This window comes from Xyrauchen texanus, chromosome 18 (assembly GCF_025860055.1).
Source record: "Xyrauchen texanus isolate HMW12.3.18 chromosome 18, RBS_HiC_50CHRs, whole genome shotgun sequence".
NCBI lineage: Eukaryota > Metazoa > Chordata > Actinopteri > Cypriniformes > Catostomidae > Xyrauchen > Xyrauchen texanus.
In genome coordinates, this window is record NC_068293.1 from 37767941 (window position 1) to 38027940 (window position 260000).

A 260000-nucleotide genomic window follows, 5' to 3' on the forward strand; every position below is an offset into this window, starting at 1 on the left:
TATATATATAGTATATCTAGCCTTGTTAACAACATTGCACAACATTTCCTTCCACTGAATTACACAAGATACTTCGTAAATCATTCTCAAATCATGCTGGATAACATGGATCATGCCCATGCCATCTTGAATGCATGTTGTCATTAAAACAAAAGGGGGACATACCAAATAATAGTAAATAATTCTGTATTTCAGTTAAACTTTCACTCAAATGTTTTTGTATTCAAAAAGAAAGCAAAATAGAAGTATTGCCATCGGTGGTTTCAGAATTTGGTCCCCACTGTAGGTCTGCATTGATTTATAGAGAAATGAAAGATAAGGGGAGAAAACAGCATCAAAACTGCTCCATAAATATAACGGATAAATTCTGTTGCTATGGTAATAATATTTGCTCAAAGTAGCCTAATTATTGAGGCTTAAATAGGATGTGAAAAGGTGCCACTAGATGTCTCTGTTTGCCATTGGGTGCTATTCGGTTGGTCACTTACTGAATTTCTGTTAGGATATGTCTGGTCTTAAAAACTCTGCTTAGTGCATCCAAACTGGATTTGTATTACTTTATAGTGGAACTGACGCTGCAAGGACAATTTGTCCAGCCACTTTTAGTGTTCATGTTTTCCTATATATAAAGTTACTTGCACAACTTTGGCTTGTACTGCAGCAGTTTTTCTTGCTTGTATATAGTTATGTATGTAAGTTTAAATATATATATATATATATATATATATATATATATATATATATATATAGGTGTATCTAGGAGAATTGGGGATGTTTTAAAGGCAAAGGTGGTCACAGCAAATATTGATGAGCTTTTTTATGTTTATTGGACTTTGTATGATAAATGAAAACTATTTCTGGCATAATTTTTGAAAACATCCTCACTATGCAACATTTTTCACAAGTGCCTAAAAGTTTGCACAGTATTGTGTAACTATATATATAAATATAAAACTACATACAAGCAAGAAAAAACTGCGTCAGTACAAGCCAAAGTTGTGCAAGTAATAAAAAAATAAAAAGGGCACATATGTTTCTCAGCCATCACAGTCAAACTTGGAAAACATTAACTTTTTTCGTTGCCAGTTATTACTGCTGCATGCTTTGTTTTTGTGCATTTGACAAATAAACTATGACTTGACTTGAAAACAAAACCACTTGGCTAGATGGTCAAATAAAGTTGTTGGCCTGAACGGGCTGGCAGAGAAATTTATATCCAGTAAGTCACCACAGTAAAAATGCTGCTGGATTACACAATGAGCTTACTGTGGTAATGAACAGATGCAAAGATAAGGCCAGCTCAGCGTATTGTTCTCACAGCAGTCCGCAGTAATTGGGCTGATATGTAATTACTGCCTGTCACCCCTGGGGAGGATTTGACAAGAGAAATAGTGGCAGGGAGTCTGTGTTCCCCATGCAGAACTAGAGTGGCATTTTACAATTTGTCCAGAACTGTTAGTGCTGTGTTCATGTTTTCCTCAGGCATCAGCAAAATAGGTGACATGTTAATGGAATGATCCTCTCTTAGGTGGATGATGTGCCCAAACAGAGATCAAATAGAAATGTAGGGGTATTACTCTGGTACATGTTTCTCAGGATGGGTTTTTTTTTTTTTTTTTTTGTATACCCTAAAGTTTGGTTATAAAAAGCTGTTGAGCATTTCCACAATTATTCCAATGGAAAAACAATAGACTACAGATCATTAAATACACTGACTTTTTGTCCTAATAACCCTCATAATGGCTCATGTTGTCGCACTATATGGGGTAAGTTGTCAGAATGGGAATCTGACATTAAATCTGTTTAATCTATTTAACAGAATTTCAGCTAAATTTAAACATTAAAACAATTATTAAACATTGAAACATTGTGGTTTTGTGTTCAGGTTTTTACCTTGCAGCTTTTACAAAAATATGATTAAACTGGACTTTTAGTTTTTTGGTTCAAATTTAAGGTGCTTGAACTACATGCTTTGGAACAACATATAGAAAACACACATTTTTGTAATTTGACGTGGATGCTGGTCTTTCAAAGAGGGGAAGCTCATTTTCGGCCTACATTATAAACTTATTTACCCTATTTTTTGCACTAAATCAATCTTAGGTGCTGATCTGCCCTGCTGTTTAATTCTAATTTTTTCCTCGTAAGGAAGACTTTCAAATGGCTTCGCCAAAATCAGGTCGACAATATTAGCACCGTCTGCCATCGTGCGCAGTTTCACCCGTACTGACGCTAGCCTAGCCTACTGTATGAATGAATGAACGAACGAGCGAACGCTCTAAAACAAAATATATTAAACTTGGTAAAACTGAAACAAGGAATGTGGTGTATAATTGTGTGAAATGTATTATGCAAATTGACTAGCAATTTCACCAAACAAATATAAAGAAATAGGTTGCAGCAGTTTGTCTTTCGACTACACTTGAGAAATCCGCGATGGGACTGAGCGCGAAATAGCTTCAGTGACTTCTTATAGTACAGATTCGCTGTCAATCAAAAGGAGACGCAGTCTTTCGACAGATCCTCCAATCATCACGCGGAAGCCCGGAGTCCGGGCCAGCCCACTCCTCATTCACCCCCAGAGACGCTGAGCGTCCGTGGGCGGGACATAATCGCAGCATTTATCCAATGACCGTCTATTTTCGGAGCACTGAAAAAAACTGTTCAGAGCAGCCCCAATGAAGTCAATGGACGCTCGGCTTCAACAGGGAAATGCACTGACGCTACGGGAATGTATGAGAAGTAAATCGAGTCAGCCGACCTGCTGCTATATGTAATGTAGCTGATTCTGAACGAACTCGTCTTCGAGATGAACGTGTACTAACGCATTTTTAGTCAATACATTGTTTACACAATAGTACATATTTGACCATTATTTTTTTGACATTATAGGCTTGCAGTCTTAAAGAAATTCCCACTGATAAACATTTTTTAATCTCAGCAATGTTGGAAGGAGCTTTGAAACGGTCACCGACATTACAGCTGAATAAATGCAGTCAACAGAGGGCGCTGTTTAGCCTTTCACTGAGAAGATCCTGGCAACTTCAAATGGTTATAATTAACAACAGTTATGAGTTTCAGTCATCACCATATTAGAACCAGATGTGTATTTATAGTGAATGGTGAATAAAAATGCTATTAGACAATCAAGAAAGCAAATTCATTACAATTAATTCATTTGGGATGTAAGAATGCAATATCCTTCAGTATACATTGATGCATGTGGAATTTGTTCTGTGCAGAATGCAGATGTTAGATTACATATGCTGCTGACAAGTTTTTGTTTTCAACACTTTCATCGATCAATATGCAACATGTAAAAATTTCATGAATACAGACAGATGAGACTCTAATTAGAATCTAAACTATGAGATGATCTGTCCTAAAGGTGAAATGTGTCAAATTTGGTAAAATTCTTTTCATTTGCAGAGATGTAGTCAAGTCATTTGTGTGTTGATTCCCCAAAAAGTATAGACACAATGGCCCAATTCAATAGCACAACATTTTACACTGTTTGGATTGTTAGAGAATCCTGACCAATCAATGGCGTGAGTTATGGGTGGACCTATTTGTTCATCCAATCAACAAAGGAAAAAAGAGGAGGGTGTCATTAATTCAGTTTGGTGCTGCTTTTTACGCAGATATTACACACTTTTCCTGCTAAAAGACCAGCTTAACCAGCACGTTGTACCCATGGTCTGATTTAAGCAGGTTAGGTTTGGTTCTGGTCTAGCTGGTTTAAAGGGATAGTTCAAGAGATAGTTTCAAAAATTAAAATGATCTCATCATTTACTCACCCTCATGCCATCCCAGATGTGTATGACTTTCTTTCTTCAGCAGAACCCAAACTAAGATTTTTAGAAAAAATATATATCAGATCTTTCAGTCCATACAATGCAAGTGAATGGTGACCAGAACTTTGTAGCTCCAAAAATCACATAAAGGAAACAATAATGTCATTTTTAGTCAATTAAACAATAATGCTCCATTGTTTAAATCCATATCTTCAGAAGCCATATAATAGGTGTGGGTGAAAAACAGAACAATATTTTTTAATATAAATCTCCACTTTCACTTTCACTTTCAGATATGAAAGTATTAGAACTCAGTCTAGAAATAGCTTTAATGGAAGCTGGAAATGGTTAACACTGGAATAGCTGACTAACAGTCAAATTAGTGACATAGTCTAATTTAGAGACTGGAAATCTGATTTACTTGGGGACTATTTACAAAATTAGCAGGGCCGTTTTTAACTATAAGCCGTATAAGCGGCCGCTAAGGGCTCTCAAGCCTCCAGGGAGCCCTGCAAAGCAGGTTCTTATATATATATATATATTGCTCAGAAATGGCCCTGATCAACCCGATCCCATGAAAAGTCGTATATAATTTATGATTTTGTTATTTCGTATGGTCTCGCACAATGTTGTTCGCATAAACTTGTGTGACTTTATCACGTGCAAATTCCCGGATGTCTAATGTGGAAGTAAGTGAGAGTTCCGCGCACAAGGCTTTAAGGACATACTTATTAATAATATGCCCTTACCCAAACCCCTTATCTAAACTTAACCAATCAGTAGACATGTAAACATGATAGGAAGCCGTTGTGTGTGACAGAAGCAAATAATCGTTGTGTATAAGATGGAAACGATGTCCAGCGGCATCAATGGCTGTAGTGAAAGTTAATGGAATTCCAATGAGTGCAATATCATATGAATTAGCCAAATTTAAAAAAGTCGTATGAATCCTGATGATTTCGCCATGAGAGTGTGTTGGTCCTGATAGTAAGCATTCATCACAGTTAAGCATAGATCTGCTCTGCAAAGGACTAAACTAGTTTATTAGTAAATTCCCTTTTGAGAATGTTACATTTTCAGACTGAAGTTGGTGACAGTGAGCTTGAAATACACCAGCTGCCTTGCACTCACGATACTTTGATTAGTTAACAATTTGTTTAGGCTGTGTGCTTACACAAGGCTGTGTGCTTACACATGGCACAAACACAAACTTAAAGAGTCAGAGAAATTTGGGTATTTTTAGGTGTTTTATAAAGAAGAATCACATGAGATTTTTTATATCTCAGCTGTGCCTCCAATGCAATGAGATTAAATAAAGAGCAAATGGAGACTTTTGCTGATGTCTCCTGCTTCTCAGATTTTTGTCCGGTAATATCACAAGCCTCCTCTAGAGTTTCAGACGAGATCTTAATAATGTCTCAAACTGTGTGAATTCAAACATTTTTGATCAAATTCTTCCAAAACCCAAAATTTTGACTTGCCCCTCCTTTTCTTAAAAAAAAAAGCAAAAATCTGGGTTACAGTAAGATACTTACAATGGAAGTGAATGGGAGCCAATTTTTGAACGTTAAAATACTCACTTTATCAAATGTTTAGCCACCAGACATAAACAATATGTGTGTAGAAATGATTTTAGGGTGATAAAATCACTTATAAATCTTTTCTGTTTAAAGTTATAGCCATTTTGCAACTTTGTTGCCATGACGATGTAATGTAATTACATTCTCTTCCATTGTAAGTGTCTCAATGTAACTTTTTTTTATTTTTAATTTTTTTTTAATCTTTTTCAGTTTCAAAGTGCCTCACTTTTTGCTTTTATTTAAAAGAAAAGGACAGACGAGTCTAAATTAATTTTTGTGATTAAATTGAGTTATAATGTTAAAATACTCACTGTAAACAACATGCACATTAACATGATTTTAGTGTGTTATTTCCAATTTTACAACTTCATTGCCATGACGACGTTCCGCTATAAGCCCTTAAGACCAAAGGCGACCGTAAAAACAATTATTTCAACAACTTTACAGTTCAATTGATACAAGCTTTTAAACAGAATACTTAATGTAAATGCTTCTATAAAATAATAAGCTTCACATTTCTGCCCTTAAAATTGGCCCGGTTCACTCCCTTCATAAGTCCCACACTGTTAAATCGATATGTTCTTCTTATATGAGATATGAGTCGAAATTAATCTTTTTATGGTAATAAACATTATGCCACAAATGCTGTCGATTGAGCTTATTTGAACCCAGAATATTCCTTTAAGTATAAAGTACTTCAAAGCAACATAAATAAGAACATCAATTATGTCTCCAGAGCTATGAAAGATCACCATCTCAACAATAGTCTAAACCTCTCACCTCTCTAGCCAAATCAGAGAGACACAAATGAGGTGGCATGACTCAGAGTAAATATTGGAGATTAACTGCTGCCCTTTCATTTATGCTGAGTGACAAAACTGCACTTGTTTACAAATCTCCAAGGCAAAATATTGTCTCTATTTTCCCCTCAAGCTGATTTATACTCAACAGCAATAAAGTCCAGTTCAAACACAAGGGACCAAAGCATGACATGAGCTGGACATTACGCTGGCAGATCAAATACCCTCACTGTCTTTCAGAAGGATTTACAGCCAACTTGCATTAGTGGCCATGTATTGTATTTCATTAGTTTACTGCCAAAAGCTCTTTATGTATTTTCGGACAAGGTTGGAATGAACAGGACACTGTGGCAGGTGATATCCTCTGACAATAATTCCAGTTCTTTTTTTAACGCTTATCTCAAAGCCATTGGAAACTCCTAAATTGGATTGCATATGTAATTACGTAAGCGTCTATCGTAAGCATCACACACTTGCATAATCCTCTTTACCACAATGGCTATAATGTTACAGCTCAACTAAACTCTATAAGAGCTTTGCTGATTACACAATTTGCCCTACCAATATAGCCACTACATGAGTTTTGTTACAAGTAATGGGCTGTGACATGGCGGAGGGCAGGGCCGGGTTGTGATTTTACACACCCGGTCCCTTATCAGGCTAATTAAGCCTCCGAGAGGGATAAAGGCCGACTGCGGATGGTGGTGCGAGAGCGAGAGAACGTTTACGGGCAGCTGACCGTCGTGTGTTGATGTTTGTGTCTATTGTTTAAGTTTACCATTAAAATATAATGTATATTGTCAAGCCGGTTCTCGCCACCTCCTTTCCATTGTTCCCTTTACACTGGTGCCGAAGACCCGGGAAGGAGGAGGGATATGCCGTAGTGAAGTTCTCGCTGCTACCATCCACCCCAACGGAGCAGCCGCGGCCGTCTTCCTGGTTATGGAGGAGCTCGGACGCTTGGAAGCGGAGGAATTGGTCGCCGACCGCGAGGGGAGAGGAGGCTCCTACCCGACCGCCTGGAGCGGTCAGGGCCGCTGCCAGGGGCGGAGGAGACCCCTACCAGCTGCTGAAACTCGGCAGGTTCTGAGACCGCCGACCGCGAGCGGGGAGGGGCTCACTGCCGACCGCCTGGAGCAGGAGAACCGCTGCCAGGGGTGGGGGAGACCCCTTCTCTTCCCAAAGAACGGTGTTCGTACAGGTGTACGTCATGCCGGGGGCTCCCCGGCCTGAGAGGACGAGGGAGGAATGTGACAGGGTGGAGGGCGGGGCCGGGTCGTGATTTTACCCAAGTTTTTCATTAAAAAACTTTCCATTTTTCCCTTTACAGGGGGACTTGTATATATGTTAATATACATATACAACTACTCATAATTTCTTTAAATGCAATTGTTAATTTTTATGCATTTGGCAGATTCCTTGTCCAAGGCGACATGCAGTTTATTCAATATTCAGTTCATACATTGAATGGATCATTCATACATCACCTACGTTGGCATTGCAAGCTGCTGAGCTAGAGTAACACCATATTGTGTGTCTCATCAATATTAAATATGAAGAAAAAATATTTTCTGATAGTCATACACTTTGGGACCAAAAAAACAGTACATTTCCTTTAATGGCAGCCTTTAGCCCCATTGTACTCTACTATTCTGTTTGCTTGAAAAATCTATACCTGTCAAAAAAGTAAAAAACCTATTGTAGAATTGATGAAACTGGGGGCCTACCAATCACCCGCTCCACTTTTAACCCATTCTTCTCAAAAATGGCATTCTGTATGTCTGTTGGAATACATTTTTGTATTATGTTCTTGTGATCGGTAAATCTGAGTGTTTGAGTGGAATATGTCAGAAAGGATCGAGTCTCTCTAAGCTGCTCTCACTGAGAGCTGGACATCTGTCAGCCAGTATTACAATCACACCCATTATGAAAAACAGGGGTGAAGGGCAGTCCCATTATATCAGCATTCACTGGCTACACCTCCTGATCTGTCTCCTATTGCACTTGTCATTGCATACATAATCATGGGAAAATTATCATGACTGATTTACTGTCAAAATGCAACAGCAATTGGGAGGTGGTGAATCAAAATGCCAAAGCAAACAAATGACACGTGCCGAAATGCACACACACACACACACACACATATGGAAACACACGATTTCAGTATATATACATATATAAATCTATTTTAATAAGATTAATTATTTAACAATCAAGAATATAGTTAGCCAATGTGGCGGTAATTTGTTTTTACTATTTTATTAAAATAAAAAAATACAAATTATGTAGTCAGCCAATTTGCCTATTATTTTTATATATATTAATAAATACAAGAAAATAGTGGACATTTCGTAGATAAATACATATAGATTAATACAGTACGCTTGCATGCTTTACTACTGTAAACACCTCAGATGCATTTTTTATTAAATCAGATTATTATCTTTTCATTGGGGTGGGGGGTAATTTAATTAAGGATGAAAACAAAAATAAATATACAACATAATTTTGGAAGAAATCAATTAAATATATTATTTTATTGAAAATGTAGCATCTTTATGTACAGACTCTCAAACATACAAACATATATATATATATACTATGGACTAAGAAATTCCACAGCCAAATAAAGAACTTTCAGTGAATGGAAATGTCTCTCTCTCTAAAAATAATATACCAAATAACATACCCATCTCTTCGTACCCCTTCCAGCTCATAAAATACAACTAGTATTGCAACCTGGAAGGTAAACATTAAATACACTATGAAGAATATCAATATTGAAAGATCTATACATTATTGCATTATCAGAGAGCTGCACATTAGTACAGTCTTGTGACAAATAAGGATATCACAGACAGATGAAAGGCCCACAGTTTTCCTATTGCAGAAAAGAGTGTTTCATGATAAAAACAGACTAAATCTACTCGTATGACAAAGAGAGGAACCAAAACACACGATGAAAAGAAAAATGCTGATTCCTGGCAGATAAAAGGAGGAAAACAGCACTCAAGTACTGATGGATGAGCTTATTGACTACACAATACAAGACAGCACATCGGCCAAAACTGCATCATAGACTCCCTGACAACATCAAGCCATTGATTGTACACATATTGTCCTATGGTAAGATTTGGGATTGTTTTTGACAAGGCCTTATGGCAGGGGTTCTCAAACTTTTTTGGGTCGCAACCCAATTTTAATTTTCCAAAACTCTTTTTATTATTTAATTATTTAGTCAATCGTATTGTTATTGATCTTGCAACAATAACTACATCAAATGATTCGGGCAACCCTTCATGGCACTCACCCTGTCTAATGAGATGGCTGGGCTTGTGCGTCATGCTGAAGCTTCCACTCTCTGCTGTTATATCCAACTTGGATGAAAAAAAATTAAAAATCCTACTTGGATCGGTACTTTTGGTCTTGATGCAAAAAAAGAAAGAAAAAATAAGGTAAGTTACGAATAGTATAAGCAGCTTTAGGGAGCCCTGTGATACTTCTTTGTATTTGCTTTTGTGGAAAACTTGCACAAACACAGGAGTAAATATGTTGGATTCACCTTTGCATCAAGGTGTAGCTCACATTTCACATAATAATAATAATAAGTACAAGAGAAGCTGCATATTTTATTTATAGGTCTAGCCTAGGCTATCAAAACAATACTAATAATACTAATATTAAATAATAATAATCTTTATTAAAAATATTATTATTTTTATTTAATGAGTAAAAATATAATAAAAAATCGAATTAATTAAAATATTAGTATTTTGTATTAATATAATAAATTATAATGTTTTATAATAAACTATAATAAAAACATTCTAAATTAATTATTAATGTATTCATATTTACTCAATAGTGTTGTAAGCGATTTTAGCTGTTCTGGAACTTCCACAAGACTAAGCCATTAAATTAGACACACCCCCCTTTCCAAAACCCCACCACCAAAGACAAGCTATCAGCTTCCTGCTGCCCATATATGGGCTGTCCTGTGAACATGCAGAAATTGTTGACAGGCAGAAGATGCTTCAAAGTTATATGATTGGCTAAATAAAGAATCTGGCCGTGGACATTTTTCCCAGCTGTTTACAGAGACAGGTGTGGTATTTCAGGGCACCTATTTCAGTGAAATCTGACAGGTAATAAGGATGTTTTGTTGTGTGTCATTTCATGAAAAAAATCACTAACAGTTCCTTTAATATGTTAATAAATGTCTTAATATAGCAAAAATAGGATCATAGAAAACTTGCATGATCCCATGCAGGGTTGCGACTCCTAGGTTGAGAACCTATGCCTAATGGCATGTGCTTGTCCAGATTTGTTGGTTCAGTTGAAAAGGAAGACTATGATAATTCAAGTCTTTCAGGAAGCAGTTCAACACTTTTTTTCTTATTTTTTTTTGTCTTATTTTCTTTTAATTTTCAAATGTAAAAAGCCCTCACTAAGACGACATCCTTCCTGGGTTTCTGATCGTGAGGACAGTTGAGGATAAAGTTTCAATAAATACACAATTGTTTTAAGATCTGCAGTTCGGCGAACAGCGTGTAGCATGGCGTAGCTTGAGAAACATCTGTTCCAACATGGTCGGTCACGTCCATGTGGCGTGAGGGCTCAGTAAGGCGCAAATAGGATGGAGCCTGCGGTGTGCCGAATCGGTCCCGGAGCAGCACGCAGAAAGGAGGGTGGAAGTGTGGCCGTCTGAAAGATGGAGGTGCTGGGACGAGGGTGGAGGGAGATGGAGGGGACTGTGGTGGGTGAGAAGGGTGTGGGAAGGAATGCCGGTGAAATGGGCTTCACCAGGTCGTTCTGCAGGGCGAGTTTTGCCTAGACGAGAGAGACAGAGAAAACAGAGAGTCACCTTAGATTAGAAACACCTAATTTACATGATGTCAAACACCATAATATGCATGATAGGTGGTTGGGTACATTTTTAAACGATTGGACGATTGTTCTGCATACTTTTACAGTGGCCCCAAATAGTATGATATAATGATGTACACTACTTCAAAAGTTAAGGGTCACTTACACATTCTTTATTTATTTTATTCACATTATAGAATAAAAGTGAAGTCATCACAACTATGTAATAATAGAAATGAAACTATGGGAATTATGTTGTGACTAAAAAAAACCCCAAATAAATCAAAACTGTGTTATATTTTATCTTCATATTGGCCACCCTTTGCCTAGATTTTGCAGAATAAACTCTTGACATTTTCTCAACCAACTTCTTGAGGTATCACCCTGGGATGCTTTTTAAACAGTATTGAAGGAGTTCCCATCTATTTTGGGCACTTATTGGCTGCTTTTCTTATTTATTGTTCCAATTTCAAAAACTTTTTTAATAACATTTTTGTTTTGTAATTAAATTAATATGTTGGCACAAATATATTTTTGTCTACAAAACTAATTTCAAACATTTAAGTTTACGCCATCATATCAAAACATTTTTAAGATCATGAGAAACGTTTCAGGTTAGTGTATAATTATGTTATGTAGAATACATTTTTTTCTCTCTCTCTCAAAACTAATTTTACTGAGCCATATTTGCAATAACTTTTAGGGAACTGGTCCCAAGCTGATATTTAGTGAAGTCAGTTCCCCTCAAGTTCTCACAGGTGCCATGTAGCAGAGTAACCACAGGTGTAATTATCTATAGACATGTTCCACTAAGTTTGATAACCAGAAAGTGTCCAAATATTTGTTTTTAATTATTATTATTTGGAACAGTATATCTATTGTTTTATCATTTAAAATTTTTATTAAATGCCATTTGGTTTGATACTTTATAAACTAATGTAATGTACTTCACACAGTTTAAAGTTTGTCTTAAATTTCAAAATACTTTTTGATTGCCTCTGTAACTTAAGGAATCACATGCATTAAGTCATTTTGAGGCATTAGGATACAAAAGAGGCATTACTCAAACTCCACTACAAAGTGAGGAATGAACATCTCATAACAATAATTAAATGCAAGTAACACTCGATTACAAAGAGCATAATAATGCATTACTGCCAGAGAGTTGGAGCTCCGTTGCTGCTTGTTGTACGGGCTGTATTTGGGTTTTGTGGGTTTGCCAGCCACTCTGTCCTTATGCCGCCTGCTGGAGATATGCTGTGAAATAAAACACAAATAAAAACTGTTATACAAGTCACTATATTTATGACCAAATGTAATAAAACAAACATTTAGAGAGCCAATTTATCAAAACATATCCCAAATAATTTATTATATAATATTTCATATAATTAATATAAATGAGATAAAATCAAATCACAGAATCAAATTACAATCTATAATGCTATAACTATTCATCACTGTATGCATTACGTCTTGTTGTAAGATAATGTAAATAATGATCTTGCAAAATGCAACTAAAAATGCAGCCTTTTATAATGTAAACAAGTGGTTCTCAACTAGTTTTGTGTTAAGAATGTAGGAGGAGGCAGACGGGGAGTGAAGATCTACATGCAGGCTTTATTAAACAAGAATGAAAACACGACAAACAGGAACAAATGAAACATCCACGGTGGGAAAAACTGAAACTAAACCATGAAAACATCGGGGGTACACGAACTGGATAAACACGGCAAGACAGGCACGGCAAGGCAAGGCAGGGCAGGGCAGGGCAGGGCAGGGCAGGGCAGGGCAGGGCAGGGCAGGCAGGACAGGCAAGGCAGGCAAGGCAACTACATCCAGGCATCTACAAACATCAACGAACGACAAGGGATAGAGGAACAAACAGGGTTTAAATACACAGACACAATAATGACTAAACGACATACAGGTGAGAACAATGAAGTGCATGGGCAGTGATGAGGGCAGGGAACTATGGGAAATGTAGTGCATGACAATTGAAATCACGGGGCAGACAACAGGGGATCATGACATTTTGCTTCAGGACCCAGATTTTAACTTGGACATCCAGCGCTGACTCAACACAGTACTAAACTAGTTTACTGCAAACACTGAATTTTATTAATATTGCTTGAAATTAGGCACAACAATATGAAAAGTTATTAACATGACATACTAGGCTCAAAAAGGAAAAATAACCAATTTATACAGTATATGCATAAATAACTGCAGAAGTGTAATTTGCTCATGAACCTTTATTTAATATAATTTGGGTGATATTTTCTTTTCTCATACATAGTTTCGTTCATGGCTTTCAAAGATGAGGGCACGTCATACAATCTGTGCATGTTGGCATCTGTCTACTTCGGATAGATTCTACCAAGTTACAAATGAATTTGCTGCAAAATATTGTGGAATATGATTGGACATTCAGCCATTGACATCAAATACAAATATATTGACTGAAAGTATTGTCAGTTGCAAGGTCAAATATTTAAGCGTTTTTTACACTCAAAAACTTAGTTTTTTTTAATGGATGATTATCCCAAAAAAAATCAGCTTTCTATTTTGGGAACAAATCGTATTTTTCACTTAATGAGAGAAGACAAATAGTTGAAGCAACATTTTTGCTTTTTCTTGACTATGGTGACCTGTTGGACATGAAAAAATGAAAAACAAAAGGAAAGTGTTTGGTAAGTGCCACTTTATGATTTACATTTATCACAGTTTTTTCTTCTGTCTGTGACAATATCAGAACACCATTGAGCCATTTTTAATCACTGCCCAACCGTTGAGGACTACAGCTGTAAAACATTAAAAGAATACATTCATATTACACTTAAAATGAATTAATAGCAGGGCTGCATACCTGTTTAAGTTGGATTTCTGAGTTGACATGGACGTCACAGATTTCACAATGAAACGTCTTGTTTTGTAAGCCTGAACCTTTGTTAATTTGTGTGGCCTGCACTTTGAGTTTGGACCCTGGTCTGGGGTAGGCCTTAATGGGGCCAGCTCCATTTCGTGCTTCCAGCATAGTTTTGTGCTTTGAACCTGGTGAAAAAAAAACCTAAATGTTTTCTTTGGCTTAACAGAAAAACAAATAAAATATGTTTCTTCAATGTAATTGTAAGGCTGTGTTTGGATTGGCTTGGTTGGATACAGCGTCCTAGTGGGCTTGAAATAACAGAATTTTATTCAAGCACAAGCTAATTTGTAACACTCGAAATTTGAATTAAATCAGCAGAGAGCCTAAATTTACTAGGTGACTGTTCTTTTCGTTTCTTTTCTTATTTTTCCAAAGGTTTAGGAATATACAAGTAGGCTACACAGTGAAAATTAGCACAGAACAGTGTGTCTATGTTTTCACAGAATTTGAATTATTGTTAGATGCCGCCACAAAGCGCAATGCTGAAGAATAACCTTTAATATATACTGTATGTGTAAGAGGGATTATCTACTGTACAATTTCTAGATCTTCTTATAAATCACCCTTTCATTATAAAATTATCTTCACTATGTAAACTTTGTTTTACATATAAATTGGTATAAATTAATTCTAGGAAGTTAACATGTCCTGTGGTCTGACATGCTATACTCCATTTAAAACTAAATCCTTATAAGTTAATTATGCATGCGGTTTTGAATACTTCACATTAATTTAGAAACAATTGTCAAACCACAGGTCCATTAACAGTAAAATGAATTACTGAATACAAAAGGTGATTACAATTGTAGAAGAAAATGGTGAGCAGTTTCAGCATTTAAAAACTTAAACTTTCCCCTAAACTGTCAATCCATTTCAATTTTGACTTAAAATCTTAATGTTCATAAACAGTTTATACACGTTATGTGTAAACTAACCAAGTACTTAAGAATGGTTGAAACCTCATTCCCATTTGTACAATCATTGCACTACAAAGTATTTTCAAATATATATATATATATATATCCATCAATATATATATATTTATATATATATATATATATATATATATATATATATATCTATATATCCATCAATTTATGAGTACATTTATATTTATATCTATCTATCTATCTATCTATCTATCTATCTATATATATATATATATATATATATATATATATTGTGCTGTATTATATTCAATTGTTATTTAATATTCTGTGCTTTATGTTTAATGCTGCAATGTCTCATTTTCCCCTAGGGTATGTCCTATCCTACCCTAACCAACCATAAACTACCCTACCCTACCCTACCCTACCCTACCCTTAACTAATCCTATCCGATCCTATACTATCCTATCTTATCCTATCCTTATCCAATCCTACTCTAACCTACCCTATCTTTATCCAATCCTATCCTAACTGATCCTTATCCAATCCAATCCTATCCTACCCTACCCAATCCTTATCCAATGCCATCCAATCCTATCCCATCCCATCTTATCCTATCCTTCCCTTATCCAAACCAAGCCAACCCTATCCTATCTTATCTTAATCCTATACTATTCTATATGGTTCTCACTGTACTGGAAATATAAAACTGGAACAATCAGGTAATTTTAATATAAGGATTTCCAGGCCTGGAAAAGACATGGGAATGAGTTAAATCTTAAAAAAAGAATGGAAATTTCTATAGTGAATATATTTTTCTAGTCATACTTTGTTCTAAAATATTTCATTAGCTAGAAGTTGCTCTTCACGAGTGCAATCACAACAAAATCATATTTTAAATATTCTTTTCCACTAATCCAAATGACTGGAAAATTCATAGAGTTCATGGAAAAATCATTGAAAATATTTTTTCAAAAAGTGTGGGTACACTGATCCTATCACTAGGAGGTCACTTCATGAGACAGTTATGAAGAATGTAAAACAGTGTGAAAACTAATGTGATGCAGAGGCAGATGTTGGGCACACCTGTGTTGTGCGCCTCTAGCTGTGAGAGAGAGTTGACAGCCACTTTGCACAGCGAGCAGTACAAGAGCTTCTTTGCTTTCTCTTCCTCAGACTCCACGTTGGGCTCTGACAGGGTCGTTGGCACTGATGCTGGTTTGGAGGTGTTTTTCAGGGCTGGTGCGTGCCCTGCCGGCTCAGTGGGTAGGCTGGCATGCGTGGGTGCTGTCTTGCAAGGGCTAGGCACTAATACCACAACGGGCGCAGTGGGAGCTGGCACAAAGGCTTGTGGGGATGCAGGGACTTTGTGTGCTGCCAATGGCTCTCCATTTTTCTCTGGGAACATGAAGGAAAGAGCAAATCTGACAGTTAGCAGTGAGGGGCAAAACATGCTGTATTGTGTGCAGACAAATTTTTCAACTCCTGTCTGTTTTATATTATTTTGTGTGTTAGGTTTGATGTAAGGCCCTCTCCGGCAGGCATGTGCTCCAGTTTTTATGTCAGATGAGCTGCAACTGCACTGGGTAGGTTCACCCCTGCCTGGTTCGCTGAATGCTCTGATGTGATATGAAGCGACTCCTAAATTGTCCACCAGCCTTGCGCCGTTCAGCCTCGCATCTGGATATGCATACTTCCTTACTGTATACTAAATCAATTGAGTAGTGTGTCTGAATCCTCAGTATACATAAAACAGTAGGGAGAAATACCCAGGATGACCTAATACATCAGGTAATATTCTGAAGTGTGCATTAATTGCACACTTTACTATTTCATAATTCTACGAGATGATGCGATGCCATATTCAAAATACTGGTTTTAAAAAGTGGTAGTCAGGTAGCTCTTTTGAACTCCTAGTGCTATAAGTACCAAGAACATAGTTCCTTGTGGTTAAATTGAACTTGTTTAACAAATCCAAGTAAAGTAAATTATTTTCGTGGTTGTTATTACTTCATAATATATTTGGGTTAAGGGATAATGCCCATGTCCCTATCAGAGGTATGTCCAAGAATGTATTCATACTACTCACCTGCAATAAAGAACATCCTTTTTTCCCCCCAACTGAGAAGTAATTTCTTCATCATATTCAGGACATACAATTATTGTTAATGAAATATAAAACAAATTTATTAATTTTTTGTTAATTATGTTAGAAAAACTAACTTAACTGAAAAACTGAAATACATTTTCATGAACTAACTAAAGAAAAATATTATTATTTTTTTTAAATAAAAATACAAATGTTCACAAATTCATTTTAGTTTAAGATACACATTGTGTTACCTTTGTTTTTTTATATAAATTAATATTAACCAAGAAAAATAAACCCTGTTAAAATGCATTGTTCATTAATAGTGATACCTAGTGCATTTATTAACGTTAACACATAGAACCAAAATAAAAGGAAAGGAAAAACAAGAACTAAATTAGAAAATAAAAAAAATACATTATTAAAATAACCCTGTATAGAATCAGTATGTCTTCACTGCCTATTAACTACCTATTCACTACCTGGGTCCTGCCAGCTACCCTGGATCACCCACCACTTGTACCCCCTCATCATAGTGTTATGGGGCTTTTCCACTGCATGGTACAACTCAACTCAACTCGCTTTTTTGGGGTTTTGCACTGTGGATATTACCTTGTACCTGAAACTTTTTTTAGTACCACCTCGGCTGAGGTTCCAAGCGAGCCGATACTAAATGTGACGTCAATAAATTAGGTGGAGATGGTCCACTCGTTAGCGAGTCTCTCAGGAAGTGTCTCAGCTGTTGGCCACACACGGCTACCACCGGACCTACCAACAGTGTAGGGAAAAGTGACTACAGAAACATCAAGGAAAAGTGGAAGTGGTTCGACCAAATGGACACTATCTAAACTGGCGAGCAACGGGAGGGAGAGTGCCCTGGACTCAGCCACGATGGAGGATGGTACATTTTGTTATGTTAACTCTATACTCTGCTTGAAAACTTCACTTGTCAATTTAACTGTTACACTTGTGTAAAATCACTATGCAACAGCGAGAAGCTGACAGCTAGCGGTTGTGTTATTGTTTTGGTCAGTTTGTGTCGTGTTTAAGATGATGTCATGGCAGTAGAGGCGGCGCAACTATGACGATCATCCTATAATCACACCCACGTTGAGGGGCACTAAACTGCAGTGGAAATGCAAACTCAGAAAAGTAAAGCGAGTATAGTTGAGGCGAGTCGAACCGTAACGTGCAGTGGAAAAGTGCCTGTTCATGCCGTAGGTGGCCCTACAAGCACTTGATTCTGATGCCTGTACTCTCCACCCACTCTCTAACAGGCCTCTAGGGGATACTCTGCTGGTTTATAAGAATGTCACTCTCTGCACATGAGTTTTCCCCTCAGGACTCTAAGCAGCCAGAACAGACTAATATTCCCCCATACAGTGACATTAAACTCGCTGACACTAACCTGAACCTCTAGGCTGGAACTGCTGCTCGTTTGCATGATTTTTATCAAAGTTTCAGTTTATTTATTTTTTCCAAAATGCTATAGGTAGGTAGACAAAATGCTGTAAAATAAGTGCGGTAGGTAGACATGAAGACACACAATTTTTATTTCAGTATTATCTTTGTTCCTGTTCACACTATTTTTGCTATGAGTCATAGGGCACCTTGTGTAGCCAAATAATACGAAAACAGAAATCTGAGATCATCTGTAAAGTAAAACTATTTGGCAAAGCTTTTCAAAACTAACAGAAATCATAGGATCTGTTCCAAAATCTAGTGAGCTGCATGGCTGTCTACTGCCTAAATAGGCAGCTGCATTCTAAGGCAGTATCCTAACTGAAATAGAACATCTTAAGTGATTGATTTGGCAGCAACATGGTCTGTTCCAAAACCTAGTAAGCTTTCTTAGTATTGAGCATAGTGAGCATTTGTAGGCGCACTACTGACACAAAGGCTGTTCCAAAAGTTAGGTGTTCTGATTGTACTGCCTCATAAGATCTAGTTTTGACCAGATTCCATGTGTATCCTTTCCCAGGTAGGCGATCCCATAATGCGATGTGATGAGCTCGGTTGGATGAAGCAAGAGAAATTTAATTTATAAATATACTTAGAATTCATTCAATACTGAAAAGTAACAATACAAATTGTTTAATATTATTGAAAACTGACTATTTTACCCAAAATTTGTGTGCTATGTATATTTATGCTCAATAGAGAATGACATAATTCCTCACATCACCTGTACTGAAATTTTTGAGTCGAGTGTCCCATAGACCATATTAACGCTAGTGCCATTTTTAATTTTTTTTAAAAGACAATAAGGCTGTGAGGGATGTACTTACAGTCTCTACAATAGGCTGTACTTCAAAGTGCTTTTGGATAATTTTGTGGACAAAATATTTAAAAAATATCTTTCCAAGGAACTCCAGACAACATGAGCTTTGGAAAATCAGATGTGATCTAGGAGCTTTATACAGCTTTATAGCGTTTGTGTCATTGAAGAGATGGTAAGTCTATCTGTCACAGCCTCCACGTAATTCCCATTAAAAATAAAAGATGGCGCTAACGTGAATAAGGTCTATGTGCTGCGTGTTAGGAGAGCTATTTGACTGAGGAGAGGAGATGCCGCATATTCAGAGCATTCCTAATCGCTCACTTATGAGGCTCTATTTTCGTTAGGATGCTGCCATAATCTACAGCTGTGTATGAAGGCAGCTCACTCAGTTTTGGAATAGACCTTATATATATCATACACATAGAGTTCTCTTAGGAAATTTGGGGAAACAGCATTTTAATAACAAGTTCTTACTGAATGTAAAGTAATTAGAACCTGAGGCTACAATAACTGAGGTAACAGACATTACAGCTGAGTTTCTGTAATGCTGCTTTAGAACAATGTGTATTAAGAAAAGTACAAATAAAAAACTATACAAATAATTTTTTATTTATTTGACTTATATGTCACAATGTTTTTTCTACTTTGGCAACAAAACCTCTCAATTCATGATGGCAATTCATCAATCCTCTTTGCACAATCAAAAAAAACAAGTGACAGCCAGTGCTGAAGCATTTTACCCATCAGAATTTAGCACAATTTTGTGAAGAAAACAAATGGCCAGCATCATTCAATCACTGCCAATCATGTTAAAATAAAATATAGCATTATAAATTATTATTATAAATAAATATTCTTAATATATATATTTACAAATTATAAAATGTCCTGAGGCAGTTTAGTTGTTCATGAGGAAAATGGCCTGAGGGTAAAAACTGTTCTTGTGCCTGGATGTCATGGCCAGAGGAGTTCAAAGAGGGAGTGGGCAGGGTATGTGGGGTCTAGAGTGATTCTACCTGCACGTTTCCTCACTCTGGAGATGTGCAGGTCTTGGAGGGTGGGCAGGGGGGCACCAATAATCCTCTAATCCTCTCAGCATTCCTGACTGTCCATTGTAGTGTCCTTCTGTCTGTTTTGGTGGCTGAACTAAACTAGACAGTTACAGATGTACACAAGACAGACTCAATGACGGCCGGGGGGATTTCTCCTGAAGTCCACTATCATCTTCACTGTTTTGAGTGTGTTCAGCTCAAGGTTGTTGACACCAGACAGCCAGGTGTTGTCTTTTAGTTGGTGATGCTTTTCAGGCCTTTCCACACAGATGCATGATTACTGGCTGAAATGTTTTTTTTTTCAGCTTTTCAGAGTAGCTTCTTTTAGCCACTCTGATTTCCCTAGTCAGTGTGTTTCTGGACTGGTTCCTGGCCTGGTTGTTAAAAATGTTATACCCACTTCTGTAAGCATCCTCTTTGGTGTGACAAAGCTGTCTGAGATTTCCTGTAAACCATGGTTTATCATTATTGAATGATAAAAATGTCCTGAAGGGATGCACATATCCTCACCTAAAAAATTATATTTGATGTCACAGATTCAGTGAGCTCGTCCAGGTCTGTGGCTGCAGCTTCAAAAACACTCCAATCAGTGCAGTCAAAGCAGGCTTGCTGTTCCATCTCTGCTTCATTGGTCCATTCGTCTTATGTTACTCACTTTACTCGGCAAATGAAACATTTTAAGCAGTGTCTAATACCCTGTCTGACTAAAACATATATTTGCCTCATGGCCATTCCTCCTCCAACATAACCACAGACATCTCTAATCTGGATGTGTGTACAAAGTAAAGACAGGTGGGTGTTGTCCCTTGTTGTCCTAAATGGAGTTTACAGATGTGTAATGGAAACAAAATAATATGGACTTTAAGCAACAGCTGCAGATGTGACGCTACGCAATGATGCTGGTGGAACAGAGCATTTAAATTTTAAGAGAATTTTTTTTAAATAACAGAAGAAGAGTCACTATGGCAAAGAAGAAATGCTGTAGAAATGATGTTTACGATTTCAGGAAGTGAGTGAAGTCCCCCTGCTTAAAGTCCCTATTATGAATTATTATCTATTATTAGTCCCTATTATCTTTTTTGCTGTATGTGATGCCATTAAAGAACATAAAATGTGCAGCTCGCACTGCATAGTCTGTAGAGCATATGTGCTCTACAGAATATGTAGTGCGAGCCTGCATACCCTTAATAATGCCTGTTGTCATTACGTTGAATACATTTGGTTCCCGTGACGAGTAGCCTATGTATCACGAATGAACATATACACACACCACTGCTCTGCGCATGAGAGCATGGTATTTTAGAATATGATCGAGGAAGTAGTCAGGTTCAAACATTTACATGGCTAGTGTAACAAAGGTTTCTTGGTTGTGATGAAAGGAGGAAGCAAGAGCCGGATCAACAGTCCACGACAGTTTATTTTATTACAAACAAAAACTCTTGCTTTCCAGCAATGTCAGCTCCAGCACATCAAACATGCTTCACTCTCCAAATGTCTCCCATGTCTGTGGACTGAGTTGCCTTTTATCTCCCCCCCATCTCACTGCAAACAAAAAATAGTCATCAGAGATCATTCGCCCCAGGTGGGAATCCTTACACTGGGCTCCAGAGTGTAAATGCGCAAATGCGACCAAAATTTTTTTTATTGCCACTATAATTTAAAATCTAGTTGCAATTGGCGACAGTTGAGTTGTGTGTGTTCATATGCGGTTTCAGCAGATATCATCTTGTGAGTTATTGAATACATCTATAGAGTGTGCACCAGTGTGTCTCGCACCACTTTTCTCCCATTCTGTTTCTGACAAACTCGCTGCACTACACGCAACAACAAACACAGCGCAAGAGAGTCGTGACCAAATTATTATTTTGAACAGGATCTTTTTCATGAATCACCCCAACTCAGGAGCTTAAGTTAGCATTTTGATTCAGATTCACTTTCTCAACGAATCAGCCATCAGTGAGCTCACAACTGGGAGTGCAGACATTTCAAAATAAGAGTCCCATACGTATTTCGGGCTTCTTTATAATTAAAAGTCCCATATTGTGTACCAATTTTTTTTCTCCTGGTAATTATTGATAGGGATTGGAGTAGCACAATACCCTTCCTGACGCAACCCCCATTGGCTGGGGGACTTTCACTCACACACATACGGGCAATTTAGAGTCTCCAATTCACTTAACCTGCATGTTTTTGGACTTGTGGGGAAAACCAGAGCACCCGGAGGAAACCCACACAAACACAGAAAGGCCCTAGTTGAGCCAGGACTCGAACTCAGGCCCTTCTTGCTGTGAGACAACAGTGCTAACCACTGAGCCACCGTGCCTGTGTGATTCTCCTATTAACCCCATATCAAACATAGATTTCAATTCTTCCCAAACTACCTGTTTTTTTGTGCTCAGACAACCGATAGGGATGAGTGCGTACCACTACTCCAGGGGTGGTCTCTATGTGATGTTCTATGAGATTTGTGCCCCGCCTCTATCCGTTCACCTCACCTCATAGTTGACATCCCCAACTCGCCGTGTGTCCTCAAAGGGTCCTTGCCCTTGCTAGTAATTTAGAGCTTGATGTAGACAACAATACAAAGACCTTATCTCCTGGTGTAAATTCCCGTAGCTAAGTTCCCCTGTTATACAGCTGGAACTGACGTTCTTCAGCCTGTAACAAATCCTCCTGTGATAGTCACCCCAATGTGTGGAGTTTTGCTCTCAGGTCAAGAATGTATTGAAGGTCTCTGCTCACAATTTTCTCTCTTGACATCTAAGAAACCACAAGGCTTACGACCGTATCGTTTGACAAAGCCATTCGTTTGTGGGTGGTACACGCTTGTCCGAATCGATTTAATTCCCAATAATTCATACAGCTCGCGTAGTGTGCATGACATTAAAGTAGTGCCTTGATCAGTAAGGATTCCTTTCGGAATCCCTCTCCGGAGATGATTTTGAAGAGTGCCTCTGCCACACTATGTGCTGAGACTGTGCGCAGAGGCACTGCTTCCAGGTATTGTGTTGCATAGTCCACTAGCACCGACACAAAGCGATGCCGTTGTGCTGTCCGTTCTAATGCCCTGATGAGGTCCAATTCTTTCGAAGAGATCATTCTCCCCAGGTGGGAATCCTTACCGGGTCCTCTTTCCCTCAGATGATTGCTTGACCACACCTCCACCTCCACAGCTAATATTTTTATTTCAAACTGATTATTTTAGATAATTCTATACCACCCATTTCAATCGGATGGAAATTTTATTTGGATCTAGATGAATCTGATAATTTTTTTGTTTACATGAAGGCTATCATGAATTGAGCTATTAGTCAGATAATACACAGATGATTTGGTTTCATGTAAATGTGGCTAATTTGATAATGCACAGTGAATATAGGATTTTTAAGGGAAAAATCTCCCTATAATCCTTGATTGCAGTCACTGTGTTTAACAGCGGGTCGTTACACAATAAATCAATGACATTTTCAAAATGGCATATTGGATGAAACTAGAGACTCGTTTTATGGATCAAACAGGTTTCAATGTAAAAACTTAATGAGGTTTCTTAACAGATGTAGTTGTGTTGGCGTTTCTCTCAAAGACAAACTCCGCTGAAATCGGCGGCATGTTGTTTTGTCACATAGCTCCTTGCGTCGAAAGTTTAACACTTAAATAACAGCCCAGATTGTCTTTAACTGAGACCAGTCATTTTAGATTAAATTACATTTTGCATAGTGTTTAGCGAAGACAAAACATAATGTACGCACATGAGGACACCGGGCCATACAAGGTTAATCTTACCTTATAATTTATATTAAGCAAGTTTGGTTGAAAAAATCTTAGAAGGCAGCATCATGCCTTTAGGAACAATCATCATACCAGGAGAATGCCTGTGATGCCTTAAAATGCTGCCCACATAGGCAGTACTCTAGATTTTGGCATAGAGCCATGGTAATAACAACTGGCACTTGTTGTTTAAATTCAGACCAAGCAATGACTGCAATGTTGAAACAACCTTGCAACATCCATTCAGAGTCTCTGTAACGAAACAAGCCTTGCATCTTACAAAATCTGAGAGCAATTACTGTGCACACACATCCCAAAACAATCCAAAACACTCCATTCTAAAACATTACATAAAACAGACTCTTACATAAAGCACTGGAGCTGGCAATTTTAATGATTTAGTCCTTGACGTTTTCCCAAACGAAATCTGACTTCATTCTCTGATGCCAGGGTTCGGGGGAGACAGCAGCAGCCCCCCTGAGTCGGAGTCTGTGCTCAAATCTGCGCTAATGCAACGGCATGACAGCGAGGACCCATAAGCCATCTGTGAATCAGGCTGACATTCATTTGGCCTGATTTGTGCAAAGACACCGCATACCAATGAGGAACTTCACTGCCTAATAAATGAGGCACACCCGAATCTGTCTCTGAGTCTGTAACTAGAGAAAGAGAAAATTTGGAAAGCATGCATTGGCTCAGATTTGCCCCCCGTAGGGTATGCGTCTCAGTACATCCCAGAGCCTGATTCTTAATCAGATACAAGGGTCTGAAATTGAGTGGGTCACAGCATGGAACAAAGATCAGATGATTATGTTCTTTTGAAATGTAACATACATCTAATTCAGTCAAATCAAAGGCTGCGACAAAAAATATGTCCATCCCAGCATGTATTCCCTCTAAGACCGACTGTGATTTCTTATTCCTTTTGCAATTTCCTTAATTAATAATTTAAACACACAAAAAAAGACAAAAATGATATGCACAGGCAACTCAATATGCAGGTAGTGATGGAACAAGCTAAATGAGCTGGGCAAAAAAGGATCTGTAGCTGGCATGATTAAGTACATGGCTGATCACCATCGCTGCATGCTCTCTCTCAGACATAACAAATAGTTTCCAAACATCACAAACACATTTTTTAGCATGACGGATGCCCTTGGTCACTGTAAACTTTGGCCAAATGCACACTCTAAAGCTTAAAATATACAATGGAGGAAGCCAAACCTTTTTTCCTGAAAGAACTAAAGCACCCAAGGATAACAAAGCCTGCATTTATACTAGGTGTGGCATAATTTTTAAATTGGTTAATTGAGGAAAATAAATAAAGTACACCACATCCAAACCACACCTACAATTCATTTTAAGCAGGGCTGTAACCACAATATATTTTGAGGGGGACAAGTTCCCCCAATAATCAGATTTGGCTAGATTGTCCCCCCCTCAATAATTGATACTCCAGTAGGACTCAAGTTTAAGATGCTAAGCGGGAACCTCGTGGATTATTACAGTGCTGCGCATTAGTAAGCAGTGAGCAGAGTGTTTGTGTCATGTGAGATGTAAGTATCTAACTAAACATGCAATATTTGACCACTGTTTTATGATTGAAATGTTGTACCGACCGACATTAATTTCCAAGGGTGCAAACTATTTCCCATTTGGTGAAATTCGCCATTTTTAATTTAAATTATATCATGAACAGTACGTGATTTGTGTGTCATTCATAACTGTGAATGTGAAAACATTAATGGAGCAGTTTTCAGCAAATCAGGCTTAAGACAAACAGGGAATGTGTATATACTGTAAAGGAATTCAATAAATGTGGTAATCTGTTTTAGGCTTTTTGAAGTAACCTTTTAAAAAATTCTCTTGACATTGTCTAAGAAAATTATCTATAAAACAAAAAACACAAAGTAGAGCGTTATCACCATCAGATTAAAACTAGAACATGGTAAGACCTGTGACTTCTATTGTGCTTTTAGGTTTTGGCAAGGACAGTGTCATACAAGGCTCGTCAATAAGGACTGCCGATGGCCAGTGTGAGAAACATTCGGGCCAATTGCTAAAACTGTCAGTTGCCCGATCAGGCCAGTGCTGCATTTATAATATTAGTGCAAGCAAACAACAAGCGAGAGAGCACAAAAATGACATGGAGCTAACAGAGGAGTGAGCGCGAGTATATTTATCTCGCAAAGATGTGCAAATGCATAATATACTGAACTCGCCAAGGCACAGTCGCGTGCATGCACAAGATCGTGCAGACACCGAGCACACTCTCCTTACACTCTCCTTGCACTGTCCTTGCTCTTTTCCAAGTCTCTTAGCATCAGCTATTACCAATGTGTATCAGATTTACCCACATTGGAGCAATACACACATGGGTTTCTCTCATTATTATATATGAGATGGGTGCTTTCTCAGCCAGTCAGAAGTGTTGGTCACGAATATAAAATTGCACAGTTGGATGTTTTATGCCACGTGGACATGTTCTTCACCAGTAACTGGCACATTTGAAATGTTTGTGCTTAACTGTCACGAACCCCGCTCCCTCGCTCCGCCCCCTCGAGCTCCCACGCTCGTTCCGCCCCCTTGAGCTCGCACGCTCTTTTTGCTCGCTCAAGCCCTCACGCCCACTTTGCTCCTACTCGCTCACATGCTCGTAGGCAATCTCCCTTCCTCGAGTTTCTCACGCGTTTCCAATCCCCCAGAACATTATGACCACCAGCACTCATGTCATCTGCACTCCTGCACATTAGTTTCACCTGCACTCGTCTCATCACCTGTCATGGTTTACACCTGCACTCGCCCCTATATATATCACTACCCTTTCGTCTCACGGTTGTTGGTTATTGTATTTAGTTTCCCGTGTCTTTGCCCCCCGCTAGTCTCGTCTAGTTTTGACCGCCTCTCGTTCACCTCTTAGCTTGCCAGCTCCCCTTGTTCCCCTGTCTTTTGCTCCCACTAGTCTCGTCATTTTCCTCTTGATTCCCCGGCTTTCAAGCTCCCCTTGTTCCCCTGTCTTTTGCTCCCTCTAGTCCCGTCTCGCTGATTCTGATTACCCCGGCTTTGACCCCCTACGCTCTCGTTGACCATTCTTCACTGGATTTGCCCCTTGATTGTACTTTTGCCTGCCTGCAATAAAACGCAGTTTGACTTACATTGTGACTGTCTCTTCTTGTGCGGGTTACAGAATAACCAACCGTTACCGAAGACAGTCACAATGCCCCGCGCTGAGGATTCGCGCAGCTCACTAGAGCGGAGGTGCACGTCACATTCGGCGCGAGGAGCTACAGTTTGGAGGCAGGACCAAGCGCTCGCGGCCCAGGGGCAGCAGGTATGTTCTTTGTCTGATTTATGTCACCCTGTTTTACCTGTGTCTGCCCCTGAGCCCGTTGATGCTTTCCACGCATCCGCGAGCGCCGTATGCTCTCCATCCCCGGAGAGGTTTTATGGCTCATCGGATGCGAACCAAGGGTTTTCCGTGCAAGGCAGTGGTTATGTAACTCATAACCCCGTCCCTGACATTATGGAGCCAGCGGCCCGACTCTTGGGTTTGCGCCAGGGGAGCCAACCCTTGGAGGCTTATATTATGGATTTTTGTGCCCTGGTGTACCAGGTGAATTTTGATGAGGTGGCTCTGAAAGACATTTTTCAATTTGGACTGAATGAGCCAGCCTCATCATTCATGCCTGGTGGTCGCTGCTCTCTCAACCTGGCTCAGTTTATTGACCTCGCCCTACTGTACGCTGGTTCCTCGTTTACTGTGGGGGAGGCAGAAACTGAACCAGCGTTCCATACCACGGCCCCCGTCTTGAAGCCTATCACGGCCCCCGTCTTGAAGCCTACCAAGGCCCCCGTCCCGAAGCCTGACACGGCCCTAGCCCCGAAGCCTGACACGGCCCCAGTCCCTAGGCCTGTCATGGCCCCAGTCCCAAAGCCTGTCACGGCCCCAGTCTCGAAGCCTGGCACGGCCAGCGAGTCAACGCCCATGCCTGCCACGGCCAGAGAGTCAGCGCCCATGCCCGCCACGGCCAACGAGCCAGCGCCCATGCCCGCCACGGCCAACGAGCCAGCGCCCATTCCCGCCACGGCCAGCGAGCCAGCGCCTGTAGCCTCGACCGTCCCCATGGCCACGTCCCCTGTTGGCCGAGGACGCAAGAGAAGGAAGAGGGCCCCTTCTCCCCAGTCTCGTCTTGTGCTCAAGACCGCAGAGGTTCCCTCAGAGTCTTCCACAGCTCTACCGACCTCTGCTCCGCCCTCAGAGTCTTCCACGGCTCTGCCCCGCCCCCAGAGTCTTCCACGGCTCTGCCGGGTTCTGCCCCACCCCCAGAGTCTTCCACGGCTCTGCCGGGTTCTGCTCCGCCCCCAGAGTCTTCCACGGCTCTGCCGGGTTCTGCTCCGCCCCCAGAGTCTTCCACGGCTCTGCCGGGTTCTGCTCCGCCCCCAGAGTCTTCCACGGCTCTGCCGGGTTCTGCTCCGCCCCAGAGTCATCCACGACTCTGCCGGGTTCTGCTCCGCCCCCAGAGTCTTCCACGGCTCTGCCAGCCTCTGCTCCACTCTCAGAGTCTTCCACGGCTCTGCCAGCCTCTGCGCGCCCCTCAGAGCCCTCGCGGCCTCCGCCTCTCGAGTCTCCCAAGGCTCCTCCTCCCAAGCCTCCCAGGACTCTTCCTCTCGAGCCTCCTAAGGCTCCTCCTCTCGAGCCTCCCAGAGCTCTACCTCCCAAGCCCCCCAGGATTCTGCCTTTCAAGTCTCTCGAGCCTCCCAGAGCGCCGCCTCTCAGGGCTTCTCCTCCCGAGTCTTTCAAGGCTCCTCCTCCCAAGCCTCCTCTTCTCGAGCCTTCCAAGGCTCCTCCTCCCAAGCCTCCGAGGGCTCCTCCTCTCGAGCCTCTCAGGGCTTCTCCTCTCGAGTCTTTCAGGGCTCCCCCTCCCAAGCCTCTCAGGGCTTCTCCTCTCGAGTCTTTCAGGGCTCCTCCTCCTCCCGAGCCTCTCGGGGCTCCGTCTCTTGAGTCTTTCATGGCTCCACCCCTCAAGCCTCAAGCGTCGGCTTCGCCTCTCGAGTCTCTCAGGGCTCCTCCCCCCCTCGAGCCTCTCAGGGCTCCGTCCCTTGAGTCTTTCATGGCTCCACCCCTCAAGCCTCTCACGGCTTCGCATCTCGACTCTCTCAGGGCTCCTCCTCCCCTCGAGCCTCTCAGGGCTCCGTCCCTCAAGTCTTTCATGGCTCCACCCCTCAAGCCTCTCACGACTTCGCCTCTCGAGTCTCTCAGGGCTCCTCCCCCTCTCAAGCCTCTCAGGGCTTCCCCTCTCGAGTCTCTCAGGGCTCCTCCTCCCCTCAAGCCTCTCAGGGCTTCTCCTCTTGAGTCTTTCAGGGCTCCACCCCCTTCCAAGCCTCTCAGGGCTTCGTCTCTCGAGTCTTCCAGGGCTCCTCCTCCTCCCGAGCCTCTCGGGGCTCCGTCTCTTGAGTCTTTCATGGCTCCCCCCCTCGAGCCTCTCGAGCCTTCCAGGGCCCCACCTCTAGAGCCTCTCGAGTCTTCCATGACCTTTTTCCCCGAGCCTCTCACGGCTCTACTCCCAGAGACTCCAGAGCTTCCTAGGGCTCCGCCTCCCGAGCCTCCTACGGCTCCGCCTCCCGAGCCTCCTATGGCTCCGCCTCCCGAGCCTCCCACGGCTCCACCTCCCGAGCTCCTCACGGCTCTGCTCCCAAAGACTCCAGAGCTTTCTATGGCTCCGCCTCTCGGGCCTCCTACGGCTCTACCCCCCGAGACTACAGAGCCTGCCAGGTCGTCGCCTCGGGGACCTCCCACGGCGCCACCGTCATTGGCTCCACCTCCAGAGCCTTTCAGGCATTTGCCCCTTAAAGCCTCCTTCGGCTCCACCTCCAGAGCCTTCCAGAACCCCACCTCCAGAGCCGCCTACAGTGCCGCCTCTGACGGCACCGCCTTTCACGGCTCTTCCCTGGCCCCCTGACCCTGTCCGATGGCCCCCTGACACTCTCCCTGTCCTGTGGCCTCTTCCCTGGCCTCCTGACCCTGTTCCTGTCCGGTGGTCACCTTCCAGACCCCCGGACCCAGTTCCTGTCCTCCAGTCGCCTTCCAGACCCCCTGACCCAGTCTCTTCCCTGCGGCTGCCCCCTAGATCTCCCGACCACCCGCCTGTCCGCTATGTTCCCCCAGACCTTGCCTTGATACTGCCCATTGACCCCCATGGACTGTCTCATTTCCCTCTGTGCCCCTTGGACTGCCCTTAATTTTGTTTGTGTTTTGTGGGTTGTCTGTTCAGGGTTTTTTGTTTGTTGGGTTCGTCCAGCACCACTTCCTCGCAACCGAGCGCGGCCGTCAGGAGCCGTCCGTTTTAGAGGGGGGAGTACTGTCACGAACCCCGCTCCCTTGCTCCGCCCCCTCGAGCTCCCACGCTCGTTCCGCCCCCTCGAGCTCCCACGCTTGTTCTGCCCCCTCGAGCTCGCACGCTCTTTTTGCTCGCTCAAGCCCTCACGCCCACTTTGCTCCTACTCGCTCACATGCTCGTAGGCAATCTCCCTTCCTCGAGTTTCTCACGCGTTTCCAATCCCCCAGAACATTATGACCACCTGTACTCGCGTCATCTGCACTCCTGCACATTAGTTTCACCTGCACTCGTCTCATCACCTGTCATGGTTTACACCTGCACTCGCCCCTATATATATATCACTACCCTTTCGTCTCACGGTTGTTGGTTATTGTATTTAGTTTCCCGTGTCTTTGCCCCCCGCTAGTCTCGTCTAGTTTTGAACTCCTCTCGTTCACCTCTTAGCTTGCCAGCTCCCCTTGTTCCCCTGTCTTTTGCTCCCACTAGTCTCGTCATTTTCCTCTTGATTCCCTGGCTTTCGAGCTCCCCTTGTTCCCCTGTCTTTTGCTCCCTCTAGTCCCGTCTCGCTGATTCTGATTACCCCGGCTTTGACCCCCTACGCTCTCGTTGACCATTCTTCACTGGATTTGCCCCTTGATTGTACTTTTGCCTGCCTGCAATAAAACGCAGTTTGACTTACATTGTGACTGTCTCTTCTTGTGCGGGTTACATTAACAAGCGGTTCTAACTGAAGTTTATTGATTTATTGGTATTTATTTAATATGCAAAAGCATATTCACATATATCTTTAATGGTACAGCTTGCCATTTTTTTGTGCATTTACCAGTAACATATAAAATGACCTGTGTATATTTTGGGATTGTATTAAGATCTTACAAAACAGTGTATCATACAGTATATTTGGGCATTTTGTTGCATTTAGTTGTGAATTACAGCATGCATTAGAGGGTATTTACTATGCTGTCAAACTGGATGTGAAAGACAGCGGATGTGTTCTGTCCTCTCTTTCCCCCACTCCATTGCTTACCACGCCAACATAACTTGCATTTTTTAAAACTATATTATGGAGAGAACTGAACCGTGCTGAAACAGAGGGTTTCATGACACTTTAAAACACGGAAGGGTGACGAGCTTCAGTCTTGTAGTGTGCTTGGCTTTTTACAAGGCATTCTGCACAAAGAGGTGACAATATGACAATGCACAAAAAAAATAATTGTCTTGTTTTCCAGTCAAAATATCTAAACATTCTTAAAGCAAGATAAATTTACTGGAGAATTAAAATTGCATAAGATATTAAGATGTTTTCAGAGAATATATCTGGAATTAATTTTTTTTCTTACTCCATTGGCAGCTTTTTTCTCCTAAGCATTACATTCACTAAATTTGGTTAGATTCAAGATGAACACTTTTAATACAAATCTCAATGTCTTATGCAATTTTAATATTAAAATGAATTTATCTTGTTTGGATATTTTAAATACAAGACAAGGCAGAACTACACATTAACAATTTTTTTTGCACATCACATCAATGGAGTATAAACGGTGACTGGTAAGTGCATCAGGATAAGAAGCAATCACAGTATGGAGAAGAGAAAAGTAAGAGCAGAAGATAGAAGATGTGAAGCAAGAACAAAAGAAGCTATTAACCTGGTTGCTCAGGGCTGCTGGCAGTGACTGCAGTGCAGGAGATGGTAGAAGTTGTGGTGGTGTTGGTGATTGTCTTTGTGCAGCTGTCCTGGGCGGCAGCACTTTTCTGCTTTTTTTTCGTGGAGTCCTGTGCTTTGAGCTTCTTGGCATGTTTACTGCCTTTGTAGTGCGCCTCGGCTTGGCTCTACAAAGGAGAACAAATGAACCATCCAATCAGGCTCATTTCAAGACTTACCAGAAGGCAATCACACAAAACCAAAACAAACTTTCAATAGCAGGCACTGTTTCAAACAAGGTAACAATGTAATTGGGGTGGCTGAAGCAATGTCAATTAATGACACTGGGATCGATGGGGCGGAATTTCCAGATCCAAAGAAATAGATCTGGGCACCCTGTGTTTAGAATGAATAAATTCTCAAAAGAAAGAGCTAAATTAATGTCAATAGATGGCACTCAGAGAGGCCAGTCAATGGACAGTTTGGAAGTTGTTCAACTTACAAGCAAAGATTTAAAGGTAAAATTACAGCTTCGTACTCAGCAAGATAAATACAGATGGCAGAAGCGTGAGAGAGCGATGGAGCGATTGATGGAGCGATTATAAATAATTGTGATATTTTTGAGTACTGACAGGTATTAATTAGGAGCTCATTTTCATGACATCAAAGTGACAAAGTTCTGAATGACCTGCAAGTGGATTTTCTTTCCAAATGCTGATACTCTGTACATTCACTAACTGCAGGTTTAAGGGATTTCTGGCTGTGCTGGGAGAACCCAGACTACACAGCTCAAATATATTTTCCTTGCTGATTATTTAAAGAGAAAGTTAACTGTAGCATACAGTTTTGAGTTGTCTAATTGTTTGAACAGTGTTTACAGGAGTTTAATGATAATATAAGCAATAACATAACTTTTTTAATGTGTAGATTTGAATGGTTCTTCAAAAATGGCCCATATGTTACAAAAAATGTATTTGGATAATTTCAGAACAATGTGCCTCTATTGAAAGAAACATTAACTTTATTAGTTAATACAAATATACATTTAATCAAAACAAACATACAAACAAACGAACACACAAAAGAATATATATAGCAGAGCATGCTGCTAACACCATGTTGTAAAGGTGCAGACTAAAGAGGGGTCAAACAAAACGCATTTTGTTTCTTTTTCAGTGGCATCCTGTCATAAAGAGAAAATGGCTGCTGTTCACAAATTCTTGTGAACGTGAATTGAACCATTTTAGACAGGGCTGGAAAAATATGAAATATGATAAGAGAGAAAGAGAGAGGAAAACAGACAGAGTGAAAACAAGGTGCATAACGTCCGTAGTCCAATGGCACAGATTGCTTGTTCAAGTAACAGGCAAGAGAGTCAGACTGTCACCCTGAATGCTGCTGTAGACACTGACAAGAGAGGGTGATGTGATGACCCCGGGTGCTTTTTCTTCTCTGTGCTGTGCAAATGTTAGCAGCTCCTGTGACCTGGATTAAGTGCACTTGACATTTATAAATTGACTTTCTCCCTGGTTAAGGTTGTGAGTGCTTTTCAATATTTACAAGATAAACACACCCATCCAGACTGTAATTTTAGGTTTTATAATATCAAGCATTTTTTCAAATTCTACCGATCATTCGGCCTCATTCATAAAACAAGAGGAGAACAAATGTGAAAATAATTTGTAAAATCAGTCCTATGTAAATTGACTCACTGCAAGAAAACCAAGATTCGTTTTACGAACAATTTAACAATTACGAACAAATTGTGCAATGCAGAAATTTACGTAAGAATGGTTTTACAGACTATTTACACACAAATTTGTTCTGTTTGTGTTTCATTAATTGCCACAATACAATGGTTTTAAAAGAATGGTTTTATGAAATATTTACACAGAAATTCGTTCCGCTCTTGTGTCAAGAATTGGCAAAATGCAACAATGTATGCAAGAAGGGTTTTATGAACTATTTATACAGAACCTCTCACAAAATTGTGCAATGCAACACATTTACGTCAGTGTAGTTATTCGAAAGATTTACATAAAGTAATTAAAATTTCACGTTCATTCGTTGTGCTCATGTTTCATGAATTGTTGTAATAAAACATTTAAAAAAGGATGGTTTTTGGAACGATTTATGCAGCAATTTCCCTGAGTATGGTTTTACGAATGAAAAATGTATCTGCTTGTGTTTTCTGAATGAGGCCCAATGAGTGTATATGACATTCTTTGATAAAACAGTTGCTTACAACATGTACAAGCTTTATTAATAGCTATTTTGCAAACTGTCTTCGCAGCAAGATTAGGACACATACTAGCAAACAGGAAAAAGGCTTACATAGGCAATAAGCACCAGTCATTTATTTACAATTTTAAAATACAAGAAATCCTAGTTTAATATGCAGAGACAACATTAAGCAATTTGATTGTTGACTTTCTGAAGAGTGTAAACGCCGGCTCTGTGGCACTTCCAAAACATTGAAAGACTTTTAAAATGTATTTAGCTAGAATAAATACATGGCTTCTTTTGAATGACTGTCAAATGAGAAAGACATTTTTTTGTCGTTGCTGTTGCCGAAATTACACACTGCACTTTTAAATGTGTGTGCGTTGGTAATTGTGCATGCAAGAGGTACTGTATGTCACTAACAATCTCAGATGATTCAGCCAATTATGCAACATAAGTATTCTATGTATTGGTGCCAACAGCTGTTATTTTTCCGAGGGCACAGGTCCCTGCCACGCAATTCTGCAAACAAAACCACTCACTGAATGAAGTCATAGAGCAATTATAACATGTTTTTCCCCTCACCCCACATTTCACCCTTTAAAATATTTTTAAGCACAATAACAACCTAAAGGTTATGTTAAAAACATGCCTTTAAAAGCGTAAGCCTATTAGCCATTTTCCATTCTCCAGTTCCTTATCTGAAAGTACAAACAAAATAGCTTTAAGATGTTCACCATAGAGTTTCCTCAAAGCACAAGACATCAGAAGTGTGTAATGTGCAGACTGATGTTTTATCAGAGTATGCCTTGATCTGAACTCCCACAGGGCCTCCATCTTTTTAAAGGTGTGCATTTTTTTTATGTTAAAACATTTTCTTCTATCCCAATTTTATATGAAGAGACAACTATGAGTAAGCCATTTGTAAAATGATTCCCCAAAGGTTTTAATGTCATGGCTCTGTGGCACTAAAAATACAATTCCCAGTTTGTTCCACTGTCTTTCTTTTTTTTATTCTGTTCAGGAACAATATTAAAGCAGAAATTACACATATCAACCTACAAATGGCTTACAGTTGACTGCATATTAAGCTGGGGAATAATTTTTACATTTTAAAAAACAACACACGTTAGCTTAAAAGTTCACTGAAAGTTTCCACGCCAAGATCTCAATGCAGAGAAACATCCCAATTTCCAACTTTTTCTCCCCATGTCCTTCTTAGTCATGCTGTAGTCTGAGAGCAGGCTCTCCATATGCTGCTGGGTAATGTTAGTCAAGCATCGACACAACCGTTCAATAGAGACATGTGTTGCAGGGGTGTGTTCTGAACACAGAGGGCTGTTACCCCTGTGTCTTCATGACACAGCATGTGTATAAGAGTCCATAAAGCTTTAATGAGATGTGCTGGTTATCTGCCATCTTGGCTTGTTCTAACATAAGGGCTGTACATCTCTTGTTGCCTCGGGAGAGAAGGCACCACTTCACCTAATGTCACATTCACAGCATGACACACACCTTCAGATCAGGTATCTTCAAATGAAATGGCTGGGCTTCTCTTTTACGCTGCACGCAAATGGAGATAAAACAGCTCATTTACAGGAGATAAGGGAAACCAAAGAGCGTATACCAGCCATTATTCTCATTTCTTTAATGTAGGCTTCAAAGAACACAACCATGGCCGTTTTTACACACACACACATACATATACATATATATATATATATATATATATATATATATATATATATATATATATATATATATATATATATGTAATTGTTCAAAGAGAACAGAACTGACAAAAGACAAAGCCAATGGGGAACATAGTATAAGACTCTATCCATGAATAGGGTACAAAATAGGGCCTGCAATACTTAAAGGAATGATTCAGGTTCAAACTTATTCTCTCAATTTATAAATCACTCATTCAACAGCATTTGAGGCATAATGTTGATAACCACAAAAAAATATTTAGACACATCCCTTTCAACATCTGTAAATGTGAAAGTGGAGGTTTATAGAAAAAAAAAGACTTAAATAGTGATCGTTTTCTCACTAACGCTTATCATTTAGCTTCTGAAGATATTAATTTAACCGATGGAGTCTTATTGTTTATTTTTATGGAGCTTCAAAGGTCTGGCAACCATTCACTTGCATTTTAAAGAACAGAGCTGATTCTAAAAATCTTTGTTTGTGTTCTGCAGAAGAAAGAAAGTCATACACATCTGGGATAGCATGAGGGGGAGTAAATGATAATGTTAAAAACCTTAATGTTGTTCCAAGCCCATATGACTCTCTTTCTTCCATGGAACACAAAGGCAGAATGTCTCAGTTCCAATTTACTTTCATTGTATGCATAATGACCAGGGCTAACATTCTGCTTAACATCTCCAATTCGTGGAAAGTGCCATGTTTGAAATGGCCAATGGTGTTGCCCACCAAAGAGTGAAGAATTCCTAACTAAAACTCAGCTGCAATTTTCCCCAATATCATGGAGTTTATTCAGGCCACATCTTTATTTTAACAGATTAACAGTGGGCCAAGACTTTGAGACAAAATATGAAATAAAAACTTTATCAAACAAAAAACGGTTTATAGAACTGTCAGCAGCTTGCAGGCTTTGCCTAAAGTGTAATTACCGCATTAAAAAGTTGCATTCTGTAGAAAATGGGAGCATGTTTAGTTTATGGAAAGCACATAAAACATAATGCTGAACACATTAATCGCAAGGTCAGTTATATTTAACTCTAGTATGGCTATAACTACAGAGTCATACAGGGTCGGTAAACTGTGTGGTGGATTTGAATTGTTAAAAAAAATCTCCTGTGATTGCCTGACTGGCAAAGTTGGATTTGCACTGCTTTAAAACTTAATGGAAATGAATGCCATTTACGGCTTGGCTGTTTCACACATTGATCGGGGCCATTAATTAGTGCAAATCTATATTGATGCAGGGAATAAGTACTGTCTGAGTTGAGTATGGGTTTGGTGTCCATTTGTTTATATTAGTCCAACATCAGTGGTGACACACACCAAAAAGTCCCACTCTTGAAATTTCATGATGTGAAGTCTATGGATGGATATTAAAAGTGCAATGTAAGATGCCTGTGTTACAAGTGGCATTGCAATCTATTTTTTAGCAATATTGGCTTAACCATTGGTGTGAGTTTGGGGTAGGACAACACATTTGTATTGTTTATAATTCATTGTAATTGTAATTAGGTTTGTATTTCCCCTGGTGGATGATAAAACAGGAACAAAATCACCATATCTAGCGACCAGAATATCATAGATACGTGGGGTGCTGGCTCTTTTGAACTGGGTCAGTGAATAACCCCCTAGCAACCACCAAGCACTAGGGTTGCTATTGTGTAAGTTTTGATGGTTAGATTACCGTCAGAGAAAAGAATTGCGGTTAACAGGTTTTTTAAAATTTTTTATGCAACATTACTGTGGCAAAAATCAAGTCACATCACAATTGAATGTGTTAGTTGGCATATTTCCACAGAGCATTGTCAGCACACTTAAACATTCCAAAAAGACGCATCTCCTAGTTCATCCCTTTAAAAGCACCACAGCTACAAAAAAAAAAAAATCCAAGTAAATATAATGACATACTAGTGCGCTTTTTTTTTGTAAACCACTGATCTGGGCAAATCTGAACATCTGACTGGGAAATCTGGAACATATGAAAATATTTTCAAAATTATTTTACAGCACAGGTGGAGGGGAATAAATCACTTTCCTATTTATCTCATCTGCTTATGGGGTAGTTTCACCAAAATGCTTATAAGACGCTTCATAACTGTTATCTTGGTGTCATTATGTAAACAAACATTGAGTGGAAATACTGCTTCCCTCAAAACTCCATTATCGGCTAAGGATGTGTGAAGACCTATAGTTTCACATTTGTTTTTTTTCCCTTCAGGCAACAGGACTGGATGACACAGTGAGTCCATAGCATGCTCTAAAGAATGGGATTAAATTACGTTGCAGTACTGTTATTCACAGAGGCACAGCTTCTGAGGGTGTAGGCTAATACATGTGACCATAATAAATTAGAAAATTTGAGCCATTTTAATGGTTTTAATTAATAAGTTAAATAAACATGGGATAATTCACAAATGTTTTTTAATTATGTCATCATTAATTCACCCTAATGTCGTTCCAAACCTTTATGACTTTCTTTGTTTCATGAAACACAAACTGAGAAATCTTGAAGAATGTACTGGTTGCTCTTTTTAATGCTATTACAATGAATGGGGACTGGAACTTTCAAGCTTAAAAAAGGATTCAAAAGCAAGAGTAAATTAGTCCATATGACTTGTGTGCTTGTAAAGTCTTCTGAAGTCATAAGTATGTGAGGAACAGACCAAAATTTAAGCCAATTTCACAGATAAGCTTCTTCTCCTCCAATGTGCTGTTAACTCGAGAACAACTGTGGCCAGAGCATTGAGTCAACGAGTTCAATGTTAATGAATCATTCAGACCAGCTTTGTGAAGCGAATAAACTGATTCATTGAAAATCAAAAGAAGTTTTTTTCACAAATTTGACCTCGTACCTTTTAGATTTTCAATGAAATATGACAAAAATTTGCTGTCACAAAAATGCTACTGTATGGAATTTAGTGCACAAATTGTATGGAACACTTTTACAATACTTTTATGGTCCTTTTTGGCTTTTTTGTAGATTGAAAGCTCCAATCCCCATTCATTGTAAATGCATGGGAAAATTTCTCCTTTAGCATTCCATGCTGAAAAAAAAAAAGAAATTACAGAATTAAAATTTTCTATGAACCTTTCCTGTGATTGGTCTATGGCTCTTGCATGTAAACAACAAGAGTTCATACCTCTGTACTCCAAAAGTGAGTACATAAATGGTGACAGCACAGTGCTTGACAAACACAGCATTATCAGGCTTGTGGAGAATGAAGGTAAACTCAGATTAAGCGTGCAAGCATCAGCAAGGCAAGCTGATTCGTACTGACATGCCAACCAGAGCATCACTTCCACTTAAGCAGGATGTGCTTTGGACTCAGCCTGCAGATGAGCATCTTCAGGGAGCATTGAGAGCAGGAGAGACAGCTCTATCGTTGGAGATCAGAACGTGGTAACACATGCACCCAGAAATAGCATCAAAGACTGCGGCAGTCTGCGGAAACATCCGTTGACACTTTTGCTCGCCCCTTGCTAACCTCAGATATGCCACTTAATTTTAAAAGCATTTATCATACGGGCGATTGCGAGAGGAAACTGTTTTCAATTATCACAAGAAGAGTAGTCATTTCTCCTCCTTCTTGTATTGTGCTTGTTTGGAGTGAGAGAAAGGGGAGAAGATAACAGGCGAGGCGAGACAACTTAATCTCTAACAGTTACTTCAATTCAGAAGCACACGCTCTGCGTTGGAAAATGGGGGTTTCAAAGTCGATAGCAATCAACCAATTTTGCGCCGCAGGAGGGAACAATATGCATGCTGGGACACCCAACCAGAGAGTGTGAGCGGTGCGGGAGTATACATATAGCATTTTTGTCTTGTATTACAGTTAATATTTCTAAAAACCCTTAGCCACCTGAGACCCCCACATGACTGCTGTGTACTTTTTCCATTTCCCTTTTTGATTTGTAACTAGTAGCATCTAATAAAAAAGTTTTTTTTTTAAAGATTCTTGAGTAAACAGTTTTCCTATAAATTGATGTCCACATATGTTGACCGATGGACTAAGTTGTGAAATTTTAAGTAATACAATTATAGTCCAATTTTTTTTCATCAATTAGTTTATAGAGGACTTGATGTATGTGGGAAAGGAGGGCACAGGAACTTGGTTCTTCAACTCAAAGGTATGACTTTTAATAACATCTCAGAAAGGGCTTATACACACATGACAGTGTAGAGTCTTGCGAACAGTTGGCTTCAATTCATTTAAATTATGCGCTGTGTATAGCGAAGCCAAAATACAACATCCACACATGTGGATGTGGGGTCACTCAAGGTTAAAACAAGATACCTTTACAAGCAAAAAAGGCAGTCTTTTTTCCAGGTAAATAAAAAAAAAAAATAGAGCTTAAAATAAGAAAAACAAATGTTGCCAAAAAAAAAAAAAAAGATTCATTCAATTGTAAAAACGTTTTTGTTTAAATTATGTTAAACTTAATTTTAAGATTTATTAAGTGTCATTTTCTTATCCGATTGGCATTAACAACAACAAGGAACTATTTACCAATGCAGTAAGAATAATAACTTTGTTTTCCCTTTGAATTTTATTTTTCTAACCCCATTGGCAAAAAGTGTTTTTCTTGTATTAATTTTATAAACCTCACTAAACCTTTTTAGATTTATTAGATTTTCTAATTATCAATTTTCTTCACGAGTAAATGTATCTTGTTTTAAGGATGTTTAGGTATTTACGCTGGAAAACAAGATAAATACTGTTTGAGAAAATTAATATTGCCGTTTTTATGTGGAGTTAGGTGATTTTGTCTGTTTTTGGGCCAGAGCATCTGTGGTCTTTCTCTTCCTAAGACTGCTCTGTTACCGCCTATCACGGCCATAACCTGCATGTTAATGGTCATAAATGCTTAAATTGTTAACATATCAGCAAGAATACACCATGTATTAAACAGTGTTTACTAGACTATTAGCAGTCAGAATGCAAGAAAAATGGAATTGTGAAACATTATCAAATCAAAAAACCCAAATGTTTAGTGAAAATTAATAATGAAAAGTGTGAACGTGAGTGTAGGGATGACAGAGGTCTACCTCTGTCTTTGTTCAGAAATCCAGAGGCGATCCCAAGGTTCCTGTCTTGCATTCCTGCCTGTTTGTCATGATAAAGATTAAATAGACTTGGAGGAGACAAAACAGATGCACACTGGTGCTCCAAAGTCTGTTTTCCATTAGGAGAGAAACATTTTCTCAATTACCGCTCACTGTGGGAGCCCTCCGTCAGCCAGGGCTTATTGCCACCATGTGCCATTCATCCTAAATTAACTGGCTTAATCAATGCCAAGAAAGAGTGGAACAACAGGGCAGTACAGTAAATAATGACCCTTCTCCCATAGAGAACAACACAACACAACCCTCTACCTAGATGAGAGAAAACTCAACAGCTCTGTTTTGAACCCCACAACTGTGCAACCGCGGGTATTGTAATGCTTCCACATTTCATTTAATGAGTAAACACTCCAACAGTTTATTTAGGACACAGCATAACAAAAACTCTAAATTTCCAAAAGTAAAATAAAACTAGCAACTGAGTCAAACACGAACACGAACACAATTCTATGCAACTGGCATTGACAGTAGTGTAACAAAAAAACGAATACAAAGAAAACCTATTTTGCATTAGTATATAGGGAGGAAGGGAATTGTAAGGAACTTAACGATTCTGGTTCTGATTTCACCTAAGGATTTTGGTTTGAGTCCATTAAAAGGATAGTTCACCCAAAAATGAACATTCTCTCATCATTTACTCACCCTCATGCCATCCCAAATATGTATGACTTACTTTCTTCTGCAGAACACAGATGAAGCGTTTTAGAAGAATATCTCAGCTCTGAAGGTTCATTCAATGCAAGTGAATGGTGACCAGAAATCAGAAGGTTTAAAATGGACACAAAAGCAGAATAAAAGTAATCCATTTGACTCCAGTGGTTTAATTCATATCTTCTACTATAAATCTCCACCTTTCACCAGACCCAACCAGTAGGTGGCTGAATGTGAAAGTGAAAGCCACTTCCACACCAGAATGTGCAAGTGAAAGTGTATATTTACAGTTAAAAATACATAAATATTGATCTGTTTCTCACTCATACCTCTCATATCATAGTGAATTTAACCACTGGATTTAAATTGATGACTTTTATTGTACCTTTGTATCCTTTTCTGGACCTTCTGGTCACCATTCACTTGCATTGTATGGACCAACAGAGCAGAGATATTCTTCTTAAAATCTTCATTTGTGTTCTATAGAAGAAAGAAAGTTATACACATTTGGAATGGCATGAGGGTGAGTAAATGATGAGAGAAGTTTCATTTTGGGGAGAACTATTCCTTTAACAATCCTTTATTTCTTTTAAATAATAATTATTATAGCTATAGAATAACATTATAAATTAATCCTAACTGTACAATATGTCTCCTATTTTTAATTAAAGTAATTTTTCACATATAAACCGCTAACTCTTGAGTTTGAAAATCATGACTAACTCATTAAAAACAACCTGAACATAAGAGTAATTTGTTGTTGAGTAAGATTAAACTGGCTGTGCTGCATGTTTGCTTAATAGCATGCAGTCAGCAGACAGACTTTCAAAATAAACGCAAAAATATTTTTTTATTTCTTTGTCAACTTACTGCCTTTGTCTAATATTTTCTTCTTTCTCTTTTCATAGTCACTCTCTTCAAATTCAATTCAGACCGAAAGCTTAATACTCTAAATCTGAATCCTAAATTATTTAGCAAATTCAGTAGCAGTGTAGCAAATATTGCCACATTCTTACATCAGCATGGGCAGAAGAGCGTTGAAGAAACGGAACCAAATCTCATGAAATTCGTTTGGTTCCAGTTTCTTAAAAATGGCAGAGGTTCTGAATAGAAACTGATTCTTGAGTCCCAATCCTATTCGTAAACCCGTAGGCTTGAGAACACAAACAACAACATCATAAAAATCTATTTCAAATTAGCACTTTGATGTCTGGGCTTAATCTTCATGTTTATTGTGGGCAGAATGACTTAAACGCAAAGACTTAGGGAGCAATCAGCACAGGTAAAGGAAATGAATGAAAAAAGTACTGAGAAACAGCAAACAAAACAATTGATGTAATGGAACGATTCAAATGATCCAGCATACTCCTCTTCGGCTTTGAGTGAGAAGTGTTCATTAAAAGCTGGCTGAGAGCAGAACTGCCAGCATCGTGTTTGCTAAAATTACCATACATTAGCGCACTTACCTCGTTGTGTATGATTAATGAAGTGCGTTGCAACTCACACCCTAAACTACTGTGCTGGGGCTAGTTCATACTCATTGAACTCATAGAACTATAACATTCACTTTCAGATAGGCAGGACTAGAATGGTCCATCATATTTAAAGGGTTCACACAAAAATGTAAATTCTGTCATCACTTACTCACCTTCATGATGTTTCAAACCCATATGTCTTGCTTTTTATCACAGAGAACAATAATAAGAAATTGGGCAGAATGTTAGGTACTGACAGCCTCTGTCACTATTCACATTCATTGCATTGTAAAACAACATCTTCATGTGTCTCAAAGGAAAAAGAAAGTCACATAGGGTTGGAACAACAAGAGGGTGAGTAAATGATGACAGCATTTTCATTTTTGGGTGAACTATACCTTTAAGCGAAAAGGATACACCGAAGACAAAGTGCACGCACAACTGAAGACAATCATTCACACGCCAGCATGTAAACACATTTAACCAAGGAAAGTTTGTTTTTTGCACTCACATCTGAATTAAAGCGGAGCTGACAGATGTTGCAGGAAATAACTTGCTTCTTCTTGGGTGGAATGGAGACTCCAAATGTGTGGTTGATTACGGCTTTCTGGACAGGGTCCATCTGGAAGACAAACAGTGGAGAAACACTTTTAGCAGGGCTAAAATAACAGGCCAGTAGTTCACATTTGTACTGGCCCTGTCAACATTTTCATTGGCTCCACCACAAAAAAATGACACATTTTATTTTAGCAGGGTATTTTTTATACTATATTAGGTTATACTCATAAATATATTATATAAAATGTGAGTCCAGTCTGAGGCTAATAAAGTGCAGTGCTGATATATTTATCGTGATTGATCAAGAGTTCAAAAGTCTGATTACTTGGGGTATTTCTTAGTTGTTTCTAGGTCTTCACTGAATGATTATTATATAATGCATTATGCAGTTTATTTAGGTCTTTGTGTTATGTTCACATTCAGATTGATTTTTAAGGTGATAGACTACTTTTTAGCATCCACTCTCCATACAGATATCAAAATTAAGTAAATCAAAACAATTCAGGCTGCATAAGGTGGATTAGTTCAATTCGGCCCTCAATTTAAAATGAGTTTTACACCCCTGCTCAACATAAACAGTCATTATATATTGCATATTTTTGTTTCTCATTTTGTCCCATGTTTCTGCCTTTCCAGTCCATACTTCAATGATGCTTCCTAGTGTGATCTATTCATTGGCGTTAGATTGACAGTTCTATTGGTGGAATATTTTCATTACTTTTGAAAAAGGATATAATTATTGATGCTAGATTATATTCATAAAGGGAGACTGGGGCTAACTGTCTCAATGGGAAGTTGTTACAATAGCAATATTGAAGCAATTATAAGGTTTTGAGTTAAAAGTCTAATTACACAAATGTGTTTTAATTAGCAGTGGTTTTGTATTCTGGTTTCAAACACATAAACTCTCTAAAATTACAATACAATTTTGTGAATTCTATCAGGGATGATCACATTAATGTTCACATGAAACCTATGCCACTGGTTTATTAGCAGGTTCCATTGTGACAACTAACACATTGTGGACAAAAGGTCAACATGTGTTCAGTGGATTTCCTTTTTGTTCTTGGGCAATAATAGTGAAAATAGTGAATTGACTTTATGTAGCCAAGACCTCAATGTATGTGGCTATACAGAAAAAAAAAATAAACCTACCACATACTCAGAGATATTCACTTGTGTAAAAAGTGTGACAAATAGCACACATCAAGCTAAGGAACATTCGGAATCTGTTGATGTGTTTAACAGACAATTGCCATGTACTGTCACAGTATGTACTGTATTTGATGAGGGACGCACGTATCTGCCACGATTATTTAGGTATGCATGCAAGTAGTATGAATAGATTTCAGCCATAGTTCATCCAGGGGACATGGGCATTGACCCGCTACCCACATATATGATGCAAGAACAACAACTGTGAAAATGATTTGATCTGGTTTTGTTAACCATCTGGGGTCGACGGACGCGTTAGCGCGTCCTGCTGGATTTTTTGTCATTACAGTGGAAACAACATAAAATACTCCGTCATTTTGGGGCATACAGATAAGTGTAAGACATAATTAGAGACTATAAAGGGTCTACTTTTATTTGTGTAAACTCACAACAACAACAACAAAACGTTGTGCTTTTGTAAAAATAAAGAAAATAAAAAGGGTGCGCTTTCAGCTGTCTCAGTGTGCGCAAGCATATTTCTGAAACACGTCACAAAAATGAACTGAAACTCTGTGAATACTTATCACACAAACAGCAAACATATGTCTAAAGAAAGCTTAAAATGTCTACTTTTAAATAAAACACTTCAAATTTAAAAGAAATATTCTCCTGCAATTGAATCTGTATGAAACAAAGCGATGTACAGTTTCTCCTGGCTCAGCTAATTATCCCTAATGTGATCACACCCACGGGCAGAGGGCGCTATTCATACAGTAATGTGCTGAGGCGATCAATGCAAATGGTGAACGCCCCGACTGTGCCTTAAAAACACCGTTCATTCACTTTTCTGTGCATTTGAAAGATCGCATGATACACAAGCGAGGAAACTCCTGGATAGTGACGAAAGGTTAACATTTTCCTCAGAAGAAGAGCGGGACTCTGATGAACGATTGCATTTTGAAAAGTGACTTGATCCAGCCGAGGATACAATTTCGGATGAGTAAGTCATTTAGTTTTACTTACATATTAGTTGATATGCTATTTTATATAAACATGTACATATTCAGGATTCAGATAATTGACATTTTAAATATGTCCTAATAAGCAAGTTTTAGTTACATTTAAATGTTGTTTTGGCTAAAGCAGGCATTTAAATTGTGTGCTGTATGATATAAATATGATATGTAATATGATATAAAACTAATATGAATGTTTAGATTATATTTTAACTAGCGTTTATGCTGCCTCATTATCATCAACAAAGCTTGTGCTTGCAAATATGTGTTCAGGTGTAAATGTGTCAAATGTGATGTAAATATGCCCATGTTAGAAAATCAGCATATTATAATGATTTCTGAAGGATCATGTGACACTGAAGACTGCAGTAATGATGCTGAAAATTCAGCTTTGATCACAAATTGCATTTTACAATATATTCAAATAGAAAACTGTTCTTTTAAATTGAAAAAGAGTTCAAAATATCACTGTTTTTACTGTATTTTGAATGAAATAAATGCAGTCTTGGTGAGCAGAAGAGACTTCTTCTAAAACTTTTAAATGGTAGTGTAGGTCTAACATTTAATTAAAGTCTTTATATAAAGAAAATGTATATTCAGACTTCTATTAACTTAAAACTTGATTTTGATCATTAAGTCTCTTTACATTCATTCTCTTTCTGTCACATTCCTCATTGATAGGCCCAGGGGAGGGGTCTTTGTCTCCTCCGGTGTGAATTACAATCAATATTCATGATCATTCACGCCTCCATGACCTTTCTAACACCAAAAGTGTCCGCCCCTTACTCTAAGACATTTTACTAATTTTCAATGTTGGTGTAGTTATTGCATTTTGGCTTTGTAGTTCAGTATTATTTAGACTTGTTTTAAAGAAACATAGAAAGAAAAGTCAGTGAGATGAGAATCAGATACACAGAATGTGTTCTTTGCATTAGTCTGTTTCTGCAATCCTAAAAGCTGGGTGTAAATGAGAACGATAAGCATTCTGTGCTGCGGGCGAGACAGCTGTTTAATGCTGAGAATCAATGGCACTGGTCTCCTGGGGTCTCCCTGATAGAAATAGATACTCTGATTAACAAACCAAGGAGGACTAAGACAAGAAACTACGTTGAGGTTGACTCGATCAACAGCAGCTTCTGAAGTTATGCCAGATGGTTACCTTTAATCAAACAAACACATTAAAATCAAAGCCAACAAAAGCCTTTCATAAAGAATGACAAATATGCCAACATTGCTCCAATTAATAGTCTACACAACTTGTGCGCTATATTCCAAGTCTTCTTAGGACATAGCTTTTGTGTGTTGAATAGAAGTCGTTATACACTGATAATCTTCCCTCCGCAGTGGCTTTGAAATACCATATTTTGCTTTCACATAAACAACAACAAAAAGAAGTGTCAACATGTTTGACGGTTTGACATCATTGGCGCCCAAATGCCATTCGTTCTCACGTGTGTTGAAACTGAATGTGACGTGCCAGATAAAATATGCAGAAAGAAGAATGATATTTGAGAGCTGTAGCGGAGCAGAAGATTTTCAGTGAATAAAGATTGTAAGTCAAAACTGTAACTGTGAAAAGTGTCCCTTGTAACTTAATTTATATCATAAAAGAAGACAAATAATTTCATTTTAGGAAAGACAGTCCGACATAGAATCAAATAATACTTCAATTACATTGTCACCTTTAATATTGCTAGAATTATTGGTATAATTAAAAAATTTCTAGCCAACCATATATCCAACTCTACACTCATGGATCAGAGAATTTAATGAGACAAGAAAACAAAATTTAACAAGCACTGAAATCACTCATGACACCTTAGCACAAGAGCACTGACTTATGCCTCCAAGGCACTGAAGCATTTCACATTAGTTCACTACAGCCATTTCTCTAAGAAGGAAAGCGTTAGACAGACAAATCAAGCAAAATACAGAATCATGAGATGGAATGTATAAGAAAACTGGAGCATATTCAACTTGTGACACAATCCTGACATATTTTACCTGAAGCGAATGGAGAGAGTCCATAGTGTATTTCAATGTGAATTTACAAGTGGAGAGAGCAGTCCAAGGGAGAGAGAGAGAGACACGGTGAGGCGTGTGCACTTAAACAGTGTAGCAGAGGAGGTCTGGTGTCACGGCAACACCACTCTCTCTCTCTCTCTCTCTCTACACACACACACACACACACACACACACACACACACACACACACACACACACACACACACACACACACACACACACACACACACACACACACACACACACACACACACACACACGTTGGTGCAGCTATCATTATGAGGACTCTCCATAGATATCATTACTTTTATACTGTACAAACTATAGATTCTATCCCCTAAACATCACAAAAAACTTTCTGCATTTTTTAATTTTCACTAAAACATAGTTTAGTATGTTTTTAAGATTTACATTTATATAGTTATACCCTTGTAATTATCAGTTTGTAAACTAAAGAAAAGTAAACCACTTAAACCTGCCCACACACCCAGTTATATCTGTAAAGCAATTAGGGATGTGTGAGACTAGTCGACAAAACGGTACTGATGCTTCTAGTCGACGCTGAAATTACTAGTCGGTAGGGCTGCATGATAATAGCAAAAATCATAATTGTCAATTATTGCTCTTGATATTGTAAACGCGATTATTAATGACGATTAAATACCGTTACATCACAAAGTATGCAAACATGTGGTTCTTCAGAGTAGCAGATTTCAATGGTGGATATGAGCTGCGCTCCAGTTTCTTTTAAGCATCTTTTAAGCATTATATTGTATTGTATTTTATATTGTAATAATGTTTGTTGACCTAAGGCAAATTAAAATGATTGTAAATTGATATCTATGGTATAGAATAAATGTAATTATTGCTAAATTACTGGTTAAATTATTAGTCCACGTACAGTAAATATCAATATTGTTAAATCTACCAATACCAGCTGCATGGCAAATGGGTCTTATTAGAGCAGACACGATCACAATGATGGTGATTCCTGAAATATGCTATTCATGCCATATTCTATATGTAGGCTACACTTCCAAAACCCACTTAGAACAGTTAAGCTGAATTATTTTATTGCTGTCTTGTACAAATAAAATTCACATTGGCCTACATATTAAGCTGCGTACACACTGCCAGCGACATCACATGCGACAGCGACTCCATCCCATTCATTTTCAATGAGAGCACAGCGACTTCCGGCGACACGAGCTGTCGCGACCGTTGGCAACTAGATGAGGGCGTGTCCAGCGACGCGACAAAGTTGAGACAAGTTCAACTTTATTCAAATGAAGAGCGACTAACGGAAACGACATCCAATAGGAGAGAAGACGGGAGAGCTCACGTGATCCTTTCTCTCTCTCTCTCTCAGCTGCTGCAGTAACGGAAAGATGGATGAAAGGCTAATTCTTGCTGTTAGCAATTTTCCAGTGCTCTATGATATGGATATGGTATATCCAGCCGCAGCTCTTGCACCAGCCGGTGGTACTTGCCGTGCTGACACCAAGATTTAATGGTTTTGTGGACCCAGACACACTGGCGTTTGCATTTTTGCCGCAGATAAACAGCCGCTATGGCAAAGAGCACGCCTTGTTTCTCATTCATCTTTTATATAAAGGATTTTATGTACTGATTCCATTTATATTTAGACTTTTCCCTCCAAAATGTTTGCTTTTAGCACCAAGAAAAGTGGTTTGCTGTCAAGAGCAATGGAATGACATCCGTGAATGTCATTTATAAACGTTACTAGGCAACCAGTAGTGGGAACGCCCACTAGTGACTTCACCGCCAGCCACTGGTGACCTGCAGCGACAAAGTCACTGGCAGTGTGTACGCAGCTTAAACATGACAAAACAAAACTGTTATTAAATTTTTTATAAATTGTACACAGAAATCGAGCAATGCTACAAACTCTCCCATTACAATGCCTTTTAATTCTGATTACAAAATCTGTACACATTTCCACCAATAATGCTGTGTAATTATTTGGATGAGCTACTTTTCACGGAAGTCTATTATTGTAGTATCAATGATTTCAGATCAACCCACCCCTAAGTTGCACAGAAAAACAAAACAAACTGTAATAGGTCACTGACCAAGTTGGTCATATGAACTTTTAAAAATGGTTTCACACACTGAACGAATCAAGCATCCTAAATTTCTAAACCATTGTTTTCTATGAATGTAAGCACACATAGAAAACGGTGTTTGCAGTCCGACTGAGTAAAAGAGAGACTTTGGAGGCTGCTCAAAATTCTAGATTTCCATAGAATAGAATAGATTTCCATTAAATTCTATACATTTCTACCAAAATCTTTCAGTTTGTGCAATTGCAGTGTTTTTTACATATCTGCAAACTCATCGACATCATTCTATTCATTCTTGAATAAGTGCAAAATGTTTCGTAAGTATGTTTCTGTATGGTAATAAGATAACATTTTCTATATGCGATACATGTGCTTTGTCCTATCTAATGCGATGCAGCATGGCATTTCTTGTCCGGTGAGTGACTGGCTTAAGTGGGTTTCTTGACCAAAATGGGCATAGAAAATGCAATGTGGTGACTTCCAATGGGTAACGGTGACCAATTGGTGACTGCAAAGTGCAATTACCCGTGCCCATGACTTTTAACTCTTTAACTAAAACTGACGTTTTTAATTCTATGGTAACCATGCAGATGTTTACTAGAGGCATATTTTATCCCTGGAAAAAGAGTACAGTGCTCTCTGCTTGATTAGAGGATGGCGGAATGGACTAGCAACCATCCATTCACAACCTCTGCGTGTCACTAAAGCAGTTCCTTGCCGTTACGCCATCCTCAAAACACAGCACAGGAAATGCCCCTAATTTTTTAAAGGAATCCAAAGCCACACAGCAGCAATCTGTTACCGTACTGACATGCCACCTGTGTGCATAGTGCTGAACAGCAGTAATCTGTGATTGAAATCTTACTCTCCCACCACAACAATTTTCAGGGAAGGAACGTTACAGGCTAAAGGAATGATGACTGCGGGAAATAGAGGGGTCAGGAGAGAAGATACAGCAGGAAATTCAATGTTTATTAGAGCTATCATGGACTTGTTGTTGTGTTCTACCTCTGCATGCACCTGGTGAGGCCCAATATGCATTCACAGAGGAAAGTGACTTTACCTGTCAATCAGAAATTGTTAATCACATTACCGTGAGAGGAAGTGAGGAGACTTCAGTTACTGTCCAATGAATTTAAATGATAGTATCCAGGCATTCACCTCCATTCAGCCATAACTGAAAATCAAATAAACAAACTCCCTTCACCAACAATAAGCATGATTGGGAATATCAGTCTGAAACAATGTACCAGGCATGTGGTCTCCAAGGATACTTTGGAGAAAGTGCCTTGAAACTATTTGAGTGAGAAAATAATAAACATTAACTAAAAAGTCACATAAGAAATGTGATTGAGAATAGGGATGCACCGATCTGATACCTGGATTGTAACGGTGGCAGCCAATCAACATTCAGAAATCAAATAAAATGTCCTCTTTTTAATTTATTTTATTTATTCGTTCGGGTTCCAGACAGACCTTTAATCCTGTCAATAAATGAACTCCAGATAGCTTATTAAAAACCACCAGTATGTTTTTATGAAGGGCTTGAAAGGAGGGAGAATCAAATTAAACTTACAGGAAAACTCCAATTCATTTACCCAAAAATTCTCTTTGATTTTAGTATCAAATTCAGTTACATCACACCTCTATGGTGATCAAGACAAAGAGGGGAAAAAAGAAAAACAAAATCAACGGAAAAAAAATAAACTTCACAAAGTACAGTTCCACGACTTGCTGCAATTGCGTTTCCTCAGGCGATTTCGCTTACTTTCATATACTTTGTCTCAGTCCCAAATGTTCACAACCCCCAAAAAAAGAAGATATTAGAAAATATTAACTTTATTATGGTTGTATGACATGCGAGGCTTGTGCATGTCATGTGGGTGCGTTGAGCTCATACCCGGTACCGCTGGTCTTCAGTTGGAGTCTCAGGAGCTAAGTAACAGGAGCTTTGTTTGCAGCACGGACCAGGGGAACAGTGAGGCATAATCCAAGGCACACACCTCTGCCAGCAGCCGAAATAGAGAGTTTGCGTCTTTGCTTCACAGCTGCACTCTCGATCACACCGACATGGCGTCCAAACCCAGGAAAGCATAACAATCTGGTAAATCTGATCTCCACAAAACTGTTGGCGAGCGAAAATCGGGCTTAAAATCGTGTAGTGTAAACTCGGCATTGGACGCGGAGGCAACTGAGATTTGAACTCCACCACCCGGACTGAGGCGATTCACTACATCACCACGAGGACTTACAGTGCATTGGGAAATGGCCATCCCAAATTGGGGAGAAAAGGAAAATAAAAGAAGGAAAGTGCTCGGTGAGTGTATATGAGTGCTGGAAAGCACCTGCCAAAAAGACAGTGCAGGGGTACTGAATTAAGTATGTATTTGGTGTTATCGATACTTTAGAAAGACTGGTCTTATTATTTTTATTTTAAACTATATTGTTAAAATATTCAAATATACGTTTTAGTATCAGCTTAATAGTGAAGCACTGGTACTTCTGACATCACTACAAGATGGTAAAAATATTTGGGGCTTTACTGAAAACATTCGTGGCTTAAGCCCACATAGCCCAGGCCTTGTGCTGCACAGGGACAGCACTAAAGAGTATCACAACACAGTCATAGTGCACAAGCATAGAACACGTCTATGGAACAGCACACAGAAAAACATACGTATGCTCACTCACTAGGACTTCACTTTCAGTCAGAAACTTAAAATGACTTGAAATGATGATGATCTTTCAGTCAGACTTCTTTCTCTCTTTCTCCCAAACTATTTACGAGCTCCCTCAATGATATATTGTCCCTGTAATAGTAAGAATGTCTTTGAGTGAGCTGATAGCTGTGCCCTTGCCAAGGCCAGAGACGTTCATCTCTGAAGAACAGAAAGAGAGCAGATGGATTATGCGCTGTTTCTCTTCATGGCTGAGAACACCTGGCTGAGCACAAACCAGCCTCAGTCTGTTGTGACTTTTGCAGCATTGTTTTCAGTAATAGAGAGAGAGAGAGAGAGAGAGAGAGAGAGAGAGAGAGAGAGAGAGAGAGAGCCGTGACTATAGCTCGCTGTGTAATCACATTGGGATCATCCCTCATCCGAGCAGCTCTCTCAAGCACAAAATCACAATCACACTGATGACTAACTCCTCTTTATCCAATGTGCTGCCTCAACCACAGAGATTTATTCAATATACTTCCCAAACGACAAGGCAAATTGCTTTGTTTTCTCTTACTGTTGTTATTATTTGTGTCCATTAGGGTTGGAACTGGTTCTTTTTTATAAAAAAATAAATAAATACCGGAACCAAATTATTTTCTTGCTGTTCGGTTCCAATAATGTCTCTTGAACATCTGCATTGTTCTGCCGACAATGTTTCCTAAAATGCTGAAAAAACAGTGCCTAAACAAAACAAATTTTTATATTATATTATTTTAGAATATAGTACAAATTTGGTACCACTTTATATTTGGTGCCTTCAACGCAATTGTTATGTATACCCTGTCTTGTTTTTCCGTTGCCCTTTGTTTGTCATTTTTGTCACTTTTGTAGTTCCTTAGTTTTCACTTTTGGCACCCTTGTAACTCCATAGTCTTGTTTTCCCTCGTGTTCACTGTTCATTGTTTTCACCTGCCCTTGTTAATTTGTCATTTGCTTCTGTTAATCACCTTGTCATCTAGTTTGTGTTCTGGTTATTCATTGGCCCCTTTGTCCCACATTCTTGTATTTAAACCCTGTCTGTTTGTTCAGTCTCTGTCAGTCGTCGTTTGGTATGGTTGTATGTTGTTATGTTGTCAGCCTGGTATGTCTCCCCTGCCCGTGTTTTTCTAGTTTTGTGTTTGTTTCCCCATTGAGGGTTTTTCCTTTCTGTTGGTATTTTTAAATAAAGTTTAACTGCATTTGGATCCGCACCTCCTCGTCTGCCTGATTCATTACAGCAATATGGTCTCATAGTGAAAATGTGACTCTATATACATTTTTGCAAAACTCGTTACACGTGTCTCCAGATACTATTCCCTGCAAATTCCAGGAGAAATGAACACTAGAGGTGCAATAACAACTGTTTTATTCACTTTCACTCAAATCATGACTTGATTTGAAATGGCAGATAATGACTGTATAAATACTTATTTTTCTCTCTATTACTCAGAACCTGCTATTTTATGATGTCAACACACATTTACTCAAACACATCTTATGAAAAACAACATATTTTAATGTTTTTATTACAGACTCACCTACATATACGGCCTTATTCCCATTGTGCGGTAGCTTAAAATGATAGGGCATTGGATGTAGAGGACCGCGGTTCAAGTCCGGCCATGAACTAATACATTGTATTTATTGTGCAGCTACATGTGGTTCTGCACAATTCTCACATGTGCTGCTACTGAGGTTGATGTACGTGTAGGTTTAGGAATAGGGGTAGGGTTAGGGTTTAGGGTAAGGGTAGGGTTAGGTTTAAGGGTAAGATTAACAGTGTATTTACAGATGTACTGAAATGCAGTAGTACAATATAAGTACAATGCAACAACCTATCTGTACATAATAAGTACATTGTGGGTCCATATATTATATTACATTACATTAGGTTACAAAATTATATTTTGAAATTGCAGTCTGAATTGATTGTGATGGCACTAAAGGGAAAACAATAGCTTAAACCAGCCTAAAGGTGGTTTGCTTGTCTCCCAGCATGGTTAAGCTGGTTATGTTTTTGCTGGCTTTAGAAGAGTTTGGGGCTCTTTTCAGCTATTCAGACTGGGAGACCAGCTGAAACCAGGAAAGACCAGCAAACCACCTTAGTATACTTTAAGCTGTTTTCTTTTTTCTCAGCTGGGGAACGAGATAGACTGGTGCCGCAAACAAATACAATAAAACATCTTTCTATCATGTTGTCCATGGTGGTTGCACGTAACAACAAAGTGTGTGATCAGTGTAGTCTGATTCACAAACCAATGACTCTTCTGAACCAGTTCTTTTCAATGAATCAGTCAAAATGACTCACAAATCAGTCACAGACAAACTCACAACAAAATACTGTATGGTAAAGGTTATAATATAGTAAGGATGAATTGTTTGGTGCTTTGTCAAAGTATGAAGAATCATTAATGAAATCGTAAAGGAAACAGTTATGGGGCATAAGAATTGACACAAAATCGTTACATTTCTAATGATCCCATCCTTGGTGTCAATCATATTATTATCAGGTGAAAAAGCCGTTTTTTTTTTTTTTTCAGATTTCATGATCAGAAGATGGTGGATCATGTAAATAGCAGCTTGGGAGGACCTGCAGGCTTCCTGCTCTGCATTGGGAGAGGAGAAAGCACTAATTATACATAAGGACACCTGCGCATGATGTTCCACAAACAGTCAGCTCAGATGGATTGCCAGAAGAAGCATATGTACACACATAAGCAGTACTGTTTGTTTTTACTGCACAGTAAACAATAGCAGTTATCTTTCCTCAAAATATCTCTAATACCTGTTATACACATTCAGTTAGGGCTGTTTGCTTAGTTCCTGTTTTGCACATTCAGTTAGTACTGTAGCTTTTGAACTCCAATTTTGTGCATGATTGTGTTTGTAATTTCACAAAGTGTTTCTGTAAAAGGGTACACCAGACTTTCAGAAAAATGCTCGGGTCAAGCTCAGGCACTTTATTAAATACAGCTTAATAATTTATGCAGTCGCAAGACAAATACCGTGACGCTTAACAGGACAGAAAAATAAGAGCTCAAATAACCATAGCTCATTGAGGGATTGAGAGCTAGCTTTACGTGAGAGTTAATTACATGAATTATTTTGATATTTAAAGTTAAGTTTGACATGTTTAGGTTAATATACCAAATTCTTTCATTTTAGAGTGAAACAAGCCAAATTATCCCACAAAATATCACAGTATTCATAAAATTCATTGCTAAAACTTACTGATGTTTGTACTGTTAAAATTATGTAATTTCCCAGAGGATGATGTCAAAAAGGAACTAGCTTATTACAAAAGACTAACAGAATGTAAAGTGATATTAAGGACTGGAATAACCTACACTGGCGGCCAAAAGTTTGGAATAATGTACATGTTTGCTGTTTTGGAAGGAAATTGGTACTTTAATTTACCAAAGTGGCATTTAACTGATCATAAAGTATAGTCGGGACATTACTGATGTAAATAACAGCACCATCACTATTTGGAAAAAGTAATTTCTGATAAAACCTACACAGGCCCCATTTCCAGCAGCCATCACTCCAACACCTTATCCTTGAGTAATCATGCTAAATTGATAATTGGTACTAGAAAATCACTTGCCATTATATCAAACACAGTTGAAAGCTGTTTGGTTTGTTAAATGAAGCTTAACATTGTCTTTGTGTAGTTTTGAGTTGTCACAGTATGCAATAGACTATCATGTCTTAAGATCAATATTAGGTCAAAAATGGCAAAAAAGAAACAGCTTTCTCTAGAAACTCATCAGTCAATCATTGTTTTGAGGAATGAAGGCTATACAATGCTTGAAATTGCCAGAAAACTCAAGATTCCATACAAAGATGTACATTCCAGTCTTCAAAGGACAACGGACTCTAACAAGGACAGGAAGAGATGTGGAAGGCCAGATGTACAGCTAAACAAGATGATAAGTACATCAGAGTCTCTAGTTTGATAAATAGACGCCTCACATGTCCTCAACTGACAGCTTCATTGAATTCTACCCGCTCAACACCAGTTTCATGTACAACAGTAAAAAGAAGACTCCTGAATGCAGGCCTTATGGGAAGAATTGCTAAGAAATAGGCACTTTTGAAACAGAAAAACAAAAAGTAAAGGTTAGAGTGGGCAAAGAAACAGACATTGGACAACAGATAATTGGAAAAGAGTGTTATGGATCTTAACCTCATTGAGATTTTGTGGGATCAGCTAGACTGTAAGGTTCGTGAGAAGTGCCCGACAAGATAGCCACATCTATGGCAAGTGCTACAGGAAGAGATGGGTGAAATGTCACCTGAGTATCTGGACAAACTGACAGCTAGAATGGCAAGGATCTGCAAAGCTGTCATTGCTGCATGTGGATGATTTTTTTATGAGAACTCTTTGAAGTAGATTAAGAAGTTCTGAAAAAGAAATAAAATAAATAAAATTTTAATAGTAATTGTTCACATTATTAATGTCCTGACTATACATTGTGAACAGTTGAATGCCACTTTGGTGAATAAAAGTACCCATTTCTTTCCATAAGAGCAAAATCTGTACATTATTCCAAATTTTTGGCCACCAATGTATAAACTGCTTACCAGTTTTAAAACTATATTTTAACATATTTTGCTGAAACATTTTGATTAGAGAAAGGAAAATATAAAGAAACACCTGGAAGATTTCTTGATAAATTGTCAGATTTTCAATCATTTGAGAAACATGTGGCAGATATGGCAAAAAAGCAGCATTTGCTCAAATCAAAATAGTGAATTATTTAAAATTCACCCTTATGTTCACTTAATTGTGATATTTTGATGTAAAAAGAAACTAATATGATTTCAATCTTTAAGATTGTGAATTAAATTTTTATCCAGAATACTGTAAGCATATATGATGAAAACGTGACAATCTACTCCATAGCAGGAATGACGCAGTTGAGAAACGCAAATGTTGATTAAAGGAGAGTCAAAGCAACAGGAGAGGTGAGATCATTATAGGAGACACACAAACAACAGCGCTTATCAAGTAATACCTCAAAAATGACTGTGAATCATGTGCATTGCTAACTATAATTATGCCATTACTTGTAAGCTCAATAGAGACTACTGTGATTAGCATCATTAGGAGAAATTAATTCATTTGAAGGTCTTGTAGGAAGATGGTATAATTAGGCTAATTTTGCGATGGCCTGATTGCAGCCTAGAGAACTCTTGATTTTCACGAACAGTCAAGCAGTAATTATGACAGCTTTTCCTGTGTTTATTTGTTTATTTATGGCGCAAATCGTCCTGTGGTTGCTGGGTTGTTAAAAAAACACGGTCAACAGCAGATGTACTGGTGAGTGCATGCTAACAGCTGACTCTGACCCATGCTTTCACTAACCTATAACTGCTTTTAAGAGTGTTGTCACTTTGAGGCACTGTAGGAAACAAAATTGAATTGAGAATGCTTTTAAAATCCAATGAAATTCATGGCCAAATTTAAGTCGAATTTGAATTTAAAGAGATCATATACTCACCCTCATGTTGTTCCACAACTGAATAACTTTGTTTCGTCTGTGAAACAAAGAAGAGATGTTAGGCAGAATAATACAAACAAATCACCATTGACTTTTATTGCATTCTTTTTCCATACAATGAAAGTGAATGATGACTGAGACTATAATTCTGCTTAATATCTCCTTTTGAGTTCCACAGAATAAGTCATACAGATGGAAACAACACGAGGCCAGAATTTGTACTTTTGGGTAATCTGCCTCTATAAGGACATAAAAAAAATTTAATTAAATTCAAAGAAATTTATATAACTGGTGTGGGTGGCATTTTTATAACAAATAATAAAAATTGTCAGAATATATTAACCATGAACCTGTTATCATTCACACACACAAAATTAGTTATTTAAGAAAAATTATATTAATTCCACCAATGGAATTTTCTATTTAATATAATTAAACTGTTTTGACAGCTTTCTTAATTGTTTTGACTGTATTGAACTTAGATAAGAGAAATATGTCTAATTAGTAGAGAGAATGCATTCTACAAAGGGAATAAATAGGAAAATATTACAGGTAATTAAAATGAATTATGTATTTATTCATGTTTTGTTGAAAAACATCAGTTCGACTATTACAATTCCTCTGTTGTGTGTTATTTTATATTACATTTCTTCGATTCTGATACCATTTTTGATACAATTATTGAATTCTAAAAAATAAAAAAAATAATAAAACAATGGAGAAAGTGAAAAGAGAACGATTTGGAGTGGGAAAATAAAAGCAGCAGCTGTTAAACAAGCCCCAAATTCAGACAGACTTTCTTTCCATTCCAGATCTCATCAGCCATTCTCTGTCTCCCTTCATTGCCATCACTGCAGCAGTGTGGGTTAGGGGAGATAAAAGCAAAAAATCAATTTTGCTCCATCTCATTTTAGGGGTTGGGTTTAGGGGCTTGAATCAATGTGTGAAGGATCGGCAGCCACAGATCTCCCCCAAACACAAACCGGCTAAGGTCAGTTTGAAATATAGCCTACTGTATGGCATACTTGGGCTGCATAATATAATCTGAATGATGCTAATGATGCTAACTTTATAAATTAAGGGTGTCCACACTTCTGACCAACAAATGCAACTCTGAGTCACTCTGCAAACAATACAATTTAATGTTGTTGTACATAAACACATGTTTATACATTGATTAAAAACATTAATCTGAGCATAGCTGAGGTCACAGGTGAGATCATAGTCTTCAGGATATGGGTATTTTCCCAAATATGTAGTTACTGTGTATATTTTCTTTAAAAATAACACAGGCCTTTTTCAGTTGACCCAAAAGTGAATGAGTGAAAAATTCCCCATTTCTCTATTCACATTGCCATTCACATTGTACCTGGATCTAGAGGTCAGTACGGGAATTTTTTTTTCATCCCACTCCTGCAAGTTTCTATCCCACACCCAAATGCTCCCACTGAATTTGACTCCATGTTCACCCACTCTCTGCCCACATTGGGGGTTTGCATTCATTAATTCATAAAATATGAATTCTTCTCTGACCGCCCGCTCACATCCACATCTCATGGAAGTACTGTCCGCTCCCGCTCCCGCCTTAAGCTCAGAAATTTAATCCAGCGGCGCAAGAAATCTAATCAGGTCCTGCGGTTTCTGCGGGAGTTCCGCATGAATGCAGACCTTAACCTGCATTCTTTTTTGGTCCACTTTTGTTGCGATAAAATAATTCTTACACAAATTGTTGCACAATTTACATAACAATGGTTTTATCGTCACAGATGTGCATTTATTGGCATTTTACAATGGCTTCAAAAACTGCTTATCCAATCAGAATTTAGAGTTGCAACTATCCGTTTTATAATACAAACAGGGCTCCAGACTAACATATAAGAGCAATGGCACCAAGTTCTACAGATGGTGGCACCTGATTTGGTAGCACCACAGGGTTTTAGGGCCTTTAACAATATAATATTGCATATGCACATCTGACCGTAAAGCACTGATTTTGAGTTGAGATTGCAGATGTAAATTTGACTGATATTAACAAAAGCCAACAAAAAGAAAAACTAATCAACATGTAATTTATACAGGGCTATGTTCAAATATTCTGACAGTAGGAATCCTTAACCGATATTCTTTTCCTTTCATCAGGATCTTAATCATTGAATTAACTTTTCACTTCAACCAAAGCTTATTAGAACTGAACATATTTACAGAGGAGAACAACTCATAGCTTCGTCCATATTTCATGGGGGTATAGGCTTTAAAGCTCTTTTTTCAATTCTCCTTTGTATTTGCCCTTATAAAAATATACTGCATATTATAAATGTATTAAAATTTTCAGTGTCCGATTTCTTAGGAGGGCTCTTGATGGCGTGAAATATGTTTATATTTTTTCGTTATCTGTTGCAAGGAATGCAACTCTATATAGAGCATAAAGTGATCCGTCACATTGCATTTATGGCTCAAAAAAATATGAGTCACCAGAGCTGAGTGCCAATGAAGCAAAGAGGGCAGCATCCAGTTTGCGTACTATTGAGGCTGCATGCACCAGCAGAGCAATTACACTGAGATTAATGGGAATCCTAACGGATAACTCTCTTTAGGTATTCCAGACCTCCTTGGGTCATCTGTGAATTCCATGCAAACAGAAAATTCCACATTTGCATACATACTGCATACTACTGTCCTTAAAAAATAGTAGATAGAATGCCATTCTGAAAACACCCACTTGCACACCATTTTTGGACCATCTTCCAGACAACTACACTTCTTGACAATATCATGGCTACTGTAGTTTTTGAAGGACTCTCAATCATGAACTTTATATGTGTAAAAAATTAGAACATCACCTGTCTTCACTCAATCTTTTTATTCATTACAGAGAAGCTTTTAATTCCATCAGTGTCATTCCACACAGGAACGAGGCCAGCATTAATGGGGCGGATGGCCAAGAGAGGCAAGAGGAAAGCAGGCCTGCTTACCGTATTGAAATTGGGGAAAAGGCCAACTGGAGAGGAGTTCTCCATAGGGAAGGTCATGAAAGGCTTCATGTCCAGAGTGGACTGCATCATTAGAGACGAAGTCCGGACTAACGCAGGGAGTGTGTTGCTATGACAGGAACTTCCTGCAGAAAAGAGAGAGAGAGAGAGAGAGAGTCAAGAGGAATCATAATAAGAAAAGATAAAAACTCTAAACTCAAGGGACAAAGGATCTGCACTGGTGCATAGATGGGGAATTTAAATAGTGAGCAGCGAATAAGAGGAGAGTGAGAGAAGGTGCACTGGAGAGATGAATGGAAACACACTTATCATTATCAACCAAATGAAGCAGAACATCTGAGATGCAGTGTGGAATAAGACTGGCATGAGAGGGAGATGTCCAATAGTCTGAGAGCAAAATTAGCATGACGAAAATCAGGGAATTTTTCACTATTTAACACACTCCCATAATGATGTCCCTATAGAGACTTTTTACCTGCAACATCAAAATGTCTTTTTTGGTCCTTTGCCTACATCACCCTTTGCCTGTATTTTTAAATGTCTGATGCCATATTCAACTAATTTCAGAGGATTTAAATACTTTACACAAAGCTACTTTTTAAAAATGAAAGGAACTTAAAATATCTCTCATCATTGTTTTGTTTGCCATGGGACACAAATAGAGTTTTCATAATGTCCCAGTTGCAGCTAAAAAAAAATAGAAAATCACCATAAAAATTATCATAAAAATAATATGCTATTTGTGCACTGCATTCTGGATCCTCTGATGCCATGTGGTGGCTTTGTGTGAGAAACAGATCCAAAGTGAAATCTTTATACAGTGATCAATGTCCCCATTTGGCATAATGGTCAGACCCCATCCAGCTTTGACATCAGTGATGTCATGTGCCATTGGCTGTCGCATGTCTAGTGACTGATTGCAACATGCAAATGTTTGGATGTATATTTTTGAATGAGATGAGACTGCCGTTACGGAGACAAAGAAGTTCCTCAAACAGAGTTATCAGATAGGGATGTCCCGATACCCTATTTTTGAGAATGAGTATGAGTACCGATACTTCCTTTTTGGTACTCACTGATACTGATATCTGTTGTTTTGTTTTATTTGATTCTGAATTACATATCAACAGTTTATATAAATGTTATCATTAAAATCATGTCTAAATAAGTGAATTCATTTAAACATAATTATTCTTATCAAATGAAGTGCTTTTATACAGAACCTCACAGCATAATCCAAAATACAACATTGGAGTAAATTCTGTAAAAACAAAAAAGGAAAAAGTGCTGCATCACAGATGTGAAATATTCCTTAAATACAATACATACTATTAATATATTATGATAATAACTATTATTAGTTGTAACAGTATTACAGTGAATATTACAAAACTACCATATACAGTAGTGATAGATTTCTGTCGTACTTTTTCACATTTAAATTGAGCTTTTATTTTGGCAAAGCTCTTATTTTGAGAGTTTCTGTGCTGTTTTGACAGTAGCTTCTCACTTCCAGAAAAGCAGGTTTCTTCGTGACCCAATGTGTTTAACAAACTGCATTTTAAATATGTGTCTCATGCTACAAAGTGAATTAGCACTCTGCTTGCTGTCATCTGCTACAAACAGAGCATGCGATGCTCATGATGGGGTTTTTCGTATATGAGCCAAGGAGCTCTAAAAGGGATGAGCAGCCGGTGTTGGAATGACAACACCTGCTCCATGCATTCACAAGTGCTCACATTTAAAGTGTGCATTACATGCAAACTATATATTCATCTTTTTAAATCACAGCCTTAATGGTTTAATAATCATACTAGGGCATAACATTATTTTAATTTGTGCACTGAGCATCAGAGCATTTTTACGATGAGTACAAGTACATTAGTGCAGTATTGGACTGATTCGGATACCAGTATCAGGCAGAGGGTTCCAGGATATCATGTTTGGGGGGCATTTGGCTTGTTTGGGGGGGCAACATAAACAATTGAAAAAATCTGCACAAAATTAAGCTATACTACACACAATCTGTTTTAGTGCATATCTTTTTCTAAGCCAGGAACCCAGAGATCTGTTTCTAAGCACAGGGCCCCTATTAGACTATAGGGCTTAAACTGGACTTTTGTTGTGTCAGACCTCACTCATCTGCTAGCGATGGAAAAATATGCACAAAAAAAAATCCACTTTTAAATTGTAATTTATCATCAGATGCAGAGACGTTTCCAGCATTGAAGGACATCCGGGGCTTAGCCCAGACAATTTTATTTTCACACTAGCAACCACTTCTCTGTAGTCCAAAGCTGGTGAGAGGGTATTCTTTGAGTTTTGCTCTGGCTGGGCCTGTTTCTACAGTTCCTAAATCTTCCACTCTAGTACTATCCTCAACATCCTCTCTCCTCCCTGAATCATCTGTGATGCAAAAGAACAGATACAGCACATAACTTATTGCAAATCAGCTTCAAACAACTAATTCATCAAGTGCTACATATGTCAAATTGTAGACCAATACCATTGAAGAAAATGTATTGGGAAGAGCAGATCAGTGGGATTGCCCTAAGATCTATCATGATTCTTGAATTTTCATGTACATTACCATAAAGTCATCACAAAAGAGTTATATTATTGTGAGTAAAGTGAGGTAAAAAAAATATTGAATATAAATAATTTATATTTTTTGACATAAATAGTCAAAATGATGTATAAGATCCTAAGTTAAAGCAATACATGAATGAAGTTCATTGACACACTATGGCATCGAACTGTACATAATTCTCATCATCTCTATGAGAATAATTCATCTGTCAAAATCCTTTCATTAGGATCATTGAGATAAACAATGTTTCACTTCTAACTTTCTCTAAAGTAAAGTGACTTATTAATTGTTACCAGTTTCCATGCCTGATTCTGGCACAGCTGCTGCTGCTGCTCCTCAGTCTGTTGCTCATCTTTGCTACACTCTACAAAACCATTTAATCAAATCAAAGTGTATATTTCCTACAAAATAATATCACAAAACAAGTGACACATACATTTTATGTTAATGCTTATTGGTTATCCTTAGCGAAAACAACACCTGATAAACAAGAAAACTACACTCCGAACAGGGCTCGAACCGCGGTCTCTGGCGTGAGAGGTGACTGCGTTAACTCGGACCTACCAAGCCACTAGAATATTCCTATGTCTATTTTTACAGGGTTTATGCAGTATGTGCAAAGCCAAAGCACAATGAAATAAAGCAACTTATGATTTCGGGGGTTTACATAGGCTTTTGTCCGGTTTCATATTTGTCAGTCAACTATTCAAAATACATTCGGGGCTACACTCAAAACAACAGATGGACAGATTATTTCTCAAATTCTCAGGGGAGGCAGGGCTTATCCTAGGGGAGGCACTGCCTCCCCCAGCCTCCCCCTAGACACGCCCCTGGTATCAGGACATCCCTAGTTTCACAAGACTTTAAATGCAGCATGAGTCCTTTGGAATACCTTTAAACATTTTTGTTATTTTTTTAATAAATTACTGTGACTGTACTTGTATCTGCTTGTTACAATATTTTATATTGTTGCTTGGTTATGTAAGGAATAATTGATGACAGACCGTTGAATAGTTTAAAAATAATGTACACCCAAGGTAATAATACGGTCATGTCGCGCAGCGGAGTATATATGTATGAAATGTATGCCTTAACTGAAAAAAATAAAATAAAAAAAATGTAGGTGTAGGGGTGGAGTTAGGCGTTCAAAAATACATTTATTATAATATAGATATAATATATAAAATATAGCATATGATAGCATAATGCAACTAAACTAATATATTTATTTATTAAGAGTAATAAAACATTATTTTGATTCCGAAGACTGCCGAGCCTATGACAGAATCATCCGAACTGGGGTGAGAATGGCATGACAAATATATTCTCATGATGCAGGAAAACAAATTGCTATATGGTGATGTTTTCGTCATGACTGTCCTGCACTATTAACATGATAAAAATTTAAATTTAAATTGGATTGCTTTGGATTAAAGCATATGTTAAATGACTACTTTTAGTAGCTACTTTCTGTACTGTAGTTGAATGAAAGATCAGTTCAAGTGTGAACATACAAGTGAGCTCATTAAAACTTACAAGTGAGATTGTTACATTGTTGCAATGACAAAAACTTTTTTTTTATTCTGTACAATCAGTAAATTAGTCTCTTTTCATTTACACAAATAGTAATTCACCCTGACTGGACAATTGGATCATGTACTTAGAAGCCAGCTGTTAATGCTACATTGCTGAATAAATTGGCCCCTAATACACTTTGATCAGCGTAAGTAACACCATGTTCATTTATAAGACACAATGACAGGTCCAATTGGACATGCAATAAAAAAGGATCTCATTTAATGTGCCATGGAGATTTTTAATCATGTATGTGACGAGAAGAAAAGGGTCAGTTCCAGTTCAATGCCCTGCTAAAAGAAATCCATAGCTTTGTTATACGAATCAGAGGGCAAGTAGTGAGACATAATCAGCCTGAGTGTGGTCCAAAAAATTATAGCCAGTGTGACGAGGGGGAGTGCATGGCTGAGACGTGATGATACACACCCGGCGCTGAGAGAGAGAGAGAGAGAGAGAGAGAGACATGCAGCAGCTGTGTGTGTGTGTTTGTGTTTGTTTAAGTTCATTTGTGTAATTAAAGTTATGTTGACTGTTCTGCTGGTTCTTGCCTCCTCTGGTGCCGAAACCCAGGAAGGAGGAGGGATGCGCTGTCAGAGAGACCTCGCTGCTCTTGGAGATATGGTACGGTGGTACAGGAGCGGTTCACCAGGATGCGGAGGAGCCGCTGCTGGCGGGCTGGAGTGGAGGAGCCGCTGCCAGGGGCGGTGGAGCTCGCTGCAGGCCACCAGGAGGCAATGTCCAGTGCCATCGCCCAGCGTCGCATTGGACCACTACCCAGCTGGCCAAGGACCAGGCAACAGTGTGTCTGGGGACCGGCGAGCCACATTTTCTCTCTCTCTATCTCTCTCTCTCTATTTTTATAAATATGGTAACTGTAAATTAAAGTGCTTTTAGCATGGTAGTGGATATGCTAAATTCTTTATATGCTTTTGTGAAACACAGGGCATCCCAGGAGGTATAATGCATGATAAAGCTGCTTTAATCATGAACAAGGCAGGTACATGTACGCTACTTGAAAAAAAAAAAAAAGCTAAAAGTGGGCTTTTTTCCATTTCATTTCATCTGTTTGGCAAAAAACTTGAAAAATAACTGGGAATCAATGGCTGTCAGTTTCAGTTAAACTCTAAAAGGATTAATGCAGCGTACAAGAAATGGTTTTTGGCTTATCTTCTCTGATGTTGTCCAACAAGTCTAGGCTATTGGACGCCCTCAAAGGGCCTCTTGTAGTCTTGTGGCTGCCTCACCAAAAACATAAAACCGCTTTCACAGCTATAAAACAAAATCAAATTATGGACATAGTTATTTCGCTTGATTCATTTTGTAGGTACAGTGTGTTCAAAAAACTATTTTTTGCTTCAGGACCAAGATTTAACAATGTGATTTCCACATTGGTGACCTAAAACCAGTTTATCAAAAAGGAAATATATTATCATTATGTATTTAATACATTAATATAGCCAATGATTCACTGTGCAAAACACATTGAGGTCAGCACAAACCACGTTTGTCCTCTTTGAACATGCACATAAATGAAGTCTGGGTCGTATTTTCTTTTACCATACATAGATTTGTTCACGGTTTTTAAGGAAAAGTGCATATCGCACAACTTGTCCACATAAGCATCTGCTTAATTTGTGACAAAATACCTTATTTCATGCACAAACTTTGACCTGCACCAAAAAAAAAAAAAAAAGACTATTTTAAACATTGATAAACGTTTATATAGATTTATTTGCACAAAAATATAGGTATTTTCCTTCTATTATTTGCCATGTTTTTCCTTGCTGCCCACAACCCATTGGAACAGACCTGCAATGCATTTTTGGGACATGACCCACCAGTTAAGAACACCAAAAGATTTTAAAAATGTGTCTGATTAGTTTGTCAACAAGTTGTTAAGAGTTAACAAATTTTCCCTTCTTTTCCACATATTCAAACCAGGCCACATAAACAAGGAAATTGCTTATAATTACTGTGTAAAAATTATTCTTTCTGAGACATCACTGATTGCATCGAACAGGTCAGAACAAGTCCAGTACACTGTATTACAAATGCAAACACTCCATTGCTACACAGATGTCTCCCTCTCCACCTGTACATCGAAACAGACTTATTTTATTCCCATTTGCTGAGCTTGATAAAAACCACATGCAATAACTGAACTTGGTCCTTCGACTGGCATCAAAATTCATATCTATGATTTAGAGTGCTGAGGCCTGACCAGAACATTCAGTTTCAATAAAACAACTGCTATCTCAGGCTTCATTTGAGGCAAAACCCTGCATATTTCAGAGCTTAATGAAACCATCAAAGATGAAGATATTTAGTCTGTAATGATCGTCTCCATCATTTAGATTTCAACTCCTAAACACATGGTATTAGTTGAACAATTTGATGCATGAAGCATTAAATCACAAAGGGGTCGAAAAAGAAAATGTAATGTTTCTTTGTACTTCAAAACTAGAATTGAGTCATTCCTGAATCTCTCTCTCTCTCTCTCTCTCTCTCTTTGCAAGGCTGTGTTTATATTAGGCATTCTGGTTATGGTTTATTCCAAATCCCCAACCCTACCTATTAAACTTCTGCAATTAATTCAGCCTGCACTGATTCGACGTACAGACTCCATTCCAGTTTTTTAAATAGAGAATTTCAGTCTTCTGTGTGCTACAGTATCTATTTTTGTTTTTTTAAAACACATTAAACAAGAAATTTTAAATTAATTGACTTCTATTGAATTCAAAATGTAACCAACAGTGATGGCGCCATTGTAATATTTGCATACTGAATAGTGATTGTCATTGGAAAAATGGCATTTAAAAAGTGATTTGTGTCGTATTTCAATGTTTAGATACTTTCTCCTTTCCCAGTTTGACATGAAAAGACTTAGTAAATATAAGCAAGCCAATTATAGATTGATTTCCCCAACAAGTTTAAAGGGGTCATATAATGCCATTTTTGTACAAGTTAATATGAATCTTTAGGGTCTAAATGAAAACTTTGTAATATACTTTTATTAAAAATTCTCATTAGTATTTTAAGAAAACACTAATTTTACCTGCTCAAAAACAGCTCTGATTTCAGCACGCCGTTTCAGTGCATAGGACTTTAAATGATAATGAGCTTTGGTCACCCGCCCCTCCGTAAACATTAGCCACATTCATTGTGAAGCGTGCAAGCGATTTGCAAAGATTAATATAAAGGTTAATAAAATGTTACACTTACTTCTTCTGGAGGTGCAGAGGGAATATAAATAGTTGGTACCGAATCTTTTTTCAGCAGCAGCTTCTTAGCAAAACCAGCTTTATACTGACCCTCGTTTATAAAGCAGTCTGGTGAAAAATTATTCGCGCAAACATGAACGCATTGACGTTGCTCGTGGGGAATATTCCCATCGTAAACAAAACTCAGCCACTGCGTCTTCAGCGGTTCAGATTTAGGAACATCACCCATCGTAACTACGTCGCACGAAAATGATCCAAGATGGCAGCGCGGTAGCACGCAGCGGCCACTCCGGATCCACAATGGTGCTATTTTTTGTTAAAAAGCCCGACTTTTGCAACACATGGACATCGGAGCAACCGGTGTTCGTGTCTACCATCGCCAGACACTACTGAAATATAAGACTCATGCAAAAACCAAGCTGCATGATTACCTGCAGGAGGCGCTACGCATACTCGGCTTGCTGCGGAGACCAGGCCTCCAGCCCTCGGATGCCGGTGGCCGGGGGAGAGGACGTCGTAAGCGGTGTGCGAGAAAGCGGCAGCGCGGGAAGAGGGCGGGGGTCCATGCTAGGCTAAAAACAAACCCTAGCCGGCCGGCTCTCCCGTCTATCCTGCTCTCAAATGTTTGCTCCCTGGACAATAAACTGGACTATATCCGACTCCAGCAGGCTACGCAGCGTGAGTTTAGAGACTGCTGCGTCTTTGTTTTCACGGAGACGTGGCTCAGCGACAGAGTTCCGGATGCCGCCATTCAGCTAGACGGGCTCGCCTCGTTTCGTGCCGACAGAAATACAGCTCTCTGCGGTAAGACTCGCGGTGGTGGCTTGTGTGTTTACATCAACACGGAATGGTGCAAGAACTCTATGCTAGTCTCTAGTTACTGTTCATCGCTGTTGGAGCTTGTGACTGTTAGATGCAGACCTTTTTATCTACCACGGGAATTCACCACTGTTTGCATAACCGAGTTTACATTCCCCCAGCGCTAACGCTAAGGAAGCGCTCTGTGAACTGTATGGGGCTATGAGCTGAACTGCAGAACGCTCACCCCGACGGACTGTTTATTGTCGCCGGAGATTTCAACCATGCAAATCTCAAGACAGTGCTCCCTAAATTCCATCAGTATGTGGACTTTGCAACGAGAGGGGCTAACGGCTTGATCTTGTTTACACAAACATCCCAGGCGCGTAGCGGCGGAGCCCCGCCCCCACCTCGGCTACTCAGACCACATCTCTGTTATGTTAATTCCAGCATACAGACCGCTCGTCAGATGCACAAAACCGCTTCAGAAGCAGGTGAAAACCTGGCCAGCAGGAGCCATCTCTGCTCTTCAGGACTGTTTTGAGTGTACTGACTGGCACATGTTCAGGAGGCTGCAACATATGGCGATTCTACCAACTTGGAGGAATACACAGCATCAGTGACCAGCTACATCAGCAAGTGCATTGATGATGTCACTTTCTCAAGACCATCACCACACGCTCCAACCAGAAGCCGTGGATGACTGTGGAGGTGCGCACGCTGCTGAGGTCCGAGACTCCGCCTTCAGAGCAGGCGATAAGGCAGCCCTAAGAACAGCTAGGGCCAAACTGTCACGGGCAATCAGAGAGGCAAAGCGCACATGCCCAGAGAATCCACAGTCACTTCCAGGACAGCGGTGACACGCGGCGCATGTGGCAGGGCATCCAGGCCATCACCAACTACAGGACAACATCAGTTGCCTGTGACAAAGATGCCTCCCTTCCAGATGCGCTGAACGACTTCTACGCTCGGTTTGAAGTGCAGAACGACGTGATGGCGAGGAAGTCCACCCCTCCTCCCAACGACCAGGTGCTCTGTCTTACCACGGCAGATGTGAGGAAAACTCTACGTAGAGTCAACCCACGGAAGGCTGCTGGACCAGACAACATTCCTGGCAGAGTGCTCAGAGGATGTGCAGACCAGCTAGCAGATGTTCTTACCGACATCTTCAACATCTCTCTGAGCAGCGCCGTTGTTCCAACGTGCTTCAAGGCCACCACCATCATCCCCATGCCAAAGAAGTCTTCAGTGTCCTGCCTCAACGACTACCGTCCCGTCGCACTTACACCCATCATCATGAAGTGCTTCGAGAGGCTCGTCATGAGGCAGATTAAGACCCAGCTGCCCCCCTCACTAGACCCACTGCAGTTTGCGTATCGTTCAAACCGTTCAACGGACGATGCCATCACCACAACCCTCCATTTGGCCCTCACCCACCTAGACAATAAGGACTCATACGTTCGAATGCTGTTCATAGATTTCAGCTCAGCATTCAACACAATCATTCCCCAGCACCTGATTGGAAAGCTGAACCTGCTGGGCCTGGACACCTCCCTCTGCAACTGGATCCTGGACTTCCTGACTGGGAGACCTCAGTCAGTCCGGATCGGGAACAGCATCTCCACCACCACCACACTGAGCACTGGGGCCCCCAGGGCTGTGTGCTCAGTCCACTGCTGTTCACTCTGCTGACTCACGACTGTGCAGCAATGCACAGCTCCAATCACATCATCAAGTTCGCCGATGACACGACCGTGGTGGGTCTCATCAGCAAGAACAACGAGTCAGCATAGAGAGAGGAGGTGCAGCGGCTGACGAACTGGTGTAGAGCCAACAACCTGTCCCTGAATGTCGACAAAACAAAAGAGATGGTTGTTGACTTTAGGAGAGCACAAGGTGAACACACTCCGCTGAACATCGACGGCTCCTCTGTGGAGATCGTCAAGAGCACCAAATTCCTTGGTGTTCACCTGGCGGAGAACCTCACCTGGTCCCTCAACACCAGCTCTATCACCAAGAAAGCCCAGCAGCGTCTCTACTTTCTTCGAAGGCTGAGGAAAGCACATCTCCCAACCCCCATCCTCACTACATTCTATAGAGGGACTATTGAGAGCATCCTGAGCAGCTGCATCACTGCCTGGATTGGGACCTGGACCGTTTCGGACCGCAAAGCCCTGCAGAGGATAGTGAGGACAGCTGAGAAGATCATTGGGGTCTCTCTTCCCTCCATCAAAGACATTTACAAAAAACACTGTATCCATAGAAGCAACCAGCATTGTGGACGACCCCACACACCCCTCACACAAACTCTTTACCCTCCTCCCGCCTGGCAAGAGGTACCGAAGCATTCGGGCCCTCACGGCCAGACTGTGTAACAGCTTCTTCCCCAAGCCATCAGACTTCTCAATACTCAGAGACTGGTTTGACACACACGTGTCCTGAGTTGCACTTTAATTACTGTCACTTTATAACTGTCTGCTACCTCAATAACTGCTATGTGCATAGAACATTATCTCATAGTATGTTATGTTTACATTTTTAGAAACTGTCATCTTTTTGCACTACTGAGTACTGGTCGGCGCTGCACTGTGTCTATTGTCCTGTTCATTGTCAGTAATTTGTTGTACTGTCCTGTACTTTTTGCACATGTTTGCACGTGCACTTTATATAGGTATATATAGGTAGTTTATATAGGTATTTTATTTCGTTGTGTAGTCTCATGTGGTCCTATGTTGGTCCTTTGTTGTTTTTATGTAGCACCATGGTCCTGGAGGAACGTTGTCTCGTTTTGCTGTGTACTGTACTAACTGTATATGGTTGAAACGACAATAAAAACCACTTGACTTGACTTGACATCAAAATGACTGCTGTGTTCGTTATTACACCGAAGAACAGGACACCACAATCGCTTATGCGCCATTCTACTCCAGTGTATCAACAATGATGACGGACTATGATTGACAGCTCGCTCACGAGCGAGGGCGGGTCTGTGTTGAAACACTGCTGTCAATCAACAATCCTGGGAGGGGTGTCCGACCGTGTGACGTCACACGGTCGAACGGCTTGATTTGAGGCAGGGGAAAATATATAAGGAGATTAAAACAAAAACACTGGATGGATTTTTATCATAATAGGATGGTTGTGTACAGGCACAGCCAACACACATTTCAGTACAATCAACTTGAAAAAGTGCATGTACCATTATATGACCCCTTTAAACACTTTGGCTATGTGGATCTATCAAAAAATTGCTCTATTTGTTTGAGTGTCACGACCAGACCGACACAGCAACATTGGCTTGATGACATGAATTTGGGGGTGGGACTATCTGTTAGTCTAACAAATGTCAGATGGAGGGAATGTTCAAGAAACCTGTTTGAAAACAGTAATTATTGCAATCCGTTTTTCTAATGCTTTTGGTGAAGACATTACACAATTTACCTTAAAAGATATCTCCAGTGTAGTGGATGTCATGTTTCAAAGGGTTATATACAGTAATATATACTTGCCTTTTCTTTGAATTCCCAAATTAATCATATGAGTAAATGTAGTTCCCTCAGAGTTTCACTATTTTTCTTTTGTATTTTGATTTAATAATTTCACCGCTTTTATTCTCCACCTCAAGTGCATGGCTAAATTGCAGGGAACAATACTTAGACATGCCAGGGGTTTGAAGACTTTGGCCAGGGCCGATCATTAAAACTTATGACAGGAAAAATGTGTGTGGGTGTGAGGAGCTGAAGTAATTAATGTTCTTCACTGTGCACTCTGCAGCCAAAGAGCTGTGTTTGGCCAGAACAAGTATAAGGGCAAAGCAGAATAGCACACACAGTACAATTTATGTGTGAAAACTAAAACATTGTATGCTGAGAGTCCAGGTTGCTTTATGAGGAAGTGTGCTGCTAAAAGCAACAATCAAACAACTTGTGGATTAGGGCTGAGTGACATATTGAATATTCACAAAATATTCACAATTTTGGTGGCACAATCAAATGAAACAACATTGTGAATATTTTTGCAATGGTTTTTATTGTATGCACCACCTTTATTTTATGGCTATAAAGTTTCCAAAAGACCTTGTCATTAGACTCGTTTCGCTATTGTTCCTTCCAAGGCTTATATTTATCAGAAATACCGTAACAGTTTGTAATTTGATTAATTTCTGTAAAGCTGTTCAAACTGTTTCTGTTAGTCAATTGAAATCTCTGTTTCTACGACCTCTCTGCACTGCATTTTTTATATAATAAAATATAATATATAACCTCCTGAGACCTGAGCACGACTGCTGTGTTCATTTTCCATTTCCCTTTTTGATTTGTAACTAGCCCTTAATAAACATGGAACATTTTTATTAAGAGCAAATAGTTCTCCTAAAAATGTATGGGAACAGCGGGACTAAATTCATTTGAAATAAAATCAAGCTATACTGTAGAAAGCCAGATTTTTTTTATTTGTATTGCTTATAATGTTTCTAGGAGTGTTGGTTTTTAAGGCATTACAGTTTATTTTCTGTGAAGCTGCTTTGGAAAAATGTGTATTGGGAAAAGCACAAATAAAAAACTGTACAAATAAAAAATAATTTGACTTGATTTGACTTTTATGTTACAATGTTTTTTTTTCTCTCTTTGCACAGTCAAACAAACAACTGATAGCATTAGCATAGCATTAGCATAGCGTAGCATTTTACCACTCATAAATTAGCACAATTAATTCTGATTCTCAATAATAGCCAGCATCGTCCAATCACGACCAATCATGTCAAAATTTAGCATTATAAATTCTGAATTTTTGTATTGATTACAATTGTCCCTTGTCTGCCAACCATGTTGAGTGGTCCAAACATAATCTGTAGCCTGAAACTTAACTTTTGACCTGAAGTTTGGAGTGTATGCACTTGGCTCCCTATTTAGTGAATGACTTAACCTCCAGTGTGCTGTCTGTCTGCACTGGTCTCAGAGCAATTTGAAATGCTCCTTATTTTCATGCTTACTCTGCTTACAGTCATAGCATTTTTTGAATACACCCATTGATTCTCAATGTGATAATGCACACTGAATAAAGGATTTCTAGGGGAGAAATAGACCTATAGTCCTCACATGTGGACACTGTTCAGCGTGCCATTTTGCGATATATCTACAAATAAAAAAATGGCATATTGGATGAAACGAGACTCAAACGGGTTTCAATGTAAAAACGTAAATATGTTTCATACCAGATGTAGTTTTCGTTTCTCACAAAGACAAACTCTGCTGTGATTGGCGCAATGTTGTTTTGCCACATTTACCACAAAGCTGAACCCTTTAATAACAGCCCAGATTGTCCTGAACTGAGGTCAGTTGGTTTAAATTTAATGAAATTAAATAAAAGTATGCAAAGCGTATTGCGAAGACAAAATATTTTGTACATGCATGAGGACGTGGGGTCATACGAGGATAATAAAGATGCCACACTAACATATAGAAAAACAAAAGTGCTATGGTGGTTACATGGCAAAGAAATGCCATTAGATTGTAATGCCTTAATACATTTTCTTATAACATGGTAGTGAATAGTTTTGCCAAAAGTACCGCTACTTCGGCACCAAGTCGATATTAAAATAAAAAATATGTAACATTACCAGTGTTTCTGCAGTACCGGTAGTACCAAACACCAACTACATCCAGTACCAGCGCTCAGTAATGACACACGACTGAGCACGTATTCTGTTAATCCTTACACTGAAATGACCAATTAATCAAATTAAATTTAACCGCTAAAGGTTGCAATCTTAGTGTGGAAGAGATGCATACTTTGAATGAAGTAACACTAGAAACTTCACAGACATTGAGAATCATTCACGACACCTTGTATCAAATGACAGAGCAGAGCACTAATCTACTGTGAAGCACGCAGCACATGTAAACTATATATTTACATAATTAAATCACAGCATTTGCGCTTTAATCTCTAAAATTTATTTATATAGCATTTAAAACAACAGAGTTGACCAAAGCGCTTCACAGTAATAACATTTAAAACATAACATTAAACATATGCACAAACACCAGTAATCTAAAACACAAAATACAAACTCTCCAAAACTGTGTACTACATTTCATTTGTCAGACACAAAGCCCAGTGTACTGAGATGAGATTTTAGAAGTGACTAAAAAGTCTCTGTGTCGCAAAATGTTTATCCAGAAAGTGAAGATTCATGCAAAAAATACATGTCATAATACGTTTCATATAATACGTTATGCACGTTTCAAAATATAAGCTAGAGACTTGAAATTTAAGAAATTGTGATAGAAATATTTTACAACTCTATAGTAAAATGTCATATTCACTGTAATGATAATAATAATAATAATAATAATAATAAAAATAATAATTAAGCATAGGCCCCAACTGCCATGTAAAATCCTGGGACAATTTGTCTTCCCAATCCAGCCATGCCGACTACTGAAATTTTGGTACCGTGACAACACTAGTGTGAATGATTACCATATTCATATACTATGGTATCAAGTAAAAAATCTAATAAAAAAAAATATGGTAATACCATTATATTTTTGTTACTTTTTTATTAGTAATATACACATAATAAGGGTTAATAAAAAAATAATATTTTCATTCTGTTCAAGAACATTATAGGCTCCAAATATCGATGGTGTTCACCTTCAATATAAGGTTCTGGTGTGATTTTCAATGTGTGTCTCTTAGAGTAAAAATGATAAGGTGTATTAGAGCCCTGAGTGTATGTGTCACTCAAATAGATTCAAAAGCACCATCTCTTAAATCCTCATCAGCATTCAGAAAATGAACCCAAAAGTAATGTTACCTGGGAAACGGTGGTGACAGTGAGAGTGCATGTTGTGAAGAGAGGCAGAGTTGCATGTGCATTTATGTAGTTTCTGTGTATGTGATTTGAACAAGGCGTACAAGAATTTGCATTTACCCTGATTTTGGAAAGGGTAGAAATAACCACTCTTCATTTTCTATTTTTAATACATTTTCTTTTTTCTTACTCAGGCCACAAAACAAAACAAAAACAAAACAGGTAAAATGTGGTGAAAGCTAGCAAAAAGTCCATTTATTATGCATGTGGTTCTGTTGTCACATTAATTAACCTCTTTAACAGGAACAATATCACCAAACAAAACACTTTCCAATCAGCCACCAACAGGCTATGCACAATTGCACAATACACTCCAAGAAAAGGCGCATTTCGTTGTTGCTCCAAGTAATGATCAGACTGGGCAGCTGTTTCCAAGGCTAGCTCCTACTAACAATGTAGAGAAACAAAATCAGCTGTATCTGGACAAATTGTGAACTGTATGTCATTAGAAAAGGTAAATGAAAGGTTAGAATACATTTTTGTATATAATCCACAGTTGAGCTAAATTACCTCAACCAGGTAAACAACAGGTTTATGTAAGCAACACAAAGACTAGCTAGTGGTTTTAGTTTCCTGCCTGATGCTTGTTAGCGAAGCTGTAAATTATTCCACAGTTAGTCTTCAGTGGCCTTAGATTACATTTGCCTTTTTTTTCTTCCTAAAAACAAAGAATGGCTGTAGAGAGTCAAAATTGTTTGGATGTAGTATATTGTTATATACTTATTAGGATGACAAGATTTACCAGATGCTTTTATCCAAACACATATTACAAGAACCCAATCTACAAAGCTACTTTATAGCTTCAGAAGACTTAAAATATAGTCCACAGGTCATATGGACTACTTTTATAGCTCTTTTATCATCTTTTTTTTTCTTTTTTTAATCTCCACTGCCATTTTCAATAAAAAGAGCAACATGAAGATTCTTCACATAATTTCAAATATTTTTTTCCAAACAGGTTTGGAACAACATATGGGGGCAATAAATAATGACAGAATCAATGTACACCATATTTAAACTGCATCAAAATATAAAGTAAGCCACAAGCAATTTCTAGCATTATAGACTTTGGGTTTCAAAAGGCTCGTCACCATAGCAGTTAGTTCAAAGAAAGCACCGTCAACCATCATAGGTCAAATCAGATTGTGCAAAAGCAGCAAGCACGAACACTCCTTGGCATTCTATGTTTAAGTCTACCATAATCCATTCACACCAAGGTGTACCAGCATGAAACTAAGATACTGAGTTCAAAAGTCAGTTAGTCAGACTAGGTGGATGACTGCCATTCAGCTGAAATGGACTGAAGAGTCTTTATGTAATTCAAAGCCCCAAGAACCTGTCAAAGACCCTCTGCTGCTGTGGTGGACATGAAAGCTTTTCAAACACAAATCACAGAGAGTTGAATCTGGCACTGAGAAGTAAAAATGATACTGAAATCAGCCTTGACCAAAGTTTTTCTTTCAACTCGGTTTCATGATCTAGCCACGTGCCTCCAAGTCCGATCTGAAAAAATTAAACATCTGACCAGCAGCTGGAAGTGATATCAGTCTCGAGGATGTACTGTCAGTGTGGAAAGTTTGACATTCCCAGTCTTCTGAAGCCATACGCAGAGCTGGCGCTGGCCAAATTGATGCAGAGTTCCGTGATCGTCTATGTTCCACGACTGTTATTGTGTCCTTGAATGACATATAACATGCAAGGAAGGGTAGCCGGTGGAGTTTCTGGTGAAAGGTGCCCTCCTAGGTAGTTGGTACCCTACACAGACTGTTATATGAGTATAGGGAGTGGCGGTACTGGTCATACAGTGGCTCTTTGTGGGGAACAGACCGTTTAAGTTTGAATATTAAGTTTTCTGTTCTGTTTCAAAGTATGCAGTTGTGGAGGGAATTTTGAATGGATGAAAACGGCATTCGAGTGTGGAGGAGAGGCCAAAACATTGCCAAATCAATGCATTTTAAAACTAAAATGGATTAGTGAGGTTAAAGACAAATCTAAGAAATAAAAATTTTTGGGAGAACTATTTCTTTAATTACAATGTAGTACAAGTGGCTCCACATCACTGGACGGGACACTGTGACATTTGCAGCAATGATTAAGTGAGAGGTTTGACACGCCTACAGAGCTGGAACGAACGGCTGGTGAGAGGCCTTTTCCCACGTTCACCCTTTCACAAATCTGACTGTCTCCTTCTGATTGTATTTACAATACCAAATCAAATAGAGTGATGTGTGTGAAATCTATTTTCCCAAAGGTTAGCCAACAAACACCTAATCTCACAGAAGTGCTGCTGAAGATAAAGATGAGTGGATAAAAAAACAACATCATTGGTAACTTTTAATTCTGAATGATGTCCTCTTTAGCTACTTAAAGATGTGTGTGCATTTTTTTCGATCTGTTAAAATAATTCCTCTTATCCCAGTTTTATATACACTAATAGATACAAATTCCCACAGAGGGAATCAACCTTCAATACATAACAGTGGTCTCTACATATTAAATTAGGATAGGAGAAAGTATTAAAATCCAAAAAATTACATACGTCAAGTTCAATTCCAGAAGAAATACACAAAAAGATTAACAAGGCTTTTCCACACAGAAATCGCAAATATTTCACCTCACTGACTGGTGATCCAAATCCAAAGCATCTTCCAAAGCACACAATATAAGAAATACGATACAAATACCTTCTGGTGAATCAAATAAATGTGACAGAGGAAAGAAATAGAGAGGTTATGTGCCCTTGAAAAGATTCCCAACATTAAATAATTACATACAAAACAACAACTGCCAACAAGCCTCCATTATCTCCAAATCTCCATTAATAATGATGTCTGAATTGTAAACGTTCGGAGCAAAACATCATGGAGTTGGTGACGTCAAATATCTAACTAACTTCTGTATGCCTCGTTGAGAGTGTACTGGACGGCTTTGTGAATATCTTATAGATCAATACGCAGGCCACAACCACCTAAGATTGTGCAACAAATAATATGTCACTTTGAAGGACTGGGTTTTAAATTTTTCGTCATGCTCCATTTTTATCTGCCGTTGTATTTTATTTTCCCAAAGATTATATTAAGGTCAAGTTACCACATCATTTACTGCAACACAAAGTGATATTGATATGGCAAGAACTTCTGTGGTTGTTATAAATATCATCACAAGGCCACAGGTCTATAAACAAGGCATTTATATAGAGAAACTCACATTTTAAACTAAATATGACCAGCTATTTTGTCTGTTTTTCTTCCACAAGTTGTAATGGTGTTAACGCCATGACGATACAATTTGCAAAGCCCACCCCAGCACCCCCTAAATCTGGCCCTGTTTTGACATAATTTTTCTTATGGCAGTTAGACATATTTTACCCCCCCAGTTCTCATTCCTGCAATGAGAAAAAGATTCTCATTATCATATTCTCATTACCGGAGTGTGACACGTTTTTAATATTATTTCAATTGTTAAGTATAATACATGTCATTATAGTACTGCCTTGGTTCTGTCTTTCATATTCGCTGATTGCAATATAAAAAATATAATTATACGACAGCATCTTTTTAATGCAATACAGCAGAAATTGACTGTTACGGAAATGAGAATCATCATTGAAAACAATGGAAATCAAGGTCGTAAATGGTCCTATAACATAGGCTTTATTTTCTCATGGGAAATATAATTTCATATTTTTTTAAGTATTGGTTTAAGGATAAATACAATTAGTACATTTTCTTGACAGGTTTCGAGAGAATGGGCTGGGAGCGCATCTGTGGCAGATGGAATTTAATCAGTATACTCCTTGTACTGGAAGCAAAAAGCCAAGCTGAGAGACAGAGATAGAGCAAGAGAGAGAGGTCTTGTTGAGATGTGGTCACTCGGTTGCACCCTGCAGGTCTCTAGCCACCTGGTGCAATGAATAAATGCTAGAGAGAAATCATACTGGAGCTGCAACTGGCTCAAATGTCATTCTTAACTCTAATCTATGCCAAGCTGAAGAAAAAACCATTGCTCTGTTGCAAAACATTGTGAACAAAGTGTCATAAGTCCCAACACGAAGGCTGTTACAAATTACACAATTAATTTGATTGAATGGTTCCTTTAAATATAAATAGCCTTATATCATTGAATACTGAAAATTATTAATCGACACTAGTTATGTAATAATAATACATATACATATCTATATATATATATATTCATCTTTGTTTATTTTTTGTTAAATAATGTTAACAAATACAACTTTTCATTTAAAAAATGTATTAGTAGATGTTAAAATTAACGTTAATTTAAGATTCATAAATGCTTAATAATACTTATTCTTTGCAGCAATTTTCCATTTTGATGCAAAGCGATGATGGCTGCACGTCTTTCTTTAGAGGTAACCATTGCTAACAAGAACACAATGATTGGAAGCACTTCTTCCCTCCTTTTATTGCAAACAGTCTTGCTCTTATAATCCAATCAGAATGATAGAGTGATTTAACCTGACTAGTACTCGTTCACACTTTCCCAGGTGCTGCTGATATGATTAGTGAAATGATGTTGGCTGGTCATTTGGTGCCAGGACCAAAACAGTGAAATTTGGGTTTTTGTGATAAAGTTCATTTTTTTGGCCAATGAAACTTTTTGCAATTATTTAAAATGCATCTGATCACTCTGCACAATCATTTAGAAACAATACGAATCAACACCACATCAACTGAAGCAGAGAAATTTGCGAAACACAAAATTTATGTGATTGCCAATACTTTTGGCCATGGCTGTAGCTGGAGACATGAGCAAGACTGCTTGGACTGCTCTGTGTAAATGAAGCCCTCCTAAAATTTGATGCCACTCCAAACCAAACCAAGAGTGACTTTTCTTTTTAAATTGCCTTCAGAGAATGATTTCATAGCTAATTCCTGAAAAGGTCTTGCTTTCCACAGAGTGCAAGTTATTAGTCCAGTATAATGTTTCTTAAGCTTTTGTACAGAGGAAAACAGACACTGTGGTTATGACTTCATTTATTTTTTTCTGGCTGTTACTACTAGCAGGGAAACCCACTGAATGAGAGACTGAAAAAAAAGCCATGCTGTAAGATGCAGCTTTCAGAATTAAACAACAGGAGAATGCGCTGGATTCCAGAAACATTCATTACTTAAGGTTTGGGGACAATTTTCAATGCCAAGAGAGGAAAATGTTTTGATTAAATGAGCACACATCATCCCCAGCTTATTCATCCTTGCCACAAATGATGAACATTCATTTCAACAGCTATTCTCTGAGTCTAAACCTACATATTTGAATTTGCTGTTTCTTTTCTAAAGATCTCAGAGGAAAGAAAATCTTCAGTCTAACAGCAGACTGTCTCTATGGTCCACAATGTTAAGAATTTCCAAAAGCAGAAGCACGTTAAACTCAAACTTACTTTACTTTTTCCAGTTAAAGGAATAGTTCAGCCAAAAATGAAAATTATGTTAAGATTTACTCACCCTCATGTTGATCCAAATCCATATGACTTTCCTAACAAGTTATTTAGCAGATGTTATTGCTCCTTTTCAATCAAAGAAAGTGAAAAAAGAAAAAAGAAAAAAAAAAAGCCCACAAAAAGTAGTTTAAATAAAAGTATCTTCCAAGTCTTCTGAAGACATACAAAAGCTTTGTGTGAGGAACAAACTTATTCACTGAAAATCTTCCCCTCCACCACAGCGCTCAAATTTAATTTGTGCTTGAATTTTATTGCAAGTGCAAATGATATTTAAAAGTTCATGCGAAGGGAAAGATTTTCAGCAAAAAAAAAACATATCTTTCAAACTGTTCCTCACACAAAGCTGTTTTATGACTTCAAAAGACTTATGGACTACTTTAATGCTGCTTTTGGTCCATTTTCCAGCTTGACAGTCCCAGTAACCATTCACTCCATTATATGGCAAAGAGCAGCCTCTGTACTCTCCTATACATTCCATTTTGTTTTCCTCGGAAAGAAATAAGTCCAAAATTTTTGGGTATAATACCCCATTATTATTTTGTGATGGTCATTACTGCCGCCCCTCTTCACATGCACTGGAAACATGACATAGTTGTAGATAAATTTAGACTGACACATTCTATAAAGCATGCAAATCCAGTACCAACATCCATGGGTCAAGGATCTGGCCTTCTAACATCAAAGCTGCAATTCTAAGTTGGGCGACTAAGGACATGAAAAGTTACTGAGCACACAATCCTATTCAATCATCATTCAGCCTTTAGAGGAAAGCACTTAACCTCTGGTTGCTCCAGTGGGATTGTCCATGTAATTAGATTGCTGCAAGTCACTTTGGATGGAAAGTGTCTCTGGATGGCAAGTAACCTTGCTTCCATCACAAAGATCTTAATTTGTACGACAACAGCAGGTCAATGATATTAGATTAAGCTGACCCATGAAGATCTAAGAGAAAGGGAGAGTCTCACATCACAGCTAGAAACCACTGGTTATGTACTCAAGTGAACCTGATAAAGTGAAGATTCAGAGTATATAGACATAGTGCTATTTCAAGAGCAGCTATTAATCCAACACCTACACACCAAGATTAATGTTTGTTTAAAACCTTTTTTGTTTCATTTATGTAGAATCAAAACATAGAGCTTTCCTAAAACTTTAACATTAGTCCTTTTCTGCCTTGCGGTATTTCCTACAGGCTTGCAAATCTTGTTTACTTATTGCAAAACTGTTTACCGATGCAAAAAGACTCTAATATTTATAATTGGTGAAGGTAAATATCAGGTTCAAACCATTGCCTTTTTTTTTTTTGTTGTTTTTTTGGGATATTACAAAGATGATAAGAAATTATCTTGAGGTCAGATGGGGGTTACGGGTTAAGGAATTTTACAAATCAGGCATTTTCAAATGTATTTTTGGATTTAATATTGACTGGCCCTCATATTAACTGTCTAGAATGAATCCAGAAAATACTGGAATGGACTCACTATTATCTAGCTTACATGGGTTTATGAAGTCAGACATGGATCATGAGTGGCGTTGAAACGTAAATAGAGGGCATAATTCTAGCACATTCCCTGTCAAAGAAGATGCCACAAGGTGAGATTTCGGCTGTCCATCCCAGCTAGATGCAGTTCTAATGAGACAGTCTCTTAGACATCATAGTGACCGGGAATGGGATGAAGCTATTTAATGTGACAGATGCTCCAACGCACTTTTTTGGTCGTGCATTTATGTAGACATCGCACGCATAGCCATCACTATTTCAGGCAAATCTAATAATGTCCTGAATTCAATTTAAATGCAGATTTACACGCCAACGCTTCAGGTCTGTATCAGTGCAAGACAGAGAGAGAGAAAGACAAAACAGACTCAGTCTGCCTTTAAACACAATTTGCGAAAACGAAGTTGGTGTGCCTGCTAATAAAATGTCCTGACAACGGTAAATTAAATCATACCTCAGTATGAGCGGATGTCTTTGTGCTACAGTGAATGATTAGATTGCCAGAATTTGGCAGGTGATGCAATGAGCTGCTTGCAATTATAAGAGCGTCCACAGGTCACAATGGAGCTTTCTCAAAGTTTCTCCCGCATTCCTTCCGTGGAAATACAGAGAAGAAAGTTTTGGAAATAGTCATAGGGGCCGTTCCAACCAAAATCCATCTTGCTCTAAAAAAAAGCTAGGCACAGCCCAACGAATAGAATAGAATAGAATAGAATAGAATAGAATAGAATGCAGGTGTATCCAGACGTGTTTTTAAAAGGTGTCTAAAAAAACATGCGAGCTTCTGAAAAACAGCGAAATGCAGCATAATGGTTGAAGACGTCTTTCTAGTGCAAGCTTACATAGAAAACAATGGAAAAAAGAGAGGAGGCTGCTGCCACGCACCTTAAACACCCCCCGCATTTGCATATTTGGTATGTTTCTTGCTTTACAGTAGTTAAATGAACACAAAGATATTTATAACACACATGATACCTTTTTCTAGCCACAGCTTGGCTGCTCACTACCATGTGTCTATTTAATGCACTCAAAGAGTACTTCAAAATAAAATGGGTTCACTTATCTCAAATACTGGGTTTTCAGTAATACATATAGCAGAACCCTAGCACCAGCTAGCGTTTTGATGGTCTTGAAAGTGACGATTGTAAATTTCGCCCTCCCTCACCTGCAATAGTGCATTTTGTGAGATAGGAAGTGTAGTGTTTGCTCTCTTGAGTGAGGGTGGAAATACCTACAGTAGAAGTACATTTTCTATCAGTGCAAATGGAAGTAAGGTCCCCATGTGAAGGTGCAAATGAGTAGATGTATTTCAATTATACCCTGAGAGGACACTCTCTCTCTATCTCGATATCTCTCTACTACACCTCTGCGTGGCAGAGTGGGCGGTGAATCTTTTGTTCTGATTTTACTCTATATAGGTACCCTGCTGTGACTCACGAAGGTTGACTCAATCCACCTGCATGAAACGATGGATGGAAAGAGATATAAATGCAGGAAGAAAGGGAAGAGGAAGAGGGTGGAATCAAAGGGAAAGAACTATAGCTATGTTCTTGTGTTTGGATGTATGGAAAATGCAATGCGTCCTAGGGGTTTGCCCAACTAGTTAATTAGCTCTGCCACTATTCATGGATCACACAACTTTAGTTTAGCTTGTTCCTATACATGGCAACAAAACAAGTTTTACTGAAATGGTCATCATTTACATATGGGTTTACATTGACACACAAACTAAACAAGCACTTTTCTGGATGACTAGTACAAATCTGTAGTAGTGCAAGTCCTAGTGAATTACGTAGCCAGATTCACTGCCCGTCAAACCCTGACCGGCGGAATGAAGTGCTGGAGATCTGCATGTCCCTGGATGGATCATTACATGACATATACTCTTATGTTGACAGAAGGATTAGAAGTTCTCAGGAGGCTAATAACTGGGAGACTATGTGCTGGGAAACTTTCAAGAGATACATCACCTGTTCTCTGGGCACCTGTGAACTAACCACACTGAGATCTGCCAGCAAAGGGCGGCTGCTATATCTGTGTCAACTCTATGGGGAGTATGTGAAAGGAAACGTAGTTACTGAAATACAGGTTGTTGAGAGATGCATGAGATGCTACGTAGTTTTGGAACAAAAACAGCATGGAAGAAATAGCTGTCACCAATATCATCTGTCCCAAGGTCTGCACAACTTTGAATAACAAGACACGCCATTCCTCATAACCACCACAAAGATTGAAAGAAAGAAAGAAAAGAAAGATAGGAAGGAAGGAAGCAAGGAAGTTTTGCACTAGCTATTTACCACAAATATGCAGATATATAAGTATAAGTTTTATAGTTTTCCAGCAAGTCACAAACACTTCTAGAAGGTATCTCTTTGACATTTTGACAGCACGTCAATGATACGTAAACTAGTTTTCCTAGGCTTTCTTTGTGTCTGGAACAAAACATTTTAATTCTGCCCAAAATGACTGTAAACTGTTGAGCATTTTAACAAAGAAAAGGGAGAGCAATGTTAAACTAACTAGATTTTCGTATCATGTATAGAAAACATGCGTGATGCTTGAACAGGAAAAACTTGCTATTATAATGCTAAGGTGTTGTGTTCATTAATGTGTAGATGCTAGGGTGTTCAGAGTGGATTTACGCATGTTGCTACATGTTTGCTAGTGTGTTGTATCATGTATAATCAAGTATGCTTACACACACAAGGAATTTGTCATAGTGACAGAAGCTTCCAGTGCAAATGCAAACATATATAATACATAAAATCATATATATTTAAACATATATACATATAGTGACATAAAAATACAAAAATAAGATATAACACATGAAAAAAGTGTAATATACAATAGAGCAAAAATGATGCTCATATATTTTATATACAGTTATGTGCAAGTGATATGATGTATTCAATAAGAGGTAGGATATATTAAAGAATATAAATGAAATATGGAGTAGGAAAGGATGGATTGAATATTGCACATGGTTATATTGACAAAAGAAAAGTATTTGGGGGCAGTTTTAACTCTTCATGAGGTTGATGGCCTGAGGGAAAAAAAAATGTTCCTGTGCCTGGCTGTGCTGGTGCTCAGTGCTCTGTAGCGCCAGCCAGAGGGCATAAGTTCAAAAAGGAAGTATGCTGGGTGAATGGGGTCAAGAGTGATTTACAAACCCTTTTCGTCACTCTGGATGTGTACAGTTCTAGCATGGTAGGTAGGGAAGTGCCATTAATAATCGAACTATCCTTTGAAGTCTTCTGATGTCTGACTTGGTAGCTGAACCAAACATGACAGTTCTTGAAGCGCAAAGGACATACTCAATGACTGCTGAGAAAACTGCTATATTGGTATAAAGAACCAATATGGCAGCTGCCTCAACAGTTAAAGAAAGTAAATGCATATTTATGATTGAAATGACATTTTATTATGCTATTGATAACAGCAGGGCTTAAACTTCTTTGTAAACATTTGGCAAAGTGGTGAATTAATGAATGAATATAGTGATAAATATTTGCTGCTAACAACATCAAAGATGTTATAAATGGTGCCATTGAAATGAATAATTTCCAAGGTCCTAGGATGTGAACAGCTCCCTGTAGAATCTTTCAGCTGACATCTTGTAATTACAGTAATTCCAACTAATTGTAATATTTTTTTAATGTAGATGTTTGCTCTATGATATTCTGGGCCCTTGATGAGGATTGGGTCTCTTTCAGTGTCTTGGTTTATGGGATCGTCATAAAGGCAAAAACATTAAGTCCAATCACTTTGAAAAGTAAAAGCACACCTCGCTGTATGATTTGAGGTATTGTGTATTGTTAACAAATTACACCCTCATTTTTAATATTTAGGGCTAGGTGTTTCAGAAAATTGCTAACCCCAAGTATAAGCAACATTAATAGTGATGTTTGCCTTAACAAGCACCACTGATAATTAAAAATGTACAAAAATGCAAATAGATGCATTGCAAATCAAAAACAGGGATTTAAGGGAAAATAATGTTAGAAAAAGAGGGTGACAACAAAAAGCAAACAATCGTAGTCACCAACATCTGCTCTACAAAGAACAATAACAAGACCATTAAAGCAGGCTTTCATGGAACGTTTGGCACACGATGGAGAGAGCTTGTTTCATTATTCACACTAAAAAACAAACCTTGTCAAAATAAATGTACACAGTGATACAAGACGCCTACGGTAAACCAATCTGCGTTAAGAAACCACCTGTAAAGTGTGTGCACATTCACCAGATTGCATTTTGAAGAATAAATGCCTCAGCTGTCTGGAAATAATGCACCTATTGTAATGACACACACTTGTGCTTTTCATGTGGTTTGTCATGAGATAATATGGTTTCCAAATGGGCTGTTTCTGTATTTAACACACTAGATTAGTCAAAGAAGGGAATGCGTTTCACCCTCTTAAGAACACGCTCATGTTTGCAGCCATCAACAGGCTTGTACCTGAACGCAACACTCTAGCTGTGCAAATTACTTTCATAAAGTGATTTTACCAGCGGCGGCACTCGTTGTTTCAGCTCTGAGGTTTCCATGGAGACTAAGGAACAGCAGGAACCAGGGAACTTCTTGTCATGCTCCAGCCCTTAGCAGACCAAAACTCCATCCCTAATGCTTGTTTTCCAAGCCTGGCTCTCTGGTAACAACATCCCCTGAGCAGACAGACAAACCGCCCCTCTGGCCACCCCATGTCACTGTGCTTTGAGCTTGTTTTTCAAAGAAAGTCAAATGTCTGCTAAAAGCCAGCTCCGAGCGTTGGCAGTGGCACACTGCCCCAAAACCCCAGGGCTGGTTCAAAATAGGTCTTATATAGTGTTTTAGAGGGAGTATATTGAGATATTCAATCTGTTCCAAAAACTTGATGAGCTGACTGCAGAACCACATTATTTTTAGGAATCTTAGGAATGCTTCCAACACGAAGGCTGTTCCAAAAGGTAGGCATCTTAATTATGCCGCCTCCTAAGATAGCTTTATTTTGCCAAATTCTAAGCCAGCATTGCAATGCTATAATCAGAGCTTACATACCTTTTGACCCATTAATTTCTGACTTTTCATTTGCTTGTGACATTTGTGATTAATGGATAAGGATTTAAAAAAATATTTTATAAAGGTTGTCCTTGCACAAAACAGTTAGCTAGTTAATGAAATACTTCAGAGCTGGGCATAACTAGAGAAAATTATATTCACTATAAAAATGTCCAATGTCCTTACTCATGACTTTTTAAGATTTTATGAATGTCCTTTTCATGCCTGGAAATCACAATTCATAAAATAGCTCAACTCAACTTTATTTCTAAAGCAATTTCAAAACCACAAGAGTTCACCAAAGTGCTATTTACAACATTACAAGGAAAAAAGACATGGATTTAAACAAGTAGCACAATAATTACCATTAACAATATTAAAATACTTATTCAAAAGCTAATGTGGATAAATAAGTCATAACAAATCAATATATTATCTAGGGGCTGCATAAATAAATACATATTTTAACCGATACTGACAAATATATATAAACAGTTCAGCGTTTAAAATCAATGCTATGTATTTTCATGCTTTTTAAAATAAGCTTTCCATCATGCGGATAGCAGTCTTTATTGAAATCAATTGCAATTAGCATCTCCTGGATGGAGCGCTATTTGTGGGGCATGCAGATTTCCTGTCTACATAGAGTGCTCCAAATCAGTCACTTTAAGTTAATTCTCTACTTTAACTTTTTCAAACAATAATGGACATTAATATTCAGTGCGATGAGAAGCATATGAGAGCATGTAAATGAAATCCTGTCAAGAGGATTATCACATCGCTTAAAGCCGCTGCTGACATACATGTCACTATACATCAGGGTGCGATCACGCCATGCCGTTCCTCTTGGGCAGCAGTTATGCATTTGTGTCAATTAAAACCAAAACGGCTGCCAGATTTTCCTGAGGTCAATGAGAGAGGCCTGTAGACCTATCACTGTTACTGCTGGCAGAATTGTTTGCTGTAACAAATGCTTGCAATTACAATTATGCGGAAAAGTGGTTTGACTGTAATTACAGATAAGAGAGGAGCAATCAGGTCCACGAATGGTGACCAGGGTAATTGTCATGCATATCAGTGCAGTCTACCATGGCAACACAAGACATTTTGTTAGTGAAAACTTGTATAAAATGATAATTTGTTAATGTAAAAAGTGACTGTATAGACAATATAACCACATAAGCAAACAGAACAACTGCCCCCTAAAAGCTATACTGGCCCAGGCCAGGATTGGAGAGCCTAAATCATAATTAAGACAGTCTATTTTGTCTCATTAAGTCAATCCAAGTATAGCAAGGAAAAGAGCATTCAAATTTCATACAACACTTATCTTTGAGAGTCTTCTGACAGAGAGAGAGAGAGAGAGAGAGAGAGAGAGAGAAGAGAGAAAGAGAGAAAGAGAGAGAGAGAGAGAGAGAGGTTATCTTCTCCCTGTATCAACAAAACCTCCTCTCTCTTCACAGGGGAAGGTGCTCATATGCAGTGCTTTAATATTTAATTATATATACACCCATTTAAGAAACCTGATTAGGCAATGCCTTCTCAATGAGAGGCATTACTTCCAGCGATTAAATGGTGCACAAACTGCTTTGAAGCATTATTTTGGACATGCGGCATGCCATTAATTTTTAAAGCTTAAGTATGTAATTTGTGCAGTTTTTAAAAATGTCTCCTGTCGGAAATGTAATGCAGAACGTTAAAAATTTAGAGTCTCAGTCACCATTTAATTTCATTGCATGGAAAAAATACAGTGAAAGTCAAATTAATCTCCTTTTGTGTTCCACAGAAGAAAATAAGTCATATGGATTTGGAACAATTTGAGAGTGAGAAAATTACAAAATTTTCATTTTTAGTCTGTCCATTTGTGAAACAGGCTGCAGTGGAGCTGTGGGCTTAATGAAATTGCCAAGTTCTGGCAAAGGGCTCGGCCCCCCAGGTCTTCTCCACAGGGGGCTTCAGGAGACTGGCAGACAGCCTCACAGCAACCATCAAGCAATTTCAACCCCCTAATCCCCATAGACATGCCTGATTATTTCAGGTCCGACTTTTCTGGAATATGACAGTGTATTAGTTCTTTATCAAACAAGTCATTCCTAAGAGAAGCTTCCCAGTGCAGAATCATATCAATGTGGTTTTGAAGAGGTCTGATTGCTCACAAACACCCACACGTCAGCAGCTGGGTATGTATAAGCTGCAATGTCACACTACTAGGGCGAACAGCACCCGACATCGCTACAGGGTGGGACACATAGAGGGTGGGAGTGATTTTTAAGATATTTATGAGATCACATTAAGCCAATATGACATAAATTGTTTTTCGCCATGAAAGCAAAGAAAGAACCAACAACTCACTGCTGAAATCTCTTATATTTGTGTATTTCAAAGGAAATGTATATATAAGATGTATATAAAAAAAACTGCGTAACAAATAAGACAAATAATTACTTTGTATAATAGATATTTTTCCAGCATGAAAATAAGGCACCACTTACACACTTAGATAATCTCATATACATATTTTATATTCAAGTTAATTGCGGAGGAAAACCAATCTGCTAAGCAATTGAGACTAATTTAAACCTTTTTTATACTATTTGTATGTTGTATAATTTGGAAGAAAAGGGGAAGAAATATTTCTAATAATATTTCTATAAACTAATGGAATAAACACCTTTTCACCTAAATATCTCTGGTTCGGAGGCAAGTCTGTCTTAACTTCCCAACAATCAAACACACAAAGCTTTCAGATGTTCACCAACCTGCCCACCATGTAGCACGTGAAGAGAAGCATGCAGTCAAAAGTAAAACCTTAAATCAATGCTGCTATCCAGAGAATGAGCCGTACTCACCTAACAGCATGGTCGTTGTGTGAGCACGGCTTTAGGTGCTGGTATTGTGGATATCTGCCAGTCAAACTGAGTGATCAACCTGTGTGCTGGAGCAGTCCGTACGATAAAGCACTGACAGAGAGAGAGAGAATGTGCTCTGAACGCGTGCTACTCTCAGCTGAGCTGAAGCTGAGAGAGAGAGGGGGGTTGAGCAGATGCGCTCCCACTGTCCCACCGAGCAGCGGAGAAAAAGGGGAAAATCTGGGTCACTGGGTGTGGATGTGGCATTAGAAGCTGTGTAAAATCAAGCATGTGATCATACAAATTTTTTGACCGATCTGCTTTGGAAACTGTGCACCTGGCTGTGGTTCAGCTCATAAGAATCAGGATCTCGTAAATCAGGGGCAACCAGCGACCGCTCAATCAAACAATGTAGCAAGACCTGGAGTTGGAGGGTAACAAGATGGGAGGGAGAAGGTCATATAGTGTCCTACAGAAAAATAAATTTGAATCATCAATTCAGCAAATTGTACTTTTTGACAGTGAAGGTGAAGAAGTGAAGATGTCCACTAATATATCTACAAATGAGGAAGGCAGACTGTTGTAAAATATGTGAAATAGAGTCCATATCCATAAGAGTCCAATATCCATAAATGTGTTAAAGTGCTTATACTAAAAGTGCTGGATGCAGCACGATGAACGCAGGTACCTTGAGACACGTTTTTAACAGTTCAAGTTCTTTTTAACTTGTCATGGCATCTAAAAAATGTGTCATTCCTGTGTAAAATGCTTAAAAAAATAATGAAACATAACACAATGGACAAAAACGAACATTTATAACGAATATTTTTACATAGAAAAACAATTGAAAAACAGAGTGGAGGGATGCGAAAACACGTTTGTCATGTCATTCCAGATGTGTATGAATTTCTTTCTTCACCAGAACAAATGTGAAGAAAAATAGAAAAATATTTCAGCTAAATAAGCTCCAAAAAGTACAGACAGTTGGCGTAAATGTCATCCATACAAATCCAGTGGTTAAATTAATGTCTTCTAAAATGACACAATCAATTTTGGTGCAAAAAAGATCCAAATATAAGTACTTTTTAACTATAAAGCATAGTTTCCGGTCAGTGGCAGTATGCGCATGTGACGTAATTGCGTTGGCATGTTCACACGATAACTGACGCACGTGTGACATCCACAAGAGCAGTGCAGTTTACAACCGAATGAGGCCCACCTGCTGGTTTCCACAGCCAGTAACGTTTGATGTGTTCTCAATCAATGATGAACTAAATCAGGCCAGAAATGTTCACTGGTATATATATATACACAATTTTGCAGAAATAACCTCATCTTTTACATCTATGGGGGTTGAGAGGCACACACACACTACAGTGTGAGCCGTGTCTCTGGGCGTAACCAGTGTAAATAGTGTTTTTCCTTGATGCCTTAACACAGCCAGTCATGGCACTTTTAGATTTGGGCACATCTAGCATGCTACATGCTTATCACAGACGTTGAAGAGATTAGCCCCTTAGACATCCAAATGTGGTACCGAACGACAAGACATTTTCCGATAATCGATTGTTTAGAGGCAATTCGGTCGGTGCTTAAAACGGGCTGGGTTTTAGGCACCGACCGAATTGCCTCTAAACAATCGAGTATCATGTATCAGAACCCTTAATCCAGTTCCAAAACAAAACCTTAAAAATGAGGGGACGTGGGGCGATTTCGACACAGCAATGATCTATTTGTAGTAAATTTACATAGTTATTTTTACTGTATGAAAAAGTTACATTTTACAAAGCTTTATCACACTAGCATATTACCACCGGGATAAATTATCACATATGAAGGCATATTGAATTATTGTTATATGATACAAAATATTTGTATATGCGATTAAACGCGATTAATTAATCGGGACATCATGTAATTAATTTGATAAAAATCATTAAAAAGAACTTAAATGCTGATTCTTTTTCTGCACCAAAAGTGTTAAAGTGTCTAAGATCTAAAAGTGATCGTATCACTTTAGAAGACATGAATTTAACCACTGGAGTCATATGGATGACGTTTATGCTGTCAGTGATTTTTGGAGCTTTAAAAGGTCTGATCACCATCCACTTGCATTTTAAAGACCTACAGAGCTTAAATATTCTTCTATTTCTCTTCAAATGTGTTCTGCTGAAGAAAGTCAAACACACATGGGGTGAGTAAATGAGAGAATTTTCTTTTTGGGGTGAACTATCCCTTTAATATCCACCACTCGTTTAAAAAATCTGGCAAATCCTATTACGAATTTGGTTGCAAGAACAGAGAAGTGCTAGACTGACAGATATCGACCAACCCAATTAATTGCCAGATTTTTTGCCATTTAGAGATTGTGAAATATTAATATAAGTTCTGCTGGGATCCTTTCAACTCAGGGGTGAAACGTCTGTGCATAGTCTTTTTTCAGATCTCAAAGCCCTTCATCTGGTATTGAGTTTCCCTTGGAACATTTCGAGAGAAATTAAACTGAACGTTTCGGAGATCATGTTACCCTTCTAGCTTGTGATGAGTTTAAAACCTCACATCCAAGAATACAACGGTTCACGGCATGTACTGTAAATCCTAGGGCTTTACAAAGAGGAGAAAGAGAGAGGTGGACAACATGTCACAGGTGCAGCTGAGTAGTGGTAAAGAATGCAATGACAAAATGAGATTACATTCAACAACTCCCACTTTAACACAAACTTCTGTTTGAAGTTTCCATTTAACACCTTGATCTTGTTTCTGATAACTGCATGTTCAACATGAATGAAAACTCCTAATCACTTCTCACTCAGACATACTGTGCAGTATTATTTTAATGTCTTAGATTAGGTTGCAGAGTCCAAAGATTTTATGAGCTGACAAACCTGTTATAGGAGAAGCAATGTTTGTCTTGTTTTCTGTGAAAATCTGGTTTGGAGAACAACTTCTCCAAGCGTCGCTGTTGTGACCATCATGACAAATATTCCCATAGCTGGTCGGTGACCATGGAGCCCAGGAGGCTAAAAGGGTTGTGGCACCTGATTATGCAACATTTCAGAAGTCTCGTTCTCTGGTTACAGTGTTGGATAGAGGGGTCTTACAAGTGCTGATCACTTAGCCTCCATTACATGCCAAATAGTACTCTAACCTTTCTCTGTTTACAACAACATGCAAAGCTAAGGGGGAACTATAAATATATAATGCATATCAAGGATTCTTTCCATTGAAAGTACAATGCAGACTTGAACTCTGAGGGTTGTGCAGTGTTATGTGTGAAAAAGTAAACTAAGGCAGTGGTTCTGATGGTCGCAAATCTCTTCTAATAGCATGGCGGGAAAACGAGAAGAAAACAATGCTAAATGCAAATAATAAATTGGAACCAAGCATATGATTGTCAATAGTTAGGAAAACAAAATAATTAGGGTTATTAACTTTTGAAAAGGAAGAGACAATGCTTCCCATACATTATTATTGTTAACATCAAAGGCTTTATATTTTTGTTCTTTTGCATGCAGTATTTCAAAACCCTACGTTTTTACTTACTGGTCGCAATCCATTACAATCAGTCGTTATCTGAGCTTATACAGTGCTGCAGTATGCATAATTATATTGCATCACTGTCATTAAAACTGGGCATATATCAGGATGATTTAAATATATATATAATTCAATGCAAACAGTGCATGCAAATAAACAATGCTGTAAGCACTCACACATTTATTTTTCATTCTTACTGAATTTTTCTGTGAGTGTTGCACAGTGTTAACTGAGAGTAAACTAGAGCACACTGTTCGTAAAGTGGTCCATCAAGAGTCAATAGTCCATTCAAAGGTTAAAGTGCCTCCATTTCAACTTGGTGCTGTCAACGACATTCATTTTAGAACTGCTGCACTAAGAGCTTGTTTAGCTTGTTGTCATTGTCTAGGATAATATAGAATGTGTGAACGGTCAGGAATCACAGTTCATCATGTTTTCCTCTATAAGGAAAACATGTCAGGCTCCCAGAGTTGTAAATAGCCTTAATTTTCTCGACAGTGGGAAGTGCAAGGGAGCTGCAAGCTAAAGGAATTTGCAAGAAGTAGTCCACAGTTTCAGAAGTCCATAATCTGCTCTATTATATAAATTTCAGGATTTCCGCTGTTGTTTCCTAGAAGATGTCAAAATACAAATAAAAGGAGCTTACATCATAGAAAAATTATATGCAGGTGAAAACAGATTCTCTTAAAAGAATGCGAGTAGTGCTTGTCCGAGAAGACTCGCCACCACAATGCTAGGCTGTTGTTGGTGGTTGCTATGGTGTTGCTAGGTGGTTGTAAGGGTATTTCAGGGTGGTTGGCTCAGATGAAAATAGGCCAACCCGAGTTTCGATTATATTCTGGTCCCTAAATACTATTTGAGGTATAATTTATGTCTGTAGCACAAATAGTGGGGGACAATTACGTGGCTAAATGTAATACGTAGGGTTGGATTTTGTTAAATTCCCTAACACTATGTATGCACCAAAGTAATAGTGATGCAATATAAGTGTGATATTTGTAATTTGTTCGACCAACCTTACATTACAACATTGGCTCAAACAATGGCTTAAGTTTGGGGGGCCTACCTATTAACTATCAACGGATGGGCATCAATTTGTGAAACCTGTCTGCAAACAGTCATTATTGTTGCAAATCTGTTTGACGGGTGCAACAATTACACATTTTACCTTTAATATTTAGTTTCCAAACATTTTACCATTAAAAGCTAATCAGGAACAGTGTTATTTCAGGTACAAATCATTTGTAACAAAGAAAATTACTGCTCAACTAACCTAAGCAGCATGTATGGTGTAATGCAATTTTAGCTACAGTGCTCAAATGCATTCAGAATCAAAGGTAATATGCTGCTGTGAGTGCAATACAGTACATCTGTGTTTCATTAAGGTATCATTAAGCAGAATGGAGGGTGCCAGACCATTATATGCCTGTATGTTTATAGTGTGGGAGGTATAAAGCACAAACAAAAAGAACCTTATGGCAACAACTCGCTAATAATTTGGACAAGGCTGGGTTGGAGAGATCTACAGTGGCTTAGATATACGTGGTATGGGGCAGTCACAAGAACATTAGGGTAAAATCAGATGCAGGGTGCAATGAGCCTTTTCAGCCTCAGAGGAGGGCACACTGTGCAAGTTAATAGACTAATCAGTGGGTTGCATGCTTCAACCACCTGACAAGCAAACAAACACGGATATTGAATGTGACAATGAATGCATGTTGTTTTTGACGATTTTATGAGTTTAATGCAAACATAACTACAGTATAATTAATAGGTCTTAGCTTAAAGCTGTAATGTATATTTTCTGTGAAACTAGCGTAACAAAATGGAATTCGATCACTACAAACATACTGAATGCCAACATTTGTCTTGTTTGTGTATATTTATTTTTCAACATTCACGAAAAAGAGCAACCTCTAAGCAATAAAACATTCCTCTGGGATTGCAATAATCCTTCTTCTTCAATGAAAACACATTGCTTAACTTTCACTAAACATTTCTGCATTAGCAGGATACATCTGCAGGCAACACATGCGGCACACGCTTAGCAAAACATGATGTTATATTAATTTTATGTGCAAACAATGCATTTATTTATGGAGCACAAGGCTAAACTTTCAGAAAGTTGGCAAATAAGCTAATTGTAGATGTGCCAGTTTAATAAACAATTAACTCATACTTCTTGGATATGTTCCGCTGCCAGTGTTAATGTTTGCAGTCTTGAATTATGAATACTTCAATATGCTCTCAGACCTTCTGGCTTTTTTTTTTAATTATAATTTTTTTGTTTGCTGTAGTTCAAAAGCTCTTATTTAGTTCTTTTCAGCAAATATTATGTAGTTTTGTGGGTGTTCACATTGGACATGTTTTTGCATAAAAAAAAAACACCTAGACAGCACAACATGGAAAGTGGAACCGGACACAGTTGTCTAAAGGCGAGATGTTTTAAGTTAGAAGTTTTAAACTGGACACAGGAGTTGCACCAACCAGTCAATTAGTCCTACCACTTTTCAGAGCAATAAGTCTGTGTCGACTATACATAGAAGCTGTCAAAGTGGGATGTTTTTGCTGAAGCACTGTTTATGACAATGTAAGCAGCTTTTCCAACTACTTATCTGTACAGCCCTTGGTATGCCTTGGTATGCCCTTTTAATCATGTTTTCATGATTATGTTTAGGCAATATTTAAGTAAAGATCGACCTGTGATCAATTTTACATATGATTTTACACTATATTTAGCATTTTCTGCTTAATGGATTATTGTTTTTTTTTTTCTACATCAAAACTACTGATAAATGGTGCCATCAGGCAGGTGTGTAAAGAATAGCGCCTAAACTGCCATTATACTACTGTGAGCACAAAAGGAAACAGAGGCGTTCACAGGTAAAGGAACTTCGTGTTGCTTAACTATGCAGTTTTTGTGTTACAGTGGGAACAAATTTTAGAACTCAAGGAGGTGATAGAGTTACCTTCAAACGTCTGTGCCATTAAACTGAATGTGTTATTACTTGGGTACTTTTCTATAAATATATTACCTGTAACTTCCTTGCTCAGAAATATTCTATTCAAACGGTTGCTCAGTCATGACAGTAGTTGCAACCCGATCTAACGACAATTCGTCACAATAGTGCTAGGTGGTGAATTCGTACCAATTTGTAGCAGTTCATTTGTATGAAATAGTGCGAGTTATAGACGCAATGAGAGACGCTTCCCTCGTGTCCTTGTAGTTCCCGATGTGGCGTTTGTTCCGCGTTTATCCAAAACATTGTTTTGTAACTTTAACCCTTAATCCAATTCCAAAACAAAACCTTAATAATAGCAAATGAGACTCTCACAAGACTTTGGCTGCCAGAGGGTTACCTTCTAGACATAGCCATGATGCATGATACCATGATGTGAGAGGGTTTTAAAGTAAAGAAATTATGAATGAAATTGTATTATTGTATACTATAACTATATTATTATTATTTTTAAATAATAACAATAAAAAAACATTACAATAAGATTTAAATTGACTGTGTGCACGTACTTGCGTTGTACCATGATGTTAATCTGGTCACCATATGCAGCCAGATCTTCAAAAAAAATCCACTCTTGCCAAACTCCAGATATTATACTGACATATACTGTATAATGTTCTTTGCTTTCACCTTTAATCATCATTAATGTAATCAGTTATCCAGTCTAATGCAGTTCTTATTAAAAGAATAGATAAGGAGAAACAAGGTAAAATTCACACTGCCCTGTGAGTCAGCAGATCTTGCATGATCTGGCATCTGGCATGTCTCATATATGCTGCCCACAGAGAAAACCCTACAGGCCGTCCGATTTCACACCATTCAGAATTAAACAATATTTCATTGTTTTCTCTCTGGGCATTAGATCAGGATGACACAACTACAAATATTCTACATGTGGAACTTTTTCCCAATTTGCTGATTTATACCCAGCTGTCATTTTTCAGAAGAAAATCAGTCTCTGTGCACTTGGACACATCACACACTGGGAATCTTTGTACCCGAGACACAAATATATCACTCATCAAGGCTGGCTGCCTCTAGCAGATAGTAAATCAAATGAGCTCACAAGACATTATGAAACTCGCTGGCTCCTACTTAAGGGAGTCCTAATGAAAGATGTTACACACATTGTGCTAACGACCTCCAGTGTGGATTGCTTACCTCAACAGAAGAGCCCGATACAAGGATCTCTCTGTGTTGACACCACTCTGGAAGGGTTTGTTTGCACATTAGACATCAAAACATTCGGAATGTGGACCACCTATTCTGTTTCAAACCTCATACTCTTCATTTCTTTCAGCCCCTCCCCAGGCCGGTCTCTCCCTCGCTGTCTCTCTCCCTCTGTCCTTCTCTCTCTCTTGTGCCCTTTGAACCTTCACCAACAGGGTGTTGGTGCTGCCGGTGCCCAATGTAGAACTGTTTCACCCCAAAAAGCTGGTTCTATACTAGAAGAATTGGTACCACACCGGCCCCTAAAAACTGCTGGTCTTGAACCAGATACCAGTAACTTGAGAGTCCAGGTGGCAAGATATTGTCATCATCAAGTAAAGTTTTTAAAACAACAACACCACAGTGTGGCAAAACTGAAATAAAATGAGTGTTCCTATACATGCCACATCAAGCCTCAAGAAACTTTATTTTTGCCATCTTTCTAAAAATTATTTTATTTAGTTATCTAATGTGTGTGAACTGATTGATATGAATTTTATGAATATGCAAGAAGACATTAAATCAAATTACTTTGATGATAAAATATGTTCTCAAATCTATCTACACTCTTAAAGATGGCAATATGCTTTGTTTGTTTGTTTGTGAGTAAGTTATGCAGTAACATAAGACGCTTTGCCACCATCAAGCCGTATTGTTCTGAGCACGGTGCGTAACGGTTTCAGTAGCATTTCCACTTGAGCACAATACGGTCTGATTACAATCCATTCCTGGCCCAATTTTCTCAGCACTGTTTGCTAACCATACTCAATCATGCAGCCTGATCTCATGAAATTTACATTAGCATTGCAACATTTTTGAAAAACTGAAATTACATGCTTCATTACACATTTGGCTGCAGTTTCCCAGTGAAATGTCCAACGGGGGGCACAAACAGAGTGAAATGAGGTCTAATCAGATGATGTTTTAAGGTGAAATTTAAATGGAGGTTTCAAAATGTTCCTCCCTAACCTAACACTTTACCCTAAACGATTGTCCTAAAAGATAAAGAAGAGTTAATCAAAACAGACATCTTTACCCTTAACCAACACCTTACCTGAACTGATAGTGTTTTAAAATGCCAATTCAAAATGAAAAGCACATTTTCTGAACCAGCCATGTCATTTCGTTTGGCTTCTATGGCTCTTTGGCTGGACTCGAACTGTGGTCAATGAGTCCAAAGTCCAACAGTAGGTGAGCAACCAAGCAAGCTATTTGTATTGGATTACATATGTATATGTAGGTGGGTCTGTAATACAGGTGTTAAATCATGCATTAAGTAAAAGTGTTTTGATATTATAACATAGCTGGGGGTTAGTAACAGAGTGAAAAATAAGTCTTTGCAAAGTCATAATCAGGAAATGTACTCGTAATTTGTGTGACAATGAATAAAAACTGTGGTAGTGCCTCTAGTGTTCATTTCACCAGGAAACTGTAGTGAAACGTAGCAGCATGTAAAAGTCCGTTTGCAAAAATGTATATAGAGTAACGTTCATTCTATGACACCAGGATACAAACGCCTTTATTACCTGGCGACACTTTTAGCAGCACACTTGTCCAGTCAGAAAAAGACAAGCCCGGATCGTCTTTATTTAGGACTTCCGAAGCAACTCGACCTTATAAAAGAAGGGGCCAATCTTTCTGTGAGGGCTGCTTATCATGCCAGTAGAGAACTGATTGAATTACCGCTTGGGTACTGGTTGTTTGTCATCGCCATCTGAGCTGTAGCCCCATGGTGAATGGAATGATCACTTGTGTCAGGTGATGCTTAATCCTGCTGTGATTTCTTTAGGTAGGAGCCGGGATGAAATACAATCCTTATCCTGCACGCAGGCTTTGGAGACAGCGGCATGAGAACAGAAAAAGGCTAAAAGTACAAATTGGTGGTGGTATATAGACTGTGTGATATTGTTAAATCTCTTAACTACTGATCTTATCCATTTGTAGTCTTAAAACCAGGATGACAACTGGCAATTTGGGTTTTTAGAAAAGCTTTAAAGGGTTAGTTCAACCAAAAATGAACATTATGGCATCATTTACTCACCCTCATGTTGTTTCAAACCTGTATGACTCTCTTTATACTGTGGAACACAAAAGAGATGTTAGGAAGAAATGTTAGCTTCAGTCACCATTCACCTTTATTATACAGACAGAAAATGAAGAGGAAGTGAATAGTGAATGAGACTAATATTCTGCCTAACATCTCCTTTCTTGTTACATGGAAGAAAAAAGTAATTGAAGTCTGGAACAACAAGAGGTTAAGTAAATGAAGAAATAAAATAAAATAAAGAGAATTAGCTATAGCTACTACTACAGTTAACATGAAGAAGGTTAAATGACTTGCACTGTATGTTCCAAGCCTAAATTTAAAGATTCTTGAGGAATGACATGGGATTAGCGGCAGCTGTTATAGACCTTATGTAGCAAAGGTTTCAAAATTCCCATTTAAGGTTTGTAACCGTGTGAAATTTATGTTGCATATTGTATAATCTTGCAATGTATATCTTCCAAGTACATTACTTTGAATGAATTGAAATTATATTCTGTGGTAAACAGGGCTGAACTTGTATTAAACCCAAGAACATTCCTTCAATAGTGGCAGAACTAGATCAAGGAGCTTTACTTGTGTACACATTTGAAGCTTTTGAAGTAGAATATCAAATACATTTAAATGTGTTGCTACATCAGAAACACCAGAGGGCTGTTAGGAAATGCTCGTATTGCTCCAACTACAGGCTCTTATTGTTAATGCCTCTGCACTGAAATGACTGCAATTTACTAATCTCACTGTAATTATTTATGCTTACAGAGTTAACTTATTCATTAATTGGCTCTCCAAAATGTCACACAGATTACATCTCTAACCAGCGGCTTCTCGAGGAGAATTCTGTCTAGTGTTGGACTGTGATGCCATCACACCATAAGTGGAAGCTCATAAAAAATAGATTAGAGGGTCTCCTTATCAAGTCTTTTCCAAATAAAGACTACAGTACGCCTTGATGAGACTGGCATGGTGTTTCCTCAGAGGAGAACCAAGTCTTTTTCCACATTGCCAGTTTAAAATATTTGACTACAACTTTTAGGAGAAATTGCACACACTTATCTAGACTCATGAGTGTGGGGAATGGGTAATAGGAACGTCAAAGAGGAGTCTAGAGGAGCATATGAGGCCAATGAAAGTCAAGAGTTTACCTTCTGCGTAGGAAGAACTGGGCATACTTCAATGCCAACACACCAAGTAATCGTTTTCCATCTGGAGTCCATTCCAGCTTAAGATTCCAGCCAGTTTAGCCTTCATGTTAAGGCCTGTTTCACACCACAGACGCAAGTGGTGAGTTTTTAATTCAGCGCCCAGGTACACTGTCAAAAAAACATTTTCTTAATATATTTAGTCTTTTTATTCTCAAAAAATATCTAACATACATAAAACAAGATATATACAAGATATTGTATATACTTGTGTTATAAGTCTTTGTGGCAGGGCAGAGGTCGGGGCCGGGTCGTGATGCTGCACACCCGGCCCCTAATCAGGCTAATCAAGCCTCAGAGAGGGATAAAGGTTGAATGGAAGCTGCAGTGCGAGAGAGAGAGAGATTTACAGGCAGTTGTCCGACACCTTTGTGCGTTTGTCTTTTTGATTAAGTTCCATTATTTATATTGTCAAGCCGGTTCTCGCTTCCTCCTTTCCATTAATCCCTTTACACTGGTGCCGAAACCCGGGAAGGAGGAGGGATGCGCCGTAGTGGAGTTCTCGCCGCTACCATCCGCCACAAAGGAGCAGCCGCGGCCATAAGTCAGAGGACGGTTGCCGCTGCTAGGGGCGGGGGAGACCCCTACCGTCTCAACGGGGCATTCCATTCACCAGGGGCTGGAGGACTGCCTCCGATCCATCCGGGGAGGCATGGCTGTCGTCCGCTAGAGGGTGGAGGAGTGGCCGAGGACCACGCTATCAGAGAACCAGCAAGTATTTATTTTTTTCTTCACTCTCTTTCTCCTCTCTCTCTCCCGCTGCCACTACGCGTTGGCCTTTCCCTCTCTTTTAAATGTACTTTGGTTTTTACTCCCTGTAACAGTGCAGTACCCCCTGTGTTTTAATTATTGTTGTTTCCCTTCCCAGATTCAGGAAGGTGGGGATGACCTGCCGGCAGACGGATCGGAAGGCACAAAAATGTTTTCTTCTCAAGTAAATATATCTTGTAACACTATTTAGATATTTTTACTGGAAAACATGAATACTACAGTAAAAATACTACAGTAAGAAATATCTATATATTATTTTTTGCAATGCAGTAGAAGAACCATAGATGCAAAAGAGTAAGCTATGCCTTATTTTGCTGATTTCAGCAGAAAATACAGGCAAAATGCTCTGTAAACCTATTGGACACAATATTTTGGAATATAGGATTTTATGAAGCAACATAAAATAATGGCGCAAACTAGTCACGCACTATTAGAAGGAAATGTGCCTGTGAAGCTCCAAACTAAGTGATTTAAACAGTGTGACAAAATCCATACAATTGAATCACTACACTTCGGTGTTTGGGTCCTGTACATTTGGCCCTCCTTCTCATGTAAATTAGATTTCACAAAGATCAAGAATGTAAAAATTCTCAATTGCCAACTTGTAATAACTACTATATGTATTTATTTTTGGCCATTAATAAAGGAAATACTTATTGTAGTAATGCAGAAATCACTTTATTTTCTGTACAGAAGCCCAGCAGAAATTCTGTCAGTGTGAAAGCACAATGCAAAATGTTGCAATTATGCTGCAGTCACTTACATATGCTTTCCTAATTCTGTCCTTTTCCAAAGCCCCCATGAACCACCCACTCCATTATACCCCCAAACCCTGCTGTGAGTCTGTAATGGTCACCATCATCAGATTCATAAAAGTTCATAAGCAAAGGGATACAGGACAGTTTTATAGAGGAAGAAGCCTTCATGTCCCTCGGTTTCCTGATTTGTGACCTGTTTGTTCCTAAAATTCAATGGTTAAATCACATCCTGAAAGGGACACTTAGTGAAATACTGTCAGCGTTAGATGTGCTGAGCATCAGAAGAATTATATTCGTAATGGAGATGAGACAGCCCTTAGAAGTTATAAGTAGAATGAACGGGCAGACCAACAAAGAACTTCCACTGACCTCTTATAAAACTACATGTGATTCCTAGTTTAAAGGAGCGCAGTGGAATAAACACTAAATTGCAACCTGTAATGAAAAGGTAGGCCATGAAAAAAGCTAATAAAAGGAGCTTTTTGCAATAATGACAGCAACATTATTTCATGAAGTCATTTCCAATGCAATAACAGCTTCTTCGATTCAACGATCAAACTGAGTCTAGTCTTCATTTCAAAATGTATAGTATATCTAATACTATAACTTTAATGTATGCATTTAGCAGATTCACTTGAATTCAAAGCAACTTATAGTATGGTGCATTCAAGCCATATATTTGATCAGAATGTGTATTTCCTTGGACTCTAACCCATAACCTTAGCATTGCTACACTGTGTGATGGAACGACAAGCCCCTCACGTTGATCATTGGTGCTCTGCCTCTTTAGAGGGCTGTTCTTCAGCCAGACCCACAACTGAAGTGGGCAGAGAAGAGAGGAGCGGCGCAGTGACTTTACCCTGTTTGGTGGCACGTGATGGGGTTCACCTGAACTTAATGAAGAGCTTCATCATTACCTGCTTGCAGCTTCAAAGGTCCAGTAACAAAGCAAATAATGGGAGGGTCTGGCGTGAATTAGATGCATCACCGGACCCGCACTCTGGACCCCCGTTGCGAATTAGATGCGACAACAGGAATTGAAGCACATGTTGCAGCCAACAGGCATGATGCTGTTCCGTTATTCCCCACAAGCTTCGAGGCCCAGGGAGGCCGGCCACTCAAGAAGAGCTGATGCCCATGCGGCTCGGAACCTACGGGCCGGACCACGCCTACTAGCACCTGGACCTTACCCTCTCTGCACTACCCTTCCTGCACAAAGCCCCATGCACCACAAGGATGCCAGATTCCCTTTTGTTTTGGACACTTTCCCCTTTGGACAGTTATCTGTTGTTATTATTTTAAATAATGATGCCACACCCACTGTGTCTGTCTCTTGCTTACCCTATACATTTCATAAGGTAACATCTAAATTAACACATTTTATTTAAAGGTGCTCTCAGTAATTTTTCCCCAATTAAAAAAAAATATCTTAAACTAATTATTTGTAATTTGTAAACATATATATAAAATCATGACCTAGTAATATAAGTAACCTCATAAAAGCTGCTTTATTGTACATTGGGCAGGGACACCTCATGAGGGCTGCCATTTTAGAATCACATGATAAGCTGAATTCTACTTGATTAATCTCAGTAACCGTCTTGTTATTGGAAACTTTTAGTCTTGAACTAAATTAATCATGGCAGATTGTGAATAGTGAATTTCTACAATGGCATCTGTTGCTGAATACTATTACTTTTGAATGATCCTGCATCCACACCACTAGGTGTCACTGTAAGTCCAAGATGGCACGTGCAAAAGTTACGGAGCGCACCTTTAAGTCAGATATGTCATTTAACATTATTAGGCTACACCAACAAAAGCAATTTTTAAGGACTGGATCAAGTAGAAATAGATTTTTAGAGGTAACAATTACCACTTTTCAAGTGTACCACCAAGCTCTACCAGTTGAGCTACAGGAACAATAAAAAAGGAGGACATCTCCTCATCAGAGATTCAAACCGTAGTCTTCCGTGTCAGAGGCAGAGAAACTGTCCACTGCACAAATCAAGAAAAATACAAATTTTAGCAGGATTTGTGTATAGACACAATCCTAATCATGACACAGTGCACAAAACTTTAGAAAAAAGCTGTTCAGATGCAATTACCTTTGATGATTTGGTGCGGAGAACGAAAATATGTGCAGAGACAAAATCTGACATGCTGCGTGGCCCTGAGAAGACTTGCATATGGAGCATATCTGTTAGCAAAAGAAATAACCGTCTTGGAGATATATGATGCTGTGCTAAAAGAGGAAATATGCACCCTTCACAGCAATTTTAGCAGCAAAAATGTAACACTCATTAAAGAAATAGTTCAGCCAAAAATGAAAATTCTGCCAACAATTATTTTCTTCTGAACCCGTATGACTTTGTTTCTTCCATGGAACATAAAAGGAGATGTTCTTTTCCATACAATAAAATTGAATGTATACTAGGGCTGTCAAGCTCCAAAAAGGACAACAATAAAAAACATGATAAAAGCACCATAAAAGTAGTCCAAACAACTGCTGTTCTATCTCATTTTATGTTCCAACGATGAAAATCATACGGGTAGACTTTTCGCAGGATTTTCATTTTTGGGTGAACTACACCTTTAAGATCTGTCTCTAATTCTAAAACTTGACTGCAAATGACAGGAAAGATATTAATGTGACTGTTACATCACAAAAGCATAATCATATATGAAGTGAAACCATGTTTATGTTGCAGAGATACAAAGCCAGATTCATTCAAAGTGGAGAAGCACACTCTCCTGAGTGTCAGGCATTTCATTACTCTAATAATAAAGTAATTACCTCTCACTTGAATCCAGCGAGTCACAGAGGAAAGGTTGGAGACAAAACAGCATCGGATGGAAAACAGGTGCTGATTTGGTGGGCTTTGTCTTATTTTTCTATCAACATATCCCAATTCTTAAGCTAACCTAACACGTACTGGAAGGATGAAAATTAGTTTGGACATGAGGCTTGGAAATGTGATCAAGAGCCAAAAGGTACAATTCTCTGAACTTCACACAGTCCAGCTGCAGATTTTCACCATGACATCATCTCCGAATAACAACATATTAGGAAAATTGATTCCAGATAACCCTTAGAGTGAGTTTCCAAGGAAAACCACACTATTGACTTTTGAGGACTTTGATTGGAACTTACATCCAAGAATTTCTTCTACACCTTTCTTGCGTTCCAGCAAGTCAACCATTAAGCATCCAAAGTTTTTAAAACAGGCTTTGGGATGATGTGGTTGTACAGGACATCCAAATGTAATCATTCATTTTTGCAGGTATTGATTCGTACTTTAAAATCAGCATGAAATCAAAACTGACCCTATTTATTTTATTAATTCATGTTACTAGTCTTATTATGAACCATACACGCATATCAATGTATTGACAATCTATATCATTACTTTTTAACACATAATTATAACTATAAACAACTTAAGAGCCATACAAAAGTTTACAAAGTCTTTGAGGAAAAAAGCATATTGAATTCATATGCTAACTACTGTATTTATAATAAATGATACTAATGAATGTTTAACGCATTCAATTGATTGAATTGTTCCTTTCCGTTTCATTCTGTTCTGTGTGATTAATCCTGTAAAGACTGGATGCAAACATTATGATTGTGTATGCAGTGCCACAGGGATCAATTTTAGGGCTTCTGCTTTTCTCCTTGTATATGCTTCCCCTGGGAGACATTAACAGGAATCGTGGAATAAGTTTCCACTGTTATGCCGACGATACCCAACTTTATATTTCTTCAAAACCTGATGACATTTCTAAATACTCCAAATTAGCAGAGTGTATCAATGAAGATCGGACGGCCATACATTTCCTTCTACTCAATTCCGACAAAACAAAGGTACTAATTATTGGACCAAAAACCTCTAAATACAAGCCGCTAAAATAATTTGACTCTTGATGGATGTCACATCGTCTTCAAAAGCGAAGAACTTACCGTACGTTCACACCAGAAGCGGCGAGAGCGTCAAAATTCGCTCTGGCTGCCCTGCCTTCAACGCTTGAGGATGCTCTGACGTAGTTGAAATAGGCGGCAACGTTTGTTCAGAATGCTTTGTTTTGTGAACTATATTTAAAGGGGCCGCAATTTAAACATCCAGACATGTGGACCATTTACTTTTACATTTACATTTTCATGAGGATATACTTTTACTTTTACAAGTAGCGTATATCCTCATGAACTCTTTAAAATGTGAAAATAAGAAATCGATCGATGGCAGAAAGTAATTAAAATTAGAGTTGTTTGTTATCAAAATAAAGTACATTTGTAATAAGAACTGTGGTCTTGGTCATATATTACAGGGAAACCCGTCACGGCAATAATTAGTTTCTCCTCAATTTTATCTTCGGAACGAATGTTTGGTGGGAACCAAAGTTTACACGGTTATGTTCTCTAGACTTCGCTAGAGCGGAGCACTTCTATATTCCAATAGGTTGCCGCCGAACCGCGTCACAGCTCATTACCATAATGTTGACTGCACTTGAACTTCCATCTGACGCCCAAGCCGCCCAAGACTCGCCACGCCGCTTCTCGCCGCCGAGAGACGCTGGCTGTCATTGAAAATGAATGACTTCCGGTCGATTTGACGCTCTCGCGGCCTCTGGTGTGAACGTACGGTTAGGTGTTATATTTTATGCCAATCTGTCCTTTGAAAATCAAACTACCAATGTTTTTAGAACAGCATTCTTCCACCTAAGACATATTGCTAAATTACGACACATGCTCTCTGTTACTGATGCCTAAAAACTATGCGTTCATGACCTCAAGACTAGATTATTACAATGCATTACCAACAAATCCCTTCATCAGCCAACTAACAAAGGACAATGCATCTATGTGAACCTCTGCAGTTAATCCAGCATGAACTTCAAAGATATTAGTCATTCATTAATCTTACAGTTCAAACAAAATCTTTGTTAAACACTGACCCTTAATACTGACTTAGTTTAATCATTTTAAACCATCACTTGCACTATACATAATTAAGTAATATTGGTATTGGTTAGCCAGAGGGGAACCCAGACCCAGAGTCTGGTTTCTCCCAAGGTTATTTTTCTCCCATTAACCAACATCTTATTGAGTTTCATTTTCTTTGCAACAGTCGCCTTCAGCTTGCTCACTGGGTTTCTAAATACAATTAGTATTTTTTACACTATTCACAATCGTATTGTATCAATCTGCACAATGAGGACTCTAAGACTGTAAAAGCAAAAATGGGCAAGGAGGAGGTTGAACCAGACCATAAATGTTAAAATACACACTATTAAGTATAGCCACAAGAAATAAACATAATACATGTTAATCTGATTTTAGTGTAACCGGCTGAACAGTCAAAGTGATATTTAATTTAAACAAAAATACACAAACACAAATGCACACGTGGCATCTGTGTGTGGCTCTCTATCTCCTGAATTGAGGCATCCGGCTGCATCTCCTTGGCTGATTAGCCCGATTGGGGGCCGGGCATGCACAGCCCGGCCCCAGCCTCCTCCTTGTCACAAAAACATTATAGATAGAAGTTTCATTTTCTGTTAATTAGTGATTTTCTGTAAAGCTGCTTTGAAACAATGTATGTTGTGAAAGGCACTATACAAATAAAAATGAATTGACTTGTGAGAGCAAACACACAAAAGGGTGAACCACAAGTTCATGTAACATTGTAAAAGTTTCATTTACAATATATTTCATACTTGCAACTCTTTGATGATTATCCTGTTCAGCCATACAGAGAGTGCAAATGACTTTAATTAGTCCCAAGTGGATTTCAATGTATATCAAGCTGCAGTGAAAAAGTATTTCTCTGGCAAAGTTTCTTCACTACATTTTCAACTTGGTCACATGTGACAATATCCTCTCAAAGTTTATGGCATATGGCGTTTTATAAGATTCTCTAAAAAAGACTCTTAAGTTGTTCATACATTTATATTTACATTTATTCATTTCAAAGATGCTCTAAAGTTACAATAAGTCTTTACGTTTTAGTTGTTGTCAATATCCATTAATATTGTGTTTCAATGTCTACCCAAGCATACAAAAATGTATGTATACCCTTTATGTATGTATACCTTCAAACATGAATGAGATCACCCTGGGCATCTGAAAACTATCGATAGTCATGTATCTACATTTGTGAGATGTCCAATCATGCAGAAAGCGCAGGAAAATGTTTTATTACTCTCCAAAATCTCAGGCTCTGGTTCAATGAACTGCAACTTCAGACTGCATTCAATGTTCCGTGGGGAACCTCAAGTCGACACTCTGTCAGCCAATGTCTCTAGTTGTTCAGATGGCTGTTAACTCATTTTGGATGGCCACTCTGCTAAGCAGTAACAAAGACAAACAGATGTGAGAGTTCTTATTTGAATTGAGATTGTCACAATAGAACTTTGCACAATCGTTTCACAGGCTATGCATGCAATTTATCCCTTCTTCAGCCTCCAGAACCCATGCATTCTGCATATATCCCAAAAGAGGCAGTTAAAGGAGCTTTAAATTGCTAGTGTATCTAAATAAATTCAAAATTCTACAGAGAGGTTGTAAAAGGTGACCTTAATATACTCTTTTATGAATAGACTCTATTCTGTCTGTGATCAGATAAAGATAATGACTTTCAATCCTCAACAGCTGAGCCGCCCATTAATCAAAGCAGCTGCGCAGGTAGCAAAGGCCTTTATTAACCCAACGCAATAAAGGAATTATCAGCTGTTCGCATCTATTTCTGAAATTAAGCCTTTAAAATTGAATGCAACCAATTTAAGAACATGAATATCCCTACTTTGAATCTGAGTTTTATCTCTGCCTCTTGAGAAGAAATTGAAGGAAACTGATAAACAAAAGAGCTTCATTTCTTATACCGTGTTCAAAAGTAACTGCTGCTGTGCCAATTAAATACTAATCTTAACAAAACTTTAGTTAAAAGATTATAACTTAAGTTTGAAAAGTTATGTGGCCCTATAAAGTACATGTTTCTCATCCATTAATCACCATTTCGTTCCAAGTTCCAAGTCATTGATTGTAAACAGATTTAAAACATAACAGGATTGCATTGGTAAGCAAGCCATCACAGAAGCACACTGGAACAAAACTTTTAAGGGGGAAATGAGTCAAATGAGAAAATTGCATAACTGAGAGAGTGAGTATTTTTTAATGATAACACATTCTGATTCCTGACACTGATCTAAACAACTGCTGGGAGGCCAATTAATCTCTGCAAACCAACTTAACTACTGAAAATTCCCACAAGTTGCAGAAATGTGTGGAAAATGACACCTCTGATTCATTTTAGCACAAGGCATTAGATCAAAATGTTTTTAAGATCACAACAAACATAAATTGTCATTCTCAACCAATTACTTGGTTGACATCCAAATAATACATTTTTTAAAATACTGATTTTACATAAAAAATTGCATGTATAAAATGTACATTTTATGTATATAAAATTATGTAAAGAAAATCTGCTTATATTTTTCATGAATATTGAAAACATTTTACCTTTTTGCCTTTGCTAGTTCTGTGGTCCTGTGATGAGACAAATTACTTTTCTTAGTACAAATGTTTTATACAGTCCATCAATTAATATAAAAAAAATGTGCATGTTTAATAAGCATTGAAACTACAGTATGAGTATGATAATTACAGAAAAAATATTGATTTAAAATAATTGATATGCTATCATTTCACACAACAGTAAATGTCATCTATCCTTATTTATGCTAATTTCAACAATACAGAACCTGATTTACATAGTGGGTTCATTTGAAGCAACATTTCAAACTGTTCAATTTCAAAGTAAATGTGGGACATGGCCCTTTAAAGGCTCATTGCAAGTACTGTAGCATCAGATAACTCCATGCACACTACCATGAGGAACTTTCATTCATCATGGCCGCTGTCACAAAAGACACAAGCTGAATACCATGCTGGCTTTGAAAGGAATAAATCAAATGGGATTCTTAAATACAAGGGCATCACTGGCTATTTCGTCATCTGGCAGAGGACAAACTGACACAGTAATGGCCCGCATATGGCGCAAGTTCCCTTAGAGTGAGGACAAACAACACCACACAAAAGCCTGGCAAAGTGCATCTAAATAATCCACAAGCTGTTTCTCACCACAAATCCTTTATCAGGCATCTAGAGAAGGCATTTGTGGTGGGAATAAAGCCATAATGTCCATATTAAAATTCAGAGAGTATATTTCTCACACACAGGTCCTGAACTCCATGCTGCGGTGGAAATAGTCAAGTCAGTCAGATTGTTGGTTTGTTGGGGTTGAGTCTTCTTCTAACAGCACAAAACTGATATTCCAGTGCCACTGTGAGTCTTGAGTGCTTGCTTTAATACAAACTGAAACAGCTCATTGAACTCTGGATAAATCTTTCGCATTTACGTCAATCTTCACAACTAAATGCAACCTTTGGTTGCTCCTCACAAACACTGAATTATTAAAGCTAATATCTCTGTTAAAACCATCTGACAGGATGAGCTATGTTTGAAGCCAATATAAGCATACCTGTGACCACACAGTTAAATTCAATATAAAAAGAAGTTCCAGGTTCAATAAAAGTTAAGCTCAATCGACAGCATTTATGGCATCATGTTGATTACCACAAAAAATTAAAATAATTATAATACTTTCCACTTTCCCTGCTTATATATATATATATATATATATATATATATATATATATATATATATATATATATATATATAAAAGAAAGTTAAAATACAAATATTTGTTTTGCTATTGCCACTTACAATGGAACTGAATGGGGCCAGACCATAAATGTTAAAATGCACACTATTAAGTATAGCCACAAGAAATAAACATAATACATGTTAATCTGATTTTAGTGTAAAACAATCACTTAAAAACGTTACAATAACACCAGTAAATCTTTAAATTTATCACATTTAAATCATGTTAGAATGTACACTCACCTAAAGGATTATTAGGAACACCATACTAATACTGTGTTTGACCCCCTTTCGCCTTCAGAACTGCCTTAATTCTACGTGGCATTGATTCAACAAGGTGCTGAAAGCATTCTTTAGAAATGTTAGCCCATATTGATAGGATAGCATCTTGCAGTTGATGGAGATTTGTGGGATGCACATCCAGGGCACGAAGCTCCCGTTCCACCACATCCCAAAGATGCTCTATTGGGTTGAGATCTGGTGACTGTGGGGGCCATTTTAGTACAGTGAACTCATTGTCATGTTCAAGAAACCAATTTGAAATGATTCGAGCTTTGTGACATGGTGCATTATCCTGCTGGAAGTAGCCATCAGAGGATGGGTACATGGTGGCCATAAAGGGATGGACATGGTCAGAAACAATGCTCAGGTAGGCCGTGGCATTTAAACGATGCCCAATTGGCACTAAGGGGCCTAAAGTGTGCCAAGAAAACATCCCCCACACCATTAGACCACCACCACCAGCCTGCACAGTGGTAACAAGGCATGATGGATCCATTTTCTCATTCTGTTTACGCCAAATTCTCACTCTACCATCTGAATGTCTTAACAGAAATCGAGACTCATCAGACCAGGCAACATTTTTCCAGTCTTCAACTATCCAATTTTGGTGGGGTCTTCTGCTGTTGTAGCCCATCCGCCTCAAGGTTGTGCGTGTTGTGGCTTCACAAATGCTTTGCTGCATACCTCGGTTGTAACGAGTGGTTATTTCAGGCAAAGTTGCTCTTCTATCAGCTTGAATCAGTCGGCCCATTCTCCTCTGACCTCTAGCATCAACAAGGCATTTTCGCCCACAGGACTGCCGCATACTGGATGTTTTTCCCTTTTCACACCATTCTTTGTAAACCCTAGAAATGGTTGTGCGTGAAAATCCCAGTAACTGAGCAGATTGTGAAATACTCAGACTGGCCCGTCTGGCACCAACAACCATGCCACACTCAAAATTGCTTAAATCACCTTTCTTTCCCATTCTGACATTCAGTTTGGAGTTCAGGAGATTGTCTTGACCAGGACCACACCCCTAAATGCATTGAAGCAACTGCCATGTGATTGGTTGATTAGATAATTGCATTAATGAGAAATTGAACAGGTGTTCCTAATAATCCTTTAGGTGAGTGTATAATGTTTACGTCTTGTGGCTATACTTTCATAACAGTGAGTATTTTAACATTTCCAGATTGGCCACATTCACTTCCATTGTAAGTGCCTCACTGTAACCCAGATTTTATTTCAATTTTTTTAAAGAAAAGGTGAGACAATCAACATTATGACACAGTCGCTTTCAGCTTGCTCACTGGGGTTATTAATACAATTACTATTTAATTACTTCTCTTTAAACACGATAAACAATCGTATTTTATCTAATTACACAATGATGATTCATCGACATTATAGACATTAGTTTTATCGTCTGTTAATGCTTGATCTTCTGTAAAGCTGCTTTGAAACGATGTGTTGTGAATACATATCAAATTAAATTGACTTGACAAATGCTGTAGATTAAAATTAACTTGTTGAACTCCAATTCCTTTAAAGCTCTGCGCTACAGTGTTTATATAAAACGGATAGTTCCAAATTCTGATTGGATAAGCCGAGTTCAAATCCATAATTAAAAGCAGATAAACGCAAAGCTGTAACCGTATATTGTAAATTAATGCACCAAGTTGTAAAACTGCTTGGCAACCTTAAACAGCCTACAATTAGCATATCAACTATTTTACTTGGCAGAATAATTGTTTATTTCCGATAAATAATAAATGTATCTGTGAAGCTTTTCACTAAGGAAGACACGGGAACCAGCGTCGGCTTCAAGGTAAGATTCTTTTAATTACACTTTCTGTTTGATACACAATCGTACAATACGTTATTTTCGTTGCCACTCTGGGTGTAGGCACTCTCCGGCCTGCCTACCACTCCCCCCCCATTTCTGGAGAGGAAGTCAGCGGCAGCCATCTGCACCCCCGGTCTGTGGATCACCTTGAATTTAAAAGGCTGGAGTGCCAGATACCAACGGGTGATCCGGGCGTTAGTATCCTTCATGCGGTGAAGCCACTGGAGTGGGGCGTGGTCCGAGCAGAGGGTGAAGGCCCGCCCCAGCAGGTAGTAACGGAGTGTGAGGACCGCCCACTTGATGGCCAGACACTCCTTCTCCACGGTGCTGTACTTGGTCTCCCTCAAGGAGAGCTTCCGGCTGATGTACAGCACCGGGCGCTCCTCCCCCTCCACCACCTGCGAGAGTACGGTCCCCAGCCCTCTGTCTGAAGCGTCCGTCTGCAATAAAAAGGGGAGAGAGAAGTCAGGTGCATGCAAAAGCGGCCCCCCACAAAGTGCAGCTTTAATCTGTGAAAACGCCTGTTGGCACTGCTCTGACCATTGGACCGGATCTGGAGCCCCCTTTTTAGTGAGGTCAGTCAGCGGGCTGGTGACATCCGAATAATTAGGCACAAATCTTCTGTAATAGCCAGCCAGCCCCAGGAACTGCCTCACCCCCTTTTTGGTCTTGGGTCTAGGGCAAGTCGCAATCGCCGTGGTCTTGTCAATTTGGGGCGACCTGGCCATGACCCAAGTGGAACCCCAGATACCGTACCTCCACACGCCCAACCGCGCACTTTTTTGGGTTTGCCATGAGCCCCGCCCGCCGCAGCGATCTCAGGACGGCCCTCAGATGTTGCATGTGCCGCTGCCAATCATTGCTATAATGATGATATCGTCTAGATAGGCAGCGGCGTAAGCAGTCTGAGGATCCTATCCATGAGGCGCTGAAACGTGGCTGGTGCCCCGAACAAACCGAAAGGAAGCGTCACAAATTGGTGTAATCCGAACGGCGTGGTGAAGGCCGTTTTTTCACGGGATATTGGTGTCAAGGGGATCTGCCAATAACCCTTCGTTAGAGCCAAGGTCGAATAAAATCGAGCCGTACCTAACCAATCGAGCAGTTCATCAACACGGGGCATTGGATACGCGTCAAATTTAGACAGCGTTGACTTTCCTATAATCCACACAGAAACGTACAGACCCATCGCTCTTGGGAACAAGGATGACCGGGCTGGACCAATCGCTGTGGGACTCTTCTATTACTCCCATCTCAAGCATCGCGTCCAATTCTTCTCGAACTACTTTCTTTTTATGTTCGGGCAAGCGATAGGGGCGGCAACGTACCACCACGCCCGGCTCGGTCTCGATATGGTGATGTATGACATTTGTGCGGCCCGGTAGAGGAGAAAACACGTCTGCAAACTCCTTTTGTAATTCGGAAACCTCTGCGAGTTGGCGCGGTGAGAGGTGGTCTCCACAAGGAACTGGGGTGTTGAGATTGTGGGCTTTGTTTACCTCCGGTCCGAGCTCCGCCCTCTCCGGAACTACCGTTGCCAACGTCACAGAGGCCGCCTCTTCTCTCCACAATTTCAGGAGGTTGAGGTGATATATTTGACGCGCCCCTCTATCGGTACGCTTAACCTCATAATCGAGATCCCCTACTGGTCGTGGTGACCTCAAAGGGTCCTTGCCACTTGGCGAGTAATTTAGAGCTCGATGTTGGGAGTAATACAAGCACTTTATCTCCCGGTGCAAATTCCCGTAGCTGAGCACCCCTGTCATACAGCCGGCGTTGGCGTTCTTGAGCCTGGAGCAAATTCTCCTGTGTTAATTTCCCCAGTGTGTGAAGTTTTGCTCTAAGATCAAAAATTTCATTTTTACTATTAGAAGGTCCCTCCTCCCAAGCTTCGCGGATGACGTCGAGGACCCCGCGTGGGCGTCGCCCATACAGCAGCTCAAATGGGGAGAACCCAGTGGAGGCTTGCGGGACCTCTCGCACTGCGAAAAACAGAGGGTCCAGCCACTTATCCCAATTTCTAGCGTCTTCGTGTACGAATTTACGAATCATATTTTTGAGTGTCTTATTAAATCGTTCCACCAGTCCATCCGTCTGAGGATGGTAGACGCTAGTGCGAATCGACTTAATGCCCAAGAGTTCGTAAAGTTTGCGAAGTGTTTGTGACATAAAAGTAGTGCCTTGGTCGGTGAGGATTTCTTTCGGAATCCCCACCCGGGAGATTATTTTGAAGAGTGCCCCTGCAACACTACGTGCTGAGATGTTGCTCAAAGGCACTGCTTCCGGATATCGCGTTGCGTAATCCATCAGGACTAACACAAAGCGATGTCCACGTGCCATCCGTTCTAATGGCCCGATGAGGTCCATTCCAATTCTTTCGAAGGGAACCTCAATCAATGGAAGGGGGCGCAAAGGCGCTTTTGGGGTGGCCGGTGGGTTTACAAGCTGACATTCGCGGCACGGCGCACACCACCTGCGGACGTCGCCGCCAATGCCCGGCCAATAGAAACGGGCTATTAGACGGAGAAGTGTCTTTCTTTCCCCTAGGTGACCGGCCATAGGATTATAGTGAGCCGCCTGGAAAACCATTTCCCGGCGGCTCCGTGGAATCAATAATTGTGTCACTTCCTCCTTTGTTTGAGCCGCCCTGCGCCACTCTGTACAACCGATCTTTAATAAGTGAAAAATATGGATATGAAACGGCGACACCGGCCGGAGGTGTTGACCATCGATTACTCTCACTTGGTCAAAAGCGTGCTTAAGGGTTTCATCCCGCGACTGCTCCACGGGAAGTCCCCTCCGGAATTCCCTGAGAGGAGGGGCGACAACCTCGCCCCTTCCCTCGTCATTCGAGCAGCCGAGGATGGCCCCGGCTCCGCCTCCCCCGCCAAAGCATCGCACATCACACATCTCTTCACTTTCCTGCAGGACCCATCCGCACAAATTCCCTCCAATAAATTTCTAAAATTCGGACAATCAGTTCCCAAAATTAGCGGATGGGTGAGGCGGGAACTAACCGCTGCCTCCACATTATGGTTTTCTCCCCGGAATTTGATCGCCAAAGTCACCCTGGGATACTTGTGAACATCCCCATGCACACACCTCACCCTCACCCGTTTAGCTGAGCCCAAAGCCCCGGGTTGAACCAAGCGTTGGTGGATGGTGGTCTGGTTACAGCCGGTATCCAACAATGCTTCGTATGTACCCCCCTGGATCCTTACCGGAATACGGTACGCTCCAGCCCGATCGGGGGCAGCCTGCGGGACATCGGAGACCCGCACCACCGTCCCTATTTCCATCAGCGGACACTGATCCCGGAAGTGGTCCAGGTCTCCGCACCTCCAGCAGACCGGCCCAGGTGCCACGGCCGCACCCGTGCTGGCGAGCGCCCCCACCTGAGGAGGAGAGCGGCTGAAGGACGGGGAAGGGGTAGGCGGGTTCTCCCACGGCCGGGAAGTTGGTCTCATGAATCCTCCGTGCCTGCGGGGGGCAGGAACGGACCCTGGGGAGAGAGCAGAGTGAGAGGGAAGAGGGGAGGGGAGAAAAACAGGGGAAGACACAGGGAAGGGGAGAGAGAGAGAGGGCTCATCCACCCTTGGAATCGCCGCCATGTGGTCCTCCGCGAGTCGTACGGCTTCCTCCAGCGACGCCGGACGGTGGCACTGGACCCACTCCGCCGTTCTCCGGGGCAAGCGCTGGACAAACTGCTCCAGTACCACCTGATCGACGAGCTCCTCAACGTCGCGGTCCCCCGCAAGCAGCCACCTCCGACAGGCATCACGGAGCCGCTGGGCGAACGCAAACGGGCGGTCGTACTTATCCAGTTTCAAGGCCCGGAAGAGCTGGCGACTTTCTTCTGGGCTCCGACCAACCCGTTGCAGGATGGCTCTCCTCAAGTCGGTATAAGCCAGGAGGCTTGTTGCCGGAAGTTGTTGTGCCGCGAGCTGTGCTTCCCCGGACAAGAGAGGGACGAGGCGGGCTGCCCACTGGTCGCGCGGCCAACCCCAAATTTCCGCCGTGCACTCAAAGAGGTCCAGGACCGCCTCCGGATCATCTGCCAGCCCCATCTTCTGTAGCGCGGGTGGGGGCAGTGTGGCGCGGGTGTCCGGGGTCGTGGCTGTGTCTGAAGCGGCCTCCTGGCTGAGGAGGCTCCGGATAGCAAGCCGGTCCTCTGCTTGAGCCCGCATTATCTCAAACCGCTTTTCCTTACCGCTTTTCTCTCCTGGACGGGCGCTTGACCACGCCCTCGCTGCCACAGTATCTATTTATTGTACATTTATGTATTTTATTGTATTTCTGTTGCTGTCGTATTGTAAAAGAAAAAAGCCACTAGAGGCTGTACGTGATTTTGTCAGTTTGTGTTAAAATTACTTTAATAGACAACCATAGTTTGATCAAATTCTTATACAAGTGACTGATATAATCTTTTTTTTAATTTAATGGATGTTGAAAATTGATTTATGCCATCTGTAATGTGCATGTGTGTAACTGTCCAAACCAATGAACATAATCTGTGATCTGAGCCGACTCCAGTGAAATTTAATGTACAGTCGTGCAGAGTAATGCAGCGGTGACACTGGATAGCACTATATCTGCTGGATATCAACACTAAGATCTTAATTGCTGCAGTATTGCTTGAAGGTGATGAAGTAACAACATTAGAGATCGTTTTCTCCAGAGACATTGCAGATGAAAAGACAGAGATATGCGCTGACAAGTGCCCCTTAGGACTGTATGGCTCCAACAAAGCACAAACGGATGCAGCAAAAATAGAAGAACCTTGTACCAATTCGATTCTTGTACTCAAGTTTTACATTGAGGTTATGTGAAATGAAGTGACGAGGCTAATCCAATTTACTGAAAATGAAAAGGTGGATGAATGCGACTGGGAAAATGAATGACAATAGAAATGTGTAGGGAAAACTCAAAGGAACAGTCTTAATTGAGCTGATATTGGATTGGGGCATTAATGAACACTGCTTTCATTATACTTTTTAAATACTGCATATGTACTCTTTTCTAAATCAGCTTTAATGGCTCTAGACTCACATTTTTGTTCGTAGTCAATGAACATTTTTATGACATTTCAAATTTGACTGCTGATATGATGACTAGAAGCAATTATAGGATAAATAAATTGTATGAATGACTCTAATAGAATAGACAGGCCAGCAAAGAGCAAATTGTGTATTATTTTTTTGCTTCACAAAATGTGGTTAGAAGTCATGTAATAAACACCGTTTAATTTTTCCCAGATAACATTGTGTCCTCCATATCTAAGGGAATATAATCAAGAGGGATAAAAACAAAATCAATCTTTATGAACCTTTAAAAGAGTGGTTTGTTCAAAACGTCATGCTAGATGAACCACCTTCTGCGCATTTAGTTTGGATTTTAAGATCTAGATAAAAAGCAAAATAAATCAACTATTCACCCAAAAATGACAATTCTGTCATTATTTACTCTTTCTCATGCTACTCCAAGCTACAGGTATGCTGTTATTTATTTATTTGATTAAACAAAATTAAAAGTTTTGAAGATCTTTATGCAGCTCATTATCCGTTCAAGGATTGTTCATAGTAACCAAGGCTGTCAACCCCCAAAAGTACATGAAATCCATATGATCCACAATTGTGAATGGAACAGACTACAATTTAAGCTGTTATTTACTTGTAATTATTCACTAAGCCAAAGCTCTAAAATGTCATTTAAAAAAAAATGTACGTGTCATGGTAGATTTGATGCCAAACTCCATTGACTCTCACATTTCATAACTGAATGGCATGGCAGTATGAATATGTGGAATAGAGAATGATATCTGAGAGCTACTATGCGAAAGGGAAAATTTTAAGTGAATGATTTGAAAATGATTTGTCTGAATGATTACTTTTTTTCCACTACTCACACAAAGCTATAATGTGGCTACAGGAAACTGATTATCCGAGAAGTCACACAAGCCATATTGGACTACTTTTCTGCAACTTTTATGGTGTTTTTTTTGTCCTGTTTGGAGCTTGGCAGCCATGCTAACTATGAACTGGCTTGGAATGAAAAAGCAGGGGCTAAAGACGAATGTTTTCAATTTCAGTTCGTTCTGATCAGAAACTTTTTTTTTTTCGCTCCTTTTCCAGTGTTCTGCTGATTCCATTTGGTTAATAATGTTCTTTCTTTTCTTTTTTAAATGACAGTATTCTGTTCTAAGGGTGGTAATATACCAGTTGCAGTGTTACCAGAAGAAAAGGGACCTGGCCTGGAAAAACAACCTCAAAATAAAGGACTTGCCACATTTAAAATAAGTGAAAATAAGCAATGTGGGTGAATTATGAGCATAGAAATCATAACAAGCAAAGTGTGCAGTAGCCAATATAAAATAATGTTATTCCAAGAACTGTATTCTTAATGTTAAATATATTCTCAAACATATTTTAAATATTTTTTTAAATACATCTGGCCATCTTAAATCAATTACAAACCAAAATCTCTCTCTCCTGCATGCATGCACACACTGCTTGGGTGTATTTGGACTAAATGACATCTTAAACATTTAATAATGTTAAAATAATTTAATTATTTTATATGTTAATTGTTTGTTTTAATTACAGGTCTGCTTCTTGGTCAGAACTCGGCAACATCAAATCTGTATTAATGCATCATATATAACAATAATTCTGTGAAGTCTTGGAAAAAACTGATAAATGAACTTTTTACCTCAATATTTTGCCATTTACCTGGATTAACCATGCATGTATACATAGTAATTATATATAGTTGTCTGAAATGTCTTCAGCATGTCACAGAAGGCTACATCCACAATGCGCTTTAAGGCAAAGAAATGTGTGAAGTAGCAGTTTCTTTCAGAATCAAAGCACATCCTTATGTTCAACAACAACAAAATTTATTTTTTTAAAATAAAGTTTCCCTCTGGAACAACTGAAAGGGCCCAGGTCATGATTCCACTCACCCGGCGCCTAATCAGGCTAATCAAGTCTCAGAGAGGGATAAAAGCTGACTGGAAGCTGCAGTGCGACAGAGAAAGAGATTTACGGACAGCTGTCTGACACCTGTGTGTGTCTTTTTGGTTGAGTTTTATATTAAACTATTATTTATATTGTCAAGCCGGTTCTCGCCTCCTCCTTTCCTGGGTTTTGGCACCAGTGTAAAGGTATTAATGGAAAGGAGGAGGCGAGAACCGGCTTGACAATATAAATAATAGTTTAATATAAAACTCCACCAAAAAGACACACACACAGGTGTCGGACAGCTGCCCGTAAATCTCTCTCTCTGTCGCACTGCAGTCTCCAGTCGGCCTTTATCCCTCTCTGAGACTTGATTAGCCTGATTAGGGGCCGGAATCACGACCCGGCCCCTCCCTCTGCCCTGCACAGTAACATTCTGCAAAAAAAAAAAATAAAAAGTTAGCTTTCTAATGGTGGGTTTCACAGAAAAAATAACAGCAAAGAGGTTTGGAGCAACATTAGGGTGAGTAAAGAATGGCTGAATTTACTTTCATGGTTGAACTATTCCTTTAAAGTGTCCTCAATTGGTCCTGCAGGGGATTAAAGTCCTTGTGAAGGGAAAAACAAAAGGACTCAGTGTGCTGAGCGATTACAGGAGAAAAGAGGCAGAGATCGGTTTGTGGTGGCTGTGTGGCCTGACGAGAGAAATCGATTAGTGGAGCTAGTAAAATCATGTTCTAAAAGCCAGCCAGCTCACTACAGCTCTGCTGACATACAGCTCCTTTATGACGAGTGCTTATTGATCTGCCAAGGGAGTAAAAGTTTATGTGAGCGATCAGCCACACACACTTTTGTGATGTTGTAAAACATCTTCTTACACAAGAGCGTAGCCCTGGGTGATATATCAAATATTGACTACATCTTTGTGATGAGATTTTGCTGGCGATATAAAATTAAGGAAACTTTGTGAATGTCAATATTATTTTAATGCCCTTTTTATTTACCCATTAAAATCCAGTAGGCTAATTTAACAATCCTTCTTCGTCTGGCGACTTATATAAGAGTATCAAATCATGTTTTAAAAGCATCCCTGATTTAAACTTCCGTAGCAAAAATCTCACTAGATTTGATCATTTTAATTTACTTCCGTGATTCAATGAACTGATTTAAAACGTTTCTTCATCAAACAAATGTTCACAGAGGTTGAGGCATGGGATTCTTCATTTATGTGTTTAGTAACAAATATACAGTATGTAGGTAAATAATGCAATTATGTATTCTATGTATTAGTGTTATATTGGTGCATATAAATGAAAGTAATTGAATTCCATTCTTCCTTGCCTTAACTAGACTTTTACCATGTTTTAGTTTTTATGCTAAACATTTTGAATCTATGTAGAAAATAAAAACACCCTTTTATGCTATTTGAAATTAGATACAATTATATTTATATTTTAAATATCATCAAAAATATTGAGATATCATTTGTAATCACTATATCACCCTATATACATATATACACACAACACACGCGCACACACACACACACACACATTTCTTTCACATTTTGTTTTGTTGCAGCCTTTGAATATTTTTTTTTTCTCATCAAACTAAACTCCATCCCCCATAATGACAAAGCAAATCTATTTAAAAGAAAAAACTGAAATATCGCATAAGTATTCAGACCCTTATCTCAGTACTTAGTTGAAGCACCTTTGTTAGCGATTACACCCTCAAGTCTCTTTGGGTATGATGCAACAAGCTTTGCACATCCGGATTTGTGGATTTTCTGCTATTCTTCTTAGCAGATTCTCTCAAGCTCTGTCAGGTTGGATGGCAACTGTCGGTGGACAGCCATTTTTAGGTCACTACAGAAATGTTTGATAGGGTTCAAGTCTGGGTTCTGGCTGGGTCACTCAAGGACATTCACATGTTATCCTAAGTACACAGCCAAGACAACACAAGAGCAGCTCGTTCTCCTGTTGGAATGTAAACCTTCGGCCCAGTCTGAGGTCCTAAGCGCCGTAGACCAGGTTTTCATTAAGGATATCTCTGTATTTTGCTGCGTTCTGCTTTCCTTAAACCCTGACCAGTCCCCCAGTCCCTGTCGCTGAAAAACACCCCCAAAGCATTAATGCTACCACCAACATGCTTCACCGTTGGGATGGTATTATGCAGGTGATGAGCAGTGCCTGGTTTCCTCCAGACATGACACTTGGAATTGAGGCCAAACAGTTAAATCTTCGCATCAACCGACCAGAGAATTCTGTTTCTCTAAGTCTGAGAGTCATTTAGGTGCTTTTTTGCAAATTGCAAGCAGGACGCTTGGAGCTCAACCAGAGTGACCATTGGGTTCTTGGTCACCTCTCTTACCAAGGTCATTCTCCTCCATTTCAGCTGTGAGACCTTATATAGACAGGTGTGTTCCTTTCCAAATCATGCCCAATCAATTGAATTTGCCACAGGTGGACTCTAATCAAAGTGTAGAAACAGCTCAAAGATGATCCAGTAAAATGGGATGCACCTGAGCTAAATTTCAAGTGTCATAGCAATGGGTCTAAATACTTATGTCAATGTGATATGTCTGTTTTGTCTTGTTAATAAATTTGCTAAGTTATCAAAAATCAGATTTTTGCTTTGTCATTATGGGGTATGGAGTGTAGACTGATGTGAAAAAATATTAATTTAAAGCATTTTAGCATAAGGCTCCAACATAACAAAATGTGAAAAAATTAAGGATTTTATGAATGCACTGTATATATATATATACATATACATATACATATATATACACACACATACACACACACTGTATGCACCCACATCCATACAAAAAAGTGCCTGGAAACCAATATATGAAAATAGATGCAGGTAATGAATTGAGCATTCTCTAGCACTGACAGCAATTCTAGTGAATTAATGCAATAATGCCCTTGGTGTCTCGGTTGGATGTTAGACTCCTCTCGAGTGTCATTGTGGTGTTTTATCTGTCATGGACACCTTGGCTGCCCCGATACCATATCAGGGCTAGAGACAGAAAGAATCCAATCCTGGCAGTCAACCATGCACTGACCATCACAATAAAAAGAGCCTGTAAACAGGGGAAAGAGAGAAGGGATCAAATGCAATTAACAGTTGATCTTTAGTGATAGCCTGAAATACATTTCCGATATGGCCTAATGATTGCAAACTGCTCTGCAACAGCTGAAAACACTCACAAGCCCCTGTGTGCTTGGAAGAATCAAACAGTGCCACGTTTTCACTTTGAAGGATGAGGCACATGAATTTATTTAATTAAATCGTATTCTTTTGAAGTTTGATAATCACATTCATATCACAATTTCTGTCTTTCTGCCCCCCAAATTTAAGACCAAAAATTAAGACTTTTGCTGTATCATTTAAGGTATTGAAGACTTTTTATGACTTTCAATTTTGGAAAACTGAATTTAAGACTTTAAGGATCTGCAGGAACCCTGAATGTTGATTGGATGATGGTACCACAAGAACTTCACTAGGGACTAAGCTGAGCTGTGACATCAAAGTCAGCAGACAGGGAAAAATATTAATTTCACACTTAAGTCTTAAATTATAATAATAATATAAAAAACACATCTTTAATATAAATGATATATGTGTAATTTATATGCTGCTTTAAAAAAAAATACATGTTTTTTAATGGCTGTAAGTGAGGAAACCTTATAAAATGTTTAGCTGAAAATAATAATTTACTCACACCCTCATGTCGTTCCAAACTCTACATTCTTACTTTTGCAGAATTCTTTCTTATTGGAAGCCACAAGTCACATGGACTACGTTCATTATGCTTTTGTGTCGTTTTTAAGCTTTAAAAGGAGTTTTTGTTAAGGCTGCATAATTAATCACAAACTTTTTCATGATTACGGCTGCTGTTATTATGTAATCGTGAAAATTGATGATTGATGAATCCATTCAATTATATCCTGCTGCGTCAAAGGTTTCTATTACAACATGTTTTTGCAGTGGTTGAGTATTCTAATCAATACTGTCTGTTGAGCAACAAAATAACAATGGCAAAACAGAGACGCTTAAAATAGTCTATAGTCAGTTATCAGTAATGACGGCCGGTCGTAATGTGCAGGTCTGATGCCAAGATGCTTGCTTGATGCTTCATCTAAGTTCACGGTGACACACAAAAATGTATGCTGAGGAAACATCACTTGACACTATAAAAAAAAAGCTTTATAACAAAAGCTAAAAACATAGTCTGTAATTTCCGATTAGTTACAAGGAGCTTGCTCTCTCTCTTCCAGTGTCTTTTCTGCCGCAATACAAAAGAAGTGATAGTGAAGATGGAGTAACTTTCCTTGTGCAAGTGCGTGATTGTTTATTTATTCAAATAAAAGTTGTCGTAGAACACATGTCATGTGGAAATAAAATCAGACAGTTGTGGCTCATGAGCTTGGTGAGAGAATCTGAGTGCGATAAAAACATTCACATTAGCTTGACGTCTTGTCCGTTCCTCAGTAAAAGAAGAAGCTCATTGGTCACTTGATGAGAACATAAGACACTGCCTCAATGACAGAATGATTTTTTCAAACAAAATGGATGTGTTTTTTCAATCTATGAAGCCATTAACTCAGCACTGAGTCCCGACAGTCAAATGAATAACACCTCCCGCTGAGAGACACTAATGAGCGATCATTGGAAATATCGGCTGGTGAGATGCCACCTTTAGCAGTTTGAATCCGAATTACTTTCTCAGCAAATCAGCCATCAGTGAGTTCACAACTGGGCGCGTCGTGGCTTCTTGATAATTAAAAGCCCTGTGTTATGTACCAAATCTTGTTTTGTTTTTTTCTTCCTGATTACTATTGATTGAGATTGGAGAAGCACAATACAACAACAACAAACAAACAACAAATCATCTGGAATTTCATTAAATTTGCACTCTCCCATATGTGTCCGGTCACAGAAAAGAAAGACTACGTTGATTTTATAATTTTTTTTCCCATTTAATATTTATTTATTTATTCTAAAGGGCAGTACTAAATACAAAAATACCTTTTATAAGTTCTGAAAGGGGTGGAAAAAGTTTTGAGACAAAAGGGGAATGCAAACATATGCACTCAACTATATACAGTGTGTACTGTATATTAAACACCTAATTAATGGGTTATCGGCTGACTTCCTTTCATCGGCTTTCTATCTTGTTTCTGAACAACAATCTAAATCAAGCAATTCTGTAATTTGGCAACTAAAACAGCCATTTGGCTCCTAAATGGTTCAGTTTAGGAGCCAATGGCTTCCAAGTATGTTTTTTATATATATTTATTAATTTTTTGTCTATCAGTAAAAACATTTAGATCCTGAGATTCTGATTTTAGTTCAGCCATTCTGGGAAGCATATAATGGTGATTTACACGATGAGTCATGCTATAATCTGCCTTTAAATCCACGTCTAGCTCTATATTGAGTAAAACAAGCTGAATTCTCTCTCTCTCTCTCTCTCTCTCTCTTCCCCTGATCCAAGCATCCTCCTTTCCGCTTTATGTCACACTCCATTGCATTTCTCACACACATAAACGAACACAGAAAAGTGTCTTTGTCTGTCTCTGTCTGTGTCTGTGTCCGTGGGGGAATAACAGACATGGAAAACTCCTGCCCCCTCCCCTGTGTGTCGTCCCATGCTGTCCTACTGCTGACCCACAGGCTGGAGATGACTTAAAAAAAACACAAAATGAAACAAGATTGCCTTAGAATTTAATTATTATAACAATAATCAAGACTGTGTTAGATCATCAGAACAACATGCTACCTTGGCACTAACCCAAAAATAATTGTATTGCTCAGAGGTTGATTTTTCATAGCTCAGGAGAAGTAAGGGGCTTCTCATTTACTTTATGTCTTTAAGTATCAGCTTTATCTCAGTTGTGTCTCCTAAAATTCCTTAAGAGGTAAAACAAAAAGAGCTAATAACACAACACTTACACTATAGAGCTATAAAATGAATGTGGAGAGCAAAGCTTAGATCCTTTGGTCTTGTAACTATTTGATGAAAAGTGTTGATTTCATACTGAAATCTTTGACTTCTGATTGCAGACTTGGAATGCTAACAAATCTGAGCACAGTTTAAGACATTGTTGAGACCTCTTCTGAAACTCTAAAGGAGAAACATGTGGAAGTAATGGGGTATTTTTGTCAAGAGAAAAATCTGAGAAGCAGGAGACTTGAAAAAAGTCTCCAAGTCTCTCTTGCTCTATTTAATCTTAGAGCTGTGTAGGAGAAACAACTGAGGTCTTAAAGAGATCTCACTTTTGATTTTCCTATGAGTAATGCTACAGACAACTTAGTAATTATTCCCAAAGCACTGGGTCTAAAAACAACTTTGTCTATACATGAACGCAATATCCTTTTTAATTACAGAAAACACAGTTTGTATACTCTGCAGTTTAAGAGAACATTAATACGAGCAGAATACAGACCAAATGCTCACCTCTGCTGAGAAAGCTGCTCCACATTTTCACAAACGATAAGGTGTTCGAATGACGACAGTCAGATTTAGTGTTCTTTGAAAAAAGAAAAGCGCAAGGATGAATTCAACAGATCGTGTGGTGTTTTGCGCAGTGCTAAGGCTCCTCGCCAGTGTATTATCGTGTGTGACAATACTCTTTAAGATCAATACCCATCCAAAGCTCCCAAGACTCTCCTCTCAGTGGAAATCCCTGACAGCAGCAAACACACACACACACACACACACGTTATTCCTGTTGGTTTCGTGCATGTTTGAAAACATTTTTCAAGCTAAATTTTGATCTACTAAGTCTTAAAATGTAAAGTGGTGAAACTCTGAAGTAAAAAGTAATACAATATTTATCTTACACCTAGAATACACCTATTCTACACATCTTAATCGTTATTTTAAAAAAAAATTAAACATCTTTTTGAAAGTGCATTTGATTTGATTCACATTTCCCAAGCTCTTGATTTGATTGCGATTTCAATTACATTTTATTCGATTCTCATTAAAGGGAGTTCACCCAAAAATTTTAATGATCTCATCCTTTACTCACCCTTATGATAATCCAGGTGTGCATGACTTTTTCTTCAGAAGAAAACATTTGGAGAAAAATTTTAAAATATCTTCACTCAGTAGGTCCTTAAAATACAAGTGGATGTTAAAAAGTACTTTAATATTGATCTTTTTCACACCAGGAGTGATCGTGTCCCTTTAGAAGACATTGATATCATAGCTGGAGTCAGATGTTTATGCTAACTTTCAGTTGTTTTTTTGGAGCTTCAAAAGTCAGATCACAACCCACTTAAATTAAGGACCTATAGAGCCAAGACATTTTCATGAGGGCGATTTTTATTTTTATTATTTTAACTTTAATTTGGGAATATTTTAGTTATAAAGTTAATTTTGCTTACATAATGTATGAACGAAATTCTTTCTCAGCAAATGTTATAAATTATAAACTGAATCTTCTAACTTGGTAAAATAAAATAAATATATATATATATATTTAATAGGGCTGTCGATTTTAAAAAAATTACGCAATCAATCGCACCATAATAAGGAAGATTCCTGAGAAATGCAAGCTTGTAGTAACACCTGTTTACTCCAGAGGGCAATAAGTGAAATTTCAGCTGTATGAGCAATACACAGTTTATACAGTGAAAAAAACTACCCAAAACACAGTTCTTGCGTTCAAAACACTTGAAGCGCAAATGCGAACTAAGGGATGTCAAGATGTGTTTAAACATAGAGTATTAAACTATATTTAACTTGAAACAATAAACTTTGGAGCTGTCCCCCTCCACCTCGAAGGTGTATGTTGCCGCTATTGCGGCCCACCACGACGCAGTAGACTGCAAGTCTTTGGGTACGGATGACTTGGTTATCAGGTTCCTTAGAGGCACCCGGAGGTTGAACCCTTCCCGGCCAAGCCTGTTCCCCTCCTGGGATCCCTCAGTGGTCCTCTCGGGCCTTCAGAGACCCCCCTTCGAGCCGCTACAATCAGTTGAACTCAAGGCCCTCTCCTTGAAGACAGCCCTCCTGATCACGCTCGCCTCTATCAAGAGGGTCGGGGACCTGCAAGCGTTCTCTGTCATAGGAGTTCGGTCCGGCAGACACTCATGTCATCCTAAGACCACGACCAGGCTATGTGCCCAGGGTTCCTACGACTCCCTTCAGAGACCAGGTAGTGAACCTGCAAGCGCTGCCCAGGGAGGAGGCAGACCCAGCCCCTTTGTTTCTGTGTCCGGTACGTGCTTTGCATATCTATTTGGACCGCACACAGAGCTTTAGACGTTCTGAGCAGCTCTTTGTCTGCTTTGGCGGACAGCGGAAAGGGAACGCTGTCTCAAAACAGAGGCATTCCCACTGGGTGGTTGGTGCCGTAGCATTGACCTATCACACCCAGGCCGTGCCCGCCACCTTGCGGGTTCGAGCACACTCGACGAGAAGAAGTGGGCAGTGGCCAAAGGCACCTCCTTAGCAGATATATGCAGAGCAGTGGGGTGGGCAACACCCATTACCTTTAGGAGATTTTACAATCTCAGTGTTGAGTCGGTTTCATCCCTTGTTTTCTCAGGTCCGAGCCGGTAGAACTCAGTAACGCGGTAACAAATGACCGGGTGTACCGCTTGCACCTAGCACCCTTTCCCTTCGCTGAGGTAATATTGTGTGCTCTTATCCCAGGAGATCCCACTAACTCGGCTCCCTGGATGACTCCTCCCTAGCCCTCTGGTCCACGAATTCAGTGGAGGAATTCCCCGACCAAACCCAATGAGAGTACTCAAATTACACTGTACTAGAATAGGTGCTCCACAGGTCGGGCCCCCATGTGGACTTGTCCATCTGTGTGTATTTTCTGCGGTATGGTCCCCTTGCGACCGGACCCGCATCTCCCTTGGGCAGTCCTCACTGCCCCCCCGGTTGCTGTGTTTGTAGCAACTCATCCCTCCCAATGAGGTAGGATCTACCACTGCGCCATTCTCCACATGCGACTTAGAATCCCATGTGATGTATTCCACCACTCTTTACCTCCCCCAGCCTGGGCAGGTGTGGTCTCCGCAGGGTCTTTCCCCCCTGAAAGAATAGGAATTGGGAAAGAACGTCTTCCCTGATGCGTGTGATAGTGTTAAGATGGCCCCAGCCGCTTTAACTCTATGCGAGAAACACAGAGAGAGAAATAGCACGGCACGGCATGCTTTGCACATTGCCTTGTTCCCCCCATATAGGGGCGTAGGGAACCAGAAGGCTATGACGATCTTATGGGGCGTTGGGGAAGGGTACATGCAGTCTGATATGGCCTGTCGTTCTGGCATGCAACTGCCTGCCCGCACCAGTGTCAGCAGCGCACGTACACAGTTCAGCACATGGCGTGATTAAAACTGGACCCCTAGTGTCGCTTCTTCGACACAACGTCGAAGTGAGCGACAGATGGGGAATGTCTAGGTTACTGTTGTAACCTCCGTTCCCTGATGGAGGGAACGAGACGTTGTATCCTCCCGGCCACGTCGCTGAACTGAGCCATTGTTACAGCCGAACCTCATTGTTGGCTCCTCAGGCAAAATCCTGAATGAACAGACGCATTTCCCTCCCTTTATACCCATATGTCCGGGGGCGGGACATGCAAATTCTGTCTGCCAATTTCTCATTGGCCTTTTCTCAAGTTCAGAGATGCGTGAGGCTCTCAAGAGACCCCTAGTGTCGCTTCTTTGACACAACCTCTCGTTCCCTCCATCAGGGAACAGAGGTTACAACCGTAACCTACACGTTTCCCCAGCTGGAACACGTGACAGCCGGTAGGTACTTCTTTCTGTGTTTACGGACATGACAGAAATTATGTAAGGATGAACAACATAAGACTCGACACCTCATAATACAAATAATTTTTGTAGGCTTACCGAAGTGAATCGGGGTAAGGTAAGCTGTGTTGAACAGTTTCTTTTTTTTTCTCAATCATGATAAAGGCATTTTGTTCATTTTTAATCCCAAAAAATTCAGTAGAGCAGCGTTAATGTATTTTTAATAACTTTATAGATCCAGACAACAAAATGGGCATTGCATCACTGAACCACCTACAAGTTAAAAGCCTTTGCTGATGACTGCATTAATCCAAATGACACATATCACACCCATTTATATCTGCAAGGGGATTGTCACAAATCAGAGTGACTGGCAATCTGAAAAGGCCCGGGACAATTAGATGGACGGGCCCAGCCATTGGAGGTGACAAAATGAATGCAGAAGAGGCTTGCACAACCTGACACTTGTGAGTAAATGGCCATGGTGTCTTAGATAAATGTGTGAGTATATGTCACCAGATGAGCCCCGTTACCCCATGGCTCAGAGAGCTTCAAGCAGCTGCCAAACAACATACTAACACAGCGTGTAACCCAATATATCAAACCAGGTTGGACTACACAAGCCACCAGTAATATTACACTGGGCTATCACAGTTACATCTAGTCATCGTTTCCAAAGGGCTAGTATCACCTGTTTGTGTGTGTGTTAATTAAAGAACAGTGAGGATATTCCACTGATGACCGCTGGCTGAATAGTGATGGATATGAGCTGCAATATCGATGATCATTATTTTAGATACAAAAATCAAAACACAACTACTGTAGAATGAATGATATGATGCAAAATATATTGAATAAACATGTACCTGTACTGTTTATAGGCTCTGTTCCAAAACCTAGTGAGCTGCCTTGCTGTGTCCATTGCCTACATAGACAGCTACTGATTAGAAACTCTCTACATAGGCAACACTATAGGCATGAATCAACCGAAAAAAAAAAAAACTCCCCATGAGAAGCACACAGTAGTTCATAATTTCAATACAGAGTTTGGTTGTAGCATGTTGCCAAGCTTGCAACACGATACTCTAATAACCACAAAATACTTAGCACACATAAATATTGGATCAAATATTACATTTTTAATTAGATTGAGCTATTATTTCAAATAATAGTTTACCCATAAATGAAAATTCTCTCATAATTTACTCTCATGGCATCCCAGATGTGCATGACTTTCTTTCTTCAGCAGAACACAAACAAAGGTTTTTAGAAGTATATTTCAGCTCTGTCAGTCCATACAATGCAAGTGAATGGTGATCACACTATTGTAGCTCCAAAAATCCCATAAAGGAAACATAAAAGTACTCCACAAGACTTCAGTGCTTAAATCCATATCTTCAGAAGCAATATAAAGACAAAGTAAATATGTGATTTTTGGATCTACAAAAGGTTTGATCACCATCCATTTGCATTGTGAGAACCTACAGAGCGGAAATATTCTTCTAAAAATGTTGGTTTGGGTTCTGCTAAAGAAAGAAAGTCATACAGATCTGGGATGTCATGTGGGTGAGTAAATACCCAGGAGCCCTTGAAGCAATGTTTCCTACAGAATTCAGCTCTTATGTCATTCTTACAGAAAATTGGCAACTATATTAAATGATAACTATATTATACTGTATATTGGTAACATTTTAATTTTTACATTTATTTAAATAACAAACAAACTATATTGCATAAGTTTTTCTCTAATAAGTAGTCTTTGTCATATGAACATTGAACAATACTGATTCAGGAAATTACTTCTGTCAAGGATTGTCAGTCCGTGCAAACAATAATAATAATAACATATCCAGATCAAGAGCATCAAATAATCAAATCAATAAGCTGCCTAACAACTTAACAACTGCTCATAGACAAGTCTGCCGGTGCACGACAGAAAATTATTTATGCAATCATCCGGTGAAATGTAGCAGCAAAAGCCATTAAGTTTAAATCCATTGTTAATGAAATGTCACACCTTTGGAGTGGGTTCCTGCTGGGCTGCTCATTTAGATTCCTCTCAGTCTACTCTGTATCCGTGCTCTGGTCAGTCGAGCACACTAAACAAGAAGTCACACATGAATATAGAAAGGGCCAGTCCTGTTGCTAACGAATCAATGAGCACCCATCAGAAGCAACAATTCACTCAAGGAAATAATAATGTGACGTCTGGTCTCTTGAATAAGGTCAATGCCGTGGCCAGTGTTCGTTGCAACATCCAGCATGTGGCATGATATAATGGATTATAATCAGGTGATACATGTTCTATGGAATCCTATACATGTAAATGATATATTGTCACTATTATACAGTTCAAATTAATGAGTGGATGAATGGAGGTGTGTTAAGCTGTGGGAAAAAAAGGCTTTAGAGCTGGTGTAAGAGCCGAACAACAATGTAACTGACTTTGTTACAAAGTAACCTACCCACAAGTGAACATGATGCATCGCAGTCTTTGTTTACAAGTCTTCCTACTTGCTTTGAGAGCTTATTTGAACAACCAAAGTATTTATGCCATCATGAGCTGACTTTGATGAAACAGCCAGGGGTTATTTAAATACATTACATATAAAATCCCAATAACTCAATGCACACATACGATTACGATATGTAAATAAAATAATTTTATTTTAGTGCACTGAGAAAATAAAGTGCCAGTAATAGCTTTGAAGTGGCACAAAATGACAGTACTGTGAAAAAGCACATAAGATGCTTCACAAAAACTTTTATCTAAAGACGGTTATTTATATTTTCAGCTTTAGTGTGTCAATAGGAAATATGCATTTTAGACTCCCAAATATTACATTTGCAAATAGAATAAAATAGAAGAACAGGGAGCCCTGCAACAGATGTCTTGGTCCCCACAGAGCCCCCACTGAACATTGAGTCAATCTGAGATTACATGAAGAGACAGAAGCAATTGAGACACTCTAAATAGATAAAAGAACTGTGAAGAATTCTCCAAGAAACTTGGAACTTCCTATCTGCCAACAACCAAGAAAAAGGATGTCCAGGTGTACTTAGGAGAATTGGTGCTATTTTGAAGGCAAAGGCGGTCACACAAAATATTGATTTAGCTTTTTTTTATGTTTACTGTACTTTGTATGATGTTAATTGATAAATGAAAACTATTTATGGCATTATTTTTGAAGACATCCTCACGTTTGCACAGTACAGTATGTCAGTCTAGCCAGACTGGTTTGATGTTTTAAAATGTTTTTCTAAGAAAACATGTGAAACAAATTTTTATTTGTGAATTTAAATTGCGTTTTATGCCAACTTGCTTGGTAGGCAAACAAAGTAGCATATCTCTAAAAAGTATGTTGTGGTATAATGATAAGTGCAAACATCCGAAGAATAGGAAAACAGAACAAAAAAGGGAAGAAAATCCAAATCCAAAAATCTTCTATTTACATCTAAAAATATGGGCCCATTTTTTAAATTAAAATTGTGGGTAAAGGCTATAATTCAAACTAATTTCAAATCCAAGAACAAGTCATGGCACATTAAAAGAAAAGCTGCACAAATCAAATCCCATGCTACTTGTTTTACAATGCAGAGCATCAGGTCACAGAGGCAAATGAAGATATGACACCTGCTAAATTTAAACAAACAGAATCATGTTTAACAATATTAAAGCAACTAGCCTGATTTAAAACATTACCATCTTCACCTGCAATGAACTCACATGAGTTTGTTTATAGGCTGTACGGACAAAATGCCCCTTTAGAATCTTTCAAGATGATAACACTGACATCTAGTGGTCACTGTTGCTCTGAGCAAAACAAGAGAATAACACACACTTCTAAATACTTACTCACACACAGGTGCAATATTTAGTGGCTCCAGAAAGAATTAGAACACTTAGACCACATTTAAAAATGTGAATGAATGTGTTTGCATTATAAGAAATATAGGCTAGCACAAAAATGTGTTAGATTTCAAATGATAAAACATTAGATAGATGTCATGCAAAATTAAGACCAAAAAGGTTTTGGACACTTTATGGTTGCCAAATGTTAGTGGGATATGTCCATAGTAAATGTGTTAAAATAAACATGTGATTTCTCTACAAAGACACCTGTGTGAACTGACTTCATATATCCACAAAAAAAAAAAAAAAAAACCACAGTGGGACCATTTGGCTAAAAATAATTCCAAAAATGGCCCAGAAAACCTTTGGCTTTATTTGCATACAAAACAAAATTCAAGATTTGGGGAGACCAATTGAAAAACTGCAATAATTTGTCATTGAAAAACCTTTGTTGAGGTCTATATAGCCCTTCAAAAAGTTCCAAAGTGTCCACTTTTATGGGGCGTTGGTAAATACACAGCAGCACACACACACAAACACACACACACACACACACACACACACACGTTGGTGCGGCTATCGTTGTGAGGACTCTCCATAGACATAATGATTTTTATAATGTATGAACTATAGATTCTATCCCCTAACCCTGCCCCTAAACCTGACCCTCACAAAAAAACTTTCTACATTTTTGCAATTTAAAAATAAATCATTGTTAAGTATGTTTAAGCGATTTGAATTATGGGGGACACTAAAATGTCCTCATAAACCACATTTATAGCATAATACCCTTGTAATTACCAGTTTGTAACCTAAAAAAATGTCCTCGTAAACAACCCAAACCCACCCACCCACACACACAGACACACACACACACATACAAGCACACACACAGTGAGTACCAATCCAGTATATAAAGAATAAATAAATTGCCACGTTTGCAGAAATAGTCTAAATAATCCATCAAAGTCGGTGCACAGATGTGAGGAGTGAGCTGCTCAGTTTCCCCAAGTGGCCTGAACAGTTTCAGCAGACCTGATCTACTGTCAGTCAACAGGACGTGGTAAAGCTCTGCATATCCTCCCTGCTGTAATTACATATGTCCGGCTCAGACTACACCAAATAATGGGTAGCCTGCTTAAAGATTCAGAGCCAATGATACTGCCTACAGACTCAAACGTGTTCAACCACAATCGCAAGCACTTAATATCGACACACACATTTTTTCACATACACACATAGTAGGAGTTCCTTACCAACAAATAAAGTGAGTGAAAGAGAATTTTATTTTGCGTTCACTTCAAAGTTTGTCTTTTACATTTGTATTGTCATAGCTTTAAGGAAAGGCCTCTCAAATATGAAAGCTTGTATTACTTGCTTTTTGACAGATGTGACACAAGAGACACTTATAATTCACACATACCATTTTTTGCTAAGACTGACAGACTAAGGGGGGCCTGGGTAGCTCAGCGAGTATTGATGCTGAATACCACCACTGGGTGAGTTTGAATCCAAACAAAAAATAAAACCATATGAAAGTATTATAAAAGTAGTCATAATTACTTTTGCACTACATCCCATATCTTTTGAAGCCATACGATAGCTTTGTGTGAGGAACAGATAAAAATATACGTTGGCTAATTTTGATCGTATGGCTATAGAAGACACGGAATTCAGCGCACACGTCTATAAACTACTGTGACGAGGAGGAGGGCTAATCGGGCTAATCAGCCGAGGAGAGGGATAAATGCAGCCGGATGCAGCAGTTCAAGAGAGAGAGAGCCACACGCAGCTGCTGCATCCAGCTGCATTTATCTCTCTCCTCGGCTGATAAACCCAATTGGGGGCCGGGCTTGCGTAGTCACAAATAGCTGACACCAAACAGGCTAAACTGGCGCCATGTTTCTTGTTTACAGACACTTTTTAGTTCGGGAGTGACTCCTGTATTTGTTGTCGCATCTAAAACTTTGCATTGTGTATGTGTAATTTACACATATTCATTAGGCCTACATTTAATAGTGTAGGGTGACATCATGGTATAAAAATATATATGGAATATATGGAAAGTACATATGGAAAGTACACAGACTATTTTACCAGCACGCAGAGACTTATGAAATTCATTATGACATAGTAGACTTTCTAATAGTGTAATAAGCTCTTTAACCTGAATAAAAATTTCCATTTTGCTTCAGCCATTCCCACATCAGAGACACAAAAGTCACACACAGTTTTCCCATGGAGTCCTGCACAGTATGCCTGTATAATATCTGCAGCATGTATGCTATTTTTCCACCGATCTAGTGAAGGTTTGTTCACCACCGGTTTGACACTGTGCTGGCAACCAGAATCTCACTGCCTTTCCAGCATCAACTTCTCATGGCTCTTCGGTCCATCTTTCAAGGCAACCCAAACTGTTTCCCTGGTAACGCACAAAACAACTCCATGTCTGTATAAATACGGAGGTAACCTGGCATGCATCTGGATCCAACTTCAAGTTGTCATCAAGATTTCATCCGCTAACTTAGCCATTAATACAGGTACATCATTGATTTTTCTCAACAGCGCAAATAGCTTTGTTCTACCCACAAACAAGACTGTGGACACACTGATAAATCGTCACTTACTGGTAAAGTGTATATGCTGCCAATCGCACCAGTTACTTATGCCAGCACCACTGGGTGTGTTAACCAGACACGCTATTCTTGAGAGTCCTTGTGAGAATGTTGCATTATTCATCAGAGACCAAATCATTCTAGACGTTGACAGTAGGGTGTTTTTTTATCTTCAGAAAAAGAATATACAGTATATTACCACCAAATCCAAGGTAAGAATAATCTATTTGATAGAATCTTACTAAAAATCACCATGGCTTTACTACATTTAACCATAGTTTAACCATGGCATTTGTTGTTAAATCATAGTAACCACAAAATAAACATGGTTAGAGTCATGGTTACTAAAATATTAGCTACTTTAGTAAAATCATGGCTACTATATGGAAACTACAGCATTACTGTTGTAAAACCATGGTTGGTTGTATCAAAAACATTATTTCTGCTGAAAAAACATGGTGACAAGTTATTTTTACTTTAGTCGTGGTTATTACAATATTACTATAGTAAAACCATGGTTACTATCTGGATCCTATAGTATTACTGCATAAAACAATGGTTAATTATATCAAAACCATGATTTCTGCTAAGAAAACCATGGTGACAACAGTCAAAGCAAGTTATTAGTCATGGTTGCTACAATATTACTTTTGTAAAACCATGGACCATGGTTAACTTTAAACCTTAACTAAAAAAAAAAACATTTCTCTAATTTCTAAATCTACATTTTAACATAATACCTGCATTATTATGTTACATGCATCAACATAAAGTGCATATTAATCTCAACATGTATTTAACACAGGAAGCTGAAAATAGATAGGAAAAGGGATGTAGTAATGCGACTCAAGTATTTTAAATACAGTTGAAGTCAGAAGTTTACATACACGTTAGCCAAATACATTTAAACTCAGTTTTTCACAATTCCTGACAGTTAATCTTAGAAAACATTCCTTGTCTTAGGTCAGTTAGGATCATATCTTTATTTTAAGAATGTGAAATGTCAGAATAATAGTAGAGAGGATTATTTACTTCAGCATTTCTTTCTTTCATCACATTCCCATGGAGTCAGAAGTTTATATACACTTTGTTAGTATTTGGTAGCATTGCCTTTAAATTGTTTAACTTGGGTCAAACAATTTGGGTAGCCTTCCACAAGCTTCTTACAATAAGAAGTTTGGCCCATTCCTCCAGGCAGAACTGGTGTAACCGAGTCAGGTTTGTAGGCCTACTTGCTCGCACCCACTTTTTCAGTTCTGCCCACAAATTTTCTATTGGATTGAGGTCAGGGCTTTTTGATGGACACTCCAATACCTTGACTCTGTTCTCCTTAAGCCACTTTGCCACAACTTTGGAGGTATGCTTGTGGTCACTGTCCATTTGGAACATGCATTTGCGAGCTTTAACTTCCTGAATGATGTCTTGAGATGTTCCTCGTGATGACATCTATTTTGTGAAGTGCACCAGTCCCTCTTGCAACAAAGCACACCCGCAACATGATGATGCCACCCCCATGCTTCACAGTTGGAATGGAGTTCTTCGGCTTGCGAGACTCACCCTTTTTCCTTCAAACATAACAATGGTCATTATGGACAAACAGTTACATTTTTGTTTCATCAGACCGGAGGACATGTCCCCATGTGCACTTGCAGACTGTAATCTGGCTTTTTATGGTGGTTTTGGAGTAGTGGCTTTTTCCTTGCTGAGCAACCTTTCATGTTATGACAATATAGGGCTCGTTTTACTGTGGATATAGATACTTATCTATCTATTTCTTCCAGCATATTCACAAGGTCTTTTGCTGTTGTTCTGGGATAGATTTGCACTTTTTGCACCAAACTACATTCATCTCTAGGAGACAGAATGCATCTCCTTCCTGAGCAGTATGATGTGTGGGTGGTCCCATGGCGTTTATACTTGCGTACTATTGTTTGTACAGAAGCACATGGTACTTTCATGTGTTTGGAAATTGCTACCAAAGATTAACCAGTTTCGTGGAGGTCCACAATTTGTTTCTGAGGTCTTTATTGATTTCTTTTGATTTTCCCATGAGTTTGAAGGTAGACCTTAAAATACATTCACAGGTACACCTTCAATTGATTCCAATTAGCCTATTAGAAGCTAAATTTGGCTTGACATCATTTAATGGAATTTTCCAAGATGCTTAAAGGCACAGTTAACTTAGTGAATGTAAACTTCTGAAACAATCTGTATGTAAACAATTGTTGGAATAATTACTTGTGTCATGCACAAAGTAGATGTCCTAAATGACTTGCCTAAATGACTATAGTTTGCTAATATGAAATCTGTGAAGAGGTTAAAAAATGTGTCAAGTGTATGTAATCTTCTGACTTCAACTGTATTTGCAGAATCCCACATCTTTATCAATGGAGCAGGGCATCATAACTTTGGCAATGAATACCCCAAGCATTTTTGTTATTGTGTCGTGTCTGTCCGAACGAGTGCCTGCTTTAAAACGGAAGGGAATGCGTGCAGTTTCGGGCTGACCTACAGCTCTATGCATGCACGGTATCTGTCCTTGGGTGATGTTGGCGTAAATAGCTAATCATTTATCAATGTAGTATTTGGCACTCGTGTCGGGCAATGTCTGCACACAGTGCCTGTTTTGTAAAGGTTTTGTAAACCATCACTGTTGTAATTGACTGCAAAAAAATAATTTCCCAGATGACGCAGGGGTTTGTGGCTTGTTTTCTCCCCATGCTATTTAAAACTGAGATGTCATCAACTGATTTAACATTCTAATGGTTAAGCTGCTCCCTGCAGAAAGTTGACCCACGTGCAACACAGGCTGAGCTTATCCATTAGTGGAGGCTGCAAATGTGCTTGTTTATTTGATGCTTCATTTTCTTCGCCAAACCTTGTGCGCCAGATGCATCTGTACAAATGCTTACCGAACTGTGAGTGGCGAACCATAAGGTTAGTTTTTTTACAGAGAACGGTTACATCCCTAGTTGACAGGTTGTTGAGGACACACACCTCACCAGGGTAAAAAATGAACCAGCACTTGGAGCAACAATGCAAAACAAAGTGACTGAAATGCCAAGTAGCCCGGTGGCGCTACTTGATAAAAAAAAATAAAAAAATTGGAAATAACCTTACCACTAACTGTGTAAAACCTCAGTTATCAATTACATCAATATCAATTGACTGGGGTTCTTCATTTTGTAACTTAATTGTGCTATTTAAATGCATCTTAAATTTTGTATTGTATTTGATTATATTTTATTGTACACAATTAAGAACTTTTTGACAATCTGTATAATTAAAAGTTTACTTGAATAACGACTTAGGCTACTAAGGGCCTCACAGCTCAATACCCCTGGTAGCCAGAGGTCCTGGGACACTGGCCCCATTTTCCTGGGCAATAATCCATCTTTGGAATCTTTGGTGTAGAGGCTCACGCTATTCTCCGTGTCATCCACGCACAACTCAACTCGCGCTCCACCAAGAATGTCTAAACTTAAGAGTCAGAAAGCGGAAGGTTATCTGTTCAAGCCCTGCAAAGTATGACCCGTGAGCTGTCACCATTGAGTTTTTGAGTAAAATTGTCCCTGCTATTAGATTGCTGTAAGTGTGCTTCTTGCTTTGCTAAATGGCTTCTTGCTGTTGAAAATAAATTACTAAAAATGCCTTGACAAATTATAACCCAGGCATCCGTGTTAAATGCTAACTCAGGATGCATTACCTTCAGAGCTGTTTACGCCTGCACAGAGATAATTTCAAGGCATAGAGTACAAACACAGAGGGATTCTCTCCCTTTGCGAGGGGATGACGGTGGTCTTCTTAGGCCGAAATGTCTTACCTTGACTGGCACTGCTGAGAGAAGCAGGGGCCGTGCTGACACTCGCTGCAGGCGGCTCTCCGTTATTCAACTGTTTGACCCTTTTGAGGTGTGACTTGCCGTTGTAGTGGACCTGTGACTGCGCAGCCGAGTGTAGCTGGATGTTGCAGACTTCACAGAGGGAGTACAGCACCTTCTTCTTCTCCTGCTGTAGCTGCATGTCAGGGAACATGAAAAGCAGCTGTCCATTTTCAATCAGCTGGGTGGGGCTCAAGGGAGTCTTCATACCTGCGAGAGAGCAAAGGAATTAGAAGTGTTGAAAGTGTAACACTAGGTGGCCTTGAGAAATGTAATACATTTTTAAACATATTGCTTTGCTAAATCATATCAGAAATGCAATAACTTTGGCAGCCATAAAATACTAAAACTAAAATAAAAAACTAAATATTCTGCCAAACAAATTGTGAAAACTAATTTAAAACAGTCACAGTGAAAACTAACGTAAACAAAATTGAAAGAACAAATTGAAAACAGCCCTGACCAAGATTGCACTCTGGTGACTCTAATTTTGACTTCAGCATCACCCCACATTGAGCTTTGGAAATAGGTGAAGAGAGTTTACATCTTAAAACCACCGAGGCTGTGTGTGAGCATGGATGTCTAGAGCACTTGTGTGGGCAACATGGATGGCTGAAAGTTCTCCTCTTCATGTGCATTGACTCCTCCCCCTGTATTCTCAAGCCAAGCTTCCCCACTTGTGGAGCGGGCACAGAGCTGCAGACTGACTTCCTGTGCCCATCTGTTGCCTTTGGAAAGAGACCCGAATCACATGTCTTGAGCCCATGGGTCTTACACAACTGAGGAGGATGGTGTCAACTCAGAGAGGACAGAGTAAGCCCGGCAAATGCTCTGGTGGTCGTTAAGTAGCACATGTTCCTTAATCAATATTCCAGTTTGTCACTGAACAGCATTCCTATTAACCAATCAGATTTTAGGCATAGGGAAAGGATTTGATGCTTCTAAACAATTTATCTATGATTTTAGGGGCAGGTTATGGTTTTGGCTATAGTTATGGGTAGAGTTAGGGTTAGGTTTTGCATTGGCTTCCAGTTACATACCGAATTAATTTCAAAATCTTGCTTCTTACATACAAGGATTTAAAAAATCATACTCCCTCATACCTCTCTGATCTTTTTCATATCTATACACCTACTCGTACCCTCAGATCTTCCTCATCAACTCTTCTTGTCATACCACGCATTCGTCTGAACACTATGGGGTCTAGAGCCTTTAGTTATACTGCCCCTCACTTATGGAATTCACTTCCTCTGGGCATTTGTAACAGTGAAAGTCTTCATACTTTTAAATCTAGTCTTAAACTCACCTTTTAAAACAGGCTTTTTTATGATGGTTTATGAATGTTTTATTGTATATCATAGTATTGTTTGCTTAATGTTGTTATTGTTGATGCTTTCAATTATTACTTTTTTGTGTTCTGTTTGTAAGGTGACCTTGAGTGTCGTGAAAGGCACCTATAAATAAAATGTATTATTATTATTATTATTATTAGAACTATGTTTCTATAAAAGGAATGTTTTACACTTTCAATTTAGTATTGTTTTTATTAGTTGTCACTGTGTTTGTCAGTTCAGTTTTTTCAGTGTGTTTTTAATTTAGTAATATTTCAGTATATTTCTTTGTTTTAGTTGTTCAGTGTATTTAGTTTTTATTTTAGTATTATTAGTATTACAGTGTTAAAATTCTCAATCTAGTATTGTCATTATCTAGTGGCATTTTTATGTTTAACTAAGGACTTAACTTGTGTTTTTATTTTTTTCGGACACCGGGAGGTCTTTGAGAGTGAATAAATTACATAAAGCCCTAAGAGTGTGTCAACACCCCTCCCACCCCACCCCACCACTAAACTCACAAGCACTGTAATTGAATGGCTGTCATAATGGATAACTACAAAGGAGAAAGTTGCTCTCTGGGAAACAGGACTTATAAAATCTTTTAATCTGAATTTAGCAAAAAACACAAATCTAGTCAGTCTGCACTAATGTCATGGCTGGATGCTTCCTGGGCTGGATGACAGATGATAAAGGAGCATAAAGATACCAACCGAGTCAGCTGCACCTTTTAGGGGGCTTGCATTGGAGATAATATTCATCGCTGTGAATATACTTTGGGGTGTGTTTTTAAAAGGAAGTCAAAAAATGTTTTTAAATTACGGTAATAAGAATTGCATTGGGTTGGAGGAGGTACCTTATTGTCATAAAAATATTGTTATAATCCAAAAATAGTCCTTAAAATAGGCTTAATTTTCCCCTTAATTTCCTCTTCCTTACTTTTGATTTTGGGGTGAAAAAATGACCTGAACATGTTCTTGACAGGTTTTTTGAGATTCACCCAGTGTAGCTGTATGCAAGCAAAAAGACTGCATGTACATATAGTCCATCTCTGTCCAGTAATCCTCCTGACTCTGTCCCAGTAATCTCTATGGGCAGCTGCACACTCTAATCCCTGCTGATAACCAATTCCTCTAACTTCTTTTTGCTCAGGCCATTCAGCTCTCCTCTTTTCCTTCCCACTTCATAAGGAAGCTCTTCTATTCAGAGAGAGAAAAACTGTAAGTGGAAATCCCTGATGTTAATCACTTTCTTTTAATGTTGTGAATCATTTCTAAAACCCTCTGCTATTACTTAAGCTCAAGCTTTGCTCTACTTTGCAGTAGAAATGAGGCCAGTGTGAAAAAAGAGCTGCAGTGGTTTAAGTGACCTGTATTCGCAGGCAGGGTTTCCAGATATAATGTGCGGTTGGTGTCCTGAGGTTTGGGGGAAGTAAACCGACAGTGATGCTCAGCTCGCGGCTGTTCACAGTATAGACACAGCTGTTCGCGTAGAGGTCAAATAATCAACACGCTAGAGTTCTCTACTTCCCCCAGTGCAATCGCACGCACTCCTAAGTCACATCAACATGCAAACACCTGGACACAAGGGTGTGGACTTCTATGCAAGCACACATGTTCTTTCACACATCAATCTAAAATCAAATAATCTAAATAATCTACTATAGAACCAAAGCATGTGCAAAAACTGTCCTTTTATTGAGTTCAATCAATTATGCCATTATATGATAACCTAAACCCACCAAATTACTGTAATGCATCCAGAAATTATTTTTTTTTATATATATATATATTTTTCCCCCATTGTTCTCAGTGGTGATGGCTCAACGATTACATTCACATTAGTGTACACAGTATTTTTTTTTAATTTTTACTGTTTTATTAAAGCAGTTTTCTTTTCTTTTTACTGCTCCGATTTGGATAAGATATAAAATGTATCTTATATACATTTACAACACATTAGATACAACAAAACATTTGCAAAATTAGTGATGTGAGTGAAGCACTCTTTTGAATCTATAAATAATGAAACGCTTGAACTTATTAACACATCTGACTAAATCAAAACAAATCAATAGGATTAATAATCAAGTCAAACATTTCATTTAATGGTAGAAATAAAAATGAATGAATTGCCTATTAAATTCTAAGTCCTATCTATCTATTATAGGAAGGCAGTAAATGCAGTAATCTTAAAGCAGATCATAGTTCAAAGAAGTAGCTCATAAACAGAAACTATAAAACGTTATCAATGTGACGGAGCAGTGGAGCGCAGCGACTTTGGTCTTTCAAAATTTACGAAGCAGTTCTGTTATTTGACAAGAGTAAACAATTCCTACATATTTTTTTTCTGGAAAACGCTTATAGATGCTTATTAGTTCCTTGATCTCTCTTTTGAAACCATAAGATTAGGCAGATATAGTTCTAGTCCAAATGATGCAAACTTCATTTGTAGCAATGAAAAATTAATTACAGCTCTCCAATACAGAGAAGTAGGAAACAATTTCAGAGGGATCAAAAAGTTTTGTTTCTTTGATAAACACTTGGTTGTTCAATGGTACGGTTGATATTTGTGGAATTAACCACATGTTTATCGAAAAGCAATGTTACACTTACTCATTAAGCCAGATAGGAGAGAACAAAAGCATGTTAAGTCAACATAAAATCCCAATAGACCATATTTACTTTATTTTTGTACTTGCACATTCATGGTCTTATTGTGCACAGTACATCTGTCCATGTTTTCCCCCTGTTATAAAAGAAGAAAAATTGAAATGTTTTGTAATACTTATTGAAAATCGAATAAATTACTCTGCTTCTGAAACGACTTTCTTTTTTGGCTGATGTTACAAATTTCTTATTTTTCAAACCCTCCATTCCAACCGCTTGGCTCCATTCTGGAATGTAACGCCCACTTCTCACAATCTCATAAAATCCAAATGGATAAAATAAAGTCCCACCCTGAATCTTTTTCACATTGAATATCCTGTATCACTAAGATATGTATGATAAGTGTCGAGCTTTTTCATGTTAGATTTATACTCAAGGGCAAAGGCATGACCGCCCGCTGAGGAAAATCCTATTTTTCATTCAAGTGAATGAAATGCATTCACCACACCATCCCACAACTATCTCTCCTCCAGCTTTATGTCAGGGAGCTGTGCGCTCAGGCATATAATGTGCAATCAATGGTCAGATTCTGAGGTCAGACAACAGGAAGTTAATCAGGTGCTCACAGGTCAATCCAGTCAAACAAGACAGTAATGATTAGGGGTGGGAATCACAAGGTAACTGGCGATACAAAGTTATATCGATATCTAGGTCTTGATATTACTACGATTCTTTATTTTTGGTGTATTGCGATTTAAAACTGCAATATATTGTGATAATTTACTCACTGTTTCTTATTATTCAAAGTACTTCAGAGAACTGTTACCAACTCACCAAATGCATTGTTAATTTACATAAAATTGCCTTCTAAGAAGTGAACATAAAATAGTCCTGCAGTCCTTACAACTTAAAGAGATAGCTTAAACAAAAAACAGGTGAACAATGTTTTTTTGAAGTACACTAAACATACAGTATGTCGTATACATTTACATTGGATATTTTTTTACTTTAAGGTGCTGTGTAAAATTGAACTTAACTTAATTAACACCTTATTTTATTTTAGGGTTTGGGTTAGGGATCGTTTCCTACTCCATAACAGACATTGCTTTCCTTTCATCAGGCTCTTAATGATTTAAGGAATCTTTATGAGCATCTGAAGCAAACAAGGCCACTTTATTTCATTATATCTAACACCATTCTAACAGAACATTATTGACACATTATTTTGGCACATGCTGCAGAGCGGTTCCCTCGCATTAGGTCTCTGATGGTTCACGCTGCATATTTAGTGCGTGTAAAGCACCGACCGCAAGACGAATATAATAATTTCTAATGAAGGAAAAGCTCATAACAAGCCAAAATGCTGCCAAACACTGGATATGAATTTTGAACTGTCTTCGATGTATCCATGCTCTCAACAACTTTTCAATGTTGTGGGTGATGTCTGAAGAGTTCCGTTTTGTCTCAGCGGTAAAGCATAATAACTGCGCTATCTATTGGACTGTTGTTTTAGTACTACATCGATTTGATTAAGAGAAAAAAAAATTCCCCATGACCAAAAAATATATGTGGAAAAATTTAAATAACAATTTTATTTTTTTTCGGTGTGAGCATCGATACAATATCGCAAGGAAAAATACCGCAATACTTTAACATATAGATTTTCCCCCACCTCTAGTAATGAGGGGACATTCCTAATGAATGCAAGAAATAAAAGAAAAAAAAGAGAGGAAGAGAGAGAAATGATCTATCGATCTATTTATCTATCTTTCTATCTATCACGCATTTCCAGTATAGGCACAATGTAGACATGAGACGCATGAGGTAAACAGAGAGGGAGATTCTGAGGGAAATTTTTTTATAAATTAAGAGATGTTAATATTCAAATAGAGGCACTTCTGTGGTTCAACAGTAAATGGGAGATCAGCGAAAACCACACATTTCAAGAAGAATGGTTTGCGGCCTTTGGCAAAGGGTTTTCCATGGGTGACCTTTGCGTGGGCAGGTGCTGGCGAATACACTGCAGGCAATGTTTAAGAGCCACAGAAGATAAATGTTAATGCTTTGGCACCCTTAGCTTCAATAACAGTTTGGGCTTAAACTACCAGCTATACCCAGATATTGAGCTCTATGCCAGGTTGTGGGGGTGGAATATTAATAGAAACGGTAACTAAAATCACTGTTTATCTAAAGACCACGTGAGTGAGAGAGGGTAGAAAATAGAGATGGAATGTGGAAAAAAAAGACATACTGTAAATCAAGATCTATTACCTGCCAGGATTAACTGAAATAAAGTAGGTGTCCTTAGAAATCACACTTTGTGGCTTTATAAATCGAAAAAAGAGAGAAAAAAAAAAAAGAGCATATTAAACATCAAATATGTTCTGCTTAGCTGTAATTGAGGCACATCACACAGCATTTTCACTTTCATTGCAGACAGACAAATTACTTGAACCTTGTGCCTGGTAAAATCACTTTAAAAGTTCTCCATTCAAAGGGAAAAGTTCTCCTTTCTCTCCTCTGTAAAAGTCATGAAGATGGAGAAACACTTGTGTCGGGCCTGGTCAACCAAGCCTATTTCAAAATCACGGGCCATTATGAAACCCACAGCTAAAGACTCCCAGATGGAGAGGCCATGAATGTGTTTCTGCCGTCTAATTCAACACTAATGCCTTACTCTGTAAGCTCTTAGCAGCAACACAGAAGAGAAAATGAATGTGAAACTTTTCCACTCTGTGCGTGTCTATCACAGGCAGGGAGGGCTGGGCACACACATGCCTAACATCTGGATAGGAAACAGTCTGTTAATAGAGGGTCAGGAGCTTACAGCAGAGTCAGGTGAGGACTGGAGAGTCTCAATTGCAAAGCTGTTCACAGATGTCTACAATGTGCCTTTGATCAGGCCTTGTGGACATTAAATAGCTTAGATTTTTGTAAATCCACTACATAGGCAGCAGAGTTTGTGGTGGGGCACACAAATAAAATTAAGTGGATACATTTGTGCAATTATGAAAAAAAAAAATATCTCGGTCTTCTTGCTCTGACTATCATGACAACTTCACATTATAATAATCGCTGCCAATCCTTTTTCTGTCGGTTGGGAACAGAAAATAAATAATCTATTTTTTACAAATCGTATGTAAAAAATGTATGTATTGAAATTTATGCAAAATACATTTATGTCTCTTCTGTCCATTAAAAGTATGACCGAAGTGGCAAAAAGTTTGTTTTGGGCCCTGTACATGCCGATTCAAAGACAGCTTCTACATTATAGAACAAGCACAAAACTGAAATGATAAGCAGTATTGTATGGAACATGTTCCCAATGATAAGACCATGAGTTGAGTAGACATATGTTCGCATGAGTCCGACCTTATGGTACTGTCCAGTGTTGTCAAATTAATGTTCACTGGCCCTCGAAAGCTGGCAGGACAGACATACAGAGGCTGTTAAGTGGAGCGTAGGATCAGGAGACCCATGCAAAAGTCTTAAATGGTATTATTTGTGTTGATAGGGGTCTTTCACAATGCTGACTCATGTGGAAATATAAGAGCGAATAAGAGCTTACCGAGGTGTACAGTATCACTGCACCAGTTCAGGCTGCATTACCGCTGAGTGAAGTCATCGGGTTTAACCCAATTACTATATACTGTCATCACTCGAATCACTCTCAGATTCAGCATAGCATATGGAGAAAATAACTATCAGAGAGGGAACAGTTCAAATGCTATATTAACAATTTTGACTTATTTTTCTGAAGAAAATGTGAATGGTGTTTGCCCTTGCAAAACTCACCACCACAAGCCTATGGGTGTTTGTAAGGACATTGCTATGTGTTTGCTAAGGTGTTCTGAGTCATTTAGCTCATGGTTATGTGGTTGCTAGGTGGATACTAGTCTAGTGTAGCAAGACCTTTGATTAAACGGTAAACAGCATGGCACTTATTGCTGCTTAAACTGCTCAATAACTGCCCACTTAGTCAGGAAAAGCCATTTGACTGACATGTAATCAATTACAGTCAGTTTTGTCATTACGTGCCTTTTAGGGGTGGGGTTATCTGATATACTGTATGTTATACCACAATAAAGACCGGTGTCAGAAAACAATTAAAAGGCAGTTTTGGCAAGCGATTGCACTGAAAACACTGTTTCCTACTGTAGACATGGCTCGGTCCCTCCTTCAGTACAAGTCCATCATGCGCAGTGATGGACTGGTCATCTGGCGCACTGGGACGTTTCCCGGTGGGCCGTTCGAGCATTAGGCTGGTCAGTCACCCCATTCTTATTTAAACGCTGCCATTTATTGCTGTGCATGGAAAACACCAAATGCTCCACAAGTTTGACAAAACGCAGCTACCCGATTAAACCCTGCAGCGTGAGAGCAGAGCAGTACCGACAACTGGCTGCCGAGTAGGAAAGGCCCTCCTGCACAACACACTCACTCGCATCCAATGGCCGCAGGCCACAAGACGAGAACAGAGTATGATCGGCCCTCCTTGTCACTTTAATTCTAATTATACTAATATTGCATATTATTGTATGTAATTTTCATGGCAAATTTTTTTTAAAAGTCTCTACATGGATAAATTTGCATAAATATTTGCACGCATACATTTCATAGTTTGTTTTTTAGAAACCATAATTACATCTTGTAATAAGGAGCATGTTTTTACGATCGCCATGCTCTTACTAATACCATGGATAGGACAATTATGCAAGAACTGTGGTACATTTTCATAAGGGCAAGTACAAAGGAGAATTTGACAAGAGCTTTAAAGCTTGGACCCCCGTGAATTAAGGATGAAGCAATGAGTTTTTCCCTTTGTAAATATGTTCAGTTCTAATGAACTTTAATGGAAAAAGTAAAAAGAGAAATATCAGTTAAGAAGTCCTACCTTAATAGCCTTACAATAGATTCATGTTTACAGATTTTATTTTTGGTCATTTCAGTAAATTCACATCTGCATCCCAATCTGATTATGCAGCATTAATATTGATAACTGCATTTACAATTCAATAATAACATCACTATACACAATATACACACTATACCCCCAGTTGGGCTGAATAAATCCAGGCCTAGATCACAAGGCCTAGAGATGGATGACATACTATCGAAGAAAAATAAAATTAGCCATGACAAAAAATAGACTGTCACACAGACACCCAGAGCACACAAACTTTCTCAGATAGACTATAAATAACGGTGATAAGACATGACTGTATTTACCACTCATTACCAAATCCATCGAGATCCATGGAGAGCCAAGCTAATAAAAGGCAATAGAGAGGGAGACATAAAAAGTGAGCAGGCCGTTAAAGCATAAAAAAACAAAGGAAAGAGAGTGATGGAGGGAGAGAGAAAGAAAGAGGGTATGTGAGAAGGCGCTCAGAAGGAGAGAATTAAAAAAAACAACAACATGAAAGACAGTATTGGACAGGGAGAGAATCACTTTGGAAAGGTTACAGGCCTGTGCAAGCCCACACAGATGTTCCCAGATGTTTGCTTGAATAGGATAGGTGTTGTTAGAAATTTAACAATTCTACTTAACAATTCATGTTTATTCATTATTTCTTCAACGATTATTTTGAGGAAGCCCCGACATTCAAATAATTGTTCAAAAATACTTAAAATATATTCAGTTCAGGCTGCAAGCTCACAAGTAAGCTAAAGCATTGTTTCTCTTAAGTGGCACTGTAGATTCAGTAGTGTTTAAGCAAACACTGTAAGAGTAGAATGAATGCAGACATTCAAGAACCATTCACAAAAGCGAACAATCATTAAAAATCTTTTGAACCAGTTCTGAATATGAAGCGGTTCTCGACTTCCAATGCTTCCTATGAATTTGAGACTGGAGCCTTAAACATAGAGCAGGCCTTTGTGGAATATGCTGTCAACATTCTGATAAAGTTCATGAATCACGAAAACCCAGCTTCCAGCATGACACACACAATTTCCATTTAATCCCCCTCAGTACAAACTAGTTTTAAAATTCACTCAACTTATTGGACTTAATCATGTTCCAAAGTCAACATTACATGGCTCAGCCACAAGGTCAAGCATTATTTATGGAACTCAGGGAAAAGGTGATGGCGGTAAAGAGGTGTAATTCTGTCTCCCCATTTTGTGACTAAGTATTGATGCATTGGCCTGCTTGAGTAATTTGGAAAGTAAAAGGTTATTTTACATTAGCTGGCATATATAACAAAAACAGCAACATTTGCAGATGATTCATTCAATAAAATTAAATGAGAAGAAGGAACACTTGCTTTTGTGATTTGTTATTCATGTTTCACCATCTGAAAGAGCGCTCATAAATAGTTCAGACTTCAGTAAACCGTTTTTTTGTTAAGCTGGCACTTCTAAGAAAAACAGCATTTGTGGGTGAGAGAACTAAATGGGAAATGTGATGCTCTGGTTTCAAACTGTTGCTACAGGGTCAAGGTTAGACTCCACACCAGCAGCGGTCGAAATATACAGTTGTATTCAGAAGTTTACATACACTTAAGTTGAAGTCATTAAAACAAATTTTGTTTTGGAAGATTCCAGAAAATGATGTATTCTAACTCAGTAACTCTTTGCTTGAAATCATGAGAAAATCAAAAGAAATCAGACAAAGTCTCAGAAAATAAAATTGGACCTCTACAAGTCTGGTTCAAACTTGGGAGCAATTTCCAAATATCTAAAAAGGTACCACGTTCATCTGTACAAACATTAGTATGCAAGTATAAACACCATGGGACCATTCAGCCATCATATCGCTCAGGAAGGAGATGAATTTTGTCTACTAGAGATGAACGTAGTTTAGTGCGAAAAGTGCAAATCAATCCCAGAACAACAGCAAAAGACCTTGTAAAGATGCTGGAGGAAACAAGTAGACAAGTTTCTATATCCACAGTAAAACGAGTCCTATTTCGACATAACCTGAAAGGCTGCTCAGCAATGCTCCAAAACCACCATAAAAAAGGCAGACTACAGTTTACAAGTAAACATGATGAGACAAAAACGGAACTTTTTGGCCATAATGACCATCGTTATGTTTGGAGGAAAAAGGGTGAGGCTTGCAAGCCGAAGAACACCATCCGAACTAGGGATGGGAATTTGGTAATTTTGTCTACTCTAGTGTTTGTCGAGTACTCAAGGGGCAATTACACGTTCATAAATGTAAATATAATAACATGTCTGACAAACATCTATGGCTGCAGCATTGTGCCTTGTTGTTCTAGTGTATTGTCTATTCATTATTATAGGCTGTTATAAAATATGTTACAAAATGTACAAAAGAGATATATATATATATATATATATATATATATATATATATAAATATAATGCATCATATTTAATCATTGTGAAGATTCGTGAAGAACTCTTCAAGAATGTGCCCAATGCATGTCTGTCTGTTCTTTCTTTTAGTTTACCATAGAAATGATGCACCATGCACCAGTTTTTTTAGTGACTGTATAAAATGTTTATTTTCAAATAACAGGAGATGCCATAACAATTTTGTTTTTAATATGCATGTTAAATTGAAGTTCAGTTTGAAGATGCTACATTGTGTTCTATTTAGCTGCGCTCTGTCTAGCTGTTTGAAACACTCACCTGCTGTATATGCGTTGCTTCTAGTGTTGTCAAAAATATCGATATTTCGATAAATATCGATACTGAAATATCTGAACGGTACCAATACTAATTTCCCTAAGTATCGATACTAGCCGAGCTGTCACTTTCACTTCTCTCCAAAGGTGCTTTGACAAACACCACACACACTCGCACTCCTCTCATTCGCTCTGGTTAAATAGCAAAAGTGAAGTGAATGTAAAGATGGCGAGTGCATGCGGCGCTCGCGACCAGTTTTGTTTGATAAAGAACACAGCAGGAGTGCTATCTGGAAATATTTTTGATATGAAGCCAGACATCCCAAGTCTCCCGGAAGTTCCGGAGTCTCCCGCATATTGATAGCTTCTCCCTGATGCCCGCAATTTAGTTCAAATCTCCCGGAATCTATAGCGCACATGCGAGACAGAACATACTGCACGCATAACATAGATAGCGCGCACACAACATACATAGCGCGTGCACGGCAGAGAGGGAGAGAGCGAGAGACCTTATGAAAGCTAGTCAACCCCAACCCCCCTTGACGTTTAAGTATCTTTTGTTGACATTGAGATTGGATTTGATTTGACTTGGAAATACAAAAGATTGCACTTTTATTTACTTGCACTTTATTGGTTTTTGAATGTATGGCAATCTGAGAGGCTTTTGAACAAGTGCAATACCTCAGGACATTTTGTTCATGTAAAATATACCTCATTGTCATGTTCTAGACAGTTCTACCCTCTTAATATTGTGGCAGTTTTTTTCTCTGTGGTATCGAAAATGGTATCGAATATCGATATTTTTCAAGGTATCGTATCGAAGTTAGAAATTCTAGTATCGTGACAACACTAGTTGCTTCAGCGCATTGAGTCCACTGCCACACACGCCTGGTGTGTGTGTGTGTCCAAATGTTCGCTCTTCTGAGGAAAGCAGCGATGCTCTGTATTATTGTTGCTATTATTCATGAAGCGTTCCATTCAACTCGGAGAGTCTGAATTTCCACCTTTTAACTGGGGAAAGTGCAATGGAATGACACTTTATATTGGACATCTAACTTGGAAACTCAAGCAGAAATCTTCAACTCCCATTTTGTCTAGATGCAGGTGTGTGTTGCTTCATCCAGGGTGGGGAGGTTTACAGTCAATGACAAACATTTACTTTTATTAAATAATATCCATTAACGTGTCAAAGTTCTTACATGAAATGATAATAAAAAGTGTTCAGCAAATGTTTTGCAGTTTCTGAGAATCAATGTACCCCTCAAAACTACAATGTAATCAATCTCAAAATTTAAAATAAGCTCCCTCTTTGTTTGTGTGTTTAGTTGTGTTGTAATAGTCACTGGATTTCGAATTAAGTGAAAAGTCACAACATGCGAGATCACTATCGATCATCGTTTTCATGATCAATCATTGCTGCCATGTCCGAGTACTCGAGTACTCGTGCCCATCCCTAATCCCAACCGTGAAGCATGGGGGTGGCAGCATCATATTGTGGGGGTGCATTGCTGCAGGAGGGACTGGTAATAGAATATATTGAATCAAGAGGAAGGACAATTATGTGGATATATTGAAGCAGCATCTCAAGACATCAGCCATGAAGTCAAAGCTTGGTCGCAAATGGGTCTTCCAAATTGACAATGACCCCAAGAATACCTCCAAATTTGTGGTAAAATGGCTTAAGGACAACAAAGTCAAGGTACTGGAGTGGCCATCACAAAGCCCTGACCTCAATCCGATAGAAAATTTGTGGGCAGAACTGAAAAAGTGTGTGCAAGCAAGGAGGCCTGAAAACCTGACACACCAGTTCTGTCTGGAGGAATGGGACAAAATCACAGCAACTGATTGTGAGAAGCTTGTGGAAGGCTACTCAAAACGTTTGGCCCAAGTTAAACAATTTAAAGGCAATGCTACCAAATACTAACAAAGTGTATGTAAAATTCTGACTCACTGGGAATGTGATGAAACAAATAAAAGCTGAAATAAATCATTCTCTCCCCAATTATTTTGATATTTCAAATTCTTAAAATAAAGTAGTGATCCTAACTGACCTAAGACAGGAAATGCTTTCTTTTGATTAAATGTCAGGAACTGTGAAAAACTGAGTTTAAATGTATTTGACTAAAGTGTAAGTAAACTTATGACTTCAACTGTATGTTGAGGGGAAAGCATAAATCAAAATCATGAGAAATCAGGGGAGATAACTTCCACTAAAAATAATTTTGACACATTCCTAAGCTTGTAAAAACAAGCAAATGTCATGTTTATAGTAATACACTTACAATGGAAGTCTATTTATTAAATTTTTTTTAAGAAAGGAGGGACAAGTCGGAATTCATTTTACTGGTAATCAACACTATGGCACGAAAGCTGTCGATTGAGCTTAACTTGTATTGAACCTGGAATAATCCTTTTAAGTCTTGTGGCTATACTTTCAAAATTGTACATTTAGATGTACAATGATACTTTCATTGTAAGTGCATTACGTACACAGTTAACTTAGTGTATGTAAACTTCTGACCCACTGGAATTGTGATATAGTCAATTAAATGTGAAACAATCTGTCTGTAAACAATTGTTGGACAAATTACTAGAGTCATGCACAAAGTAGCAAAACTATAGTTAATTAATATTTTATTAATTTATTTTTGGGGATTTCCCCCTTTTCTCCCCAATTTGGCATGCACAATTCCAAATGCACTCTAGGTCCTCGTGGTGAAGTAGTGACTCGCCTCAATCCAGGTGGCAGATGACGAATCTCAGTTGCATTCCATGCATCTTATCACGTTACCGTGGAGACCTAGTGAGTATGGAGGCTTCACGCTATTCTCTGTGGCATAAATGCACAACTCGCCATGCACCCCACCAACAGCAAGAACCACACTATGGCGATCACGAGGCGGTTAACCCAACGTGTATCTACCCACCCTAGCAACCAGGCCAATAGGTTGCTTAGGAGGCCTGACTGGAGTCACTCAGCATACCCTGGAATAGTTTGCTAATATTAAGTCTGTGGAGTGGTTAAAAAATGAGTTTTAATGACTTCAACCTAAGTGTATGTAAACTTCTGACTTCAACTGTATATTTCGACTTCAGCGGCTGCTGGTGTTGAGTCTAACCTTGACCCTGTAGCAACAGTTTGAAACCAGAGCGTCACATTTCCCATTCACATTCAGTTCTCTCGCTGACAAAACACTCACAAATGCTGTTTTTCTTAGATGTGCCAGCTTAACCAAAAGAACGGTTTACTGAAGTCTGAACTATTTATGAGAGCTCTTTCAGATGGTGAAACGTGAATAACAAATCACAAGGATACCAGAAAGAGTCTGAAGTCTGAACTATTTATGAGAGCTCTTTCAGATGGTGAAACGTGAATAACAAATCACAAGGATACCAGAAAGAGGCGGTTTAAATGAAAGAAACTCCACAAATATGACATAGACTATGTTGGTAATGCATATTACTAGAAAAGAAGTCCCACCACTAAAAGAAAAAAAAATTCTCAAATAACTTTTAGCACAGAATTAATGTACTTCGACAAAAACACAAGCTGCACATTTCTACTTTTAAACACTCCGGATGCATTATCACATAGACTTATATTGTAAGTGCATACTTTACATCTATCACATAGTATACTGAACTATTATGTCTGAGAAACTATTTAAAATTGTGTAAAATCATATTAACAGCCAAAACTTCTCCTACGTACACTGGGGTTTTTAGGTCAAAAAATCATTATGAAAATCCCTTGATACAAGATTCTCTATCCAGTGCCAGTACAACAGTAACAACCACATCAAGCCATGGCCAGTACAACAGTAACAACCACATCAAGCCATGGCAGACACAAACATTTTCACTAGTGGTTGACCAATATATCGCAAAGGCAATAAATCATCTTATGTTGAGAAAAATCGCCTGCTTGCATTTGAAGCGACTGAGACATGTAAAAGTCCAGTCACGGTTCGTTTTGTTGTTATGTGCCATCGTGTTACTACAATAATAGGCCGGTGTGCAACACAGTCTCATTTAAACAGTTGCATATCAGAGGCGCGGCACACCAGTTTAAGCTCATAATGTTAAAGTGCTCACCTGTTTCATTTTCCCTCTGTCTCCTCAACAGTTCCCTGTAACTTTAAACTGTCTTATCTAATGATAAAAAGGCAAATATCAATTAAACTAATATCATATACTGTCTGCAAATATGCGCATTACTCATTTAAACAGATGTAATAAACAAACCTCACAAAACTTGAGAAAATCCAGTGTCCTGTGGGGAGCTCATTTACCTCTAAAGCAAATATACTTTCAGTCTCTCCTCAACACTTCCCTGTAACTTTTAACTTTCTTTTCTAATGATAAAATAGAAATATCAATAAAACTTATATTATATACCATCTGCAAATATCTTGTTTAAACAGATGTAATTCCCGTCGATTGCTCATCTAATATCTTCCTCTGAAGCGCGTATTCTATCAGCCAGAATCAAAAACTTCAGGATCAGGATCACAAGTTCCTCTGATTCACAAATCATGACGGTCAGTCTAATACAATCTAAGCATGCAATCCAGGCCGTTTAAACTGTCAGGAGATTCCTGCTCGCGCTGGATCCGCATGAGCGCATGAGTGCATGAGTGCAATTTTTTTTAGAAAATGCAATTGCTAACATGGACATGCCATCCATGGTTGCTGGACTACAGTGTGTACAGTTATTTTTTTTTCCTAATATATTAACCATTTCTTCATGTGCAAATAAATTACAAAAATCTGATGACTAAACAGAAATCATAAGAAACTGCCATCTACCATTTAAAATACAATATTCTTTTATTAGATTCATTTTTACAAGGTTATAGTTCTGTGTGAAATTGGGTAAATATAGTGGTAAATAACAGTTTATAATTTTTTTATGTTAATCTTTTATGTTATTTACTATATTAAATTGTGCGATATATCGGCATTGAATCGGCCACCCTGCTCTCTGAATATCGGCCATTAAAAAACCCTATATCGGTCGACCACTAATTTCCACACTAACCTCCCCACGGCATACACGTGCACTGCAGCAACATGCTGTTGGCTCTGCATGCTTGCGGAGTGTACCATAACAGAGAGCTGCTGCGGGCATGTGTGCCCTTGAATCACGGTCAGGTCTGCCAAAGTGTGTAACGATATATACGTATGGTAAGTTCTTAGACAGGACATCACCTTGATTACAGCATCCATTGGCCGGTTATGAACGGCGATATTTCTGAGCTATTTGAAGCAAAATGTGATGGCGAAAATGATGAAACTCTGTAACAGAATATAAACCAGGTAGAAAACTGGGTGATATTGCAAAGGCTTTAAAGGACTATTCCAGGTTCAATACAAGTTAAGCTCAACTGACAGCATTTGTGGCATAATATTGATAACCACAAAGATTTATTTTGACATGCCCCTCTTTTTCTTTAAACAAAGTAAAAAATCTGGGTTAGAGTAAGACACTTACAATGGAAGTGAATGGAGGCCAATTTTTGAACGTTAAAATAATCACTGTTTCAAAAGTATAGCCACAATACATTAACAATATACAGGTAAACATGATTTTAGTGTGATAAATTCACTTACTACCCTTTTCTGTGTAAAGTTATAGCCAATTTCACAACTTCGTTGCCATGATATTGTAATGTCAACAACATCTAAAACAACAGTTTAAATTACAATTTCAAGCTTAAACAATATGAGTTAACAGAATAATTAATATGTGCTTTTATAAAATTCTAAGCTTCACATTTATGCCATTAAAAACCCTCCAAAAATTGTAAACATTTTCTTTCATTGCAAGTGCCCCACTGTAACCTTGATTTTTCTGCTTTTTTTATAGAAAAGGAGGGATGATATGAAATAAATTGGGACGATATATTGAATTTCGATATATCGTGAACCAAAAAAATTATGAACCATATCGAGGCAAAACTCAATATTTGGAAATTTGAAACATTGTTTTGTTGAAAAGTGCTTAAGATTAAAACAGACCATTTCTTCTGTGTAATAATCCCACACTCCACTTTCATTGATTAATGTGTCTTTTAACATCCATTCTGTCCTATAGAGTCAGATAAAAAAATTAAAATAAATATTAATTTTGATCACAAATAGCACGGTTGCACTAAAAAAAAATGAGACTTCTCTCTCGTTATTGTGAGACGCATATTAAACTCTTAAAGTGACAGTACCATAATAGCACTTGTTATACAAATTAATATAAATCAGTGTTATTACTTGTAAATTGTATACATTATTTCAAATATTGGCAGCTCATATCATTATTATATATACACAATTTCAAGAAATAATATTAATTGAAAGTAGAATTTTTATATTATTAAAAAGCTATAATGTGATTCTAATAATCAAGACAAATTATTAAAAAATAAATATACACCTCCACATACTTCATACTGAAAAAAATTAACAGCATATGGGTTTGGAACAACACACTTATGCCCCCCAATAATATTTTAAAGGACAGAAATGGAGGAATAAGAGATCTGTTAATAGCTGAAGTATGTTTATATGACATTCAATGTGGATGCTTAGCCAAAATGGTCGACACGGGTCAAGGTCATTGTATTTAGCATAGAAGCTTACAGCCTGTTTAGGCAGGAGAAGAGCATGACACTGTTACTGAAGAATAAGAGCAATAATATGAGCAAGAAAAACAAGAAAAGACTCCACCTGACTTTGACACCTGCCTTTCAGCTCTCACACTGAGGCAGACAGGGGGACAAAATGTCAGGGAAAAACTGAAATAACTGCCCCATCTGAAAATATGCAAGGAGATGGCTCTGAGGAACTGCCACTGCATTAGTGCCACTTCCTGTCACTGCAATAGAAGGGTTGAGGGGGTAAAGCAAGAAGAGACTACACCTGTACATACAACAGATACACACATAGGTCTATATGCCCCGATACACAACAAACAAACAGCACGGTTCCCACAGTCATGGAAAACCTTGAAATATTAGTGAATAAGTTGGAAAAGTCTGGAAATTAATAAAATCTTACAATCATGGAAACTGCAATTGTGGACGTATTCAGTTATGCTGTGCTCTAAAATAATTAATCAGTTAGATATTGCTATGAAGAGCCAAAGTGACATCTGATTATTTAAGTGAATCGTCTTTTGATCAGTTCTCTTCAATGACCTAATTTACACACTGAATGGTCTGAATAATTCATTAGTGGAGCAGTCTGATTTTAAAATAATTAAAAAATATATACTTTATTTTAAAAATACCCGGTTATCACAAATGACTTGAGACTGCAAAATAATTTTCTTAATCAATATACAGTATTTGTCTTGTTTGCCAGTAAATAAAAATCTGAACATCCTTAAAGGAATTGTTCAACCTGATATGAAAGTTCAGAAATATGTCATTTCAAACCTGTGTGACTTTATTTATTCTGTGGAACACAAAAGGATAGGCAGAATGTTAGCCTCAGTTGCCATTCACTTTCATTGTTTCATCTATCATTTCATTTTGTGTTTCATGGGAAAAAGAAAGTCTAGGTATGGAGCAATGCGAGAATGAGTAAATGATGACAGATTTATAATTTTTGTGAAGAACAATCCTTTTTTGGGGGAGGGGGAATGCTCAATTCCCAATGAGCTGTAAGTCCTTGTGGTGGCATAGTGACTCGCCTCAATCTGGGTGGCAGAGGACAAATCACAGTTGCCTCCGCGTCTGAGATCATCATTCGCATCTTATCACGTGGCTTGCTGAGCGTGTTACCGCGGATATATAGCACATGTGGTGGCTTAACGCCATCCACCGCGGCATCCACGCACAACTCACCATGCGCCCCACCAAGAGCGAACCACATTATAGCAATCAAGAGGAGGTTACCTCGTGTGACTCTACCCTCCCTAGCAACTGGGCCAATTTGGTTGCTTAGGAGACCTGGCTGGAGTCACTCAGCACACCTTGGGATGGTAGTCAGTGTCTTTACTACTGAGCTACCCAGGCCCCCAGATGAACAATCCCTTTTAAATAAGTTACATTTATTTGAGAAGCACAATTGCTTTAGATTATAAATCATGTTTTAAGAGAAGAACATCTTGATTAAAACTATTGGTAGTCAAACAAAAGGTATTCTTTAAAAACAAGCCATATTAACTTATTTCTAATTATTATTTATTATTTATATATTATTACAATTTTGCTAAATTTAGTAAATGTATGTTTTAAGGATGTTTACATAAATGTGCTTAGTCAGGCTAAAGACTAAACGATACAGGCAACAGAATGTTACTCAGATGGTACCAGCATGTGCTCAGTAAATCCAGTGATTAGGAAGATCTGAGGGATGATGCGAAGGTTGGACTCACCTAGTTTTGGGACACTCTAATAAACCTGGACGGATTATACGTGGTGTAAACCAAGATGAGAGATGAATTATGAAACAGGATCCAAAGACATGACAGAACACATTTTATCTGTGGATTTAATTCACTAAAATGTAAAAAACTGAAAGGCGAGAGAAGTGACCATTTCTGTGGTTCCAACCAATTATTTTTATGTGAAATGTAAATCTGCAATAATATGCGCATAAAATATATTCGGGAAACAATGACGTGTTTTGACCCCTAGTGCACATGATTGAAATTTCTGACCTTGGCATACAGTTCCAAGGTTTTTTATATATATATGATTTCACGCAATAATATGCAATATTGTACATTTTATTGTTATATTTCGCCGTTGATCCTTTTAATCACATTTTAGCTTGTGTAAAAAATGTCACATTCCATCAATTTATATGAAGTCATGATTTAATAATGATACAAGCTGTTGCCACTGTTTGAAATTTCATAAAAATGTTTACAAAATATTCACAAGGTTGTAACCTAATGCAAATATCATTAGTAATTATATTATAAATATAATAATTTGCCGCTCTATCAAAACTACTATTAAACTACTATTTTTACCAATCCGTGGCATAGATGCAGCACAAGCCTATTTGTTAAATCCTTTAATATTTACAGTGTTTTCTGAAGTAAAAATATTTCAAAATGATGAAGTTGCACGGTGATTTTTTTATACTTGTATAATTTGTATTACTAGCTTTTACTAATATTTACTGTACACTTTCTCAAATTCGAGTTTTGTAACACTTATACCTACTAACAGAAGTCCAACAGGCACATTACTGGTCTGTACCTATGCTTTGAAATGGAGAATGTTGTGAAAGCAGTCCGGGAAAAAGTTTAACCAAACTCAGAATTTACATTGTTTAATGCAATTTCACACCTGAACTAAAGTGATGGAGACAGTGCGATCACCACGTTGAATTGGGTCATCAAAATCCATCAGAACAGCTTTGAGCATGGACGCTCCTAAGTATACGGAAGCTAGCGGTGTATGGGCATAGTAGCAATTTCAGCCCTCATTATATGAGATGAAATGTACAATTGTTCCCATTCATTTAAATGCAAGTGCTCTGTCTTGGGTAAATAGTCTCTGGTTGGACTGTGAATTATGTGAACAAGACCCAGGGTTATGCATTGAAATACCACACACTGGAGTAGCTCGACTGTTGAGCATGTTTGCACTCAATTATTATGATAAAACTTTGCACAATGCGAGGGGAACATTTTTACAATATCTGAAGAAAGAAAATGTGATTCCTCGTTTAACAGATAATACAAGGCCAAATCCCCTCAGTTTTGTTTTCCCAATATTTTTACTAAGGGGTCAGGAATGGGGCATTCAATAATAGGATTAAACATATTTGTGTACAAAAAAAGACAACTGGATTACAGGTCATAAGTGATTTACAATAATAACACTCAGCAGGGAAGGGGAAAAAAGGAAAAGCAGTTCTATGAACTGGATGTATTTTCAATATCATAACAGCACATGAAAAAAGGTCATGTTTGTCCGTGCAGCTGCTGTACATTCGGGATTTGGGATTTACCCACATAATTATCTGCAGGTTAGTAATCCATCGCTAACCAATCATCACAGAGATGGGGCTTACAAAGCCCGGCTGTTACCCTACTTATGCGGCCCTTTATGCTATAATTTGTACCTCTATGCAATCAGATTACTCTTAATCTAAATTACTTGCATCCATACTGAACAGATCATATTTAAGCTTGATGTACCAAGCGTGAGTGAACATGGGACTCATACTAGGCATGAATTCCAGCAGCTGATAAATAAAAAATATTTGTTTTTGCTTTAATTACTTGCAATCATAAAGAATCTTACAATAATGCCTCTAAGATAATTAGATGATACCTCATGAAAATGTATACCCATTAAAATTAGCAGTCGATCAAATTCTTAACGGCCAGTGCTGATATTATATAGAGCAGCATGGCCGAAGGCCAAAATAATGTCAATATGTAATACAATTTAATGATAGTATTAAAGATGTACCTACATATTCATGATCATTTACAGTATATAGGAAGGAAATCGTCAGATATTGTACGAATCGGCACGTAGGACTATTATTCCCAAATTTACCAAATATGGGAATAATTTGGAAATGGGCATTCAACTGATCACAAAGTATAATCAGCACCATCACTATTTGAAAAAAGCTAATTTTTATCAAATCTAGACAGGCCCCATTTCCAGCAGCCATCACTCCAACACCTTGGATTGGACCAATCATGCTAAATTGCTTATTTGGACTAGAATCACTTTGATATTGTTTTTATATTGCCATTATATCAAACACAGTTGAAAGCTATTTGGTTTGTCAAATGAAGCTTAACATTGTCTTTGTGTTTGTGTTTGAGTTTCCATAGTATGCAAAAGACTGACATGTCTTAAGGTCAATATTAGGTCAAAAATGGCACAAAAAAAAAAGAAGCTTTCACTAGTCTCTAATCATTGTTTTGAGGAATGAATGCTATACAATGCTTGAAATTTCATACAAAGATGTACACTCCAGTCTTCAAAGACAAAGAATAAATAGCTCTAACAAGGACAGAAATAGATATAGAAGGCCAGATGTACAACTAAACAAGAGGATAAGTACATCAGAATCTCTAGTTTGAGAAATAGATGCCTCACATTTCCTCAGCTGACAGCTTCATTGAACTCTACCCGCTCAACACCAGTTTCATGTACAACAGTAAAGAGAAGACTCATGGATGCAGGCCATATGGGAAGAATTGCAAAGAAAAGGCCTCTTTTGAAACAGAAAAACAAAAAGGAAAAGTTAGTGGGCAAAGAAACACAGACATTGGACAACAGATAATTGGAAAAGAGTGTTATGGATCTTAACTACATTGAGCATTTGTGGGACCAGTTAGACTGTAAGGTGCGTGAGAAGTGCCCGACAAGATAGCCACATCTATGGCAAGTGCTACAGGAAGTGTGGGGTGAAATGTCACCTGAGTATCTGGACAAACTGACTACTAGAATGCCAAGGATCTGCAAAGCTGTCATTGCAGCACGTGGAGGATTTTTTTTATGAGAACTCTTTGAAGTAGTTTAAGAAGTTCTGAACATTTTCTTCAAAATGTAAAAGTTATTTTTCACGTTATTAATGTCCTGACCTTACATTGTGAAGAGTTCAATGCCACTTTGGTGAATAAAAGAGAAAAATCTGTACATTATTCCAAACTTTTGGCCACCAGTATATATATATATATATATATATATATATATATATATATATATATATATATATATATATATATATTTTCTCTTTATTCACCAAAGTGGCATTGAACTCTTCACAATGTACAGTCAGGACATTAATAACGTGAAAAATAACTATTACAATTTGAAGAAAATGTTCAGAACTTCTTAAACTACTTCAAAGAGTTCTCATAAAAAAATCCTCCACGTGCAGCAATAACAGCTTTGCAGATCCTTGGCATTCTAGCGGTCAGTTTGTCCAGATACTCAAGTGACATTTCATATATATATTATTTTTTATATTATTATATATTATTATATGGCTATTTTAGTTTTATATATATATATATATAAAAAACTAAAATGGCCACATGAAAAGTCTGGAAGGGCCTTTATAACCAGGGACGATTCATGAAAAATTAAGGAGCCATGCACTCTTGCACTACCGCACTCCTTATATTGTTTCCTTATCTACTAACACCTAGTGATACCAGGCAGTGAGAGAGAGTGGTCCAGTGTGATGTCATGCAAAATTTTATCCACCTTTGACCACAAAGTGTAGCTGTTTGTATTGCCCAATCAGAAGTCTCACATGTTCCTATTGTTGCTTAATCTATATATACTGAATATGACTAGTAGTCCACTAGCAAAATTTTGCACAATGGAATGCAGGGTCAGAGAAAAAGCAAATGTAGCTGATCACGTTAAGTGCTTCCTCTCTATGTAAGACTGCATTAACTTTGCCTCCAGTGTCTAAAGCTGCTCGAATGGTCTATTCAAACAGAGCAAGTCATTGACCCGTGCAGTAGTTCAGCTTCATCAGTAGCTTTGAGAGGTATTCTATGTAAAGTCTAGTGGTTTGTCCACTGGTATTAGACACAGTGAGTGTGAGTTACCTCTCTTACACTCTGATGTCAGTGTTGAAAGGATTAAAGAGGCCCTACTGTTTCCCACCTGTCACCGAGCCAAACCATCCCTCGGCTCATCTGAATTTGCAAGTTGCTTCATTCCTCAAAATCATATTTAACAAATGACTCCTCGGCCTGCAAATAAACTCCAGACCCAGTTTTAATCCATGATCCACTGCATATCACAGCCGCATAAGTACTGTTATAACAATATTTTTAAAACTTTTAAACATTGTTTCATTGTACAGGGCTGAACAAGTTTTTGCGCTAAAAATAAAAGCTACAGGGCTCGACATTAAAGCTTGTGCAGGAGGATTTTTGAAGGGGTAAGTTAAAGAGAATTTTACTTGCCCGACTGGACAAGTAGCCCGAATAAAACCTCAATAACGAAAACTAGCTTATTAGTGCGGGATTGCAGGGATTGTGCACAATTTTAATAGTTCCCGCAAGTCTCACTGTAACGGTTACCTTGTCTAGTTTCTCCGTTGCCCTTTGTTTGTCATGTTCTGTCACTTTTGTAATTCCATAGTTTTCACTTTTGTCCCTTGTTTTGTTCCATAGTCTCCTTGTCAGCGTTCGTGTTCTCTGTCATTGTTTTCACCTGTCCCTCGTCAACTTGCCTTTTGCCTCTGTTTATTCCCTCGTCATCTTGTTGGAGTTGGAGTCTTGTTGGAGTTGGAGTCTGTTCATTGGTCCCCTGTTCCTGTGTTCATGTATTTATATCCTGGTTTTTGGTTCAGTCTTTGTCTTTCGGTGATTGTATGTGACCGTAGTTGTATCCTGTTGATGTTCGCTCCCATGCCTGCGTTCCCGTGTTTCCAGTTCCCGTGTTTTGTTTTCATTTTGCCCATCGTGGTAGTTTTGTTTGTTCATACCTGTTCGTTTCCATTCATGTCAAATAAACCCCGCATCTGGATCCTCATCTCTTGTCTGACTCCGTCCTCAATCGTAACAGAACGAAAGACCGTACATGGATCCAGCGGGTTTTTTCAATGAGCTGACCCAAGCGGATCTGTCGATCCGCGAATACACCTATTTTTTCGTCACCGTGGCCAGCATTGGCGGATGGAGTGAGGAAGCGCTGAAAGCGGCGTACCGAGTCTGCCTGCCTACGCGCCGGGGGCAAGAGCCGCCCGGAACCGAGGGTTACACCTGGCGGGAGTACGTGGATTTGATCTTGTCGACTTTCGCAGCTGACGAACCTCCCCTCTCGATCCCGGGTGTGCTCTCCACGGGTATCGACACCTCCACGCTGCCAGCTTGGTCCGCTCCAGAGCCGGTGTGCCCAGCCTCCTCTGTTCCCGAGCCGGTGTGCTCAACTTCGCCCGCCCTAGCGCCAGCGCGCTCAACTTCGTCTGCCCGGAGGAGGGAGAGAAGACGGGCTTCCGCCTCCCGGTCCACGCATGTCACTGTGAGCGAGCCAGAGCCCACGCATGTCACGGTGAGCGAGCCAGAGCCCACGCATGTCACGGTGAGCAAGCCAGAGCCCACGCATGTCACTGTGAGCGAGCCAGAGCCCATGCATGTCACGGTGAGCGAGCCAGAGCCCACGCATGTCACTGTGAGCGAGCCTGAGTCCTCGTCAGCCACGGTCAGCGAACCCAAGCCAGTGCATACCACGGTCACCCAGCCAGTACCTGTCGCCTCAGAGGGCAGTGAGCCAGTGCCTGCAGCCTCGACTGTCCCTGAGCCAGTGCCTGTAGCCTCGACCGTTCCTGAGCCAGTGCCAGCAGCCATGACCGTCCCAGAGCCAGTGCCAGCAGCCATGGCCGTCCAAGAGCCAGTGCCAGCAGCCATGGCCGTCCAAGAGCCAGTGCCAGTAGCCATGACCGTCCAAAAGCCAGCGCCAGTGGTCGTGCCCGTCCAAGAGTCAGCTCCTCCCGAGCCTCCTAGGGCTCCGCCTCTCAAGTCTCCCGAGCTTTCCAGAGCTCCGCCTCCCGAGCTTTCCAGAGCTCCGCCTTCCGAGCTTTCCAGAGCTCCGCCTCCCGAGCCTCCTACGGCTCTGCCCCAGAGACTCCAGTGCCTTCTAGAGTTCCGCCTCTAGTGTATTCCACGGCTCCGCTTCCCGAGCCTCCTACGGCTCCGCCCCCCGAGCCTCCTACGGCTCTGCTCCCAGAGACTCCAGAGCCTTCTAGGGCTTCACCTCTAGAGCCTCCTACGGCTCCGCCTCCTGAGCTTCCAGAGCCTCCTTCGGCTCCGCCTCCGGGACCTGTCCCTGTCCGATGGCCTCCTCCCAGGCTCCCTGAACCGGCCCCTGCTCTACGGCCATCTCCCAGACCACCAAGACCTGTCTCTGTCCGAAGGCCGCCTCCCAGGCCTCCTAGACTCGTCCCCGTCTTGTGGCCGTCTCCCAGGCCTCCTCGACCTGTCCCTGTCCTGTGGCCACCTCCCAGGGGCCCCGAACCGGTCCCTTTTTCTTGTCTGCCCCTTGTTGCCCCCTGGACTGCCTGTCTGCCCCTCGTTGCCCCCTGGACTGTCTATCTGCCCTTGGTTGCTCCCCTTGGTCTGTCTGCCCACCACAAGCTGCCCCCCCCAGTCAATGGACATTTGTTCTTCCTGTTTTTTATTTGTCACTTTTGAGCGTCTGGAATCCGCTCCTTTGAGGGGGGATTATGTAACGGTTACCTTGTCTAGTTTCTCCGTTGCCCTTTGTTTGTCATGTTCTGTCACTTTTGTAATTCCATAGTTTTCACTTTTGTCCCTTGTTTTGTTCCATAGTCTCCTTGTCAGCGTTCGTGTTCTCTGTCATTGTTTTCACCTGTCCCTCGTCAACTTGCCTTTTGCCTCTGTTTATTCCCTCGTCATCTTGTTGGAGTTCTGTCTGTTCATTGGTCCCCTGTTCCTGTGTTAATGTATTTATATCCTGGTTTTTGGTTCAGTCCTTGTCTTTCGGTGATTGTATGTGAACGTAGTTGTATCCTGTTGATGTTCGCTCCCATGCCTGTGTTCCCGTGTTTCCAGTTCCCGTGTTTTCGTGTTTTGTTTTCATTTTGCCCATCGTGGTAGTTTTGTTTGTTCATACCTGTTCGTTTCCATTCATGTCAAATAAACCCCGCATCTGGATCCTCATCCCTTGTCTGACTCCGTCCTCAATCGTAACACTCATGTTCATAATGCGGGGAATTTCCTCTATCGCGTCCCTCTTGCATTTCCCGTGCAGCTTTCAACAGCTTGTGAGCTTGCACAGTGGGGAAGCGCATATTCATTGAACTTTAGATGTTACATATAAAAGGGTATAAACCTGTTAATTGGACATGTGAATGGTGTTGTAACATGTCTCTGTAAGTGAATGATACGATAAAACTCTCACTCCTGTTTATAATTAACAAAGCTGTCTTCACTGCAAGCTTGCAATGTTGGAGTGATGATAGTCTCATTATAAAATGGTGCTCCCTCATAATACAGCAAGAAAATGCTTTGTGTAATTCAACCATCTGTAGAGTGAAGAGAAAATCTTAAAACAGAGTTGTGCATCACCTTGAAGACCTGTTACATGTCTCATCTCTCAGAGCTCAATTTGATGTTGATGCATGCTTCTGAAGTATATTCTCTGTCATGTGAATCAGTCAATTTTAATAAGTAGCCTATATAACAATATACAGTAGGCCTACATTACAATAATATTAATACTGTAACATTAATATACTACATAAAATGAAAACTTATTATCTATCCTTAATATACAGTACATGCCTGTTTTCAATAGCTTATCATAACTGATAACTTTCAGGATTTTATCTGTTAACATTTTCAATGCATTTTCAATATACAAGCAACATTTTTACTCGACAAGTGAATGACAAATTTACTTGTCCAAAGTACAAGCATATGGTAATTCTTAATGTCGAGCCCTGAGCTAGATGCTGTGCAACAAATATAATAGAATGCAGGAGTCTCGAGATGCACTTTTAAAAGTTGACACTCTTTTTAACCTGATACTGCTTCAAAAGAAATAGCGCAAGACAGTACAATGGTCAAATTCGTTCAGCACAGCTGTTCATTTAAAAAAAAAAAAAAAACAATTGAACAAGCACAGATGGACCAAAAACACATTCTTTGAGAATGGTCCTTAAGATAGCATCACACGCATCCTTCACAAGGAAGCCGGTTGCATAAGACATTGCTTCAAGCTTAGTGAAAGAAAAAAAAAAGGTCCACAAACTAATATTTTTGTCTGCTAGATATTTTTATGCTTATTGCAGCATCGCACCATTAACTAGGCAACATGCAAATGCCATACTCTATTTAAAGGAATATTCCATGTTATCTATAAGATATATTATCTACATAGATATAAATGTATTTTAACTCATCCTTCCTTTTCTTAAAAAAAAAGCAAAAATCTGGGTTAAAGTGGGGCGGCTCAATGGGTAGTAGCATTGTCACCTCACACAAAAAGGTTCCAGGTTCGAGTACCGGTTCACCCAGGTCCTTTCTCTGTGAAGTTTGCATGTTCTCACTTTTCTTCCCCCACTGTCCATGTGTGAGTGAGTGAGTGAGTGAGTGAGTGAGTGAGTGAGTGAGTGAGTGAGTGAGTGTAAGTGAATGTGTGAATCTGTATGTCTGTGTGAGTTAGCCCTGTGATGGACTGGACACCTGTCCAGGGTGTTTCCCTGCCTTCGACCCAAAACAGCTGGGACTCCGCACTACACCTGACCCTTCATAGGACAAGTGGCTATAGTAAATGGATGAATGGATGAATGGATTCATAGGACAAATAGCTATAGAAAAAGGATGGATGGATTGATGGGTTAGTGAGGCACTTATAGAATGGAAGTGAATGGGGTCAGTCTGTAAACATTAATCCAGTAATCCAGTGGTTCTCAAAATGTGGGGCAAGTTATTGCAAGGGGGGTGCGGAAGACGGACCCATCCTCAAATCTTATACACATAAGAACCGATGTACACAATTTATTTTCATCTGCCTTTTCTCCTGCCTTGTTTAAACTTTCGCCTGGCACCGCAGCGCATACTGCTTTAAACAACTTTACATCTCAATTAACACACATGTTTTAAAAGAAGAATTAATGGAGTTTCTTTTATAAAATTTGATTCCGTATTTTGTTATGATTATTTAATTTTTGGAAGGGAATCAATAAAAATGGTTAATTAAAAAAAAAAAAAAAAGAAGAAGAAGAATTTAAGTGCTTTTATAAAATTATAAGCTTCATATTTGTGCCTTTAAACCCTCCAGAATTGGCTCCATTTACTTCCATTGTAAGTGCCTCAATTATTTATTTATTTATTTTAGAAAATGAGGGATGAGTAGACATTTTCTTTTTATGATAATCAACATTATGCCACAAATGATGATGATTGAGCTTAACTTGTGTTGAATCAGGAATATTCCTTTAAATCAATTGTGAGTTGAGTCTCCTAAGCGTTCTGCAACCTCTGCATTATATTCCATTCTGCTTTGCTGCATCTAGCTGTTTAGAACACTAAAAAGCATCCTGTATGAACACCCCCAAAGGAGGCAGTTACCATTGTAGCTAGTATACAGCATGGCATCTTATTAGGTTGTAAAACTTAGCTAGTCTGCCTATCGCTGGACCTGATCTGATTGAGTTACATGCTTGCCATTATCTGGGATTAGGTACATGGTGAAATTTTAACATGATGAGTCACATATATGGCTTAAATCATTAATGGACATGTTGAAATATAACTAGAGAAGAGTGGCTTTTATCAGATTTTTGCAGGGTTATATTTAACCTGAGGCTCTGCTAAATAAACCACTACATTCGAGGCAGCTGTTGCAGTTCAGTTCCTCTCTAAGGTCCATTACTTAGTCCTGGATTTCTGTGGTGGGAGGAAGGTTCCATCCCACTAACTATAGTTGATTGACGGGAAGTCTAAGGAATTTAGAAGTCTGGCTGAGGACAGGCACCTCGTGCCAGTAGTCAATCAAAAGAAAATCAGTGAAATCCATCAAGTCTACAAGTTGAGCCTAGAGTTTTAAGAGGCCATGGCTGTAAACAACCTGATAATAGTAGAACAAAATTACTGGGTGCAGACTAAGCACTTTTCCTCTACTGCATTTTTAAACGTTACAAAAGAAATGCAACAAATTGGATTTGATTTGATGGTTTGAAAATCCAATTTGTCTGATCCAAATCTAATGCACCAATAAAAAAAAAAAATCCAAGAAAAGAACAGTTATATCTAAATGAATAACCTAAAATTTAGCCGGTAAAGCAATAGTTCTCAACTGGTGGATCATGCCCCAAAAAATCATGCCTTGGTTACTCAAACCAAGGTTTCCTCCAAAGTCATGGCCTAGTCATGGTTACAACAATAATACAAAAAAGAAAATACAAAAATATCATGGTTACTACTATAATAAACACACAATTATTATCATAGTTTTTGTTTACCTGTATTATTACTATTGTTTTTTTAAGAATATCATGGTTAAAATATGGTCACTGCAGTAAAACCATGGCAAATTTATAGCAAGGGAATGCAAACTATTGTGAGGGAACTATTGCGAGGAAATGCAAAACTATTTTAGGTTCTGTAGAAAATAAATAAGACTTATCAAAGAGAACAATTCCTCAAATCCTTTGTTCTTGACTGTGCGTCAAACTCCTCAAATCCTACGATATTTTGTCACAAATTCCACTATATCTAGGTAGACCCTTGCCAAATTAGACAGATGCCAACATAGACAAGTTTTCAACCTCGAAAACCATTAATGAACCTACGCAAAATAAATGAATATACAACCCAGGCTAAATTAAATACAAATTGACTTGCTGCCAGGATAATCATGGTTTATTCCAACCACAATGTGTTTCATACAGTGACTTATTCGCTTAATAAATGTTATAAATATGTGAATAATAATAATAATGCATTTCATTTTGTTTGATTTTAAGGAATTTGGTGTTTTGTCCTTGTTTTATTTGGCACTGTGTTGGGTCATTTATAATGTCCAATGTAAAATCTGGGTCCTATCCCCATGGGAAACTACTGATTTTGAACATGCTGGAAATTATGAAATCCCTCATTTGACCTTTTCTCTCTCAGGCAAAGAGTGCAGCTAACACAGCATTTGTCACCTGTTATCAAGCTCGAAGTAGTTTCTGGGCACTCTGTGTCCTCGCTTTCAAAGTTGGACCAATCAAACCCATCGCCTGCAGGTGCTACTGATGTAAGTGACTTAGACATCAGGGTTACAGGAGTCATATCCCAGATATTGGGGAGTACAAAAAGATGACTTCATAAGCACTGACAGCATTTCATTACAGTTTAAGTGACTCTGTACAGTGTACACTGTTGGAATTAATTCAAGGTTACTTTCAAGCCAAAGAGGTTCACTTGGAGTGTTAATTGATTTCATTATGTACCACAGTAAAAAATTAAAATTCACCAATTTTGCTGATGCAGAGAAACTGACAGTTTTAGGACTAATGCTGAGGATGCTCTAATTGGGTGCCGTAGAGGGACCTCATTTCAAATTGATGTTTTATTTTTGTCTTATATTTTAGTTTTATTTAAAAAAATGTCTTGCAATATATTATAAAAAAAGGAAATGATGAGTAAAGCATTTGGCAAAAAAGATTTTTAACTTGGTCAGCCACATAAGAACCACAGCTCAACATATCTTTAACACACAAACTAAATGCTAGACCACATCTCCGAAGAAACTTTTCTTAACGTCTAGATTTTAACAGAAGATTAACGCAACGCTCTGTCAACACCAGACGTGAGTATCATGTCAAAACAAATACACTCACCTAAAGGATTATTAGGAACACCAAACTAATACTGTGTTTGACCCCCTTTCGCCTTCAGAACTGCCTTAATTCTACGTGGCATTGATTCAACAAGGTGCTGAAAGCATTCTTTAGAAATGTTGGCCCATATTGATAGGATAGCATCTTGCAGTTGATGGAGATTTGTGGGAAGCACATCCAGGGCACGAAGCTCCCGTTCCACCACATCCCAAAGATGCTCTATTGGGTTGAGATCTGGTGACTGTGGGGGCCATTTTAGTACAGTGAACTCATTGTCATGTTCAAGAAACCAATTTGAAATGATTCAAGCTTTGTGACATGATGCATTATCCTGCTGGAAGTAGCCATCAGAGGATGGGTACATGGTGGCCATAAAGGGTTGGACATGGTCAGAAACAATGCTCAGGTAGGCCGTGGCACTTAAACGATGCCCAATTGGCACTAAGGGGCCTAAAGTGTGCCAAGAAAACATCCCCCACACCATTACACCACCACCACCAGCCTGCACAGTGGTAACAAGGCATGATGGATCCATGTTCTCATTCTGTTTACACCAAATTCTGACTCTACCATCTGAATGTCTCAACAGAAATCGAGACTCATCAGACCAGGCAACATTTTTCCAGTCTTCAACTGTCCAATTTTGGTAAGCTCTTGCAAATTGTAGCCTCTTTTTCCTATTTGTAGTGGAGATGAGTGGTACCCGGTGGGGTCTTCTGCTGTTGTAGCCCATCCGCCTCAAGGTTGTGCGTGTTGTGGCTTCACAAATGCTTTGCTGCATACCTCGGTTGTAACGAGTGGTTATTTCAGGCAAAGTTGCTCTTCTATCAGCTTGAATCAGTAGGCCCATTCTCCTCTGACCTCTAGCATCAACAAGGCATTTTCAGCCCACAGGACTGCCGCGATACTGGATGTTTTTCCCTTTTCACACCATTCTTTGTAAACCCTAGAAATGGTTGTGTGTGAAAATCCCAGTAACTGAGCAGATTGTGAAATACTCAGACCGGCCCGTCTGGCACCAACAACCATGCCACACTCAAAATTGCTTAAATCACCTTTCTTTCCCATTCTGACATTCAGTTTGGAGTTCAGGAGATTGTCTTGACCAGGACCACACCCCTAAATGCATTGAAGCAACTGCCATGTGATTGGTTGATTAGATAATTGCATTAATGAGAAATTGAACAGGTGTTCCTAATAATCCTTTAGGTGAGTGTAGATGCCATTTTAATCAATGAAACTGTCTACACTGAAAGTGTCTGTTGTGTCACACCAACAGTAAGTGGATGTCCCGTTCCATTTCACGCTGCAAGCGCTGGCGCTACTCCTGACAACAAGACAAAAAAATGTTTAAGAATGTTCGTTTTGATGTGCCCAGTGTAGACAGGGTGTATTGACAAAATTTGCTACAAATTTCTCAATTGTAACAAAGTATGTTTTGATTTCAAAATTGTTTTCAAACCTACTAAAACCTCAGAAATTTAACAGAAAATAGAATATATATATCAAACATATATGACAGCAAAAAGACATGTGCAACAGGGATTTTACTATGGGCAAGGGGTTTTCTTATGCACAACACAAATCTGAATCTTCTTCTGCCGAGTAATATAGTCCATTAGCTAGGTTGTTCACAATTGCCAAATAACGTAACAACTTGGCACATTAATATAGAAAGTACGGTCACTGGTAGGGATGCACCGATTCGATACCTGGATCAGTCCGACGAGCCCAATCCAAATCCTATACTGTGTGTTAATCATGTTCATTACTGTCATACCCAAAAAATGACATAAAAGAACAATAAAAACACAATTAAAATAGTCCCTATGACTCGTGCATTTCATTAAAAGCCACTTGATGTGCAATAGCTCTGTGAATCACAAAAGGCTGTTTAACAAGTAACTATATAAAATGCATGTGCAGCTCACACACGCCTATTTTTAGCCTTCACATCGGAGCGCAGAATTTGAACGCTACACATGAACAACATCTCAGATGTAGATCCTCAATAGTTCGGTTCACTTATAATGAGCATTTAGAATGGCACTGGAGGTGCTTCTTTTTTTTTTTACCAGAATTTAAAAAAGAAGCGAATTAAACTACTGTGAACTTGCCTACAAACAGTGATGTAAACATTGTGAGTAAATCCAGTTGAGCAGAGTGGCAAACAGCAGGTGAGTAATATCCAGACAGGGTATAGACACGATGAACAGATAACTCACAACAGTCTTGTGATACTTGCAGGCAATAAAGAAGACACAGGTATTTTGACATAGTAGAAAGGTCTAGAGTCAGAGATACTACCGATGAGAACAGACAAAGAGTGTGTGTGAAAGCGGGGGTATATAAACACACACACACACACACACACACACACACACACACACACACACACACACACACACACACACACACACACACACACACACACACACGCAGTCCTTGATTAGCCACTAATGATATGCCTGTGCATGTAATCAGAACTCAGGGGAGATTGAGCACTGTGACTGCAGTGAGGAAGAGAGAGAGAGAGACCGGTGGATCCTTGACAAAAGGTGCATGACTGAGATTTATTACTATATAATATATTATTATTATTATTATTATTATTATTATTATTATTATTATCATTTGTTTACAAATGATAATAATATTTAAGTTGAAGGGGTACCAAAAAATTACTGTGAATGAAAATTGAGCTGATATCTTCCAACTAAATTGAAAAAAAAGTCCAGAAACAAGTTGAAAAAATTTTGCAAAAAAAAAAAAGAAAGAAAAAAGGCTTCTTTTCTACTGATGACTTATATTGGAATTACTGTTAATTTGCTGCTACATTATCCAGTATACTACTAGTTAACAAAGTTTTTCTTAATGAGACATACATCTATATTGAAATAATGTGTAGTTAGAAGTTTTTGCTTCTTTACATATTAAGAGCACACCCAATTAGTTCCACACAATAATGTAAAGATATTCTAAACCAGGGGTGCCCAATACATCGATCGCGATCTACCAGTCAATCGCAAAGGCAATGCTGGTAGATCGCACAAAATGTAAATGTACTTTAATTAAATTTTAATACAAATAAATATAATGTCTTACCTTCTTTTAGTTTCTGTCTGACTTGCACTTGACGAGTAAATATTGACCAGGCGAGGTTTTGTTTATTCAGTTGCAATGATAACTAGGTTTGCGCATACAAGCTTTCCAAGGACTTCTGAGAACACAGCGCGAAATTGCGATGCTGCTGCCCGGATTAGGCAAAACTGTCTGATTCCATTCAGTGCAAGTCATCAGAATAAGGTAAATGCCCTGGCTATTGTAATCTATTGTGCTGTAGGTGTTTTGGGTTTAGTTTTAAAACTGAATGATATCAATATTGAACATTATTATATATTTTTTTATTAATTAGAAGATGAATTCCATGTAGGGATACATGCAGTAGTCCCAACAAGCATTTTCCTATTTTAAATGAAACTGTGTTTTTTAGTTGGTAGATCTTATTGAGTTGGTCATTTAAGTAGATCATCACACAAAAATGTGTGGGCACCCCTGTTCTAAACTGATTATGCAAAAAAACAACAATGGTATTGGATCGGGATCGGTATTGGCCGATACTGAGATTTCCAATTTCGGAATCGGATCGGAAAGAAAAAGTAGTATCGGTGCATCCCCAGCCACTGGTGTACTGCATCTTACAATGGCGTAGAACAGGGCTCATCTGATCAGAATTTAGACTCGAACCATTCGTTTTATAAACAGTATTTTGACAGCATCCAGAGGGCTTATGGAGTATAGCAGAGACAGATTCATTTGCATCTGCCATGCAGAGTGACTCATTTATGCCCCATGCAAAATTTGAGATTGGGCTCATCATTTCACATGTATGTTCTGCATTTATTCAGGTATTACTTAATGCATAAGACTGTAACATTTTGCTTGTCTTTGGGGCTATGTAATACGCATCGGTCCTGAGTTGCTCTCTTCAATGGCACTCATCATATCCCTCCCTTGTCAGCAGCTCATGGTGTGAATTTTTACAGCTACATTTCAAAAATAAATGCACGAGACAAGAAGGGGCTTTAAAGGGATAGTTCATCCTCATGATGTTCCAAACCCATATGGCTTTCTTTCTTCAGATGAATGCAAAAGGAAATGTTAGGTAGAATGTTAGTCTTAGTCACAATTTACTTTCATTGCATCTTTTTACCTTTTATTGAATGTTAACGGTGACTGAGGCTAAAATTCTGCCAAACACCTCCTTTTGTGTTCCATGAAAGAAAGCCGAACAGTTATGGAACAATGAGGGTGAGTAAATGATGAGAGAATGTTCATTTTTGGGTGAACTATCCCTTTAACAAGCAGGAACTGGCCAAATTAACATCAGCTTGGCAGAACCCCTAGCGCAGTGGGTCAAAAACAACATAAATTGACTTGTAAATCAAAGGAGCTAAATAGATGCCATAAAAATTAAGCATTCAGCCCCGTGTGATGGCACGGGGGTGTCTGCATAGATGCTGGGGGAAACAGCGGGTGACAAGGTGTGGCCACAGGGAGATGAAATGAAATTTTCTGAGTGCATGTGTTTTATAGAGTGCAAAAGTAACCACCAACTTTTTCAGCAGTCTTGGTTACGGAAGTTTCCCAATCATTTTCTCGATAGGCTTTTAAAAACATTCATCATTAAAGGGTTAGTTCACCCAAAACTGAAAATTATCCCATAATTTACTCACACTCAAGCCATCCTAGGTGTTATGACTTTCTTCTTTCGGCCAAACACAATAAGAATTAAAATAAAAAATATCCTGGCTCTTCCAAGCTTTATAATCGGAATGAATGGTACCTTAGATTTTGAAGCCCAAAACAGTGCATCCATCCATCAAAAAAGTAATCCATATGGCTCCAGGGGGTTAATAAAGGCCCTCTGAAGCAAAGCGATGCGTTTTTGTAAGAAAAATATCCATATTTATAACTTTATAAACTATAATCACTGGCTTCCAGTAACGGCCGTCTGCACGTTCACTGGCTTCCTCCATCCTCTGCGCTTCAGCGTTCATCACTTCTCACCAGAGCTTACACAACGCCTACATCATACGCCGAAACTCGACTCTCTCATGAATGGGCGGATGGCCATTACTGGTCTAATCAATGAATCAAACCAACCAGTTCCAATATAATTCATAAAATTCCAACATTTGATTTGAAACCAAAAAGTATATAAAAATGTGAAAAAATACAAGACTTAACATTACTTTTTTGAGTGAATAAACTACTTATACCTTGAAGCATTGCAAATGGCATACGATGTAAAACTATTGACTAGAAGTGATTTAAAATAACATTTATTTTATAATATACCATTTACGTTAGAACATACATGTCAAAAATATACAAATATACAGGTTGTTTGATAGTGTAGGGGGACTGACTGACCTTTTTGATTGGACTTTTCTGATTGGTGGATCAATGTTTAGGATTATGGGTAGTGTGGTTCTTCACATAGAAATCAGATTTAAAAATCACAAAGACTCGATTTGGCATCTACATACAGTATTAGGGATGTGCACGAGTAACCAAGTAATTGAGCACCAAATACTTAAGTATTAAAAATTTGGGCGGCTGTGGCTCAGTTGGTAGAGTGGGTCAGCCACTAATCGCTGGGTTGGTGGTTCGAATCTCGGCCCACATGACTCCACATGCCGAAGTGTCCTTGGGCAAGTCACTGAACACCAAGTTGCTCCCAATGGCAGACTAGCACCTTCCATGGCAGCTCTACTGCCATTGGTGTATGAATGTGTGTGGGAATGGGTGAATGAGTCACAGTGTAAAGTGCTATGAATACCGTTAAGGTTAAAAAGTTGCTATTCCAAAAAAATTCAAAAACTTTTATTACAGACTCAAGGTCCAAATCTTACCCACAACAATACATGAATATACCATAACACACAGGCATACATACCTACACTTAAAAACAAACAAAACAAAACAAAATAATAATAGAGAGTCATTGTTCTACCAACAGACAGTTATACCAGTGCTTCCACATACGAGATTGGTAGCGTGTAGTACTTAGCCGTATGTTAGTTAAGCCCATTATTATTTCATTTTGTGACCCATTAAGCCGGCACATGAATTTAAACATTACATTTCTTAAAACAGCATGAAAGGTCCTCACTCTTGCAGCCACAAACATCTCACTTGCACTACACCATCTCGGTCTTGTGAGTAACATTCTCATTGCGTCGTTATATGCTACCTTCAATTTTAAAAGACTTGTCTTTCTATAATTTGACCACAAGTGAGCAGTATAGAACGGTGTGCAATATGCTTTAAAAGAAATATCTTTACACCAACCGTACATGCCCTAAATTTACGTAAGAGAATATTGGCTTGTGCATACATCATACGACATTGCCTGTAGATATCTTCATCATCTGTCATTCTATCAGTGATAAAATGACCAAGGTATTTCACCTTATCACAGACACTAAGCTGATTGTTAGCCAATTTAAAATCAGGGTAGTTCAAACATTTATCCTCTTTAGTTCTACAAATCATGACGACACTCTTATTGGCGTTATATTTGATATCATGTTCCACACCATATGCCGAACAAATTTTAAGTAGCTGCTGTAATCCAGCACTACTTGGACTAAAAATCACAAGGTCATCTGCATACATCATATGGTTCACTATTGAATTACCAATCATGCACCCAGTATTACAGGCCCTCAACTGCCTAGACAGATCATCCATATAGAGATTAAATATATCTCTATATGGATGATATCTGCTATATATTTGCAGACCATTTAAAAACACTACTCGAATATTGAAAATTAATTTTCCTTTGTCGATTTGCCTGCCATGAGCAGAATGAAATAGACCGCTTCCCTCTGAATTGCACCAAATCCTGCAGTTACATTTGAGTCCACTGGGGGACACAGATGTGTGTCATCGAGGTGTCGGATGAGAGAAAGTGTAATCAAGGCACAAAGCCAAGTTATCTTAGGCAATACTTGCAATTTTTTATTTTTATTGAAATCTACTCTTATTAGTTTCCTCTATATATTTATCTGTTGTATCTTATTTTTATTCTTATTTCACTGTTTACATATATATGTATATTTCAAACGTTTGTATGTATATGTTGTATATGTATATTTGTTTTGTATTCTCTTTGCACTGGAAGCTTGTGTCACCATGACAAATTCCTTGTGTGTGTGTGTGTGTAAGCATACTTTGCAATAAAGATCATTCTTATTCTGATTCTTGTTCGAGTCATGCAAACTAATGGACTAGGATCTACTATCATTAGTGGAAAGGAAATGTGTGTACAGTACATGTGTAAAATCTCAAAATATTGACAGAGCAGATTTTATAAAAAGCAAACTTTCACCACTTGTTTTTCTGAATAATAACATCTGAAATTATAAAAATGTGATAGCTTTATGTAGACTCAGAGTTTATATCTGTGCATTACTCTCATGCCGTCAGTATTGGTTTTAATGTAAGCTCCAGTTGAGACCAAATATTTTTGCTGTTATTTAAAAAAAATTAAAAGTGTTTTCCATTTTTATTAATGCATATTGTACATTACATTTTTGTATCAAAAGAAAAGCATAGTTTGTTGAAGTTATCTTATTTTGAAACTTGTTTTATTTGTGAATATGTACATTAATGCATTCTAATGTACGAGTAATCGGTTACATGTTTTTGTGGATTAGAGTACTCGACTACAAAACTACTCAAAAATGCCCATCCCTATATACCATCATTTAACAACCTCAGAACTCATGGTAGGACTGTCTCGAAAGGTTTATATGTTATTGTTACAAATCAATTTCTATTTAGAGAAAAAAAAGGTGGGATTTCCTTCAGGAACACTACTGTTTTGACACAATTTTGTTAAGGCTTCCTGTTTCTCAGATTGTTCTACATCCTTTGATACAGACCTAGCCCTGTCAGAAAAAAGAAAAACACTGTAAGAGGGATTCATAACCTCCTTCAAAAAGGAATATTTCCCTTCTCCCTATTTCACCTTCGATGTTCATCCCTCTTACTAATTACTGGAACTAGCTGACCTTCCGGATATCCTAGTTTCCCAGCTACAGTTATCTTTCGTTAAACTCCACAGAGACACGGGAGATGTGGAGGCAATTTATTTCCACCCCATTCCATACTAGCATTCCATCCAGCTAGGAGCAGCAGCCCCCTCCTGGGCTTTTCCGTCAGTAAAAATAAATGTAAGGTCGAAGAAACTACACACACAATAATGGAGGTGTACGTACACGGGTGTGTGTATATTGGCAGTAATGTGCATGCTAATTCAGGTCACATTAGACGTGATGTCACAATTGCATGTCACTCTACAGCAGTTGTGACCTTAATGGCAAATTAGTTTTTATACAATTTAACTGGTAGTATTCCACCATAGTGACAAACGACTAAAAGACGAACAGAGACATATGTTAATTGACATAATTAGAGCTGGGCACTACACTATATAATACAGTATATACTGAAAATAGTGCCTACATACAGTGTGACAGTAGAAATGTCAACCAGTGCAGATTTGACTCTACATTTATATCTGCAGTATGTTTGTGCAACTATCAGTGGGCAACACAGCTGTATGTTACTTTGATGTGAGAGCAACGAAGAAACAATAATGAACAAATACAGAACAGGATGTGTCCTAAACAAGTCAAGATGAGGAAAAACCTGTTATTAAGGACTGTATGAAGCAGAGTTTAGTTGTTTATAGTTGCTAAGCAACATCGCAACCTGCCACATTAAACCGTGGTTAAAATACGCTTTGTGCTCCATTCACTCCCATTCAAATGCATCAGAATGCGGAAGACTGGAAAAGCAAGCTAATGCAAGGAAATTTCACATTCCATAGTAATCAAACATTTAAGCTTTGTGAACTGAATGAATACATATTTCAAAGCGGCATGTTTTTATTGTTGCAGGAAAGTGGCTAGACTTTTGGCTCATTCAATCAGTATTTACAGTTTCATATTTTATTATTAATGTTTTGAGTTGTATGTTTCTAACTCAAGTGTTACAACATGTAAAGCTGTTTTAGCATATGTTTTCACAAACTTATGATTTATTTATTATGAATAAACTCTTGGTTTGCTTCTGACACGTTCTAAATAAAAGATAAATGAATAAAAAATAACAGAGCTTGAATATACTTTTACTGTGATATTGAATTTCTTATCCTATGACAGGTGTTTTTGGTCATACCACCTACCTCTAGACATTAAAGAGAGTATAGAATACAGCAGTATGTAACATATGGTAGTGACACAAGGTTCCCACAATGCCATGGACATACAGTATAAAGATCTTAACGACTAAATGTGCCGATTTATGGTTTATTAACTTGGTGGATAATAAATTACATTTTCTTCAAATATGAAATCATAATAAACCTAAGGGAGCACGCTTGTGCAGAACTTCTGCCTCGTCTGCTCATGGATCATTTTTACGCATGATACTGAGCTCCATAAATCACGGCAGACAGAATGGGACTAATTACCAGTCACCTATACAGGCATCTCCTAGCTACAGGGGACATGATATACCACAAAAACAGCTTTTATTGTGGCATGGCAGCATGGCTTTTGTGCAGTGCACTGCAAAGATAGTGAACCACAATAGGGCTACTGACTGAGTTGGTGTCTGGTGAAAGAACAAAAATAATCAGGGTAAAAAATTAAATACACATGCACATGGAATATGATAAAAATTTCTTAAAATAGCCTATGTTTTACTGTGTGTCCGTTTACTGTAAATAATGCGTAATGGTATTTCAATATTATGTATGGTCAGCAAACAATATTGGGTAAATAAAAGGGAAATATTTAACAAACATACAGTAGGAGTTCTAAACCACATTTTACAGTCATCATGATCATTTTCTAACTTGACAACCTGCATTTAAATTAATAGATAATTTATGTTTTCATTTATTCACCCATGTCATTCTGAAACAAGAACAAATATTATAAGGAATTATGTAGGTAGGTAGGTAGAAAGGAATGAAGGAAGGAAGGAAGGAAGGATGGAAGGATGGAAGGATGGAAGGAAGGAAGGAAGGAATAATGACCAAATATATGTTTACAAAGACTGCTTATTGTCATTGTGGGTACATTTGTCTTAGGGACAAATAGAACAAAGGTGGACTAAATAGGTTTATGAAAAGACCCATTTTCCCAAAATTAATGCTTCAAGGCAACACATTGTTTTGAGGTATGATGCAATATTGCTGAGCAAATGAGTCCTGATGAGCAAAGGACATAAGTGGTCTTAATTATGTACAGGTGCACCGCACTTCAGGGAGAAGAAATGAGAAGCCACACCTACTACCTCATGTTCATATTACACATCACTTATTATTACACAAACACACAGACATGGGGTGGTAGAGGTAGAGGTAGAGAGAGAGAGAGAGAGAGAGAGAGAGAGAGAGAGAGAGAGAGAGAGAGAGAGAGAGAGAGAGAGAGTGTCAGTCAATACACAGAAACTGACATAGGTCAAAAAAGGTCAAACTAAGGTTTTGGCTGCATCAAATCAAGTTAAGTTGAAATATAAAAATCCCTTTCATTAACTAGAATGCATAAACTAGGTCAAATTGACCAAAGAGTATGTGATTTTTTGAATATGTTATCAGTAAAACAATTTGAAACATATTCCTCAAACACCTTGTTTGCATGTCATATCTATTAATTTCATATTCCATAACACATTTGTATCACATAGCATTCATCAATAGGGTCAAAATGACCTTCATACATTTCCTATGGAATTTTGATTATACATTCTGATATGTTTTGTCTATTAGAATTGTTTTATTACGTTATTTATTTGAATGAATGAATGAATGAATTAATTAATTAATGATGTTGTCAGAATACTATCAGGCTAGTGCTCAAAGTAAGTATAGCCCTTTAGGTTGCATATATTATGAGGCTCACTGTAGTAGAATTACAAATATGAGATGGATTTAGTCCAAGGACAAAAGCAAAAACATGACATCAAACAGTGAAAGGCTGTCACTACTGTACTCCTGTTATTACTGGTGTAATTCTATTCCACCACATGCCACATTAGAGCCCAAACGATATGGGATTTCTGAGAACGATACCGATTTTTGAGGGGGGCAATTCACAGATTACCGATATAATGGCCAACAACTGCCGATATAGTAAATTTTTTAGCTGAAATGAAAACAGACCTTTTCTATGTGGATTGTTCACAAGGCTGCTTTCTTAAACAAATATTTGTATCAAAGAATATTTGACATTATTATTATACATTATTATACAAATTCTAGAAATGAACACTGAGAATATAAAGAACAAATACAAATACAATAAATATCTTAAACATCAGCACTGTATGTTCAGTATCAGTCAGTTGCTGACCATTTAAATAAAGAATAAAACAAAATACAATATAGAGATAGATAAAAATCTGTACTATATTTTTAGTATCAGTCAATTGATAACCATTTAATTAAAGAATAAATAATAATACAATCTCAACAGACACAATCCACCACTGCACCAGTGTCTGCTGAGCTGCAAAAAGAGGCTCTGATGTTTACCTTTCAATCTGCTACATTACTGACTGCACTGACAAACTATAGCTGGCTAACATAACAAACAGATGTGATCAACATGAGTGACATGGTTGTCAGGGACAGGGTTAATGTTATATTAGTAATATTAAAAAAGGGAAAATGATGGGGTCATTGTTTATTAACTTTACAGCATGTGTTTCACAAACTAGTTAACAACTTACCGAGAAGACACTGCTTAGCTCTGCACCACTTTATTCTGCCCTGTCTGCAGAGGTACCATCAGCTCAGCTCTGTAAACAATGGAGTCGGAGCGTGCTCTGCTGGATAAACTACGTTATGACACAAAATCTAAAGCATTGTTTTCTGCATTATAAGTTCTGGAAAAAATTCATTTCTGCACATATCGTTAAACATATATGCCGATACCGATATATTGGTGAAAATGAATTTTCGGGCACTATTCCACATATATGCATGTGTGTATGTGTATGTGTACATATATACATTATATACAGTTAAAGTCAGAAGATTACATACACTTATCTTGAAGTAATTAAAACTCATTTTTTAACCACTCCACAGATTTCATATTAGCAAACTATAGTTTTGGCAAGTTGTTTAGGACATCTACTTTGTGCATGACATGAGTAATTTTTCCAGCAATTGTTTACAGACAGATTGTTTCACTTTTAATTGACTCCATCACAATTCCAGTAGGTCAGATATTTACATTCACTAAGTTAACTGTGCCTTTAAGCAGCTTGGAAAATTCCAAATGATGTCAATTCCTTTAGGCAATTAGCTTCTGATAGGATAATTGGAGTCAATTGGAGGTGTACCTGTGGATGTATTTTAAGGACTACTAACTCAGCTTGACATCATGGGAAAATCAAAAGAAATCAGTTAAGACCTGGAAAAAAAAATGTGTGGACCTCCACAAGTCTGGTTCATCCTTGGGAGCAATTTCCAAATGCCTTAAGATACCACGTTCATCTGTACAAACAATAGTACGCAAGTATAAACACAATGGTACCACAAAGCCATCATACCGCTCAGGAAGGAGATGCATTCTGTCTTAGAGATGAACGTAGTTTGGAGCAGAGTAAAAATCAATCCCAGAACAACAACAAAGGACCTTGTGAAGATGCTGGAGGAAACAGGTCGAAAAGTATCTATATCAACAGTAAAACGTGTCCTATATCGACATAACCTGAAAGGCTGCTCATCAAGGAAGAAGCCATTGCTCCAAAACCACCATAAAAAAGCCAGACTACAGTTTGCAAGTGCACATGGGAACATAGATCTTAATATTTGGAGAAATATCCTATGGTCTGATGAAACAAATATTGAACTGTTTGGCCATAATGTCCATAGTTATGTTTGGAGGAAAAAGGGTGAGGTTTGCAAGCCGAAGAACACCATCCTAACCGTGAAGCATGAGGGTGGCAGTATCATGTTGTGGGGGTGCTTTGCTAAAGGAGGGAATAGTGCACTTCACAAAATAGATGCCATCATGAGGACGGAAAATGATGTGGATATATTAAAGCAGCATCTGTTTGCTATGTTAGCCAGCTATAGTTTAACAGAGCATCTTTTTGCAGCTCAGCAGACACTGATGCGGTGGTGGATTGTGTCTGTTGAGTGTTGTTGCTAAGTTATTACCTAGCTGGTGAGATGCAATGCTGGAAAGTAAATAAAGTCCATCTTTTTCTCTGTGACAATGAGCTTATAGCTAACTAGCTAACCGTGTAGCTAGTTTCATACCTTGTCAGCTGAGTGGAAGCTAATGTATAAACATGCATTCATCAAACTGTTTTGTTCAGGATTCGCAGTTTGGTACCCCCTTCAACCGAACAATTCCAGTCATTGCATTTACAAAATACAATATTTACAAGTCTGGTTTTCCACCGTTGAAAGTTTCCTCTAAACGTGTATTGCAGAATACCGTGTAACACCACTGCCGATGTTTATCTCTTGACTAGGCAGGTGTAAATGCTTCTTGTTTTACAACCTGCCCCTAATTGACTGGCAGTATTAAAATAGTCAGCATTTGACTGATGCTACATATTACTACTGATGTTTATTTAGCTATTTATTTTATTTATATTTATTCGTTATATACATTTTAATCAACTGACAGATACAGTACTGGTATTTATTTAGCTATTTATTGTATTTTTATTTATTCTTTATTTAAATAGTCAGCAACTGATATATACTGAACATGGTGTTTATTTAACTATTTATTGTATTTAGTCTTTAGTCTTTATATTCTCAGTGTTATAGAATTTGTTGACATGTATTATAAAAATAATGTCAACTATTCTTTGATAAAAATATTTGTTTAAGAAAGCAGCCTTCTGAGTACCTTTGCATAGTCATATCGGTGCAAAATCGGTGAACAATCCACATAAAAAAAGGTCTGTTTTTATCCCAGCTCAAAAATTAGCTATATCGGCCACCATATTGGTAATCGGTGAATTTTCCCCCTCTAAAATCGGTATCATTCTCAGAAATCCCATATCGGTCGGGCTCTAATATATAGCATTTACTATATTTACTATGATAATAATTAGCTAAATTGCTTGTATTTAAGTGTCTGTCTTATAAGGATCTGTTACATGTACAAACTGTCTTTTAAAACTAAGTGAGCAACTGACCTTGACAGCATTTTGAGACATTATGAGCACGTTCAGAGTCAGCTGAGCTATATCTTCTGACGCCTACCAAGCAGGGTTTAAACCGACAGACAGTGACAGAAAACAACCTTTAATTCGAATTAAGGTGTGAACAGGTAAGCTGCAAGCGTTTTTCCAAAGTTCATATAGCTGTCAATGAAATGTGCGCTCTGCTTACGGAAGAAGGCTCCAAAGACGCTTTAGATGCGCTTGGAGATTTCTGTCTGATTCGATATAAACAGGATTTTTTTTAAATATGAGAATCAACATATTAAATACAGTTGATGCTTCAAGAAGTTGTTATATCTTCTCCCATGCGATTGTACTGAATATCATGCCGATGTCGCCAACCTGTTGTTCCACTTTAGTTTAAAATTATGTGATATATTTATAAAAATAAAATATAGCCAAATAACCATGAATTTAACATACTTCCAACAGACTTTGCTTTGGCTATCAGTCAGTCAGCTCATCCTCATCTGAGCGGTTATGCGTGCTCGAGCGATTGTTTTTTTTTAAAGATAGCGGTTAAAAGATAACACATTTGTATTTGACTTCATTGAGTAACATTCTCCCGGGAGGTTCACTCACCTGAACAGTTGTCGTTTGCCGGTAAAGTTGTGCAGACTTGGCGTCACTCTGTGTTGCAGGTTGCCCGGGAACATACCATCGTGTTTGAGGCGATGAGCCGAGTCCTGACTGAAGTGTTTACAAATCCTACTACGGATAAGGCTTACTAATTAATATTCATGACCCAAGCCTTCGCTATTGGAAGGTAACTGAGCGACGTCAATTTCATAACATGAATATTCACAAGAAAAGGTTTCGCCATAAGTAGGTGAACGAAAACGTCAGCATGGCTTGATTAATATTCACGAGCCAAGCCTTTGTTATTGGGAGGTAACCGTGCAACGTCAGGATGACATAATTAATATACATAATATAAAACTTCGCCGTAGTATTCATATAGAATTCGTAATTTCGTATCCTGTCTAGTCTTGGAAATCTCCACGCATGCTCATCCCAGGACCTCAGGGGCAAAGCTACCTAAGAGCACTTACTGTATGCCCTACTTTCTCTGGTTGTTCACACTGGCTCGCTCTATTTCTCTATACAGGAAGCAATCACTTTGCAATTATACAGTGATTTTTAGGGAGTTTTTGTATTGCTGGTTTGATGATAGTAATAATAAAAGTAAAATAAATTCAGTGAGCACTACCTACTGGTCAACAGATGTGGGTTTTCCAGTGGCCGATATAATGCACATATATATTATAGCATATAATTCAGTTTAATTATTGCAAATTATAAATGCATAAAATTGCTTATTTAAAGGTGTTCAGCATTTTTCTTCCTTGTTAATTATTACTTTTTTTTGTCTACAAAAAAAACTGAAAATTACTTTTTAAAATATGTTTAAAATCAGAAACACTCAAATGACATGAAGGCATAATCATGTAGTTTAAAGGGATAGTTCACCCAAAAATTTAAATTCTCTCATCATTTTCTCACCCTCATACCATCTCAGATGTGTATGACTTTCTTTCGTCTGTTGAACACAAATTAAGGTTTTTAGAATTTAGAAGAATATTTCAGCTCTGTAGGTCCATACAATGCAAGTGAATGGTGGCCAGAACTTTGAAGGTTGAAAAAGCACATGAAGGCAGTATAAAAGTAATCTGTGTTTTATGGATTACTTTTATGCTGCATTCATGTGCTTTTTCAACAGTGGTTAAATCCATATCTTCTGAAGTGATATAAAAGGTGTGGGTGCGAAACAGATCAATATTTATGTCCATCTGTACTATAAAATCTACTTTCACACAGCACTCCTATGGGCATTCACAAGTTCACGAGTTCTTCTGTTTTTTTGCAGATTTGCCTTCTCTGTGCATATCACCACCTACTAGGCTGTTGTGCAAAAATTATTTCCTTTGCTTTATCCCACACCTTTTTCTTCCTCCTCCCTGCCCAGAAGGTGGTAATATGCAAGAAGAATGCAAATTGCTATAAAAAAGAACAACTCAGTCCCCTCATGAACATGCTTAGGAGGGATAATCGAAAGTAGACTTATAGTAAAAAAGGACCTAAATATTGATCTGCATCACATCCACACCTATCATATAACTTTTGAATACATGGATTTCACCACTGGAATTTAATAGTTCACTGTTATGTTGATTTTATGTGCTTTTTGGAGTTTAAAAGTTTTGGTCACCATTCACTTGCATTGAATGGACCAACAAAGCTGAAATATACTTCTAAAAATCTTTGTTTGTGTTCAGCAGAAGAAAGAAAGTAATACACATCTGGGATGGCACGAGGGTGAGTAAATGATGAAAGAATTTTCATTTTGGGGTGAACTATTCCTTTAATAAAAGTTGGAGCTGGGCTGCCTCAAGGTGGCAGCCATATTGAGATCACATGACCAGCCAAAAACTATACATTCTTTCTTGGTAACCCCATATTTTCAAACACTTTAGCTCATAAATTACAGATTACTTTGCATTTTATTTTCATTTAATATTTAGTCCTTTCAGATGGAAAACATTTATACAAATAAATGATGCGATCCAAAGTGCATTTGAACAGCGGTGAAACACTTGCTTATGATGTGTTACATTCATACCAGCAGACAGAGAAGAAAGTTTGAAGTAAGTTTGGAGCAGAAGAAATATAAATAAATCTTGTGAAAATTGTCAGCTTTACGCCAAGCTAAAATGCTATTTCAAGCCATTTCAGGCATGATCATATTTGTTTATCAACAAAAATTCACAGAAACAACACTGCATTCTCTTTTTCAGAGAATGTAATTTTAACGTGTATTTTGTCTTGCTGTACTGGCAGAGTTTTTATAGTCAAAACAAGTGAAAAATCTACCACTGCTGAAGAAGTAATCCAAAGTATTTAGAATACGTTACTGAATTTGAGTAATCTAATGGAATACAAATGACATTTTATAGCATGTATTCTGTAGTGGAATACATTTCAGTAGTAACCATCCCAACCCTGTATATATATATGTGTGTGTGTATATATACATATACAGTATATATATATATATATATATATATATATATATATATATATATATATATATATATATATACATATACATATACATATACATACAGGGTTGGGAGGTTACCTGCATATATATAAAACTGTAGTGAATTTAAAATCGAAATTTAATGTCTAATGTTAAAATATATGTTTTCTAATTTAACACTGCCCCCTTAAATTCTCTGGCCAGTTCATGAATAAGTCATTTGTATTGTTCATCTGGTCGAGGTGTATAAGGGTTTTAGAAAGTAATTAGTAATGAGTAATGCAAATACTTTTCAGACAGAGTAATTAGTACAGTAATATTATTACACTGTAGATGTAATTTGTAATGTAGTAACTTTTTAGATTAACTATATATATATATATATATATATGTATCCTTTTAAAAAACAAATGTCTAAATCTGGGTTACAGCAAAGCACTTACAATGGAAGTGAATGGAGGCCTATCCATAAATGTTAAAATACTACTTTATTTTATATTTTTCAAAAGTATAGCCACAAAGGGGGCCTGCAGAGCTCAGCGAGTATTAATGCTGACTACCACCCCTGGAGTCACGAGTTCAAATCCAGGGTGCGCTGAGTGACTCTCAAGACATCAGCCAGGAAGCTAAATTGTGGTCAAAAATGGGTCTTCCAAATGGACAATAATCCCAAGCATACATCCAAAGTTGTAGCAAAATGGCTTAAGGACAACAAAGTCAAGGTATTGGGGTGGCCATCACAAAGCCCTGACCTCAATCCGATAGATCATTTGTGGGCAGATCTGATAATCATGTACGAGCAAGGAGGCCTGCAAACCTGACTCATTTACACCAGTTCTGTCTGGAGGAATGGGACAAAATTACAGCAACTGATTGTGAGAAGCTTGTGAAAGGCTACCCAAAACATTTGACCCAAGATTAACAATTTAAGGCAATGATACAAAATACTAACAAAGTGTATGTAAACTTCTGACCCAATGGGAATGTGATGAAACAAATAAAAACTGAAACACTTAATTCTCTCAGGTCTCCTAAGCAACCAAATAGGCCCAGTTGCCAGTTGTGGTGCACAGCGAGCCACATGATAAGATGATAAGATGTGCGGATTGCCTGTCTCAGAATTGGAGGCAACTGAGACTTGTCCTCCACCACCCAGATTGAGGTGAGCAACCGCACCACCACAAGGACCTACTAAGTATTGGGAATTGGGCATTCCAAATTGGTGAGAAAAGGGGATAACATTTTTTTTTTTTTTTAAGTATAGCCATGAGACATGCATGTTAACGTGGTTTTAGTATGATACAATTGCTTATCAACCTATTCTGTGTAATATGTTCCAATGTTTTTTTTTCTGCCATAATGATATAACGCTATAAACTCTAAAACACTGAAATTACCGTAAAATCTACAACTTAAAAAACTTTAAAGCTTAAATAATACAAGTTTTAACAGAACATTAAAAAAATGTAAGCTTCAACTTTCTGCTTTTAAATCCTCCAACAATTGGCCTCATTCCCTTCCATTGTAAGTGTCCCACTGTAACCTCGATTTATGCTTAATTTGTCTTTTTTTTTAAGAAAAGGATGGACGGGTCAAAACATTATCAACATTCAACATCAACATTATGCAACAAAAGCTGTCGATTGAGCATAACATGTATTGAACCTGGAATTTTCCTTTAAGATGAGGTTGCAAAGTTCTGTTCAGCATGGGGAGACCAGGAGAGAGAAACGGTCATTAAACAACCACAACCCAAAACACTAATGTAACCAATTCACACTTCACCATATGCCATTCTTTAAACGTGCATTACATTTTTGAATATGGATGAGGGGGACAGTGAGTTTGGGTGTACACAAACAAGTTCTATTTATTTCCTTTCAACTTTGCCAAGCTAGTCTTGGGTGTGTTTGAATAGCCTAATAATGCTTAAGTTGTTTGCTGTGGTGAGACAACTTACCAGAATGTTTGGACCACTAATTGCATGTTACAGTAACCGTGATCTACAAAAAATTATATTTTAGAATTTAAAAACAGGGTTTGCGGTAGCACCCACATGGAACTCTAGCCTTTCATTCACTTCCCATGAAGTTGGGCAGAGCTTCCATTCATGGCGATATTTTCTTTCCAGGCATTCAAAGAACTGCCCATTCACACAGCTAATAGCAGGACCACACAACCCACAGCATATTACATTTTGTTTATGTAGCTCAAATTTGTAGAGTATAGGGTTAGCAATGCAATTTACATTATTTAGCAGAACATCTGGTAGGTGTACAGTACTGGAGACTGCCACAGTCATCACAAATGTATCTGATGTTTATGTCCCAGAAGTGAGTCAAGTGTTCAGAGTCTGATGAAATGCCTCTGAATGTCCCTATTAAGACTATCTCACTTCTCAGTCTGTGAACTATGAATAACTACGATGCTGTATTTATGAACAAATGCTGACTATAGTCAAGAGAACAGCAGAGGATCAGAGACAGTCTAGCTCAGTGGTTCTCAAATGGTGGGTCGCGGGTGAATATGCATACCTTGTCTTTTGTTGTTGGCCTCAAAGGCCTAGTATCCAATCAAACTCTACAGTACTCTGGGCGTAAATTCATCTGTCACTTGGTAGAAGCTAGATAAAGTAGATGTCAACATCAAAAACCAGATCAAAGGTATGCAATGTAAAGGAACATTCAACCCAGATTACATTAAAAACAGACTCTCATCATGTAACTCACACAGAACTGACATGACATGAGGAAGTGTAAACTGTTCCTTTAATACCACAAAACAAAAGCTGAAACATCCTGATATATACCACCATATGGGGTGAAAAATAAGTCTTTCCTGAGTCAGGCATGCAAATTGGCAGTTAAGTGTGAATGATAGGGAGCTGCTTCCAAAACTTTCCTGATACTGAAGTGAAACATTTCTGCTGAGAAGCTGTTGGTGGGGCTGGTGACAGAGAAGAAGCTTTTCCAGAAGTGCCTCTGACAGTGTGGTGCCAAAGGAGTTAGAAATAACAGGTCTATCTCTTGCTTCACCGATAATGAAACGGGCCAGCTTTTCCCTCCAGAGCGCACTCTTTTATTCTTGCCTTGTATAGAGAAGGAAGTTCTTTAGCTCTGATACTGTCAACAGCCTGTCTCGAGTGGGAACTGATGGTAAACAAGACATTTAAGCACAGCAAACAAAGGAGCCATTAGTTATTAATGCCACTGACCCACTTGAGTATTCAAGCTGATTGTTATTCTCTTTGAAAGGATTTTACTGGGTGAATGTCATGAAAACTGTCAAGATCATGTCTGGATCCGATTTCATCCCAAAATCAAAGCAAATATATTAAGACAGCCATTTGTTAAGATTCTTTATTTGCATTGTGGCGCTATTTTCCATGACAATGAAAGAACAGATATAGACAGACAGACCGACCCAACCACGATTGTTGGTGCCAGACGGGCTGGTTTGAGTATTTCTGTAACTGCTGATCTCCTGGGATTTTCACGCAGAGTCTCTAGAGTTTAGTCAGAATGGTGCCAAAAACAAAAAGCATCCAGTGAGCGGCAGTCCTGCTGGCAGAAACACCTTCTTGATGAGACAGGTCAACGGAGAATGGCTAGACTGATTCAAGCTGACAGAAATGCTACGGTAACTCCGATAACATTTACATTTATGCATTTGGCAGATGCCTTTTATCCAAAGCGACTTACAGTGCACTTATTACAGGGACAATCCCCCCTGAGCAACTTGGATTAAGTGTCTTGCTCAAGGACACAATGGTGGTGGCTGTGGGGATCAAACCAGCGACCTTCATGATTACCAGTGATGTGCTTTAGCCCACTACGCCACCACCACTCCAATGGAGATAACCTCTCTGTACAATTGTAATGAGCAATTGTCAATTGTAGCAGCAGAATAGCATCTCAGAATGCACAATCTGTTGAACCTTGAGGTGAATGGACTACAACAGAAGACAATATTTAATATTCTAATGGATGAAATGTGACCTGGAAATGTTTTTTTGTTACATTGATGCATCTTCTGAGTTTAGTAGTGTTAAAGGAATGTTCTTGGTTCAACACAAGTTAAGGTCAAATGACTGCATGTGTGGCATAATGTTGATTACCTCAAAAAGGATTTTAGTCTTGTTCCTCTTAAAAAAAAAAAAAAAAGCAAAAATCAAGGTTACAGTGGGGCACTTACAAAGGAAGTGAATGTGGCCAATTTGTGGAGGCTTAAAACAGAAATTTGAAGCTTCTAATGTTATAAAAGCGCTTGAATGAATTCTTCTGTTAAAACTCATGTATTATTTGAGCTGTGAATTTGTTTAAAACATATTTGCATCGTCATGGTAACGAAGTTATAAAATGGCAACGACTTTACAAAGAAAAGGTTTAGAAGAGATTTTATCACACTAAAATCATATTTAAGTCTTGTGGTTATACTTTTGAAACAGTGAGTATTTTAACGGTCAAAAATTAGCCAGGTCTCCTAAGCAAAAAAATTGGCCCATTTGCTAGGGAGGGTAGTCACATGGGGTAACCTCATTGTGTTCATCACAATGAGGTTACCCCGTGTGTTCATTCACAGCATTTCATCTATATTGGGCTTCTCTTATACAGACTAGGCTCAGTTACCCCTAAGGATACATACAAGGTCACAGCAGATGTTAAATGCTATCGGGCAGAATGACAGATTCAGTAAAGCAAAGCAACTTTACATCCAATGCAAGCATGCTGTCTGAAACATTGTGATGAAATATTATTGCATCTTAGATGTGACTGGAATCTCATGTGGCATATTAAACTAGGCATAACATATAAACGTGGGGTACAACAGACATCTGACTTAAGCTCCCACATTGAGATGAGGGAGACATGGAGATGAAACACCTCTTGAGACAGAGAGAGAGATTTTTCAATTGTGACATTAAAATTAAAGTCCAGAACAGTTAGTTATGGGTAATAGATTGAAGAAAAGTGTCTCTGTTATTCAACCTTTTGCCAAAATTACACATACAACTTGTGACTTTGGTGTCAAATGGCTTTAAATGTTGAAAAGATGTCACATCTTTGCAATACACCAACGTATTGGCCAATTATTGGTATCGGAGGATAAAAATCGAATATCGGGTAATTCTTTATAAACAGCCAATGATTAGAGCCGATTATTTCTTGTCAAACAAAAGGGGTGGGAAAATGTGTAAGACAATTAGCCAATACTCGTGCTGCTTAAAAGAAAAAGCCTCTATTGTGAAATAACTTGGGCGATGGTGACAGCAGTTTACTGTTTACTTAAGTAAACTTTAATTCTTGCGCTGCTTGAATTCTACCATTAAAACTTTCAACACAGGTAATTTGATTACTCACCTTGAAGCTAAACGAAGCAAGGGATATTCAAGTTTGCTAAAGCTTAAGTAGAGGCTGCTTCAACTAAAAAGGGACAAGCTTTATCATTCAGAATTCAGTTGATGTAAGAATGTCAAAGTGTGTTTATAATGTGCTTTTTGTTTCAGTGTTTATAACTGAGACCAGTTCTACTGAAACATGTAAAGACACAGAGAACAAAGTTACAATTTCTTTCAAAGTGGTGCAGTGGCGAGTTGTGTTGACTAACAAAGGTTTACTAAAGTTATCCCAAGCCCATGTTCATGATATCCATTAAAGATGAGTGATGTTTTTTAAGACAGTGACGTCTGAGGGATCAGAGATCACGTACATTTAAAAGTGGTTTTCGTCTTGCCCTTTACGCACCGAGATTTGACCAGATTCCTTCAATCTTTTAAATATTGGGCACTGTAGAAGGTGAAATGCCCAAAATCCTTCCAATTTGTCTTTGGGGAACATTGTTCTCAAAGTGCTGGATTATTTGCTGAAGCATCTGTTGACAAATCTCAAATGATCTTTGCTCTTGATGGACTAGGCTGTTTTTGGAGGCTTCTATATACAATGACACAATTGCCTCACCTGTTTAACATCTCCTGTTTCACATTGCCTTTATTTTATTGTAACTCGTCAAATTGTTATTAGTCTTACATTTCCTGTCATAACTTTTTTGGGAGATTGTTGCAATCATCTGATTTGAAATTACATGAAAAAATTTAGTTGTAGTGCTTTCAATATAGCAAAGGGAGAATATAATTTACAAATCACTCCTTTTTGTTTTTAGTTGTTTTAATTTTTCATACTGTCCCAACTTTTTCAGAATTGGGGTTGTACTCCAATATCATATTGGATCACAATTCTTTATTGGTGCATCCCTCAAAAGAATCTAGTTAAAAATAATCAAGGCATTGTTTTCCACACTGCACAATTTAAAATAGTGAATTATTTTATTTTTATTTAATATTTGAATGTTATATTGGTAACTAAATCATCACAAACATATGTTGTGAATATGTTTTTCTGAGATATCTTCAGATAAAACTCTGAAACTGGATTTAATTTATTGAAATCAAACCAAAACAGCACATTATTCTTTAAAGGGCCTATAATTTGTTTTTGCCATTTTGTTTTGTTTTACCTTTTATTAGACATAAGTAGAAGGAAAAACCATCTGCGACCCTAACCTTTAATGAACACAATCAACCTTGTGAATTTATAGCAAATGTCAGCTTTAATCTTGTTTTTTCCCCCAATTATTTTTAACAACCACCAAAAAATGCAATTGGGCGAAAGATACATAAAAATACAAAACGTCCACCACAAGATGAGCCAAGCTCATTTTAACCCCTGAAATCCTTTCAGGATCTCCTTACACAGAATCATGTGTGCATGGTACACTCCTACATTTGTACTTTCAACGAATGTTAAAATTTTCATTATGCTTTACCGTACAGCAAATTTGAGGCTAAGCAAAAGCACACAAGTGAGAGCCACAGTGAACAAACAAGGTTCAAAGTTGGGACAACACCATGACTATCATGATTTTTATATCTTCTTCTTCAAGAAGGCTATCTATGTCTCCTAGGTGAACTATCCCTGCTTCTCTCCTCTTTTCTCCTAGACTCTCTATATCTGTCAGAATTTCTGTTCTCTTTGTCCACCCTCTCCATGCCTTTTCTGTACGAGTCCCTGAAGTCGATGTCCTTGCGGCTCCGCTCTTGTGACTTTGACCTCTCTCTGCTTCTCCGCAGAGGTTCCTTCTCTCTACTACGCCGTCTATCTTTGTCCTTGTCCACCTGGGAGCCGTTTTTACTGCTGTGACGACTATACGAGTCATTCTGTCTGTCCTCATAGTCCTGTGCATTCCTGTAATGCTGCTGGTCCTTATGTCCTCTTCCACGCTCTGGTTCTTCACGCTGTTGAGTAGGGGGTGAGTCCTCATGTCCCCGACGGCGGGAATCTCTGTGGTGGTTGTCAGATTTGCGACGGTCCTCCAGGCTGCTATCTTGTTGCTGATTCTCGTGTCTCTTGCTGGGCCGCTCGTCTAGAGGTGATTTCTGGTTAGCTGCCTTTCTGGAGCTCTTATTCTCCTTGTACTTGTCCTTCTTGCCTGACAACTTCTTGTGCTTCGAGTCTGCATAGGAAGAAAAGTATGTAATCACTACTCTAATGAAGTATTCAGGACCAAACAGGCATCAAAATCAGCAGATTTGGAGATTAGTTCATGAACTATTTTATTGTTAACTGGTCAACTGGATATTGCAGCAGCAAAATTAACAGTAATTTTGGTTTCAGATCTCTTTTTTTGTTCACTTTAGATGTAATAAGATACGTCCACTTTTTATTCACAATTATTTATTGGAACCTACTTAAATATTATTGGAATATTTAAACAAATATTATTATTATTAATTATAAACTTTTAGAAATTATTATATTGTAATGTACATTCAGACTTGCCTTTTTAACTTTAAAACCCTCAGACTCTTATTTTGATGGTTAGAATACTCCAAGAAGCCCTTTGAGTGCGTGTGCCTCGTTTACAGTAGTTTAATAGTCCCTTCGCTGAGCTCCGCCCCTTGGTTACGGTTGCCAGCTCTGACAAGCTCTGCAGAACTCCCCATTAGAATGAATGGGAGATTGCCACAAATGATGAGGTTTTTGTCAAAATATTCTCATTAATGGATGTTTTTTGTAAAATAAATTGTTAAATTACACAATAATTTGATTATAAACTGTGGAGACGATGAATCAGAATCAAGGCAAACGATTATTACAGTCACTCGAAAAGAGAAAAACATTTAATAGCAAGTATACATCTAATAACATTAGCGCAAGTGAACAGCTGTTTATAACATCTCATAAACACACAAATTTTGATGCTGTGAACTCTTATTTACCATCGCTTTTACTATGAATTGAATCAATACACAACTAAATTAACATTCAGTTAGTAACATGCAGATGTTACATGTTAATTTTGGAATGAGGGCTGACATGGTTTAATCCATAACATGCTCTTCTCCAGATTAATTTAAAGAATTTTATTTTATTTTTAAAAGAAAGAAAAACACTGTGTGTATCCTCTCTGGATATCTCGTGGCATTATTATAAATGACCTGCCAACAACTAAATACATGCTTGGATTATTTCTATAAAATCAAGTACTCAAACACACATTACTTCCATAGGCTTTCATTGGAAAAAAAAAAAAGCTATCACATGTCAGAGTAATGGCAGCAGGGCAACAGTTGCTAAGACAGGATTGGTCAGAAGTGCTTTTAAGGAGGGGCTTAGCGAAGAGTCAATTCAATTCTTATTCAAAATCTGGAGAAATGCTTCTACGGTGCCATTCTCGATGCATGTACAGACAATAACTATTGAGCATCTACATCTGAGATGTTGTTTGTTTGTGTTGAGTGCTCACATTGTGGGACGCTTTGAGATCTGATAACAGCAGCTCATGCAATGAGTGTGTGCTACAGCGCGCATGCAGCCTTTTGCACTTAAAGCTTTTGTTCGTCTTCAAAAGACTTTCAATAAAATGCATTATGCATAAGAGTCATATGGACTACTTTAATGGTGCTTATATGTGATTTTTGGAGCTACAGTAACGACAATGACTAAAACACAGTATCGGATATGGATAAGGCTTGTCGGACCGATACCTGATCTGGTTAAAAACATGTAACTTGTATCGAAGGCAATACCAATCCAGGTAGTGGATCGGTGCATCACTAGTTGAAAATTATCATGAAAATCTAATTACAACCATTTTGGTGCAAGAAGCCTTGACTAACATTGGACTTGAGGGAGGAAATGCAATAGAAATGGAGAATACGGCCCCTTTAATTCAAATCCCTTTATCCCAGGTTAATTAATACCTGAAGAGCTGCCACTGCTGGAGGAAGAATCAGAGTCACTGGACGAATCAGAATCGCTGCTGCCACTGTCAGACGAGGAATCTGAGGATGAGGAAGAGTCTGAGGAAGATGAGGACGAATCAGATGACTCCACATCCAGTTTCTGGGTCATGATCATCTTAGGAGCATTCTTCAGATGTTCTCGAAGCTCATCCCTGATGAAGGACAGCAAAAAACCAACAGACACAGTTCAATGACAATTTGATGTGTCATTTTTTTCAATGTTAAAATACTTTCATCCTATCCTATTATATTATATGTTGATTTAAAAACGGGCAATTCTAAAACATTTTTGACACGTCTGAACATCCTAACATGTCCAACATAGTAAAATTAGCTCAATGGAGTAAATTGACGATTTGCTTGTCCAACCGACTGAGGGAGTGTTTTGGAAACCTGTTTGAAAACTGTAATTCCGTTTGGTGACACTAGTGGTGCAGAAAAGATCAACTTTTAATAATGACTACACTGAATGTAGCTGACCCCAAAGCAGAGATTCCAAAGGTACTTACGTAAGTCCTCCAAGACCAATAGATGTGAAGAAATTAATGGCAAATCTTGTGTTTCTTGGGTTGTCACGTGGGAACAGACCCTCGAAGAATGGCTGTAAAGTTCTAAGAAATAAACAATGAAACGGTCCATTTTGAAGCTTTGAGATTCAACAATGAATGTTTATTAACATTTTGTCTGATGAAATTATAGTACACACAGAGGAGCACTTACATGTCCTTTAGTCTCTCGTTCAGTTTAGGCAAACCCATATAAGCACAAAGCTCTTGGAACAAAATCTTCACAAAGATTCGACTGGAAGATGTCGTCGTGTCTTCGCTCATTCTTACACATTCAAGGACCTGGGGAGAAAACACAGCATTTATCTGCAAGGCCAAACAATTTCAGCCTAAAGCCAGATACATTAACTCATTAAAGATCAGCATCGGGAAACCAATAACATGTCCAGCTGTACTGAAGAGTTGTTTTCTATAATGAAATTACAGCTTGAGGGAAGCATTACTTTAAAGGCTACGTCTGAATGCCGATGCTGCTAATGTAAAGGAGGAAACAATTAGAGTAACTCACACTCCATGGAACGGAGTCTGTGTAGAGGAGATGAGCAAACATTCGGGCAACATTTCGCAGTTTGTTGGTTTCGAGACGGTGGATGGTCTCATACTGCTCCTGGAAGATGCCCTCAAAACTCTCCATATAATCTTTCTTCAACAGGCAGAACCTCTACATTTATATATATAAAAAAAAATATACATATATATATATATATATAAAATCTCAGATGAAGAAAGAAAAACAACTGCTGAAATCTCACAGCAAAATTGCTCATGGAGGTGGTTGCCACTTTAAATGTTATAAATCTAAACATAGACTAATGTTGTAAAGTCAGAATTTTTACATGAGTTCCCAATATGTAAAACACACCTACCACCCATTCATAATTCATAATTAGGTGTTTCTCTAACTTACTAGGAAACATTTTATATTTTGTACCCTTCAAAATCCTTTTATGTATAGATTGTATTGTTTTAGCCTTCACCCAGAGCCATACTTTCAATATTAAACTATGAAAATAGATGATAAACTATTGCATTTAAAACTATGATGATCTACTATAACCCTAAAATCATTTAAATATTTACTGTGAAAATTATTTCTATCCATATTTTTAAAATCACCACTATCCAACAGTTGTAGTGTCATTTTCCCATACCAAACAACTTTGACCCAATAAAGCCCCCCGTTCTAGTTACATTCATGAAACTACGTTGGAACTATCTGTGGTTGTCCTATGACATATACAGCTCAGTAGATTCTACAAGTTGTAATTACAGTAATTTCAACCAAATGTGAACACAACATAAGAGATAGAGAAGGGAAGAGATGGACTTACCCCAGCCAGGAGGCCAAAGAACTTCTCGTACGTTCTTTGCTGGGCACAACAGTCCAGAATCATATTGCACAGCTCTTTCTGTGGAGGCAACAGAGACATATTGGAATAAGAAATCTCAAACATGGACTAAGCATCTGGGGATGGAGCACAAAGAAGTGTGGAAATGATCACAGCAGGTTGAAGACAGTCAACCAATCTCAGCAATTCTCTACTTGTACCCTCTAAAACTCAATCAGCCAACTGATTTCATACCTTCATAACTTTACAGAGTAGGTCAAGAGGATCAATTTAATAAAATTAATTGGTGGAAAAATAAAAGTGGATAAATTATATAGTATTTTGAGCAAATATAAGTTTGACCCACAATCGATTTTTACCAAGTTCTAAACCTAAAATGTGAAAAGGGTCCATTACCAGCAGTTTGAGTAGAAATGGAGCTAAACTGCAGTTTTCCCGGACCAAGATTGAGCATTCTTTGATTAGATTCTAGTTCTAATGTTTACACTCCATGCCCACATCGGATGTAATGATCTAAAAACAGTTCCGGTAAAATCTCAGGGCTCTTTCCTTAAAGGGACGTTCACACCGAAAGCATCCATCAGCTGCACTTCCCCCTCAAATGAAACAGGAGGGATTACACACTCAAAAAAGCCATTTAGCTATTTCCTCATTGCACCGGCAGCTCAGCTGAGCACCAAAGGACTGCATAGAGACAACTCATCCAACATCCAGATCTGCAGAGTGATGGATGGTTATTCCCATCACTTCTCTAATAATGCCCCCTAATACTCCATCAGCCTATTGATTTCAAAACCTCATATCTTTCATAACCTAATTTCTTCACTAGAAGACAGACATACTCATGATCAATTTACAAATTAAACCTGGATGGGCTGCAGCCTGATACAAAATTAGAGTTGTGCTAAAAAAAAATGAGTTGGGTGAGGACAGTGGTGTGAAACAAGCTAGCGGATTGTGACAAATCTTGACCATCAAATTTTTAGTAACAACTGGGATCTGTTTTCAGTTTTAAAATGGCTATGTTTTATATCAGATGCAATTATCTATAACCTGGCCTATTTGACTGCTCGAGGAACGGAATTGAATAGCCCTGATTTATACAGCTGTCTTGAAATATCCATTCCATGCTTTTTTCTTAAGAGTGTTAAAACAGTGGAGTCCAGGCAGATGAAGCCTTGAACACTTGAGATACAATTGAGATGGTTTTATATATACATAAGGGCTGTCGATTTAACACATTAATTCAGTGCGATTCATTTTACAAAAAATAACACGTTATTATGTAATTAATCGCATGCCCACAGAACATAATAAGGAAGTTTCCTGAGAAACGAAAGCTTGTCGTACCACCTGTTTACTCCTGAGGGCAGTAAGTGAAATTTCAGCTGCATGAGCAATGCACAGTTTATACAGTGAAGAAAACACTTCAGCAGGCAGAACAACACAAACATGTGTTCAAAACACTCGGAGCGCAAATGCGATCTAAGGGATCTCAAGATGTGTTTAAAGATTGAGTATTAAACTATATTTAACTTGACCGAGACGTCTGACGTAGGTGTAAATTGACGGGCCCTTAAACAAGCCCTTATAATAAATCTCCAACTGATTGACAAATTCACTTGTGTAATGGATTGCTGTGAACTGTGTGCCAATGATTGACTTATGATCAAAAATATGGTAGTAAACAATACATTGTATTCTAAAGCCGCTTTTTGTATTGTCTTATCAATGATTACATCGTCTGCTACAAGAATGTAATGCATTTTAATTATCTGAATATTTTTATATATATATATATATATATATATATATATATATATATATATATTTTTTATATATATATTAAAATTTTAATATTTAAAGATAACTATGTATAATTATATATTGATATAAATATGTATAATCATTATATATTGAGTTATTGTTATATACAAATATTTGTATATGCGATTAATTAATCGGGACACCATGTAATTAATTCGATTAAAAATTTTAATCAATTGACAGCCCTAATATATATATATATATATATATATATATATATATATATATATATATATATATATATATATATATATATACACACACACACATACACTCACCTAAAGGATTATTAGGAACACCTGTTCAATTTCTCATTAATGCAATTATCTAATCAACCAATCACATGGCTAGGGCGGTATGGATTTTTTCTAACCGCGGTTGAAAAGCAAGATATTCACGCGGTATAGCGGTAAACCGCACTAAATACATTACATTGGATCAGAGAAGTCCCCCGACAGACTTTGGCGCACACATCAGAAGTCGCTTTTGATAGACAGACTTTAAATATTGTCACCTACATCCGAAGAAAAAAACGAGCACAATTTTAAATAGTCAAATTTTCATCAAGCAGTAATTTGGCATGAACTAATCACTGTATAGATTTCCTTATTTAAGATTATTCTCAGATACATTCGCATTGAAGATGGGTCAGACATGATTTTGACCACTTTATTAAGTTTTGTTTTGTAGAAAGCCTTTCTTTAACTTAAAATTTAGTTTTGTATAAATTGTATCTTAATTTTAATCACTGTTTCATTAACTAATTGCCTGGAATTAATAAATAAGAAGCAAATATAGCAGACATATAATCAGCAGCAGGACGTGGAAGCGCCGATGCGATCTCTTGCGCGTGAGCTCTCTCATAAATGAACCGAAACTCGGCGGCTAGGCCTACTGCCTCACAGACATGAGAAATAAATAGAAATCTTAAAATGCATTTTAAACAAAATTCAAAACAAAATGATAAAATTTTAGGCTACAGTAGCCTAGTAGTCAGGTTTGCCGATGTGCGTTACTATTTATTTATTTATTTTTATCCCTGTGCCTAATCGGAAACGGACTTCACTGCTGATATTCTGGGGATACAACATAGCCAATAGGCTATAGTCTACTAGGGACTTTAGCCTTTAAAATATCTTTGCTGCATTGGATCGGTCTCCTTTCTAGAACAGCCAAGAGCTTTCTAGCCTCGCGGCAGCAGCCTTGCATCACTCAGACCTTAAAACAGTCAGCGCCGCGGATGCGGTTTTGAAAATTTATCAAAAAGCGTTGGTGCGGACAGATGAGTTTTGTGATGCGGTTGCGGATTAAATAATAATAGCCCATCCGCGCATCTCTAATACAAATGGAATGTTATTATGTGTCATGGAACATTGCGCTCCCCAACTCGCGAAAGGTCGGATTTGCTCCATATTTTGATAAGTTTTGTTTAGAAAACCTTGAATCCATGTAGGCTAATATCATTAGACATAATCCATATCATTAGAATCAATGAATCCATGTCATTAGACACAATGAATCCATGTCATTAGACACAACGTGCACACATGTGCAGGCCAATGTTTTTTTTGTTTTTGTTTTTTTGCGGTGACGACGGTGACAAGCTCAGACCCGCGGTTGGAGTCACGTGACCGCGGTATTGCGGTAATGCGTAACCGTCCCAGCCCTACACATGGCAGTTGCTTCAATGCATTTAGGGGTGTGGTCCTGGTCAAGACAATCTCCTGAACTCCAAACTGAATGTCAGAATGGGAAAGAAAGGTGATTTAAGCAATTTTGAACGTGGCATGGTTGTTGGTGCCAGACGGGCCGGTCTGAGTATTTCACAATCTGCTCAGTTACTGGGATTTTCACGCACAACCATTTCTAGGGTTTACAAAGAATGGTGTGAAAAGGGAAAAACATCCAGTATGCGGCAGTCCTGTGGGCGAAAATGCCTTGTTGATGCTAGAGGTCAGAGGAGAATGGGCCGACTGATTCAAGCTGATAGAAGAGCAACTTTGCCTGAAATAACCACTCGTTACAACCGAGGTATGCAGCAAAGCATTTGTGAAGCCACAACACGCACAACCTTGAGGCGGATGGGCTACAACAGCAGAAGACCCCACCGGGTACCACTCATCTCCACTACAAATAGGAAAAAGAGGCTACAATTTGCAAGAGCTCACCAAAATTGGACAGTTGAAGACTGGAAAAATGTTGCCTTTTCTGATGAGTCTCAATTTCTGTTGAGACATTCAGATGTTAGAGTCAGAATTTGGCGTAAACAGAATGAGAACATGGATCCATCATGCCTTGTTACCACTGTGCAGGCTGGTGGTGGTGGTGTAATGGTGTGGGGGATGTTTTCTTGGCACACTTTAGGCCCCTTAGTGCCAATTGGGCATCGTTTAAATACCACGGCCTACCTGAGCATTGTTTCTGACCATGTCCAACCCTTTATGGCCACCATGTACCCATCCTCTGATGGCTACTTCCAGCAGGATTATGCACCATGTCACAAAGCTCGAATCATTTCAAATTGGTTTCTTGAACATGACAATGAGTTCACTGTACTAAAATGGCCCCCACAGTCACCAGATCTCAACCCAATAGAGCATCTTTGGGATGTGGTGGAACGGGAGCTTCGTGCCCTGGATGTGCATCCCACAAATCTCCATCAACTGCAAGATGCTATCCTATCAATATGGGCCAACATTTCTAAAGAATGCTTTCAGCACCTTGTTGAATCAATGCCACGTAGAATTAAGGCAGTTCTGAAGGCGAAAGGGGGTCAAACACAGTATTAGTATGGTGTTCCTAATAATCCTTTAGGTGAGTGTACATACATACATACACACACAGATCAGCCACAACATTAAAACCACCTGCCTAATATTGTGTAGGTCCCCCTCATGCTTCCAAAACAGCACTAACCCGCATCTCAGAATTGCATTATGAGATGCTATTCATCTCACCACAACTGTAAAAAGCGGCGGTTATATGAGCTACTGTAGACTTTGTTAGTTCGAAGCAGTCTGTCCATTCTCTGTTGACCTCTCAACAAGCTGTTTCCATCTGCAGAACTGCTGCTCACTGGATGTTTTTTTGTTTCTGGCACCATTCGTAGTAAATTCTAGAGACTATTGTGTGTGAAAATCCCAGGAGATCAGCAGTAACAGAAACACTCAAGCCAGCAAAGATGACAAAAAAATAAAAAAATAAATCTGGAGGTAGCATCCGTGATTTTCTCTGTGATTTATTAAGGTCTATCACATCACACTGTATTTGGACTCGGGAGCATGGTTTTAATCTGGAACATCTGCTATTTTTATATTGTGTTTGTTTTATGAAGTTACAAGCAAAAACTCAAAAATAAACCTGTTCAGAGTTGGTTATATTGCATATATATCTGCATTGAAAATCCCAGCTGCTAAGCTTTAAAACTACACCCATTTTGTGTTGGTAAAGCTAGTAGTTATTAATGATGTTGATTTTGTTTTCACAATGGAGCATCAAAAAGTATGCCAAAATATGTATTTATTATTGAAGCAACTCAAGAGCAAGCATACATTATATATTTTCTCTATAAACTGCAAACAATATGTATAATAATAAATATGTACCTAAATCATTTGTTCAACATACATATGGAACTGCAGCGTGATGGATAAGCTGTGATTGACACAAACTCGATAAAACCATTTCCCCATTGGCAGCCAGGTAATTTTCGAAAAGAGATATGAGGAAGAGCAAGAGGGAGTGTATGTGATGTGAAATCTGTAATCGTGCACACTGCACAGCAAGACTGTTTTTTCACAGATGACCTGCCATCTGTTCTGTAAAAATGGATAAAAACGATATAAAATACAGCCAAAAGCTAATGGCATATATATATGTTTATATATGCCATTAGCCTTTATTAAAGGCATAGTTCACCCAAAAATGAAAATTCCCATCATTTACTGACCCTTATGCCATCCCATATGTATATGACTTTTTCTTCAGTAAAACAAACTACTTTTTTTTTTTTTTTTTAGGATGGAATAGGACCAAACTGTCTGCCTACTTTCAAATGAAATTGGCAATGCTGTCAAATTGAACAAACAGCAAAAGGACTGAAAGCCAAACTCACATCGAGACAATCAATAACCACTTACACTCCCGTTCATGCACAACATAATAAAAGAATCGATAAAGGAAAAAAAAAATTGTAATATAGATAAAAACTTTAATTGAACTCATCATATCCTCAAAGCCCATAGTATCAAGGAATTAGAAGCTCAACCTCAAACAAACAGACAGACAGTCACATATCAGACGCAGGGCAGCTTTCCCCTAGTGCAATGGGTTCATGACCTCTCTTCATTCTACATGGATGAGTTCGGACTGAGTCTTGTTCACCTGATTCTTAAGGACAGATGGAGAAGTGTGGGAGAGCTCCATGCTGAAGATATCTGGCTACTTAAGAACAAGCTGGAAGTTTCAATCAATAATTCCAAGGTGAGAAGGTGCAGATGCAGAGCATTGTGTGGAAGAAATGTATTTTCCATTACCACTGATCGGGTGAGTACAAATAGCTATTTTTGCTATGTCAAGCATCACTATTACCATTTCTCACTTGAAGGGATAGTTTATACAAAAATGAAATTCTGTTTATGTACACACCCTCATGAAGTTCCTAACCTGTATGACTTTTTCAAAAGATATTAAGCAGAATGTTAGTTTGTCACTATTCACTTTCATTGAATCTTTTTTTCTACACAAAGTAAACAGCGACTGAGGCGGTCAGAACATAACTTTCTGCCTAACATATGCATTTGTGGTCCATGGAAGACAGAAAGTCATGCATGCTTGGAGCAATATGTGGCTTGTGCGCGTAAGCAACCTGTGGAAAATGGGTTGAATCTTCAGATGACAAGCAGCTAATACCTCCATATCTGCGAGTTAACGAAACCTCACATAAAACACGACACAATCGTGTACAGTGCAGCGTGGCTCTCTTACATTAAATGACGTGATGGATAACTAACTATTCAGTACGTTTCTGTTCACACATTACACGTTTGCAGAGAACGGTTGTGAGACCTGAAAATATGCGGGCGTTTACACTCGTAATTAACTAAACTGTGAGTGAACGTAACCGTATGAAGCACTCAAAAGAGGACTGACAACCGTATTCTGCTGCTGTGTGAATGTGGCCTATGATAAAACTTGATGGTGGGCTCTTTTGACTTGAGCACATAAGAAAACACGTAGTAAACCCAACAGCACAGGGACATCCTAACAACCACATAACCTTGAAATAAATTATTTTCCCATGTGCCGGTGTGTCTCACACAAGGTCGACCGCTCTTTCCTTTCAAAGTGTACTCTTATTACTGCAAAGCCAAAAGGATATCCGTATTCCTCTCTGCACTTAATTCATTCTCATTCATTGACAAATAATGGTAGCAAAAGCTTTTTGCAAAATGAATCCTCATTCGCTTAATGCTGTCTCTCTGCTAACTGAACGCAGAGTCGGAGAATGATTCAGTCTAATGTATTCAATCCATATGTTTGTATTCACGGTGACTGGGACTGGCAGAGGCCACAGAAATGTGGCTAAATAATGAACAGCCCATCTGTGAAACCCCATGATTCATTCCACACAGTAATGTGTTTATTGCTGACAAGACCCATAATCATACCATCAACTGTGCTGCCAGACAGCGGCTGCTATACGTCAATTGCCATTGCCTTTGCTAATTTTCATTTGCACCTCATCAAAAATTTGCACCATGAAATATTTTACGATCCTCTTCTGAAGGGCAACTTTGATGTGTCAGCACAATTTAAATGAATAAAAGCCTGGATATTAAGAGTCAGATTTTCTGAAGATGAGACAGGCAGTAATGTTTTCAACATTTCACTATAAACATCAACATATCTAGTTAAACCATTTCCATTTTTGCAGGGTAAGCTTTGGTCTTTACTTTCTGAGGGTGAAGAGAAATAAACCTCACAAGAATAATAAATGATCCTTATAGGCTGTATAAAAGTTAAGTTAAACAATGAGTCATTTAAGCTTCATGGATGTTAGAGTAGAAAGACACAATATTTAATTTGATTCAAACGAAAATGAGCCTGTGAGGGATAGAAGTTATTTTAATATACTCTTTTAGTTCCTGTATAATGTTCACGCTAAAAGTATTTTCAATGTTTCATAGGCTTTCTCTGCCTAATACCATTAAATGTAGTTCCTAAATTCTAAAATGCTTCGATGTAGATGCGGAAACTGGAAACCAAACATGTGGTAGACTTCTTGTTGCAGACTGTAAACAAGATCCACCCTAACAGCAACAGCTGCCAATCAGTGGATGCCTTGTGAGATTTAAAGCAACATTCCACCCTTTTAATAGTCATCTTTTTTTCCATGGCAAGCTAATGACATCATCCGGAGGCATTTTCCTTCAACAGAAAAGCTTATCTTTTTAATGACAGCCTAGGATTACAGCTGGTATGATGGTTTCCTTCTACTGGGTTACCACACTTATTGACAGATGAATGTTCATGGCTATACCTTGACCTTTCCAGACAAATGTGATTAATGGATTAGGATGTTAAATTCTGGATTAGGACTGTTTCTAACATCAAATAACTTAATTACCTTAAACACGTATTACAGCAGAGCACAGAAATTTCTTTGACTTTTAAGATTTTATTCATTTTCAGGACTTTTTGAGATTGAGATTTGAATGACTATTGAAAGCCTGATTTGTGAATCAGTCCAGTTCATTAAAATGGACCAACTAGAAAGAATGATTGGCTCACAAATCGGCAAGTTGTACTATACAAATAGCATCATCTAGAACACATAATATTATAGAGCAGAGAAAAACAAAAAAATAGCAAATTCACTATAGATAAATATAGAGATTTTAATAATTTCCATGAATTTTCGAGACCTAGAAATCACAATTGATAATTCCCTGGTACTCTATATCCAGGTTTTCCATGACAGTCCCTTTAGGAGCAAGGACAGCTCACTGGGTAGAAAATGTCACTTGACTGCCCAAGGACAGTTTATTCTGGTTCTATGTCTCAGGAGGAACAACGCAGTGGGTTCCAAGGACATAAACCAACATGTGCAAAAGGAACACCTGGCATAGTGTTATGCTGAAACAGACTCCAAACGAGGGACTGCGTTTGTTGTTTCTCATTAAAAGGAATTAACTTTAATGGTAAGCGTCCCACAGTTCATTAATCAAATGACAGAAATCAGGATGACATATCAAATCAGTCCAGAATATATACATTACCAGTCAAATATTTGGACACATCTTCACATTACTCACCATTATTACTATTTTCCACATTTAGAATAATAGTGACGTCTTCAAAATTATGAATTGACACAAATGAAAGTATGTGAATTATGTTCACAAAATCAATACTCTTATCTTTTAGATTCTGCAAAGTAGCCACCCTTTGCATGGATTCCACCCAGGATACTTTTTACACAATATTGAGTTCCCATGTATCCGCGGCACTTGTTGGCTGATTTTCATTCACTATTCGGTCCAAATATAGTATTATACACTCACCTAAAGGATTATTAGGAACACCTGTTCAATTTCTCATTAATGCAATTATCTAATCAACCAATCACATGGCAGTTGCTTCAATGCATTTAGGGGTGTGGTCCTGGTCAAGACAATCTCCTGAACTCCAAACTGAATGTCAGAATGTGAAAGAAAGGTGATTTAAGCAATTTTGAGCGTGGCATGGTTGTTGGTGCCAGACGGGCCGGTCTGAGTATTTCATAATCTGCTCAGTTACTGGGATTTTCACGCACAACCATATCTAGGGTTTACAAAGAATGGTGTGAAAAGGGAAAAACATCCAGTATGCGGCAGTCCTGTGGGCGAAAATGCCTTGTTGATGCTAGAGGTCAGAGGAGAATGGGCCGACTGATTCAAGCTGATAGAAGAGCAACTTTGCCTGAAATAACCACTCGTTACAACCGAGGTATGCTGCAAAGCATTTGTGAAGCCACAACACGCACAACCTTGAGGCGGATGGGCTACAACAGCAGAAGACCCCACCGGGTACCACTCATCTCCACTACAAATAGGAAAAAGAGGCTACAATTTGCAAGAGCTCACCAAAATTGGACAGTTGAAGACCGGAAAAATGTTGCCTGGTCTGATGAGTCTCGATTTCTGTTGAGACATTCAGATGGTAGAGTCAGAATTTGGCGTAAACAGAATGAGAACATGGATCCATCATGCCTTGTTACCACTGCACTGGGATGTTTTCTTGGCACACTTTAGGCCCCTTAGTGCCAATTGGGCATCGTTTAAATGCCACGGCCTACCTGAGCATTGTTTCTGACCATGTCCATCCCTTTATGGCCACCATGTACCCATCCTCTGATGGCAACTTCCAGCAGGATAATGATTCAAGCATGTCACAAAGCTTGAATCATTTCAAATTGGTTTCTTGAACATGACAATGAGTTCACTGTACTAAAATGGCTCCCAGTCACCAGATCTCAACCCAATAGAGCATCTTTGGGATGTGGTGGAACGGGAGCTTCGTGCCCTGGATGTGCATCCCACAAATCTCCATCAACTGCAAGATGCTATCCTATCAATATGGGCCAACATTTCTAAAGAATGCTTTCAGCACCTTGTTGAATCAATGCCACGTAGAATTAAGGCAGTTCTGAAGGCGAAAGGGGGTCAAACATAGTATTAGTATGGTGTTCCTAATAATCCTTTAGGTGAGTGTATATTATAGCATTTGTGACTGCGACATGAGCTTTCTGATCAAAAGGTTTTAACCTAAACAAATTCATTCAAGTGTGTCCAAACTTTTGAGTGGTAGTACACGTTTTATGTTACATTGTATGTTAATGTAACAGAGATGTCTATAAAAGCATACACTTTAATTGGCCACACAAAACCCTGGCCAAAATTTCAGATTCCCCAGTTTCAGATGTCTAGTTCCTATAATAACTTATTTATCAAACAGCAATGTTAAGGAAACCAGAGCAGCTCAAGTGTTTGCTCATGTGTGCAGAGACTGGGGAGTTTGAGCTGGGAGAGGACATACAGGAGCTGTTGCTGTGCAGGCTCAGGTGCGTGATGACGCAGAGGTCTGTGGTGGGTCTGGACATGAGCCAGGTTTTGGCAGCTCTGACTTCCAAGAACGCCCCACCGCCAGCAAACTGGCAAACACTAGCACTTCCTTGCATTGAGGTAATCATATAATCATCTATTTATAGCTTGATTTACTTGCTTATAGACTTCAACCATAAGCTCAAAATATTCTCATCAAATTGCTCGGCCTAAATTTTGTGTAAACAGAATGTAAAAAAATTAAAGATTTTACTTTCTTGGCAGAAATACCAGTGTTCGTAGAGCAGCAAAAGAACAGTGTTGAAGTTTTTGGCATTGGTTTGTAATGCCGAGTTTACACTACACGATTTTAAGCCTGATTTTCACTCGTCGACAGTTTTGTGGAGATCGCCGACAAAAGCCTGAAATCGTGGGCAAAACGGAGTTCGCTCCCGTGAGCGACGATTGCAATGTATGAACTATCAAAGACGTGATTTGAGAGAAGTGCTGACGCGTCGCCGATGTCAGCGAGATATCTAGAATGTTAAATATCTGGACCTGTCTGCGATTCCAAATCGCGCAATGTGAAATATGTTTTGACTGAATACAACAGCAGCGTTGACCTACAGCCAATGAGAGAGCAAGAAACGGGGCAGAGGAAGTTTCAGTGGGAGGAGTCCATTGGACCTAAGAAATGGAGGAAAAATTAGTCGGACATTGACAGAAACATTTGATGTTTCATCTGAACTGTACCACAACCGGGTGGAGAAAGAAAAGAGTTGGAGAGAAATTGCCAATTCTCTTGGACAGTCAGGTAAGCAAATAGGTAGATTTTACAGTAGGAGATACTTTTTCATATTATAACCAATAAAATATGATTAAAAACATACATATCATATTCTGAAATGCATAACATATGATCATGCATTTGTTTTCGTATCTCGTATCACTTCTCGTGTGTATTCTGTTGTGAAACGTAATTTGGAGTCCAGGAAGAGTCGTCAGGGATTCGTAACACGTCTTGTAATGTGGTCACCCCAGTTGCGGATTCGTCGTGTAATTTGAAAACGCTACGAATTCAGTGACAAGACAAGACAGACAGTTGTGCAATATAAACAGTACCAAAATCCTTTTTTTTTTTTTGTTGCTGCTTCCGTTTTGTTATTGTCATTACTTTTGTTCTTCCATGTAACATAACAGGACATACCCTCACCACCAGAATATTAGGGACTGACAATCTCAGTCACAATCACTTTAATAGCATCTTTTATCAATACAATGAAAGTAAATGGTGACTGAAGCTGACAGTTCCTAATATTGTGCCTAACATTACATTTGTGTTCCAGGGAAAAAAGCTCTTAAAGCCTTGCAAGCATTATAAAAAGTATGCTAACTAAATCCATGGCACTTATAACTGGCTCAAAGTCATCACAGGTTTATCTGGAAGTGATAGTGGGTTGTAGTGATTTCACACTAAGCCAAGCTGACATATGTTTGCAAGCATGTGGAGTGCGACAAGATGCATCACTCCTACCGACCTAAACAAGTTTGTGCAGAAGGCCGGAGCGATATGATAAAGGGATCTGTAAGATGCTACCCCGTAATACAATTTCCCTCAGGCCTACCTGCACAATATTTCCATCTTGTTCACCTTGATGGCTCTTTTCTGAAATTACCAAAAGAAGCCAAGGTGGTGGAAGGGAGTGTGTCACAATCCCATCTTGTTTGATTCTGTACTTCTTTGTGGAAGTAAGGAATAGTTCACCCAAAAATGAAAATTCTCTCATCATTTACTCACCCTCATGCCATCCCAGATGTGTTCGACTTCCTTTCTTCAGCTGAACACAAACTAAGATTTTTTTGAAGACTTTCTCAGCTCCATTGGTCCATACAATTCAAGTGAATGGGAGCCAAAGTTTTGAAGCTCCAAAATCCACATAAGGGCAACATAAAAAGTACTTTAGTGGTTAAATCTATAATATTCAGAAACAATATGAACTGTGTTGGTGAGAAATATTTAAGTCCTTTTATAGTTTCACATTCTTTTGTTTTTGGTGATTCGCAATCTTCATCCATGTCACCACCTACTGGACAGGGAGGAGAATTTATCGTAAAAAAGGACAAATATTGATCCATTTCTCACCCACGCCTATTATATAACTCCTGAAGATATGGATTTAACCACTAGAGTCATATGGATTAATTTTATTTTCAGCTATAGAGCTGAAATATTATTTTAAAATCCTTAATTTGTGTTCTACAGAAGAAAGTCATACACATCTTGGATGCCAGGAGGGCGAGTAAATCATGAGAATTTTTATTTTTGGCTGAACTATCCCTTTAAAAAAAAGCCAAAACATAATTACGGCTGTGGTACATTTTGTTGAAATTACATATATGCTCCAGGGACAACATATACAGAATGTTCGGTATTTTAATATAGATTTTGTAATCTAGACCAGAGAACTACAAATATTGCATTTTGCCTAAATATAATATACATACATACATATACACTACTCCGATGGAGATCGACTGATGATTGGCTTCATCAATGATTTTAACAAATATTTGAATTGCCTAATTACATTTTTTTTTTTTTTTTTAAATCTACCGATAAATGCCACCATCTGGTGGGTGTGTATATTATATAGGCAATACGGTATTACTTATATTATTATTATAACACTATTTAGAGGCTATAATGCTAATACGTGTTTAAGATTGTAGAATAATTATTTATCAGTTACCATTGTGCAAAAAAGCACAATTAAACAGTTTCAATATCAGTTAGAAACAAAATATATATAGCGGTTGATCACTTTATTCATATTCCAAGACACTTAAAACATCGCTTTAATGGTCTAAAACTGGAAAACGCTCTAAAACTGTCAAGTCAAAATGGGATTGCAAATTTAGTCTAATCACAGTCATTAGGAAACTCAAGAAAAATAGTGCATAAAAATTGTCGCAATGCTCTCAATGTTGTTCAATTTCATAATGCTAGTAAAATAATTGTAGATATATTGTGATTGACCAATATATCGCCCTGCCCTTGATCAGAGCATGTACCACAAATATAATATTTGCAGGTTTGTGATGCAGTTCAGGTGGTGAACAAGGACTTTCAACTCCATCAAACAGACAAGAACTGCCAGAACACCGAATCACAGCTTGATCCATAAAACAGCAGGGTGACAATCAAAAACAGGCCATTTCCAGAGAAAGGTATTTAATCAGTTAAAATTGCAGGGAACACCCAGTTGCCATAAGCCAAAACAGCCATTTTTCCCCTCTGTGAAATTGCAAAACAAGGATATTAAGATGACAAATGCTCCCCCAGTGACCACAAAGGCACAAATGACCTCAAAGACTGAAAACAAATATTTAGAATTTAAAAGCTCTAGATAAACAGCTTTGTACAGGGACAAGAATACCAGGACAGATCTGCAAGATTTAAGAGACACCAGCCGCATTTATTTACGTACCGTTTGGCTATCGGGGAAATCCATTTTTATCAACTTGTGGGCGCATTCTTCGAAGTCCAAGCTGTGAAAATAAAACACAAAAACATGACATTTTACATATTGTCTGCTAATGGCAAAAGAGCAATTTCCAACACAACATAATTTTCTACTGGAAATATAATGCATTAAGTCTTCTCTACTCTAGGGCTTGGCGGTATGACGGTATAAATCATTCAACAGAAATAAATGTCAACCACTGACTTTACCGTAATGTTTATACAGCGGTATATGCCAACTTAATTTGTTATGAATAATATTTTGGTTTGCGTCAATCAAGTTTCAAAAGTACATTTCATGTGTAAAATATTTCTTTGACAGGCTATTTAATTAACTTGATCATTAAAAAAATAGTAAATTGTAATCAATGTCATGCTTGCAAGTGGGAGGTGGAGACTAGGCTTGACGCTAGGAGGTCCTATGGTGCACATTTAGCCCTCAGGACAATTTCATATCATGTCACTCAACCCAGTTAATTGACAGAACAAAAAGACGAAATAATAACTGAAGTTACACAAATTATCCTTTTTAAAGTTGATATCCCTTTGGTTATTAATGTAGTGTTTTGCTTATTTTAAATGTAATAACTGTTTGTGTGACAGTTGTGCATGAGTTCTTGCTTTATCCTGAGCAGTATACTGCCCACTGTTCTTAAAGGGATAGTTCACCCTCAAAAAATTATAATTATTTTATAATTTACTCACACTCACGCCAGATGTGTATGACTTTTCTTCTGCTGAACACAAAGAATTTTAGAAGAGTATTTAATCTCTGTAGGTATATACAATGCAAGTGAATGAGTACCAAAACATCAAGGCAGCATAAAAGTAAACCATAAGACTCCAGTGGCTAAATCCATATCTTCAGAAGTGATATGATAGGTGTGGGTGAGAAACAATACTGATCTGTTTCTCACCCATACTGTTCATATAGTTTCTGAAGAAATAGATTTAACCACTGTCGTATGGATTATTTTTATCCTGGGTTTGTGCTTTTGGAGCTTTAAAATGTTGGTACCCATTCACAAACATTGTGAAGGACCTACAGAGCCGAAATATTCTTCTAGAAATCTGTGTGTTCTGCAGAAGGAAGAAATACATACACATCTGGGATGGCATGAGGGTGAGTAAATGATGAGAGAAATTTCATTTTTGGGTGAACTATTGATTAAATAAAAATCATCAATGCACGTTCTTTGGTTTCCAAGCATCTTCTGCATATTTCAGTTCTTCACAAAATTGGCTATATGATGATACACAAAAATAACAAAAGGTGCAAACATTCACTTCGCTCATTAAGGCAACTATATTCTGAACAAATGGGATGTCAACTTTTGAACAGGATGATTTGTATAAATTCTAAAATTATTATTTAGTTTTTGTCATTTTGCTTTTCTTTAGTACTGCCCTTCAGAACTACAGTACATATTAGATATTTACATACATCCAACAAAACAACTGAATATATGTTAATATCTATTGTCAAATAACTTCATCAGGGTAGTACTATATAAATATAATGAAAACTACATTTTTGTACTCTCTCTTACTTTTTTTAATGATAAACATTTTGTGGATTCTAAGAAGTAAGAAGTACGCAATGTTGCAGAATTTAAAAACAAAAATACTCCAAGCATCAGTGGCATAATGCTGTTTATACAGAAAACAGTTTGGACTCATTCCTTAGTTTTCTAAAAATAGCAAAAACCACAATTACATTAATGCAGTTATGATGGAAATATAACGGGCAGGCGATCTGGATGTAAAGCTTTAAGCACTTAAAAGAATGCTTCCCTAAATATGTATATTACAAATGTGGAATGACCACTTATGTTCTGAATTTTCCAATGCAGATATGACACTTCAGGACACACCGGACATGTAACAGAGATGTTACAAAACCAATTGGCCAATAAATTCACCAGAATTTAAAAAACTATTTCAGAGACATGATGCACAATGCAAGGATGTTGCAAAAAAAAACATAAAACAGAACCTATATATACAGTATATGTGCGTGCTTGTGTGTGTGTGTAAAAGTAAAAAGACAGCAATGGAAATCATAGGGGTTGTGCCACAAACTAGTGCATTCGGTCTTGAGAGAAAAAAATCTGGGCTAATCTAATTTCCTACTGGGTCATGATATTTTCCTGCCCATACACTAGCCTCACCTCTGGGAGGGGGCTTTAGTGGGGCAAATCAGTTTCATCGTGCTTCAAAAATCAATTTGTAGAAAGGGAGAGTGAGACCTTTATAGTTCATCTCTCTATACTTTGCCCTCTTTTTTTGTGAGATGAATCCAGGTGCCAGCAGGCAAGTTTAAAAAACACTTTAAGGATAGTACACAAAAATAAAATTTCTGTCATCATTTAATGAATGCAGCTTCATCACATGTCGTGTGAGATGTGGTACAGTAAAGCTGTGAAAGCATATATAGTGCATGCATTTAAAGAAAATCTGATTAAATTAATCTAGTGTGCATGCAAAGCTTCGTATCAACCGATCTAAGCTGAGCTCTTGATTTAGAAACAGCCTCTGCTGCATCTTTAATGTGCGAGTGCTTGGCAGCCCTGAGGTGGTGAAAGGTTTTGCACTTTCAACTATTCTCTGAGATACAAGCCTTTTAAAAAGCTTTAGGTCAATAGAAGTGGAAAGTAGAAGCACCAACAGCGTGCTCTAAGGCTGCCTGCTAGTCAAGCACTGCAAACATACACACAACTGAGACATGGTGCGTGCATGGACCTGGTGGCATATAGGGCTGGCTGAAATGAAAATTCACAATATATATATATATCATGATGATTTTGCTGGCGATATAAAATTAAGCAACACTGCGAATATCAGACAATACTCGCATGCACACCAATACACTAATAACAAAAATCTGTTTTCTATTTTATATATATATATATATATATATATATATATATATATATATATATATATAAATAATGTTTTTACATGAGATTTAAAGGATAATTTTCTGCATTTCACATCACTAAAGGTCCATGAAGCGCTTAATCTGGGTGATGGGCAACAATCTAGGTGTGCCGATAGCTATTGCAGTTCATGATAAAGGATAGCCATTTAAGGTGTTTACATGACCACATACTTGTCAGCTTTTTATTTTCATCAGTGTAAGATTGTGGATGTAAGTGCATTCAATAATTTAAATGTGCAATTTTTTGGTCATTGATTATCTTAAAATCACAATAGATTAGTTTTGTGATCCTTCCTTCATTCCTTGCATATTTAAACAGAGTCTATAATTTAAACTTCAGAAGCAAAAAGGTAGGTAAATATCGGTAAATCCTGCTGTTTATTACTGTGTTGTTATATTTGTACAAAAAAGAAAATCAATAAAGCTCAGTTTCCCTTGTGTTCAATTATCGTAAAACAGTATGGAAATCATGCCTAAATGTATAAATTAATTTTAAGCATTCTTAATGTACTTCTCAAACAGTGGCTAAGAGATTACTATTTAGCTACATCGCACAGCACCAGTGTCTGTTTCTCTCCAATGAAGAGATGGTCCTTGTGATTCAAACAGAGAAAGAGTCTTGTTGGATTTCTACCCCTGCTCTTGGCAATTAGCTCTGTAATTGTTGTTTAAACTGTTCTAAAAAACCCTCTTTCACCACGGCAATTTCTGATCCGTGAAACCCCCACACACCCTGGCTGCTCCTTGGTGGCAAAATTAAATTAAAATTAATATGAAATCATATGAATTCAATCTGTGCACTACGGCCCAAGGGGCTTCAGGGGTTTTCGTCCTGAAAACAAACAAGCCAAAAAATAAGAATTCTGGTAGGGCTGCTGAAGACTCGTAGGGCTGTTGTCTCGTCCTTGCACCGGAGATTTCAATGTAGTCTGTTTTTAAATTCCAGCCTAAGCAAGCCTTCACACAGACTATTTCTGGTGGCTTTTAGAGCTACTTCCATTCTGCTGACAGAAGCACAGAAGACGACACAGTACCCTTGAATCACATGACACACACTCACCTTGACTGGATGGCGAGGTAAATCGTTCGTCGGAATGCGACCAGGTTCACCTCTGTCTGGTCGAATATGGTGACTTTCTCTTGTTCTAAATAAAAGGGAAGACAGACAGTACGATATAACAGGAAAGACAGACAAAAAGATAATGAAGAATCACTGGCTGCCTTAATGGAATATTTATCCCAAAAATTTAATCAGTCATTATTTACACCCTTATGTTTTTTTCAAACCTGAAAAACTTTCTATGCTCAATGAAACAAAAATTGTGAATTTTGAAGAACACCCTGACCATTCTTTCCCATATTAGGCAAGTGGTGGCGATTGGGGCTGTCAAGACCCCAAATGACAAAAAAAAAGTTCTCTATATTCCAAGTATTTTGAAGCCATTCCACAGCTACAACAGTTTTTAGTGAATAATGACCTAAATTTCAGTCAACTCCTCAAACAATGGTATTGAAGACTTAAAAAAAATAATAATAATACTTTCGTGGTGCTTTTTTTCCATTTTGGAGCTTGACACCCCTAGAGTCCCATTATACAAAGATTTTATAGAAAACAGTGGACAGGATATTCTTTAAAATCACCTTTGTGCTTACCAGAAGGAAAGTATGTCATGAGAGTTTGGAATGAGATGAGGATGAGTAAATGATAACCGAATTCTTATTTTTGTGTGAACTATCCCTTTAAAGTTTCTGCCATATGATATGCCTCCCCCCAGAGGTCACTTGTTCTTTGTGGAGTTATTTTTACACTTCACAGGCTGCTGGTGAAGAAGCTTTTTTTGGAGGCAATTGACACAGCTAAGCCCTGTCTGATTACAGGAACAGGACAAAAGCACTGCACAAAGACAGCGAACCACTCACATCGTCTGCCCTCAATGACAGAGACCACTTGAATCTTCACATTACAATCAATGAGACTAATGCATCTAATGTGACATATGGATGCTTTTTCAACTATGGGCACTTTTGGCTCTGTGGTGAAGTAACATTTACTGTACATAATACTGAGGCCAGTCACACACTGAACGAGAAGCATCGCAATGCGTGTAGAGCAAGGCACAATTATAACACTCAGGACACGTTCAAAGTTGTGAATCTAGTCACTATCCATACAAAAGTTATGAATGTTTTTGTAATTCTTTAAGATTGAACAAGTGAAGTTGATCAGTTTGCAGGTTGTGTATGAAACTGGTGAAACTACGAAAACTGAACAATTAGAAATAGCGATGTTTATTATGCAATTGCTCTGTATGAAGCCTTGAGTAGGATTCATTCAAGCTGTCAAACCACAAAAAGACATACTTGTAACTGAAAATACATTGTGTAGGCTATATAAAAGATACATATATCATCCAGTGATGGCTAGAATAAATAGTCTGTTTTTTTTATAATGATTTGGGTTGAATTTAATTAATTTGGAATGAGTTGCTCTCTGTGGCATTGCATGTTTTGTGCAGCCTCCAGAGTCATAGCTGTGCACCTCTGACAGACGGCAAGCGGCAGTGGCAGCGGTATGTTTACCTTCATAGAAAATATTTGTCTCTAATTTTAGAATGCGCAATCTTGTCCACCAGAGGCATCTGTCTTGTGTGTTGAGAAATAAGAGACAAAAAATATTGTGCAACGAGAAGCCCTATTTATATTTGGAAAAACTGATTTGATTATCAATGTATGAAAAAGGCAATGATCCCAAGCATAATGTATTCTGAATTTTACCATATTTGGCATAAATTGACAAAATGACATATTGATTTGAAAAGGACGCATAACAAAAATTATTTTACATATCAAGTGTTTCATATTCATCTTAAGCATGCTCTTCACTGACACTGTTAACTACTTTGTAACCAAACCCCTAAAGTTTTGAACATTTTAATGAAAATGCACAGTTATAATTCGTGTAAAGAATTAATCAATATATTCATAAATATCAAAGGCCCATTTACACACTGCATTAACATTGCGTTTTCAATGATTGGATTGCAAGTGACATTTTCGGTAATCGGATAGCTGAAACCATATTCGGAGGTGGTCAGGAATGGATTCTAACCACATTCAAAGAAGGTGTAAATGGTGTAAATGCAAAGGCAATTATATTGTTATCTGAATATAACTACCTAAGTAATTAATTACGTGATGAGGTTCTGCTACAGTCATCCATTTTTAAAGCTGTGTCATGTGTTCTTGCCTTTTTCCTGTTAATTCAGCCATAGCATGATCGCAATGTGAACACAACAGACACTGCAGTCTTGCAATCTTGTCACCCAAACAATGAACAAAACTCATTAATTATTCCACTGGAATACACTTGGAATATCTCGTCTTTCACCTCAACCCATCACTTGCTCATGTCTCTCTCCTGTTTTCTAATGACGAGCATCACACATGAAACAAGGCTTCACTCGCGCAGAATGTGCGATGAATATCATAAAATTTGCTTCAGCGACCCAAAATGAATCTTTGGTGTCAGGCAATTTTTTTTAAAACTGATATAATGCATTTTAATTATCCATCAATGTTTTTCAAATTTGCTAAATGACAGAGAGTAGCATTTTACATTTTGTGTGGGTAACTTTGATCAGACCCCTATTCGATCACAGAAGAGACACAATTGACAGCAAGGTGTAAACAACATCTAACTACAGAATATCCAGATACTATTCGGATATGAAACGCATGTTAATACCAGGAGTAAATGGAGGCCAAAAGTGAGCTGCACAATTATGAGAAAAATCAATTGTCCATTATTTGATTTTGTTATCCCAATTATTACTTACAATTAAATTAATTCCATTAAATTAAAATATTATTTTGTGTGGGGCAAATGCAAGGCATATTTTTCTGTGAGTATTCTAGTTTGGTCTCACCATTACTGGTAGGATTATGGACTCAATGGTCTGTGATTGGTAACAATGTTTAACCACTGGTGTAAATACACTAAATACACTTTTGATACAATTGGACAAAATATTGGACAAAGGGTAAAACAAAATATAAAATAAGTGATAAAGGAATGGTTTTGAGACTTCTGTAAGTTTTAATAAACTTCAACCACTGAGACATGTAAGTGCATGTAGTTAAAGAAAGATCCACATTCAGGAACACTGTGGGTGTGATACATCAACATCAAATAAGAGTACAGTGGTTGATGATGTGTTTGAGCACTCTCTTCAATTTCTGGGAGAAAATAAGCTGTGGAATAGCCTGGAACAGACTATGATGACCATATCATTTTATGCACTTCCTCCTCAGCTCAGAGAAGCAAAGGGCCATTTGAGCAAGATTATCCAGGGAACTATTGCAAAGCATTGTGCCCAAACATTAGCACTCACAAAGTAACACTGCAACAACGCAACACTAGAACAAGACTCCTGAATGTCAAGAGGCTTTAGTTAAAAGATAGCGCCACCATGTAGTCAGTCTTAAAAGCCAATACACAGCCACATTGTAATGCTGAATATTAGTACAGTTGTGCCTGTTTTTCTCTAAGGATAAAGCATGTGATACATGCTGAATGTTAAATAAATACCTTCTCCAGCTACCTCCTCTTCGTCATCATCATCTTCATCATCTCCACTGCCATCTGCATCATCACCAGAATCGCTGCTTCCTTCGTCCAAAATTTCTAAGGAATGAACAGATCCCAGATCATTTTTCAGAATATGGCAAATAAGGCATTATAAATGTAAATTTGCCATTATTTGATTCAACAAATTCGTTATTAATTAATATCTTTAGGTTTCAAATTATATGTTTGCAAAGGTCAAATGGCAAGTTTCATTATCAGTTTTCATTAACGCCTGCAATAAAAAAAGTCCCTATCAATTCAAAATTCATCCTACTTGGGATTAATGATATGACTTCAGGAAAAAGTGACAGGCGTAACACACAAACACACTGGCACCTTAGCTCACTAATGCATTGTCACATTCTTCAGTGTTGAACAATTTCATTAGCTTTGCTCTCAAGCCATAAATAGTGTAATCATCTCCAAATCAGAGAACAAGTATCACAAATCCGGGTTTCTCTTCCATGTTCACAATCCGGGTTTTGGAACGTGGAAGAGAAAGATGGCAGGTAAACTTCAACAGTGGTCAATGGGATACAACGGCAAATATTATTTTCACTTACCCATTTGCTCCAACAGCAAATTAAAAAATCCACTATTACTTTCAATGACTTTCCAGTAGAGGAATAAAATAGAGAGCGGTGTATTACGGCATTCAGATGAGAGAAAATGCCAAATGTACCGTCATTCTGTCAGCAGTTGTATAATAAACCCCCTCGCAGGTGTGGTAACAATTTTTTTTAAACTAATTACAAATACATATAAAACAAAGCATAATTTTATAAAACTTAAGCTAAAAATTTTTAAAAATTGCTAATATAAAAACGTTTGCTAGATTTATGCCACTAAATAAGCTAGAAACGCATCATCATAGTCCGTGAAAAAGGTTTAATGTCGTTTTAATGACCATCTCCAGTTCATTGTATAATTAGTACACAATTAAAATTAAAATGTGCTAGATGGTGCATCAGAGGGCATCTCTCATAATAGGCGATTACGAGGAGACCCCAGAAAGTGTACTGAAAACAATGAATAAACTCACCCCGTTTAATTGCTTTGTACTTCTCTTCGTTCTCCAGGAAGTTGGGATCCAACTTGAAGACATCTGCAAAAGCAAAATTTTTGATTTAAAGGAGACAGTTCGTTTGCAATTACACTTTTCGCAGCAATCAAGTCAGTGCCAACAAGTTGTAATCAGATGCAATTGCCCATAAAGAATTTGCTGTGTATTAGGTATAATACATAGAGAGCTTAATGTGATAATGGCTGTTCATGCTCCCCGAAGGCCAGCTTGTATGGATTTTCAATTAGCACACTTTGTCTCAGAAGCTTTTGAAAAGATGCTTATCCATAAACGCCATAAACATCAGCATAGACAGTGGCTAAATATGAGACCTGAGAGAGTAAAACCCTCAATTACCCACAAACAGAGCAGGGATTGCAGTCTCCGGTTTGAGAGTATGGGGTTATTTTTCTGCCTCTTGGGTGGCTTTAGAGAGAAGGAAGCCATCTATTATGATCGGGGTAATTAGCTGCTAAACATGAGAAATTGAGGGCTGGCAGGTTAGGTGAGTGAGGTATTGAATCTTACACTCAGCACCTTCAGTAGGAATGATGAAGGCAGATGATGTTTTAAACACAAAGGGGGATTTAAATAGTTATCATATATTGTGTTTCGTCATGACTGACTCACTATTTATTAATCATGTAATGTAAATGTAACGTTTTAGTATGACTGAACTGCCATGTGTCATTTAAATAAACGACTGAATCAAAGCAGGAACATGCAAATGACCTGCATATAATTCCTTATGCTAAGAGTCAAAACAACAAAAATTTTAAAACAGTATTTTTCTGAAATCTTGAATCAGTAGTATACAGAAGTGTCAAAACGGTAGTTTACCTAAATGTCAAACTGGCAGTTTAGTTTAGTTTCAAACTACCAGTAGTATTTCACTGAAAAGCCAAATCAGCAGTTTACTGAAAACTAAAATCAGCAAAAACTGAAATGAAAATTTGGTGGTTTACTGAAATCTCAACTCAGTAGTTTACTGAAACGTCAAAACGGCAGTTTATTGAAGTCTCAGATCAAAACGTTTACAGAAATCTAAAATCAGAAGAAGTAGTTTAATAAAATCGTGAGTAGTTTACTAAACATTAGTTCAGTAGTTTACTGAAATGCCAAATCAGAAGTTTACTGAAACACAAATCAGTGGTGGTTTACTGTAATCTCAAATAAGTACTTTACTGAAATCTTGAATAAGTAATATGCTGAAATGTCAAACAGAAGGTTAAGAAATATCTGATGAATGGTTCACTGAAATCTAAAATCAGTAGTATACTGAAATCTAAAATCAGTCGTTTGAATTCGTAACTGAGCCCTTTTTTTTATTATCTCGAAATAGCACCTTATTGAAATGTCAAATTGGTGGTTTATTAAAATCTTAGTTCAGCAGTTTACTGAAGTCTTAAATCAGTAGTTTACTGAAATATAAAATCAGTTGTTTACTGAAATCTTACATTTGTGATTCTCCCATTCTTAACATGGAGAGACGAGTGTTAACCCTTTAGAAATGTAATGAATGCGTGTGACTTATCTTACTTAAGATATCCTCAGTATTATAATCGTCTTCTAGAGGAAGCATGTGTGTGAACTGGTCCTCCTCCTCCACCAGGTCAAGTCCTTCAGGGATGATGGGGTGGTCCTTAAACCCATCCTTTCTGATCGCAAACATCACTTCAATCATGTACTGCACACGCTTATCAATCTCTGACTCGTGCAAGACGTTCCTCAGGCGCTCGAAGATGGCTAAAAAAAAAAAAAGAGACCACTTTAAGACTGCAACAAACTGAGAAGGAAGATGTTGGATAAATGGATCAAGTCATCCATTCAAAGACAATGTTTTCACATTAGAAAACTCCAGAAACATCCAGAAAATGGTTTGAAATCTACCATTTATGCCTCGGGGGGACACCTCTGACAGCTTAAGACCACACTCTTTTAGAAAGCTGATGGCAACCTCTACACTGTCATCAGTGGGTCTTTCCAACAGCAGGGTTAACATCTCCAAGCACAGGACTTCATGGGCCTAAGAGACAAAGAAACACAAGGATACAGTGCAATTAAATCAACCTATACTTCAGTTTAAACACAAAAAGGGGTTGTTCTCCCAAAACTGAAAATGTATTCAACTGTGTAAAATAAGATAAATTTAGCAAAATGTTCAATGCACTCTTTCCATAGAATTGAGGCTATAAAGCTCCAAAAATTACAAAAAAGTACTGCAGCTCATACATGGTTATTCAGTAAAAATCTCTGATCAAAAGGGAATCTTCAGTTCCCTATACTACAGCTGTCAAATATAATTTGCATTCACATTCATTCAAATATGGTGCATCAATATATTTGACTTGAAAATAATGCAATTCATATTTGAGAGCTGCAGGGACAAGCATAAAAATTATGTCTAACTGCATGGAAGAAAATTATTTCTTACATATGTGGAACAACATGGCATTGTATTTAGATAATTTCTATATATTTTTTTTTATTATTCCTTTAAAATCTGTATACTCAAAAGGACAACCTTTAAATAATTTCTGGTAAACTGATCTTTTTTTTAATCTGCAAATCACACGCTTTGAAAGGAAGGACATACCACGTTCTGGTTGATAAGATGAGCCACAAACTTTGATGCCGTGAGACATTGTTGCTGAAAAATAACAAGAAAAAATTAATTAGAGAATAGGTCTCCTTTTAGAAACAGCTAGGCACTTCCCTAAAGGCTTACTTTATCATTCCTCCTGTAACCTTTCCGGAAATTGAGAACTAGCCTCTTGAGCATAAGTTCTCCAATCTGAGGAAACTTGGAGTTGATGATGGCCACCACAGCCGCATACACATGGGTGAAAGTGGGAGAAGCAGCTTGGGCCTGAAGTGTAGACCTGGCCAGAAGACCCCTAAAGATGCACAAAACCAGGGTCATCTATGTTTTCAGCAAAAACATAAACTTAGATCAGTAAAATACAACAGCTGCCATCTTTACCTGCCCCTCACAATATTCTCTTGCAGCAGCTCTTGAATAATGTTGGCAATGTTGGAAACGTTCACTTTGTTGATCAGGCCATTGATGGACTTCTTGAGAGCTTCCCAGCTCATTCTCTGATACTCCAAACTGTTGAATAGAAAAATTTATTTGCATTCCCTGGAAATTACTAGTGCTTCACAGCAGCGAAATAATATTGTTAAAGCTCTAGGTAAGCTTAGTTGTTAGGTTTTGGTAAACAAAATGCTGCATCAAATAGATTTAAGAAAGATCAAGTGTTATTCTGTATGCAAATATGATGATGAACATTGACATTTATCACTGTTGGATAAAATAAGAATTAAATTCCATAAAAAGCTTAAAGTTGACAAAACCCCAAAAACATATAGCACACCTAAGGCTGAAATGTCTACAAAACATAGTTCAAATAGAGCCGGTTAACAAGCTGTTTGGGCCAAATAAATTGCTGAAGTTTACTAACTTAAGGATAGGGGTTTAGAATAAGCCCTAACCAGAATGTTTTTGAAATATCACAACAGTGCCGTCTTTGCGAACACTATAACGAACAGAATGGGAAAAATCTAAATAGGCCCAATGATGCTATAGCTCTTTTAAAATCCAAGGTCAGGGAGTTCAGCCTGTTAATACAGCAGTGATGTTGAATTTCTACTTTCTCTTTACCACCCAATAACAGATAATGGACAGTGTACCATTTTAAAGGTCACAGTTTAAAGACCAGCAATATCAGGGCAAAACATTCAAAGTTGCCTGTTCCTCAGTGGGTACTTCAGCATGAAATCCTGATGGTGAGGTCTTTAGCATTGCTCGGTTTCTTGGAGAACAGCAATTTTTTCCCATCCAATTTTCAGTCCTTATTGCACTTGAGATTAGTCTCTGACATATTGTCTTGATCACCTCAGTGTCTGGCCTCAAGCAAAGGACAACTGCTATAGATATTGTCCAACCATGAGGGATACCTCTATATTTTTTGGTTGGTGACCTCCATTCCTCAACATGAGGAATTGAATTGACCAATTTATTGAATTCATGTGGATGCCTTTTCCCACTATCTATAAATCACAATCTTATTTAGCATGGTGTTCAAAGAGGCTTTAAAATCAATATAATTGAAGATGGATGAGCCAAGATCTTTGTTACATGTTAATCACTTCCTGTTACCTCCTACCCTCTCAGATGGATTTTAGAAAGTGCAATTAACATGATTAATTTGAAACTTTAAATAGCATTAACCGCCCCTCCCCCAATTTAGTTTTTTCACCCTTAGCTTTGGCACCATTTGGTGTGACTTTTAAGGCTTCTATATTTAACTGACATCTGCCATTAGTGGCTAACCTTTTCATATGTGGGTTGAGCAAAATAGCCAAAATCTTCAAAATTGTGAAGTCTCTGTTTTCAAGATTAATTACTGTAATTCTCTGGATCTCTGAATCACCATACAGTAAGACAGAGAGGAAAAAGAAACAGCAACAGATGTTATTTTCTCTATAAGAAATAAAATCAGAAGAACAAAAGACTAAAGGCCAAATAGAGTGTAAAAAATACTACCTAATCTGGGCATCCCTAAGAGCGACATACCAAATATTCAACAAAAGTGAAACAGACAGGGAGAGTTTGAAACTTGTTTGAACAGTCATTATGTCTGCATTTCAGTTCCACTAGTGACACCAAAATTTCACACTTCTCCTTTAAATAAACTATACAATATGAATATAAAAATGCTGAGTAGAGTGCACAAAATATGATTTTTACCAAGTAGCAATGAGCTAATGAGAGATGGAGGTTTAGGGTCAGCGCCCTTTCAGTTTGACACCAACCTGCTCTTATCAGTGATCTGCGCCTGCATCATACGCAGTTTGGCAGGTGGGATATATGCACCACCAGTGCGGGTCAGGATGGGGTCCAACCCTTCCTTCCTCTTCTTCACCGGAGGCTCATCAAGAGGTTTATCATTCTTGGCTGGGGAGGCTGACCTTCCCCTCCTCCTATGTTCCCAATCCCTCTCTCTGCTGTTGCGCCGCTCATAATGATCCTGATTGCCATAGCGGCCTCGGTCTCGCTCACGCTCCCTGGACCTGATGCGAGGACAAAGGAGAGGAGAAAAATATCAGAACTGATAGTTGATCATTTTACGTCAGGACGAAAAAAAGAAATCTGGGCATAACACATTTCGCTCACCTACGACCCCTTCCATAGCGATCAGGTGGAGAACGGGATCTGGAGCGAGATCTTGACGGTGACCTCTGAGTTTCATCCCTTTGATGGAGAAACATTTGCAAAGTTTTAAAGGCAGTTCAGAATTCGGAATTGATATTTTAGTCGAGATAAACAAAAGACCTACCTATCAAGTGAGGAGCTTCTTTGTCTATTTTTGCTCTTGTCATCAGAGGCACGCTGAAACAAAAACAGTCATGTTAGCAATGCACAGAAACAATACAAGCTATGTTTACATATAGCCTAACAATGTTGATGATGATCCAATTGATAGAACAATCGGAATGAAAAGCCTTCATGTAAACTCCTAAATCAGAAAAATGTATCAGATGGGCTAAATTTGAATTCTACTAGAACGAAAGTGAAGCACATCTAAAGTAATAAGTTAGAATATTAACAAAGAAAAAATATGCTATGTTAATATAGTTGAAACCAAAAAAAGTTATTTATTTAGCAATTATTTAAGAAATCTGTGCTCTGCCTTATCCTGATTCACTATGGTAGGCTTAAAATAATAGTTTTTCTTTTGAGCTGTCAAGTCAGATTTGGTGCAAAAATGTAGGTTTACAGTGGATATAAAAAATCTACACACCCCTGTTAAGATGCCAGGTTTTTGTGATGTAAAAGAATGAGACAACGATAAATCATGTCAGAACTTTTTCCACTTTTAATGTGACCTATAATGTGAACAATTCAATTAAAAAACAAACTGAAATCTTTGTGGGGGAAAAATGAAAATGAAAAACCTTGCAATAACCTGGTTGCATAAGTGTGCACACCATTATAACTGGGGATGTGACTGTGTTCAGAATTAACCAATCACATTCAAACTCATGTTAAATAGAAGTCATTACACACCATCATTTAAAGTGACTCTGATTAATCACAAATAAAGTTCAGCTGTTCTAGTAGGATTTTCCTGACATTTTCTTAGTTGCATCTCAGAGCAAAAGCCATGGTCCGCAGAGAGCTTCCAAAGCATCAGAGGGATCTCATTGTTGAAAGATATCAGTCATGAGAAGGGTACAAAAGAATTTCCAAAGCATTAGATATACCATGGAACACAGTGAAGACAGTCATCATCAAGTGGATATGGCACAACAGAGACATTCTCAAGAACTGGACGTCCCTCCAAAATTGATGAAAAGACGAGAAGAAAATTGGTCAGGGAGGCTTCCAAGAGCCCTACAGCAACATTAAAGGAACTGCAGGAATTTCTGCCAAGTACTTGCTGTGTGCTACTTGTGACAACAATCTCCCATATTCTTCATATGAATGGGCTATGGGGGTAGGGTGGCAAGACTGAAGCCTTTTCTTACAAAGAAAAACATCCAAGCCTGGCTGAAGTTTGCAAAAACAAACATCAAGTCTCCCAAAAGCACGTGGGAAAAAGTATTATGGTCTGATGAATCCAAGGTTAAACTTTTTGTCCATAATTCCAAAAGGTATGTTTGGTGCAAAAACAACACTGCACATCACCCAAAGAACACCATACCCACAGTGAAGCATGGTGGTTGCAGCATCATGCTTTGGGGGTGTTTTTCTTCAGCTGGAGCTGTAGTCAGGGTGCAGGGAATTATGAACAGTTCCAAATACCAGGCAATTTTGGTACAAAACCTTCAGGCGTCCGTTAGAAAGATGAAGAGGAAGTTCACCTTTCAGCAAGACACTTCACAAAAGCGTGGCTTCACCAGAAGATGATTAACGTTTTGGAATGGCCCAGCCAGAGCCCAGACCTGAATCCAATTGAACATCTGTGGGGTGATCTGAAGAGGGTTGTGCACAGGAGATGTCCTCGCAATTTGGCAGATTTGGAGCGCTTTTGCAAAGAAGAGTGGGCAAATATTGCCACGTCAAGATGTGCCATGCTAATAGACTCCTACCCAAATAGACTGAGTGCTGTAATAAAATCAAAAGGTGCTTCAACAAAGTATTCGTTTAAGGGTTATGCAACAAGGTTATTGTGAGTTTTTTTATTTTTCCCCCTCAAAGATTTCAGTTTGTTTTTCAATTGAATTGTTCACGTTATAGGTCACATTAAAAGGTGGAAAAAGTTCTGACATGATTTATCTTTGTCTCATTCTTTTACATCACAAGAACCTGGCATTTTAACAGGGGTGCGTAGACTTTAATATCCACTGTACATAATTTGTCCTTGCGGGTTTACGCCATGTCCGTAAGTATAGAAAACAAGGATGGGCTAACTAAGTTCCGTGTTTGCTGCTAGGGAAGCTCCAGCAAGTTTCTGCAGCGTCAAGACAGCAGTCTAAAATGATTCTTAACTGTTACCTGTTTGGCAAAGATGTTTACTTGCTATAAAAGCTTAGATATGCTTTCTGTTAGTGCTGTTGAAGCTTCCAGTATTTTGGTTATCATACTTTAATCATTACTTAGTGAATATTGTGTTTAACAAAGTGTTCATAAGGTTTCGTTTTCAAGTGTTACTGTTTACTAAAACTCATGACTTCTGAGTATTTAATAACATTGCTGCCGTTTCAATGTTCCCTATGTGTGAGCTGCTGTTTTTCCATTTCTTAATTAGCATCTCTTTATAAGGATTAGCATCTGCCAAGAGAAGGTCTTTAATCCCTTGATCAATTGGACTCCCTGCTGAGTTAATGGTTCCAGCAACTGGGAAAGCACATCAAACGTGCTAAAAAATCTTTCAGTCACCAGGGTGGACTCTTCTGGTCTAGTCAAGTGACAAATTGAGCTTCTTTTACCAAAGAACCAACAATACGTCACACTAATCTAAATGTTTTCATCAGCAACCACTCTCAGCCGGAAATAAACACAAAATTCGATAGTTCAAGTGTGGATGGAAAATGCTATCTGACTGGGTCTCACCCTGATATGTGCGACACTACTCCTAATCTTGCGCACAACACCATCAACACTGTTGTCTTCACTACTGTCCGTGTCAGAGCAGCTCGATTTGGATGATGTCCTCTTGATTGGGCTGCCTGCTCGTGCACCGCCATCTCTGGAACCAGCTCCTTCAGGCTGGTCTGAAACAGGACGACCTTCGTGTCTACCTGCTTCAGTGTTACGTAGGCCCTCTGAAAAACAGAACATGAAAATATGGATGTTCATGCATTTATTCAATCAAAATAAATCAGTAAGGAATAAAAAGGAGTAGTGGATAGAAGGGACTAAATGTGAATACTCTGATGGAGATTGGGAGAAAGAGTCAAATGCCGGTTTACATAACTGTAATTTAAATCTTTCTCAGGAGAATGACCGATTGCATTCTTCTCTAAAACCTGAAGTAATATTCAAATCACCACAAGCCAACACTCAAAAACAAGACACTGAATTTGTGGTGGGGAGCATAAACAATCCCATGAAATAATTATAAAAAGCAGAGCATTTTGGCAAGCTTAAGTCCTACTTAATAAAGGGAACAAAAAACAGATCAATCTGACATACTGAAGCCTTTATCTGTGCAATTTTCATCCTTTCTTAAAAGACATTTACAATAATGATATATCACAACATGAAACAGCATGAATTTCAGGGTAGTGATTTAAAAATGAATGAAAGGATGATTATTGCTAAATGATCTTGAAATGCATAATCGCAGCAGTCACTGTGAGAAGTGTCTTCGAGGCAGCTGGTATCATTTCCCGATATGGAGCTCAATCTTGGTGGCAGTCTCACTCTTAATGTCGAATATCTCCACTGAAATGGCAATGGTTCTTGTGCCGGAGCCTGTGCTAAGCAGGTGCATGGCCAAGGCAATCTGGAGCCTATCGCAAATCAGCTGTGCTTTTCCAATGATTTGAAAATCGAACGGAGACATAACGGCTTGTGTGGCTATGTGGTAGTTTTGCATGACTACCACACCAGCCCACAAACAGACATGGTGAGTCACAGTGTTTGTGTACATCTTTTCCTCCTGTTTTAGAGAACTGCAATCCACCATTACTACATTGATTGGCAAGATTGTCAGAGATGACATCTACAATCAAGATGACAGGTAACGTGATTACATAATTTTGTACAAACTTTTTAATGTGGCTTAAATTTCTAAGTACTATAAACATTAACAGTGGAATCATTATTATCATTGGTGTAGCAGATGGTTATATTTGGTTAACGTTTATGTCTTGGTTGAGAAATTAGCCGGTTTACCTAACAGAGAGCAGCGATTCGGTCAATCATCAAATCGAAGCTGGCGTGCATCTTTTGTTGTAGTAGTGTGTTTGTTGAATATTTGGTATGTCGCTCTTAGGGATGCCCAGATTAGGTAGTTTTACGCAGAGTTCGATGATAGATATTCTTTACACTCTAATTTGCCTTTACTCTTTTGATCTTCTGATTTTATTTCATAGAGAAAATAACATCTGTTGCAGTTTCTTTTTCCTCTCTTTAGACTTTTTTTTCCCCCTTTGCGATTATGAACTCTCTAGTTTAATATCGGATCTCCGTAGAAGACATCATCGCAAGTTAAGTGCTTGTTTTGTCTGCATTTCCTGAAAGCTTTTGATGTCTGACATGTTTTTTTTTTGTTTTTTTTACAATTGTTATAGAATGAAGTACTCCTTGCTGCTGTTGTTGTTTGGAAAACTTTACCTGGTAACGAAACTAGGGATGGGCATTCACCAATAATTTGGTATTCAAATTTTTAAGCTAAAAAAAAATAAAATAATACTTGAATATTCTATTATTTAAATGAAGGTGATTAATGAGAAATTGTAAAATAATTGTTTTAGTCATAAAGGTTGCATCACCATTAAAAAAAACAAGACTCTAATTACATACAATGGAATATCACTCCGCTAGCAATGTCTTTCTTGGATGCCACGTTTGTTGTTTACAGAAGCATTGTGAGGATTACGTTGCTATTGGGATGCGTTGGCGTTGGCTATTGGCAAGTTGCACATATACGGGAGTAAAGAGTACACTGTGTATACAGTACATTTATACGGGAGCCCAGCTTTCTCGCAGTAAGCCACATTCTGGCAATAACCTGCTTTTTGGTGTCCATGTAAACGCACAGACAGTTTGCTCATCAATTGTGAAAAACTTGTCCAAAGTCAACAGCGCCACCCACGCATCTCACTGTATATATGCCCAGCAAAGCAAAATTTTGCGAAATTCGAATAGCATTTTTACTTTTAAAATACTTATTGCAAAACGAATACTCAAGTATTCGACTACTCGTGCACATCCCTAGACTAAACATTATCCTGCCCTCTGATGTAATCAGTTCCTGTATAGAGACCAGCAAGCTGTTGGTGAAGAACCAGCATTTCCACCCTGGAACTGCCTTCTCTGTGTTGGAAATGTGTGGAACAGTTAAAAATTTCACACCAGGCCAGGAGCCTGCCTCAAACCATGTTGGTGGAAAAGGGCTATTAGACTCCAAGGGATGGATGGAAAGAGGGTTTAAAAATAACACTGGCCAAGCTTCAAAGGAGAGTAAAAGTAGAGTAATTCTGAACAGAACTTACAAGGGAAAAAACCTACACCAGCATCAGTTACAAGACTTTTCACCCTACACATCAACACTAACATTTATCACAGCAAACTAACGTATTCATTACAACAAATGCTTTTATTTTTTCATAACAAATAAACTTTATTTTTAAGAAAGACTAACTACCTAACAACTGTAATGAGGAGCCAGACATGGTTTTTCTCGTGATTATGGCATTACAAATGCAACTGTTAAAAAATGAAAGAACAATGGTAAACATAAGGGCAAGTGCCATGTAGAATAACATTTTTAACAAAGTCATCTGTAATATTGTAATATATTTCCAGATGATGTCTGAGATTAGGAACCAAACTGGCCTGGCTTGGATTCAAATGTTCCTAGAATCAAAATTATTCCCAAATCATTAAGAGTCTGATAAAAGGAAAACAATATCTGCTATGGAGTAGGAAACAAACATTTCCTCCATAGAAGTGCAGTCCTAATCAGTAAGTGTTTTACTTATGAATATTATATCTAGGCCTATAGAAATAAAGTGTTAAGCTAGATTGATATGCCACAGCACCTTGAAGTACAAAAACTGTTGAATTCACAAATTTCTAGATGCTCAAAAATAAATCATATTCATTGCAAACATGAAATGCAATTAAATATATTCATATTAATTGCAAAGAAACAATGTCACGTGATCACCGTGTACGTCTGCCACCAAAGAAGACCATTTTTGACCCAGGAAAAACCATGATCCCTGCAATATTATGTTGGATCATTAAAGAGGTAATTGTCCTTCACTTTGACATAAAACGTGATCTGTGCTTCCTTTCTTAACACTGATACACAGGCTGCACACTTGACACCATTGTTCCTCTGGGTTTCATAGAGCAAATTATACAAATCAGACTCATGTGAAGGCTAGAGACGCTACCTTCAGCAGGACAAAAGGGATGATTCAAAGCATTTTATGGATGATAACACAGACTATGAGCGCTACCGATGTGAGACTGTAGGTGATGAGCTCCAGAGAGCAGGGAGCAATAGATCACATAAACAGGAAGATATTGCTGAGCCTTTGTGTCCGCACCACTACTTTGAGGCCAGACGCAGATGAACCGCTAAATACAGGGGCCTCCGTTGGAAAACACTCATTATTGATCTGCCATTGTTGCACAAGGCTGATTAAGGAGTCACCTAGGGCAAATGCTACTAAGTATGAAAAACTGCCTTTAACAGACTGCTAAACATCAGCAATCAGTTTAAACACATTTAACAGCAGTACTGCTTTCAAGGCCAATGCAAAATTGTGGGATATAAAGTACTAAATATCATAGGCCACTAAGGGGACACTCCTGTCCAAAGATTGCAAGAATATTGAATAGAATAATTAAAGAATATCATCATTTTGTAGGCCAACCAGGATGAACAAAAATGAAAGTCTCTTCAACTCAAGTTAAATACAGACCTTATTTTACTCAAAAATTGCGGTTCTTAAAACCCATTGAAAAGTCAAGAGGGTAACAATGACTTGAAAATCCTAATTCTCTTCCAGGTTTACTTTAATTAAAAGCAGTCATAACTAATCTCCACTGTACAGCGAGGGGGAAAATAATTGTATCCATTGTGTGAGGTCATTTTCACGGCAACAGAAATTTGCAAGCTACACAAGTGTTCATCTCTAACAGGTGCATCAACAATGAAGCATTGCTGTGACACACTAGTCGCCCTTGTGCTGACTTAGGAAATGTTTAAGTAGGTCTCAGCTGTGAGGAAACAAAAGAGCTTATATGCCAATTCAGTAAGGTACATTTTTTCCTCATTAGATTCAAGTAGTATGTTTTACTGGAGTTAAACCGTAGATTATATTTTGATGTGGCCAGCAGCATTACAATTTAACATACAAATGTTCACCCATTAAATGTGCGATTTACTGGGGTTCTCCTACACTAAATTGTCTAATAAAAGACAGGGTTCCCATACTTTTTGACTAATAAAATTCCACAACTTTTTTCATTAGTATCATAAGTTGATTACTGGATAAAGCAATTCTGAAAGATTCTGATTGATTTGCCAATGGCCGATTAGTGAACTGTTTTTACCGACTGACTGAACAGAACTCAACTGACTAAAACAAATAACAAAAATCAAGTTTCTCTCCATAAGACCAATATCTAGCCAATAATTCAGAGCATAGCATATCAAGAAAAATGTATATTCACTATAGAAATTTCCATGACTTCCATTCATCCCTGATATTTCCCTCACTGAAACTGAAGTGAGTTGTTGTAGTTGTTTCTCAATGAAACAAATCACACATTCACAGGGTTACAAAATAAACATTAAAATAATTTTAAGTTACACAATAAATTTAACTCTAATATAGTCAGTTACATTTGTTTACGTTCACAATGCTCGCTAAAGTTGCTGTTGAACATGAGTTAAACATAAAGTTACAGATACAAGTCCTACGGTCATAATCACTACCTCCATCCTCAGATGAACTCGTGCTGGCCCTCCTCACCCACAGCTCCATCCTTCCTGGACTGGGAGGCTAAAACACAGAGAGGGTACATTGAGAGTAGGAACATATAGAACAGTAGTTCTCAGTGTATATCTGTGTGCTGTGAAAGCAGTGTCCTAGAAAAGAAGGCCAAGACAGAGGAATGAATTTCTAGAAAAAATGTTTTTTTATAAAATATTAACATTATATATAAGTGGTCAGTCAAGATAGATTATTATTAATACTTCATATTAACATGCATTTCAAATGCTTCTATGACCACATCGGCTGGTCCTGTAATCGGATTTCGAGGGGAGGGTCTCTAATTTGTTAATCTGTCAACGAAATCAATGATGAAAAAATTGTTGGCAAAGGTTTTTTTTATTTCATCATCAATCAAGGAAACAACATAAAGATGCATCATGATGATAATTAAATGATTTTATTAAAGCATATTGTTGAAGAAAATATGAGAAAAAATAATACTGCAAGATTTTAACAGTGCAAAATATGAACAGACGGTACATACAGCGAAAGAAGATATTAGGTAGTGGTTCCTAACCCTGTTCCTCGAGGCCCCCCAACACAACACATTTTGGATATCTCCCTAATCAAACAACTGATTCAACTAATCAGGTCTTTAGTGGAGACTCCAAGACCTGAATTGGGTGTGTCAGAAAAGGGCGATATACAAAATGTGCAGTGTTGGGAACCACTGATCTAATCCAATAATCCAGTGTGTTGGGGATTTCCCCTCTTGAGCTTTGTGAGCTTAACGCACTGAACACTGGCCAAGTGAACCGCTTTAAAACAGGTTAATTATCTCATTACAATGCATCCAATTTATACATGAGATTAACCACTATATTCACAACATACAGTGCCGTGAAAAATAATTTCCTGATTTCTTCTGTTTTTTGTGTATTTTCATACTAAACATTTTTCAAACATACACTACCTGTCAAAATATTTGACACACTTATTCTTTATTATATATTTTTTTCTTCTTCACATATTAGAATAATAGTAAAGTCATCACAACTATGGAATAATTAACATTCAAGTATACTACTTCAGATCAAAAGAGTTTTTAAGATCATGAGAAACATTTCAGTCAAGTGTTTCAAAACTTTTGACCGGTAGTGTATATATTTTTTGTTGAAGCAAAAAAAAGTTATCCAACACCTTTATAAATCATGTGAAAAACGAACTGCCCCTTAAACGTAATAGCTGGTTGCGCCACCTTTAGCAGCAACAACTGCAACCAAATGCTTCCGATAATTACAGATCAGTCTTTCACAACGCTGTGGTGGAATTTTGGCCCACTCTTCTTTGTAGAATTGCTTTAGTTCAGCCACATTGGAGTGTTTGAGCATGAACTACCCATTTAAGTTCCTGCCACAGCATCTTAAAGTCAGGACTTTGACTAGCCATTCCAAAACTTTAATTTAGCTTCTTTTAAGCCATTCAGAGGTGGACTTACTCCTATGCTTTTAATCATTGTCTTGCTGCATAATTCAGTTGCATTTGATTTTCAACTCACGGACTGATGACCGGACATTCTCCTTTAAGATTTTCTAGTAGAGAGCAGAATTCATGTTTCCCTCAATTGTTGCAATTCGCCCTGGCCCTAAAGCAGCAAAGCAACCCCACACGATCACACTAACATCACCATGCTTGACCGTAGGTATGATGTCCTTTTTGTGGAATTCTGTGTTTGATTTACAGCAGATGTAACGTGACCCCTGACTTACAAACAGTTCCACTTTCAACTCAAAAGTCAAAATGGGATAGCAGTGGTTTTTCGCATCTCCACTCTTCCATGGATGCCATTTTGGTCAGTGTCTTTCTGATGGAACAGACCTTTATTTATGCAAGAGAGGCCTGCAGTTCCTTGGCTTTTTTGTGACTTCCTAATTGGATTGTCGCTGTGCTCTTGGAGGAATTTTGGAAGATCGGCCACTCCTGGGAAGATTCACTACTGTGCCAAATTTTCTCCATTTGGAGATTAAGGCTCTCACTGTAGTTCTTGGGAGCCACAGAGCCTTTGAAATAGCTTTGTAACCCGTCTCAGACTGATGTATTCAATCACCTTTTTCCTTATCATTTCTGCAATTTCTTCTTGTTGCTGAAAAAGTTATATTTAGGTGTTGATTTGATTGAACAGTGCTTAGTAGTAATCAGGCCTAGGTGTGACTATTCCAGCTGAACCCCATTATGAATGCAGTTTCATAGATTTGTGGATTTAGTAACTAAGTGGAAAAATACTTTCACACAGGCCCAGTTTTTTTGCTTCAATATATAACATTATCATTTAAAAACTGTATTTTGTGTTTACCAAGATTGCCTTTGTTTTATGTTAGATTTTGTTAGAATTTTTATAACAATTTAGAATGAGATATACACAGAAACAGAAGAAATCAGGATGAGGGCAAAAACTTATTAAACAGATTAATTTGAATTAAATTACACGCTAGTCATAGTATACGTAACTTGCGGATAACATTTACGTAAAATATAAAATAAAAAACCTGCTACAAACAATGCAATATCATAAACTGGCAAAACACAGGAAATTATTAACAGTCTCTATAGCATGAAAAATTCAGAATACAGTTGAAAAATTCTAAAGTGTAGCTAGCTAAGCTAATACTTCCTTATCTTATTATATGCCATTATTTCAGAAGCTTAGGTTTTCAAAACAAGGACAGTTGTACAATATTTTGTATGTACTACAGCTTTTATTTATATTTTATATCTTTTATAAGTTTGATGCATGTTTAAATTAAGGAAATGTTAATATTTTTTTTCTAAATGTTTGAATATTTTATAAAATTTTGGTCTGTTACAGTTTGAAACACATTTGCATTTTGAACTGATTCCTGGAAATGAACCAAATCCAAAGTTTTTATACAAAAGGAAGGTTCATAAAACTAATCTAATAACATAGGCTTAGACTTTAGGAAACATAGAAAAAAAGAGAACTAAAATAATAAAAATATTACGTGAATATATCGCCCGACCCCATGATGAATGTTAATACCCAGGAAAAAAGGCCTATGTTACAAGATGAGGTATTGCTAAACAAGACAGTAAAGGCTAAAGTATTATTTGGTTAGTGACACTCTTTTAGCAATCATTGGTGTATGCGCTAAAGACACAGACTGCCTGAGTGCCTAGAAAATCTAGGCTGCATGGATATTCCGCTCGTACATTGCTGATGACAAATTTGCACCACACTCACTGTGTGCAAGACATATGGGCACTTTGGCCTTTAGACAGCACTTTGCAATCAGGAGGCAAATTTCAATAACAAAAGAAATGTTTAAATAGCAACTGCGGAACGGCTATCAGGAAAATTGCATGTGGAGCATGCAGCAACGGCCTGATTCTCTCCCTACAGCAGTAAAGCAGCGTTCTCTCAATCTGATTTCACTGGACATGCCACTCACAGATGTCAATGCCTTTATTTCAATCATAATAAAATTTGCTGTTTCAGAAGGACAGACAGGAAGCACACAGTGCTGGTAATGTAAGACTATCCCTGCTGTTTCGGTGATGAAGGGGGACTAAGAAGCCAACAAAAAAAAAAAAACAGCCATGAGGTTGCCTACCTCGGCATAAAATACCAATGTCCACAAAACATTATTAGTCCCCACTGAGCCTAATCCCACACCAAGTAGGCGACTGATTTATTTCAGAGTTACAGTATATAAACTGAGAATGCTGAATGCTCAAGGAGTAAATCATTCAGAAACACAGCGCCTGGCCAACCTCCAAAAAAAAAAAAAAAAAAAGAGGGAGTGCCATATCAGCACTTTACATGAACCTAAAAAAGGAAACAAATCAGCCCAGCAAAAAACAAAAACAAAAGTATTGATTTGATCTAGTGTTCACCATGCATGAGTGTTTATCAATGGATGATACCTCATGAGAGCATCCAAATATTACATATACATTCTTCACAGATAACAGTTTAAAAATATAGGAGAGGTGGCATCTGCAATGTGTATTGCTGCCTTGATTTACAACTCTCCTGTTTTTGCCAGACATCTTGCATTTTATTCCATATAGGACACCTATTTTCCTGTATTTTATCACGTCCCAAATTGAAGACATCGTGTCCCACATTGAAGCATGAAAGGGTCAGACAGCGAGACTTTTGAAGCAGACCCCCGTCCTGTATTGAAGTGCTTAAAATGCTCAAGCGCCTCGTACTAGTGAGAGACATTCAATACCTCATCGCGCTGTGGTGGCTCGCAGCCGGCGTGTTACGCACTATAGCGCATCTCTTTAGGTGAGTAAAGCCAATGTCTGTATTATTTTAAAAGAGGTTTGCACTGATTTTGCTCCCTTGTAATATATACTGTATATGACATATGGGTGCGTTCCATTTACAAGCAATCATCTGTTCCCCTCAGAGAATTCATCTTCGACTGTCGGAGGGCTGAAAGTTTTTATAAAAAAAGTTATTCTGAAGTCACTTTTTTTCAAATGAAAATTCTCTTGTAACGATCCTACATTGTGGCCATCATTATTGTTTTCCCTTCGAAATGTCCTGTGAAGGCATTGTTTATGCCGTTTGGAATACAGTACATGTCTCATCGCAACACCTGACAAGACAACCCGTTGCGCACAACGAATGACGAAAATAATTTTGGATCAGACTTGAAAAAAATCTGATTTTTTGGTGTTTTTGTCCTGTTCAGACTAGGGCTGGGCGATAGGACATTGCAATCGGATATCGTTGATGTCTTACAAAAATCCTGATTCTGAATAGACATTATCAACAATATCGGGGAATGGCAAAACCATGGATCTGGGAGGCTGCTAAATATATTAAACAGTGACTAGGGTGTGAAACAAGTATCAGTCACCCGGCTTTATCCACACATTGTTTTTAAGATATTCTGGTTTAAATCAAATTCACAACTTAAATGGAAACATAGCTACTGCTCGTGTCTGATTCACTATTTGCTCAGAGGCATGCAGCGCGAGCTGGAACAGGTTAAGGATCTCGTGGAACAAGCGCATGTAAAGAGTTTTCACTCTTTTTTCAGTTTCATTCATCTGAAAACTGTTTGCAAGTATACTGTCGTCTATGAGAATGCTGCAAATAATCTCCGATCATCCCAGGAGGTGATGTGACTTTCACTTTATTTCCACGTGGTTAGCGTGCATTGTGAATGCAACTCTGCATATATATCTCTGGTAATGTATATCTTTGTATTAAAGAAACAAAGACGAAAGTGAATAAATCATAAAGTAATACAAGTTATAGTCACCTTGAACCTAAAATGAGTTTTATTTTCTTTAGGCAGCATTAACTGTATTACTAAAACGCAACACAAACACAAATTCGATAAGGACACATTTGTTAGCATTATTTTGGGTACACAAGGGAATTTATTAGGCTTATTTATTTGGATTATTATTGTCTTTACATTAATAATTGTCTTTAGTTCTTAATCTGTAGGCTATTAGTAATTTTCCATCTGGTGTCATGGACGGATGTTTGCGTGATGGCAAATGTAGTCATTGGAGATGGTAAATATTTAGATTTGGGGAGAACTAGGGATGGGCATTCATCAATAATTTGGTATTCAAATATTTAAGCTCATAAAAACGAATACTCGAATATTCTATTATTTAAATGAAGGTAATTAATGAGAAAGAGACGTTGTAAAAAAATTGTGTCATAAAGGTTGCATCACCATTAAAAAAAACAAGCTTCTAATAATAATCAAAACAAGCTTATATCATGTGTTTTTATATATATATATATATTTAAACAAGCAATGTGTGAAAAAACCCCAAAAGGGAATAGAATGAAGGCATTTAAGCTCACGCAAAGCGAAGAAAAAGAAACCACGAATGAAGTAGGCTGACGCAGTTAACGTACAGGACGAGTATAAACACATGGGGGCGGCTGTGGCTCAGTTGGTAGAGCGAGTCAGCCGCTAATCGCAGGGTTGGTGATTGCCTTGCATGGCAGCTCTGCCGCCATTGGTGTATGAATGTGTGTGTGAATGGGTGAATGAGTCACAGTGTAAAGTGCTTTGAATACCATTAAGGTTAAAAAGTTGCTTTATAAGTGCAGACCATTTACTCTGCATATAATAGTGGTTATGTTTATGTTGTGTCATGTTTTTGTTGAGAAAAACAAGCATACCCACGTGCTCAGTAAACTATACTCATTTATACACACCAGTTTAAATGATGGGATGTCCCTTACCTCAGCTAGCATAGTCTTTCTCGGATGCCATGTTTGTTGTTTACAGAAGCGTTGCGGGGATTACGTTGCTATTGGGACTAGGGTTGGGCGATGTCCCCTAAATTGGCAGTTGACAGTACTGATATTGACAGTAAAACATCGCGATGGACGATGATATCGTTGGTGGGGTGGGGCGGGGGGATTATATAATTTCATATAATTTTCAAAAAGTGAAAATTTTCAAAAATTTTCAAAAATTTGTGAAAATAAGTGAAATGTTAATGCCGAGTTTCGGTCTGAGTGTTGTACCCGTTTTCTTGTTCTTTATTTGTTGTTCTTCTATGTTTTAATAAATGTGTGTTATTCATATTCACCTTGTTTCTTTCATTTGATTTGACATTATGGATTTATGGCCAAGGAAATTTTTCTTTAAAAGTATTAACCAGACAAAAGTTATTTGACGTTCGCTGGTCTGGGTTTATCTTAAACTGCCGCTTCAGTGTATCCAAGAGCTATGTGACAATGAGCAAGATTTTCTGAGACACTACAACTACTAATAATTCATTAATAAAGGCTATTTTCTTGTAGCCTACAACATAAAATATTTTAATCTAAATGTACAGTGTAAGACATGTAAAAAAAGACAAGAAGCTAACAATGTCAAGATCAATATTTGTGTAGCCTGCCTGACACGGTATTTTCACAGACTAACACGTCACGTCTCTGGCATATACTACAGTATTTAAAATAGCATATATGCATTAGTTATATTCTCAATTTAATTTACAGAGCAATCCCTGCAAAGTTTTTAGGTTAACTATAGAAGAGACTAGGATTAGTGAGTCACACTAGCAAGACTCGCAAAAGGGGGCATGGCATCACGATGGTGGCTCTACATCATGATGTTGGTCAGCCATCACAACCCTAGGCACAACCCTAACTGGGACGTTGCTTTCTGACGAGCTGCATATATACGAGAGTAGAGTGTACACCGCTTATTCAGTACATTTAAACAGGAACCCAGCTTTCTCACAGTAAGCCACATTCTCACAATAACCCGCTTTTCTGGTGTCCATCTGGACATTAATAACATGACAAATTTAATAAATGACAAATTACTATTAAAATTTGACAATATGTTCAGAACTTCTTAAAACTACTTCAAAGAGATCTCAACAAAAAATCCTCCACGTGCAGCAATGACAGCTTTACAGATCCTTGCCATTCTAGCTGTCAGTTTGTCCAGATACTCAGGTGACATTTTACCCCACGATTCTTGTAGCACTTGCCATAGATGTGGCTATCTTGTCGGGCACTTCTCACGCACCTTACAGTCTAGGGGTTAAAATCCATAACACTCATTTCCAATTATCCGTTGTCCAATGTCTGTGTTTCTTTGCTCACTCTAACCTTTTCTTTTTCGGTTTCAAAAGTGGAATTTTTCCATAAGGCCTGCACCGCTGAGTCTTCTATTAACTGTTGTACATGAAACTGGTGTTGAGAGGGTAGAATTCAATGAAGCTGTCAGCTGAGTGCTTATACTCTTGTTTTGTTGTATCTGGCCTTCCACATCTCTTTCTGTCCTTGTTAGAGCCAGTTGTCCTTTGTCTTTGAAGACTGTAGTGTACACCTTTGTATGAAATCTTCAGTTTTTTGGCAATGTCAAGCATTGTACTGCCTCCATTCCTCAAAACAATGATTGACTGATGAGTTTCTAGAGAAAGCGTCGTCGTCCCCCGCCCATTTTTTTTTTACCTAATAAGACCATGTTAGACCAAATTAGCAATTTAGTATGCTTACTCAAGGATAAGACGTTGGAGTCTAGGTTTGATAAAAAAATTATTCCAAACTTTTGGATGCCAGTGAAAATATTGAAATCACAAAATAAGGCTATAAAGGGGAAAGTTTGGCTGCAGCGGAAAGGAACAGAAACTTGCAGTAATGTACAGATAGCATAACTACATATAAAGATTTAAAAAGTGCACATTACCAAGAATAAATGTACTTTGCATCTCCAACAGAGATTTAAATAGCCCAGAAGCCTAACTATTTCAACAAAACACTGGTGTCTAATCTGGTAGTCCGAAATGTATTAAAATATTACCATTACAAATAAAGTACTTCTGCCTTCGTAATAAATACAATATCAGCCTATACATTTGTTAAAAAAATAAAAAATATGTCTAAAAAATAGACAGAAAGCGTCTATATCTACGTGTTTAAATCTTATATTATTTCGATTTAATTAATTCGCATTTTAATGACCTGATATGATGCTGTTTTTGTTTGTGCAACGGTCTGTCAAATAACATCACTGGGGTACTTAATTAAACCAAAGAGAAAACACAGAGATTCTCAAATTACTTGGGAACGAGTTTCTGTGTTCATGTGAGGGTTTTTTTGTTGTTTTATTTCATTTTTTTTTTTTTTTGACATAACCGCTCTCAAACACACTAAAGAAGCGAAATCTGCTACATGTGTTCAGGCCCGAGACCACTAAAACCACAGAAAAACATCAATAGCCAGCTTTAAAAAAAAACTCCATGCGGTATAAAGTAACTTATCGTAGTCTAAATAGGGTCAAACCATTATACTCATACCTCATGTCTTGATACAGGATTCAAAGTTATCTCCGTTTGGGACTTGTTTGACTCGTCCGCCATCTTTCCCAACGTCTTCCGGAAGTGAAGCTACGGGTATCCACAAGGTACTGAAGGAGAACGAAACGCATTTTTCCTCAGCAGTCACTCTGCATCACCTAGCGTAAAGTGTGTGAGAGATAATTATTATCACACCTTGAAAAAAATCATGAGCCAGTAAACATATACCCCCTAAAATATCATTAAAATAATGTGTATTGTAAATAATATAATGATATATTCTTAAAATAATTGTTTAAGAAATAAAATAATACAAATGCAAAAGGGGCAACAACAAAAAAAAAAACCTTGGTGTCCCCTTCAAAAATTGCTCTTGAGAATTTTTATGTTTATTGTCCCCCCCCCCAACATTTTGATGACATTTTCGCCCCTGGTAAGCGCCTTGAGTTGTGTAATTAATCTGTCAGTTGTGCCTCTCAGCTGTGATGAGCAGTAATACTGATGTTGTTCATTTTAAAGCCATTTAAAGCTATTTTCTAGCTGTAGTCATGTAAAAGTAATATGAGCAATCATGGAGTGTTGTTGTATGTAAACAATGACTGACGGATTCACTTCACGTCACCAACTGCTCATATTACACACAAAAATTATCTTTTGCCACCACCTGCTAACTAACATATGTAATGTCAAAAAATAAAATACAAAATACATGTAAGAGACACTCATACATGAACTCTTAACACATATGCACTACTCTTACTCAGCAAAAAAGATACATCCCTTTTCAGCACACTGTATTTTAAAGATAATTTGTAAATAACTATACAGATCTGTATTCTGAAGGGTTTAAACAATGTTTTCCATGCTTGTTCAATGAACCATAAACAAATTTAGGGTTGCCACCCGTCCCTTAAAATACGGAATCGTCCCGTATTTGAGAATAAAATAGCGTCCCGTATTTTCGGAGTTGTCTTCAATGTAGCATCTCATGCAAATCATCCCACCGGCTGCCCCTGATTGGGTAATACTCGCTGCCATCGTTGGATTGATTGGTTTGTTTCAGGTTCACGGCCAATCAGAGTCAGAGGAGGGCGGGTCTCTTGGCAGAGTGTCCATTTGAAAGAATGGCGGAGGCTGCTTCAGATACTTTGTTAATGTTAGTTAATAGAAATAAAGCTGTTCATGTTAGTTCACAGTGCATTAACTAATATTAACAAGATTTTAATAAAGTATTATTAAATGTGGAAATTAACATGAACAAAGATGAACAATTGCTGTATAAGTGCAGTTCATTATTAGTTAATGTTAATTAATGTAGTTAACTAATGAACCTTATTGTAAAGTGTTACCCATTTGTTTATTACGGTTAAGGCGTACAGTCATACACATAAGCATTATTTTAATAACAGATAAGAGACATATATTTAATAATAAAAATATAGTGCCTATGTGAAGCAAATAAACAACTTAACTAATTTAAATGATTGCATTCTTCAATAGGCTACTGTAGAATTAACAATAGACTATATAAAATAGATTAACTTAGCAATAATAACAAAAAAATTGTGTTTTACATGAATTTAGAAATGTTTGTAGATCGGTTATTTATTATGTGGTTTCACTGTTTGGATGAGCAGATATCTTTTTATAATGCCCATGTATCAGTCTTAATATTTTTATGAAAACATGTTTTAAGTTGCGATTTACCACCACTGGCACGTCATTGGACCTGTGGTCATCGTGGCCCCGAGGTCCCCCCCCAAGCCTCCCTTATTTTTCTGTATTGAAGGTGGCAACCCTAATGAACATGCACCTGTGAAACGGTCATTAAGACACTAACAGCTTACAGACGGTAGGCAATTAAGGTCATAGTTATAAAAACTTAGGACACTAAAGAGACCTTTCTACTGATGCTGCATGGAGGCATGAGGGCTGCAGATGTGGCCAGGGCAATAATTGCAATGTCCATACTGTGAGATGCCTAAAGCTGCGTTCCCAATGCCAGCAACATGCAGCGACAAAGCGACCTCATCTCATTCATTTTCAATGAGAGCTGACGACTTCCGGAAACACAAGCGACCATTGGTGACCAGATGTGGGCATGTCCAGCGACGTGACAAAGTTGAGAAAAGTTTAATTTATGCAAACGATTTTCGAGAGCCAATATGAGAGAAGATGGTATAGCTCACGTGATCCTAATAGTTTAATAAAAATATTTGTAAAGAAACAGTGCTGTTTAGACTCTCCATACACACCACTAGCAACCTAACCGCCAGCCACTGGCAACATGCAGCAACAAAGTAGCTGGCAGTGCGAACGTAGCTTAAGACAGCGCTACAGGGAGACAGGAAGGACAACTGATCATCTTCGCAGTGGCAGACCACCTGTAACAACACCTGTACATCCGAATATCACACCTGTGGGACAGGTACAGAATGGCAACAACAACTGCTCGAGTTACCCCAGGAACACACAATCCCTACATCAGTGCTCAGGCTGTCCTCCATAGGCTGAGAGAGGCTGGACTGAGGGCTTGTAGGCCTGTAGTAAGGCAGGTCCTTTCCAGACATCACCTTTAACAATGTCGCCTATGGACACAAACCCTCCTTCACAGGGACCAGACAGGACTGGCAAAAAGTGCTCTTCACTGACGAGTCATGATTTTGTCTCACTAGGGTTGATGGTTAGACTTGCGTTTATCGTCGAAGGAATGATTGTTACACCAAGGTCTGTACTCTGGAGTGGAATCGATTTGGAGGTGGATGGTCCATCACGGTCTTGAGTGGTGTGTCACAGCATCATCGGACTGAGCTTGTTGTCATTGCAGGCAATCTCAACACTGTGCGTTACAGGAAAGACATCCTCCTCCCTCATGTGGTACCCTTCCTGCAGGCACATCCTGACATGACCCTCCTGCATGACAATGCCACCAGCCATACTGCTCATTCTGTGTGTGACATCCTGGAAGACAGGAATGTCAGTGTTCTGCCATGGCCAGCGAAGAGCCTTAATTTCAATCCCATTGAGCATGTCTGGGACCTGTTGGATCGGAGGGAGAGGGCTAGTGCCATTCCCCCCAGAATTGTCCGGGAACTTGCAAGTGCCTTAGTGGAAGAGTGGGGTAACATCTCTCAGCAAGAACTGGCAAATCTGGTGCAGTCCATGAGGAGGAGATGCACTGCAGTACTTAATGCAGCTGGTGGCCACACCAGATACTGACTGTTACTTTTGATTTTGACCCCATCTTTGTTCAGGGACGCATTATTCCATTTCTGTTAGTCACATGTCTCTGAAACTTGTTCAGTTTATTTATTAGTTGTTGAATCTATCTTTATGTTCAAACAAATATTTACACATTTTAAGTTTGCTGATAAGCAGTTGAAAGTGAGAGAACGTTTCCTTTTTTGCTGAGGAGAGAGAGAGAGAGAGAGAGAGAGAGAGAGAGAGAGAGAGAGAGAGAGAGAGAGAGAGAGGATTGTCTGGCAAAAATTTGGCATACAGAGCGAAAAGATTCTTCTAAAAATCTTAATTTGTGTACTGCAGAAGAAATTCATTCATTTTTGGATGAAAAATCCCTTTAATGTGATAGCTCAGCCATAATTTAATATTTGTCATCTTTCCCTACCCTCATGATGTTCCAAACCCATGTGAGACTTTGTATTATATGGATCACAAAATATGTTATACAGAATGTTAGGGATTGGCAGACTCGATCACCATTCACTTTCAAAATATGGAGTAAAAAAAACAATCACTGAAGGTAAATAGTGACTCAGGCAAACATTCTGTCTAATATCTCCTTATTGTGTTGCATGGAAGAAAGAAAGTAATATGGGTTTGGAACAACATGATGATGAATGATGACAGAATTTCCATTAATAATAATAATAATTCTGTAAAACATGTTCAATGTGTATTATGTAATGGAATATAGGGGAGTAAACGTCTATTATGTCATTTGTGAAAGTTACTACTTGAGTTCTCTTTTAATTGTATATTTTCTTACTCTTACTCAAGTAATTATTTGTGTTAGTACTTTTACTTCTACTTGAGTAATAATTCTTTTAAGTAATTGTAGTTTTACTTGAGTAGTTTTTGGCTGCTGTTCCCACCTCTGATTACAGTCTTCAATGACAAAAGACAGCTGGTCCTAACAAGGACAGAAAGAGATGTGGAAGGCCAGATGTACAACTAAACAAGAGGATAAGTATATCAGAGTCTCTTGTTTGAGAAATAGAAACAGAAATAGACACTCACATTTCCTCAGCTGACAGCTTCATTGAATTCTACCCGCTCAACACCAGATTCATGTACAGCAGTTAATAAAGGACTCAGTGGTGCAGGCCTTATGGGAAGACTTGCAAAGAAAAAGCCACTTTTGAAACAGAAAAACAAAAAAGAAAAGGTTCGAGTGATAATCGGAAAAGAGTGTTATGGATCTTAATCCCACTGAGCTCTGTGCTAGACTGTAAGGTGCGTGAGAAGTGCCCGATAAGACAGCCACATCTATGGCAAGTGCTACAAGAAGCTTGGGGTACAATGTCACCTGAGTATCTGGACAAACTGACAGCTAGAATGCCAAGGATCTGCAAAGCTGTCATTGCTGCATGTGGATTTTTTGAAGTAGTTTAAGAAGTTCTGAACATTTTGTCAACTGTTTATAGTAATTTGTCACGTTATTAATGTCCTGACTTTACATTGAGATCAGATGAATAAAAGTACCAATTTATTTCCATAAGAGCAAAATCTGTACATTATTCCAAACATCTGGCCACCAGTGAACATGTATTGTTTTCAAGAAAAAAATGGTTTATATACAGTATATGATGTTATGATATATTAAATTATATAGTTTATAATTATTTAGTTAGGGACACTTTTAACTAGCTGAAAGCTAAAAAAAAAAAAAAAACCTATAAACTATGTTTCACCAATGTTACAAAACATAGACCACATGTTCATGAATAAATATCTGATCACTGCCTTGATTAACTTTGGGATATAGTGCATATTTTATTTACAATTTTGAGCTTTGGATTTAACAACACACTAGTAGATGTCAAGCAACTTTAATAATTCTTTAACAGAATTTGCTTTAAGAGGTTGTTATTATTATTTAATATTCTCATATTCTAACAGATTTGACAACAAACTTCTCTTCTCAGATCATGTTGTATAAATTATACAGTTAAATAAATGTGACTATTCTGGCAGAGATGTGCTGCCTTGTGATTTCTCATTTCCATCATAACTTTTTTCTTTGTACAAACTCAATTGTACCCCAAAATGACTGGTGTGAGCTGCATTGGGGACAGTGATAATATTCCTTTTGTGTTTCAAGATTGGAATGTGTAAATGACAAAATAAATAGAAAAATGAGTAAACTGTTGTAACAGTATACAGATGGGCAAGGAGGAGGCAGGAATCGGCTGAACAGTCAACATAAAGTTTAATAAGAAACTCAACATAAAACAAACAAACACAGACACACATGCAACGGATACTGGCGACTCCGGCTCCCCTTTATCTTGCTCTCCCGCTGATCAGCTGATTCAGTGCCGGCTGTGCATCATCACCACAACCTCCTCCTCGTCACACTCCTCCCCCTCCCAATTCCCCGCCACCGGTCTGACCAATCCCCCCCCCATCTCTGGAGGGAAAACACGCTCCTACCGGCCATTCTGTCAGCCGGTGCTCCACCCTGCCTCCTGTGAACCTGGGGTAGAGAAGTGGGGAGGTGTGGGGATAGGGAAAGGTTGAGTAGTGACACAGAGAGAGAGAGAGAGAGAAGAACTTGCTTGCCAGCTCCCGGATGTGCTGTCATCCAGTCTTCAATCGCTCCTCTGCCCTCTGGTGGATGGCAGCGGCGAGGACTCTGCAACAGCGCATCCCTCCTCCCTCCTGGGTTTCGGCACCACTGTCACATTATACGGAAGGGCAAGGAGGAGGCGGTAACTGGCTGAACGGTAAACATAAAGATTAATAAGAAACTCAACATAAAAACAAACACAGAAATACACGCAAATCTCTCTCAAACTGGCACCTCCGGCTCCCCTTTATCTCACTCTCCCGCTGATCAGCTGATTCAGTGCCAGCCACAATCTATACACATCATCTGACAAAGGAAATATATTAATAAGCATTCAAAGACTATATGTAATGTATGTTCAGCCCTTATGTAGGAATGGTTAAAGGATGAGTTTGCACAAAATGGAAAACTCTGTTCATCACTTAGGCTACTTACCCTTATGCCATTCTAAACACATATTACATTCTATCATAGAACACAAAAGAAGTTGAGTAGAATGTTTAAGGCATGCATAAAAGCATCATATTGGGGGTGAACTATTCCTTATAGACAATGGTTTTGTTTAAGTTTTCCTCCAGGAGGCATTTTTTCCCCTTTGTTTGTTTAAGGGCTTCTGTGGCATTTCTTTGAACTGAAATGACATGTCCATTGGGATGTGACATGTACTGCCTCCCCTGCTGTTGTTGTTATGTCCGCCTCGGACCCACACAAACCAATTAGTCTGCAAACACGTGAATGTCAAGAGACATAAAATATCTCAGCCAAGCTACAGGCAACTCTAGACATCTCCTCTTCCAGGAGTTGACCTTGCGGAGAGAAGTGTTGGAGAGTTCATACAAGGGAGACCAGGGCTACTAGTCAAACATTTTCAGCCCTGTAAATATTTCTCAGGGTGGGACTTTTTTTGAAAATCAATCTCTGTAAAGACACAAACCTGAAAGTATTGGGTACAAAAAAAGCTATTGGACATTTCCACTATTGCCAAGAAAAAAAAGAAAACAGTTAATTTAACATACATTGACCTTTTGTGAAAACACGTGACAACATATACAGTTGTCACAGTGGAAGAGAAGACATTTAATAGACTATTAAAGACTAGTAACTACTTTTCAGCAAAATTACAACGTTAAAATAATTATTAATCATAAAAGGATTCATGAAACGTGCAAAAATTGGTATGTAAAACATTAGCATTCAAAACATCAAACCATTGTTGTTGCCAATAGACATTATAATAAACACTTAATACATTTGAAAATGGCTCTGACAGTTATGGAAAGAAATATATACTTTTTTAAATCCACATTGGTTTTTAACCTTTTGGTTCATATTCACCTTCATTAGATAAGCTCTGCCTAAATATGTCACACATTTTATTGTATTCACTGCTATATTGTAATGTATGATCTAATAATTTAAGTATCACGCATATATTTAAATGATTTCTAGTAATGTAAATTATGTTCATTATATAAAGTGACATAAAACTCGTTCAAATGTAGAATGTTTTATTTGTGTTTTCCATTCAGCCATTGAAATCAAATGCATGCTGTTCAAAAGACAACACTGCCATCTACTGGTGCTTAAAATAATTTATGACCATCTACATGCATTTAATTCAAAATTACAGCAGAACTTTTAAACATACCACATGCACGAACAAATCAAATATTAAAGTGACAATACCAGAATTTCTTAAAATGTTCCCAAGCTCTTGAAACATGCTCAAATACTTCTCTTCTACTTTACACATTGTTGCTGTCAGTTTTGGAATTTTGAGTTTTTAGAGCCCTGGCTAATTTCTGACCCTGATTTATACAGAAGTTCACAGCTATTCTAGTGTGAATTGTTGGAAAACATCTGCTATGATGTGATATTGCTGGGAGGAGGTGTAAATAATAACAAATTATCCCTTGTGAGTTATGTTGTCCTTAATCTGACTGCCCTCAAAGACAGGACAGGGAGTGACCCCAAATGTTTCCCCTCATGATTCAAGTTAAGAGAAATTATTGTGTTCCTTTAATGCACCTGCAAAAAAAATTAAAAATAAAATAAATGATCTCTGAACCTGCAAAAAAGGACAATGCATGCAAGAGTTATAACTAACAATTGCATTCATTAAATTAATCTTGAGAAATTCTAGAATTGCATTAGAATCTATATTAAATAATAAACAAATATACTGTATTAGAATTGAAAACAAATATATTATATTAATTTTGTATTATCACCTGTAACTTGATCTAGAATTTATATTCAGTTACGCATATTGAATTTATACTGATTTTAGGACTGTATATTTCACACAGATTTTAAGTCATGAAACATTACATTGTAAGGAATCATAAAGTTTTGACTGGATTATTTGAGGCTGTGTTATGGATTTATTTTTTCACTCATCTACAATCTTCAGTGAGGGACACAACCAATGGATAATGTATATGTTACGTAGGCAGACAAAGGCAGACGAGGGGTGAGGATCTAAATGCGGGTTTATTGAAAAAATAACTAGACAAACAAGACTGGAACAAATAAAACATCCACGATGGGGAAAACAAAACAAAAACACGAAAGACATCCAAGGAGTACACAGGCAGGATTAACATCTACGGAGAGCAAGTATAACATTCACATACACATTCAACGACCGACAAAGGGATAAATACACAGGGATAATGAGGACTAAACGACATACAGGTGAGAACAATGACGGAGTGCTGGCAGTGATGAGGGCAGGGAATTATGGGAAGTGTAGTTTATGACAAGAGAAACAAGGGGTAGACAACAGGGGATCGTGACAGTATTGTCAGCTGGTGATAATAATAGAGTTGGTATCAGTTAATCCTCTGAAGTCCATCATAATAGACTGAAGTGATGTCAGGCTAGCAACGGCTGCAGTTAGTCATCATCACTCAGCGACACATAGCAGTGGAGTCTGACATCAAGCATGAACGGAGGTGGATCTGGCTGGCTCTGGTAACCTCGGGATATGAATCCAAACAAATAGAATAAAATTAGTGTAGATGCCATTCAATTGATTGTAGAGTTATATATAGATTATGAGAAATGTTTCTGGTTCTGGCAGACCTAACAAAAGCATTCTAATTGTGAGATGAAAGATAAATGAGGTGTATGCCTGGCTGAATAAATGAGTCTTTAGTCTAGACTTAAAATGAGTGAGTGTGTCTGCGTCCCGAACAGTGTTAGGGAGACTATTCCATAGTTTTGGAGGCAAATAGGAATAGGATCTACCTCGCTTTTGTGGATTTTGATTTTCTGGAAAAAATATTAACAGGCCAGAATTTTGTGATGCAATAAACGTGATGGCATATAGTGTGGTAGAAGGTCACTTAATTACTGTGGAGCTAGACCGTTCAAAGCTTTGTATGTAGTTAACAGAATTGTAAAATTAATACGGAATTGAACAGGTAGCCAATGTAAAACTGATAATATGATCATATTTCTTGGTTCTCGTCAGCACTCTGGCTGCTGCATTTTGAACCATTTGAAGTTTATTTATTGAACTTGCTGGACATCCTACTAGTAATGCATTACAATAATCTAGTCTTGAGGTCATGAACGCATGAATTCATTTTTCAGTATTAGCAACAGAGAGCATGTGTTGTAACTTAGCATATTAGTATATTTCTGAGGTGGAAGAATGCTGTTCTACAAACATCAGAAATTTGATTTTCAAAGGACAGAAGTTCTTCACTGTAGAAGACGATGTAACAGTATATCCATCGAGGGTCAAATTATATTTTAGTGGCTTATCTTTAGAGGTTTAAATAAATAATAAATTCCTCTATTTTGTCATAAATGAGTAGAAGAAAGTTTCTGACCATCTAATCTTTGATTTCATTGATACACTCCAATTTTGAAAATTGTGAAATTTCATTGGGTTTAGAAGAAATATAAAGTTGGGTAACGTCTGCATAACAGTGTAAACTTATTCCATGATTCCTGATAATATCTCCCAGGGGAAGCATGTATAATGAGAAAAGCAGAGGCCCTAAAACTGATCCCTGAAGCACTCCATAATTAACTTTAGTTTGATTTGACAATTCCTCGTTTACACAGACAAAATTGTAGTGGTCTGATAAATCCAAAAGTATGCTAATACAAGCTCACAAATGCCAAAATAATTCTCCAGCCTATTTCAAGAGAATATCATGATCTATTCTGTCGAAGGCTGCAATAAGATCTAAAAGCACTAGAAAAGAAATGCATCTGCGATCAGATGATAAGAGCAAGTCATTTGTAACTCTCATAATTGTAGTTTCTGTACTGTGATGGGGCCTAAATCCTGACTGCATTTCTCTGTAGAAATAAACATAGTTGGGAGGACACTGCATTTTCTTGTGTTTTCAACAGAAATGAGAGATTTTATATCAGTGAATTAGCCAATGGACTACTTGCACTGAGCCTCATGTCGTACTTCAGTTTTGAAATAGTGCAGTCCACTAGTTTCAGGTTGTAGTTGCCTAGTTCCCAAAACGCCACTTAAAATTTGTGTTCAAAAGAACATTTTAAAGTATAGATCTTTTCAGAGCTAGGAGATGAAACATTTTGAACAAAACCATGTACAGTGTCTTCAAAATTCAGTGCAGGAAGAACAGTTTTCAGAGCTTTAATTCAGACTGAGCTGATCTAAGAATGGCAGGTAAAGTAGATTCTCCACTTCAATCCAAGCGCATTTCACTATTTCTCCTCAAACGGAGGTCTGTAGCAGACATTTATCCACAGATCAGCTCGAAACACAAATTACAAAAGGTTGAATGAGTCAAACAGTGTCAGCACAAGCAGCGCTCTTTGAATGAAACAACTACGTGCTTCAGTCACTGCTATGATCCACGTGTAAGGGAGGAGAATGATGCAATGAATGAATGCATCAACCTGTTTTTAATAAATGTATGTTTTAATCCTTATTTTGTGTCACTGTTTCACTGAAAAGTACTGTATATCAATAAATGTTGAAATGCAAACGCATAAGTAAGAGCTGCTAAAGATAATGAGTTATAACGTTTGAAATAGATTCAATATATGTAAAATACAGTATTTTAGTGCAGTTATTCATTTATTTAATTTGATAATACAACTGCTTCATCAGAGTGTTTTTTAAAGCACTTAATTTGGGTTTGCTTCCTTCGTATTTACAGCAGTATATCATTCAAAAAGGTGTAAAAAATTATGGTCTTTGTTCACAAGATTATTATCTTTTAAATATCCCAAAAGTCCGTACAAAAATGGGTAAAAGGGCGTTTAGTTATGCTCCATTTCATTGGAACCAGTTACAAGATAAATTATGTTTTAAAGAGTTGGTCTCTCTGAATGAATTTAAGGGTACCTTAAATGATTTGGTTTCGGATTTACCTGATTGTAATTGTTTGAAGTGATATGTGTACATTTTTGTTTAATGTTTAAATGTTTTAGTTTTAACTAAGTGTGCTGCCTGTCTTGGCCAGGACCCTCTTGTAAAAGAGATTTTAAATATCAAGAGTTTTCTTATTTCCTGGTTAAATAAAGGTTTAAAGAAAAAAAAAAGAAAAAAGCATGTTCAGAGTATGATAACAGCTAATGTATTTATAAATAAATACATCTGGGACATGTATCCAAAGAAAAGTAATTTGCAATCGTTGTATGGTGGAATTTATTGCTGAATCTCAACTGGTATGAAATATCTTCAATGAATGAAATGTGTTAATGAGACTGCTGCAGGTTATACATGTTTGATTTATTATTCAGGAACTGAGTTTAGCTACATTTGGAAAGGACAAAAATATATTTAGAAGCAAATTATAAAATTGAGACATTAGTGCCAGAAATATGATTTATTTATTTAATCAACTGGCAGTCCTAAAAAAATAAAAATAATAATCTGCCTTCCCATGGATAAATCTCTGCATGTAGGCGAGTTGAACTTTGTAACCGGAAACACCTGAGCCGCACTACTTAGAAAGCAGAAGCAGTTGTGCAAGTAGCCCATTCTCCAGGATCAAGATGTGGCTTCTTAATAATCAGTTTGATAACAGAAATTTTAAAGTTTCTTAGGACATGTTCTGAGGAGTTAATAATATTAAGAAGAGGTTCTGAGATTACAGAGAATACCTCTTTTAAGAGCTTAGTTGGTATTAGATCTAACATGCATGTTGTGGCTTTTGATGTTTCACTAAGCTTTGTTAGCACTTCATGACCCATGACTGTGAAGGTTTGAAGTTGCTCTTTAGGAAACTTATGAGACACTGTTTTCTGAGGTTCTGTGACAGACGATTGCATAATTTTATTTCTGATTTCTATTTTATCAATAAAGAAATTCATGAAGTCATTATTATTGTGCTGCGACGGAATATCTGGTTCAAACAAGGCTTTAATCCTAATCAATTTAGTCACAGTACTGAATAAACATCTAGGATTGTTATGGTTATTTTCTATGATTTTTCTCAAATATGCTGACCTGGCAGCTTTTAGTGCCTGTCTGTAGCTACAGACACTATCCTTCCATGCACCGCAAAATACCTCTAGTTTTGTATTCTTCCACTTGCACTCCATTTTCTGAGCTGCTCTCTTGAGAGCATGAGTGTGATCATTGTACCATGTTGTGGGGCTTTTTTCTTGTGCTGGAGAATCCTGTATTTATATTTTCTGTTATTATATCAAGTTCTTCTAGACTTTTTGGTTTACTAAGTATATGAGACAAATCTGGAAGATTATTAGTGAAGCTATCTTTAGTGGTCGAAAGAATATTTCTACCTGAATGATAGCGTGGTGTAGATTGAGTGACATTAGCTGATTGCAGCAAACAAGAGACAAGGTAATAATCTGAGATGTCATCGCTCTGCGGTAAAATTTCTATAGTAGAATTAAATCTGTCATATGGAGTTGATGTTAAAGGCCCTTCCTGTAAAAATATTTGTCATCGTTAGTTCATGTTATCTAATGTTCAAAAATGAAACCCTATTGTAAAGTGTTACCGAGAAAACTTTACAATCAAAACCATGACAGATTCTATATTTTTTACATAATAATCCACAAGTGACTTCACAGTGTGTAGACACAAGCTGAAAATGTCACTGTCTCTGACCCAAAACAAATGCTTTCAAAGAACTGCAAACACAGATAGGAGTCAGCTTCTCTTTAAATGCAA

At 38.2% G+C, this 260000-nt stretch overlaps 2 protein-coding genes across 5 annotated transcripts; both read right to left on the reverse strand.

The window, feature by feature from the left end:
- Window positions 1–8643: 8643 nt before the first annotated feature.
- Window positions 8644–188443, reverse strand: LOC127659240 (zinc finger protein 385B). 4 transcript variants are annotated; one of them, XM_052148969.1, is made up of 9 exons: window positions 188347–188443; window positions 141580–141846; window positions 61230–61372; window positions 43725–43835; window positions 32037–32220; window positions 15946–16257; window positions 13913–14097; window positions 12199–12300; window positions 8644–11007 (listed from the first exon to the last, which is right to left on the reverse strand). In XM_052148969.1, the coding sequence occupies exons 2-9, from the start codon at window positions 141842–141844 to the stop codon at window positions 10795–10797; spliced, it is 1515 nt and encodes a 504-aa protein (XP_052004929.1). In that variant the 5' UTR covers window positions 141845–141846; window positions 188347–188443; the 3' UTR covers window positions 8644–10794. The 4 variants fall into 4 exon arrangements, with proteins under 4 accessions (XP_052004929.1, XP_052004928.1, XP_052004931.1 ...); XM_052148968.1 differs by lacking the exon at window positions 188347–188443 and adding an exon at window positions 142100–142217; XM_052148971.1 differs by lacking the exons at window positions 141580–141846; window positions 188347–188443 and adding an exon at window positions 94046–94151.
- An 8926-nt stretch (window positions 188444–197369) lies between these two features.
- Window positions 197370–247136, reverse strand: LOC127658883 (pre-mRNA-splicing factor CWC22 homolog). The gene is made up of 21 exons (XM_052148423.1): window positions 247048–247136; window positions 238218–238284; window positions 233147–233358; window positions 230427–230479; window positions 230264–230341; window positions 229903–230160; window positions 228068–228196; window positions 227813–227981; window positions 227681–227734; window positions 226975–227110; window positions 226624–226830; window positions 225064–225126; window positions 223983–224078; window positions 220455–220539; window positions 216419–216479; window positions 202003–202080; window positions 201180–201332; window positions 200826–200953; window positions 200615–200716; window positions 200064–200257; window positions 197370–198313 (listed from the first exon to the last, which is right to left on the reverse strand). The coding sequence occupies exons 1-21, from the start codon at window positions 247108–247110 to the stop codon at window positions 197748–197750; spliced, it is 2952 nt and encodes a 983-aa protein (XP_052004383.1). The 5' UTR covers window positions 247111–247136; the 3' UTR covers window positions 197370–197747.
- Between the last annotated feature and the right edge of the window lie 12864 nt (window positions 247137–260000).

Coding starts and splice junctions, on each gene's coding strand:
- LOC127659240 (XM_052148968.1), bottom strand. CDS start 142,139: ATGCTGAAGTCAAAATTAGAGTCACCAGAGTGCAATCTTG. Junction 141,847..142,099: donor GTCACCAGAGTGCAATCTTG/GTCAGGGCTGTT, acceptor GCTCTCTCGCAG/GTATGAAGACTCCCTTGAGC. Junction 16,258..32,036: donor CAGCAGCCCTGAGCAACCAG/GTTAATAGCTTC, acceptor TCATGTTCCCAG/AGAAAAATGGAGAGCCATTG.
- LOC127658883 (XM_052148423.1), bottom strand. CDS start 247,110: ATGGCGGACGAGTCAAACAAGTCCCAAACGGAGATAACTTTGAATCCT. Junction 225,127..226,623: donor TAATACTGAGGATATCTTAA/GTAAGATAAGTC, acceptor TTGCTTTTGCAG/ATGTCTTCAAGTTGGATCCC. Junction 200,954..201,179: donor CAGACTCCGTTCCATGGAGT/GTGAGTTACTCT, acceptor TTTTCTCCCCAG/GTCCTTGAATGTGTAAGAAT.